This window comes from Schistocerca cancellata, chromosome 3 (genome assembly GCF_023864275.1).
Source record: "Schistocerca cancellata isolate TAMUIC-IGC-003103 chromosome 3, iqSchCanc2.1, whole genome shotgun sequence".
Lineage (NCBI taxonomy): Eukaryota > Metazoa > Arthropoda > Insecta > Orthoptera > Acrididae > Schistocerca > Schistocerca cancellata.
The window spans coordinates 805,478,279-805,734,240 of record NC_064628.1 but is presented as its reverse complement, the minus strand read 5'-3'; the positions used below and the strand labels follow the sequence as shown (position 1 = coordinate 805,734,240).

At 41.0% G+C, this 255,962-nt stretch overlaps 1 protein-coding gene across 2 annotated transcripts; it reads left to right on the top strand.

Moving 5' to 3' along the window:
• Window positions 1-14,628: 14,628 nt before the first annotated feature.
• LOC126175868 (TOM1-like protein 2) lies at window positions 14,629-137,498 on the top strand. 2 transcript variants are annotated; one of them, XM_049922884.1, is made up of 12 exons: window positions 14,635-15,190; window positions 43,467-43,636; window positions 43,958-44,048; window positions 47,361-47,551; window positions 57,474-57,749; window positions 75,759-75,883; window positions 80,665-80,843; window positions 80,948-81,101; window positions 83,986-84,070; window positions 114,989-115,039; window positions 132,715-132,928; window positions 136,575-137,498. In XM_049922884.1, the coding sequence occupies exons 1-11, from the start codon at window positions 15,139-15,141 to the stop codon at window positions 132,925-132,927; spliced, it is 1,587 nt and encodes a 528-aa protein (XP_049778841.1). In that variant the 5' UTR covers window positions 14,635-15,138; the 3' UTR covers window position 132,928; window positions 136,575-137,498. The 2 variants fall into 2 exon arrangements, with proteins under 2 accessions (XP_049778842.1, XP_049778841.1); XM_049922885.1 differs by lacking the exon at window positions 114,989-115,039 and having other exon boundaries at window positions 14,629-15,190.
• The last annotated feature ends 118,464 nt before the right edge of the window (window positions 137,499-255,962 follow it).

Here is a 255,962-nt window from a genome sequence, read left to right as displayed (position 1 = left end):
GGGTGAAAAGGAATGTTGGGATTGTTATGTTTCCTCCCTGGAGACGTATATCTCTTCATTGCAGGTTTGGTCCAGACTCCGCAGCCTTCTGGGCTGCCAGCAGCAGTCAACTGTCCAGGGTCTGAACCTCCAAGGTGCTCTTTGCACTGATCCATTGGTCCTCACAGAACACCTCGCAACACACTTTCCGACGGCTTCATCATCCTCTTTCTGCCCTGCTGCCTTTCCCCGGCAGAAACGCAGAGTTGAACAGACCCCCTCTGTTTCATCCCACACCACGTTGAGCCCTATAATGCACCCTTCACTGAATGGGAATTGGTGCAGGCTCTTAGCTCTTCATGAGAGACAACCCTAGGATTGGATTCCATCCACAACCAGATGATCCAACACTTGGACATTCCCCACAGGCAACAGCTCCTCAGGGTCGTCAACCACATTTGGCTCATGGGAGCTTTTCTGTCACAATGGCGAGACAGTGTAGTTATCCCCATCCTTGAGCCCGAGAAAAACCCAACGTCTCTAGACAGCTACTGCCTAATTAGCCTGATGAATGTACTTTTGTAAACTGCTCGAAAGGGTGGTCAGCTTCAGACTATGTTGGGTACCTCGAATCTCGGGGCTTTTTGTTCCCGTATCGGCGTGGCTTCCGGGCAGTACGATCTCCAACTGACCATTTACTCCAATTAGAATCAGCCATCCGACAGGCTTTTAGTCACCGCTGGCATCTTGACCTACATAAGTCGTCTGACATGGCTTGACACCATCACATGTTAGTTACCCTCCATGACTGGGGCTTCTGTGGTTCCCTTCTGATTTTTACCCGTGAGTTTTTATCTCACCAGCTCTTCCGGGTTCGAGTTGGAACTTCACTCAGCACCCCTCGGATTCAGGAGAACGGTATCCCACAGGGTTCTGTGCTAAGTGTCACACTCTTCCTCATTGTCATCAATGGGCTTGTGACCTCTGTTGGGCCTCTGGTTACCACGGCGTTGTACATCGTCGATTTTTGCATCTGGTGCAGCTCCCACTCGGTAGCATCTGCTGAGCTTCAGCTCCAAGGCGCCATCCGATGGACCTCTGCATGGGCCACTGCCCATGGCTTCCAGTTTTCTCCCTCCGAGACACAGGTTATGCATTTTTGTTGCTGACCCACAGTACACCCCATTACAGAACTTCATTTAGGCAACCAGCTCCTCAACGTTTTAGCACAGTCCTGTTTCTTGGGCCTCATGTTTGATAACAAGCTGACATGGCTGCCCCACACTCGCCACGTAAAGACTACATGTATGCGGAAGCTTCACGTTCTCTGTCTCCTGGCACACACATCTTGGGGTGCAGGCTCTTTGACTCTGTCCATCATTGTGGTGCCTTTCACACTAGTCCTGTTGATAGTCTCCTCACAGAAGCGGGGATTCCCCCTCTACACATCCGACAGAGCCAACTCCCCTGCTTCTGATGCAATCACCATTTACCAATTCCCTGACCATCCTATGTACCATGTGTTCTTTGCCAACGAGGGATGTCTACCGCCTAACATCTGCCCACAGGTGGGATGAGTGCCAGTTGGCATGCATCTCACTTCCCTCTGTTGGAATCTCCATCACCACTCACTGGACTGCACCCCATGTCTTTCCTCCCATAACACCCCCCCCCCCCCCCTAGGGTGGTGCCTAGACCACAGATTAAGACCGATCTATTCCAGGGTCCTAAGGTCTCTGTCGCTCCTACGGTTTTCTGGTGTCTTGTGTGTGCCATCCTTGCAGAGTGCCACCATCTTTTAACTAATTGTTCTAAGACAATCGATAAGGTGGGATACACTTTCACATCTCCTACTAGCTTCGAACACCATTTATTGCCAGGATCATGTAGTGTGTTCACAGCAGAGACTCTAGCTGTTCACAGAGCACTCCTTTTTGTTTCTCAGGCTTCCCTCCACATTGTTTTAATTTGTTCAGACTTCATGAGCAGCCTGCATGCTAATGACTGATTCTACTCTCGTCACCCTTTGATCTCTGCTATCCATGACCTTCTCTCTGCCCTTGCCGGGTGCCACCTGTTCAGTCATCATTCTCTGGGTCCCAAGTTATGTGGGCATTCTAGGGAATGAACTGGCAGTGTGTTTGGTTAGAGGAGCAAATACTTACCCCCTTTTCCTTTCATGATTCCAGCTGCAGATATGCAGATCTATGTCTAATCTCTCTGTGCTCAAAAGTAGAATCCATCTGGAGCACTACTGCTCATAGTAATAAACTGCGCACAATCAAGGAGTCTACTGCAGTTGAGCGCTCTTCCTTCTGTTCCTCTCTGAATGAGTCCACTGTTTTATGCCGTTTACACTTTGGTCATACCCAGCTCACGCATTGTTTCCTCCTACGTAATGACACCCCCCCCCCCCCTCCTTCCTCCCAATGTGGTTGTGGAACCTGACTGGCAAGATGCCACATATTGGTGGAATGTCCCCTTCTTTTGGCCCTTCATGTTATGTATAGTCTTCCCAATTCATTAAATTTAATACTAGCAGATGACCCATGGATGGTTGAACTGGTCCTCAGTTTCCTCTGTGAAAGTGGTTTTTATTTCCAGATATAAAGTTTTGCTTTAGTCGTGGAGCAGGTTGGTTGTGGTTGGGACTTTTTTTACAGGCTTCTCGGTCTGTGACCCCTTGACCACCCCCATCCCCCCTTTTTTCAGTTTTTAGATTTGGTCTCACCTTTTATGTCTTTACTGTGTGTTTAATGTTCATTATTTTATAATTCGACTCCCCTGACAGGATCTGTCCACTTTTAGCTGACCATCTTTCTTCTGTTACTAACTTCGGAATAGCGGGACTGATGACCTCTCCCTCTCCGTTTGGTCCCATAACCCCTCTCAATTGATCAACCAACCAACCATTACAGAGCCTCCATCAGCTGGAACAGTCCCCTGCTGACATGCAGGATCCATGGAATCATGAGGTTCTCTCCCTCCCCATACACGTCCATGCGCTCGATAAAATTTGAAACGAGACTCGTCTGACCAAGCAACATGTTTCCAGTCATCAACAGTCCAATGTCAGTGTTGACAGGCCCAGGCAAGGCATGGAGCTTTGTGTCGTGCAGTTATCAAGGATACATTAGAGGGCCTTCAGCTCTGAAAGCCCATATTGATGATGTTTCGTTGAATGGTTCGCATGCTGACACTTGTTGATGGCCCAGCGTTGAAGTCTGTAGCAATTTGCAGAAGGGTTGCACTTCTGTCACCTCGAACAATTCTCTTCAGTCATTGGTCCTGTTGTTGCAGGATATTCTTCCGGCCACAGCAATGTCAGAGATTTGATATTTTACCAGATTCCTGATATTCATAGTACTCTCGTGAAATGGTTGCATGAGAAAATTCGCATTTCATCGCTACCTCAGAGATGCTGTGTCCTATAGCTCGTACACCTACTAAACACCACATTCAAACTCACTTATATCTTGATAACATGTCATTGTAGCAGCAGTAACCGATCTAACCAACTGCGCCAGACACTTGTCTTATATAGGCATTGCTGACCGCAGCACCATATTCTGCCTGTGTTAATATCTCTATATTTGAATACGCATGCCTATAGCAGTTTCTTTAGTGCTCCAATGTATATACAGTTCATATGACACTAAAATTGAATGTTAGAACTGAAAATCATGAGAAATTTAGTGTTCTGAATAGTATAAGTGCTGTTTCGAATTTTATTCCACATACAGAGAACAGTGTTTTTATATTTCTTTATTGGCATTTGGTGTACACGTCATGCAGTCACCGCCAAATTACATAAGTGGTATATCTGATAATTGAAACAGAGTTGTGTAAATACACACAGAACACATAGTTGCTTATAGCAGATCATGGTAATAAACATTTTATTAAATGTTTTTAGATCATTGAGGGGAAAAAAGGTAAAGAATAGTATGTATTTTTGGATTAAAGAAGACCACTGACAAAAAAGCAGAAGCATTGAGTTCTCAATAGGTGTGCATACACACACAAGAGAAAAGAAAACTTGCTAGCTTTCAGAGTTACCCTTTCTCAAAGAATAAATACAAAACCTAAAAAGTTTTCTTTCTTTTGTGCGTACCTATTGACTCCTGCTTTGTGGTGAGGGGTCTCCTTTAACACAAGAGTATTTACATCTTACAAGAATTTTCCTGTCACATTTAAAAAAAAAAAAAAAGTACAGATACACAATGTGGTGTAAAGTGATATTATGACATCGCGTAATTATACAGTAGCTCCATAGAGTTAAAAGTTAAGCTGAACGTTGATACTGCTCCATTGCCTGACAGACAGCTTAGCACAGAAGCTCTCCATGGATGAACCTTGTTGTCCCTCCAAACTGCAGAGATACTAAGAGCAGATAGAACACAAGTCAGATGTAGTCAAAATCTTGGCCAGTCACAATGATCTGATGAACTGAAAAGCTTGTATTATGGCCACTGACTTTCTGATCAACATTTCCATTTCTGAGTGAAGGCTTATGGCAATTTTGTTTTGAGATCAGAACAAAACAAGGCACTACACATTTATAGTTCATCAGTTATTTTTTACTACAAGGCACTACCCATATAAAGTTGATCAGTTATTTTTTCCTCATCAGTGAGTCCGTGTTTATATTCATATCTAGTCCTTGCATTTGCACAGTTGTTGTGAATATGTTGTTACTGTATGGTATTTCATAATTGGAGAACAGATGAATGTTACCAAAGCAAGGAAGTGAGAAAGGAATTTCAAAGTGCTGGTGAAACAAACAAGATGCTTTCATATTTGAAATGTTACAGGAGACAAGTTGTTGGGTTCACCAATATGACCAAGTGTGTAGGAGATTATCATGGGAACAAACATCCCATCAACTCTGGTGGAGGAAAAATTTGTCATAGGCATTCACAGGAAAAAAAAATCTTTTCGGTTACCAAGGGCCATAAGCCAGTGCACTTGCAGGTTGGGCAGAGTGAGTTGCAAAATGTGATTAGTGCTCACTGCAGCCACATGTTTGTGTGGCAGTTGAAGTTTGCCATACGATCAATATACCAGAGACTTCTCTCATAAGGAATATCATTGTTCCAAGACATGCAGGTTTCGTACAGCTGCAAACATTAAGGATACATAATGTATTCTGGCGATGGCATCTGCACACTTCATAACATGAGTAATATTTCCAAACATGATAAATGAGATGGAACAGACATGCTACTTATACAGTAATTTTTTAATGTGGTGTCTCATAATAAAAATAAGATAAAAACTCAACACTAAGCTCAAATACTTCATACTGAGTACTTGTAAATTAAATCAAATGATTCTCTGAATTCATTAAACAGTTTTGGAAAAAACCTGACTCATTTTAATTACCTTTGTCTTTTGTCAAATATGTTTATGCTGAGAGTTGTAAGATTGTTCATGTCAGCTTTTTTGTTATAAATGTTTTAATTTACAACAATATTCTAAAAATAGCTTTACGATGTACAACAGTTGCAATATTTTTATTTTACCATTTGTTACTTTCTTCCATCTGCATACTTGGGCGAAGCAGAAAAAGAAATGATTGTTTGCTTACATCTTCATGAACTTATTTTTGCAGTCCTTATGACAGCAATATGAATATTCTTGAATTTCACTATTAAAATCCAATCAAAAGTCCCACCATTGACATAATAGTATGTTCAGTGCCTATTAATAAATGCCATGGTATGTTTCATACAGTTTTCCCTTTTCAACAGAACATTGTTTGCATTTATCATAACTATCTATTGTTTTTGGGAGTTTGTTAGAGATCACAACCTCAAAGAAAGAAAAGTTTGATGCTTAAACTTCCAAGTATCTTCAGGGAATTAGTAAATTTTATCATAACATTTTTCACATTATTAAAAAAATTCAGTTGTCTGTTGACTGATATTTTTATTTTGCTTTACCAGTTTCAACTAATTAATTTGTCCTCTTGAAAAGCTTGTTATTGGTTTAGCAGATATCAATATCTTCTTCACTGAAGCATAATGCCACGATATGTACAAAAATGTACATATTGTATATGATTGTTGTAAACACAGGTTGACAGAATGGTAATTTACAGTAAATGAACCTCATCTTTGTTGGGTGTTAATTGCTTCAACTTTTAAAAGGAACTTATAATCCTTGTAGTATACCATATACAGAAATGAAGAGAGAATAAGTAAGCTTAAAGTTATTTGTTTACTGTTATGAAAACATTGCTCCTGCCACAATGCAATCTCACTGCATATGGTTTTTGGGCATGGGATGCATTAGTTGCTGCTCATAAGCATTTGGAAATCACCCTCATTGCTGCCAAGTGACTGGAAGCAGTGTGAGTGGGTATGTTGACCGAGCTATCGAGGGAAACGTACTACAGATATCAAAAGTAACATCCTCTCCCATAGATACTGCCTGTTCTACAGGAAGCAGATCTATTCTATCCATAGACATGACTTTGAGTGTTTGCTCGAGGGGCACTCTGCACAGAGGATGGATCTCAAGCTACTACACCTATCCGCTTACCAAGGTCCTGTCTCACACTGAAACTGGGACAGGAACAAAATTCATCTGTTGGAAGGAATGCTGTGTCCTGTGACAGAAGCAGTGCACACAAAAAAGTTGGCAGTCTGTCAATTGTCAGCAATTTGAATGTACAGCCCTTAAGGAAATGGTAGCAAAGGGTAAGGAGAACCACCTTGGACACTCAATGTATACCAGGATGCCTCATTCAGCATTGTGAAGAGACTGTTCTGGAATCCATTCTGGGGTCAGCTTGCTGACAACTCCAAACTGATCCCACACTGGAATGAACAGTGGCTGTCACCTGGGCTTTGAGGTTGAGATCATTCTAGTTACTAGCGAAGAAATTTGAGAAGGCTAGTCTTGCTCACAATGAAGCTCACAGCCTGCAGCATTGTCTGCAGAACTGATTGTCGCCCCTTGGTTCTGAGTTGAGCTATGCTGTGACTTAGGATTTGTCTCATAGAGCTGAGAATTGTAGGGTCCCCCTAAATTGGTAAGGGGCGGCACTAAGGAGATCCTGAAGTATTAGTGGAAGATTCAAACAAATCCCCCTTACAGATGAGATTATCAAAATCCTTGTGATCAACTGCCGAAGCAGTAGCAACATACAGCCAAAGCTTAAAGCATTCTTAAAAAGCAGTGGAGCTAGCGTAATGCTATTTAGAGGTACAGGAAGTTGGCTAAAATTTGAAATTGCCAGCAGTGAGATTTTTATGGGCAATCTAAATGTTATGTATAGAAAGAATGAGTAATAGAGGGGATGTATTTTTTGCGGTTAAGAATAAAATTCAAGTCCACCGACATTGAAAATTAATCTGTTTTAGAGTTTATTTGGGCAAGACTCAGTATCAAAGGTGGGCATAAACTTTTAATTGGGTCTTTCTGTCTACCACAGGACACACCCCACATGTAATGGCCATCGTTGGTCGAGACTAATCATCTGACAATAGACTGGAATAATTACACTTTTGTAAGTGGTGGCCATGACAAGACAACCTCTAAATGAATACTAAATGCCTCCTCTGAAGTATACAGGATAAGTCATCTGATTTGTTTTAAGAATAACACATTTGTCGTAGACAAGATTTGTAATTTATTGATGTAGAAGTAAAGAGTGCACCTTGGAAATACAGCCTAATGAATCAAGTCCAATATGATACTGTTTCGGTTTACAACTTCAAGTCACACATGTGCATTTGTGATGACTCTCAGACACAAATCTTCTGGAATGGTGCGACAATACTCCACAATGATGATGATGTTGGGTTTGTGGGGCGCTCAACTGCGTGGTTATCAGCGCCCGTACAATTACCCAATCTTTGCTCAGTCCAAGTTCGCCACTTTCCTGGATGATGATGAAATGATGAGGACAACACAAACACCCAGTCATCTCGAGGCAGGTGAAAATCCCTGACCCCGCCGGGAATCGAACCTGGGACCCCGTGCTCGGGAAGCGAGAACGCTACCGCGAGACACGAGCGGCGGACAATACTCCACAATGATGGTCCTAAGTTGCAATGCATTTTCAGGTTTTCTGTGGTACACCTTCTCTTTAAGGAACCTCCAAAGGAAGAGGTCACATGGGTTAATGTCTGGGCCATGGGGCGGCCACATTCCTCCTCCTGCATAACATTGTGGAAATATGTTTGACAATACCCTAAGGCCATGTCTTTCATGTAGGAAATCATGCACAACGTTGGCAGTATGGGGGCATTTTCCATCCTGCGTGAACCGTTGTGTCTGCAATGGAAGAAATGAGGCCGTGAGTTGAGGAAAGAACTGGTTTCACAGGATGTGTAAATAGCGTTCACCGGTTACTGTAGCATCAAAGAAGAACAGACCGATGATTCCATGGCTTGACATCATAACCCACACGCACGCTTTCTCCCCGTAGGTGTCTGTCGTGTGGATTATTCATGAAGGGTCAAGTGCCCACAATCAAACATTCTGTTTGTTCACAACACCGTTCACATAAATATAAGCTCCGTGAGAAAACTAGGTGTTTCGTAGCACTGCCTCTTGGTCTTGCTCGATTGCCCACCTTGCAAACTGCAGTCTCCGCTCCTCATCTCTCCCAGTAAGCTTATGTGCCACAGTCATCTTGTACGAATACAAGCAAGGGTCGGATTGAATATATATACATATACAGAGGCAAAGAAACCTCTACAGATGGGCCTGCTCCACATAAACAGTTCTTATGGTCCTTAAGAGTTTCTTTGCCTCTGTATATGTCTGCTTGTGTCTGTGTATGTGCGGATGGATATGTGTGTGTGCGCGCGCGTGCGCGAGTGTATACCTGTCCTTTTTTCCCCCTAAGGTAAGTCTTTCCGCTCCCGGGATTGGAATGACTCCTTACCCTCTCCCTTAAAACCCATATCCTTTAGTCTTTCCCTCTCCTTCCCTCTTTCCTGATGAAGCAACTGTTTGTTGCGAAAGCTTGAATTTTGTGTGTATGTTTGTGTGTTTATCGACCTGCCAGCGCTTTCATCTCTCTCTGTGTGTGTGTGTGTGTGTGTGTGTGTGTGTGTGTGTGTGTGTATATGGTTATAATAGGAGGAAACATTCCATGAAGGAAAAATATACCTAAAAACAAGGATGATGTGACTTACCAAATGAAAGTGCTGGCAGGTCGACAGACACACAAACGAACACAAACATACACACAAAATTCTAGCTTTCGCAACCAACGGTTGCCTCGTCAGGAAAGAGGGAAGGAGAGGGAAAGACAAAAGGATTTGGGTTTTAAGGGAGAGGGTAAGGAGTCATACCAATCCCGGGAGCGGAAAGACTTACCTTAGGGGGAAAAAAGGACAGGTATACACTCGCGCACACACACACACACACATATCCATCCGCATATACACAGACACAAGCAGACATTTGTAAAGGCAAAGAGTTTGGGCAGAGATGTCAGTCGGGACGGAAGTACAAAGGCAAAGATGATGTTGAAAGACAGGTGAGGTATGAGCGGCGGCAAATTGAAAATGGAAATTAGCGGAGATTGAGGCCTGGCGGATAGCGAGAAGAGAGGATACGCTGAAGGGCAAGTTCCCATCTCTGGAGTTCTGACAGGTTGGTGTTAGTGGGAAGTATCCAGATCATTCGGACGGTGTAACACTGTGCCAAGATGTGCTGGCCGTGCACCAAGGCAAAAAAAAAAGTCTGAATTGAAGTTTTGGGAAGTATTTGTCATCTCAAGTTACTGCTGTGAAGTTCCAATATGGCAATGAATAAAAACATACCTCCAACATTAATTTTGTCTTCCTGCAGTGTTGTGTTAACTAGGGTGGCTCCTATATTTCTCATGATCTCCCATATAACAGCAATTTTTTTTTAATCCTCCCACCTCCCTTATTGACCATCTGCTTCTCTCGTATCAGATCACTGTTATAAATATTAATCCCATAAAGTACTACTGGTAGTTCAAATTCCCTGACCAACATATCTCCAAAAGTTTTTGTATAATAATAAATACTATTGTGAATGTACAGTCTGTTTTCTGTTGATGGTTCTACAGAAAGATGGTTTGCCTGAAGGGAATGTGAAGAGCAGAGCGAGCGAGCCTAGTGAGGTAATGTTTACTTCTTTCTAAGTCCTAGTTGGCAACATACAGATGTGGATGCCTCATACCGATCAGCAGCTATGGCATAAATAAGAAAGCTTCTGGAAAGAAGTGCTTGTAGGGTACACATATACGTGCAAATTTCTTAAGTTTTATTTTAATTATATTTGTGCATTACAAATTGTGAAAAAAATAGTTTTGTTTAGATTAGATTCATTTTTCATTCCGTACACCCAAACTGAGGGGATCCTCATAGGCGTGGAACATATCCAAAAACATAGGCCTATAACAAACACATTTAGGACACTTGAATGTAATACTCACTCCACTGACCTATAGTGTAGTGTGTCCATTTCATTTTCATTAAAAAAGGGGACATTTTTAAAAAAATAGAGAAAAAACTGGGGCAAATAAGGAAAAAATGACAATTGTATTACCAAAATTTAATGGGCTTATTTTACCTTTACATCATGCACTCAGATCCAAATAGCTTTTTACAGTTATTCTGCCACACTGTTACTGTACTTGTCGCTTATGTATTTTATCAAGAAGTGCATTTTATTTTGATACTGTGTCATAAGTATCGGCAAATGATACACCATTAAAGTGTGTTTTGATGATGAGCAAAGCCTTCACTGTTTCAACTCTCAAACTGTTTATTTATTTAAACCTGATCACAAAGAGTTCATTAAGGAAAACATATTCCACTGCAGCATTTGACCCACGAATGCACTAACATTGCCATTGTCTCATCTTTTACTTTTTACTGAATTCTGTACAGGTAAAAATTCCTCAAGAGTTAGTCTTTGCCAACAGAAAAATTTGGTACGATACTTCTAACAAAGGCACAACAGTCCTGAACATCTTGCACTGTAACTATTCCTATGTAAGAAATCTTTCAGACTTGCTACATTTTAAGTTGCCTGATAATTTGTTTATTTCTTGATACACATCCACTTCTTTTTCTCAGCAATCTGAGCATTTATATTTCTTCAAAGAGCGTTGATTAGATATGATAACACATCACATATTTCATTCATGCTTCATCATACAGCTTGAACAGCCATAATACTGATCTTTTGATTCTGCCAAATGGATGGTCCATGCTCAGTTGCTTCAGAGAATTCATTTGACAGAGCTTTGTTTCAGTCTTAATCCACATTGTGCATGCATTCCAACTCTAATACACTACAGTGGATAGTGGAAGTACAAGTATTGCCTCTTATAAAATTGTATTAAAAATTTCTTCACATTTGTGGGTCTTGTTTTAAGTTTTTGTGGTCTCATTTCTAAACTAAGTTACATCTTAAGTATTGTGTCAATCAATGATGATTTAGAAAACTGAATTCACATATTTTTTGTCTATTAGGAACTAAAAGAATAAGTATGGCAGCAAAAACACAATGACAACCTCGTGAACTGTCTTCTTTTCAAAACCTCCTGCCCCCCTTTTTGTTTTACATCTCCATCGAGAAGTGAAAATGCACCCGAGACTGACATAACTCTCAAGTTAAGAACAAGTGATGTAGAGCGACTATGGCCAAAATTTAGTTGCATCAGCACTGAATAGATAGGTATCAAACAGAGCAGTTCATGGTAGACGGGAGCCTCCATGGTATACAGTCTCTGTAAAAAGCTTCTACACCAATTACTGCACAACAGTAATTCATAGCACTATAGAGAAATGCTAAATGAAATGTGTTTGGAACACTGTTGTTGAGCCATGTTCTCCACACCTCTACAGATGGGCCTGCTCCACATCAACAGTTCTTATGGTCCTTAAGGAACAATATCAAGATCTCTTAGAAGATCAAAGCTGGTCACTTAAAAATAAACAACTTATTTGTGATCAAAACTGGGTGTATTGAAATAAGTTATGAAATGTCTTTGGCTGTTAGAGGGGCAATACTTAAAGTTTCTAACAAATACCTAAACAATTTTATCGAAAATCTCTCATAAACCATAACAAATTTTGGTCATGTGTAAAATCTGTCAATGGCACAATAGTACCCAAACACTTGTGGATGACACAAGATATGAAATATAGGCTAACAAAGAAAAATCGGAAATATTACACTCCATTTTCTAAAATGTACGTTTGCAAAGAAAGATACTGAGGTGTGGAGCCATGAATTAAAAATAAATAAAAATAATAATTAAAAAACCCTATGATGTAGATTTTAATGTCAGTGGTGTTGAGAAACAGCTGAAATCACTACAATTGAATGAAAAGCTTGATGAAATCCCTATCCAAATCTAAACAGAATTTGCAGTTATCAACCACAGGTACCTGAAACAAAAAATTGCATTCCATAATGCAAAGAAAGCACATCACAGAAGTCTATAAAAAGGGTAGCAGACATGATCCATGAAACTAATATCTAGTGTACTGACATCCATCTGTTGTAGTATATCAGAACACATTTTGGACTGATGTCCTTGCCCATGTCGACCAGCAAGGAGCCAAAACCATCAATCATGCAAAACCGAACATGTTCTTTTCTCACGACATCCTGAAAGATACGGATCAAGGTAATCAGGTGGACACAGTATTTCCTGAGTTCCTAAAACCATTTGACTTACGTCAGTAAAGCTCATAAATGAGAGTATGATCATATGAGGTGTCAAACAATTTGTGGCTGTAGTGAGGATTTCTTGGCAGGGAGAATGCAAAGTTACCTTTGACAGGAGGTCACTCATAAATATAAAAGTAACTTCACCCATGCTCCAAGTAGCAGTAGGCTAATTTTAGGATTTTTACAAACAATGCAGTTATCTACAGTATAACAAAGTACCACCTGAAAAAAGCTGCAAAGATATTCAGCCATATCTTAATAAAGATTTCAAAGTGGTGCAAAGATTACCGGCTTACTTTCACAGTTTAGAAATGTAATACTGGACTTCACCAAATGCATAAACTTGGTATCCTATGATTATGATATCACTATCGATTAGCCACAATGAAGTCAGTTAACTCAAATACTTGGATATAACAGATTCTGAGGATACAAAATGAAATCATCACATAGGCTTAGGCTACAGTAATAACAGATTCTGAGGATACAAAATGAAATCATCACATAGGCTTAGGCAACAGTAAAGGAGGTGGCAAGCTTCAGTTCATTGGTAGGATAGCCTTCTGAGATTTAGTCAGTCTAGATAAGGAATTGCTTACAAAACACTTGTGTGACCAATTGCAGGGTGTTACTCAAGTGTGTGCATCCTCTAACAAATAGAGCAAGATAAGATATGGAACATATACAAAGAAGGGCAGCATGAATGATTACAGCTTTGTTTGACTTGTGGAAAAGCCTCACAGAGATAATGAAACACTTAAAATGGCAGATGCTTTGAAATAAGATGCAATCTATCCTAAGAAAGCATACTTACAATGTTTCCATAACAAGATTTAAGTGACGAATATACTGCAACACTAAATATAATTTCTGTAGGAACTGCAAAGACAAGATTAGATTAATATAAATGCATGCAGAATGTTTAAGCTGCCATTCTTCCCATGCTCCATGTGATAGTGGAATAGGAAGAAAACCTAATAAGTGGTATGAAGAGAACACACTTCATTGTGTGTTTGCAGAGCATAAATGGGGGTGTAGATATTCAGTTGTTCATCCAATTCTCAAAATTGCTGACTCATCCTTTTACCACTCCTGCTCCAAATACATAGTCATGTGGGTACTTCCACTGACTTCATTCTCCCACATGGGTTATATATTTCAACAACAGTCTTAATTTTTTTTTTAATGGAATTTATACATGGTTTGTTGACATTCTGTTGTCAGAGAAGGTAGAACAGTGTCATCCACAAACCAAAAGATGTTCACAGAAGATCCTTTTGTATATATATTCTTTAATTATGGCACCTCTAGCAGCAGAAAATATGTTTAGTAAAACAGTGTAACACTGCCTAATTACATGTTGAAATATGATTTTTTTGATCTCTAATGTAATTGTAACATTGCTGTAGATGTTCCTTCATAGTAATAAACTGACATTAAATTCATTGTCCTCAACTGCTAGTAGTACAGATGTTATTAAAACAGAAGGGATAAAGGGCCCCTACTTTTTAAAGTACTCACATTTGCTGACAACAAGTCGTTGGAAATGGAGCACTTTCTCAGATGAAAATGAGAAAGAAAATTAACCAATGCTTTGTTGGCGGAATCGTACTGAAATTCAGCTGCAGTGATTCCGCAAAACTGTTGATAATTTCATGAAGAGCAATGAACAAATATTTGTCGTTCCTTTGTGATGTTCAACATATCTGGTATCTGAAATTCAATCATTCTCTCATTTATTTATATATATTTATATATTAACGACTTAGCTAATTTAGGTGAAATATTATCCAAATGATTTCATAGTACCAACAAACGTCACGAAAATAAATATAACGCGCAAGTATTGAACATACGGTAAACTAGTCACATCCTCGTGCACCCAGCTTGCTCTATGCGCACATCAAAAGGGATATTTCACGTGCATCATTAGCGAGTATTCCAATAGAAATTTTTTTCTCTAATAGAAGACCACAGTTTTAATAAATATAAAATTTTCTTCATATTTATGACTTTCAAACTAAACAAACATTTACGTTGTTTACCGAGAACTATCATGATCACGTTGCTCTGTCTCTCATTCCTTTCTCCTTCCCAGCTTAACCAAATTACTCTGCACTCAAAAATATGGAACTTCATTACATTCTAGCAACTTGAGAAGTGTTTATTGTCCTCAAGAATTTTATTTGGTTGGTGAACAGTGTGCACTGCATGACGAAAATATAAAAATTTTCGGCACATAAACCATGGTGTGTAGTCGAAACAACATAGAACAGTTGTTCTGCACCGCTTCTTTATGAAATCACACATAGTACGAAAATAGGGATGTTACCATACACAAACACTATTTCATAGTCTCATCGCAACACACTCCATTTTGAGGTTACTTCAACGTACACACAGTGACGTTTCTCTCCCATTGACTTTTGCTGTGAGGGCGTGAGCTACGTCACATGATTCATTTGTCAGTGAAACATGTCGTTCTTCGGAGGTAATCCGTTTGCTACGCCTGTGGGGCAGAGAATAGGTAATTTCACTTGTACTCTACATTTAATAATGTCGTGTTTTTATGTAAGAAGTGTACAATCGTCACCGTCAAAGAACAGAGATAAGGTGACACATTTGCGCAGAATTCATAAGCAATATTCAGCTCGCTTAGAATGACAAATGACAATCGATCTGCTTGCTTTAGCTTTATGTTCTGTAGATATTTAAGTTTATTTCCTGTGACACGGACGCAGCTATAGAATTACATTATTTGCAAGCTTGTATCTTGAGCTTCTAGATAGATTTTTCGGCGTCGTACTCCAGTGAAGTATTCACACTACTTATGGTTTGACAACTGACATTACGACGTCATTCATAGCAAAATAACTGCGATGAAATTAATAAAATATAAGGAAATAGGTTTTCCACATTGTTAACTTGTTGTCATCTCTCCCCGAAGGTTAAAATAAAGTATCTATAGTATCTATCATCCCAGATTTCAGCATTGGAGCCCATTTTTTTTCAAAAGTATGTTATGTAATTAGAAGTTAACCGGTTCGCAGTGTCATTAGCACCTCTTTTTAAGCACTAGACTGTTCGTTCAACTGTCCCTTGTTTACATTAGTTTTGCATCTTGACTCTAGCAGCACTGCGCATCCCTAGGTTTAGAGAGAGACATGTCACATTGTGGCATTTTAGCGCCATTATTTACGTGTTACGAAACGCATTGCAATAGTCACGTTAACTGTAGACTCATGCCCGCACCATTAAGTTTAGTTTATTATCGTCCATTTGGATCTATCAGCCGTGTGGTATAGGAATCGCCAGAATACCATACTGCATACGCACAACACAGTTCTACAAATTAATATAATAAATGTAAATTAACATTTTACAGTGAACTAATGCGTTGGCTTTATGCATGCTCTGTGAACAAGTAAATAATAATTTGCATACATGCAGTACACTTTGGGGAACACATTTATCACATCATTTACATGTAATAGAGTATACAAACTATAAATACTGCCATGCTTTATCCAGCAGCCTCAATCAGTGTTCTATTGATAATCATTTATATAGGAAGTAGAATATCATGCTCAGTACGAAAATACATTTACATTTTCGGATTATTGCATCAGTTATTTGTCCATTTTCCAAAATCTTTGAAAAGGTGGTGTGTTCTAGAATAGTATCTCCTCAGCATACCACAGTTTGGGTTTCAGAAGAGTTGCTCTACTGAGAATCCCATTTACATGTTCACTCATCAAATTTTACTAGCATTAAATAATAAAATAGTGGTTGTTGGTATTATCTGTGACCCATCCAAGGCATTTTGACTGTTTGACTCACAGTATTCTCCTAGATAAATTGAGGTTCACTTGTAAGTAAGTTCCCCAGTCATACTGTAATCATCAGTGGTGACTTTTGTTTTGTTAGTGGTAGGTGTTATAATACATCATGTGAAACATTACTAAATCCGTCACTGAAAACTACCTAGAACATATAATTAGGAACCCCATTCACGACGAGAATATATTTGATCTTATGGCAACAAATACACCTGATCTCTTTGAGTATGTCCACATCAAAACTGTGATCAGTTACCATGACATAGTTGTGGTAGCAATGATTACCAAAGCACAAAGCACAACTAAAACAAGCACAAAGATATATGTTCAGTAAGCTAGGTAAAAAAAATCAGTAGTGTCATTTCTCGAAGATTTCAGTACAGACAGGAGCATGTAAAGGAACTGTGGCTCACATTTAAAAGAATAGTTGACCGTGCACTGGATAGATATGTACCCAGTAGAACAGTCCGTAATGGGAGGGATCCTCGCTTACAGTCACTGTAAAGAAACTTCTAAAGAAACAGAGATTGCTGCATAATAGGTGGAAAGAACAGCATAGAGAGATGCTGAATGAAATGCATTTTTCTGTTAAGAGAGCGATGTGTGATGCATTCAGTGACTACTGTAGCAGAATATTGCCAAGTGATATTTTACAAAACCCAAAGAAATTCTGTCATATGTAAAGGCTTTGTGGCACCAAAGGTAGTGTTCAGTCCCTAGTGAATGAGACAGAAACTGAAATTGAGGGTAGTGAGGCAAAAGCTGAAATTCTTAACTCCATTTTCAGATGCTCCTTTACAAAGAAAAACCCAGGATAAATGCCCCAATTTAATCCTTGTACCATTGAAAAGAGGAATGAAATATGTATTAATGTCATTAGTATGGCGAAACAGCTGTGATCATTAAAACTGAACAAAGATTCCGGACCTATGGAATCTCTGTCAGACTATATTAAATTTGCAACCGAGCTAGTGCCTGTTCTAACTATAATCTAGATACATCCCTTGAACAAAAAATGGTGCTCAATTACTGGAAAAAAGCATAGGTCACCCAGTCTACAAGAAGGGTAGTCAAAGTGATCCACAAAACTAACATCCAATATCCTTGATATTGATCTGTTTTAGAATCTTAGAACATATTTTGAGTTCAAATATAATGAAGTATCTTGAAGAGAATGACCTCCTCAATGGCAGTTAGCATGGATTCACAAAACATTGATCAAGTGAAACACGTTGTTGTTGTGGTCTTCAGTCTAGAGACTGGTTTGATGCAGCTCTCCATGCTACTCTATCCTGTGCAAGGTTCTTCATCTCCCAGTACCTACCGTAACCTACATCCTTCTGAATCTGTTTAGTGTATTCATCTCTTGGTCTCCCTCTGCGATTTTTACCCTCCACGCTGCCCTCCAATACTAAATTGGTGATCCCTTGATGCCTCAGAACATATCCTACCAACCGATCCCTTCTTCTAGTCAACTTGTGCCACAAATTTCTCTTCTATCCAATTTTATTCAATACCTCCTCTTTAGTTATGTGATCTACCCATCTAATCTTCAGCATTCTTCTGTAGCACCACATTTCGAAAGCTTCTATTCTCTTCTTCTCTAAACTATTTATTGTCCATGCTTCACTTCCATACATGGCTACACTCCATGCAAATACTTTCAGAAACAACTTCCTGACACTTAAATCTATACTCAATGTTAACAAATTTCTCAACTTGCATTTTTCTCACATGACATAGTGAAAGCTTTGGTTAAGGTAGTCAGGTATGTGGAGTATTTCTTGATTTCCAAATGCATTTGACTCAGTGCCACACCTAAGTTTATTGTCAAAAGTATGATCATATGGGGAACCAAGTGACATTTGTGTCTGGATTGAGGACTTTTTGGTAGGGGAAAAACAGCATGTTATCATGGATGGAGAGGCACTGTCTGATGTAGAAGTAAATTTGGTTGTGACCCAGCGATGTATGTTGGGATCCTTGCTGTTCATGTTGTATATTGATGACCTCGCAGACAATATTAACAGTAACCTCACACTTTTTGCAGATGATGTTGTTGTCTATGATGAAGTACAGTCTGAAAGAAGTTGCATGAATATTGAACAGTCGGATCTTGATAAGATTTCAAAGTGGTGCAAAGATTGGCAACTTGCTTTAAATGTTTAAAAATATAAAATTTTGCACTTTACTAAACGGAAAAATGTATTATTGTATGACTATAATATCAGTGAGTCATTGTTGGAATTGGCCAACTCATACAAATACCTGGATGTAACCATTTTTAGGGATATGAAATGGAATGATCTCATTTGCTCAACTGTGGGTAAACTAGGTGTAAACTTTGGTTTATTGGTAGTATACTGGGGAACTGCAATCTGTCTACAAAGGAGATTGCTTACAGATAACTTGGACAACTAGTTGTAAACTATTGCTCAAGTGTGTGGGACGTGTACCACAGGGGATATTGAACATATACAGAGAAGGGCAGCACGAATGGCCACAGGTTTATTTGATCCATGGGAGAATGACAGAGATACTGAACTAAAGTTGCAAACTCTTGAAAATAAGACATAAACTATACTGAGAAAGTCTTTTAACAAAGTTTCGGGAACCGGGTTTAAATGATGACTCTCAGCATATAGTACAACCCCATAAGAGCGACTCACAATGGGATCATGAGGATGAGATTAGAATAATTACTGTATGAACAGAAATAGGAATAAATTGTGGCTTCAGGGATGCAATTAGCTTCTGTCCACTTTCCATAACAGTAGGCCTGGCAAAATTACCACCTCTGTGTAAGCAGTTCAACTTCTTTGGTCCTTTTCTTTATACTGTCATAACACAAACTTTTTCATCACGATTGGTTCCTATCTTCTATAAATTAATGTCAACAGCAGCATCTTTCCTCGTGCTTACTTTGTTGGCTGCAGTAACTGATAATATATGATGCCTATCTGCGAGGTAAGATTAATACCTGTGGTCAAAGTGCAATAATAGTGTTGACAACTAATTTTATGAGTGTTGCCAAGTAAGATTTTTGCAATTTAGATCAACAGTGAACCTCATTCTGTTGATCCATGTTTACTATTACACAACAGAATGGATTTCTGGACCGAGTTCACTTACTGGACGAAGGCCAAAACTTATCTCCAGTCTGCGACATTTATAAAGGCGATTCTTTTTGTTTTCACACACTATGAGTGTTATAATGTCAAGTTGAACAAATATATTTCAAGGAAGACACAATACATGAAAGTCACCGATCAAGTAAAAAGAGTAAGACGTGTGTACACTTTAATAACAGTCAAATCATAACTGAGTCCAAGTCTAGTGGCTGCTGGCTGGCTGGCCGCTTAGGTGGCGCTGCTGCTGCATGGCTGGCAGACAGCGCAGCATGTAGAGGACGCGCGTAACTGCACGGCGGCACTTTGAAAGATCGGCCAGTCACAACACTTTTCCCCCCTTTGAAATTTTGCACAGGTCTTGATGGAGGTGGCCCATAGATTGCTAACATCCATAGATGTTGTTTGACTGGCCGTAAAGTCTCGAGGAGGAGCCTTCCCATACGGATGGAAGTGTCCCCGATGATAACGGGTCAAGATGACTGGAGACGTGGGGGTCGAATCTGCTGGGGCCCCGTGCACCAATCTTCCCGTTGTGGCAAGTCCGGTTGTTATAACAGGAGACATGGGCGATGTGTCCGCATCCGTAGGAGAAGGAAGCGAGTAGAGTTGCTCCGACAGATGATGGTCGTCTGGTTCCTGCATGGGCACGTCTCATGGTGGCATCAGTTCTTGTGCTGGCACCGATATGATGGTGAGAGGACTGCGTTGTGAGTAATGAGAGATTCCAGTATCCCGAGCATCAGGTAGAGCCGAAGGTGGTGTAGCGGCATCCGAAACAGGCGTTGCCGACACGTGAGACCAAAGCTGGTCCGAATGACGCACTGAAACACCCTTGTCCGTCTGGATCAGACCAGAAACTGCCGGGAAGCAGCTCGAGAGGAAGTTGATGATAAGCTTCTGACAGGTCAAGTTTAGAAAAATGCTGGCCTCCAGCAAGTTTAGTGAACAATTCTCCAGGTCGAGGCATAGGGTAAGTGTCGATAAGGCAATGAGCATTTACAGTGGCTTTGAAATCGCCACAGAGACGAATATCACCATTTGGCTTAGCAACAACAAGAGAGGACCACTCACTGGAAGTGACAGGAAGCAAGACCCTTGAAGCAGTGAGCCGATCCAGCTCCCATTTGACCTGATCACGAAGGGCCACAGGAATGGGCCGAGCCCGAAAAAACTTAGGCCGAGCAGTGGGTTTTAGCATGATATGAGCTTCAAAGTTGTTTGCACGGCCTAACCCAGGAGAAGAAAGGGACGAAAATGTCGTCGACAAGGAATCCAGTTGAGCATAAGGAATAGCATCAGAGACGATATTGACAGATCATACAATGTAAGCTTTCACGGCCGGTATTGTCTTCACTTAAAACTTCCGGGCTGATAGGCCGTGGTCGAAGTATAAAACACTCTCCTGACGTTTCGTCTCCGACTGCGGGAGCTTTACCTCCGAGGATGTCTCCCGCAGTCAGAGACGAAACGTCAGGAGAGTGTTTTATACTTCGACCACGGCCTATCAGCCCAGAAGTTTTAAGTGAAGATATTGACAGAGTCATCTATGGAGAACCCAAAAACATGAAAGGCATCGAAACCAAAAAGATTCTCCGCGTTACTATGGTCGACTACAAATATGGGAACAGTGCGAACGACAGATTTGTAAGATACCTCAGCATCAAATTGTCCCAAGAGAGAAATCTTCTGTTTATTGTAAGTCCGTAACTGCCTAGTGACAGGTGACAGGATTGGAGAACCCAACTGAAGATACGTCTGAGAATTGATGATAGTGACAGCAGAACCAATATCCACCTGCATGCGAACATCTTGAGCAAGTATTTGGACAGTGAGGAATAACTTCCTGAAAGGGAAGAAGTACAATTGACAGACAAAACAGAATCAGCGTCATGTTCATGAACATCATGTATGCGGTCGGATCTGCAAACGGGTGACATATGATCCTGTTTTTTTTTTTTTGCATTTCTGACACACAGCTCAACGTTGTGGACAATCCTTTCTTGAATGTTTCGTAAAACACGCGGACATGAAGGAAGTTGCCGTGGGTTTTGCTGCAATTTCTTAGAGGTTTGTTTACAGTTAGGCCGCGGCTGCGCTTGGGAGCATACTGCAGCCACGTCGGCCGGCAGAGACACCCCACGCGCTCCGTCAACATCGCACAGAGGTTGTATTTCCCCGACGTCGCCCCATGCCTTTATTTGCGCTCCAGCAGCACGAGTAATTTCAAAAGACTGAGTGATGGATAGGACTTCATCTAGAGTTAGGTTTGCCAACTGAAGGGCACGTTGCCCAACTTCTTTGTCGGGTGCCGATCGGGTAATAGCATCCCGTGCCATGGAATCGGCATAGGATTCTTTGTGAACTTCAGTAACAAATTGACACTTTCTACTGAGGCCGTGAATTTCAGCAGCCCAAGTGCGATAGGATTGATTCGGTTGTTTTTGACAACAATAAAAGGCAACACGAGAGGCTACCACATGCATTTGCTTTTGAAAATAGATGGACAGAAGTGAGCACATTTCAGCAAAGGACAAAGATGCAGGATCTTTCAAAGGAGCCAATTGCAACAACAACCGATACATTTGAGGTGAAATCCATGAAAGGAACAGAGACTTACGTGTTTGTTTGTCCGCAACATGAAATGCCAAGAAGTGCTGTCGAAGACGTTTTTCGTAATCAGACCAGTCTTCTGCCGTCTCGTTGTAAGGAGGAAAAGTAGGTAGAGAGAATGATGAGAGACGCCCTGCATTTGATGCTACGACGAAATCACAAATCGCATTTGTGAGAAGCGTTTGCTGTTCTATGAGACCTTGCAATAGTTGCTCTAAAGTAGCAATGGAAGCATGTGGGTCAACGATGGAAAAGAAAAATCCCATCCTCGTCGCCAATTGTTATAATGTCAAGTTGAGCAAATATATTTCAAGGAAGACGCAATACATGAAAGTCACCGATCAAGTAAACAGAGTAAGACGTGTGTACACGTTAACAGTCAAATCATAACTGAGTCCAAGTCTAGCGGCCGCTTTCTGGCTGGCCGCTTAGGTGCTGCTGCTGCTGCTGCTGCTGCTGCATGGCTGGCAGACAGCGCCACATGTAGAGGACACATGTAACTGTCCGGCAGCACTTTGAAAGATCGGTGAGTCACAACAATGAGATTCATGGCAGTGAGTTAATCATTCAGCCAATGTAAGCAGGCAAGATTCATCTGACTGGGGAGATTACGAGGTTCAACAAGACTCAACATTAGGCCCACTATTGTTCCTCTTATATGTAAATGATCTTCCATCTAATACACAACAAGCAGAATTGATTCCTTGTGCAGATGATGTTAGTATTGTAATAAGTCCAAGCAGACATACAGAAACAGAAGAAATGGTAAAAAGGCACAGCATATTCAGTTCTGCACACCTAGGGATACTACACCAATAATATGTGTAACAAGTGGTGGGGAAGTACTGTAGTAAATAGAGTGGAAACTTCAAAATTCTTAGGTGTCCATATAGATGAGAATTAAAACTGGAAAAAGCATATTTTGAAACTCCTAAAACAACTTAGTTCAGTCACATTGCTCAACAACAGGTTGTAAGAGTAATATGTGATGTCACCCACAATCATCTTGTAGACATTTGTTTAAGGAGTTGGGCATTCTGACTATTGCTTCACAATATATTTATTCCCTCATGAAATTTGCTCTAAATAATCCACTACATTTCAGCAGGAACAGTGATGTGGATAATTACAGTACCAGAAGCGAAAAGAATTTTTGTGATCACTTACCCAGTGACACAAAATGTCTGTCAGATAGCAAAGTAAAATTTGAAAACAAACTGAAAATTTTTCTCCTTGACAACTCTTCTTCCTCTTCCTTTTTATAGCAAAATATGTTACCATATCCATGAAGCAAATCATAATTGAAGCTTCATGATTGCATACAGAAATAGACTATTCCCATTTTTGCCAATTGAGCTGGGCTCTGTCTTCAAATTGTATCGGAGGAAGATGTTATAAACCATGCAAACAACTAAATAATAATTTCAACGTAGTTGATGGTTACGGGTTAGCAACAGTGTAACTGTAGGCTATAAGGAAAATCAGAGTGAGGCCATAACTTGTTTCATTTATTTATTTGTATATTTATTCATCCTTTGACAATTTGACTCAACAAAATAGGATATGTCAGATACAGTACAGAAGTAATCTTCACATATATAAAACAGGATGATATTAGGTGAGGATAAGGCACAAGTTAATGGCAATATGCGGTACACATGTGTTCAGCGATGTGCCACAATGTGTTAAATATCTTTTGGGTGATGTAATGTGGTTTAAGATTGAATTAAATCAGGGCTTCACAACATACGTGCTCGCGGAGCAAGCTGTGAGCAGCAAGGCGCGAGCACGGAGCAGCGCGAGCACGCTACCCCCACTACCGGACCAGAGCGGAGTGTGGGGAGAGTCACGAGGGGCACACAAAAGCTGCCGCCAGTCAATGTAAATCCGCGGCCACCTGCAGGGATATCACTCACGAATTATTACTGCGACAAATGAAACAAATAAAGGAGAATGTACACGTGCCTCATAATTTTATTAGCTTAGTGTATGCCTCTACATTCGTATTATTTTGTGAACTGTTACACAATAAAAGGTGTCACTGAAGTGTGGGACTCTCGGTTATCTTGTACTTTTTGCCCGTTACAATTCCGTCTATGTTCGGAGTAATTGTTCTTGTGCATTGTGCAGTTTAAATTTCGATCAGACACTGCGTTTCTCAGGTGCGTCTTGTTACATTTCATTGCAGAGAACACACACATACGTGGAACCGAACATTGATATTATTGTAGCCGCCAGTTTGTGCAAACGAGGAAATCTATCCTGAGGGAAGTGTCTGTAGAATCCAAAATGTTTTTCTTGTTCTGAAATTTGTCTCTGTATTCTCTGTCACACTGCAGGTCAATAATTTCTAGTTGCAGCTCAGGACGAATCTCTTCAATATTAGCTGAATATGGAGAGGAGAACAGATCAAAATCACTGTCTAAGTGTCTAGTGCTGTCAGATCTTGAAAGCGTTGATCAAATTCTTCCTTAAGGGCAACTAAACTATGTGAATAACGTTCACAGTCTTTGTGAACATCATGATAATTTAGGAAAATGAGCTAGATATCCTGTTTCCAGCTGACTCACCCAAAGTGTCAATTTCATTTTAAAAGCTCGTATTCGATCTATGAAATGAGTAATTAGCAGATCATTACCTTGTAGTGAAATGTTCAAAGCATTCAGATGGCTAGTTAAATCTGCTAAGAACGCGAGATCACATTTCCATGAAGGCTCTTTCAATTCAGGAACACACATGTTATTTATTTCCAACGTATTTATTTCCAACGTATTTATCTTATCTAATAGGCAAAAAAATCGATTTACTAATTCGCCACGACTAAGCCAGCAGACCTCGCTGTAATAAGGCAGGCTACCATACTGGCTTTCTACATCCTCAAGAAAGCTTTTAAATTGCCTGTGTTGTAGCTCGTGCTTCCTTATATAATTGGTTGTACAAACAACAACAGTCATCACATTTTTTAGAGTGATACTCTTTGCCCATAAGTTTTCCTGGTGGATCACACAGTGAACGCCCCTTATTTCATTCGGCACGGTCAGTTTTTGCATTTTCTCCTTCAACAGCGCAACTAAACCTGATTTTTTTCCCTGTCATCGCTAGTGCACCGTCTGTAGACACTGAAACTAAAGAATTCCACCACAATCCTATATTTTCATCACTTTCTTCAACACTACTTAAAATATCACCTCCGGTTGTAGTGTTCTTCATGGCTACTACACCGAGGAGCTCCTCCCTCACCTGAAGATCTCTATTAACACCTCTAATAAATATGGCAAGCTGCGCTGTTCCAGTGATATCAACACTTTCGTCCAGAACTAGAGAATATGCCATAAAATCTTTACAGATATTTGCAAGCTGGCTCTGGAAGTCGTCTGCCATGTCCTGTATGCGACGCATAATGGTCATGTTAGATAATGGCACAATCCGAAACTGTTCAATTTGAGATGGACGCAAATGTTCCTCTGCAACTACCAAACATTCTTTTATTAAATCGCCATCAGCGAAGGGCCGCAGGGATTTTGCTAAAAGGAAAGCAATTTTGTAACTCACTCTGAGAGCTGCCTCAATTGATTTTTCTTCGTCGTCCAGATCTTCTTCGAATAGCTTCCTTTTAAGTTTAATAACTTCCTGTGCACGATCTGGTCCATCACATTTTCCACTTCCGTAGTCTTTCGCGTGGTACGACGTATAATGTCGCTGCAAATTAAATTTCCTAAAAGAATTCAGCATTTAGTGACATACTAAACATTTTGCAACACCAACTTTTTCTGTAAACAGATACAATTCCTCCCAATGGGGGTTGAACTGCGAAAGCATGGTTGAGGTTACACAACAGCAACTTGACATGATTCTTAACCAGCGAAGTGACTGTTAGAGCTGATCGTAGTATTTTAAACGTTACACAGTCGGCGCGAATTCAATAGGCACGTTGCGGCCCTATTCAAACGTGCGCGCGCATTTCCCCTCCCTCCCCTCTCTCCCTACTTCGGGACCTTGCACCTGCTCACGAGCACGTACCTGAGCAGACGCGAGTACTCGCGCTCAAAACCTACTAGTTGTTAAGCCCTGAATTAGATAATTGTATATTGAATAACTCTTATTACACCATTGTAGATTATCTTCGAGGCTTCTAAATGTTGTAGGTTATTTTATAACCAAAATTAGCTGCAATAATCATTTTTCATTGTATTGCACTTGAATAAAATATATGTATTTCACTTCTTTCCACATACTAGGGACCCCTCTCATCAGAATCCTTGGAATACAAGTAACAAATGCAATAACAAAAAGAATCTGTTTTAGAAAATATAATCCTGCATGAAGCTGCTGGTCTCTAATCGGGTGAAAGAGGCAAACTTATTTTATAACTGTAGCGAAAGGAACCCTGAGTTTGGGACAGGATTTGTGGTGCATCACCAACTAAAGCACTTTGTAATAGGATTCAATGCAGTAAACCCAAGTCTATCAATTTTTAGGATAAAACGGAAATACTTCAATTACTCCATAATTAATGTTCATGCACCAACTGAAGAATCAAGAGTATGAGGTGAAAGGAGCTTTCTGCGAATCTCTGGAAAGAGCATATGATGAATGCCTGGTGTATGATACAAGACCTAAATGCCCAGGTGGGAAGAGAACACATCTATATACTTGCATGCCACAAGTAATGACAATGGAACTATTTTAATACCATTTGCAACATCTAGCAACATGATGGTAGGCTCCATATTGTTCCCACACAAGGAAATTCGTAAGGGGACATGGACAGCACCAGATAGATATGCAACAAAATGGATCAATCATGTATTAATTGATGCAATGCACAAGTCAGTCTCATTGGATTAAAGGAGTTTAAGAGGTCCAAATATAGATACGTATCACTTCCTAGTTTGGGCATGGGTGAGGGCAAAAATATCTAACACAGTGAAAGAAACCCAGCTCAAGACACAGAAATATAACATCACAGCTTTAGAATCAGAGGAAGCAAGGAAAAAATACCAGGAGAGAATAATTCAGGCATTTGAAAATGCTGGAGAATGTAACAACATTGAAGATCAATGGGAAAAGATAAAAAAGACTGCAGATAACAGCAAGCAAGATAATTGGGAACAGCATAAGGCAAACAAGAATCTCATGGCTCAATACCGAATGTGAAACGGTAACAGATGAAAAGAAATGAAGCATACAGAAGGATTTACAACTACATCGCCGGCCGGAGTGGCCGAGGGGTTCTAGGCACTACAGTCTGGAACCGCACGACCACTACGGTCGCAGGTTCGAATCCTGCCTCGGGCATGGATGTGTGTGATGTCCTTAGGTTAGTTAGGTTTAAGTAGTTCTAAGTTCTAGGTGACTTATGACCTCAGCAGTTGAGTCCCATAGTGCTCAGAGCCATTTGAACCATTTGAACAACTACATTGTAGCAGGAGGGTAATGGAAGAATATAAAGAAAAAAGGAGAATTGAAAAAAAAGGACCCATTAAAGGAAAAAGAGCAAGTGGATTAAGGTAAATATTGAAGAAATGGAGCTTCTGAGAAGTTCAAACAAGGCAAGGAAATGTTATAGAGAGATGATTAAGGAACGGAAACCTTTCGAGGGCAGGACAAGTTTGATAAAAGATTAGAAGGGCAAAATTATAAGCGAAGAGAAGGAGATATGTGAGAAGTGGTGTTGCCACTTTGATATACTCCTTAATACAAGACAAGTTGTACTGAGCAACCCATCAGAAATACTGGAGGAAGAGGATCCAGACAACAGTGTGGATGCACCTACCTTAGGAGAGGTGTGAACTGCAATGAGGAAATTAAAGAACAACAAGGTTACAGTAACAGATGGCATTCCAGCAGAACTTTTCAAGCACGGAGGCTCAGAATTAGAAAGAAACACCCAGAAACTGGTGAATCTAGTATGGGAAAAAGAAGAAATTCCTCAAATATAGAAAGATGCAATTATATGCCCTATGTATAAGAATGGAGGCCCGATGGAATGCGGTAACTATAGAGGAATCACACTGCTTAATCTGGGATACAAATCCTCTCTAACATACTGTACAACAGACTCCTTCCAATAATACAGAGGGAAACAGGGCGGCACCAACATGGAGTTATGTGCAGCAAGTCAACAGTTAACCAGATATTTACCGTAAGACAAATTCTGGAAGAAACAAAGGAATATGATGTTTTAACTTGTCATCTTTTTATTGATTTTGAAGCAGCCTACAATAGTATAGACGGAGAGCAACTATATCGAGCTCTAGGTGAATTGGGTATTTAAAAAAAATTGATAAGCATAGTAAGAATGACAATGAGAGAAACACAAGGTAACATAAAAACCGGAGGAATCTGGTCCAATACTTTGGGAAGTAAAAATGGAATATGGCAAGGTAATGCACTGGCATGTCTCCTATTCAATGCAGCCTCGGAGTAGGTGATGAGAGAAGGAAATACCTTGAATAGGGGAACGATTTTCCATAACATCTTCAACTTTTGTAGTCCTGTCTTCCTCAGTTGCTTGTAATATTATGGTATATTGATAATATTTGCTTTTGGACTGTCTAACTACAACTGAGTGAAACACAATTTTCATGCTAAACACGTTTTGCCTTTATTTTCTGCAAGGCATCTTCAGTGGCCTGGAATATGTATATATTTTTACTATTTAGATTACATTTTGGGGAAATGTGCCAATAGGTTATAAACAGTTCTGGTGGTGGGTTTTTGCTGTGACATAATAATATTTTAAATCCTACTTACAGGATGCGTGAACGGTTTTCTACATCTTATGTTTCTGTTCCATTTTTGGTGCTGTTTCTCTTCTTATAATTACCACTTGGGGTTTTTGTGTTCCACATTTCACAGCACTAGGAACTTTAATCAAAACAAGTGTTCAGTTCCTAGTGCTGTGAAATGTGGAAAACAAAAAGCCCAAGTGACAGTTATAAGAAGAGAAACAAAACCAAAAATGAAACAGGAACATAATATATAGAAAATCACCCATGCAGCCTATAAGTAGAATTTAAAATATTACTACATCATAGCAAAAACCAACCACCAGAACTGTTTATAGCCTATAGGTACATTGCCTCAAAATGTAAACTGAATAGTAAAATTATGTACATATTCCAGGCCACCAAAGATGCCTTGCAGATAATAAAGGCGAAATGTGTATGGCACGAAAATTGTATTTCATTCCATTGTAGTTAGATGGTCCTAAAGTAAAAATTATCAATATACCGTAATTTTTCATAAATCTGTGCAGATATTGGCCTATGTCGACAACATCGACGTAGTAGCAGGAATTCTAACAACAATGGAAGAGTCCTTCAACACACTTAAACAGGATGGCAGGCATATAGGACTAAATATCAATGAGCAGAAAACAAAATACCTAGCTGCTGATCATCTCTAATGACCTCGCTGTCGACGGGACGTTAAACACTAACCACCACCACCACCACCACCACCACCTAGCTGCTGGGAAAGCACACAGGGAGAACATGCCAACTGAAATAACAATGGGTAGTTACACCATTGAAAGAGTCAATCATTTCAAGTACCTGGATTTGATTGCAACCACTCTTCATGATACCTACTATGAAATAAAGCAGAGACTAATTGCAGCCAATAAAGTGTATTTCACCTTAATAAAGCATCTATCTACAACGCTCCTGACTAGAACCACAAAACTAATCATCTATAAAACACTGTCAGATCAGTGCTTATACATGCTTCTGAAACCTGGGCTCTGACAGCAAAAGATGCTTTCGAGAGAAGGATACTCAGGGGAATTGTTGGCCCAATTTGCGAAAGAGAAAGATGGAAGAAGAGAGAAAGCCATGAGTTGTATGTGCTCTAGAAAGATCGGCCTGTTAGAAGAATTGTGAAGTCATCTAGGCTGAGGTGGGCTGGACATGTGGCACGGAAGAATGATAAGGATTTTACAAGGAAAGCCAGGTGGACAGAGAGGAGGTGGTTGATCAAAAACTAGATGGGAGGATGGAGTCATAGAAGACCTTTAGAAGATGGGCTAGAGGAACTGGAAAATGCTAGTAAGGGATGGAGATAAATGGAAGGAGATAGTTGAAGAGGCTGAGACTCATCGTGAGTTGCAGAGCCGCAGAAGAAGAAGAAAATATAATATAATTGGACGGATAAAATACCTACTCACCAAGCAGCGCCAGGAGAAACATATATAAAAGTTAAAGAAATGTGCAAGCTTTGGGAGCCAGTGCCACCTCCTTCTGGCCGAAGGGTTTCAGGGGAAGGAAAATGGTTGAAAGAAAAGGACTGGCAAGATTTAGGAAATGAGGAGAGTTATGGAAAAGTTGCTGAGAACCAGGAGCAGAAGAGACTTACCAGATGGAGTGAAAAGGGAAGTATCAATTTATTTTAGACTTTTTGAACATTTTATGTGCTTATACAGTATTACTTTTTTGGAGAACACAAATCTCCTGTGTAATTCAACATGAAGTCTGCAAACGGAGATCTTGCAAAAATCAGCTCGCTGTTGAGATCTGAGTGCCAAGATGATGATGATCAGGTTGATGCCATGTTCTTTGACTTCAAGATGGCATTTGGTATGGTTTCGCATCATTGTTCAGTGAATAGAACATGAACTCAGCAAGTCTTGGGCGAGATTTGTGCTTAGGCTTAGACTTCCATGCAGGTAGAATTCGACACCACCCAAAGTACAAGATTGCCAGATGTGAAGGTGACTTCCTAAAATTCACAAACCCAATCATCCCAGCCGCCCCATTGTAGCTGGTTACCGAGCCCCCACAGAACGTATCTCTGCCTACGTACATCAACACCTTCAACCCATTACATGCAGTCTCCCATCCTTCATCAAAGATACCAACCACTGTCTCGAACGCCTGGAATCCTTACCCAATCTGTTACCCCAGAAACCATCCTTGTAACCATTGATGCCACTTCCTTGTACACAAATATCCCGCACGTCCAGGGCCTCGCTGCGATGGAGCACTTCCTTTCATGCCGATCACCTGCTGCCCTACCTAAAACCTCTTTCCTCATCCTAACCCACAACTTCTTCGCTTTTGAAAGCCAGACATACCAACAATTAAAGGGAACAGCCATGGGTACCAGGATGGCCCCCTCGTACGTCAACCTATTTATGGGTCACTTAGAGGAAGCTTTCTTGGTTACCCAAGCCTACCAACCCAAAGTTTGGTACAGATTTATTGATGACATCTTCATGATCTGGACTCACAGTGAAGAAGAACTCCAGAATTTCCTCTCCAACCTCAACTCCTTTGGTTCCATCAGATTCACCTGGTCCTACTCTAAATCCCTTTCCACTTTCCTCAACGTTGACCTCCATCTGTCCAATGGCCAGCTACACACACGTGTCCACATCAAACCCACCAACAAGCAACAGTACCTCCATTTTGACAGCTGCCAACCATTCCATATCAAACGGTCACTTCCCTACAGCTTAGGTCTTCATGGAAAACGAATCTGCTCGTTCTGAATCCCTGAACCATTACACCAATAACCTGAAAACAGCTTTCGCATCCCGCAACTACCCTCCCGACCTGGTGCAGAAGCAAATAGCTAGAGCCACTTCCTCATCCGCTCAAACCCAGAACCTCCCACAGAAGAACCCCAGAAGTGCCCCACTTGTGACAGGATACTTTCCGTGACTGGATCAGACTCTGAATGTGGCTCTCCATCAGGGATACGACTTCCTCAAATCCTGCCCTGAAATGAGACCCATCCTTCATGAAATCCTCCCCACACCACCAAGAGTGTCTTTCCACCATCCACCTAACCTTCGTAACCTCTTGGTTCATCCCTATGAAATCCCCAAACCACCTCCCCTACCCTCTGGCTCCTACCCTTGTAACCGCCCCCAATGTAAGACCTGTCCCATGCACCCTCCCACCACCACCTACTCCAGTCCTGTAACCCGGAAGGTGTACACAATCAAAGGCAGAGCAACATGTGAAAGCACCCATGTGATTTACCAACTGACATGTCTACACTGTGAAGCCTTCTATGTGGGAATGACCAGCAACAAACTGTCCATTTGAATGAACGGACACAGGCAGACAGTGTTTGTTGGTAATGAGGATCACCCTGTGGCTAAATATGCCTTGGTGCACGCCAGCACATCTTGGCACAGTGTTATATCGTCCGGGTTATCTGGATACTTCCCACTGACATCAACCTGTCAGAACTCCGGAGATGGGAACTTGCCCTTCAATATATTCTCTCTTCCCGTTACCCACCAGGCCTCAGCCTCCGCTAATTTCAAGTTGCCACTGCTCATACCTCACCTGTCATTCAACAACATCTTTGCCTCTGTACTTCCGCCTCGACTGATATCTGTGCCTAACCTCTTTGCATTTACATATGTCTGCCTGTGTGTGTATATGTTCGGATGGATATGTGTGTGTGTGCGCGAGTGTATACGTGTCCTTTTTTCCCCCTACAGTAAGTCTTTCCACTCCCGGGGTTGGAATGACTCCTTACCCTCTCCCTTAAAACCCACATCCTTTCGTCTTTCCCTCTCCTTCCCTCTTTTCTGAGGAAGCAACCTTGGGTTGCGAAAGCTTGAAATTTGTGTGTGTGTTTTTTATTGTCTCTATCAACATACCAAAGTTTTATTGACACAGATATACGCAATAAGCTTGTGTCCTGAGACAACTGTATCACATGCAACTCCAGGAAACAAGCAGAAATGAAATACTGTAAAATCAGATATGAAATCGCTAGAGTGTAGAGACTTCCATTGGTATGATGAAATATAAAGCAGAATTTTGAAGATCCGTACAGTCACCTGTGCAATCTATCTTTCAGGTGTGATCAGTTTCCTGAGAGATTGAAGTACTCATTAGTGAAACTACTTCACAAAAAAGGGGAAAGTGATTATGTAGATAATTACCAGTTTGTTTATGACCAGTGTTTTTTTAAAGGTTTTGGGGAATCCACATGTAAGCACATCTCAATGCATTTATATGCTCTCAGGCTCAAAGTTTGGCTTCAGAAATGGAGTACTTACAGAAAATACAATTTATTGTTTTAGGTGTTAGTAACAAGCAGTGCTAAGTGATAGGTTGCGGGCAGTAGGTATTTTCTTTTATTTAACAAAAGTATTTGATTGTGCAAAACTTGGAACTTTATAGGATTAGGGAAACAGCTCAACCATGGTTCACATCATATCTGGAAAGTAGGGAGCAGGAGATTGTCCTCCAGTGTCAACAAACAGGGAAGAGATTTGAAACTGACTGGGGTCACATACAGTAAGAGGTGTTGTAGGGTTCTGTTCTGGGTCCATTTCTGTTGTTGATATAAACCTGTATCAGTGATCTGCCACCAGACATGACAGATGACTAAAAGTTTTTATCTTTGGAGATGACACAGGTGTTACTGTGAAAGGACATTGAATGTAATGTACATGGCATAGCTAATAGGGTGATTGGTAACATCAGCAAGTGGCTTTCAGAGACCGATTAACGATTAACCACAATAAAATCCAATATATACAGTTTGTGACACATAAGTCTCGTAAAAGTAAAATTTTATTATTCCAAGTTGATCGGTCAGTGAAGTCAACTGTTTTAAATTCGTAGGACTGAGGATAGGTGCAAAGCTTGGATGGGGAAATCACATTTAATTACTTGTGTAAAAACTGAATGCTGCTGGCTCCATTATAAGAATAACCTCCACTGCCTGTAATGCAGAAAAGTGAAGGCTTGATTACCTATATTACTTTCATTATTTTCTAGTTTTTTGTACTATTTTTGAGCAACTCTGTGCACTCATCAAGAATTTTACTAGCCAAGAAAAGGGTGGTTGGACTAATTTGTGATTCAGTTCACAAACTATATGTAGAGTGTTGTTCAGGTGTCTCGGAATTCAACTCTGCCATCCTTGTACATATATTTTGTCATTGCATATGTTGTTGAAAATATTGGCTCATTAAAAAGAAACCCCAACATTATTCAGTGAACAGTAAACAGAAAAACAATATTCACTTCAGTAACACTTCCTTAAGCATTGTACAGAAATATGTTCACTGTTTAGAAGATTTCATTTTCAGTAGACTTTCAGCAGAACTGGAAAAGTTGCATGATAAGTGCCTAGTATTCAAACCTAATTGATAGCTTCTCTTGTGGCACACTCCTGTCTGTGTAGGAGTTACTTGCAGTTGTTGAGAAGTTTGGTCTGTCTGGAGGAATGAGTGGACCCAGGGCCAAGATACCCTATCCCATTTCCCCACAGCCATTCACTTCATCTGCACCTACTCAGCACAACATGCTAGTTTCCTGGACATTGACATCAACCTCTCTGATGGCTCCATCCACACTTCTGTCCATATCAAGCACACTAACCACCAAATTACCTGCATTTTAAGAGATGTCATCCCTTACACACTTAATAACTGCCCCTATGTAGCCTGGCTACCTGTGGACGACATATCTGCATAGATGAGAATTCACTTGCCCAGTATGCTGGAGGTCTCACAAAGGCCTTCATAGACAAGCACTATCCCCAAAACCTAATCCTCATACAGATCTCCCACACATAATCCTCATGCATCCATGAATCTCTCAGCACCCTCACAAAGCAGTTGCAGGGGAGCAACCCCTCCTCCCCCTTTTCGTCCAGCATTATTACATACTAGAGCAATTGAACCATGTCTTTTCCACAGCTTTGACCATCTATCAGCATACCTGGAAATGAGGAGCATCTACCCATAATCCTTCCCACCTCTCCTAAATTGGTATTCTGCCATTTACCCAACCTGTACAACATCCTGTCCATCCCTATGCCACTCCGTCTCCCACTCCCGTGGAAAACCCAGGTGCAAGATATGCCAGGTTCACCCACCCACCCACAGGCTTGTCCTGGCCTATAAGAGATAGGGCCACCACTAAGAGCAGCCATTTCATATATTATCTCTGCTGCAGTTTCTGCACAGCATTTTATGAGAGCATGACCACCAACTAACTGTCCACCTCAATGAGTGGCCACCACTAAACTGTGACAAAGAGCAGAGCTGATCACTCAGTTGCAGAACTTGCTGCTACACACAACATGCTTAATTTCAGTAGTTGCTTCACAACTCATGTATCTGGAAACTGCCAGCGATAGCTTTTCTGAATTACATAGATGGGAGCTATCCTCGCTACACATCTTTCAATCCCTTAATCCTCCTGACCTCAATCTCAACTAACTCGCTGCACCCACACACTATCACACTATCCTCACCTCCTCTCAATCCACACCTCCACGATGTCACTGTCACCGTGTGTCACACGAACTATGAGGGTAAGTCAATTATTATCCACAAAGTAGTTATAAAATTTTATTGTAATCAAATAGGAAACTTACAAGAACATAATTTTTCGACATAGTCTCCTTGCGTTTAACGTGCTTGGTCCATCGTTGTACCAGCTTCCTGATGCCCTCAAAAAACAAGGTTCTCAGTTGAGCTGTGAGCCAGGAATGCACCACTTCTTTCACTGCTTTGATGGCCCCTTAATGTCTGCTTGAGTGGACCAAACAAGTGATAGTCAGAAGGGGCAAGATCGGGACTATAAGGAGGATGATCCAGTACTTCAAATTTGAGTTTCTGGAGCATTTAAGCAGTGTGGGCAGCAGTATGTAGACGGGCATTGTCGTGCAACAATGCAACACCTTTTGACAGCAATCCTCGGTGTTTGTTCTTTATGCAACTGTGAGAGTTGTTTTGGGACCCATGTTCCACAAACTTTATGCAACCGAAGTCTGTTGTGGATGATTTCATAGGAAGAACCGTGATTAATTTGCAGACAATCTGCCACTTCATCAATAGTTATTTGTCTTACTAAGAGAATCATTTCACGTGAATGCTTAATGGTTTCTTCATTTGTGGCAGTAAACGGTCGTCCGGCTCCTTCATCAGGTGTAACACTTTTGCGACCATTTCGGAATTTTTCAATCCATTCGTAGACACTCCATTGTGGCAAAACTCTGTCCCTGTACTGTACCGAAAGTCTTCGGTGAATTTCAGCCCCTGGTACGCCTTTCGACCACAAAAAGCCAATCACTGAACGTTGCTCTTCTTTGGTGCAAATAGACAGTAGAGCAGCCGTGATTAACAACAGGGCAGCAGTAACGAAACTAACCTAGCGGCTTGAAAATTGCAAAGATATAACAACAAATAAACAAAGAACGTGTCATCAATGTAAAATGACAGTACTACCAAAATAAGCAAAAATATAACTAAATTGTGAATAATAATTGACTTACCCTCGAATCAGCTCTGGCACCTGTGTATCTCATCCATACACCTGCTGCCTCCTTTTCCTTCATTTTTATCCCTTGCACCACAATTTATTTCACATGCTTGTATTCACAAACTCATCTGTCATTACAGTAATAAACAGGATGTTACAAAAAGGTACAGCCAAACTTTCAGGAAACATTCCTCACACACAAATAAAGAGAAGATGTTATGTGGACATGTGTCCGGAAACACTTAATTTCCATGTTAGAGCTCATTTTAGTTTTGTCAGTATGTACTGTACTTCCTCGATTCACCACCAGTTGGCCCAATTGAAGGAAGGTAATGCTGACTTCGGTGCTTGTGTTGACATGCAACTCATTGCTCTACAGTACTAGCATCAAGCACATCAGTACATAGCATCAACAGGTTAGTGTTCATCACGAACGTGGTTTTGCAGTCAGTGCAATGTTTACAAATGCGGAGTTGGCAGATGCCCATTTGATGTATGTATTAGCATGGGGCAATAGCCGTGGCACGGTACGTTTGTATCAAGACAGATTTCCAGAACGAAGGTGTCCCAACAGGAAGACGTTCGAAGCAATTGATCTGCGTCTTAGGGAGCACGGAACATTCCAGCCTATGATTCGTGACTGGGGAAGACCTAGAACGACGAGGACACCTGCAATGGACGAGGCAATTGTTCGTGCAGTTGACGATAACCCTAACGTCAGCGTCAGAGAAGTTGCTGCTGTACAAGGTAACGTTGACCATGTCACTGTATGGAGAGGGCTACGGGAGAACAAGTTATTTCCGTACCATGTACAGTGTGTGCAGGCACTATCAGCAGCTGATTGGTCTCCACGGGTTCGTCCAACAATGTGTCAATCCTCACTTCGGTGCAAATGTTCTCTTTATGGATGAGGCTTCATTCCAACGTGATCAAATTGTAAATTTTCACAGTCAACATGTGTGGGTTGACGAGAATCCACAAGCAATTGTGCAATCACGTCATCAACACAGATTTTCTGTGAACGTTTGGGCAGGCATTGTTGGTGATGTCTTGATTGGGCCCCATGTTCTTCCACCTACGCTCAATGGAGCATGTTATCATGATTTCATACGGGATACTGTACCTGTGCTGCTAGAACATGTGCCTTCACAAGTACGACACAACATGTGGTTCATGCACGATGGAGCTCCTGCACATTTCAGTCGAAGTATTCGTACGCTTCTCAACAACAGATTCGGTGACCGATGGATTGGTAGAGGCGGACCAATTCCATGGCCTCCATGCTCTCCTGACCTCAACCCTCTTGACTTTCATTTATGGTGGCATTTGAAAGCTCTTGTCTACACAACCCCGGTACCAAATGTAGAGACTCTTCGTGCTCGTATTGTTGACGGCTGTGATACAATACGCCATTCTCCAGGTGAACGTTTGGGCAGGCATTGTTGGTGATGTCTTGATTGGGCCCCATGTTCTTCCACCTACGCTCAATGGAGCATGTTATCATGATTTCATACGGGATACTGTACCTGTGCTGCTAGAACATGTGCCTTTACAAGTACGACACAACATGTGGTTCATGCACGATGGAGCTCCTGCACATTTCAGTCGAAGTATTCGTACGCTTCTCAACAACAGATTCGGTGACCGATGGATTGGTAGAGGCGGACCAATTCCATGGCCTCCATGCTCTCCTGACCTCAACCCTCTTGACTTTCATTTATGGTGGCATTTGAAAGCTCTTGTCTACACAACCCCGGTACCAAATGTAGAGACTCTTCGTGCTCGTATTGTTGACGGCTGTGATACAATACGCCATTCTCCAGGGCTGCATCAGCGCATCAGGGATTCCATGCGACGGAGGGTGGATGCATGTATACTTGCTAACGGAGGACATTTTGAACATTTCCTGTAACAAAGTGTTTGAAGTCACGCTGGTATGTTCTGTTGCTGTGTGTTTCCATTCCATGACTAATGTGATTTGAAGAGAAGTAATAAAATGAGCTCTAACATGGCAAGTAAGCATTTCCGGACACATGTCCACATAACATATTTTCTTTCTTTGTGTGTGAGGAATGTTTCCTGAAAGTTTGGCCGTACGTTTTTGTAACACCCTGTATACACTAACTAAACAACAGGTATATGAGAACATCATCTTATATGAAATACAAGGTACACTGCAAAACATGAAATTGTTTACGATACTCATGTATTCTGGTAATCTCACATTCAAAAACTCATCAGTAAAATAGAAACTGGCTTATTTAGTTTAGAAATTGGGTTCCCAGGTTCTTAATTGTTTTAACTCAGTGGGAAGCACACTTAACATACATTTGCGCCCATCACAGATTTTTTTTTAAATGCATGATGGATGTCATTCTTAAATCTGACATGCGTGTAGATTTTTGCATTGCTTGCATAGTAATTAGGGATGTTTGGAAAAATGTTCAAGAGAGATAAATATGTTTTCATCTACATGTACATCTACATGGATACTCTGCAAATCACATTTAAGTGCCTGGCAGTGGGTTCATCAAACTACCTTCACAATTCTCTATTATTCCAATCTCGTATAGTGCGCGGAAAGAATGAACACCTATATCTTTCCATACGAGCTTTGATTTCCCTTATTTTATTGTGGTAATCAATCCGCCTTATGTAGGTCGGTGTCAACAAAATATTTTCGCATTCAGAGGAGAAAGTTGGTGATTGGAACTTCGTGAGAAGATTCTGTTGGAATGAAAAACGCCTTTCTTTTAATGATTTCCAGCCAAAACCCTGTATCATTTCTGTGACACTCTCTCCTGTATTTCGCAATAATACAAAAGTGCTGCCTGGTAAGGATGCCACACCACGCAGCAGTATTCTAAAAGAGGACGGACAAGCGTGGTGTAGGCAGTCTCCTTAGTAGGTCTGTTACATTTTCTAAGTGTCCTGCCAATAAAACGCAGCCTGTGGTTAGCCTTCCCCACAACATTTTCTGTGTGTTCTTTCCAATTTAAGTTGTTCATAATTGTAATACCTAGGTATTTAGTTGAATTTACGGCTTTAGATTAGACTGATTTATCATGTAACCAAAGTTTAATGAGTTCCTTTTAGCACTCATGTGGATGACCTCACACTTTTCGTTATTTAGGGTCAACTGCTACTTTTCGCACCATTCAGATATTTTTTCTAAATTGTTCTGCAGTTTGTTTTGATCTTCTGATGACTTTATTAGTCAATAAACGACAGCGTCATCTGCAAACAACCGAAGACTGCTGCTCAGATTGTCTCCTAAATCGTTTATATAGATAAGGAACAGCAAAGGGCCTATAACACTACCGGGGAATGCCTGCAATCACTTCTGTTTTACTTGATGACTTTCCATCATTTACTACGAACTGTGACCTCTCTGACAGGAAATCACAAATCCAGTCACATAACTGAGACGTTATTTGAGAAGCAATGGTGTGGGGAAAAAGAACTGTGGCAAGAGGTCCTTGGACTCGCTATACAGATGATTCCAATCATTCTGCTGTGGGTAGTGAAAATGTTTTCAGAAAGAGATGAGTTGCCCCAGAAAATAATTCCTTAAAAGATAATGTAGTGGACTTAAGCATAATGAGTTGCTCATCAGTGCTATAAAATATTCTTAAGGCACAAATGGGTGAGTTCAGTCTCTTCAGTGTCTGAAGTATATGATTTTTCCAGTTTAGTCTCCAGACTGACTGAAGAACTTAGCACTATTTATTCTCTGTAACTGCTGTTTATTGTTCATCACTGTAAATTCCTCTGGATCTCTATCACTACAGCGAAACTGAATGAAGTTGATCTTCCTTTCATTGGGTGAATGTTACTTGACAGCAAACCAGTTGAGGACCTTGAAGATTATTGCATTTGTTTCTGTTGACAACAAATTTTGAGGCACGGTGCTGGAGCCAGTTGAGGAATTATATCACTATTCAGGCTGTGAGCAGGTGTCAGCATAAATCAGAAACATGGGGCGGGGGGGGGGGGGGGGGTGTAGAACCCTGAGGAATCCCATATAATGATTAACTTCCCAGCGAAATACAACAGATACTCTATGGTCCTTCTTCCTGTTAGTTACATAGGATTTCAAAGGTTACCTGATGAGTCCCGGATTCCATACAAGATGATTATTGACCCCCTACTCTGACACCTCCCTGTTCATCTTTGTTTCCCCAGTCTTCACAACAATTGGGTTTGTCTCGTCCTTGGGTCCGAGTGGCCTGCCCTTCAATTTTAACCTTTCCAAACTTATTCCTGTCTCCTCTCTGAAGAAGGAACTAGTAATTCTGAAAACTAGGATAGTGTGGGTACTTTAATATGTGCCTATCAGCAGTCATAAATGTTTCATCTCGTGAAGGTATCTACTGACTAGCAATTCTGTCAAAAAGCAAATAATCTCTAGTGAATTTTCATTTTTATGGTTACTGATTAAAATTTTGTTTTCAGCCTGTGATTGAGCCTAGAATTTTTTCTGACCCTACATATATCCTTCACTGGTGACAGTGCTTTTTGTTAGTCAAGAATGTCAAGTGCACCTTGGTTTGCATTTTGTGTTTAATTGTCTACCATAAAATTGCATGAGCTGGTTCACAGTCACGTGACATACGAGTCCTGTATCCTATTAGGTTAACTGTAAATGAATGTTGTGTTCACATTAATGTTCAGATTGATAATTGCTTTACTTAGTAAATACCTAACTCTTATTACAAAGCCATTTGAAGTTCCTAGTTGGCTCCAGTTGCTATACCTATTCTTCATTTCAATTTTACCCAGTTATTACAATAACTTTCATTTTCTATTCCTACTGTTTATGCTTGCCGCTGACACTTTCAACAAGTGCAATTTGGCTAAGCTCATAGTGGAGTGCCTGCATTGTGTTGCTTAGCTTCACCTGTAAGAAAAAGATTGACATGTGGCATTGTTATAACACTACAAAAATAATAATAGAAAATCCTCGATATGGAATAAAAGGAAAGACAAAGATGGACTACTATGTGCAATGGTGGAGAAGTAGTGAGTAAAAGATAACAATTTAGTAATGACTGCTGCTCAGTGACATAAAATAATCATTTTTTGAAAATATAATGTAATTGGATAGATAAAAAATCTGCTCTCCAAGTGGTGGCAGGAGAATACACATACAAAGGTATTAAAGTTTGCAAGCTTTTGGAGCCGGTGGCTACTCCTCCTGGCAAAAGGGTTTAGTGGGAGGAAGAAGGGTGAAAGGCAAAGGACTGGTGAGGTTTAGGAAAAGTGGTACAGTTCAGAAAAATCACTGAGAACCCTGGGTCAGGGGAGACTTACCAGATGGCATGAGAAGGAAAGACTTATTGTTGGGAACTGCACTGAATGAGATTTGGAAAGCTGAGAACTTAAAGGTGGAAGATAGGGCAATATGCAAGACAGAGATTACTGCCAAAACAAAAACATTGTGCAAAAGTTAATGAGAGTGAAACACTAGCTAACTGCATTTTATGTAATGGGGGGGGGGGGGGGGGCAGCAAAAAATAAATAGGTCAGAAAATGGAAGATATAGAAAACTAAAAGGGAATAAAGAAAGGAATGGTTACTGAGAAGAAATATTGAATCTTAAGAAATTAATGTAAATTAAGGCCAGATGGGTGGCGAGAACCAAGGACATGTTATAGCAGCAGTTCGCACCATGTGTGGTGAAACAGGCACCACGATCATGACTGTCATGTTATAGAGCATGCTCTGCAGCAGCATATTGAATGTTGACAGTAAACGCTCTCTCCCTATGCCCATTCATCCTAAATGATAGCTTGGTGGTAGTCATGATGAAGTAAAAGGTGAATGGTGTTTATGTAACAGTTGGTATACTGCATGTGTTGTTTCACAGGTGTTTCTACCTTTGATAGTATATGTTTCATCAGTTACAGGGCTGGTAGAAGTGGTGCTAGGAGGATTCATAAGGCATTACTGTGGGAATGGTCACAGTGGTAGGAGCTGTAGGGTTGGGAGATAAGTGCAGAACAACCATAGGGTCTGATAGGATATTTATCGAGATTGGGAAGGCAACAAAAAGCTATTTTGGGTGTGATGGGCAAAATGTCTGACAGAATGGACTCATTTCACAGCATGATTTTAGGAAAGTCAAAGTAGCTGATTAATACATTCAAGACCAGGGTAATACTGAGTGAAAAGCGCTGAACTCCTAAGTTGCTTTTTGGAGGGATCAGCAGTATCAGGATTTGTGTGTGTGTGTGTGTGTGTGTGTGTGTGTGTGTGTGTGTGTGTGTGTGTGTGTGTGTAATGCTATGATGAGGAATGAACTTGAGTTCTTATTTTTAATCTTTCTTGTTTTTGGGTAGGGGAGGGGGTGGTTCCACATATCACAGTACAGTGTTTTTAGTTCAAAAAGTACCAAAAATTAATATTCAACTAAAACAGTCACACGTTATGTACAGTTTTATTCACTATAACCAGTTTCACTTGTCAGGTGCAAGCATCATCAGATATTCTTTGCATTGGTGGCAAGTCATAAATGAGTTAAAAGCACCCACTCAGAACCACAGTCAAACACGAGGTGACTTAGCATGTGCAACTGTGGCTGCTTTTTGTGAATATTAATTACAATAATGGCTGTGTCCCTAGCAGGCTATATCTGTTTTTGCAAGTACCAAGCAACTTGTAGGAGGGATAATGAGATTGACATATCAGGTCATGTGGCATGAAGTTATTCATCAGCATTCAATTTCAAAATCTCTTCAAATTTCCCTGTTTCCAGGTACTGGACTACTGAGTAATTGAAATCTAAATCATTGACTAGAAGATTCTTTTATTAAAAAAAAAAAAAAAAGAAAAAAAACTGGAACAGTACTTGTATTCAAATTACAAGCACAAAATTATTTGTGATTTTCTTGCATTTGAATTACATAATGAATTATTGTATCACACCATTCATTAGAAAATGTCCTCCTAATTTTTATTTTATATTTCAACAGAGCAGGCAACAGATGCATCATTGGCTTCAGAGAATTGGGCACTTAACATGGAAATATGTGACATAATAAATGACACAGAAGATGGACCAAAAGATGCTATTAAAGCTATTCGTAAACGTCTGCAACAAAATGCAGGGAAGAATTACACTGTTGTGATGTATACTCTGACGGTGAGTCTGAAGAGATATTTCAATTTTATTTACAGATTTTGATTACAGTACGTGAAGCATTTTTTATACACATTCATGAATGTGTAGTCCTTCTTTCAGAAGTGTGATTGTACAATGTTGTTCTGTTATTTATGCGTGCTTGTCCCCCTACCCCTCCCACTTTCTCCTCCACCAAAACCCTCCACCCCTCACCTCCCAACCATATGTCTAATTTCAGAAGTTTATTCAAACTCTCTTCTCACATAGGCTGTGTGACATAGTTAATTATTATTATTGAGTTATTCATCAATTTTACCATACTCTCTGTACTGCGTGTTTCAGGTATTAGAGACCTGTGTCAAAAATTGTGGCAAAAGGTTCCACATTCTAGCATGCAACAAGGAGTTTGTCCAGGAACTGGTAAAATTGATTGGTAAGTAACATATACTCATCTCAAACAATAGAAACTCCAGGTAGGAATATCAATAAAATAGGAAAAGACAGATTGCTCCTTACTGTAAAGAAGACAAATTAAGTTGCAGACCAACACAATTAAAAGACACTTACGAGGTGCATTCAAGTTCTAAGGCCTCCAATTTTTTTTCTCCGGACTGGAAAAAGATAGAAACATGCACATTGTTTTAAAATGAGGCCGCGTTCATTGTCAATACGTCCCAGAGATGGCAGCACCGTATGGCAGATGGAATTTTACCGCCAGCAGCGAGAATGAGAACTATTTTAAATACTTAAAATGGCGATGTTTTCCTTACTTGAACAGCGTGCAATCATTCGTTTTCTGAATTTGCGTGGTGTGAAACCAATTGAAATTCATCAACAGTTGAAGGAGACATGTGATGATGGAGTTATGGGTGTGTCGAAAGTGCGTTCGTGGATGCGACAGTTTAATGAAGGCAGAACATCGTGTGACAACAAACCGAAACAACCTCGGGCTCGCACAAGCCGGTCTGACGACATGATCGAGAAAGTGGAGAGAATTGTTTTGGGGGATCGCCGAATGACCGTTGAACAGATCGCCTCCAGAGTTGGCATTTCTGTGGGTTCTGTGCACACAATCCTGCATGACGACCTGAAAATGCGAGAAGTGTCATCCAGGTGGGTGCCACGAATGCTGACGGACGACCAAATGGCTGCCCATGTGGCATGTTGCCAAGCAATGTTGACGCGCAACGACAGCATGAATGGGACTTTCTTTTCGTCAGTTGTGACAATGGATGAGACATGGAAGCACACAGATTCACCGCCACCAAAAAAATTTCGGGTAACCGCCAGTGCTGAAAAAATGATGGTGTCCATGTTCTGGGGCAGAGAGGGCGTAATCCTTACCCATTGCGTTCCAAAGGGCACTACAGTAACAGGTGCATCCTACGAAAATGTTTGGAAGAACAAATTCCTTCCTGCACTGCAACAAAAACGTCCAGGAAGGGCTGCGTGTGTGCTGTATTACCAAGACAACGCACCCGCACATCGAGCTAATGTTACGCAACAGTTTCTTTGTGATAACTTTGAAGTGATTCCTCATGCTTGCTACTCACCTGACCTGGCTCCTAGTGACTTTTTGGCTTTTTCCAACAATGAAAGACACTCTCCGTGGCCGCACATTCACCAGCCGTGCTGCTATTGCCTCAGCAATTTTCCAGTGGTCAAAACAGACTCCTAAAGAAGCCTTCGCCGCTGCCATGGAATCATGGCGTCAGCATTGTGAAAAATGTGTACGTCTGCAGGGCGATTACGTCGAGAAGTAACGCCAGTTTCATCGATTTCGGGTGAGTAGTTAATTAGAAAAAAAATCGGAGGCCTTAGAACTTGAATGCACCTCGTACTTAAATTTTCGGCCACAGCCTTCATCAGTAAAATGCGCGCGCACGCACACACACACACACACACACACACACACACACACACACACACACACACACACACACCATTCATATACACATGCAGGCACACATCATGCACACGTGACCACCAACTCCAGCATCTTGGGCTGGAATGCAGCTATCACATGGGACACAAGTAGCAGTATGGAGGGGGTGGAGAAGGGGAAGGGATAGTAGTGTACGGCAAAGGGGGGGGGGAGAGAGAGAGAGAGAGAGAGAGAGAGAGAGAGAGAGAGAGAGAAACACTGTCTGGTAGAGTCTGCAGGGACTAGAATGCCAACAGGCACAGCATCAGTAAGTTGTGGGACAGGGAGATGGAAAAAAAAGTAGCAAAAGAGGAGCAGAGAAAGACGAGTGGAAGCATTGGCAGAACTGGGCAGCAAATAAACAGGATGTGACATGAGAATGGGGAGGAGATGATGGGATAGAGGGGTGGAAACTGTTGGGTGGAGGGTGTGGGGACAGTATGTTACCTTAGGTTTAGGCCAGGATGGTTACAAAAGTGGAGAATGTATTGTAAGGATAACGCCCACTTGTGCAGTTCAGAAAAACTGGTGGTGGAGAGAGGATCCATATGGCTTGGGTAGTGAAGCAGCCATTGAAGCAAAGTGTGTTATGTCAGCTGCAGACACGTTGTGCTTTGGTTACCTCTCAAAGTGCCCTGCAATGAGGGACATCCTATTCAACATGCTTCCTACCCCTCTTAAAGTGGTGTTCCATCACCTACCCAACCTCCACAACATCCTAGTCCATCCCTATGCCATTCCCACTTCCAATCTCAACCCCTTGTCACAAGGATCATATCCCTGTGGAAGACCCAGGTGCAATACCTGCCCATTCCACTCACCCAGCACTTCTTGTTCCAAACCAATCACAGGTTTATCATATTCCATCAGGGCTGGGCCACCTTTGAAAGCAGCCATGTCATTTACCAGCTCTGCTGCAGTGATTGCACAGCTTTTTATATTGGTATGACTACCAACCAGCTGTCCACCAGGATGAACAACCACCACCAAACTGTGGCCAAGAGCAAAGTAGATCACCTTGAGCACAACATATAGCTGAACATAATACGCTTCATTTCAATGGCTGCTTCACTACCTGAGCCATCTGGATCCTTCCCTCCACCACCAGCTTTTCTGAACTGCACAGATGGGACTCATCCTTACAATAATACATTCTCCATACCTGGCCTCAACCTAATGTAACATACTGTCCCAACACCCTCCACCCAACAGTTTCCTCCCCCTCCGCCCTGTCATCTCCTCTCCATTCTCATGTCCCACCCTGTTTATTTGCTGCCCTCAGCCAATGCATCTGCTGTCTTTTCCCACTCCCCTCCATTTTTGCTCCTTTTTTTCCCCACGTTCCTACCCCACAACATCCTGACGCTGCACATGTTGACATTCTAGTCACTGCACACTCCACCAGCCAGTGCTCATCTCTCTCCCCACCCGTACACTACTATCCCTTCCCCCTCCCCCTCCCCCTCCCGCTCCAGATTGGTGCTTGCATCCCTTATGATACTTGCATTGCAGCCCAAGATGCTGGAGTTGGTGGTCATGTGTGCATGAGGTTTGTTTGCTTGTGTATATGAATGGTGTGTATCTCTCTTTTACTGATGAAGGCTGTGGCCGAAAGCTTTGTGTAAGTGCCTTCTAATTGTGCCTGTCTGCAACTTAATGTGTCTTTTTTATGGTGAATAGCAATCTGTCTTTTCCTGCAGTGTAGATATACTCATCTCAGTTCCTTAAGAAATGCTTTTAGCAGATACAACGTAGAATTTATTATTTTTAGTAGCAAAGTTGTAAGTTGTGTGTATAGATTTGTAATATGGATGCTTACAGGTCCCAAGAATGATCCACCTACGGCAATACAGGAGAAGGTCCTAAGTCTAATACAGAGTTGGGCAGATGCTTTCCGGCACCAGACGGAACTTTCTGGAGTAGTACAAGTCTATCATGATCTGAAGCAGAAAGGAATAGAGTTTCCAATGACAGACTTGGACACAATGGCCCCCATTCATACTCCTCAAAGGGTAAATATTTGTTTTTTAATTTACTGCTTCACTTGAATATGAAACACAATTTTATTTTTGTTTCCATAACACTCAGTGACTCTCATGTTGAAAGAATCATTTAGATAACATTAACCCTAATACCACACATAACTAATGGCAATATAAGTTAATAATTATTATTTTGGGTCAGTGTCATTGATTCACTTTCATAACATCAGTACTATGCAAATTTGCCGTGAGCTAAAATTACAACTTGATGTGTGACGGAGGCATTGCTCATGCCAAGGTACTATAGAAGGGAGAAAATTAAGTTAGAAGTTAATTTATTTACTTAGAGGTTCTTAGAGATGATTTAATACCTCATCTAAAGCAGTATAGTGGCATATTTAGGAAACATATGACATTTGAATTGACTCACAATGGGAGATTCGAGACGACTGACTTTTTGGAAATACCTACACTACGTGATCTAAAGTATCCGGACACCTGGCTGGAAATGACTTGCAAGTTCGTGGCACCCTCCATCGGTCATTCTGGAATTCAATATGGTGTTGGCCTACCCTTAGCCTTGACGACGGCTTCCATTCTCGCAGGCCTACATTCAGTCAGGTTCTGGAAGGTTTCCTGGGGAATGGCACCCCATTCTTCATGGACTGCTGCACTGAGGAGAGGCATTGATGTTTGTCAGTGAGGCCTGACACGAAGTCGGAATTCCTGTGTGATGGTCTGGAAAGATGTCTGCCTATTACTGATTACGATCCTCTTCAACTGTCGGCACTTACTGTCAATCAACAGACGAGGTCGGCCTGTACGGTTTTGTGCTGTACGTGTCCCTTCACGTTTCCCCTTCACTATCACATTGGAAACAGTGAACCTAGGGATGTTTAGGAGTGTGGAAATCTCGTATACAGACGTATGATACAAGTGACAGCCAATCACCTGACCATGTCCGTGAGTTCTGCGGAGCACCCCATTCTGCTATCCCTGAATATGTAAGTTAATAGGAATATAAAAAAAGGGAGGAAGGTTTATCTGTTTAGCAAGAGTAATAGAAGGCAGATTTCAGACTACCTAACAGATCAAAACGAAAATTTCTGTTCCGACACTGACAATGTTGAGTGTTTATGGAAAAAGTTCAAGGCAATCGTAAAATGCGCTTTTAGACAGGTATGTGCCGAGTAAAACTGTGAGGGACGGGAAAAACCCACCGTGGTTCAACAACAAAGTTAGGAAACTCCTGCGAAAGCAAAGAGAGCTTCACTCCAAGTGTAAACGCAGCCAAAATCTCTCAGATAAACAGAAGCTAAACGATGTCAAAGTTAGCGTAAGGAGGGCTATGCGTGAAGCGTTCAGTGAATTCGAAAGTAAAATTCTATGTTCCAACTTGACAGAAAATCCTAGGAGGTTCTGGTCTTAAGTTAAATCAGTAAGTGGCTTGAAACAGCATATCCGGACACTCCGGAATGATGATGGCATTGAAACAGAGGATGACACACGTAAAGCTGAAATACTAAACACCTTTTTCCAAAGCTGTTTCACAGAGGAAGAACGCACTGCAGTTCCTTCTCTAAATCCTCGCACAAACGAAAAAATGGCTGACATCGAAATAAGTGTCCAAGGAATAGAAAAGCAACTGGAATAACTCAACAGAGGAAAGTCCACTGGACCTGACGGGATACCAATTCAATTCTACACAGAGTACGCGAAAGAACTTGTACCCCTTCTAACAGCCGTCTACCGCAAGTCTCTAGAGGAACGGAAGGTTCCAAATGATTGGAAAAGAGCACAGCTAGTCCCAGTCTTCAAGAAGGGTCATCGAGCAGATGCGCAAAACTATAGACCTATATCTCTGACATCGATCTGTTGTAGAATTTTAGAACATGTTTATTGCTCGCATATCATGTCGTTTTTGGAAACCCAGAATCTACTCTGTAGGAATCAACATGGATTCTGGAAACAGTGATCGTGTGAGACCCAACTTGCTTTATTTGTTCATGAGACCCAGAAAATATTAGATACAGGATCCCAGGTAGATGCTATTTTCCTTGACCTCCGGAAGGCGTTCGATACAGTTCCGCACTGTCGCCTGATAAACAAAGTAAGAGCCTGCGGTATATCAGACCAGCTGTGTGGCTGGATTGAAGAGTTTTTAGCAAACAGAACACAGCATGTTGTTATCAATGGAGAGACATCTACAGACGTTAAAGTAACCTCTGGCATGCCACAGGGGAGTGTTTTGGGACCATTGCTTTTCACAATATATATAAATGACCTAGTAGATAGTGTCGGAAGTTCCATGCAGCTTTTCGCAGATGATGCTGTAGTATACAGAGAAGTTGCAGCATTAGAAAATTGTAGCGAAATGCAGGAAGATCTGCAGCGGATAGGCACTTGGTGTGGCAACTGACCCTTAACATAGACAAATGTAATGTATTGCGAATACATAGAAAGAAGGATCCTTTATTGTATGATTATATGATAGCGGAACAAACACTGGTAGCAGTTACTTCTGTAAAATATCTGGGAGTATGCGTGCGGAACGATTTGAAGTGGAATGATCATATAAAATTAATTGTTGGTAAGGGGGGTACCAGGTTGAGATTCATTGGGAGAGTCCTTAGAAAAAGTAGTCCATCAACAAAGGAGGTGGCTTACAAAACACTCGTTCGACCTATACTTGATTATTGCTCATCAGTGTGGGATCCGTACCAGATCGGGTTGATGGAGGAGATAGAGAAGATGCAAAGAAGAGCGGCGCATTTCGTCACAGGGTTATTTGGTAACCGTGATAGCGTTATGGAGATGTTTAGCAAACTCAAGTGGCAGACTCTGCAAGAGAGGTGCTCTGCATCGCGGTGTAGCTTGCTCGCCAGGTTTTGAGAGGGTGCGTTTCTGGATGAGGTATCGAATATATTGCTTCCCCCTACTTATACCTCCCGAGGAGATCACGAATGTAAAATTAGAGGGATTCGAGTGCGCACGGAGGCTTTCAGACAGTCGTTCTTCCCGCGAAGCATACGCGACTGGAATAGAAAAGGGAGGTAATGACAGTGGCACGTAAAGTGCCCTCCGCTACACACCGTTGGGTGACTTGCGGAGTATAAATGTAGATGTAGATGTCTAATGACTACTGAGGTTGCTGATATGGAGTACATGGCAGTAGGTGGCAGCACAATTCACCTAATAAGAAAAATGTATGTTTTTGGGGGTGTCTGGATACTTTCGATCACATAGTGTATTTGGTAGTGTAAGTTTGGGTCGCAGGTATCGCACCTTGCAGGCGTTCACCCTGTTAGGCCGTCATTTGTGAGTAGTTGATGAAACCAAAATTCACATGGAAAAAAAAGTTGATCATTGAATCAGCACTGTAGCCTAATGGTTAAGCTATTTTTAGTTGGTATTTTGAAGGTTGTGAGTCCATCTTTTTTTTTTTTTTTTTTAATATTGAAATGACATTATTATTTTTATTTAATTACGTCATTTTATTGTCATATTAAATTTTTTATTTGCTCTCATATTTTCCTTCTTTTATTCTCCTTTTTTACATTTGGAATCTTGGCCCACATCATTTTAATTATTTTTGTATGTCTGTTGTAATACTTGAAGGTTTAGAATTTCCAATATGTTGATAGAAAAAAAATATTTTTCATTATGAGGTGTAAATATTTTTGGATGTTAATCATCATACAAACATCTAAAACATTAATTCTTCTCCTACCATGGACCAAATATAAATGATGCCTTACTGCAGTCACATTTTTCTTTAACAAATTCATATTGAAGCACACTTCATTAACACTGTGAAATATTATGTTTTCAGTAAATGACTTTGATCCATACCATGTTACTGGATGCCAGGGCATACAGAATTCAATTAACAGTTGAATGGATTTTGACCACTACTTCACATTTAACACTTTCACATTTATTTTGAAGTAATTCAGGCATGCTCTTAAGGTATTTTTTTTTTTCTGATGATAAAAATATTTGTCATATGGCTGATAATAAAGTGCATTTCAGTGGAATAATTTTCATAGTGTACATAGTTTATCCAGCACTTTCCACAAATACTTTGTCGTGTAGTGGATTGTCAGTCTGACTGCTCCATGGTTCTGCAAGTAACAAAAAAAAATCTTTTTCTTTTGTATATGGTTTCATTATGGATTCAAAATATTATATGTAGAATTCTTTTGGTAATTTTTCTGAATTCAATTTTCTATACCATACCTCCAAGCTTTCAGTTTCTTTGGCAGTCCTCAGCCCAAATTTATCCTCAGCTTCCTGTATGCATAGGAAGCTGTGTGACAGAAATTCTTCAGGGAACATTAAAGGTTATTGTGCAGTAAAAGAATGTGTTGTTTTCGCTAAATTTCTCTTTTGAGCAATGTCTGTTTTCAATCACAAGAAGTCCCATGAGTGTATGATGATTTGTAATTGCATCCTATTTAATCAGCATTAATAACTTTAGACTTTAATTAATTATTTGTGTCCAGAATTGTTCTAGTACTTCAACAGATTCTTTAAATGTAATTATGTTTGTACTGTTGAATTTGGTCACTTTTATTTCTCTACAAGTACATCTACATGGGGTGGGTAAAAAGTAGTTAGCAGAAGGCCAGCTGAAGGCATGCAATGAGTGGCAATAGCTGTGTTTGAGCCAGTTTCTGTATGTACTGCCTGAAAGTGAGGCCAGTTCAAGTGCCCTAACAGAATGTTTAGGAAACACAAATGTCAAATGGAGGTCAAGATGGAAGTGGTGCAAGGTCGGAGCTCCCAATAGTGTTTTCTTCTGGTACTGCATCCCGTCATTCTTCTTGACAGTGTACGGTGCCACAAGGCGAACACTGTGCAGGAGCTCCTGTGTATGCGGGAATGAGAAATGCTGGAACGTCCATCATATTCACCCAATCTGAGTCCATGCAGTTACGATCTGTTTGCCAAAATGAAGGAACCTGTTCATGGGATGCACTACAACACAAGAGAAGGCATCATCTGTGCTATAGGGTGGTGCTTCCAAGACATCGAAATAGGTGGACTCCCTGATGTACGATGCCTTTTACCCCTGTGGGGTAGGTGATTGAGGTGTGAGGCGGTTATATTGAAAGCGTATAATGTGTTGAACGTGTGTAAATGAAGTCTGTTATGAATTACAGTTGTTATCCAACTCATGTATATTCTGCATACCACTGTGAAGTGTATGACAGAGAGGCACCCCATAGGCCCAGTTATTAGAGTTTCTTTCCATTTCATTCCCATATTGAGTGTGGTAAGAATGATTGGTTAAATACCTCTGTGTGTGCTGTAATTAATCCAATCTTGTCCCCATGATATCTATGTGAGCCATAAATAGGGGTTGTAATACATTTGTAGAATCATCATTTAAAGCTGATTCTTGAAGTTTTGTTAGTAGGCTGTATCGGGATAGTTTACCTCTGTCTTTCAAGAATCTGCCAATCCAATTTCTTCAGCATCTCTATGATACTCTTACATGGGTCAAACAAACCACTGACCATTTATGCTATCCTTCTCTATACATGTTCAATATCCCTGAATTGGTACAGGTTGCACGTACATGAGCAACGTCCCAGAATGGGTCACACAAATGATTTGTAAGTAATATTCTTTGTGGACTGATTGCAGTTTTCCAGTATTCTATCAATAAACTGAAGTCTGTCACCTTCTGTACCCACGGCTGAGCCTATTTGATCATTACATTTCATATCCCTAGAAAGTGTTACACACCTGTACGCATAGAATATCTTTTTTCCCCATATTGAAAGCAAGTCACTAATCTTTGCACAACTTTGAAATCTTGTCAAAATATGACTGAATATTTATGCAGTTTCTTTCAGGCAGACCTTCGATGTCGATAACTGTAGCTGCAAAAAATCTGAGGTTACTATTAATATTGTCCACAATGTCATTAATATACAAATTGAACAGCAAGCGTTCCAACACACTTCCCTGGGGCACCCACAAAGTTACTGACAATGACTGTCCACCCCAAGATAACATACTGCTATCTCCCCAACAAAAAAATCCTCAGTACAGTTGCAAATTTTGCTTGATACCCCATATGATCATTCTTTTGACAATATGCATAGATTTGGTACTGAGTCAAATGCTTTTTGGAAATCAGGAAATACTGGATCTGTCCGATTGTCTTGATCCGAAGGTTTAGTGTGTGATGTGAGAAAAGTGCAAGTTGCATTTAGCATGATCGATGTTTTTGGAATCTATGCTTGTTGGCATGGAGGAGGTCATTCTGTTCGAGATACTTCATTATGTTTGAGCTCAGAATATAGTTAAAAGAGGTGCTGACTCAATTTAATAAATTCAGTATAGAATCTGATAGCCATCCCATCAGACTCTGGAGCTTTGTTCAGTTTAACAATATCAGCTGTTTCTCAACACCATTTACACTAACACTTATTTCACTCTACTTTTCAGTCATTCAAGGATTAAATTGGGGCAGTTCTGTGTTTTCCTTTGTAAAGGAACATTTGAAAATGGAGTTAAGCTTTTCAGCTTTAGCTTTGCTACTCTGTATTTCAGTTCCTATCTTATTCACAAGTGACGGGACACAAACTTTGGAGCCACTAACAGCCTTTACATGTGTTGTTTCTGTGGATCTTGTGAAAGATCATTATTTGACAATATTCTGCTACGGTACCCATTGAAGGCTTCACGCATTTCTCTCTTGACAGTCAAACACATTTCACTCAGCATCTCTCTATCTATAGCCCTATTCCTTGTTTTACATCTATTATGCGGCAGTCTCTGTTTATTTAGAAGTTTCTTTACAGAGACTATATACACAGAGGGTACCTCCTGTTATGAACTGTTCTACTGGGTACATACCTATACAGTGCATGTTCAACTATTCTTTTAAACTTGAGTCATAGGTTGCCACAACCACATCATGGTCACTGGTCCACCACTAACAAAATTGTAATTTTCCCAGTTGATTGCTGGATGAGTAAAGTCTCCACAAATGATTACAGTGGTGATTAGAGAACATAAGTACAAGCGAACTGAGGTTTCTTCTAAAGTTTTCAGTTACATCAGGAGGTGAGACAGATGGCTGATAGAAAGATTCAATTACAATTTTATGCCCACCCCATATACTGAGTCTTGCCCAAATAATCCCACATGCAGCTTCAAGTTCTATCTCGGTGGATCTGAATTATTATCTACTGTGACAAATACACCAGCTCCATTTCCCTTTAGCCTATCCTTTCGATAAAATCTTAAATCTTCCCAAAAAATCTCACTGCCGTAAATTTTGTTATGCAGATTCTGTATTTTATTTTAACATTCTTCATCCACTGCCCACTTGCAAAACAAGAAAAGTTTTGTGATACGTACAGTAAAGTGATAGTCATTGTCCATTGTTGGTGCACATGCATTGTCACTTGTTCATGGCATATCTACACTTTCTTCAGTTTTTCAAGCATTTCAGAGTCCGTCAGGCATAAGTTATTGATTTTTATTCTCACTTGCTTGAGGTCTCCTGTCATTTTAGTCAAATATTCTTTTCTTCATAAACAGGAGAAACTACTTTCTTCAAGACTTTTGAAGAGTAATTGAGATAAACTTCGATGAAAGCAAGTGCTTTTGATCTTTTAGTTAAGGAATGTAATTCAATGGGGTTAAAATATTCATAGTAGAGTTTACACTGCAGTGAAGATAAACATCATAATGTTGGAAGAAAAGATTGGAAAATTTAAAGATAGCAATATGGAAATGCAAACTCATACATTCCCTCTTCATCGGTCTCACTGTGTAAGGGTACAAAATCTCCTGTACATATGTTGATTTTATATCCACATTTTGTAGCTTCAAATAAATGAACAAGCAGAATGAGTTGAGGATTAAAGTGTTTTTTGTTAAGGAGATAATCATCTTTATTTCATTTTTAGAATTGTTTCATTTTTGTGGTCTGTGGTTGTTGTATTCTTGCCTGAGGTATTGGTTTTGAGCTATGAGCATCGCCAAGTGCATTCCAGCTGCCTGTGATGTCATCGCAAGTACCAGCAAAGAGACCCCAGGCCTTGCACAGCACCCAAGAAGTACCAAAGACCAGAACGTAGAGATGACAAGAATGTCAGTGGGAAACACTACTGGTTGCAAAAATGTTATGAAAAGGAAAGTTGCTACTTACCATATAGCGGATATGCTGAGTTACAGATAGGCACAACAAAAAGACTGTCACAAACAAGCTTTCGAAAAACAAGGCCTTTGTCAAAAATAGATCACACACACACACACACACACACACACACACACACACACACACACACACACTCACTCTGCAGTCTCTGGCAACTGAAGCCACACTCACACACACTTTCCATTGTTTGATTTAAATTTAATTGTTTGTTGTTTGAGAATGAGATTGGTCAGTCCTGCTTGTCTGTATTTATGAAGGAATAAGAAATTGTTATTCTGTATTTGAGGAATGGTGCTGCTCCTTTAGTAGAGTAGTGTGATATTAAACAAAAACGAAAAAGATTTTGTCGAGAGTTAGTTGACGTTTGTTCCACTGAAGACACAATATTGTCGAAAACCCTCACAACCATTTAAAGTGAGGTTTTCATTGTGAACAATAACACTCTCCTTCAAGAACAGAATTATTTCCTCTGCAATTGATTTGCACTTCACTATGGCATCTGCATTTATCAAATCAGGAGGATTTTCGTATGTGATAGATCTCACCTTGTAAATAAATAATGGATAGTGTAAGACAATCACTGAAATTCACCTTTTTTTATTTTGTATTCACTCATTCCTTCATTGTGATTTTCACAAGTTGATGGATTCCTGTTGTTAAATTTTAAATGCCGCTCTCACAAGAATAAACAAGAGGAAAATTGCAGAGAAACTTGAACAAAATACAAAAATGAATTGATTCATGACAGGAATTGATTCATGACAGGTAACGGGAGATAAACCAATGGATTTCATCTCACTGGAGTAGTGAAACATTGACTCAAATTCCGCTTACCTGCTTTGACAAAAATATTGTATGCTAATGATAATTTTAAAATATTTATTATGGTTATAAAATGCTGATGAATCCAGAATGTATTATCATCCAGAGGCGGAGTGTGTGATGATATGAAACTTCCTGCCAGATCAAAACTGTGTCTGTACCGGGACTTGCCTTTTATGTATTAGGAAGTTTCAGTACAGTTGAGGATTTAAATGTAAGAAGGAATTATAAATAGAACAACATCCAAGCAAAATGAGTGAGTGAAATAATGATTGCAATAATGTGGACAAAAATGTAAAATGATAAAAAGTAAGTAATTAAATTGAAGCAAGTATATGAAGAAAGAATAAAAGGATGAAAAACTGAGATCAAATAATAAGGAAAATGCAGTGGTGAAAATGGCATGGCATAGGATTAGAAATGAAAAAAAAATTTAAACCACTTAACTGAATAGACATAATGATACTGCGATGTTGAGAAAGGTTTAAAAAAATAGGTAGCACCCAACAAGATTTGTACTTACAGCCTTCAGCATACCAGCCAAATAACTTAACTGCTAGGCTGTGGTGTCAATTCAAAGACCAGTGTTATTTTCACACCTCTAGTGGATCATGAGAAATTCATTTTCGTTGATTACTCACAAACAGTGGTCAACAAAGGTGAATGGCTGTAGGATGTGATACCTGGGATCCTAACCTACACCACCATATAGGTGGTTTACAAAAGTTAATTGTATCTGTGGGGTCCTCCCCTTGTTAGAGAAAACCTAAATCTGAAATATTAGACAGGGATGTAAAACCTGCTGCTCTATTGTCCCATCGTCCTCAGTTTCAGCTAGTTTAACCCAAGTTTGTGTCTGATATCTACACATACTGTGTGCATGTAGTTTTTTGTTTCCGCGTGTGTTGTTGTCCGCAACTTCACATATCATTTGTTATTTAATAGAGTATCCCAGATGCTGAGATTGCTGTGGGTGTGCCTGCACGTACTACTTCTGTATCACCTGGGCCGCCATCACCTAACAGCGCCCCCCTGCCAGCACCCAGCACGGTTGTTGGCCCTGCAGGTGACCAGCAGCAGGTGACTGTGCTTACATCTGATCAACTGGGAAAACTGCAGAGTGAGCTGGATGTTGTACAGGGCAACATGGCTGTCCTTAATGAGATGCTTTCTGAGTTAACACCTGGCAAAGAACATCCAAGTGATCTGGAGCTATTACAGGTAAGTTTTCTTTTATTAAAGACTGAGTCATCAGAACATGCATCCTTTTTTTGACACAAAGCTTCATTCTGCCTATAGCTTTCCATTAGGTTCTACACTCCACAGAGGTTTTCTTGCATGTGTTGTTGGACTACCCCACCTAGGAGAAAGTAAATGAAACTTCGCTAGCTTTCAGATGAACCACACATGTGCGCGTGCACACACACACACACACACACACACACACACACACACACACACAGAGCACAGAGAAAATCTATACAGCTATGTTGACCTGACACTGCAGTTTGAATGGGTTGAGAGGTTGTATCTGATGGAATGGTGGTGGGGAAAGAGGCGCTGGGGAGCAGGAGAGCTCAGCTGGAGTGAAGCATTGTGTCTGGTTGGGTTGGTATGGTGGAAGAGGAAGCGGTGGGCATGAGGGAAGGTTGAGGAAGAGTGGCTGACATCTTGAATCGAGAGGTGGCAAGTGCACATGATAGAAATGTGGAACTGTTGAGCTCACTGTGGCTGCAGGCAGAGATAGTTACACAAAGCAAACAATGTCATTGTTGAGTGGATTGGAGGGGGAGACAGAACAAAGGAAGAGGAGGATTGTGGGGAAGTTGGTGTGACTGTGGCGGGATGAGTGATGTTAGGGTCATGGGGTGCAGGTGGAGGCGAGTGTGGAGCAGGGCCTACCAGAGGTTGAGGCTACTAGGAGGATCATGGATTTGGAAGATGTGTTGCAAGGACAATAACTGAAATGCATGTTGTGCTTAACAGCATGTTCTGCCACTGGTTGATCGAATCTGCTCTTGGCCACAGTTTAGCAGAGGTCATTTAATCAAATGGGCACCTGGTTGATGGTCATGCCATCATGTGCTGAATGGGTGTATCTGACAGGTCTCGCACTTAGATCTTGCATACAGGTATCACCCATGTGCCAAAGAATTGGGAGCGTGTGTGTCACAAGGATGGACTATGATATTACATAAGACTGTGTGGCCAGTGGAATACCACTTTGGGAGCAGTGGGAGGGATTGTGGGTAGGATGTTCCATATTTATGGGCACAATGATAAGTAATCGATCCCCAGTAGTTGACATGGTTTAATTTATCCATTCCAGGATTATATTGGATGCTGGGGGAGGAGTGACAGATGGGGGTGCTCCTGTCTAGCAGCTTTATGGGATGGTCAGATGATTAGGGAAATAGACAGATTTCTGTATGCAAGATGCATATTGATTGACTACTATCTCGATAATTGTGTTTTAACTATACCATGTGACATACCATACTGTATGGTTAAAAAATTCTCTATACTATCAGATTCATCAGCGACAAAGTTAATAGTTTTCAGTAAAAACAGTCAGCCACACAATACACTACAATTTTGTCCTAAATAATTTAGACAAGCAGTTTAACAATTCACAGTGTCTTACATTTGTCACATCTTAGACTCAAATGAAGCATAAGTTAGCCTAAATTAGCCTTTTCTCTCATGTTTGAATACAAAATACAACTACATAAAATGTGACCTACTGAAATCAGTACACCACAAACACTGCATATTGGTAGTTTCTCTTGGCAGTAAAGGAATTTATTTGTCAAATGGCATTACCCTATTTGCGACATGTTAAAAGCATATAATCTCTCCAGATAGGTAATTGGAGATATAACAAAGCCAAATTTCTTGTTTGGTTCACAGATCCCAACTTGTCCCATTCTTCCACCCACTCTTCCTCGTATATGTGTGCCTGTCCCTCAGCAGCAGGCTGAATATACGAAAGTAAGGCACAATATACCGTTTTATTTCTCACACAGATTTCCTAGGCCACCAAATTTGTTTCCTTGAATTCATGCTTCCTAACAGAATGACACCACTATTCCCAGAATTTGGAGGTTATGAAGAGAACTCCTAACCAAATTCATTAACAGATAGTATCCTTTGTCATCCATGTTCTAACTAGGAACACAAGGAAACACACAGTCATAAAAGAGATATAATTTATTGCATCAGAGAATGACATCAGCAAAAATACAATGAAAGTAGTTTATGCGCCTCAAACATGTTAAACAACTGAGATCCTGGAGGCCTGTGCCTGCCTGTATAAAGATACTTTCCATGTCAACAATCACTGGTGTAGCACTGTGATGGTGCTTGGTGACCAGGCTGCTCTCATGGCCACTTTGGGTAGTTGCAGGTGCACCGTTGGAATTTCAATGCACACTAGACTTGCCATAGTGACCTGACTTATGTCTAATGTGGGCAGAAGGTGTAGTAACTGGTGGGTTATTCCACTCCTCCTCCTTTGCAGGGGGGAAAGACAAGGCAGTGTGACTGAAGAGAAATCTGTTGTGATGCAGGGCAGCCAGTGGACCAGAGCTGCTGTGGGGCAGAAGCCATCCAGACATCAGAGTCCATGACAAGGGGCACAGGCACAGGCAGTGACAAAGGCAGAGACTCTGGCAACAGAAGACCCAGTTTCTGTCCTCTCTGATGGTGCTGCTTGCTCAGTGCAGTGGCGAGTACTGGCACTGGCCACAGGAATCAAACCTACTGTTGGTGGTGATGAAGCCCTGGCTGCCGAGGTAGGTGGGTGTGACCAGACCTGTTCGTAACCTGGAGTGGCCAGGGCTGACAACAAGGTTTTGAGCCCATAGCCTTGGGAGAAGCCCTGCGCCCATCTTGGAATGCAAATGGTTTCGGTGGCATGCCATGAGACTATCTCCGGTGTTAACCGTGGAAACATGGTGACTGCACTGGCTGTGAACAGTGGCTGGAATCCAGTGAGGGCACCAGCCAAATGCCCTGGCCCAGACCGGTGTGGTGGGGATGAATGTCAACAAAACTGATGCCACTGGGGTATGCCTGCATGGCAGCAAGAGGTTGAGCAGCATACATGGGTAATGGCAATGCAAGAGCTTGGTGGTACTCTTGGCCCCAATTGGCTTCATTCTGTAAGAGCGTTAAAAGGGGGCGGGGGAGGGGGGGGGGGGAGAGAGGGGGGGGAGAAATCTGTGTACTTATGCATCTGCATCTTAATCATGCAAACAAGACAGTCCACCTGGTCATTTGTCTGCAGATGGAAGGGAGCCGCTGTGATGTACAAATCTCATTGTGGGTAAAAAAGTCCTTGAAAGATTGCACCATGAACTGAGGACCATTGACCAAAACCAGGGTCTAAGGCAAGCCTTATGTAGAGAACATATTTTGATAGAGCCCTGACAGTCACATCTGCTCTTGCAGACAGACGAGTGATATAAGGAAAATGAGAACAAGCATCAGTTGCCATTAACCAGAAAGTATGTAAAAAAGGACTAATGAGATCAATGTGTACTCTTTCCCAAGATTGTGTGGGGACTGCCCATTGTGAAAAAACAGTGAAAGGTGCTGCCTGCTGACCTGAACACCGGCAGCAGGCCATGACAAGGTGTTTCACCTCCTGGTCAATTTCCGGTCAAAACATATGGCAGCATGCCAGTCGTTTTGTGTGAGAGATCTCCCTGGGACTTTGATGTAATACACAAAGGACCTCCCACTGCAGATTATGTGGAACCATGATGTGGGGTGTAAACCCTTCCATCTGTAGGAGAACAGTGCCATTCAAAATGGAGAGGCAGTGGTGCAATGCATAAAAACTCAGAAGACGGTCTGATGCCAGGCTCATTGGCTCCTTGGATGGTCATGTTGTGTTGTTCACAATCTGCTGGAGCAGCAGACTTGCTGCCACAGAAGAGGTAATATGAGAACTTATGATGGGGAAGCCATCCACCATGTGCCTCGCATCCATATTCAGTTGAAACCATAGCAGTTATTCCTGCTCAAGCGAGGGGTCAGGACCCATGGGGAGCTGGGACAGAGCATCAGTATTCACATGTTGCAACATGGGAGAAAAATGGATCTTGTAATCATACTAGGACAAGGACAGAGCCCAACACTGAAGACAATGAGCAGCTTTGTCTGGTAAGGACGCCAACAGGCTGAATAGGTAAATCAAGGGCCCATGGTCAGTAAATAAATATAAGAGAGCACAAAGAATTTTTTAAGGCATAGACAATAGCAAGAGCTTGTTTTTCCACATGAGAATAATGTTACCGATCACAGTTGAGTGTTTTCGATGCAAATGCAACAGGTTGTTTGGAGCCAACTGAATGACAGTGGGCCAGGAGCAGTCCCACCCCGTACTAGACCACTTCCTGAGGCCAGCACCAGATGCTTGGCGGGTTCAAATGTTGCAAGAGACACCATGGAGCAAAGACTATCCTTAAGCTGCATAAATGCTGCCCACAGGCTGCAGACCAAATATAAGGAACGCTTTTCAAAGCAACATATGCAAGTAGTAGCTGCTTTGGGAATAAACAGATGATAGTACATCACTTTTCCAAGGAATGCTTGAAGTTCTCATAGATTAGACAGACAGGGCAAAGCTGTAATGGTGATGACATGTTGCTCCATGGGGCACATGCTCTGGGGAAATTTTATGACCCAAATAAACAATGGAAGGCTGGAAAAAGTAAGACTTTGTGAGATTACATTTGAGCCCTGTGGTCTGTAGAACAGTAAACAAAGATCAGAGGCAATGTAGGCTATCTTCTGTGGTAGTACCTGTCATGATGATATCATCAATATAGTTAATTCAATGAGGGACACCCGTTGTAATTATTTTAAAAAATGTTGGAAGATGACTGGCACATTTGTGATTTCAAATATTAGCCATTGGTACTAATAGAGGCCAAAAGACAAATTAACCACAACTGTTTTGATGCCTTGTCCAACAGAGTCTGAAGGTAGGCTGTCGCCAGGTTAAGTTTTGAAAAGAATTGACATAAAGTGAACTTTGTTAGCATCTCCTGCGGGTGAGACAGCTGTAAGAGTCTACGAATACTTGTGCATTAATTGTGACCTTCAAGTTGCCACAGAGCTGAAGCTGTCTGAGTGGCTTCTTTAGGATACTTGAGGAAATCGGTCTAATCATTCCCAGTGTCATTAAGCGGATCAAGCTCCTTCTTCATCTGGTCACGTAAAGCAACTGGTACTAGTCGCACCCAAAAAACCAAGGGCAGGCGAAGGATTTGAGGGTGATATGTGCTGTGAAATTATTTGCACAACCTAATGCTGTGGCAAAAAGATCTAAAAACTAAGAACACAAGAAATCTAATTTGTGATAAGGCACTTGATCTGACACTAGATGCACTGCATCTGAAATTGAAAAAGCAAAGAGTAGCAAAGGCATCTAACCCAAGCATATTTTCAGTTCTCACATCATTAAGCACCAAGTACATAAGAGAATAGACAACTGATTTGTAAACCTCGTTGGCAGCAAACTGGCCAAAAACAAGAATCTGCTGTTTGTTGAAGCTTACCAATCATTGCTCAACACACACCTGTGGCAGGGACTGTAGCCTGGCATATGTCTGTGAGTTGACTTGTATGGTTAATGGCTTGTGACCTGCAGACAGAGGCAAACACAACGATGAAACTGTATAAATGTCGACGCCCATAGTCCTGCAGTGTCATAATGAGGTGGGAGGTTACAGATTAACTTACTGCTGCTATGTGACTTTTCTTTTTTACAGTTATGGCAAGAGTCCTACTGCTTGGGGCAGACCACCTGCTCACCTGCTCCTTCTGTAGGAGACAAGAGGGGCATGAAGGAAGTGCCATTTGCTGTTCCTGGTGCCAACGATGTACTTGCCCACATTGGCCTAGTGGCTTTGTTTGTACTGCAGCGATATCCTCTTTCCCCCAGCTTGCTAGGCTCCACACATTGGGGCTGCATGCTGTCAACAATGGCAACATCACTCCAAGCCTCTTAATTGGTGGCCCGCAGTGCTAGAGACCTTGAATGACTGTGCAATATTCAGAACATCTTCTAATGTAGGGCCCTCAAACTGAAGGTCATTTTGATGTCCTTATCTGGGGCCAAATAAATGATCTTATGTCCAACATTGGTATCTGCATGAGACTTAGCCATGACAGATCAGTTCTTATGACTGAGGCCTTGAAGCTCAGCCGCCCAAGCTTGAGACGACTGTTGCAGCTGTTTGCCTCGTTGGTAGAATTCAATACATCCAGCAACCACATGCATACCCTTGTGGTGATAGCACAGCAAACTGTACACATTGTCAAAAGAAAGCAATGCTGGTGCTTGAAGAGGAGCTAACTGGCACAGTAAGTAATACTTACGAGGGGGTATCCACGATAAGAAAAGAGCCTTAGGGACCTTTGTGTTAAACCACCTGGAATTCCACAAAATGTTGGCAAAGCCACTTCTCATAAGTTTCCTGTCCTTCTGTGGATTTATGATATGGGGGAGAAGGGGTGAATGTGGGCATGGGGTGTGGGAGACAGCAGCAGGTGAACAACCTGTGGCTGAGCTCAGATCAACATAGCCAACATGGCCATATACCACTGCTGTTGTTGCAAAAATGACCCGAGTAAAGCGTTCATGGAAGAGTCAGACGGCACAAAAACAAAAGAATTCAAAGCATGAGAAAATTCAACCCTCAATGTCACCATTTGTATTCTTAGTAGGAACAAAAGGAAGCATACAGTTGTAGAAGAGAAGCTATTCATTGGGTCATAAAATGACACCAACAAGAATGCAATGCAAGCCGTTTACATGTCTCTTAAGACATTTAACAATTGAGGGTGTAACCTCCCCCTTACTAATCAGCCTATCATGCTTGTGATATAAAATATGACCGTGGATCGCATGTATGTCTAATGGATTATTACTAATTGGATAAGGCTATCTTTCCTGAAGAAATAATACTGTTAAGTAGGAGGAGAGTGTACAACAGACACTTCTGATGGAAAAGTCTACTAAAAATAAAAAGTAATTAAACCGAACAGGGTTATAATTTGGAAAAGTGAAAGCTATTTTGTGCACTCACGAACAACATTGGACAGAAAAGGGGTACCACTGATCATGAATTCAAAAGTTACACTAATGAACAAAAAGGAAATAATTAACGGTCACCAGCCCACAGGGTAATTTACATCCAAAATCCTGTACAAGATGATGGGAAAGAAAAACATGTATTGTTAAACACTGACATGGCAACTGAAAGTTGTCATTTTTTTTTTACACTAATTTTAAGTGAGTATGTAATGATAAAGAAAACTGAGAAGTCACTCTTACATTATGTTTGTCATTAAATTTTGAAAGAAAAAAAAGACAATCGAGTAATGATTTGAAAGTATGCAATTAAACTGTATGTTAGTATTGAACTTTGTTACGTGAACAGTGACTTTCAGTGACCTCAACGTAACATTGTTACGTGAACAGTGACTTTCAGTGACCTCAACGTAACATCGTCAAAGAAATTTAGAAAAAAAAGCAAGCACTTTTACTTAGCAGTTACTTATTTTGCAAATTGAATTTGAAATTATTGCCTGAACAACTGAGCCTTTTTTTACTGACTTGAACAGAAATAAATAATAGAATATGTACCAAACCAAACAGCCATGTGCTCCAAGCTATATGTAAAATAAATAAAACTTCTGCACTCTTAATTTGTGCATTTCTTTAGATTTGGATTTTTTCCTGTGATTGATTCTCAAACTTGAAAAATGAAATTCCTTTACTTTACTCATATACTGAAGCATCTGTTGTACAACAGCTAATTGAAAGTAGACGGAGGCTAAAATTCTTAAACGTGAAATTATTCATTAATAAACTGGCTGTAACTATTCAGTTTGTTTCTTATGACACTCGGTTACCATATAAGGAAAAAAAAGGCACAAGGAACTGCTTGGTAACAATATCTGAGGACAATGAGGACACAATCGCCCTGAGTTTAACTTATTATAATTTAAATAAATTTTATCAATCAAATCACATTCAGTTGTGCTGCTGGGTTAGCCGTTAATACTTTCTATCAATGAACAGTCATACTTCAGTGCTGTGCATACGACTAATCTGTGTTGCTGGAACTGCTGCTGTTGCTGAAGACGGTAGCATCTTGTGGAGCACGGCTAATTACAGGAATGGGCAATCATAACTAATACAGCCTCTTCCGCCCATCCACTGTCCTTACTTCTGCTGCTAGACATCTGGCCGGCGTGCGTACATGATGCCGCCGAAATGGTACTCTCTACTGTGAGAGCATTAACACCACACTTCTGCACACTACAAGTGCTAGAACCCGTCTCCCTCTCTCCACGTAACAACTCCCTACCCAAAAATTTTACAATGCACGAGCACTGCTATTATTGTTGCTAGTCGGTGCCAGTAACAGTTCTTTTGGCTTTTCCCCAGAGCTTATAAGTTTCACAGTAAGACACAGATAAATACAATGAAATGTCAACAGACTTCTACCTAAATTTACACATACAGTGAAGCAATGTCCTTACTTATTAAAAGAAAGCATTTAAACTACAAATATTTACATACGATTCAGCAAAAAAATTTTATACATCGATAGCAGGTGCCAAACTTCCTGCATTTTCAGTGTTACAAGGGCTCAGAGGCTTCTACTTTCCTCTATAAATTCAATATTCTACATCTACATCTACATTTATACTCCGCAAGCCACCCAACGGTGTGTCGCGGAGGGCACTTTACGTGCCACTGTCATTACCTCCCTTTCCTGTTCCAGTCGCGTATGGTTCGCGGGAAGAACGACTGTCCGAGAGCCTCCGTGCGCGCTCTAATCTCTCTAATTTTACATTCGTGATCTCATCGGGAGGTATAAGTAGGGGGAGCAATATATTCGATACCTCATCCAGAAATGCACCCTCTCGAAACCTGGCGAGCAAGCTACACCGCGATGCAGAGCGCCTCTCTTGCAGAGTCTGCCACTTGAGTTTGTTAAACATCTCCGTAATGCTATCACGGTTACCAAATAACCCTGTGATGAAACACGCCGCTCTTCTTTGGATCTTCTCTATCTCCTCTGTCAACCCGATCTGGTACGGATCCCACACTGATGAGCAATACTCAAGTATAGGTCGAACGAGTGTTTTGTAAGCCACCTCCTTTGTTGATGGACTACATTTTCTAAGGACTCTCCCAATGAATCTCAACCTGGTACCCGCCTTACCAACAATTAATTTTATATGATCATTCCACTTCAAATCGTTCCGCATGCATACTCCCAGATATTTTACAGAAGTAACTGCTACCAGTGTTTGTTCCGCTATCATATAATCATGCAATAAAGGATCCTTCTTTCTATGTATTCGCAATACATTACATTTGTCTATGTTAAGGGTCAGTTGCCACTCCCTGCACCAAGTGCCTATCCGCTGCAGATCTTCCTGCATTTCGCTACACACATTCACGTCACATGTTGCTGGTGATGGCAGCTGGTGATTGGGCTGCCCCTAGTGGCCACCTCAGATAGTTGCAAGTCGCCATTTAAATGTCAGCGTGCACCACGCTTGTCGCAGTTGCCCAACTTACATCCGCTGCATGCAGTAAGTGTAGAACTGTCAGGTTACTACAGTCTGCTACTACAAACTTTGAGCATGCAACCACCTTAAACATAAAGGTGAAATATTGTGTATCACTGGGGACGTGGACCTTGGCTTACAACACAAAATCTACAACCTCAAGATGTGATGCATGCAGGTGGAAAGTTTTGGCTCATCTCAGTTATTCTACGTGTTTCTGAATAATATATTATTGAGCAAGGTGGCACATTGGTTAGCACACTGGACTCGCATTCAGGAGGATGACACTTCAGACCTGCATCTGGGCATCCTGATTTAGGTTTCCTGTGATCTCTGTACATCTCTTCATGATCCCCTCTTCCCAAATCAACCAACCAAATAATATAGCACATTGTCTAGTGGACATTTATTTTCCTAGCTGCTTGTAAGAACTAAATGAACCATTATTTTTGTGTTATGGTAAACACAGTTCTAAATTTTCTGAATTTGAGAATGTTTTGGACCTCATGCTTGGATGTTGTTTTCACATCTAATGAATCTAAAGGAAAAGTCCTTGAAGGCAATGGATGTTTTAAAATGCTTCAAATATAGGCTTCTTAGAGACCAGTGTGCATCTGCTCCAGATCTATATAGCTTTTGTATGATCCCAGCTAAAATAGTGGATACATTTTATGTAGATTAGCAATACCTTTGTGCCAGAAGACCATTGAAACTTCCACCAAGAGTGGTTTATGTTGGCCACAAGTGCCAGCAAGACCAATCCAATAGCGAGCCTCTTCTCAGAATGATTGTAGATTTACTGACGTTGTTAATGGATATAAGACCAAGATTGTCATGAAATGGTTTGTGTAAACATTATCTTTCAGAAGTTTCCATGATGACAAAACTAAATCAAAGCAATATACAGTTTTCGTACAGCATTACATGGCACCATGAGGGGAGTGAGGCATCTGAGATGTATTTTTGTTGGATGCTCTGACATCCTGAGTGCTTTTGAAGCTATATGGCATATGTTCCCAGCAGATAAACACACCCAGAAAATTCACAACACCCTTTCCTGCCCACTAAGGCTGACAATTAAAGTAACAGGCTGCTGGGTAACACACCACAAAGGAATCCAAAGAAATGAAACAGCAGATTTATCAGCTAAGAAGGCATGCACTGAAAATCATACAGTTCAATTTGCTGCTCCCTTTCTTGCAATCTCCTCTCTGTTGAGGGACGTGTTTTCATTATGTTAGCGGAATGAGTGGTTCAAGAAGTTTTTTTTTGTAAACCATATATCAGTAACACATTTCTGAATATTGTTCTTAATTTGTGAACACATCCATATTTTAAGATGATTTTAGAGCACTGACCCCTTTTTTCACTTTGTTTATTGTGTGTGCTTGTGGATGTAGTTGAGTGAAAAATGGGGAAGAGTGGTGAAATGGTTAGTATGATTAGCTCTCTGGACTTGCCATTGAGGAGGAACAGAGTTCAAATCCATGTCCTGTCCCCCAGATTAAAGTTTTTTGTGGTTTCCCTAAATGAGTTAAACTGAATACGTTTGTTCCTTTAACCTCACCATCGATCTGACATTAAACTCTGTAATTGGATAGATAAAAAATCTACTCACCAAGCAGCAGCAGAACACACACATAAAAGAAAGTTATAATTAGACAAGCTTTCGGAGCCTGTGGCTCCTTCGTCAGGCAGAGGGGTTTAAGGGGAAGGAAGAGGGGTGAAGAAAAAGTACTGTAGAGGTCTAGGAAAAGGGGTAGATTTTGGGAAAGTCACTCGAACCACGGGTCAGGGGAGAATGACCAGATGGTTTGACAAGGAAAGAGTGATTGTTGGGGACTGCATCAGATGGGATTTTAAACCTGAGAGCTTAAAGGTGGAAGACAGGGTACTATTCAAGACAGAGTTAACTGCTGAAACATCATGCATGAGTTAATAAGAGTGAAAAGCTAAGTGCATTGTATGTAACAGAGGTGAAAAATAGACAGGTAAGACTATGAAAGACGTAGAAAACTAAAACGGAGTGAAGAAAAGAGTAGTTACTGTGAAGAAATTAACATAAATTAAGGCCAGGTGGGTGGTAAGAACCAAGGTCATATTGTAGGGCCAGGTCCCACCTTTGGAGTTCCGAGAAACTGGTGACTGGGGCAAGAATCCAGATGGCATGTGTGGTGAAACAGGTACCAAGATCATGATTGTAGTGTTGTAGAGCAGGCTCTGCAACAAGATATTGTGTGTTGCCAGTATATGCCCTCTGTCTATGCCCATACATCCTAATTGATAATTTGGTGGTAGCTATGGCTATGTAAAAGGCCGAACAGTATTTACGTAACAGCTGGTGTATGACTTGTCTTTCACAGGTGGCTCTCCTTTGATAGCTTATGTTTTGCCTGTTACAGAGCTGGTATAGATGGTGGTAGGAGGGTGCATAGGGCAAATCTTGCAGCGGGGATGGTCACAGGATCACATGGGTAGGAGCCGCAGGGTAGGGGGATGGGTGCAGCAGGAGCATAGGGTCTGACAAGAATATTGCAGAGATTGGGAGGGTGATGAAAAGCTATTCTAGGTGTGGTGGCTTAAGTCTCAGACAGAATGGATCTCATTTCAGAACATGCCTTTAGGAAGTCATGGCCTTGTCAAAGTAGCTGATTAATACATTCAACACCAGGATAATACTGAGTGACCATTGGTGTGCCCCAAAGCCTTTTTTTTTTGAGGGATCAGCATTACCAGGATTGGATGTGATGGCTCAGAAAATCTGCTTTTGAACTAGGCTGGCTCGTGGAGTGATTACGTCCAGTGAAGGCTGAGGTGTGGATGGTGATATATTGCTGTAAATAGTGTGCTTCTGAACAAATACATTTGCCTCAAATGCCAAGGTTGTACGGGAGGGAATGTTCGACATGGAAAGGATGGCAACTGTCAAAATGTAAGTACTGTTGTTTGTTAGTAGGTTTAATGTAGACAGAAGTGTGTAGCTCTCCTTCAGTGAGGATGAGATCAACATCAAGGAAAGTGTAACACGATTCGGAATAGGACCAAGTGAAATTTAATTGGGGGAAGGTAGTCAGAGATTCCAGGAATTTTAACAGATCAGCCTCACCAAGAGTCCATATGATAAAGGTATTATCAGTGTATCTAAACCTTACCAGGGGCTGAAGCCTTGTGGATCCTAGGAAAGCCCCCCCCCCCCCCCCCCAAGCAACTCATGAAAAGGTTGGCATAGGAGTGAGCCATCCTGGTTCCCATGGCCATATTCCTGATGTGTTTGTATGTCTGCTCAAAGGTGAAGTAGTTGTTGGTAAGTATAAAGTTGGTTGAGGTGAATCGGAAGGATGTCATAGGTTTGGAATCAGGTGGACACTGAGGAAATGTTCAGCAGCAGACAGACCATGTAAGTGGGGGATGTTGGTATAGAGGGAGGCGGCATCAATGGTGACAAGCAAGGTGTGTAGTGGTAGTGGGACAAGCATGGATTTCAGATGATCTAGGAAATGTTTGATATCTTTGATATTAGAGGGAAGTCTTTGTACTATGGGTTGCAGGTGCTGATCAGCTAAGGCAGATATACATTTGGTAGGTGCTTTGAAGCCAGCAACTATAGGACAGCCAAGATGATTGGGTCTGTCGATCTGAAAAAGCAGGTAAAAGTTGGATGTGCGTGGTTTGGGCGGGGCAAGAAGTTCTGTGGATTGAGGTGCGAGTCCGTGCGAGGGGCCTGAGGTTTTCAACCATGACTGCAGGTCAGTTTGAATCACAGGGATGGTATCTTGATGGCAGATGCTGTATGTAGGGATGTCAGACAGTTGGCGTAGACCTTCACTAACATACTCCCTCTGTTCAAGTACCACAGTGGTAGATCCTTTATCTGCTGGGAGGATAATGATAGAGTCATCAACTTTCAGGGAACGTAGAGCCAAGAGTTCTGCAGAGGACAGGGTAGGGTCATGTAGGGACCTGAGGGAGGGCTGTGAAGCAATGCTGGATGTGAGGAATTCTTGGAAGACTTGTGAGGGATGTTTTTGAGGTAGTGGTGGTGGATCACGGTGGGATCATGGTTGGAACTGTTCAAGGCAGGGTACAGTGTGCTGTTGGAAAGGTTTTGGGATTTGGTTGCAAAGTGATATTTCCAGTTGACAATACGTGTGAACGAACGTAGGTCCTTTACCAAAGCAGCATTATCAAATGCAGGTATAGGGCTGAAACTGGGACCATTAGATAATACATATAATTCAGGAGGGGAAAGTGCCTTAGTTGAGAGATTGAGGACACTGTACCGTTGTGGCTAGTTCTTTTGATTGTGGGTTATTCTTGGTCTGGGAGGCAGTGGTGAAGGCAGTGGGATGTTAAGGAGGTTGGCCAAGCTCAGTTTGTAGGAGAGGATTGGTGTTGGTGTGGCTGTTTAGGTAGATGCAGAGGGACAGGAAGGGAAACACCACTGTTCAGGTTGTTTAGGAGAAGGTGCGATAATTTTTTAAAGTGAAGTCTGGCATGTTGTTGCGATTTGAAATTGGCATGGCAGATAGGAAACATGAGGGGCAGATAGCTGCAGGATTTTGTGGAGGGAGAGAAGTCTGGTGGAGTGGAAATTGGCTTATGAGGCATTAAGGTCACAGATTAGCCAGGTAAGAGCTATAGATTGCTGTATTTGAAACTGTACTAAGTGGGCATTGTTATACTCTGATAGCCACTTTCCACATGTAATGCATGCCTGACTTATTAAGGGGTAATGGGCAGGGGTGTATCCTATAATTCTCCACCTGACAGTGGAGGTTGGAAAATCCACTTCCAAGATTGTCCTAGAATCATCTGAGCCTCTGGTTTAAGCCTCCCATTTGGCTCTGACCCAGAGGACTGTGTTTGTTACTGGGAATAATGACACATAGGACTGTGATTGTTACTGGGAATGATGCTGCAAAATGCTATCTCTGCTTCCACCCTGCAAGCTTGAAAGCTCCCAAGATCCATGTCCCTACACAACAGAACAGTCAAACGTTGTGAGCACTATCTCTGAAGAAGAGTTTATAACTGCAATAAATGACATCTTATCAAGGAAAGTGTCCGGACCTGTTGGAATACTACTGGAGTTTCTAAAGAACATAGGTCCAAGAGCATTTTCTCCGCTATACTTGAGATTGGAAACATCCCAAACAAATGGAAGGAGTCGAAGATAATAGCTATCTTGAAGCCTGGAAAAGATGAGAGAGATTCCAAGAGCTACAGACCTATCTCTCTGCTGTGTTTAATGTACAAACTTCTCGAGAAAATTCTCCTAAAGAGAGTGACCCACCTAATAGATGCAGCAATACCCGTGGAGTAAGGTGGTTTCAGGTCGAAGAGGAGCTCTGCCATCAAGTCCTGGCACTAACCACACATATTGAACGTGGTTTTCAGAACAAGGAAAAGATCGGTGTAGTATTTACAGATCTCTCAGCTGCTTACGACACAGTATGGCTTAAAGGATTACTGTATAAGCGTGCTACAGTAGTCAAATTAGGAAGTCATTAAAGCTCTTGTATAATATGCTATCCACAAGTAAGTACAGAGTACATCTTCATGGAAAAAACAAGCAAATCCCAAATCCTCAGTAATGGACTGCCACAAGACTCTGTCCTTGCTTCTTTACTGTTTAATTTCTACATCTCTGATATGCCGGAACTCAAATCACGGAAGTTTGCATTGCTTTGCATAGCGAGTCATTCAAACAATTGGAATCAGGCCTAAATTCTGACTTGGTGCAGCTTTATAACTACTACATCACCTGGCATCTGAACTTTTATGCATCAAAAATAGTAAGCACAGTGATGCACTTGAGTAACAAACAACCAGACAGGAAGCTGTGCTTGAATATAGTAGGTCAGAATATAAGACATGAAAGAGCACCAAAATACCTGGGTCTTAAACTGGACCACAACCTAACATTCAAAGAACACCTGCAGGATGTCAGCCAAAAACTCAGAGGCAGAGTCAGTATCATCCAGAAACTCGCAGGCTCTACCTGGGGAAGTAATACTATGACTCTTCGTATTTCCTCCTTGGCTCTAGTCTACAGCGTTGCAGAATACTGTGAACCTGCATGGGCCAACAGTTCGCACATCAATAAAGTAGATGTTCGCCTAAATGTCACCTTGCAAACAATAACTGGGACAGTGAGACCAACCCCAATACCATGGCTCTCTATGCTGGCAAAGACTGAACCTCCCTCTCTCTGCAGACAACATGCAATCAGAAGAGAAATGCAAAAAATTACTGCTGACACCACACTCCCAATACATGCTGATGCGCATGGCCCGACACGATTAAAGTCAAGAAATCCCTTCTGAAACCACTCCGTGAACAACCAGGACACCATAGAAGAATGGAAACACCTATGGTAACAAGCAAGTATTAAAAATGGACGCCTCATTAAGAACAGGGCTGATCATGTTCCTGGCCTCAACATCCCTCAAAGAAACTGGGTGGCACTAAACAGAATGAGAACTGGTGTTGGACGGTGCGACAAGCTGATGGCCAAGTAGGGCTACAAGGACGATCACTCATTGTGACTGCGGCAAAATACAGTCAATCCAGCACATAATCAAGTGTGAAATTCGTGTTTTTTGGGATGGTTCACTAGAGGATCTGCATAGACTCACAGACTGTACCATAACTTGGCTTTGTAATTTAAGTGTTTCTGTTTAATTGTTAATTTTTTTTTACAGATTACAACATGTATGACATTGATTTATAAGTACTGTAATATGTATAACTAAATTTATAATGAATAATGTTTTGCTACATTTGCATGTTGATTAAGTTTCCCATGCTGAATATGTATAGTACTATAAGGCATCCAGCATATCAAACACAAAATAAATAAATAACCCTGCAAGCGAGGCTAGTTGTCTTCATCAAAGAAGCCAGCTGGCTGTAGGAACCAAGGGTGGCTTCTGTACCAGGCAACAGATGTTATTCGTGCCAAGATGAACCACATTTTGCAGGCAGGGTGCACCCATTGTGCTCACTGTTGGCAGAGCTGCCTCCACATCGTGGATATGACCCTCCAGCAAGCAAACAGAATGGACACTGCCCTTCCTTCCTGAGATGTCTGCTGTTTTTCTAAGGGTCTCCACCGCCTGCATAATGTTGGAGCTCATAGTTACAAACAGTCCCACCCTCTGTGCGTGTTCAGATCTTTCACGAAGGTCAGCCCCAGTCTCAACAGACACGGCAGCTCTTGCTGTCTCAGATGTATTGTTGGCAGTGGACTACACCTCAAACCCTTTTTTGTGCCATAAGGGAATAGCCATGCACCCAGTACCCATTTTCCCCTTTTGCGCACATTTTTGTGATCCCGCCACTGTTAATTATTTAGCATTAGGATAGTGTTGACAGCCAGGATAAGCCAATCAGAAATTGCTGCAAAATCAGGGACCCCATGCAATGCTATAGTCTTTAGAATTGTCAAAGCATTCATCAGAAGTGCCCCAATACCAGTGCAGCGGCCTGAAGTTTGTCAACTGTGGTCAACACAGCTTCCATCTGTTTATGGCCTACGTAGCTTCCAGCAGTTTACACACCGTGGCCAGTTCTATCCATACACAACAGGTGCAGTCCCTGTCCATCTGTAATAAACGTTTGTTTACATCCCAAAGAATATGCGGAGTTGCCGAGCGGTTCTAGGCGCTTCAGTCTGGAGTCGCGCGACCGCTATGGTCGCAGGTTCGAATCCTGCCTCGGGCATGGATGTGTGTGATGTCCTTAGGTTAGTTAGGTTTAAGTAGTTCTAAGTTCTAGGGGACTGATGACCTCAGCTGTTAAATCCCATAGTGCTCAGAGCCATTTGAACCAAAGAATATGATATCAACCTAAGTAGACGCTGGACACAATTTACAGTCTGCTGCTGCTATGCCACTTCTGGTTTGTACTTCACTCCAAAAGCAGCTCACACAATGCGAATGCTGTAAAATTTATGCAGTAACTTATTCTAAGTTAGTATACACTAGTCAACACAGTTAAATACACAATTCACATCTTCGAAAAAGCACATAAGAACAAAAACTGTATTAAATCATCGGTGTAAACAGAAACTGCTACTGCTGTCACATTCTCTGGCCACCTCTGCTATGGCTACATGGATTACTGTATTCAAAAGTTGCTCAAACGATGCCTGTTTTCAAACATGTTTTAAATGTTTGAATTAAGATGGGTTTCAAGGTGCATGTGTTAGCTTAAGTGTTAAAGATGAAGATGCATCAATTAGTGACTGTGGTTAGAGACTTTAAATTTTCATTGCAGTGCATAATATGACATTTCTTTCTGTAATGACATTGTCGTCAACAGGATGTAGGCATTTCTCCATAATACTGTCATAATATAGCTTAAAAGCAGGTGCTCATAATTCACCTCAGAGTTAACTTCATTTTATAAATTAATAAAATGTGTCACAGTACTGCAGCTGTTGTCATGTAGATATTTGCTTTTAGTATCAATGGAGAATATGTGAGAATTATTTACAATTTTTGACAAAAGTAGTAGATTTCTTTACCAGATAATAGTTGGAAATATTGAATCTTTTTTTACTTCCCTCATTTGTGCTTTTACAGACACTATCATATCTCATTTGATATTTCTTTTGTTCAGGAATTGCATGCTACCTGTCAGGCTATGCAGCAGAGGCTTGTAGAACTGGTTGGAAAATTAGCCAATGATGAAATCACTGCAGAATTATTGCGTGTCAATGATGAATTGAATAATCTGTTTTTGCGGTAAGTGACATTTGCATTGTTGACTATTGATGAATTTTAGAACATTTTTGGTAAGCGTCAGTGAATGTGGCATTATAAATACCTGATTTTTTTCTGTCAGTGTTCATAAAATGCAACTGATTCATGTGTCATGTGCTTTGACTCTCTTAATAAATTTGGTGTTTAAATAATAGTTCCAAATAGTGAAGAGGAAATAGAGATATTGTATTCACATAACAGGGAACTCGCTGTCCAATGAAATCAGTGGAAAAAACCTTGCAAGGGGCTAAAATGAATGAAAGTTGACATCTACGGGTAATTTTGAGCGAGGAAAATAAAAATTACACAATCAAGGCTCAGCTAAAACTTGAGTCAGTTCTTCTATTTCTCATCAGACTCAGCAGTCAGGACTGGATAAATACTTCACAAAGAATTTGAGAATATTGGATACAAATTCCTAGATCAGACCAAGGAAGTATTTGGCAGTTTTAACCAGCCAGCCATAGTGATTTCTCAGGTTTTCTCGGCCTGATTTATTTATGATGTGGCATTGGTTTGTTCTTAATATTTTCTGTCAAACAGGACATAACTTGATGTCAAAATTTGTGTAAAAGATTATGTGAAACAATTGTCAAACTTTTCTGCTATTAACTCCAAGGAATCAGAAAGTGGAAGTCTTGTAAAGAGGGAGAGAACATTGAAACTGAGCATAAAATCTGCATCCTGAAGCCACAGTTGACTGAGACTGTATATAAAGTCATCAGAGTTCCCGACATATTCACTGAGAATGCGTTTCAGATATTTTGGCAGTATGTAGATTTTCCAATATTACTAACTATGGGTCTTAGAGGAATTTCCTTGTTTACCGTTGGAAGGCCATATAATTGTGACATGGCAAGCCTGTCTCATAGAGAAGAGTCGTCATCTTCCTCACGACTTTATTTGTAGAATCAACATCTATCTGTCTGTATGCAACATTGTTCAAAACATAAAAAATTTTCTTGTTGTAGTCCACATGTGATGTGAGGACCATGGTGCTGCACTTGTCAGGTGGCAGAACTACAGTTTCCTTGTCCTCGTGCAGATTTCTCAAAGCTTCTCATTCTCTCTTGCGATGTTGGATCTTACAAGGAGTGGGATTGACTTTCTGAAACAACCTGTATAGTGATGTAGGTTAATATCCCCAGTATCACACCCTATAGCCATCCATGCTGGTGGACCCTCGTTTGCTAGTAATTGACAGAAAAAAATTCAGAATTTTGTGTGATGCTTAATAGCTTTAAAAGAGGAGATTAATGTAGAGTGGTTGTGTGATGCAATGTCTACTGTGAAGCCTCCATGTGCTGAAGATCGTGGGTTCGAATAGCATAAAGTGCCTTAAAATAAATCTTTACCAAAATTACTTTGATCATTATTTTTATTCAATTAATTGGTTTAAATGTAATTTTTTATTTCTTTTCCTTTGTCAAATTTTAAACATTGTATGAATTATTTCATTTGTTCTCATTTTCAGCTTGGAATTTTTGTGAATATGAATTTCATTATATTTATCTATTACAATATTTAAATATTTGAAAATGTTGCTCCATCAGTTAATAAACAAAAGATAAAATAATCTATTTATATTGACTGCGCAATAGTGTCAAAAATGCTTTTTTCATTACAAGATGTATATTTTTATTTTTTATTTTTTGGAATGGTAATCATTGTACAGACATTTAAAACATAACCCAAATTCCTTAATGCGCTATGGACATTAAACAGGAAGTGAAGAGTTAAGCACAAGAAGGGATTATAAGTAAAATAAAATTCAAGAAAAATGAGGAACAGAAATAATGACTGCAGTAACATGAACAAAAAACAGCGCACGGGAAAAACGAACACCTAAACCTTTCTGTTCGAGCTCTGATTTCTCTTATTTTATTTTGATGATCATTCCTACCTGTGTGGGTTGGGCTCAACAAAATATTTTCGCATTCGGAAAAAAAAGTTGGTGACTGAAATTTCGTAAATAGATCTCGCCGTTACGAAAAACATATTTGCTTTAATGACTTCCATCCCAACTCGCATATCATATCTGCCACACTCTCTCCCCTATTATGTAATAATACAAAACGAGCTGCCCTTTTTTGCACACTTGTGGGACTAGCACTCCTGAAAGGAAGGATTTTGTGGAGAATGGCCTAAGACTTTCTTTCACAAGTGCTAGTTTCACAAGGTGTGCAGGAGAACTTCTGTGAAGTTCGGAAGTTAGCAGATAGGTACTGGTGAAAGTAAAGCTGTAAGAGTAGGTTGTGAGTCATGCTTGGGCAGCTCAGTCAGTAGAGCAATTGCCCTCAAAGACAAGGGCTCCAGGTTCGAGTCCCGATCAGGCACATAGTTTTCATAGGCCAAGAAGTTTCAGGTGTGTTCTGTGCAGCATAAAACAGTATGAAGTGAAAACTGAAAGAGGTGGGATATAGTTGTGTAAGCTAACAGCAAAGGAAAGAAAAGAACAGGAAGATACATGGTTGTGAAGATATAACGAAGAGCCGGGTAGAGAAGTATTTAAGAAATAAAATAAAAGAACAGCTACATTTATGAACAGGAAGGACAACAGGAAACATAATTATATAAATGTAAAGTTTATTAATTATATAAATGTAAAGTTTATTAATGAATGCTGATAAATGTTCAGCTTGCTAAGAGGGAGTTGGCGCGGAGTGGAAATTCATCCTGGGAAATAGTCCCCTCTCTTGGCAAGAACAATTTGAACTGCTCATTGAGGGCTTAGGGATTAATTTTGTAAGTTGTAGATGATACAGTTTTGAGGAAGCTAGGAGGAGAGGAGAAAATTTAAACACAATGAATTTAAAAGAAGAAACAATACATTACTTATGTTTTCCCTTAGGTCTCTGATACTAAAGTTAAGTCGGAGTGTGGCTTGGGGTTCCTATCATATTTCCCCTCAGCAAATGTAGTGGGAATGAAAACTGTTAAATTACAAGGAGACAGAATGGCCAACAATTATTTAGCTTCAGGACACGAAATTCTTAACACTGCCTGCAGGAAAACTTCAAAGTAAAAAGCATTATTGTTAGCTTTCATGACTTGTATGTCCCTTTCACAGACAGAAGGGGGAGAAAACTAGAAAGATCACTCAGGCCCTAGACTGTTTTCCCTAGTCAGAAAAATAAATTCAGTAAAATGAATTATTCACTGGCATCAGATTGTGTCTGGAATAAGTTTGATAGTTTAATTTATCCTTCATGTAAACAATATCAGGTACAGAACATATTAGACACACACGAATATTAGACATGTACATACAAGTATACAACATCCAGTAAAGATATCTGAATTTCAGATGCCCCTGTAAAAGAAGATAGGTATGTGAAATAGTAAGAATGTGAGAAAAAGGAAAAAAAAAAATATTACTATCGTGAGCTGATACATTTTTGATTCAGTATGAAATTTTTTAGCCGTAAGTGATTCCATGAATTCTATTTCCATGACCAAGCGAGGTGGTCAGCATACTGGACCCGCATTCAGGAGGATGACTTTTCAAATACACGTCCAGCCATCTTGGTTTAGGTTTTCTGTGATTTCCCTAACTTGCTGCAGGCAGATGCAGGGATGATTCCTTTGAAAGTGCACGGCCGACTTCCTTCCCCATCCTTCCCTATTCCAATGGGACCAGTGATCTCATTGTTTGGTTCCCTCCCACAAATCAACCAACCAACCAACCAACCAACCATCTATTTCCATGGTAAGAGACATTTAGTATAAATATGATAAAGCAGACTCAGCTACTGTTATATGTGAAGAAAGAACTTTCTTCAGGTTCTTACTGATATATTTGCGTCACGTAACATGGACTGTTACTGGATAAAAAAGTGAATTGTTGAAGAGTAAAATAAAGATTGACACTACAGATGATGATGCAGTGTTTCTGTTTTATAAACAAATATTGTATCATTGTGGAGTGCTCCATCATTTTTACAAGCCACTCTATCTACTGTACTGAAATAATTTCATTTACTTAAGACAAGCACAGGAGACCTTTAACTGAGTATAATTATTCATTGAAACATTCAGAGTGTTAGCTGAATTCTAAGATCTTAAAAAAAATGTCAGAACAGTGTTTTCCTCATTTAAGGTAGAGGTACGTAGATGTAGGTAATTTCTTTGGGGCGAAGGACGAACGATGAATTAGCTATTGCAACCATGTGTATTGTATACTTTGCACTTGTACATTCAGTGCTCATCCGTTGCATTCCATTTTGGGGTATCTCATACAGAGAGCAAATTATTATACGGAAGATAATGAGACAAGTGCCTCTTTCCTTTGCCACTAAACACCTATTTCTGGAGTTCAGTATGCTGCCATTGCGTTGTATTTATGTTGACCAAACAGTATCATTTATTCATGAAAATTTGCCAATGTTTGAAAAAATAGAGAGAACCGTCATCGTCAGGCCCCTCATTCCATTGATATATTTTTAATTAGTAAGGGGTATCTAAATGTCACAGCAGTGTAAGGCAACATTTGCATTCTATACAACAAGCTGCCTGACAGCTTAAAGTCATACATAGAAGAATTAGAGCAAAAACAAAAATAAGTAATTATCTTAAGTAATAGAGTTCATTTAGCAGTAACTGTTCACCTAGTGTTAGACAATAAATCTCGTGTAGTCAGATACTTTTAGGGCACCAACACATCTCTTTTTTACCTTCTTTCGAAGAAAAAATCCATCTAAAATTGAAATCACGCACGTCTCATTTTTTATTTATTTATTTATTTATTTTATTTTTTTGTCCAGATACAAAAGATTTGAAAATAACCGTGAGGCCAGCAATCCAGCAGCGGCTGCAGCTGCAGCTGCTGCTGCCGCCACTGCCACTGCAGCAGCTGCAAAGGCTTCTGAGGCAGGAGACTCGCTGATAGACCTGAGCGAAGATGCAGCACCAACAAGCCTCAACACGAAACTTGCTGGTTTGAGTAAGTACCAGATGTTCTGAATTTTAGATCTGAAAAAGTGCACATTAATTATATTATTGTTGCAAACATTTTGCCATCATACTAAACTGTATTAACAATTGCAGGTTTGGGCAGTGGAAATGCTACTTCTCAGTTGAGTATGATCAATACTGTGCCAGCTCAGTCAGGAACACAGAAAGATATGAAAGAAAAGGAGGACAAGGACTTTGATATGTTTGCCCAATCAAGAAATGTTACTTATGAATCGTCAAAAAAAGGGCAAGTTCTCCTTCAATACCGCAGTACCTTTTGCTGTCAAGATGGTCTATTTCAGAAGTGGAATTGAATTTACAGCTGCCGTTACATAGTTTTCACATCAACATATAACCTCTTTTCAGGGGTTATATGTTTTTACATAAAAATCATTTCAGAATTGTATTTTTTTTCGTAGCTTTTCTTTAGTTTCATGAAAAATCTATGAAATTTGATAGCTCTAACAGCCAATAAGAGTGTTAATCATCACCACCGAGACTTTACGTGGTTTTACCTACCATATTCATGCCAATGTTCTAGTAAGTAATTATTGTAATTATATAATGACACAATTAGTAGAAAGGGCTGGAAAGAAATTATTAAAATAAGGAAGGTAACCTTTATTTGTATTTCACATACCATTTTACAGTACTGTATTTGAGAAAAATAAGGAACAGGTATCATCTCATCAACAGGATACAGGGCTCTTTCTCAGTTGTCTGATTTTGTGTCGGTTCCCTCTCATTAACTGTGGCCTAGTTAAGTGGTACATTCTTTCACATAAATTGGTGAAACATTTATATAGTGGCTTGGTAAGCATTTGCTGCTCCAGAAGTTCTAGATTTGACACTTCTGTCACAATCGTGATCAATCTTAACTGTTCCATCTAACCACAAAGACTGCAACTCGCTGTCTTTCTGACAGATCAACGTTGAAACTTCATAATCTCTTAAATAAACATATGAAGGGCTTGCTTGGGTTCAGTTAAGTGCCATACTGTCTTGGTGGACATTGCAATTCATTATTCTACTGACCACTACATTAAATTATTTCCTTTCTTGAGTTTGTACAACACTGACCACTCACAGAAAAGTAAATTGGATAAATGGTCTGCCTTACATAGAATTAATTTCTAACATTTCAGATATGGCAAAGACTGGACACACTCTGTTACTTTCATTCCACGAGATAAAATGGGAGGAAACCAAATAACATGTGCCTTTACTAGTGTTTATACAGTTGTTATTTTATACACCCTTCTAAGTATCGGATACTTTTTTCATTTTGACAGTAAGTGCTTTCACATTTATGGTACATCATTTATTTAAATTGTGTGGCATACCTTCACATGTATACTGTCAGTCAAGTCTCTTTGCTTGCAGTGCTAGTGGCCTGTGTTGGTCAGATTCTCAATTCACATTCACTTAGTGCATATTATTACTACAGTATAACACTCTTACAGTACAGAATTTTCACAGCCATTTTTCCACTGCAGTCATTTTTTTATGATTAAGACAGAACAAGTAGGTATTAGAACATGTTTGTAGATATGCGTATTACATCTAAATTCAACTGAAAACTCGTTACAAATCTGTATTGCCTTTATGATAATATTTGAGACTTTTGTAAGCAGCAAACACAGTCAAAAAGCAAGAAGCAAAACTCAGATGGAAACAGATTTATTTTTATACGCTATCAAGTCAGCTCAAAGTAAACCTTTCCACCAGCCTCTTCCCATTGCTATTTTTTCCCCTCTCTTCTTTCAATTTATTTTTGTGCTCAACCTTGCCACTATTAGGCCAACTGCTTTCCATATCTTATTTTTATCCACTTCCTTCCTTCCTTTTCTTCTTCTTCTTCTTCTTCTTCTTCTTCTTCATCTCCTCCAAGTCGAAGTCATTGACTACCACTCACGTATCTCCAAATCCAGATTTTGGAATAACTTTTTCTTCCTGACAGCACATATGCATATATCTGTTATATCTGTGTCTGTCCTCCTTTGTCTCTATCCTGTTGAAAGAATTGTAGAAAATTCCAAAAGTGTCAGATTTAGCTATGTTTTCAGATTTGTGTGCCTACCCAATAAGTTCCAGTTGTTCCTATTTTGTTATTCAGTAGTAAGAACTGTTCTTCTGTCATAAATATAAAACTTCAGATTATTTTCTCACATTCACAGGAAAGTGGAAAATGGGCTCTCTTTGCAGCTTTTAAATGCTACTACTAGGGTATTAGTTACTCACTTTGTTAATGTTGGAGCATTAATTTTGTTTTGTGTCCATAGATCTATGATAATAAATGCTTCTAAGTACCCTCAGCAACAGTAATGACTGCTTACACATTAAATGCCCTATTTGATTATTGGGTGCATTCCTTATTGAAAGTGGATCAATAAGTAAGGCCCTGTTTATTTTTCTCCAAAATCATTTCATTTACAAACACACAAGAAAATTGCTTTTATATGTAATCATCTGCCATGTTGAAATGTTATTTAATTGATTTTAAAGCTTTTCTATTTAGCTATAGAAAAATGTTTTTAATTGTATTTCAAACTGAGTTTTCCCCATATTTTCAGTCTTCAAAATGTTTGTGATATCCACTCATTATATCCTGACATTTGACTGATAACTGCGTTTCATGCTGAACATAACAGATGATGGCTATTTCGGTCAGATAATTGATTATTCCTCCTATTATTAACTCTGTCTCTGACAAACACTCTGTTGATGAGGCAATAAATGTGAACATTTATTCTGTGCAAAATAAAGAAATTTTGTAGAGTATTGTGGGTCATTCTGCACAACATCCAGTTGTGTAGAGATATGTGCAACAAAGTAATGTTTTGATGTACAACTGCCAAATTTATAGAACATACAAAAGCCATAACTGAGCTATTATTGAGTAAAGCTCACTGCACTCTATTTTCTTATATCTGTAAGAAATTTTAAAGGTTGGTTATATTGTAGCGTCAGTAAGTTAGTAAGAATTCTTCAGAAGAAAAAGCATTCTTCAGAAGGTAATAGTGTTATTGCTATCCGCAAAATTATTAATGCACATACTGTAAGTTTTCAGTTTGCCCTAATATTCTGCAAGTGATATAAAATTTGATTAGTGTATGATTTTTTGGTTTCAGAAGCAGTAGCTATCAGGATAATCTGGAGCCTGACCAGTTAAATGGAGCCCTTGGAGCAGTAGCACAGACTCGCTCTCAGCCAGTCGTGAGTATTTCATGAGATTTGAGCAGTCTTGATTTCTGTTTATTTTTATTTTTTCTCCTTTTCAAAGACTTTAGAATGAAACTTAAGCATGGGTTGTTTGATTAATCACACAGAAACCACAAGCTGAGTTAATAAAAAAGACAAATAATCAGCATAAATTAATGGGCAAGGAAATTTTGAAATTATTGTTACATTCAGTTTCTGTAAGACTTGACTGTTGATAATGTACTAAAATTTAACACCTGAACATATTCCTCACATAAAATTTTCCGAAATATTCATTGGCCAAAGTATCTTGGATTGCTAACCAGCAAGGGTGTTATTTATAACTTTAAAGAAGTTCCAGCCAGAAGCTTAGTTCATCATCTAAGTATCAAAATAATTCCTCGAATACTCTGTAGTCTCTTCTTTCAGATAAGACACTTAATGTGCACTTCATTGAAGCCAGAGGTAGGAAGATATTATTTTTGCCTTCAAAATATAATACTTTGAAAATTGAGAACTGACAAGTGCTGATGGATGTCATGTGAAGATATTAGCAAAAAACTATTAAAATGTGGTGATTTGCAATGTACTTAGAGAACCAATCAGTATAGATAATTTAAAGTGAGGGTAAAAAGACCTATCACTCAACCTGAACTCAGAATTCTGGATTGTGTAAAAGTTAATCTCGGATTATTTCAATACAAATTACAGTCAGTTTCAACTAGCAAAATTTTGCAAATCAAGTCTGTTTCCATTGCTGTCGGCAGTTTACATCCTAGTGATACTAGACAAGAAATTGTTTATGATGAATGTAAATGAGTTCCCATAACACATGTACCTGCTTAGGTGTATTCACTTAAGCAGTGAGGAAAACAAAATTGTAAATGAACTTCCTGAAAGCATGTCACCAAACATTCAGTTTTGATTCCTAAAATAATTGTTCAAATTAGCATCATCTGTAATTTCTTAGCGGTAGCCTACCTCTTGGTAGAATTATGATAACTATACACTGATCACTGTGCATTGATGGATTTTTTAAACTTAGTCTGTCGTTCTAAAACCTAACATTTTATAAAACATCAAAAATTGAAATGACGGACAGGCACAAGGATCAAAATGGTAATGGATAACAATTAAATTGGTAATTATATGCACAAACTTTTGGAATCAATAGTTCATTTTTCAGGTTCAATACAGCAAAACAGGTAAGTAGAATGCACAGGTAATTAGCAAAAGGAAAGCTGAATTGCTGAAAACTCAGGAGGAGACAAGAAACATTTCATGCAGGAGAGAGAAATTGTGAAGTGCTGGCAAATAGATTTATTGTGCCACTAGAATAGAATGAGCTTCAGTGAGTACGTCTGTTAGAGAAGATTCATTGATGGTGATGAGAAGCATACCACAGCAGAAAAAGAAATAGACTTAAGTGAATTGCAAAATTTTCCTGGCATTTTGTATGTTCAGCCAAATTTCAGGCTTGTGGATGGTCATCAGTGTTCATTGGCTCCCCTGAAGATTATTGGCAGGTGCCCAGTTGAAATATCATAGGATGAATTAAATGGCAAGCCAGCTGCAAGCCTGAAATTTGTTTGAACAAGACATAGACTGTTGCAGAAAATCAAATACAGGAAAAAGTCTACCTTTGGGAAACAGAATTAAAAGATAAAGGAAGAAAGGACAAAACAAAAATATAACTGGAAAGGAAGAGCTAAACAATATCAATGGAGAAGGGAGCAGATAAATGTTCTCTTATTTAAAATACCAGGACACAATTTCTCCAGAGAGCATAGACTGAAGAGATGATATAGTTCATGTTTGTTTACAATTGTAGTCATGACCATGCTTTTCCAGGTGACACAGATAATGTTTATTGCCAGTGTTGTATTTTTGTCTGTTTCCAATATTTCTTCATTTTTCATAAAGGATGTAGAGATGAGCATGTTGTAAAATGAGAATTTGAAAGTCAACAGAAACTTATAAAAGGTAGAGTGAGCAAGTGAACTCATTGAAACTACAGATGGCGATACAACCAACAGCAACAAAATAATTATCATGACAATAATTTTAAAAAACGGGCACTGAATCCTTGCAGTTTCAGAGTCAAAAAATCTTCCTTGAGATTTAAAAGGACAGTTGACCAACAGAAGAATAACAATGAAGGCTGTGGTATGGTGCAAACATAATTTATCAGGTGGAAGAATTGTTGGAGAGTAACTTCAAGTATGTACACTTCCACAATTATTTATTCAAACTTCATCACCAGTATGGACAACATTTAACAGAGATCTTTAAGATCATTTATGATAAGTACCAACTTACATGTAACCTCTATAAGCAGTATTATGAGTAGAGAAAGTATGAAAAATGCGGTGACCCTAGTGGGCAATGTACACTTGAGATACACACTGGTCACACCTAGAACATGGTCTGCAGCTTCGTAGAGAAATGTGATTGTCTTTCTGGGAGTGAATACTCTCTTGCAATACCAACATTTCAGAGCTTTGCAGATGACAGATTGCTCTCTACCACATCCTGTGCACCAATATTCCAGATAAGCTTGGTTGTCTTATTTGCCTCTATTTTTATGAGCTTCAAACCATTGTGAGGTGTAAAGTAAAGGATACTTTTTATTCTACCAGATATTAAATTTATATCTGTTGTCTTGATGGGTGGAGTATAGGAAGCACGATTGCTTGTATGCATCTGTGTGAGCCATTATTAGTCTGTCATTTTTATGTTCCCTATAGAAGCAGGTGTTTCTTACCTCTTTCAATTTGTTTCTGCTACTGCTTAATGCAATTAGCTCTCATTAGAGCAATTAGCTCTCCTGAATTTTTGTTGCTTTTTGTTCTTCGCTCACTTTTCCTTCCACTTTTTCCACACCACTCTTTTTTTCAGCTTTTTCCCAACATGTACTCTTTTTTTATATTTTGTTTATACTGCTATCTATTTTGGTTGCTTGTTTTGATTGTTTGCCTTTTGCCTGTTTTCCATTGTCAGCTACCTATCTTTTTAATTTCTGCTCAAACCATTATTGCTTACCCATAATATTCTACTTGTTGATTGAAATTTCTGTAATAACCTTATACTATCTTCTTAACACTTCTGAGATGGTATCTCTGACTCGGGCATTGACTATAGCTAGTGCCTGCACGAGACTGGGGTTGCGTCTCAAAAGTGTTAATGTTTTGGTAGGTGGAATTTGTCTTATCTTTAGTAGAGAGCCAGTTATATTTCGGACCAGATCTCATGTGACGTATTCACCAAAATTATTTTCATTTTAAGTAAATGCAAATGCCCAGTATTTATTATTCTTTTTTCCATCTTACATATTGCAGTTGCTGACATAGTAATCAAGAGAAAAACTTTATATTTTTACATTGTTGATACTAGGCATATTCAACATAACAGGTTGCAAAATCTGGACAGCGTTAGCGGTATTCACATAAAAGTTACTATATCTTTTATTAACATATTTAGATAAATGAGCCGCCATACATATACTGCTACCTTAAACTTCTGCATTCGGTTGAATTAGTGATACTTCAATAAATTGGTTCTAATGACAACAGCAAAGCCTACAATGTTGTTTCCGAGGAAGGTGCATATTTTGGAAAAAAATCAGTACATATCATTTTAAATACTAGCATGTTACGTATACACACTAAGGATGTGCTGTGTAATGATTCTGTGTGAAACTACAGTGTTTCTTTCCATTCTTGATCCTTCAATAAGGTGTTATTGACAAAGCAAGACTAAACTGCTACCACTGGCACTGTAACTCTTTGCAAAATGTTCTTCCCTTTTCCCCTCTCCCATATGGAGGTTTATATAAGACATGTGGGCTGTATGTACTGTGTAAAATACCTCTGTTTCACGTACTTTTGAGTTTCATGCTGTACAGCTGTATTGGTAATTTGTCGCACAAAAACTTAGTGAGTTTAGCTACAAGTGTGGTAACTAAATCAGTGGTTGCTATTCTCCTCTTGTGAACTGTTGTGAGGGTACTAGTGTAGACAATATGAGATGCAGAAATTTTCCATAACCAGTTTTCAGTTGTTGTGTCAGTAGCCAGTCATTAATCTCCTAAGGCTCTGAGATTGACCTTGCATGTTTACTTTTTAATTGCAACCTTCCAAGTCACTATTTCAAATTTTTGCATGGTTTCTTCCCATACCTCCAGCCCTCTTGACCCATAGCAGTCTGTATTCAGTTGGTCATGATTTGAATGTCAGGTAGAGAGAGATGCACTATGCTTAGGTCATCTTTCTAGGTCCCTCTTGACATCTGGAAAAGCAGAGTATTCCTAAATAAGACATTTATGATGTCATATGCACTACCCAAAAACCACCATCTGCCATGATTGATTTCTGGAGAACCACTTCCATCCAACTCCGTATGTATAAAGGGTGTGAAGGTGCAGTGCGCATTAAACTCATCAGGATATCATCACTCCAAGAATATATTTCAGTGGATAAGCATTCGTTCAGTTGCGAGTGCAGTCTGTTTTCCCATACACCAGTGGGCAGTGGAACCAAGATGAAATGATTGGCGAGAGATAAGGGATGCATCAACAGACAGCAGTGTGCTACAGAGATTCCCATCCATGCACTGAAGACACATCACACAGACCCGTTGCATCACCACAACAGAAAAATATTTCATCAGTAGTGTCTGGCTCCAGTACTGATGCAGACTCCTGCACAGCATGGAGAATCTCCCCTAGTGCTACACTCACCAAAGAGTACAGGGTCTTCTTCACCAGGTTTCTGGGACGTTGCCCCTGTGACTCAAGAATTACTGGTAGTCACTGGTCTAGAGATTTGGGAGTGCTTGTGGATCAAGCAACAAGTACGACTTACCCTTCAGGTGTAAGTAGATCAGTAGTTCTGTTAAAAATGCTGCTGTTTTAAGCATGCATTACCCATTTTACTAACATATATGCCAGTTTTTTGAACCTACTACATCTGCATATCTAATCCACAACTCAATGTACATTGTGTGGCAAATGATTCATTGTCCTGTTCCATTTACATTTGGAGTGAAGGGAATATGAAATTTGAAATTACCTGGTTTTAGTCTTGTTATTTTCATGATTATTTCATACATTTTGGTACTTTTGTACAGCGATTATCTAGTGTTTAAATGTTTCTCACTATTGTTTCTCTGTATTTTATTTCAATAGTCATTTCACAATTTTTCCTTCCAGTTTTTATTCTTCTTTTTCATACTTCATAGTTTTTATACTATTTTATTTCCCACTTACTCTCTGAATACATTCCATGGGGTACTGCTGTACATGCCATTGCACTATCTTTGTTAATTTTTAACTCTTCTGGTTCAATCTACTCTTCTGCCTAATTTTTCACACTCTCAGGGGCACCTATTTCCATTGTACACATGACTTCAGCTTAATGTATTGTGCTTCAACATTGTGTGTTTGCAGTACCTTCCTGCACCCACTTTGTGTTGCCATAGGACCATTATATTGGCTTCTGTTCTCAGTTATTTCCTGACATTATTTTCTTCTGTACTTGAGGCATTGCTACAGTAATAACTTTTTTAGTTCCTGCAGCCCTACAATATTTCATGAGCTCATTTCTTACATATTTCTGTTAACTTGGCATCTGAAAATGTAAATTGTAAACAATAGCAATTATGTCTGCTGTTTTACAGTGCTCATCTCGGAGAAGCTCTCAAATTTTCTTGTGTGTCCCACTCATTTCTATCTACACAAATAAAACAGTTGTTTGCGTCAGTTACTCATTTATTTTGTCACTACGTGTTTTCGATGGTTCACACCATCATCTGCAGGTGGAGAAGAGGTTATTTACATAGCTCGTTGGTGAAGAGTAGAGACATCTTTTCACAGCAAGAAACCAAGAGCAGTGTAGGTTATGTTGCTCCGTTTGGGGGGGGGGGGGGGGGGGGCAGTAGAGTCGTAAAAGATCTGTGTACTGATACCTGATGTATGTCATCTTCACGTTACATTATGTTTACACTGTACTGCTTTTGCAAAGGTAGCTGCTCATCAATACCAGCTATTTAATTAAACAATTCTCCAACTGTAGATGATGGTGTGAACCAGCGTTATGTGCAATGGCAAAATAAATAAGTAAGTAATGCAGAAAACTGTTTTATTTGTATTTATCAATACTTGAAGCTCTCATAATGTCTTCTTTCATGGATGAAATACTCATTCTTATTTGTGCTACCATAAATTATTCTGCATTTGCCTCCATCCCATTTACACAACTACATTGACTAACTCTTTTTGTGAATGCATGTCCCACATCTATGCACACAGTTTTTAGTCTTACCACACAAGAGACTATACACCTGGTTCATTGTAAAGTTCTCAAAGGTGCCACGCCTAAAATTGTTATATTGTCTCTTCCAAAGTTTCACATCCTTTACTTTAAATGTCAATTGAAAATATAATTTTATCTCTAAAACATTGCCTGCTCATGATACATCTGCTTCACATACCCATAAATGTGAATGAGGAAAATGCTTCTGCACAGCATGTTACATAGTGAGAGTTGTTGCTCTGGGCGTACATTCGGGATGACAGTGGTTCAAATCCCCAGTGCACTGAATAGATTTAAATTTCCTGTGATACCTGAAGACAAATGCCGGGATGATTTTTTTTTAGAAGAACACAGCTAATTTCATTTTCTATCTTTTGTCAGTTTGGGCATTTGTTGGAGTTGTGACATAAACTCACGCAGGAAGAATGTGGCCATATTGCAGATCAATAGGAGTAATGCACAATTGCTGCATTGGTCACAAAATAAGAAGCCACCAGCTGATAAACCATTGATTTTATCAGATGCATTTAGGATAGAATCCATCCTCAGATTATTCACAAACAGGAAATATATAGCAAGTAACACAAAATGTAACTATACAAAGAATATATAAGAGTATGAAACTACAAGTATCATCAAAATTAAACAGCTAAAAACACACACTATGGACATCTTGGTGATCAGATATATAAGGGCAGTATGTGAGAAACAAAGCTGTCATGGCAGATTAACTGACCTAGCTACAATGCGATAACCAGGAAGGCTTCTTTTTTTGTGCCCAATACAGCAATTGTGCAGTACTCCTATTGATTTGAGATTTTGCTTGACCTATAGCAATCTCATTGTTAATCATATGTTAAACTCTAATATTTCTTTTGATCATTTTTCACAGCATGTTATTAAATTCTTTGTTATTGAATGTTAGTAGTTATGGAGCACGGTTTGAGTTTGGTTTGATCTTGTTTTTGGGTGGTGTTGTTGTTGTTGGCTTAGGTTTTTTGAGGAGTGTGTATTACTTACTGCTACATCTGCCAGCTCTATATATTTGCTTTTCCTCTTTCCTACTTATTTAGCATTGTTTCTGGTGTCAGTTTCTTTGACTTGAAATGTTCAGCACGCCCTTAAGACTGAAAATCAAAATAACTCATGTTTCTTATCCTTTTTTTCTGTTATCCCTTTACTTTTATGATTTTGAAAAACCTAAAATCCAGTCACTATCTTTTTATTCTGTCACCTCTGCCACAGTTTCTACTTTGGTAAATATGGCTTTCTTATTTATGCTAATACTACTCATAGTTACCAAACATGGGGAACTAAATGGGTACTATTGATGGTGATCAACATTTATAGTAGATTTGTCTGTAAAGATTTTGGCTACTTCCATTTGAGTAGAAATTGTTAAAGTACTGTGGTAAATAATTGTGTGTGTATTTAACTATTGTAACATACCTAAAAACAAAGATGATGTGACTTACCAAATGAAAGTGCTGGCAGGTCGACAGACACATAAACGAACACAAACATACACACAAAATTCAAGCTTTCGCAACAAACTGTTGCCTCATCGGGAAAGAGGGAAAGACGAAAGGATGTGGGTTTTAAGGGAGAGGGTAAGGAGTCATTCCAGTCCCGGGAGCGATGGATATGTGTGTGTGTGTGCGCGAGTGTATACCCGTCCTTTTTTCCCCGTAAGGTAAGTCTTTCCGCTCCGCGGACTGGAATGACTCCTTACCCTCTCCCTTAAAACCCACATCCTTTAGTCTTTCCCTCTTTCCTGATGAGGCAACAGTTTGTTGCGAAAGCTTGAATTTTGTGTGTATGTTTGTGTTCGTTTGTGTGTCTGTCGACCTGCCAGCACTGTCATTTGGTAAGTCACATCATCTTTGTTTTTAGGTATATTTTTCCTTCGTGGAATGTTTCCTTCTATTATAACTATTGTAACAGTTTCATGGTGCACTTGTAACTTTTTTGGCTTTTATATTTGTGCCTTCAGAGTCGGGTTGATTGTTGTTGCTTGAAAATTCTTTTTCTGTGCAAGGTATATTTGAAAATATCTATCTAGAAGTGTTATAATTTTGTGTTTTTAATTGTCATTCTGTAAGGAATAGTTTTGTATTAAATAGGAAACAGATGCTTGATGTTTTGCAAAGATTTTATAGAACATAAGGAATGTGTTTTACACTTATGATGTTCTGTCAAGTACTGACGAAAAATTCAGGTAATGTTATAAAGCATGAAAGGTTTTGTTTCTACAAAAACCTTCCTGAGTCTTATTTGCAAATGATATTTGGCCTTATTTTTCTGATGAGCTTTCATGATCTATCGTTTTATCTTTCAGTTCATTTTCTATGGGTTTTATTGGTGACTACCACTGTTATTACCAAGAAAATTTTATTTATTAAAATAATATGTATCCACTGCCAACTTAAATGCAAGTGCTTCATTGGTTCCAAGGATGTATGTTATGATTTAAGTTTTTGAAAAGCCATTGTATTCCATATTATTAGAATTTCATGAACTTTTGGATTTGGGAAATAGTACCAAGGTGAATATCACAAAGACATAAGAATACTTTAATTTGAAATCAGCTATCAAAGATTGAAGATGTGTGATTGAATTACATAAAGATATTGTGTAACAAACTCTCTTTTTACATCCAGGAGAAAAATTAAGGAAATGCTGAGATTTGTACAATGTCTTGGCACTTGTCTTGCAAGGATTCAGATTCCCATTGCAAACTGTGTATTAAGATCATTGTAATCTATGAAAATACATTCATTGTAAGCATAACTGAGTTTGATTTCAAACATGTACCTGACTCATACGACAATAGTTGGTGGTGACTTTAATTTGCCCTCGATATGTTGGTGAAAATACATGTTTAATTCCACAGGTACGCATAAAATATCATCCGAAATTGTGCTAAACGCATTCTCTGAATATTATTTCGAGCAGTTAGTTCATGAGCCCATGCGAATAGTAAACAGTTGTGAAAACACACTTGATCTCTTAGCAACAAATAGTCTTGAGTAAATAAGGAGCATCAAACCTGATACAGGGATTAGTGAACACAGGGCTGTCATAGCAAGATTGAATATTGTAATCCCCAAATCCTCGAAAAATAAGTGAAAAATATACCTATTCAAAAAAGCAGATAAAAATTCATTTGACGCCTTTGTGAGAGAGAATCTCCATTCATTCCAAATTAATAATATATGTGTAGACCAGATGTGGCTTAAATTCAAAGAAATAGTATTGGCAGTCTGTCAGCTTGCTGGCTCTGCATTTGATTCTTGCTGCTGCCGCTTTTTTAAATTCTTCACAATGTTAAACTATTAATTATAACATTTAAATATATTTAAACACTGTGTCTATGGGTACTGTAGCAATAGATGTGGGTCAAGCAATTGCAGAACAGGTTATTGAAAATATGAATGATAATTTCATAGTGAATGATGATGGTTTGATATTGTACACCAAACCTGATTAACAAACTAACAATCTTTATGAAGAGTTATGTGGATTTGCTCTCTCTCTCTCTCTCTCTCTCTCTCTCTCTCTCTCTCTGCTCACACATGCTTTCATGTATGGAGTCCTATTTTATTTGTAACAGGTTCCTTCTTCAGGTGCTGACGACAATGATTACAATCCTTAAGAATAATCCTTAGCGACTTCCTCTGATATTTTGGTTCTGTTGGCTGGAAGTTCTCATCATTAAAATCAAGATTTCCAATCTTGGGGAAAAATAATTATCTTCATATTTGGAGGAAAAAAATTTGAACAAGTTGGTACTATAAAAGACAAAATTGCATTCATGAACTCTGAAATGGGGCAAAGATTTCAAGATGCACGAGGCTGTTATGAACAAGTGACCTCAAGAACATTACAGCAATGGGCAGTGCCAGTAGCATTCCCATATTTCTCAGAAAAAAATTAATTTACTGCTTGTGATATCTGGGTAAAAAGCTTCAAAAATAAACATTCAATGAGACAGTGAAAATCACCAAATTCTTCAGCAAAAATGATGTTGCAACTTTGGAAGAAACAGTGTAAGCTGCAGAGAAGTTCTGTATACGGAAAAGACATATAATGCGTAGCTTCATCCTCGTTTACATATTTTAAGAATAGGAATAGTGAGTCGTCAGCTGCACAAATTTTTATTGTTAATAATAATTTAATAAAAATTCGTGCAGCTGATGACTGATTATTTGTATTCTTAAAACATGCTTCACAGCTGCTGATTGACAGCCATGAATAAAGTTTTTTTACATGATTTCATAATTAACACTGACCAGATGGGTGGATACGTCGCTTGGGGTCTGCAAATAAACAGGGCAGGATATGAGAATGGATAGGAGACAGTAGGACGGAGGGGGTAGTAACTATTGAATGGAGGGTGTGGGGACAGTATGTTACTGTAGATTGAGGCCAGGATAATTACTTAAGCAGAGAATGTGTTGTAAGGGTAACTCCCATCTGCACAGGTCAGAAAAGCTGGTGGTGGAGGGAAGGATCCAGATAGCAGCCATTGAAATGTGTTATGTTCAGCTGCATGTTGTGCCACAGGGTGATCTACTTTGCTCTTGGACACAGTTTGGTGGTGGCCATTCATCCTGGCGGACAGCTGGTTGGTAGTCATGCCAGTATAAAAAGCTGTGCAATCATTGCAGCAGAGCTGGTACATGACATGGCTGCTATCACAGGTGGCCTGGCTCGTGGTGGGATAGGAGTGGAATATGAAGTGCTGGGTGGTTGGAATGGACATGTTTTACAACTGGGTCTTCCACAGGGATACAATCCTTGTAGCAAGGGATTGGAATTGGGAGTGGCACTTTGGCAGCTGTCATCCCTTTCATGCCGAAAAATCCCTCCCATACAGCCTGGCCACCTGGGGCGGCATATCTGCTGTGACAAAAACTCCCTTGCTCAGTATACTGAGGATCTCACCAAGGCCTTCACAGACAGGCACTATCCCCCAGACCTAGTCTGCAAACAGGTCACCCGTGCCATTTCCCCTCACACCCCCGAATCCTCCCACCATGTGCAAGAACCAGCCACAAGTGAGTGTCCCCTTCATCACCTAGTATGACCCCAGCCTGGACTAATTGAACCACATTCTTTGCCAGGGCTTTGATTACCTATCATCATGGCCTTAAATGAGAGTCATCCTACCTGATATACTTCCCACCCGTCCTAAAGTGATGTTCCATCTCCCATCCAACCTGCACAACATCCTAGTCCATCCCTATGCCACTCCCAATTCCAATCCCTTGCTACAAGGATTGTATCCCTGTGGAAGACCCAGTTGTAAAACATGTCCATTCCAACCACCCAGCACTTCATATTCCACTCCTATCCCACCACGAGCCAGGCCACCTGTGATAGCAACCATGTCATGTACCAACTCTGCTGCAATGATTGCACAGCTTTTTATATTGGTATCGTTACCAACCAGCTGTCCCCTGGAATGAATGGCCACTGCCAGACTGTGTTCAAGAGCGAAGTAGAACACTCTGTGGCACAACATGCAGCTGAATGTAACACACTTGATTTCGATGGCTGCTTCACTACACAAGCAATCAGCTTTTTTGAACCGTGCAGATGGGAGTTATCCTTATAACACATTCTCCGCTCAAGTAATTATCCCAGCCACAACCTACACCCAACAGTTTCCACCCCCTCTGCCCTATCATCTCGTCCCCATTCTCATCTCCTACCCTGTTTATTTGTGGCCCTGTACCAATACATCTGCCTGCCTTTCCCTACTCCTTTTTTGCTCTATTTTTCCTCACCTCCCTGCCCCGCAACCACCTGTTGGCAGCCTAGTCCTTGCACACACCACCAGACGGTGTTTGTGTCTCTGCCTACCCATATACTACTGTCCCTTCCACTTTTCCACCCTTTCCAGATTGCTCTGGCATACCATGTGATAGCTGCATCCTGGCCTGAGATGCTGGAGTTGGCGGTTTGAGTGCGTGAGGTGTGCCTGCTTGTGTGTATGAGTGGTGTGTGCATCTCTCGTTACTGATGAAGGCTGTTACTAAAAGATTTATGTAAGCATCTTTTAATTATGCCTGTCTGCAACTTCACATGTCTTCTTTACAGTATGTAGCAATCTGTTTTTTCTTACATTGTTGTTACCATCAAATACAAATTATCAAAAAAGTTTATTACCATAGTATGAAAACTGCTGAGAGAGATAACTGTTTGTAATTACATATTGAGACATTATAAGAAAAGGTGGAGGTAGTAGGTGAGTTGATACCATCTCTATGGAACAAGATATTGATAAATGAAAGAATATTTTGTAGATAGAGGAAAACATGCTCCAGAAAGGGTAAGATAATGCAAAGTAGACAAGGTATTAAAAAAGTGAGTGATATAAAATGGAGCAAAGATGTATACAAAATTTAAAAAGACAGGAGAATAGAACAATTCTGGAACTAGCAAAAAAAAGAAAAGAAAGTTCATCAGATATCAGTATTTTTGTATTCATCATCTCTTTGCAGTTTTTACATCTTCCATCACAACTGTCCTTTTGTAGTTAACATCACGTTTATATAACCACTACACTCAGCCCTTCTCTCAAGCTCCAACTCCCTGTTGATTTCTATCCAAGGAAGATACATACTTACTTTTCTCCTTCAGTCAATTCTCAGCCAGTTTGAAGGAAAGTTAACAACATTGTTTCCATTAAAGTCGTTACCTTGTCTACAAAATTGTGTTTATGGTATCAGCATGATTGGCCAGTTTTAGCCCAGTATCAAGTGCTAAGAATTATGAACGTCAAAATAATTTCAAACATCAGTTGTTTGAAGCCAACACAGTGAAAGGGTGCTGTCATGCATCCTAACACAGTAATTATCACCACCTGATTAGATGTTATTGAGCACACTATGTGCACATTTTCAAGTAAGTGTATTAACCTTAAGTGAATTATGTGTGTGATAGCCTATATGAAAAAGATTTGATTGAAGAAAGCAAAAAAAAACACCATAGGACTTTATTTTATATTAGTACTTGGTAATTATTTGCTTTGAGCCTATGTATTAAAAAAAGGCTAGTATTCGTTTACAATTTACCCACCACATAAATTCTGTATTTATTAATATATTCCTGTTGAATAAATTAATAAGTGGCAGTTTGAAATCAAACTTAAAGTTACCATGGCTTGGTATCAACATTTATTGCAGCCTTGTTTTGGGGAGAAGGCTGTGTATATGCGTCATAGTGTGATAATTTTCTTGGAAATTTCAAAACATTAAGTGAGGACTAAAGCTATTCCTTACAGAATGCAAGTATGTAATGTACTGCCTGCTTTTTACTGTGATATTTGTATCCCCTTCTTGGTGTGCTGTTGGTGGTTGTGTTCCCTTTCTGCTCCCATACTTTGTGTTCTGGAACACCGCTGTTGGACTGGGGCTTTCCTCCTTTCTCCTGCAGGAAGACTTGATTGCGGTAAGCTAGCTTTGTGTTCCTCGATTTCTACTGTTCATTGCATCTACACACATGAGGTAGTTGTAGTTATACAAATGGTACTTCTCACTTAATTTAGCAGAAGAATTATTGTTGACTTTGCTTAAGCTTTCTGTTTACTGCTTGCATTATGAAATCTTAGAAGTGACATTTCTCCAGCTCACTGTTCATAATAGTTATCACACCAACTTTAAAATTCCTGAGAATGAAAAAATGTATAATATGTTGTAAGTGTTCTTATGAAATTGTTGTAAGTGTTCTTATGAATGATTTCAAAAAGTGAAACAAAGCAATCTAGTTTATGTATATAACATACAACATGCATGCTAGAAAGAATTGTTGTGAGAATGAATAATAACATTGTGTGTTTTCCATGCAACCTACCCATCCCCACATCTCTCTCCTCCCCCCCCCCCCCCCCTGCCCGCCCCCCAATCTCCCCTTCTCTTGTCTTATAATTTCCAAAATATTTGAAACCCTTATCTACAATCAACTAAGTGATTATTTTGAAGAAAATAACATCCTATCAAGGAATAAATTTTTAAATACTTTTGGATTAAAAGAGACCACTCACTAAAAAGCAGAACCTTCAAGCTGTTGACAGGCACACACAAAAGAAAGAAAACTTTACCTTTTGAAGTTACCTTTTGACTAGCCAGAGTAAAACACACACACACACACTCTCGCACCCTCACTCACTCCTATATGCTACATGATGCTGACTGGACTAACAGTGCTAGTGTTATTTTTCAGCAGGCGGACTGATTGTGGTGGAGATAGTGTTAGGTGTAGTGGGCAGAGGGAGAAGGAGGCAGGGAGAGGGACTGGGAATGGGTGGCTAGCAGCTCAGAGGGAGGCGACAGTTTGCCGACTAGGAATGCAGGAGAGAGGGGTGGCAGGTATATGAACTGGCACGATTGTAGCTATCGGTGGGAAACAGCACTCACTGAAGGAACATGAATAATGAGGTGGTGACATGACTAAAGAAGGGGAACTTCAGGGCTTAGGATGAGGGGATAGTGGCTTACCTGAGATTGAGGCCAGGACAATTATGGGAGTGGAGGATATGTTACAAGGATAACTCCAAAAAAAAAATGGTTCAAATGGCTCTGAGCACTAACGGACTCAACATCTTAGGTCATAAGTCCCCTAGAACTTAGAACTACTTAAACCTAACTAACCTAAGGACATCACATACACCCATGCCCGAGGCAGGATTCGAACCTGCGACCGTAGCAGTCCCGCGGTTAAAGATAACTCCCATCTGGGTAGTTCAGAGAAGCTGGTGGTTGAGTGAAGTATCTAGATGGCTTGGTTTGTGAAGCAGCTATTGAAACTGAGCTTGTTGTGCCATTTAGTGGTTAGTTTGTTCTTGACAACATTTTGGCAGTGGCCATTCATCATGGTGGACAGTTTGTTTGCATTCATGCCAGTATAAAAAGCTGTAAAACATTTTCAGCAGAGTTGGTACATGATATGGCTGCTTTAACAGGCGGCCGGTCTTCTGATCAGGCAGGGTAAATCTGTGACAGGACTGGAGTAGGAGGTGCTGGGTGGATCAGTTATGCAGGTCTTATACCATGGTGCACCACGGGGATATGGTCCCTGTGGCAAGGTTTTAGGAATGGGTGTGGCAGTGGGAGTGGGAGTGGCACAGGGATGGACTAGAATTTTGTGTAGATTGGGTTGGTGATGGAAAATCACTTCAGGAGAGGTGAGAAGGATCTAGGGTAGGATTTCCCTCATTTCGGGTAGGATGAGAGATAATCAAAGCCCTGGCGAAGGTTATGGTTATTCCAGTCCAGGGTGATATTGGGTGACAAAGGGGCCGCTCCTTTGTAGCTGATTCTCTGAGATGATGGGAGGATTGGGGGGGGGGGGGGGGGGGGGGGGGATACGGCACGAAAATCTGTTTTTGTCTATGTTTGGGGGGTATTGTCAGACTGTGAAGGCCTTTGTGAGGCCTTCAGCATAGTGGGCAAGGAGTTCTCATCACTGCAGACTTGCTGTTCATGGGTGGCTAAGCTTTTTGGGAGGGATTTTTAGTAAGTTTGGTTACTGATAAAGAGAAAATACCACTACAGTAGTTCTGGACATTTTAAACCAGATAATTACAGATTTTGAAAACTAAGAGTAAGGTTTCAGTTGCTTTATATGGCCTAAGTAAACCATAAAACATTAAAAATATTGCTTTAGAAGTTTGAGTTTGAGTAAACAGTATGTCTCAGTGAGAAAACTATTGAAAGAGGTGTTTTGCAGGGATCAGTTCTTGGATGTTCTTTTTTATAATGACAATCAATGACTTGCCACATCATTTGCTCCAAACTGTGATCTGTTATGCAGATAACACAGCTTTGATTACTGTCCAACAAGACAAAATAATATTAAAACAAATGTTACTGGAAGCACTAGGTGCTGCAGTGAAATGGTTCTCATTTGGTTAACTTGTGTTTAAACCAGGTAAGATTCACCCTCTTTTGTTAGGACTATCAAACAATACAGAAAGTAAGTTAGTAAGCTTCATATTGCCTCCAGGTTGGCTTGAGAAGAACATGTCTGTCGTATTTGCAAAAGAATGTCAAAGGTAACATAACTAATGTGGAAACTGAGAGATGTAGTTATTTCTGAATATCTAAGATTACATATTTTGGACTTGACTCTCACATTTTATATGAGCTGCTGTTATGGAGACACACTTCTCATATAAGTGATGTATTGAAAATACAAAAAGAAAAAAATCTTACAAATGGATATGTGTAGAGCTAGTCCAAGAGATCACTTAAGATGCAATTGTCAGTCTGTATGTATGTCACCTTTCTACGTGTTAAACTAAATATTATAGAATTTTCTGTAAGAGGAGATATTCATCACACAACACTAGTGAAAAAATTAAACTTGGTTTTCCAAGGTACAGACTCATAAAAGCAGGCCACTCATCCAGAATCAGCTTCCTATAACTCTTAAATAAATTAGCACCTTCAGGTTGGTCCATGTCTTGGAATTTCTTTCAAAGTAAAGTATATAGCTGGATGGCTGAAAACCCATTTTGTAGTATAGGAGAACTTTTTGATGTACATAGTGTTAAAATGATATGTTAAAATAAAAAATGCTTGACTATGTGGCTGTAATTATGTATGTTTGTAATTAAAGAGAGTCTAAAATTATATACAGGGTATGCCAAACCTTTTGGGTCAAACTGAAACAAGTGATTGTGGCTCCACAGCTGATTATATTGAGATAGGGAACCAGTGGTCAGAAATGTGTATTTATTGTGTTATGTATATATACAGTGTGCACCACATAACAACAACATAGCTCATAGTAAATTGTTCAAAGGGATGAGTGCCAGTCTCAATGCATGTATTGCAACAGTGCATACAGTTCTTGAAGACTGTACCTCTTGTTGTCCATGAAAGGATGTGGTTTCAGCACGACTGTGCACCAGCGCATTTTACTGTTACTGTCCGTGAGCATCTGAACAACACATACCCTCTTCATTAGATTGAAAAGGGAGGTCCTGTCCCGTGGCCAGCACGATCCCGAGATCTCGCACCTCTGGAGTTTTTCCTCTGGGGTTACGTCTAGAAACAGATGAAGACCTGCTGGCTAGGGTCCAAGCTGCCTGTCTGCTGGTACAACAGACACCAAGGATCTTTGAGAGACAATGGCAGAACTTAATGCACCATTGCCGTGCATGCATTGAGACTTGCAGTCATCACGTTGAACAATTACTATAAGCTAGATTGTTATTATGTGGTGTACGCTGTGTATATCTGTAACAAAATAAATATGCATTTCTGACCATTGGCTCCCTATTTCAGTATACCCACTATCACCTGTTTCAGTTTGACCCAAAAGATTTGAATCAGCTTGTACATTTGCAATTATGTATAAGAAGGAGGTACCAGAGGCACCACAACTGTAAGATTTCTGTACAAGACATATGACAATTAGTAGCGGCCACTTGGGCCACTGAGCTGAGAGGAGCACCAGTGGAACCCAAGAGCAAGACTTGTATAAGTGTGTATCACAATTAGTAATGAAAACTGAAACATGTGAAAGTGTATGAGGGGTAAAGGGTCAGGGCTTGGCACCAAATAAAAAGTCACTTGTGTGGAAAAATTTTCTTGAACTAGTCTTATCCAAGTTGTTATTGTAGTACCGGTATCTGAAGAGTAAACAAAATTTTAATATTTGTAGGCTATGTGAAAAAAAATTTCATATAACTCTACAAACTGACAACAGATTAAATTCATTTGTAAAAAAATGGTGGGGTTGGCTGTTCAGTGAGTGAGGAAAACAGTTCACTGTGTATAGAAGGTGCTGAGCAGTGGACAGCCATACAACAAAAAGTTGAACATTGCCTCTGCTTAGCACTTCATCTATTCAGTTGGCAGTTGACTTTACTCATTCCACTGTCTGTTATTGACAGGAGACATTTGACTTGCCTTTTTTACCCACCAGTAAAAACATTAAAGCTCAGGACATTCTGTTATGTTTCAATACTTTCTTTGGCCATCTCAACAATGCAGCCGTGTTGTACCACTATCTTAAACTGTGTATGCTCTCAAGGGCATAACTACCAAATGTTTCCTAGAGAACCTTAGATATCTGCCAACACCTCATATCCAAATCTACAGACCTCATTAATCCATGTAAACAACAGCTGCCCATTATATTGCCGACTGCTGCCCTTGTTGCCTTTAAGGTAATCATTGAATGGTTTAATTCTATCCCACATCTTGCTGCTTACTGTTTACTATAATTCTCCGTACTCCACTGTTCATGTTTCAGCCTTGATCACTCCTGAACATTCATTGAGCATCAGTTACTCTCCATTGCTTCAGCATTTCCACCAATGCTGGATTGGACTACAGAATTTCTTGACTGTCTGAATTTATTTTTGCAGATAAGATTCAACTGCTCTCTCTCTCTCTCTCTCTCTCTCTCTCTCTCTCTCTCTCTCTCTCTCTCCCCTCTCTCTCTCTCTCCCCTCCCTCTCTCTCCCTCCCCCCTCCCTCTACCCCTCCCCCTCCCTCTACCGCTCCCCCTCCCTCTACCGCTCCCCCTCCCTCTACCGCTCCCCCTCCCTCTACCCCTCCCCCTCTCTCTCCCCTTCCCCCTCTCTCTCCCCTTCCCCCTCTCTCTCCCGTTCCCCACTACTTTGATGTGATCTCCATTATACGGAAGCTAACAACAAAGTTTACCATATACCAACCCTAAACAAACAAGTCTTGAATCTTGATAGACACTATTGCTTTCAGCTGAAATATTTCCTGAAAACTTTGCAAGTGCAAACAATAACTCAAGTTGTGTTAACTGCATTCAACTAGACTCGGTTACAATAATATCTCGTGTAGATATCTTCCCCCCCCCCCCCCCCCCAATCTCCCCCAGCCCACCCCACTTCTCCCTACCCCTCTTCGGCCATTTATACAATCTCTTTCCCACCCTCATCATATATTTTCACTGCTCTTATGTGGTGTGGCTTTAAATATCTTTATTTTTCTTAATTCTTTCTTCCTTGCCACCACACATTACCCATATTTGCTTCTATCTAACTTTTGAACTAGTCTCTTTGTCACTTCAAATTCCTCATATTTTGTATCCCTCATTTTACATGAGCATTGAATCAATGAACGTCTGCCTTGATTTCTCTCTTTTGGCATACAATGCATAAGGTCATGGGTACTTAATGCCCAAATGGTCCCTTGTTGTGTCTCATGCCAGATAAAGAAAATGTTGTTTCTGGAAATCAATATTTTTTGTCATATTTCTGTCCTCCACTTTTTTCACTTTTTATTCATATGCTTAGCCTGGTAAGTAAAAGTTTCCCTATCTTTTTTTGGTTGTATAGAGTAGGCAAAATAAAAATAGCCCAGAAAATATTTGTAAGGCTGATGCAGAATGACCCTTGTTAATGAACTAACCCATAACAAAAAATGCTAGAAACTGAGATTTCAGTGCACCTATTGGTTGTTGTCAAATGCCTGCACTTCAGCGTCTGTCATATGCCCTGTTCCGAGTGTGTGTCTATATCATTTTTCACATCTTCAGATGAGGTATGATTCAGTCTGTCAAGATGGGTGGACTCAGAGCATGCACTATTATGCAACAGAAAGACCTCATAAGTACTTTTAAGAGCCATTGCTTAATCTCAAGACTTGTATTTGAGGTACAGTGTGGGGGGGGTCTGCATTGTAACACCCAACCAAAAATATGTCCAGAAACTGCTTAATCCATATGTGGATTGACTCATAGAAGATGAATGACAGTATGGATATTTTCAGAAAACAGTGAAACAGCACTTAACTCTTAATAATGTTCTCATGAATGCATGAGGCATTGAGTGAGGAGAGGACAGTCAGCAGAGGTAGTGTAACGCTCACTGTGATTTTTACCTGTGGGACAAATTGAAGTGTGAAGAGCTAAAATAGAACATTGAAAATGCTATTGCTGCTATCCTGACACAGTCCCTTTCACTGTTCAGAGATGTCACTACCCCCCCCCCCCCCCCCCCAAAAACGTAAACAAAAATGCATGAGCAGCACCTATTGGGCGGAGTGGGTCCAACAGCCGATCAGTTCCAGTGATTCCACCAGGAAGGAGATACAAGGCTCATGTTGTCTGTAATTCAACCATCCCTAGACGGTCACTACCACAGTTCAATCACATCCGCATTGTTACTTAGTGCCTGGAAGGGCTCTCAACAAGGGAAGTGTCCAGGCATCTCGGAGTGAACCTAGGCGATGTTAAGTTCGAGTCTTGGTCCGGCACACAGTTTTAATCTGCCAGGAAGTTTCATATCAGCGCACACTGCGCTGCAGAGTGAAAATCTCATTCTGGAAGGCGATGTTGTTCGGACATTGAGGAGATACAGAGAGACAGGAACTGTCGATGACATGCCTCCTTCAGGCCGCCCAAGGGCTACTACTGCAGTGGATGGCTGCTAACTATTGATTATGGCTCAGAGGAACCCTGACAGCAGCGCCACCATGTTGAATAATGCTTTTCGTGCAGCCACAGGACATCATGTTATGACGCAAACTGTGCGCAATAGGCTGCATGATGCGCAACTTCACTCATGACGTCCATGGCGAAGTCCATCTTTGCAACCACGACACCATGCAGCACAGTACAGATGGGCCCAACAACATGTCAAATGGACCGCTTAGGATTGGCATCACATTCTCTTTACCAATGAGTGTTGCATATGCTTTCAACCAGACAATTGTCGGAGATGTGTTTGGAGGCAACCCGGTCAGCCTGAATGCCTTAGATACACTGTCCAGCGAGTGCAGCAAGGTGGAGGTTCCCTACTGTTTTGGGGTGGCATTATGTGGTGCCAACATCTGCCACTGGTGGTGATGGAAGGCGCTGTAACAGCTGTACGATATGTGAATGCCATCTTCCAACCGATAGTGCAACCATATTGGCGAGGCATTCGTCTTCATGGATGACAATTTGCACCCCCATCAAGCACATCTTGTGACTTCATTCAGGATAATGACATCATTCAACTAGAGTGCCCAGCATGTTCTCCAGACATGAACCCTATCGAACATGCCCTGGATAGATTGAAAACTGCTGTTTATGAACAACGTGACCCACCAACCACTCTGAGGGATCTACACTGAATTGCAATTGAGGAGTGGGACAATCTGGACCAACAGTGCCTTGATGAACTTGTGGATAGTATGCCACGACAAATACAGGCGTGCATCAATGCAAGAGGACGTGCTACTGGGTATTAGAGGTACCGTTGTGTACAGAAATCTGGATCACCACCTCTGAAGGTCTCACTGTATGGTGGTACAATATGCAATGTGTGATTTTCATGAGCAATAAAAATGGCGGAAATGATGTTTGTGTTGATCTCTATTCCAGTTTTCTGTACAGGTTCCGGAACTCTCAGAATTGAGATGATGCAAAACTTTTTTTGTTGTGTACTTTCAAAGAGGCATTTGTAATTGAGTTTCATCTATTTTGTGAAATATTGTTTGAAATCAGTGTATCAGTGAAACATACAGAACAGTACTAATACAAAAACTCTTGCTTCTAAAGGCAAATATTCCATGTTCATGAGACTAAAGTAACAGAGTTTGCTTTAGAGATAACCTAAAGAATAATTTAGTAAACAATAGTGAATTCTGAAGCAAATTTTCAGCTACTCTCATTCTCAAAGGTAAGCTATTTGTGTAAATAAATTGCAACCTAATAATATCAGATAAATTTTTCAATCATGGTGGCTTGTTGTAACTTAATGCAGTTTTATGTCACTGCATATTATAAAGTTCCCTACCACTTTTTCCGTCCATAAGCAAAGCCTTATCCCAGTAATTGCTATAGGGATTTTGATATAGTTTTCACTAATAGACAGATAGAGTCACTTGGAATGTTTGTTTATATAATTTGTTACTACTACATCAGACAAGTCATTGATCCATAGATACTTTGTCCTACTCATGTTAAGCCTAGTAGTACATAATTATAAATTTTTAGTGAACATCAGAATGGTACACAAAAGTATTAAGTGCTGATTATGGCATGGTTGTGGAGGTGGAATTAAGGCACCTCGTATATGAGTCTAGTCTCTTCTCAATGTGAATAAGATATAACACACACTTGCAGTAACTGTAACAGTGCCAGGAGTGCAATTGCTGTGAGACGTATGCAACCTCTTTCCAAAGCTGGGCTCCTTTGTAAATGTGTAACTGGTTGTTCTGGTTTCTTATGCTGGCATCACCTTGCATGAACAAAATATTGTAATTTTCCTTACACTGTCAAAATTATCAATCTGGATCACCACCCTGAAGGTCTTGCTGTGTGGTGGTACAACATACAATGTGTGATTTTCATAAGCAATAAAAAGGGTGGAAATGATGTTTATGTTGATTTCTATTCCAATTTTCTGTACAGGTTCCAGAACTCTCAGAATTGAGATGATGCAAAACTGTTACTGTCAGAACTGTAACTACCGAGTTTCAGGAATTGTTGAGCTAATAACATGCCTGAATTGATCAGTTCCTATCAAATGAATTTTGGCAGCATCTTTTACAACTGGGACCCAGGATATGTGGAAGAATCTTTATTGTAAACCATATATCACATTCTATGCAGACACAGTGCTCTAATGTAGCAGATTTATCAGGTTATCATCATAGGTATGTGTGATGAGGATGTTCACCATGACCACTTAGATAGCTAGTGAGTTACAGGTACAAACCTGAAAAATTAAAATTGCCATTGTTTGCACAATTTTTCTGCTCTTATATAAATATCTGGATCAAGATAACATATAAGTTGGTGTAGTAAATGAGCTTAAGATGACTCATTAAAGTGACTTGCTCTTCTCCTCTTCTGTAAATTGATTGGCTCCTTTGTTAAACAATGTCTGGATGTAGCTACATTGTCAGACTAATCAGACTTCTGATACAAGCCCCAGTCAAGCCACTAGGGCAGAGTGACACTAGTGTGATCCCCCTTAAAACTCTGTACTGGTTTTTGTGTGAACCTCAAACCTTTGCCTTTTGCTGGCAGTTGCCTTGTCAATTGAGCTATCCAAGCACAACAAACAACCCATCCTCACAGCTTTACTTTCACCATTACCTCTCTCTGTCTCCGAGACTTCACTGAAGTTCTCCTGCAAACCATGGGGCACTAGCACTGCTGGAAGAAAGGATTCTGCAGAGAAATGGTTCAACCACAGGTAGGGAATGGTTCCAGGATGGAGGTGATACTCCTGTATTTATGTTTTGTTGTGTCCTGTCTGCTCGTCGAATATGGCGTGCCTAGGAAACCTGCTTTCTCGGATCACTAGACTACAATTCAAGCAATTTGTATTAATGAACTTTTATTACAGTGAGATAAATGACAATATTTAACTTTGAGAGTTTACATTGTTGTGTCGCAAACAATGTGCGACAGACAAAATAAGAAATCTCATCAGTGTAGACAATGCCTAATACAAGTGAAATTATACAGTCTCTAAATTGCTGCTATAGAACCCGTAGAACAGCTAGTCTTCCATTGGGCTGTGGTGTGGTGCTTATGTCCTCTTTGTGTAGATCAGGGCCGGCCAAACGCTGCACAGTGTGCAGACAGGCGAAAGTGCTGCACATGTGCGCACGTGTGCGACAGCCAGCAGCAGCTACATCTGTTATAAGACATGTGTCCTAAATGAACGGCGGCGGCTCCACTTCCCTGTTTATGTGGTACAAACAAGAGCACAATGATCTACAGATGGAACTGATCGACCTCCAGTGCAATACAAGACTGAAGGACAAGTCTTTGCAGTGCGAAGTACAAAAGAATTCTACGAAAATTTTTCACAACAAAAATTTCCACGCCTGCACCGAGAAGCCACGAGAGTTATGTCCATGTTCAAGTCGACATACTTTTGTGACAGATTTTTCTCGGTGATGAAAATGAATAAAGCAAGGTTTCGATCAAGCATAAGTGATGAAAAATCTTCTAAACTGCTTGCGTTTGTCAATGAGCCGTGCTTTTGTGCCCGATGTTAACTATATCGTTTCTCATTACCAGTGATAAACTTGTTTGGATTTATTCCTTTCATAATTAAAAATTATTATTTACTAACTGTGCATTATTGCCTCATTTTGCTCCATGTTATATTATTATCAGGAAAATTGGTCATTAAACTGATTGTTCCAATGTATACTTACATTTAGGGTTTTTTTTAATGTGTGAAGGGCTACGCTCAGCTGAAGTCGATAAAACATATAACGTTCATCTAATTGCCGGTTATCATGCAGATTTCAGACGGAACTGATGAAAGATATAGCAATAATGGTATTGAAATAACAAGTGATCATCAAGAGGTCTGCGGTTATCATTCTGTTCACAGGTCAGTGAGACAGAACTTATGTGGGTGTAACTGGGGGCACCGAGAATTAGTTATAGGAAACCTTGCATTAGTTTAATATTATTTGAAATCATGAATAAGGTCGTTGGAAGTCACTAAGTGCTCTCTTTCTTAAATACTAGATCAAAAACATTACGCGTATTTACGTGCCATCCGTCAAGCTGCCTTAATAAAATCCCATGGTTGTTAACTGTATTACTTGTCTTACTGGGTTAAACTGTTAACATAAAAGTAGATGTCTCAATGAGTAGACTGTGACAGTATTTTAAATGTTTAATATGCCAAATATCTTCCCATGGTTGGCTTGCAAGTTGTGGAAAGAGCACTAGAATGCACCAGTACAGAGTATCCCAGCAAGTGGATAAAACGACATCTGTGTGTAGAAACATGCACTACATGAACGCTGACAGCTGTGGCGTGCACGCTGTGACCCGGAAGTTGCACATGTGCAGGAGCACCGCACGCATGCAGAATTTCTGGCCGGCCCTGGTGTAGATGCTGCCGCTGCCTCGTTTTTGCCCTAGAGAAGGGTCAGTCAGCGACCTATTAGCTGACGTCTTCTTCACACCCTTTCTGCTGTAACATTCATGACCGGCATGCTGGTGCCTGATGTTACACTGGAACATGTTCCTCCTTGGAAAGGGAGCTGTGTGTGCTTCGCCTCTACCACCCTGTTAGTCTGCCTCTGTACCAGCCAATGTATCCATATTCCATACCACATATAGGACAGTAGGTTGTCCCAATGAGTTTACTAGGATTATTCATCTTTCCATCTGAAGATAGCATCCAACTGTCTCTTGTAATGATGTCATAATATTTTCCAGCACAAAATTCATGTAAATCAGGCCACCAAGAAGCAGAAGTATTTTATGGCAAATGTGACATGGGAGGAATAGTGTGCAGAGATCATGATGCCAGAAAGTAAATGTAGGAACCAAGAGTCTGGAGAGGTGGGGGTGGAAGTGGGGGTGGGGAGTTATGGAGATTTCACGAGGACTGTTAGAACCTTAGTATAAACTGAGGTGTGTTGTATGATGTGATATGTAAAGAACAGAATTTCTCTGTTGACCATTACAGTGGCTTATATAGGCTACCTCCATGATCTAGTGGTTAGCATTGTTAGCTACTGAAGCAGAGGTCCCAGGCTCAATATCTGGTGACCATTTCAGATTTTTCTGCAGTGAGGTGGTCTGGAATGTGAGCTACTGTACTTCTTGAGATCAAGTGAGTAGCTACTTAATAAATTGAGTAGTGAAATTGTCACTCTAGCTGCCAAAAAGGTATCAAATCAAAATTCTGTTGGCAGGCTGAGAGCCACATGACATTTTGATCATATGTAGAAGATGCAGTGGAAGTTAATATGATAAACCTTATCTATGCTTGAGAAAAGACATCATTCCACTGGGCTGTTTTTTAAAATCATACTTTATTCAGCACTATTACTTTCCTTGACCTGTCAAGCACATCTCTGACAGATATGGATACACTGTCCTTGTCTCATAATAGTTGTAGAGAACAGACAGCAGTCATTTATTTGTTCCATCATTTGGAAACTAAAACAAAGAATAATAAAGAAAAACACAAATTCAACATATCTTTTCCCATATACTCTACATTACTGAAAATCTTTAGAAATGCAGTTTAGAAGTTACTTGACAGTATTATGAAAAGGATAGATTGCTACTCACCATATAATGCGGAGACATTGAGTCAGACAGGCACAACAAAAAGGCTAAAAGGCTGCTAAACTAGTAAGCTTTTGTTCAAAAGGCTGCCTTTTGAATCAGACAAAATCACGATGGTTGCAGAACTTCCAACAGTGCTACAGAGCTGGGAGATGAACATAGCGAAATTTCAAACAAAGCCTCAACTTGACGATGCACGTCAAACTGCGATCGGCCCAAAAATTTGTAAATGAGATGAACAAACTCGACTCTGACTGATCGGGATTTGAAGAGGAAATGCATATGAAAGGAACCCTGAAAATCACTGGTACGTAGAGAGTTGTATCAAAGTCAGCTAACAGCAACTCACTCACACATGTGGCCAAAAGCTTACTTGTTCGGCAGTCTTTTTGTTATCCCTGTCTAAGACTCATCACCTCCACTTTATGTGAGTAGTAGTCTGCACTTTTCATAATACTGTCATTATTCCATTCTGAATTTTCAATATTCAGAAGTTACTTCTTAGTACAGCAGTCTTGTGAAGTTCACTGTGTGACAGCAAGACTGATATACGGAAAATAATTACGTTTTCCTGTGTGTGTGTGTGTGTGTGTGTGTGTGTGTGTGTGTGTGTGTGTGTGTGTGTTTCTCAGAAGTTTGTGGAGAGCAGTAGCTCTGCAGCATTTCACACACCCGCCATTCAAGTACCATAAAATCTTAGCACTTTTTAGTAAAATCATACACCAGAACAGAGATTTTGAAGCAAAAATAGCTGTTGATTATGAAGTGTAATGACAACATGAATCAGGCAGTTAGGAATTTCTCTTAAAGTAACTGATGTTAAATACTTTAACCGTATGTAAAATTGGAATCAAAAATTGGTTGTTTTCATTGCTTTTGTTTTTTATGTTAAATACTGATTGTTGTAGGAAGAAAATACAAGCTCAGTCATGATGTTTCTATCATGACAGAGATACCCACCCAGAGAATGGAGCAGCTAGAATGCTCACCCCCTCCTCCCACCAACCCCATACCCTTCTCTCCTACACATTTGTACAATCATGAGATATTTAGGAGAAGTTAATTTTACATTAAACAGCATGAATAATTATACTGAGTGATAAAGTGACTTCAGTGCTGATTGTAAGGCAAGTTACATACAAATAATCAACACGGTTCTGTGTAGTGTTATGAGTAAAATCATATTTCATTAGATTGATAAAAACAAAAGACTCATTAAATGCTCAAGTACCTGAAAATTATGTTACTGTACTGGAGGACACTACTTGTGCCATTGTAGGTTATAAAATTCAACACTGGAGTGTATTTTCAAATGACCTTGGCATTACTTACACCAAAACAACAAGGGAATTTTATAGCTTGCTAATGGAAGTGCATTTTCAAAAGGAAGGACTATGTTTTCAATTTAAAAAAAAGTTGATCTTGCTGTATAGGTGTCCTATGCTACAAAATTTTAATAATTTTCCACAAATGAATAATACCATTTACTGAAATATTCTTTTTTATACCTGTGAAGGTAAATGTATTTACAGATTTAGATTCTTGTAAAAATGAACTACAACCAAAGCATCCAGAGTTGTGTTTTTTTAACCATTTAACAAAGTCACTGCTCTAGCTAGTTAATGAACATCATTCCTTCCTGAAGTATGTGAACTATTTTCCCAGTAAGAATTAATGCAAAGTTTTATTAATCCTTTCCTGGATGCGTATGCTTCACTATTTAACTTCATTTCTTAATTCTGCCACATGGACCTACTTGACCGTGCTTTGGAAAACACTGAAGCTCTTAAAAAATTATCTTTTGCAGTCTCCATATGAGGAATCTTCTTTTCTTAGATATCTTAAACCACCACATTCTGGCTTGAGAAACATCATTTTCACCACTTTTAGCACGGTATTTCTTTACGACTTTATCATAAACTGCCGGGTATTTTCACGAACTGTGACACCAGTAACACTGTTGCCAGGTTACATATTTCATTCAAAGTAGCAACACTTTCATTACATATTTTGTTGCCTGTGCTTGGTTATAATTATCACTCATATTATCTATTTTTATGAGGTGCAAAAGTAGTTGACTTTTCCCATTTTAAACTCATTTGCAGGTTCAGATTGAAAACAAATAAATAAAAGAAATAATTGACATTAGTTTGTAGTTCCTTTCTCAACAAATGTTATGGAATTTGTATTTTTACTCTTAGCTTTGCTACTGTCAGTTTATTTATTTTACTGTGTGGTGTCCTACAGATTAATGAACTTGAAAACCCTGAAAAAAGCTACACAACAATGTAATTTAAGAGAAGGCACAGTGAATTGAAGTGAACCAAAACAACGTAGCAGCTGATGCTACAGCCAGTCAGTAATACGCATTATGAATATTTTTACACTGAATCGTTTTTCTACAAGTATTACAATGTCATTTATTGTTGATGGGCTACTTATTTCTAACTGTAGACACAATTCTCTTTTGTATGTTTCATATTTTGGAATTTGTTCATAAACTAAACTGTTCCTGATCCAAAACATTTACGAATCAAGATTGGACTCTAATGGTGCAATTATGATTAAAGCATAATGTATTTTTCGCACTCAAAGATGATTTTATGGAATTCATAAAGGTCATGTTTGTTGTCACTTTGATTACATAAGCATTTGATTAAAAATGCAATCAGTTTACACTTTTGTGATACACTTAATTTTGTTTGCACTTGTCTGCTTCTACCTGTACAGTCTTATATAAACTTGCAAAACCTAATCTATTATTGCATATTGAATTGTAGAAAAGGGATCTGGCGTGTATGTTTGGGAACACATTTCTTGAGCTTCTATTATGATTTGTATCTGTTTAGTAGAAGGGTACTGTTTTTGTCTTATTTGCTTATGTGGAAAAATGTTTTTGTACTGTCTGTCTTTCAAAATTTCAGTTTGAATTATGTTTCTGTGGAAGATATAATGCAGTAGTGAACAAATTAATCTGAAGAGAGAAAAAAATAAGCATTTCCTTGGGTTGTTTCTTTTTTCCTTTATCATAGTATTTCCATTACAGTTGTATGTTAACATAGTTTCACTTATTAAGATAATAATGCCCGTATATTATTTTGAAAAGAAAGCTAACTTAAACCAGAAATGAACAGCAGCAAAATGCTAAATTTAGATTGACATAGTGTATCAAATAGATGGAGGAGAGGCCAGATTGGAAGTTGGATTGTGTTTCTCTCCTATATTAGTTCAATAAATCCATTGTGCCACCATGGTGTGTGATTTTATGCTTTGATTTTTTGTGAATTATTTCCCTTGCATACCATGCATCAGTGATGTTAAAGCAAATTTTGGATCAGTATGGTGCAAGTTTAGCGGGTTTCAGTTAAATTTTGATTGGCTACCAGGAAGCAGCTTCATATTTTAAAATTGGAATATTAAATGTGCAGAAGGCAATAAAACCTGCTGAATGGAGCTCGCAAGATTGTCCACTGTGGACTGCAGCACAGGCAATAGCATCTAATGGGATCAGCATTTCTCTACTGACAATTTGCTGAAGATTCTTGTGACTGGGGAGAGAGAGAGAGAGAGAGAGAGAGAGAGAGAGAGAGAGAGAGAGAGAGTAGTTGTTGTTGCACACCGAACAAAAAAAAGTCCTTTCAAAGTACAACTCTCCACTTTTCTTCTGCATGTGGGAGTTTTCTACAAGACTAGAGAGTACACTTTGTTTAGAAGTTAAAAATAAAAAAATCTGAGAGTGAACAAAACAAGAATTTGGCTACAAGAAACTGCTAAAAAAATCCTGACATTGCAGCACCCATGAAAACCCAATAGGAACCACACTTCTTAAAGGAATAACAAAAAGTGATCAGTACATTAAAATGTTCAGAATAAAATATCATGACACGTTAAGTAGATCAGTAAACTCTTCCTCCAGCAAGGTAACATGCTGCACAATGCACCAAAGGGAACAACTACTAATTCAAATGCTGCATTGACTATTATGTTCACTTTGTATAAATCTCTTTGAAATAGTAATGGGTTGTACTGAATAACAGACTTGCTCATGAAAATGTGAAACAAGGGTCAATATATTTAGAGTACATAATAAATGTTTGGTTACACTCTGGCTGTGGGAGAGTTGATTTGCAAAGAAGATAAGTTTCTGAATGTTTCATACATTTTACAGTGTAAAATGAAGGTTTCTAAAGAAAACTGTATGTGCTCAGATTAATTTGTTCACTGTTGTATTATATCTAATGACAGAAATTTGAGATTTTTTTTTATAAACGCATGATACCTTGAGTTTGTGTACAAGCTGCATACTTCCTATTCTCTATTCTTTGAACAAATTTGTGATTTACATTACTGTAAACGAATACCTCCCAAGACTTTTATGATTTATTAGATATGCGCAGAATCTCGATTATGACATTGTCTGGATTCTGTGTGCCATCTTTTTTGCTTGTAGAGAAAAGTAGTTATACAGTTAAATTGATTTGGTTTTTGTTCATTGTAATAATTTGTTGTCCTTTGTTTATGCTGTTGCAAGTTTGTGCTTTGTTGCTGCATTGTGTGGTGATGTTTCTGTTTCAAGATGCATAACGAGAGTGACTTTGATGAAATGGCTGCATGGCTAGATGAAAGGGTAAGTGAAACGTGGGTATGCGATTGTTATACAATAGACCTACCGTTTCAGTTGTTAAATCATAAAGCTTTTTTTGCTTTTTGCTCTTTTGTTTTGGTTTGGATAACCTTGTTGTTTTTAATCATTCGTGCAGTATTTTTTTATCAGCTTCTGTTTTATGTTGTTAACTATGTATTTGGATTTCTTCATATTACCAGGCTGTGTGATTGAAATTATTTACGATGTAGACTAAATCTGTAGACAGATTTTGGTAATATCAGTATAATGTAAAATGAAATAGCTGTAAGATGCCAATGACTGTTCAATTCTTAAATTTGGTGGTGACTCTGATGGTTAGGAATAAGCATAGCACGATAAATCCCACTGATCCTCATTATCTTTTCTTTACTGACTGCTGAGAAAACATGAGTAATAAGCAACTAATTTGTACTGGTAAAGTGATTTTTACACCACATCTGTACTGTTAATGTGTATTATAATTACACATTAGGCAAGGTTGTTCCTGAAGCTTAAGACAGGCACACTTTTTTTCTCAGTACAGCATGCACTCATTACCTCACTTAAAATAAAATGAATCTATAGAGTTATACAAAAACAGAGTGGTGTGCATACATTAAGTTTCACTAAATTCCCAGTTTAATTGGGTGAGATTTGGAGTCATGGTTCATTTACACATTGGTATAAAATAATAACAAACATGTTTTTCTTTTCAGTTAAGGATCAGTACTCATTCTTGTGTTCTCTTTCAATAAATTTTACTTATAATCTGAACATATTTGACATGGGTAATGCTTTGCCCATCTACAGTGCAAGCATTAAGGTGATAAGAAGCATTTGCAGAGCTGAAGTCCCTTTCCAGGAGGAAGAAAGAGCAACTGCCTTCCCGCTCCTTAGCTTCGCGGTGTATGTAGATAATCTGTGTTGCACAGAAAACTAGCCCTTCAATTTTTTACTGACATATTTTTACAGAGGAAGCTGTTTCAATAGATATTAAATAAAATTTGAAATTCCCCAAAATGTGCTATCAACAAGTCAGTTACCACCTGTTGAACTCCAAGATTTTTCAGTGAGTGATATGTCAGATGAGTGCATTGGGCATGAAAGAAGCAGGGTCTGTCTTTCAAAGAACTTTTGGATGATTGATGTCCAATTTGCATATTGCATCAGAAATCCCTTTAAGGAAAGGTACCACATCAGGGACTATAGTTTTGAAACCTGTTTAGAGCACTGATGTTTCAGAATACTTCTGTTGACTTATATGCCCCAGACCATAACTCCAGTCTTTCGTCTGATATATGCTTGATGAGATGAATGTGGTTACAGTATATAAAATTCAGATATGCCAATCTTTCTCACATTAGCACACAAAGCTCTCATGAATACAAAATCAGAAACTGTTAACAAAGTTATCCTCCTGAAATTGTGGAAAAATACAGCACTGTACCATTTTGAATTAGGAATTTTTTCTTTCAGACAATAAAGGACCATAAGCAGTCATTTCAGACATGAAACCCACACAGAATGCTAATAACAGCTGTCTTTTTAAACTGAAGTTTTTGGATGTTTAAGCAGTAAAAATCATCTTTGGTGACAAATGGGGTTACATTAATATTAGGCTATAAAAGATAGGCTCTTTTCTTTAAGGTAGTGGTTATTTAGAACTGCTGTTAACGCACTGCAAAATAATGGGGTTCCATTGGTATTAGGCTATAAAAGATAGGCTCTTTTTTTAAGGTAGTGGTTATTTAGAACTGCTGTTTATGCACTGCAAAATGCTGCAAAGTCTGAAGAAATGTGTCCACCAAGATGAAAGCTTCTGCATAATCTTTCATTGATTGTGTCAATACCTGTTTACATTGTAATACGTTGTGAAATTTTGAACATTCATGGGTACTGCGATACATTTGTACTGTTTTCAATTACAGGTTTAAACTGAATTGTGATCTTTTAAAATTTTTGAGAACAGTAGGCATATTCTCATTCAGGACAATCATTCTCTAATTTCATTGTACAGTCACGTGAGAAATAGGTTATTTTTTTTAGAATTTTCGGATGCTTACAAAATTATAATTTTGTAAATTACTGCCACAAATGTTTTGGATACATAACTTATTTCATAGCAAATCTGTGTTTGTGGTTCTCAGTTCTGCCAAAGAATACATCATGCCTGAATTTCATTGTATATCAACTCAAATAAATGTGTGTTTTTTATAATTTTCAGATGCGACCATTCTCCTTTGCATAACTTACAAGCAATTTGTAGTACATCAGCATTTGTGATTTAGTTACTGTAGCAGATACTACAACTGACATATTGTGTGACATCTAGTTTTCCCTTAAAGTGGAGTGGCCCTATATATTATTAGCATTTACAATAAATTATCTCTATTTTTGAGTTTGCTAACAACTGTAATTAACCTCAAAATGATTTAGGAGACTAGTAATTTTTACCACAGGTTCTTGATTTGCCTTAATAGAAATCTCATTTTGTGTATTTTCTTCAATTCTTATAGGAAATTAGCACCTTTTAGCTCAACCGATTAAAAGATAATCAGCTAGCTTAATTTAAAGTTAAATGTTCACTGCCTTGTAATGCACTGCACCAGCCAAAATGCAGCCCTGCTGTGAGTACTGTTCTCAAACACAGGATGAATTGATTGACATTCATAAGGAGCTGGAAGTTGCCGTGACCACTGTCAAATGATTGGTAGCTGCTGCCAATTGGTGTGTTGGAAGAGCTCCCGAGAATCATGTACCTGTGATACCAGTATCAGAGATACCTCAAGTACTATCCTTTCCTGTAGATCCTGCCTCCTCAGCAGTGAGTACAGGATCTGTCATTACTCCCCCACTTGACTGCGAGTGGCTTATCATTGGTAGATCTAGGCATCCTGTACACAGTGCATGGGGACCAGGGAGGACTCAGGGTGTTATACCAATTCCCCTAACCAACAGGTTTGAGGTGCTGTCCTCTGAAACTGAAACTGAGCCAATGGAACTCATTTCACATGTTTTGGGGAAACCTGTTTTGTTCGATGTCAGGAGGAGGTAGGCACAAAAGGGTAGGGTTCTATTAATCATTGGCAGTTCAAACATGTGGTGAATGATGGTACCCATTAGGGAAATGGCAGCAAGAGACAAGAAAGGAGACTAGGTGCACTCAGTGTATATGCTTGGGGGCCTCATTCAACAATGTTGAATAGACTATTCCAGCAGCTATTGAGGGAACAGGGTGCAACCAACTGCAGGTTGTGACACATGTTAGAACAAATTATGCCTATCATCAGGGCTCTGAAGTCATCCGTGGGTCATCCCAGTGACTGGCAGAAAAGTTTGATAAGACAAGCGTTGCACATGGAGTTTCACCAAAGCTTTCACCAAAGTCCCCAGAACTGATCGTGGCCTATGCTTCTGAGTCAAGTGGAAGGACTGAACCGGAGACTATGAAAGTTCTGTGATGAGCTAGGCTATGTCTTCCTGAACTTGTGCCATAGTATTTAGAACTTTAGGGTCCCCATAAGTGGGTCAGGTGTGCACTACACATCAGAGGCTGCTACTCAGGTAGCTGACTGTGTGGGATGCAGACAAGTGTTTATCAGAATGAAATTCTCACTCTACAGCAGAGTGTGCACTGATATGAAACTTCCTGGCGGAGTAAAACTGTGTGCCAGACCGAGACTCAAACTCGGGACCTTTGCCTTTCGCGGGCATGTGCTCAACCAACTGAGCTACCCAAGTGCTTGAGTAGCTCAGTTGGTTGAGCACTTGCCCACGAAAGGCAAAGGTCCCGAGTTCGAGTCTCGGTCCGGCACACAGTTTTAATCTGACAGGAAGTTTCAAGTGTTTATTAGATTAGGCAACACTCTATCCAATTTAGATAATGATAGCTGCAGGAAACACAGAAGTATCAGTGTAATATTGAAAGAAATTCCTCCCACAGATGAGAGTATTAAAATCGTAGTGGTAAACTGCCGAAGCATTCGCAGAGTTTGAAGCATTCATGAAAAGTAGTGGATCGCCCATAATGCTAGGTAAAGAAAGCCGATTGAAACCTGAAATTGATAGCAGTGATATTTTGGGGGAAAATTTAACTGTATATCAAAAGGATAGATAAATGTGAAATGAAGATCAGGGTATTCATTGCAGTAGACAAGGAACTCAAATCCATCTAGATAGAAATTGAACCTGGACTTATCTGGGCAACACTTAATACCAAGGGTGAGTATAAAATGATAATTGGATCATTCTATCACCAATAAGACTCATCTCCTGATGTAACTGAAAACTTTAGAGAAAACTTCAGTTCACTTGTACTTAAGTTCCTCAGCTATACTGTAATCATCAGTGGAGACTTTAATCATCTAACAATTAATTGGGAAAATTACGATTTTCTTAGTGATGGGCATGATAAGATATCCTGTGAGACATTACTAAGGACTTTCTCTGAAAACTACCAACAACAGATGGCTAGAAACAACACTCTTCATGGAAATGTATTGGATCTGATAGCAACAACTAGACCTGACCTCTTTGAGGAGATCCACATGGAAACTGGTACCAGGGACCATGATCCGGATGAGGCAGCAATGATTACCAAAGCACAAAGGTCATCTAAAACAAGCAGAAAGATATGTATGTTCAATAAACTAGATAAAAAATCAGTAGTGTCATATCTCAATGAGGAACTTAGAACTTTCAGCACAGGGCAGGAGCATGTAGAGGAAACTAAGGCTCAATTTTAAAAGAATAGTTGACCGAGCACTGGATGCTCCATTTTCAAATGTTCCTTCACAAAGGAAAGCCTGGGATAATTAGTTTAATCCATGTACCACTGAAAAGATGAGTGAAATTAGTATCAGTGCCAATGGTGTTGAGAAACATCTGAAATAGTTAAAATTGAACAAAGGTCCAGGACTATAGATTCCCTACCAAATTCTGTATTGAATTTGTGTTTGAGTTAGCCCCTCTTCTACTTATAAACTGTCACAGACCCCGGGAACAAAAAACCGAAGCTCAGTTCTTGGAAAAAAGCATACATCACACCTCTCTACAAGAAGGATAGTAGAAGTAATCCACAAAACTACTGTCCAGTGTCCTTGACACTGATTTGTTGTAACATCTTAGAACATATTCCAAGCTCAAACATAATGAGATATCTTGAACTGGATGGCCTGTCTCAATGCCAGCCAGCATGGATTCCGAAAACATTGATCATGTGAAACCTAACTTGCACTTTTCTCACATTAGATACTGAAAACTTTGGATCAAGGCAGTAAGGTAGACGCAGTATTTCTTGATTTCTGAAAAGCATTTGACTCAGTATCACACCTGTGCTTACTGTCAAAAATACGATCATTTGGGATATCAAGTGAAATTTGTGACTGGTTTTGAGGACTTTTGGTAGGGAGGATGCAGCATGTTATCTTCGATGGAGAGTCATTGTCAAATGTAGAGGTAACTTCAGGTGTGCCCGAGGGAAATGTGTTAGAACCCTTGCTGTTCATGTTCTATATTAATGACATTGCAGACAATGTTAATAGTAACCTCAGACTTTTTGTAGGTGTTGCAGTTACCCATAATGAAGCACTATCTGAAGTAAGCTGCATAAATATTTAGTCAGGTCTTGATAAGATTTCAAAGTGAAGTAGAGATTGGCAACTTCCTCTAAATATTCATAGATGTAAAACAGCCCACTTAACAAAACAAAAAAAATGTAGTATCCTATGACTATTGTATTGTATTGTGTTAAACCCCGGGACCTAGAAACGACTGAGAGGCATCATCCTGCGGTAGCCCTCAGTGGTTCACAACCCCACAACAGGCCACAGCAATCCACCCGCCCCACCGCTGCCCCACACCGAACCCAGGGTTATTATGCACTTCGGCCGCCAGTGGACGCCTCCGGGAGCGTCTCATACCAGACGAGTGTAACCCCAAATGTTTCTCATGGTAGAATAAGTATGGTGTACATGTACATGCAACAGAGGATCAAGTAGGTAAAAAGACGAGGGCTAATAGAAATCCTTGGGTAACAGAAGAGATACTGAATTTAATTGGTGAAAGGAGAAAATACAAAAATGCAGTAAACGAAGCATGCAAAAAGGAATACAAACGTCTCAAAAATGAGATCAACAGGAAGTGCAAAATAGCTAAGCAGGGATGGCTAGAGGACAAATGTAAGGCGTATATCTCTAGGGGTAAGATAGATACTGCCTACAGGAAAATTAAAGAGACCTTTGGAGAAAAGAGAACCAGTTACATGAATATCAAGAGCTCAGATGGAAACCCAGTTCTAAGCAAAGAAGGGAAAGCAGAAAGGTGGAAGGAGTATATAGAGGGTCTATACAAGGGCAATGTTCTTGAGGACAATATTATAGAAATGGAAGAGGATGTAGATGAAGATGAAATGGGAGATATGATACTGCGTGAAGAGTTTGAAAGAGCACTGGAAGATCTAAGTTGAAACAAGGCCCCGGGAATAGACAACATTCCATTAGAACTACTGATAGCCTTGCGAGAGCCATCCCTGACAAAACTCTACCATCTGGTGAGCAAGAGACAGGCGAAATACCCTCAGACTTCAAGAAGAATGTAATAATTCCAATCCCAAAGAAAGCAGGTGTTGACAGATGTGAAAATTACCAAACTATCAGTTTAATAAGCCACGGCTGCAAAATACTAACACGAATTCTTTACGGACAAATGGAAAAACTGGTAGAAGCCGACCTCGGGGAAGATCAGTTTGGATTGCGTAGAAATGTTGAAACACGTGAGGCAATACTGACCCTACAACTTATCTTAAAAAATAGATTAAGGTAAGGCAAATCTACATCTCCAGCATTTGCAGACTTAGAGAAAGTTTTTGACAATGTTGACTGGAATACTCTCTTTCAAATTCTAAATTTGGCAGGGGTAAAATACAGGGAGTGAAATGTTATTTACAATTTGTACAGAAACCAGAGGCAGTTATAAGAGTTGAGGGGCATGAAAGGGAAGCAGTAGTTGGGAAGGGAGTGAGACAGGGTTGTAGCCTATCCCTGATGTTATTCAATCTGTATATTGAGCAAGCAGTAAAGGAAACAAAAGAAAAATTCGGAGTAGGAATTAAAATCCATGGAGAAGAAATTAAAACTTCGAGGTTTGCCGATGACATTGTAATTCTGTCAGAGACAGCAAAGGACCTGGAAGAGCAGCTGAACGGAAGGGACAGTGTCTTGAAAGGAGGATTTAAGATGAACATCAACAAAAGCAAAACGAGGATAATGGAATGTAGTCAAATTAAATCAGATGATGCTGAGGGAATTGGATGAGGAAATCAGACACTTAAACCAGTAGATGAGTTTTGCTATTTGAGGAGCAAAATAACTGATGATGGTCGACGTAGAGGGGATATAAAATGTAGACTGGCAATGGCAAGGAAAGCGTTTCTGAAGAAGAGAAATTTGTTAACATCGAGTATAGATTTAAGTGTCAGGAAGTCATTTCTGAAAGTATTTGTGTGGAGTGTAGCCATATATGGAAGTGAAACGTGGACGATAAATAGTTTGGACAAAAAGAGAATAGAAGCTTTCGAAATGTGGTGCTACAGAAGGATTCTGGAGATCAGGTGGGTAGATCACATAACTAATGAGGAGGTATTGAATAGAATTGGGGAGAAGAGAAATTTGTGGCACAACTTGACTAGAAGAAGGGATTGGTTGGTAGGACATATTCTGAGGCATCAAGGGATCACCAATTTAGTATTGGAGGGCAGCACAGGGGGTAAAAATCGAAGAGGGAGACCAAGAGATAAATATACTAAACAGATTCAGAAGGATGTAGGTTGCATTAGGTACTGGGAGATGAAAAAGCTTGCACAGGATAGAGTAGCATTGAGAGCTGCATCAAACCAGTCTCTGGACTGAAGACCACAACAACATGTACGTGGAAACGGTGTTTGTGCAGCAATCGCCCACACAGTGTAACTGAGGCAGATTAATTGTAACCAGCCCACATTCGCCAAGGGAGATGGAAAACTGCCTTAAAAACTATACACAGGCTGGCTGGCACACCGGACCTCAATAGTAATCTGCCAGTCACCGTCCCGCTCGGGAAGTAGCGCGTTAGACTGTGCGGCTAGCCAGGCGGACTTCCTGTGAGTATAATATCAGTAAGTCACTGATGAAATCAGTCAACTCATACAAATACCTCAGTGTAACACTTTCTAGGGATATGAAATGGAATGATCATATAGGCTCAGCCGTGGATAGAGCAGGTGTTAGACTTAAGTTTATTGGTAGAATACTACGGAAGTGCAATCAGTCTACAAAGGAGATTGCTTACAAATCATTTTTGTGACTAGTTCTAGAATATTGCTCAAGTGTGTGGAACCTGTACCAGATACGACTAACAGGGGATATTGAATGTTTACAGAGAAGGGCAGCACAAATAGTTACAGATTCGTTTGATCCATGGGAGAGTGCCATAAAAATACTGAAGAAAGTGAACTGACAGTCTCTTGAAGATAGATGTAAACCATCCCGAGAAAGTCTATTAACAAAGTTTCAAGAACCTGCTTTAAATGATGATTCTAGAAATATACTACAATCCCCTACGTATTGCTAACATAGGATTTGTGAGGATAATATTAGAATAATTGCTGAATGCCTGGAAGCATTCACACAGTCCATACGTGAATGAAATGGTGCAGTGGGACATACCGCTGCCATGCACGTCACGTGGTTTGTAAAGTATAGATTGAAAGTGGAGTTCAATAAATAAATCATTATTGCACGTTTGTTGTAAAAGCTGATTTTTAATGAGGCGGAAACAATATTTTATGCACTCTTTCACTTATAACAGGCTTCTCACAAGGATCTTTGTCTGATCTCAAGAGTAGTGGAATCCATTCCACCAAACCCTCCCCCCTCCCACTCTCCACTCTCACAAAATTAAAACAAGTGCCACAATTGCTTTTCCAAACATGGAGGCTCTAAATACGAGGACCGCCTTTTATGTTTTTAAAAGTAACCATAGAACAAACATTTATTGTACAGATTTGTTTCTCAAAATAGTCAACACTAAAATTTATACAGATTTGATGCGTTTAACCAGTTCTGGGTAATTTTTTTCTATTCCAATTTTAGTACCTCAAAAACATGACTTTAGAGGAATTCAATAGCTTCTTGATTAGGTAAAAATTGCTGTCCACACAGTTTTTGTTTAATGTAAGGGAACAAAAATGAGTTTATAGGTAGTAAATTAGGTGAATAATGACAATGAGAGATTAATTTGATATTTGTTTCTGTCAAATAATCAATTGCTTTGTGATAGTGCACACTGTCATGATGAAAATTCATGCAACATTTGTCATTGTATTTGCTGATTTGATCGATAGCTTGTGGGAAAGAAATTATTGATATCCACGCATCTCTGATCTTCAAAAACAGTGTTCATAACATGGGCAGTACAGCCAGAGAAACGAGCAATAATTTTCTTGGAAGTGCTGTGTGAACAAACCATTTTTGTTGCTTTTAGTTCATTTTGTAACACCTGCTTAGTTTCTTGTGTGTAGGAATACATCCAAGTTTTGTCTCCTGTTATGGTTCCTTATATGGATTTTGCATTCCCTCGGTCTAATTGTTTGCACGTTTTCTCGCACCAGTTGACACAAGCCTGTTTTTGAGCTGTGATCACATTGTGTGTCCATTGGTAACAGATCTTTTCACAGATAAGTCTTCATGCAAATTCAAATGTACTACAGTCTTCAGTATTCTTAATGGTGCCTCTGTCTCATGGTAAGTCAGTATCCAGTCCTCTTTGGTCATGTTCGCACAACATTTGTGCTTTTTTGGAACAACAACCAGTTTTTATTGATATTCACAAAAATCATCACTGATGCGCATGACCTTCACAAATTTCTGGAAATCTGTTGTAAGCAGTCTTTCATGAAGATCACTTGTTACTAAAAGTTGGACAAAGTGATTTGAGTCATTGTTGTTGAGCTAGGCCTTTGTGAAAATAATAAAAATCATGCAACAAAAACCTTCCCATGAGATTACCATTTTTTTTTCACAACTCTGTTTCTTCCAACATACACTGTAAATAAACTTCTCATCAAATTTCTGAACTGTTATTGTTTTAACAATACTTGCCACAAGTAACGAATGATAATCTTGAACAAAACAATAATCTTGAAAATAATAATCATGCCTCATCTCAGTGGTGCCATCTTAATGTGGTTGTTTGTAAGAAGCTAAAAGGTGATCCTCATACAGTAAAAAATTTTATTGATGATTTCATGACATCACATTTTTTCCGATCCTCTCACTCCCTTCATCACATACACATCCCAGCCCCAAATTAAGGGAAAGTCCCATTACAGTTCATATTAATTTTAAATTTTCAGTATTTATTTGAAGTGAAATGAACTGTATGGTTTTATCTTGCTGAACAAGTCAGAGAATTCTTTTCCAACTTCAATATTTTCATCAGAACTTGTTTTCAAATTAATTTATATTCTTATGAGGTCATAATCATTTTTAAAATGTTAATGGAACCATTCTTAGTGCAATTCTATGGGGCTGTGTTCAGACAGATATAAAATATGCAGGATTTAATATTACACACCAAGCATCATGGTACAGTTTTGGACTTGCAGTCAGGAGGAGTGGATCTCAAACCCCTATCTGGCTCTCCTAGTTTAGGCTTTCTTAATTGATTAAAACAATGACAGGATGGTTCCTTAAAGTTGACCTCAAACCCCTATCTGGCTATCCTGATTTAGGCATTCTTAACTGATTAAAACAATGATAGGATAGTTCCTCAAAAAGTGACATGTCCAACTACCTCGTCCTGTCTGAGCTTAACTCTGTGTCACTTGATTTTTGTCAGTGTCCTTCCAGTAGTATTTTATTTTTCATTAATTTATTTTCATAACCTACCTACCAATACATTGTTCTGTTTTATGTATTGAGTAAAAGCTATCACCCAAATTCTTATTGTAAGGACAACCATTGATCAACCAGAAGCGAATACACGTCAGAGAATCAAGAACTTCCATGAATACACCCAACAGAATATATCATTCTGGTTGTGAGTGCTGCCAACTTGAGATAAACTACCACAGAAAATGGAAGGTCTTATTCTCAATTGTATTCAAATACTCGTCATCAGATCTTAAGAAGAGTTCAGGATCAAGAACTTCTTGATTTGTGTTTATAGGTTCTTGGATTGCTTACCTCAAGGTTGGCTTTTACAGATGATAATACATTAGTGAAGGCTGACTGTTAACAGGCACTCAAACTATTTAAGAAGAGCATTTGCTAATGACGAATCTTAGTGTTCTCTAACACAATTGTTACTTGTGGCAAGTAATTCAATGATATATTCATTAATTTTCTGTAGTGCTTTATTGTGCATATACGACTATTTAGAGTGTGTTGCAGTACTCAAAATGCACTACCACTTAGTAATTTTACCAAATAAATTGGAATTCCACAATGGCGGAAATAATTAGGCAGAAGGTATTGATATTGTTGAATATTAGTAAATGAAAGGGGTTCAGTGGCAGACAAACACAATGAAAAGACTGGTATATATTGTTTTGCTGTCAGGTTAAGTCCTGCATCAGAACCGGAGGCAACAGTGGTCGCATGTGTGTTTGTGTGTGTGTGTGTGTGTGTGTGTGTGTGTGTGTGTGTGTGTGAGAGAGAGAGAGAGAGAGAGAGAGAGAGAGAGACACATCTACATGGCTACTCTGAAAATCACACTTAAGTCCGTGGCAGAGGGTTCATCAAACCACCTTCACAAAATTCTCTATTATTCCACTCTTGAACAGTGCATGAAAAAAAAACACCTATATCTTTCTGTGTGAGCTCTGATTTTTCCTTATTTTATTATTTAAATATTTTTAATATTTTCACATTCGGAGGAGAAAGTTGGCGATTGACATTTTGTGAGATGATCCCACCGCAACAAGAAACGCCTTTGTTTGAATGATGTCCGTCCCAAATCCTGTATCACACCCATGGAACTCTCTTCCCTGTTTTTCTATAGTACAAAATGTGCTGCCCTTCTTTGAATTTTCTCGGTGTACTCCATTAATTCTGTGTGGTAAGGAATCCACACTGCACAGCAGTACTCCAAAAGAGGACAGACAAGCATAGTGTTGGCAGCCTCTTTAGTAGGTCTGTCACATCTTCAGAGTGTTCTACCAATAAAATGCACTCTTTGGTTAGCCTTTCCTACAAATTTTCTGTGTTTTCTTTCCAATTTAAGTTGTTCATTAATTTTAATTCCTGGGTATTTAGTTGAACTTACAGCTTTTTGATTTGATTGATGTATTGTGTAACTGTAGTCTAATCGATTCATTTTAGCACTCATGTAGATGATCTCACACTTCTCATTATTTAGAGTCAGTTGCTGGTTTTTGCACCATACAGATATCTTATATCTTATTAAAATCTCTTTTGATCTTCTGTTCACTTTTTTTTTCAATCAGTCTACTGACGGGTTTGATGCGGCCCGCCATGAATTCCTTTCCTGTGCTACCCTCTTCATCTCAGAGTAGCACTTGCAACCTACGTCCTCAATTATTTGCTTGACATATTCCAATCTCTGTCTTCCTCTACAGTTTTTGCCCTCTACAGCTCCCTCTAGTACCATGGAAGTCATTCCCTCATGTCTTAGCAGATGTCCTATCATCCTGTCCCTTCTCCTTATCAGTGTTTTCCACTTTTTCCTTTCCTCTCCTATTCTGCGTAGAACCTCCTCATTCCTTACGTTTTCAGTCCACCTAATTTTCAACATTCGTCTATAGCACCACATCTCAAATGCTTCAATTCTCTTCTGTTCCGGTTTTCCCACAGTCCATGTTTCACTACCATACAATGCTGTACTCCAGACGTACATTCTCAGAAATTTCTTCCTCAAATTAAGGCCAGTATTTAATATTAGTAGACTTCTCTTGGCCAGAAATGCCTTTTTTGCCATAGCGAGTCTGCGTTTGATGTCCTCCTTGCTCCGTCCGTCATTGGTTATTTTACTGCCTAGGTAGCAGAATTCCTTAACTTCATTGACTTCGTGACCATCAATCCTGATGTTAAGTTTCTCGCTGTTCTCATTTCTACTACTTCTCATTACCTTCGTCTTTCTCCGATTTACTCTCAGACCATACTGTGTACTCATTAGACTGTTCATTCCGTTCAGCAGATCATTTAATTCTTCTTCACTTTCACTCAGGATAGCAATGTCATCAGTGAATCGTATCATTGATATCCTTTCACCTTGTATTTTAATTCCACTCCTGAACCTTTCTTTTATTTCCATCATTGCTTCCTCGATGTACAGATTGAAGAGTAGGGGCAAAAGGCTACAGCCTTGTCTTACACCCTTCTTAATACGAGCACTTCGTTCTTGATCGTCCACTCTTATTATTCCCTCTTGGTTGTTGTACATATTGTATATGACCCGTCTCTCCCTATAGCTTATCCCTACTTTTTTCAGAATCTCGAACAGCTTGCACCATTTTATATTGTCGAACGCCTTTTCCAGGTCGACAAATCCTATGAAAGTGTCTTGATTTTTCTTTAGACTTGCTTCCATTATTAGCCGTAACGTCAGAATTGCCTCTCTCGTCCCTTTACTTTTCCTAAAGCCAAACTGATCGTCACCTAGCGCATTCTCAATTTTCTTTTCCATTCTTTTGTATATTATCCTTGTAAGCAGCTTCGATGCATGAGCTGTTAAGCTGATTGTGCGATAATTCTCGCACTTGTCAGCTCTTGCCGTCTTCGGAATTGTGTGGATGATGCTTTTCCGAAAGTCAGATGATATATCGCCAGACTCATATTCTACACACCAACGTGAATAGTCGTTTTGTTGCCACTTCCCCCAATGATTTTAGAAATTCTGATGGAATGTTATCTATCACTTCTGCCTTATTTGACCGTAAGTCCTCCAAAGCTCTTTTAAATTCCGATTCTAATACTGGATCCCCTATCTCTTCTAAATCGACTCCTGTTTTTTCTTCTATCACATCAGACAAATTTTCACCTTCATAGAGGCTTTCAATGTATTCTTTCCACCTATCTGCTCTCTCCTCTGCATTTAACAGTGGAATTCCCATTGCACTCTTAATGTTACCACCGTTGCTTTTAATGTCACCAAAGGTTGTTTTGACTTTCCTGTATGCTGAGTCTGTCCTTCCGACAATCATATCTTTTTCGATGTCTTCACATTTTTCCTGCAGCCATTTCGTCTTAGCTTCCCTGCACTTCCTATTTATTTCATTCCTCAGCGACTTGTATTTCTGTATTCCTGATTTTCCCGGAACATGTTTGTACTTCCTCCTTTCATCAATCAACTGAAGTATTTCTTCTGTTACCCATGGTTTCTTCGCAGCTACTTTCTTTGTACCTATGTTTTCCTTCCCAACTTCTGTGATGGCCCTTTTTAGAAATGTCCATTCCTCTTCAACTGTACAGCCTACTGCGCTATTCCTTGTTGCTGTATCTATAGCGTTAGAGAACTTCAAACGTATCTCGTCATTCCTTAGTACTTCCGTAACCCACTTCTTTGCATATTGATTCTTCCTGACTAATGTCTTGAACTTCAGCCTACTCTTCATCACTACTATATTGTGATCTGAGTCTATATCTGCTCCTGGGTACGCCTTACAATCCAGTATCTGATTTCGGAATCTCTGTCTGACCATGATGTAATCTAATTGAAATCTTCCCGTATCTCCTGGCCTTTTCCAAGTATACCTCCTCCTCTTGTGATTCTTGAACAGGGTATTCGCTATTACTAGCTGAAACTTGTTACAGAACTAAATTAGTCTTTCTCCTCTTTCATTCCTTGTCCCAAGCCCATGTTCTCCTGTAACCTTTTCTTCTACTCCTTCCCCTACAACTGCATTCCAGTCGCCCATGACTATTAGATTTTTGTCCCCCTTTACATACTGCATTACCCTTTCAATATCCTCATACACTTTCTCTATCTGTTCATCTTCAGCTTGCGATGTCGGCATGTATACCTGAACTATCGTTGTCGTTGTTGGTCTGCTGTCGATTCTGATTAGAACAACCCGGTCACTGAACTGTTCACAGTAACACACTCTCTGCCCTTCCTTCTCATTCATAATGAATCCTACACCTGTTATACCATTTTCTGCTGCTGTTGATATTACCCGATACTCATCTGACCAGAAATCCTTGTCTTCCTTCCACTTCACTTCACTGACCCCTACTATATCTAGATTGAGCCTTTGCATTTCCCTTTTCAGATTTTCTACTTTCCCTACCACGTTCAAGCTTCTGACATTCCACGCCCCGACTCGTAGAACGTTATCCTTTCGTTGATTATTCAATCTTTTTCTCATGGTAACCTCCCCCTTGGCAGTCCCCTCTTGGAGATCCGAATGGGGGACTATTCCGGAATCTTTTGCCAATGGAGAGATCATCATGACACTTTACTAGATGACAAAAGACAGCACCATCTGCTTACCACCTAAGACAGGTGCTCAGAATGTCTGCTAAATTTTTTTCGTAGATAAGGAACAGCACGCAGTCTACAGCATGACATTGGGGAATGCCAGAAATCACTCCTGTTTTACTTGATGACTTTCTGTCAGTTACTACAAACTGTGACCTCTCTGACAAAACCAGAAATCCAGTTACATAACTGAGACAATATTCCATAAGCACGCAATTTGATTACAAGCCACTTGTAAGGTATGGTGTCAAAAGCCTTCTGGAAATCTAGAAATAAGGAATCAATTTGAAATCCCTTGTCAATAGCACGCAACACTTAGTGTGAGTAAAGATCTAGTTGTGTTTCACAAGATGTCTTCTAAATCGTTGTTGACTGTGTGTCAGTAGATCATTCTCTTTGAGGTAATTCATAATGTTTGAACACAATATATGTTCCAAAATCCTGCTGCATATCAACTTCAATTATATGGGCCTGTAATTTAGTGGATTACTCCTATTGCCTTTCTTGGATACTGTTGTGACCTTTCCAGTCTTTTGGTATGGGCCTTTCATTGAGTGAGCAGTTGTATATTATAGTTAAGTGTGGAGTAATTGCATCAGCATACTCTGAAAGGAACCTAACCTAATTGTTATACAGTCTGGACTGGAAATTTTGGTTTTATTAAGTGATTTAATTTGCTCCACTATTCGAAGGATATCTACGTCTAAGTTACTCAAGTAGGCAGCTGTTGTTGATTCATATTTTGGAATATTTACTTCATCATCTTTGGTGAAGGAATTTTGGAAGGTTGTGTTTAGTAATTCTGCTTTAGCAGCACTGTCATCAATAGTATTTCCATTGCTATCCTAAAGAGAAGGCACTGATTGTGTCTTGCCACCAGCATACTTTACACACAACCAAAACCTCTTTGGATTTTCTGCCAGTTCTCAAGACAAAGTTTCATTGTGAAAACTATTATGAGCATCTCACATTGAAGTCTACACTAAATTTTAGACTTCTGTAAAAGATCACCAACCTTGGGGATTTTGCATTTGTTTAAATTTGGCATATAGATGACTCAGTTCAATAGCTGAATAATATCTAGCAGCCCTTTTTGATTGTGCCTGTCTGCCACTCAGTTCCTCCTCTATTTGATGAGTAGCAATCTATCCTTTTAATATTATCGTCATTCCACCCCAGGCTTTCCATTGTTTGAAAGAAGTGTGCAGTATTTCAAACTCGATATATTATGTATCGTATCTAGTGTTGCAAGCTGCAGTCATAGTCCACTACAGTCTTGAGACCTTAATTACAGCACACTTTACCATTCCTTATTGATTCTTTATACTTTTTTTTTCTTTCTGTGCATTTTCATACATGTTACTAGTTTTTTTTTTCCAAGTCAGAAATGTGATGAGGCATTCATAACTTACACCCCAAATCTGACAGATTTTTGTGAAGTGGTTTACTGTGAAGAATGCTTGCTATAGATAGGGCACACATCCCAGAAATATCTGACACATATAAGTTAACTTATGACACACATGAATATGATGGAATATGAACTCAATATTTAATTTGGGGCATCTATGAAAAGAAAACTTTCACTGTCATAGTAACATTAACTCAGTAGCTGTGTCAACAGTTATGGGATGGAAAAATAATATAGCATTGATTTATGTTAAGGATACAGTATGTTTATGAATTAGATAAAAAAATTATACTTTAATGGGAAATCATTACTGTACTATAACCTATGATCTTAATAGATAACAACTCACACTGTCCACAAACAGTGAAAGCCAATAATTGGAGTTTAACTGGTAGCAGTGTTGCTGACCTCTGGAGTTCACGTTTATCTTCAAGTGCATTTCCAGCCACCATTCCATTCATTCTACTGTCTCGTACTTCATAAAAGCTTCTTTGGAGAAAAAAAATATAAAAAGCAGGTGGTGATCAAAGCTATGCCCTCATTTTTGAGGCATTCGATGATAGTTCAGTGGATATGGTTCTCTATTTTAAAGCTGTGGTTCCAATTTATTTCACATCTGCTGCACACCTTAAATATTACAAAAAGATAAACATTGTCTCATAAGTAAAATTTCACTGCTTCGATAAACTTTCATGCTTTGCCTTATAATTAGCATTTTCTGTGGCCATAAGTTTGTCCTAGTTGGCTTTGTAGTGCACAGAGAATACAAAATAATTTCCATTATTTTTAGCCTGCACGATCTAGTGGCAGTGGAGCAGCTCCCGAGGAGTCACTGACTAGCAGTGAATTTGAGCGATTCCTGGCAGAGAGGGCAGCAGCTGCAGAGGCTCTTCCCACTGTTACCAACAGCACAACCAGCACAACCTCTACACTACAGGGGCGTTCACATCACCGGCAGCTTAATAAGGAAGCTGACTCTGACAGCTCACTGTTTGCCTTGTGAGGTCAGTTTCTTATCCATCGTTTACTTATGTTATTTAGACAATACAGAACTACTTTTAATTGAACATTTAGCATTGTGTTACTAACTCACAGTTATATATTGAGGTGACGAGCTTTATGGGTCCTTGAACATGGTATATACAGAGGAAATTTTGAACAGAATGCAGATATTAAGTAGTAAGTTGTTTCTTATATACAGTCATTGGCAGTAGAGTTAGCTGTGAAGCAAATCATGAAATGCTAGTTCTACACATTACCTGTCACAGGAATTGACGAGGATACTACACTAGTATCTACTTACGAATAGAGGGGCCTGTTGAGAGGACAGTGATATGCAAGACATGAGTAGAACAGGAGGAAAAGAAATAGAAATCTGTGAACTCTAAAAAGAAAAATTGTATCATAAGCAATGAGACAAGTGAACAGACTTTTGTTTATTATGTCAGAAGAAATCTAGGAAAATAAAATTAGCTCATCTTTAAACAATTTTTTTCCTTCAACCAAACATTGGCCTCTTCAGGTGTCTTTGATGTTAGTGTTGGCAGGTCCTCCACATTGCATTTGGCACAGCACAAACAACATTGCAGTAATTGGACTGCAATACACTGTTCTTTGCACTTACACATTATAGATACCACACTTCAGGCCCAGTTCTTAAGATGACTCTCCATTTGTACCAAATGAATTGGCTTAGTACAAAGGCACTGGAATCTTACTCAGGAAGACAGCAGTTCAAATCCTCATACAGCCATCTAGGTTTAGATTTCTGCAGTTTCCACAAATAACATAAGGTAAATGACAGGATGATGCCTTTGAAAGGGCATGAACAGTTTCCTTTCCAAATCTGAGCTTGTGCTCCAACCCTAATGACCTGTTCATTGATGGGATGTTAAATCCTAATCCTCTTTCCTTTCTTTACACTTTGTACTCAGAAGCACAGGTATTCTAAGAGTTTGTAACGAGGCTTCTCATCTGAGCCAACCTCTAATTAAAATTCTGCACTGCAGCTTGTCACTTTTAATTCTAGCTTGCTATGATGTTTTTGCAAATGACTGTGGCTGTGTTAGCAGACCGTTCTTTGATCTGAAAGAATGATGTGTGGTTTATAAGGATGGGTCAGAGATGTTAGTGCCTAAATCCTTTTTCTACTGGTCGCTATTTTCAATTAATTTTGGATGGTATATTGCCCATTATGCTGTGCTGTTCTTCCACTAGTATATGTTATTGAGAGTGGCATACATTGCAACAGATGATGACAGTAAAAAAATTGGTCAGGTGCAACAAGGACTGACGCACTGAGGGTTCTGTACAAACTTAATTATTTATACAGACAGTTCATCCATTCTGGGAACTGAGAATCTTGACAGTTTTTGTCTGTTAGCAACATTGAAACCTGAAAGATATTAGTCCCAGGAATTCCAAGACTTTCAAGAATGCTTTGAATTAAAGTTTGATATCAGAAAACAGATGATAAATGAAATATTTTTTTTCATGTAGTATAATTACATATTAACAATTTTCAGGTTTTTTTTCCTTTACTTGTACTGTGAAACCGTTCTTATTGCCAAATGGGGAGGCACCCTACAGGTTCTGATGGGTGGGTTTGCGAGTATCAAAATATGTGACCTAGATGGCCACATCTTTTGGTTGCATTGATTTAGAAGCTTACATTTATTACATGCCAAGTGACAATAGATGTTACTACATGACATTAATTTCAACATGATATGTCTACCTGTTCCTGATGGAAGTGGGGCTTAACAGATAGATGGGCAGACAGACACTGAGATAATGAATGACAATTTTTTTTTTCGTGTGATGTAATTATTTCTCTTTATTTGTTCAATGAAACTTGTTCCTTGCCAAATTTCGTGAGTCTAGACAAACGGGAAGTACCCTATGGGTGATGTAAATGGCTGTATCTTTTGATTGCCTTGACTTATAAGCTTAAGTTTTTGCTCTGCCAAAGGATCATAGGCCATAGTATGTGATATCAATTTCAACTGGATATGTGTACCCGTTCCCGGGGTCTTAACAGCCAGCCAGCCAATCAGACAGACACCAAAGTGATCCTGGGAGGGTTTTGTTTTTACCCATTGAGGCACAGAACCCTAAAAGGAAGTAAGATAGCTGAACTGTAAGAGAGAACTACTGGATCAAAATACTCAGGATACTGAGCTAAAAAAGAAGTGTTTCAGGAAAAGGGAGAACAAGAGTGCGACGGACAATATAAGGGTATGCAGCTAAGGGACGAAATCCAAAATTACCAGTGGGCAGTCTGTTACTGTCTTTGTGTCAAGCCAAATAAAGTGACACTGTGGTTAAATTTGGGAGGACAGTGGTTCAAATCTACATCTGGCCATCCTGATTTAGGTTTTCCATGATATCCCTAAATCGCTTCAGGCAAATGCCAGGATGGTTCCTTTGAAATGGCACGACCAACTTCCTTCCTTAATCCGATGGGGCCGGTGACTTCATTGTTTGGTCCCCTCCTCCAAATCAACCAACAACAACCAATGCAATGGTTAGATAGTGGGATTCATATTTACATCTCCATATTTGCAGTCCATATTTAAAATTTCCTATGGTCCCCATAAATTGCTCAACACAATGCAGGGATGTTTCGTTTGACAGTACTCCAAATTCCTCTTGATACTTGTCCATCTGAGTTGTTGCTCTCTCTCTCTAATGATATGTAGTCACTTAAAACATTGCATGGTGACTTTCAAATGGTTCTGGACTTGGCGCAATTGTGCTTCTGTATTGAATATCACTTTTTGTGGAAGAACCAATATATTACATTTTGGACTTATAAATCCAAATTTAGACTTTTCATTTCAGATCATTGGCTAATTTTCGCATATTTTCACTCTCTGTTGTCTGATGGGATAAAATTCTGGACCAGTTCATTTAATGTAAATAAAGTGTTTATTCAATGGAAGCAAACAGTAAAAATATTGTGTAAAATAATAACCGTATCCTTGCAGAAGCCTTTCTCAGGCTCTTGGGAGTTCTTACAGTCATTTTCCAGTATGTTTACTCCTTAACATTTTTCTTGCTGATGACAAAAAATCAGTTTCATCTGAACTGTGATTTACAAAGTCACAACAAAGGACATAAAAGTAATTTTTTTGTAAACATTTCATCCTTTTCCGGGGTTCAGAAAAGAGTTATGTATTCTTTTAAGAAGATTAAAAGAAGCTCCTGTCATAAAAGCAAGAAATTGGGAATGAGTATCAATTCAAAGGAAAATTGAAAATGTACATAAACTATAAATTATCTGAATATTTGGATTCAAAGATTGAAAAGTTTTGTTAGAGATATGCCAAGTAACATTATTTGTTATAAAGCTATGGGAGTAGTAGTATTGTACTATAAATAAGACTCAGTATTGACAGATGTAAGAAAATATTTTCTTTGAAAATACAATTTTAATCTAGTAAATACTTAACTATTAGCAGCAGATTAACAGCTGCTGTATAGCTACTGAGAAGGCAGCAGCTGTTTTTCAAAGTCAAAGTTTTTATTCTAATTTACTCGATCAAAGTTAGATAGCATATACATGAATAGCACTAAGCAGTATAGTGATAGTTTATTCTTAACACAGTATGAGTGCCCACCTGTTTCTAAATTGTTGTCTTTTTACAGGTTATTTGGTTATACAGCTTCACTGTTTCTTTGCAGTCCATCATATTCTTGCAGTATATGTACTTACGTGCTTCATTCAGACATGACACTAAGTACATGCAGAATGGGGAAACTATTAAAGGAGAGAGTATACATATTGGATATAAAGAGTAGCTTTTAATTATTCATTTGAGACTGTATCTATGTTAAAACTGGGAAAATGTTGTTAGCTCATGATGCACCCATCTTGCAGTTTAATACCCCTGACCCTCAAATTATACAGGTAACATATGTTACTTTTTGTTGTTCATCTTTTTTGTTTGAATGAATGAAGAATATGAAGCAACTGCTTGATGTACCTGTAATGTAAACATATTTTGATGTTGTTACTACATTGTTTTCTCCATTGATTGTGACCAGCATGTATTTGGTCAGGTAATGGATAACTGACTGCAACTCAAATAAGTTTTGCAAAATAAATAGTATTTGCCTTGCTGCATATCCACAGTGCTTTCAGAGACTTATCATATGTTCAACTACTATTGATGCTTTTAAAATATGACAGATGTATTCAGTGCTTTGGCCTAATCATCAATGATAGCCTCAATCTTTAACATTCAATATTATCCAGTCTTCATGCAGGGCTTCATAATTGTAATTTCTTGTTCATTTTGTCATATCATATACAGGATCCCAATTGTAACTGTTGCTTCAGATTAAATTATTCATTTATGATGTGAAATGGTGAATAATTGTTCCACAAATAATATATATTTCCATGTTATGTAATGAATACATTGATACATTGTGATGTTTATTATTATGCAAAATGAACTATTTCTTTAAAAAGTCTTGTTCAGAGTTTTGATTTATTGTGATGCTTGGGCTAATTTTAAATAAATTGTTATCCAGTGCAGACTGCCTTTCTTATAAAAACAAATTCAGTTAATTTGATTATCATTGTAAATGAACTTATTTATTTCTAACTTGTTAATAAATACAGCAATTAGTAGTAAAGATACACCTGTCTTGAAATTTGGAAAATACAGCTCCCTTTACTTCCCCCTTAAACATGTGAAAAATACAGCATTCACTTATATGTATAAGCAAAAATAGATTAGGAGACCAGTGGTGCTACACATAATTTTGTGGAGTAATATTAATTGTCATCATGATGGAATGCCAGACAATAACTTGACAAATTATTTTTTGTAGACTGTAGGAGAGAAATAGATTACATGTTCTAGCAAATAAGTGAAATTAGTCTCTCATATAGCAAATTTACCCTATCCTCATATTGTGAAAGAACTTAATAAAAACTTTAATCAGTACCCTGTGGCAGCTACTGCCAAACTACTACTGCTGCTTGCAACAGTTTAAGCTTACTTGTCAAGTCTTACAAACATGGGCTGCACTATAATTTGAAATTTACAAGATTATGAAGAATGTAGGAAATTATAGGTTGCTACTTACTGTAAAGAAGAGACATTAAGCTGCAGACAGGCTCAATTAAGACTCTTACTCAAAGCTTTCGGCCATGACCTCCATTAGCAAAAGAGACACACACGCCATTCACGCACACAAGCAAGCACATCTCACACTCACATGACCGCCAACCCTGGCAGCTCTTCCGTTTCCCATTTGCACTCTTCATTGGGCTCTCTATCCCATTTTGACATAAATGTGTCTGTCACTAACTCTCAGCAAACTGAGCAGTAGGCCACTTATCTTGACACTGTTGGTGTGTAACCGCTATCTTAACTGTTAAGCATTATTGCATAACTGTAACCAAACTATACAATTATTGGCATGCAGAATAAATACAGAGGTCTTTTGGAGTAACAGATATGATTTGCTGTGTCTCAAACAAGTGTATACGCTTTGCATCTCCTTGAGGTGTTCTCATATTATTTGGGTAAAGTGATATCTCATTATTTCCATTTTGTGTAAATGTGTTACAAACAACTTCTCATTAAAATTATAACTTTGATTTATCAATTATGCAATGATGTGGGAAAGGCAATGACTAAGAATGCAATGTTTCTTCTTATTATGAAGAAACAGCTCTATTCCAGTAATATTGTAAATAATTTATTTTACAAAGCACAACTTGTTTCCAAGAACTGTTTTGACATTCACATTTTTAAATCAAATTATTCTACATTTGATAGTGAGCTGTTCCTTTATTTGTACATGCTTATGTAGTTTACTATTTGTCATAATTTCACTGCAAATCAATACACTAACTTAAGTACAATTGGTAATAATAATAATAATGTAAAATTGCACTTACATATGGAATATTAGACTTCTGTCACTGCAGGAACTCTCTCTCTCTCTCTCTCTCTCTCTCTGTCTCTCTCTCTCTCTCTCTCTCTCTCTCTCTCTCTCTCTCTCTCTCTCTCTCATCCACATGATCACTATAGAAACATGTAAAACAGCAAATACAAATGAATTTACATACATAATACTATACTTTATACAGTAAAACTTGCTCAAAATGGAATCACGTGAGGCTAAAATAATTTTCCAAATTCAACAAGTCTCTGGATTACACAAAACTCACTGGGCTACGTAAAATTTGTCAGGTATCATGCACAAAAGTACAGTAAAATTTTTTAATTATGCCCATACTTCATTTACGTACCTTTGCTTCAGTGCAGTAGTTGTTCATTTACTGTGTATTGGACAACAGAACAGTGCGCAGTTACACTAATTGATAAATAACACGACATTTCTATATTTTTACTCGAACTTTAAATTCATTTATTATTGTATGTACATACGTATTATTCCCATGTTTATTTGCTTTACATTTCACTTTTTTGCCACATATCAAGGAAGGAAACTTCTTGTAATTTCCTGTTCAAAATTGCTTTTTTTTTTTTTTTTTTAGGTAATTTTTTCCACCATACAATAGTTCCAACAAGCTGGAAGAATTTGTGTGTGCTGAGAATTGCATAACGTTGTTTATGCATGCAATGGCTTTTTCAGTCATATTAATTTCTCTAGGGACATCATTTTGCTCCTCTTCTTCTTCCTTTGTTTCTTCTTCATCATCATAATCATCCTCTGTTTTGGGGATTTCTATTAAATCTGTTGCTGAAGTGAAAGTGGAGGGAGTTGACAGAAAGTCATCACTTTGAATGTAATCACCTGCACTACATGAAATGTTTCGCATTTTCATTAATTCAGCAATTTCTGCTGCATTTTCTTGAACTTCAGTGGCCACAGAAGCATCTTGTTCTTGTCCCAAAAACCCCACTTTGTTGAAACACATTGTGACAGTTTCGAGTTTTATTTTCTTTACTGCCAATCCAATCCAATTTACTGCATCCAGGACAGAAACTGACCGTGCAAGAGCAAACGCACTTTCGGCTTCTTCAACACTAAGAATGAGAGATTGCATTAGTAATCGCCTATAATGACACTTGAATGTGTAAATAACCCCATGCTCCAGAGGATGTGTGAGGCTGGTTGAACCTGGAGGGAGCCATGCTAATTTAACGTCTTATAACATTACTTTCAGGTGGCAGGTTGCACTGTCTAGGAAAAGGATAACTTGGCTATTTCCGTTTTTTCATTTTGGCATTGAAAGAGCCCAGCTATTCTTCCATAAGACCACTCACCATCCACGCCTTTTATTGCTTCGCCACATGCCTGGAAGCTTACTGACATCTATGTTTTTGAAACAACACGGTTTTGCCGCCTTTCCAGAGGCTTCTCCATTTCACCTAACATGTTTCCACACAGCAGTACAGTGAGTCTTTCCTTGGACATTTTTCTGCTGGTGCACTTTTCACCTCAAACTACTAGCGATTTTGAAGGCAACATGCGATAAAACAGTCCTGTTTCATCAGTACTGAACACGTCTTTCGGGTCATAATTCACAATTAAGCTGGGCAGTATTATCTTCCATTCTGTTGCTACACTTTCCTGCACATCCTTAGCTTCCCACACACTTTATTCCACACGATGATGTGCCTAGCTTTGAAACTGTCGAGCCATACTGAGGATTCTTTAAACTCCATAATTCCAAGCTCTTTAGCAGCTTTCAGAGCCTCACTCTGCAACATGGGTCCAGATAAAGGTAAGTTTCTTGCACACACACTTACGAACCATTCCTGCACTATTTCGTTAATTTCTTCATTTCTAGTCCTTTTCACCTTTCTTTTCATTTGCGCATTCCCTTTCATCCATTTGTCTCTAATCTTATCCTTGTTTCTTAAAGTCTCATAAATTTGTGGTTTACCGCATTTGAAATGCAACATAATTTTGCGCACCAAGAGGTTATCTTTCTCACTCACTTCAATTACATTAATCTTTTCGTTAAGTGTTAACGACACGTACTGTTTGTTCGGCATCATGTTAGCGTATCTCTTAAAATGCTACTAGTCAACTGAAACTCGCGGAAAGTAATGCCCTTGTTGGGTGAAACGACTGTTTAATGGAACAATACCCACCTCTTTCACTGCGCACATTGCAGCAGAATGTTGCTAGATGTGCAACAATGTTCCTGTGTGCACCAGCTTGCATCAGTAATGAGAAAAATGAGAAAGTGGACAAACAGAGTGCTGACAAATGAACCATTTCTTGTTCTTGATTGCTGTTATTGTAATACAACATTTAAATGTAGCTCAACTATTGCATGAGGATCCAGAAACTAGTCCGTTGGCAGACTCAAACAAAGGTTGAACATTTTAGTCATAACACAGTGTGGGAAACACTGGTAACTACATAACACATGTAATTGTAAAAACTGTTCTTTCAATAAAAAAAATCTTTGAACTGAATACTTTAAATGTTCTCTTAATAATTGTACTTTGATGAAAACTATTTGGAGCATCCCATGTAGGCTTTCACGGCCGGCATCTTCATCAGTAAACACTTCCGGGCTAAGTGGCCGTGGTCGATCTGTAGAACTTCTTCTCCCTGATGTTTAGTTCTCAACTACGGAGAACATCTTCCGAGGTGAGTCTACGACTGGCTGCTAGGAGCTGGAGCCGCCGCTTATATGGAGATCGTAGAGGGCGCCACCGCACGTCACATGGCGTCGATGTATAGCTATCTCTGGCTGTCGTCTGTTCTCTCGATTGCAGGCAATCGATTGTCACGTGATTGATGCAACATCGACCGCCATATCTTGTCCAATTTTAATCCTCCTTCTTTATGATTAAAATTGTATTGATGTTTGTGGATTTCAATTACCTCTCTATACATACGTGTATAATAATGCGACATCCTCGCTAGCACGTTTGGCTCACCAAATTTTATTTCGTGATCTCCATCCTTAAAAACATCTTCCGCTACTGCCGATTTGTCGATATGTCCCAAGCGACAGTTTCTTTTGTGCTCCGTCAACCGTGTATTGATGCTTCTTTTTGTAGTTCCTATGTAAACCCTGCCACACCTACACGGAATTTTATATACCCCTGGGGTGGCTAGGGGGTGACGAGCATCTTTTGTTGATCTTAGGCATTCACTAATTTTCTTAGTAGGTCTGAAAATAGTCTCCACCTGAAACTTGGCTAGTACTTTCCCAATGCGATCCGTGATGTTATGGATGAACGGAATAAATACTTTTCCAGCTGATGGTTGTTGCTGTCTCCTATTTTTAGGCATTTTTCTACTTGGGTGAAGTGCTCAGTCAATCTCGTTTTTCGTATAACCATTTTTTGCAAAAGCCATTCGTAAATGATTTAGTTCTTCTTGTAAGTAGCCTGGTTCACAAATATTATTGACCCTATCCACTAGTGTTTTTATGACCCCCCCCCCCCCCCCTCTTTTACCTAGGGTGGTGGTTTGAGTTCTTATGGAGGTAGCGATCAGTATGTGTACCTTTCCTGTAGACCTTATGGCCTAAGGTCCCATCCGCCCATTTGATAACTTAACTTTTTGGATGTATCAGTTATCAAACGGGCGGATGGGTCCTTAGGCTATAAGGTCTACAGGAAAGGTACATATACTGATCGCTATCTCCATAAGAACTCAAACCACCACCCTAGGCAAAAGAGGGGCATCATAAAAACACTAGTGGATAGGGCCAATAATATTTGTGAACCAGGCTACTTACAAGAAGAACTAAATCATTTACGAATGGCTTTTGCGAGAAATGGTTATACGAAAAACGAGATTAACCGAGCACTTCACCCAAGTAGAAAAATGCCTAAAAATAGGAGACAGCAACAACCATCAGCTGGAAAAGTATTTATTCCGTTCATCCATAACATCACGGATCGCATTGGGAAAGTACTAGCCATGTTTCAGGTGGAGACTATTTTCAGACCTACTAAGAAAATTAGTGAATGCCTAAGATCAACAAAAGATGCTCGTCACCCCCTAGCCACCCCAGGGGTATATAAAATTCCGTGTAGGTGTGGCAGGGTTTACATAGGAACTACAAAAAGAAGCATCAATACACGGTTGACGGAGCACAAAAGAAACTGTCGCTTGGGACATATCGACAAATCGGCAGTAGCGGAACATGTTTTTAAGGATGGAGATCACGAAATAAAATTTGGTGAGACAAGCGTGCTAGCGAGGACGTCGCATTATTATACACGTATGTATAGAGAGGCAATTGAAATCCACAAACATCAATTCAATTTTAATTGGAAAGAAGAAGGATTAAAATTGGACAAGATATGGCGGTCGACATTGCATCAATCACGTGACAATCGATTGCCTGCAATCGAGAGAACAGACGATAGCCAGAGATAGCTATACATCGACGCCATGTGACGTGCGGTGGCGCCCTCTACGATCTCCATATAAGCGGCGGCCCCAGCTCCTAGCAGCCAGTTGTAGACTCACCTCGGAAGATGTTCTCCGTAGTTGAGAACGAAACGTCAGGGAGAAGAAGTTCTACAGATCGACCACGGCAACTTAGCCCGGAAGTGTTTACTGATGACTATTTGGAGCATTTCAAAACTTGTGCTCACAAAATAATTATGAACTTCACAACTCCACAAAGTTTATTAACTGTTGTAATGGAAGGTAATTGCTTTTCATTTCAGTAAAATAGAGTACTTGGATTTGTTGTAGCACTTGGAATAGGACCCTGTCTAAATAAATGATTAAGGATAAAATACAGTGACACAGCAATAATTTACAGAACACAAACTTATTATTGAAAATGAAAGCATGTAAATGGTACATGCAGTTAAATTGTACACAACTGAAAATTTGAAATGAATGTGGTGGCAGTGTCAATTTACTATGCTACTCAAAAAAGACAGTAAAAGTGTCCATGGCTCTTCCTGTGTAACAAACTCTAAAAATTCTCTTCATGGTGTTGGATTTTCATAGTAAAGGGTTAACCAAAATATGCCATGAATAATAAGCCGAATGAATTCCACATCTGAGGCTATCTTATATTATGTTGCAGTTCTTTGCATCTCTTTCAGTCCACAAGATGTTCACCTTTTGTCAGCTGTCCACTGACTGACTCATGCCACAAAGGAGCTTTGCAGTTCGACCACCAGATCCACCTTTTCTATTCCTGCCTAGCTAGTTCCATTGCAAAGGGACTGCCCTCCAAGTTTTACATGATTACAGACCTACTTTCCGTACGCATGAACCAGTATTACAATTGAAGTTTTAACTTTTACATTCTTTCACCGCACATTACTTTCGAAATTACGTCCATATATTAATTACAATTACATAAATTATCATAAATAATGAATAAAACATTTACATGGATGTTATGTCAAAAAGCATGGTTATAAAGAAGTCGCATTCAGCAAAACCAGACAAATAAATTAGGTAAGACCATTATAGATGATACTGATAACAGTGTTACATGTTCTGCATGTTTCAGTGATGTTTCCTGTTAGGGATACATCAGGGAAATATCTGTAACAGCTCAGAGAGTGTTATGCGAAGAATAAAAATTTACAAACACATCACTGCAGCATTCACTTTACATAGATAACAACACAAAGACAAAGAATATTATATCACCTTATTCACAAAGGAAACATTAGTTACATTTTACATAACATTTCATCATGAAGAAGAAATTCTGTGTACATAGAGCACTAGATAACAATGGGTACACCCATATGATAATGACACATACATGAGAGAACATGTAATACATAAATAGAAAGCAGAATATATGATACAAGCTTTTACACAAACATGATTTAAAATTTGTTCAGAATTTACAGTTGTTTACTAGAAACTTTAAACTGCCCATTCATTTAGCTTTCAAGCCAATATGGGTAGCTACTTCTCAAATTTTTATCATTTTCAAAATATTACCAAAGAATTTATTTTCAGTACATAAACAGGAAAAATAATTACAGATAATTATTACTTTCACCAGGTACGTGCTTTCCGCTCTGTTAATCTTTTTACACAGTTCAACAGAATAATACGGCACTATTTACAATAAGCATAAATTTTCTCACTGCCTCTTCATTCTTTCAGGTAGCCCACTCCATCATCTTTATCTACAAACCTTCTTTACTACTTCACTGTATACCGATAGTATGCATTAGTGTGAGGAGTTCCTTGCACTACAAATGGGGCATTGTAAATAAATTTGGAAATAAACATGTCCTACACCCTCTAATTATGGTGGCAGTGTATGCTAATGTATACAGTATAATTTCATTTTCTGTATCTTTCTCAACCACGAAAGCCAAAATTTTAAATTTAATCAAACAATGGAAAATCAGGATGGTATGTAACGATATTGTGAAAAGGAAAGTTGCTACTCGCTGTATAGCGGAGATGCTGAGTCGCAGATAGGCACAACAAAAAGACTCACAATTAAAGCTTTTGGCCACTAAGGTCTTCATCAGCAATAGCCGACACACACACACACACATACACACACGCACGCACTCTCACACAAACAAAACTCAACACATGACTGTAGTCTCAGGCAACTGAAACCACATTGTGACCAGTGAATGATAGGAGTGGCAACTGGGTGGGGGTAAGGAGGAGGCTGGTGCGAGGAGGAGGAGGAGGGATAGTATGGTGGGGATGGCAGACAATGAAGTGCTGCAGATTAGACAGAGGCTGGGAGGGGGGGGGGGGAGCAGAAAAGAAGAGAAATAAAAAGACTATATGTGATGGTGGAGTGACAGCTGTGTAGTGCTGGAATGGGAACAGGGAAAGGGCTGGATGGCTGGGGACAGGATATCATGTTTGGCAGTGCGTTCAGCAACAGGGTGGTCCACTTGTTTCGTAGTCACAGTATGTCGGTGACCATTCATGTGGACAGACAACTTGTTGTTTATCATGCGTACATAGAATACAGCACAGTGGTTGCAGTTTAGCTTGTAGACTACAAGACTGGTTTCACAGGTAGTCCTGCCTTTGATGGGACAGGTGATTTAGTGACCAGACTGAAGTAGGTGGTGATGGGAGGATGTATGGGACAGGTCTTGCATCTAGGTCTGTTACAGGGGTATGAGCCATGAGGTTACGAGGGGAATGCTCCCCTGTGGCCGGATGGTGGGACTTAGGGAGGTGGTGGGAGACAAGGCACGGGGGATTTGTTTTTATACAAGGTTCAGTGAGACCCTTGATATATTTCGAGAGGGATGGATCATCATTGCAGATGCGACTACAATGGGTGGCTAGGCTGTACGGAAGGGACTTCATGGTATAGAACGGGTGGCAGCTGTCGAAGTGGAGGTATTGCTGGTGGTTAGTAGGTTTGATATGGATGGAGATACTGATGTAGCCATCTTTGAGCTGGAGGTCAACATCGGGGAAGGTGGCTTGTTGGGTTGAGTAGAATTAGGTGAATCAAATGGGGGAGAAGTTGTTGAGATTCTGGAGGAATGTGGATAGTGTGTCCTCACCCTCGATCCATATAGCAAAGATTTCATCATCGAATCTGAACCAGATGAGGGGTTTAGGATTCTGGGCTTTTAGGAAGTATTTTACTAGATGACCTATTAATAGGTTGGCATAGGATGGTGTATGCGGGTGCCCATAGCCATACCCTGGATTTGTTTGTAGGTAATGCCTTCAAAGGAGAAGTAATTGTAGGTGAGGATATAGTTGGTCATGGCGACGAGGAAGGAAGTTGCTGGTTTGGAATCCATCGGGCATTGGGAACAAGTGTTCAATAGCAGTAAGTCCATGGGCATTAAAAATATTAGTGTAAATGTGGCATTAATAGTGATGGGCAGGACACTGTATAGTAAGGAGACAGGAATGGTTGAGAAGCGGTGGAGGAAATGGTTGGTATCTTTTATATAGGAGGATGGGTTCTGGGTAATAGGTTGAAGGTGTTGGTCTATGAGAGCAGAGATTCTCTCAGTGGGGACACAGTAACCGGCCACAATGGGCTGTCCTGGGTGGTTAGGTTTATGGACTTTAGGAAGCATTTAGAAGGTAGGAGTGTGGAGAGTGGTGGGGATGAGTAGAGAGAGATGGACTCCGATGAGAGGTTATTGGATGGGCCTAAGGATTTGAGTAGTGACTGGAGATCCTGCTGGATTTCTGGAATAGGGTCACTGGCACAGTTTGTAGGTGGATGTATCTGACAGCTGGTGGAGTTCTTCCACCAGGTAATCCTTGCAGTTCAAAACAACAGTGATGCAGCCTTTGTCTGTAGGTAGGATTATAAGGTCGGGGTCAGTCTTTAGATGGTGGACTGCAGTTCTTTCTGTGGATGTAAGGTTAGTTTGCATGTTGAGGGACTTGGGGAATGATGGTGAGGCAAGGTTCAAGGTTAAGAAATTTTGGAAAGTTAACGAGGTGATTTGGGAGCAGCAGGGGTGTATCATGGTTGGATGGAGGAGTGATCTGAGTTGGGCAAGGTTCAATATTGGTCTTTGGTTGGTGGTGAAAAAGTGTTTCCACTGTAGGGACCAGGAGGAGGAGAGAAGGTCGTTTTAATGTGTGTTATGGGTTCCAGGAATTTGGGATTGCATAGCAGGAGAATTTTGTGCATGAGGAGAAGGTACTGCAAAGAGGTTTGGGCTTGGTTAATATGTTTTTGCAGGACTATGGTGGTGAGTCCTAACGATTGGCGGAATCTTGGTAGGTGGAGGTCATTGTGGAAGGAGGGGTGGCAGCCAGAGATGGGTAATTTGATGGTAAGGGATGCTATGAGCCAAGCAACAATGCAGGAACAGTATGTGGAACTAGGATCTGGCTAGGGGTAAGGAAACTTTTCTGTATTGATGCAGATGGAAGGAGCAAGGATCCATGGAGGTGGAAAAACATGAAAAATTACATAAATAATGTAGAATTATGTCCAAAAGATTACGCAAAAATAAACCCAAATACTTGTGAAAATTCACAAAAAGAATGAAATGGCTGAAAAGGGGGGAAACAAGTTGAAATCTGAGGGAGTCAATGATAGCGAAAGGTGAAAACTCTCTACAATTGGCGAGAAGTCAGAAGGATCAAAGTAAAGAATAAATAATAAAAAATTATATATTACTGTGGGTAGCTGGTCTGAAGGTGGATAAATGTGAAGAAGGGGGATGGCAGATGTGATTGGATGAGGTGGAATTAGTGGGTGTGAACTGGGGTAGAATGGAGAAAGAGTCGGGGGTGGGTTCGTAGGATACAAAATCATGTGGATCCAGAAAGGTACGAGAGTTAAAACACAAAAATACGGGTAATTACACATGGAGAGTGATCAATTGGAAAGTATAGGATTAATTATATCAGTGGGAGTAATGTGGGACATAAGATGTTGCACCAACAATCACTGTGGTCTTGTAGCCATTTGTTGTGTGCGGCTGAGACGGTTGATACAGTGTGGCTCGTAAGAAGAGCGTGCAGTGCAGTTTGTAAGGCGGCAAGAGAAACACAGGAAAGAAGTGAAAGAAGTATGGACATTGAGTATAGTTATGCAAAAGAAAACAGTAACAGAGGAAAAGACCGTCAAGGGGCAGTGCAGGGTGATACAGCAGTATTCGGTAGCGTTTCTTTACTCACCTAAGAAAAGCCGTCAAGCAAAAATCAAACAATGAAAAATCCAGAATGGAATGTAGCAATATTGTGAAAAGGAAAGTTGCTATTCCCCATATAGTGTAGATGCTGAGTCGCAGATAGGCACAACAAAAAGACTGTCACAATTAAAGCTTTCGGCTATTAAGGCCTTCGTCAAGTTTTAAATTTAATGTTCAAGAAATTGTTCTCACAGGAGAATTGTACAAATACACCATCATTTGACTGTCAGAAAGACTTCTGATAGATGATATAATAATAAGCATCCCTGGCATAGAGAAACAACTGAAAGAGTTGAAAACAAATAAATCACCAGGTCCAGATGGAATTTTAGTTCGATTTTACAAAGAGTATTCTACAGCATTGGCCCCTTGCTTTTATCGTGAATCTCTCACCCAGTACAAAGTCCTAAGCGACGAAAAAAGTGAGGGGATTCCAATATATAAGAAGGGTAAAAGAACTGTTGCGGGGTTGGGGGATGAACCCGGGACTCTAGATGGCCAAGCTGAAGCCAGGACCCACCCCACCCTATTTCATCAGGAGGCCGAGCAAGTTCAAGAGCATTGAGGGGCAGTGCAGAGTGATACAGCAGTATTCGGTAGCATTTCTTTATTCAGCTAAATTACAGTATTCGATGGGTGCAGTGTAGTGTCGGCGTGCTGCACGCAGCGCTGTCCCGTAAGTCCAGCTGGTTCAGCAACTCCCGGTACGCCGATGCTGCTGCAGCTATCAACAAGGCCGCTCAGCTGGTAGTCGGCCACACTCTCCCCGGTTGCCGCCCACTGATGCGTTGTGTCTTGCACCGCGTAGCTGCCCGCAATTCCAGAGACTGCTACAGTCCCTGGTCCTCGCAGCCCTCCACCCCGTTTGGCCTGCTCTGTCGGACCACGGGACGAAGGTGGATGTGCTGATCACCCGTGGCCCTTGGGCCGCCGCTGCCCCCAGGACAGGTCCGGACTCAAACCCGCGCTCTCCTGGATGCTGTGCCGCAACTTGCCACTAGTGGTGCTTGCCGGATGGCAACACCTGCCACCGTCCCTGGTGCTGCTGCGCCTCCTGCAGTGTATACCTTGCCCGGACCCTGGTACGCCAGGTGGGAAGCGAACGTGGCCCGTAGACTGGAGTGGAACCGAGCCCCTCCTGGACCCACTGCAGACCACTGTCACTGCACTCTTTCAGGCAGACCATGTGATCTCCAAGTTCCAGGCTGCTGTTCCGGTGTTGTGTCCCCGGGGGTGGAATATAGCCAGAACAAGTACGTAGAAACAAAGTGCAAGTTTATGTTGTTGTTGTTGTGGTCTTCAGTCCTGAGACTGGTTTGATGCAGCTCTCCATGCTACTCTATCCTGTGCAAGCTTCTTCATCTCCCAGTACCTACTGCAACCTACATCCTTCTGAATCTGCTTAGTGTATTCATCTCTTGGTCTCTTATGCCAAACACTTAACATTGCTGCCAGACTGGCCCCTATAAGCGTAGACCAGCACAGGTCTGTCCTGATGCTTGACTGACATGGCACACTCTGTCCCAAGCTAAAATTGCCTGTCTATTTATACTACTGGTTATTCCCTCGCTTCTGATGTAGTGTCAGTGAGAGACAGAAACTATGGCAGGGATAAATTCCCACATGTTATCCACTTACAAATCGCCCTCCTGGCTCTGGCCTAGTGCCCCGCCTCACACATCACAATAACTCCAAGCAATGCTGCAGTTTCCTGCCCCGTTGTTGCTGCACTCAAAACAAATTGTACATGCAATACCGCCGTCGCAGCTCCTCACCTGCGAGTGCCATGTTTAGCTTGCCTGGCCTGCTGGTTGTCGTCTGTTACCACAATCTGCCAGTGGCCCCTGATTTCATCGCCCAACCATGCCTTCATTGAATTTTGATTAAATTTCCCATTTCCTCAACTAGGACTGACACTAGTGTAGCAGAACAGACCCACAAAATTCTGTTTACTGAAGAATCCTTGAACATACTCACAGTTCGAATATAATAAACTTTCTTGATACTGAGAAGCTTATGTCCATGAATCAGCATGGTTTTAGAAAGCATCACTCATGCTTGCCCTTTTCTCACATAATATCCTGCGAACAATGGATGAAGGGCAACAGGCAGATTCCATATTCTAGATTTCCGGCAAGCTTTTGGCACGGTGCCCCATTGCAGTCTGGTAATGAATAAGTTCACAGCTATGTGAGTGGCTTGAAAACTTCTTAAATAATTGAACCCAGTATGTTGTCCTCAATGCCAAGTGTTCATCAGAGATAAGGGTATAGTCAGGAGTCCCCCAGGGAAATGAGAAACGACCACTGTTGTTCTGTATACACATAAATGATTTGGCAGACAGGGTGGGCAGCAATCTGGGTTTGTTTGCTGATAATGCCATGGTGTACGGTAAAGTGTCAAAGTTGAGTGACTGTAGGAAGATACAAGATGACTTGGGCAAAATTTCCAGTTGGTGTGATGAATGGCAGTTAGCTCCAAATGTGGGAAAAAAAGTAAGTTGATGTGGATGAACAGGAAGATCAAAGCTGTAATGTTCAGATACAGTATTACTAGTGTCCTGCTTGACATAGTCACATCATTTGAATATCTGGGTGTAACATTGCAAAGCAATATGAGATGGAACTAGCATGTGAGAACTATGATAGGGAACGGGAATGGATGACTTCGGTTTATTGGGAGAATTTTATGAAAGAGTGGTTCACATGCAAATTAGACTGCATTAGGGTGCTGGTGTGACTTGTTCTTGAGCACTGCTCAAGTGTTTGGGATTCGTACCAGGTTGGATTGAAGGAAGACATTGAATCAATACAGAGGCGGGCTGCTAGTTTCGAACAACGTGTAAGTGTTACAGAGATGCTTCAGGAGCACAAATGAGAGCTCTAGAGGAAAGGCGACATACTTTTTGAGGAACACTATTAAGAAAATTTCGAGAACCAGCATTTGAAGCCGATTGCCGAACGATTTTACTGCCGCCAATGCGTAGAGACCACAAAGATAAGATACGAGAAATTAGGGCTCATACAGAGGCGTTAAGACAGCTGATTTTCCCTGCTCTATTTGTGAGTGGAACAGGAAAGGAAATGACAAGTAATGTTACAGGGTACCCTCTGCCATGTAATGTCCAGTGGCTTGTGAAGTATCTATGCAGATGTAGATGGAGATGAACCACTGTGTAGTGATACATTGGTGTGTCACAAGATTTTTAATGTCTTCTAATCTCCTACAGATAAGATAGCTAGTTTGCAAGAAATCACCAATCATTATTCATGATTATATTAATTAAACATGTATTGCATCATAATAATTATATATTTTTTGCATTCAACTCTAAAAAGAATGATTCCTCATTCCAAGAATTATCTACACAAAAAAGTCCCATTTTTGTGGTGAGTGGGATCCTTTTTTATACTAGTTTCAGTAGTTTTGTGCATTTGCTAGTTGCCAGTGTGCTCTTTTCAACATGGAGAGACTAGTAGAGAAAGCCAGGGATTTTGACAGCTCTTCTACATCTGAGGTTAGTGGAGATAAATATACTAATATTCGAAAGAGAACAAAAATTGTGCCGTCATCATAATCATCTACTAACCAGAACAACATATATAACCAGGATCAAGCAAGGTGCAACATAACTGCCACTATAAAGAAGAATATATAAATTTTGGATTTACATGGATGGGAGGTCAAGCTTGCACCAAAATGTGCATTTGCTAGTTACCAGTGCGCTCTTTTCAACATGGAGAGACTAGTAGAGAAAGCCAGGGATTTTGACAGCTCTTCTACATCTGAGGTTAGTGGAGATAAATATACTAATATTCGAAAGAAAACAAAAATTGTGCCGTCGTCATCATCATCTACTAACCAGAACAACATATATAAGCAGGATAGAGCAAGACGCAACATAACTGCCACTATAAAGAAGAATATATAAATTTTGGATTTACATGGATGGGAGGACAAGCTTGCACCAAAATGTTTGGTGTGCATCACAGTGTTGTCAAATGCAGTAGCAATATGGAGACCATTCAAATAGCCAAGACACTGAGTATTATAATTAATATTTGAGTATTCATTATATTATTATAGTTATAATATTAATTAATCAGTAATTTTAAATAAACAATAGTAAACCAATGAACAGGTTCATCTCAGTTAAAAGAATTAATGAGGCACTGAGAACCTTAAGGGCCTAAAGTATACTGTCATCGATTTTCAGAGTGTAGTATGTATGCATTCTCTTGACATATGTTTATCTTATAGTGAACTAGCTTTATCTGTATCTGAGTCCCCACCCGTATATATGAACATTCACGAAAAGCTGTCTCACTGATTTCTTGGTTATTTATTTCCATAAGGGCCCAAACCACAAAGCATAATTTTGTTGCTCTTCGCTGCTCAATTGCTGTCTAAGGTTGACAGCATAATTTAGTGTCTCCATCATGTACATAGTAGAAATACTCCATAGTCAGAGCTATATTGACTTAATGATGCTTAATGAAAATGATGATAATTTGGACCATGAAGTGCTGGAATATGTCATAGCCGTATGCGTTGTACAGTTTGTATCTGTTCTTTATTAGTTATTTCTGAAACATTTCTCATGGAGTACAGTCAAAAGCCAGTACTGTCACTAGCCTATGTGTGGAAATTTTGTGAATTGACATTAATAATAAATATAGTCTTAAATATTAATTGATACTTCATAACAAAGTGGGTGCACAATTTTTTTCATAGGAAGTATAGGATGTTGAGAATTGGTTAAAAATAACAGTTTAGGCCAATGAGACTGATGGTTTGTCTATAAATGTGATTTTCACAAACATCTATTTTTTTTTTTTTCAAAACTTTGTTTCTGGGCTTAGGGCTCTAATGGTTCTCAGTGCCTCAAATATGAAAGAGTGAAATTGTGGTGTGACATATCAATACAAACCCACCAGAGTATCACAATTGGCAATGGAATTGCAAGATTCCGTCTGATGCCAATAGTGGTCGCATGGAATCTGGTGGACTCAATGGTGCACATCTGCTGATCCACATCTCCAGCAGCTGTGTACTACGAGCACCTTCTGCCGCTGCAATATAGGATAGTTGACAGCAGCTGCTCAGCCTGCTTGTGCTTGGAGCCGCTACGCTATGGCACCCTCATCCTTGCTGACACTGTGGTAGCTGGACTCTGTTCATTCTGTATTATTTGTAATGAGCCTTTGTATGTTTGGAGAAATACAAGTTAAGTTAATCTTCTGTTTATTGTGTTAACTTGTTCGCTTATCATTTCTGCTCCTGTCTAGCTTCCCTACAGTGACAGTTGCCATGCCAGTCTGTAATCCACTTCTCCTTACTATTGTGTACAAAGTCATATACAACAGAAATCACAGATGTTAATAGTTTAAACTGAATGAAAGATACTGAAATAATTATACCTAATGTCAAATTATTGTAAACGAACTGTAACAAACTGTCAGAGACAGCAAAGGACTTCAAAATTGCAGCTGAACGGAATGAACAATGTCTTGAAAGGACGATATAAGAGAAACATCAACAAAAGCAAGACAAGAATAATGGAATGTAGTGTAATTAAATCAGGTGATGTGGAGCGAATTAGCTTAGAAAATGAGACATTTAAAGTAGTAGATGAGTTTTGCTATTTGGGAAGCAAAATAACTGATGACATTCGAAGCAGGGAGATAATAAATGCAGACTCGCAATGGCAAGAAAAGGGTTCCTGAAGAAGAGAAATTTGTTAACACCAAGTATAGATTTAAGTATGAGGAAGTCCTCTCTGAAATTATTTGTATGGAATGTAGCCATTTATGGAAGTGAAACATGGACAATAAACAGTCTAGACAAGAAGAGAATAGAAGCATTTGAAATGTGGTGCTACAGAAGAATGCTGAAGATTAGATGGATAGATCATGTAACTAATGAGTTACTGAATAGAATTTGGGAGAAGGCAAGTTTGTGGTACAACCTTGCTAGAAGAAGGGATTGGTTGGTAGGACACATTCTGAGGCAACAAGGGATCACCAATTTATTACTACAGGGACACATGGGGGGTAAAAATCATAGAGGGAGATCAAAAGTTGAATACAGTCAGCAGATTCAGAAGGATGTAGGTTGCAGTAGTTACTTGGAGATGAAGAGGCTTGCACAGGATAGAGTAAACTTGAGAGCTGCAACAAACTAGTCTTTGGACTGAAGACCACAACAACAACAACAAAGCAAACTTTTGTAGAAAATAACTAGTTTCTGTCTTTAAATTCACCCTTGTCACATAAATAGATCACCTCTGCAAGATCAACAGAATTGAAGTTCCATTATTTTCTCCTGCGATCAAATTTGGTAACCAAAGAAACATTCTTTCTTTCAGAGTTTTCCTTGTAGGTAATCTTCAATTGAAATAATTCCTAGATGAGAGTCGCTCTCCTCCAGTAGAGTTTTGAGGGTAGCTTGTGATTCTCTTCAGTGCTGAAGACAACCTTTCTACTTAAAGCATATTCACAGGAACTGTATACAGTAATGACACTAACATATTAAGCTGCTGAAGACTTTTGTTTAGCATCAGATTTGTACACAGTAGTTTTGCAAGTTCATTCATGGTTGTATTTCTAAACTCTTCAGTACTGTATACTACAATCAGCTCATTTTTTAATGGAATGGCATCAAAGAACTTTCCATATGCTTATGGGAGACTTTGGAAGCTTTTGCTTTTGGGGAAATAGAATATTGTCTGCCATTCTCATGTGACAATAAATTTAAAATTTTCAATTTAGAATAATCGTAAATCCAAGCTGCTGTAAATGTCATGAGACACATTGCAATATATGGCATTTATAGTTGATATATTTTTACTTCTAAGGCTCTCCAACTTGAGACACGGTTTCTTGGAAAACTTGTTCAGTTGCCATGTAATGCAGCTATGAAGCTACGAGTTTCTTGGATTTTCAGTTGGCTTACAAAATATCACTTGCTTTATTCTGCTAAAAATAGCCTTCTGGGAAAAATAGCATATGCAATGACAATATAAATGCTGACTTGGTTTGTGCTTTCATGTGGCATGGTCAGCCCCAATTGAAGAGCTCTGTCAGAAGGTTCAGTATGGAGTTAGATCAGCTGCTTTGGGCGGCTAATTTGTCAGACATAGGTTTGGTTCCTGTTAATGCTATTGTTAGGTGGGACTTTACAAGACATGGGCTACATCTCAATAGAAAAGGGAAGGGTAAATTGGCTGAGGTGATAGCAAAATCTTTATGGCGGGGCATTGAAACTATTGGGAGTGCCTCTTTTTTTTAGGCTAAGATCACTGTCCAGTGATTCAACATTGAATGAAATTAAGCTTAATGAGAAGCTCAACTGGCAGTTACTAGAGATATGAAAATATCAAAAGATTCTCATTAAAGTAGAAAGTACAGTGAAAATAATGTTAGTATATTGCATCGGAATATCAAGAGGTTAAACAAAAAATCAGTAGTTGAGCTTCTTGTTTGTTTAGAAGATTTAGAAACTGAAGGTGGAATAAATGTACTACTCCTGTCTGAACATCATATACTCATAGGTATGGAAAAGATAAATTTAGGTGGTTACAAGCTTTCAGCGCATGTAAATAGAGACACTATGGAGAGATGAGTACTTGCTATATATGTTAACATTTATCAGAGTGTGAAAAATTTAGAAACTAAAAAAATTTGTGTAGAGCAACACACAGAAGAATGTGTTTGTAAGCTTAAACTAAATAATGGTACTTTTATAATTGGAGCTGTGTATAGGCCCCCCTTGAGAAACTTTTAGCTATTCTTTGTCAAGCTATCTGTCAGACAGTGGGAAGCAAATTATTGTTTGTGCAGGCTTCAATGTAGATTTTCTGATAGAAAGCATGACTTGAAGTATTACTTAGTTCTTTCAATTTGACATCAGTTATTGATTTTCCTACTCAGGCAGTACAGGAAAGCAACATGCTGACACACAGTGTTTTTATAGCCCAAGATAAGTTTAATCACATAAAAACTTTTCCTGTTAAGAATGATCTTTCTGATCATGATGCAAGGCTAGTTACAGCATATGACATAGCTCCATACAGTAATGCAAAACAATCCTCCAAAACACTGCATTCAATTAGTGATTTAACAACAGAAAATTTTAGTGAAAGCTTGCAACAGTTTGACTGGGATGAGATGTGCAGGGAACCTGATGCTACTTTAAAATTTAACCTATTTCATTATACCTTAGTATGTATGTTTGAAAGCAGTTTCCCTAAGAAAACAGTGAAACATAACTGTAAGAAACCATATAAAAAGTCACAGCCACAGGGATAAAAATATCTTGTAAACAGAAGAGGGAAATATAACTTACAGCTAGGAGGAGTAATGATCCAGAAACACTTTAACATTTTAAAAACTACTGCACTGTATTAAGAAACATGAATAAAAAGTCCAGAAGTATGTACACCATGTCTGGGATAAGCACCTCTGATAGTAAAATTAAAACAGTTTAGAAAATTGTTAAAAGGTAAACCAGGCAACCAAGAGCACAGAAAGACTGTATTTCTGCCAAACTCAATGAAAAGTTTGTTAACAAAAAGTCAGAACTGGAAAATATTTTTAATAATCATTTTTAAGTATTGTAGAGAAAACAGGATTCATTAGAAAACGCAAGGGTGTATATGGAAGAGACAATATCTTATGCACTTTGATAAAACTGAAATTCAACTTACCACTCCTACTGAAATTAGGTAAATAATAAATTCACTCAGAAGTAAAAGCTCACATGTAATTGATGGCATTTCCAACAGAGTACTAAAAGCCTGTTCCCAACAGATAAGTAGGCTTATAAGCCATATATATAGTAGCTCACAAACAGGGCATTTTTCTGGATAGATTGAAATATAATATAGTTAAACAATTGCATAAAAAGGGTATAGGTTTGATGCCAACAATTACTACCCAGTCTCACTTCTGACAGCTTTATCCCAATTTCTTGAAAAAGTAATGTATTCAAGAGTAGCTTCACATAGTTGAAAAAACTAAGTACTAGCAAAATGTCAATTTGGATTTCAGAAAGGCTTTTCAACAGAAAATGCTAATATGCATTCACTGATCAAATATTAAATGTTCTGAATAACCGAATATCACCCATTGGGATATTTTGTGACCCCTCAAAGCCTTTTGACTGTGTGACTCATGAAATTCTTATAGGTAAACTTGAGTATTATTGTATGAGTGGGACAGTGCACAAATTGTTTAATTCATATTTAACTGGAAGAATGCAGACGGTTGAAATTAACGGTACAGATAGTCTGTAAAAATCAGCAGAGTTCTCTAAATGGGGAGATATCAAGAATGATGTCCCACAGTTCTCAGTCTAGGGTTCTTTATTGAACTTAATATATATAATGACTTGCCGCTCTATAAACATGAAGATCCAATGCTAGTTCTTTTTGCTGATGATACAAGTATAGTAATCACACCCAACAAACAAGAATTAGCTGAAGGAATTGTAAATAATGTCTTTCAGAAAATTATTAAGTGGTTCTCTGCAAATGGATTCTCACTAAATTGTAAGAAAATGCAGTATGTACAGTTGTGTACAGTAAATGGTATAACACTATTGATAAATATAGACTTTAAACAGAAGTCTGTTGCTATGGCAGAGTATTCAAAATTTCTGCATCTGTGCACTGATGGGAAATTGAACTGAAAGAATGAACTGATGATCTGCTGAAATATTTAGGTTCACTACTTACACTATTAGGGGTGTTGCAAATTTTGGTGACAAACATATCAGTCAATTAGCTTACTATGCCTATTTTCATTCACTGCTTTCATATGGCATCATATTTTGGAGTAATTCATCATTAAGAGAAAAAGTATTCATTGCACAGCAAAAGTGTGTAATCAGAATACTAGCTGGAGTCCACCCAAGTTTGCTTCGCAGGCATTTATTTAAGGAACTCTAGATATTCACAGCACCTTTGCAATACAGATATTCATGTATGAAATTTGTTATTGATAACCCATCCCAATTCAAAAGTAATAACAAAGTGATGCACCACGAAGGATTTATCAGAATGGGATGAAACAAAATGATTACAATTTCAGAAAAATTGGATGATTTATTAAAGAGAAAAAACTTCACAAATTGGGCAAGTCAATAACGTAATACTCCACATCTGGCCATTATGTAAGCAGTTATTCAGTTTGGCATTGATTGATAGGGTTGCTGAATGTCCTCCTGAGAGATATTGCGCCAAATTCTGTCCAACTGGCGTGTATTAGATCATCAAAATCCCGAGCTGATTCAAGGGTCCTGCCCATAATCCTCCAAACATTATCAGTTGGCGAGAGATGCAGCGATCTTGCTGGTCCTGGTAGGGTTTGGTAAACACGAATACAAGCAGTAGAAACTCTCGCTTCGTCCAGGGGGGCATTACCTTGCTGAAATGTAAGCTCAGGATGGCTTTCCATGAAGGGCAACAAAATGGGGCGTCGACCTACCGCTTTGACACAGATGACAACCACTGCTATGAAATGAAGTGGCACTCCAGACCATCACTCCTGGTTGCCAGGCCGTATGGTGAGCGACAGCCAGGTTGGCATCCCACCACTGTCTGGGGCATCTCCAGACGTGTCTTCATTGATCACCAGGGCTCAATTCAAGCGGAACTCATCTCTATAGACAATTACACTTCAGTCAATGGGATTACAGGCAGAATGTGCCTGAACAAATGCAGACGGGTTTGTTGGTGCAAGGAGCGATGTGAGCTCAGCCCCCTTTCTATGAGCCGTCTATTACCTATCCTTGTGATCACTGAAGCACCAGTTGCATGTCAGATCGATGATAATGATGAATCCGGGCCTCTGAGTGCCTCTCTGAAGATTCCTCAGTCCTCACATTCTGTCACCTCTGTAGATCGACCACTTTCTTCTTGACGTTGTGTTTGGTCATGGTTCATCCATTCCTGTCAACATCATCGAATATTGGCATCGCTCCTATTCAAATGTTGATTCGACAATTACTCCAACTGGCTTCTTTGAGCCCAACTACAAGGCTTTTCTCAAATGCTAACATTCGTGTATATTGTTTACATGCCTGTCTGCGAGTTATAGTTACTGTAGCCCGCCCGCTTAGCAGTGCGGTCTAACGCACTGCTTTCTGAGAGGGAAGGCATGCTGGTCCCTGGCGCAAATCTGCCCAGTGGATTAGTGTCAAGGCGCAGTGTGCCGGCCAGCCTGTGGATGGTTTTTAAGGCAGTTTTCCATCTGCCTCAGCGAATGGGGCCGGCTCCCCTTATTCTACCTCAGTTACACTATGTTGGTGATTGCTGCGCAAACACTGTCTCCACATACGCGTACACCATTATTACTCTACCACACAAACATTGGAGTTACACTCATCTGGTGTGAGACGTTCCCAGAGGAGGGGGGGGAGGTGGTTCCACTGGGGGCCAAACCGCACAATAGCCCTGGGTTCAGTGAGGGGTGGCGGTGGGGTGATCAGGCTGCTGTAGACTGTTGTGGGGTTGTGAACCACTGACGGCTAGGACAGGGACGAAGCCTCTCCGTCGTTTCTAGGTCTCCAGTGCTTTACAATACAATAGTTACTGTTGAACTGAGTACATGGAATGAAATTCACAAAGACGTTTCGCTCTGGTAATGACATCTCCCCTGTTTACTATCCATGTGAGCTGTGCAGTGAAAGTCACACATTCACCCTTCGGCCGCCAGAGTTTACAGTTTTACAATTTCCGTCGATCCCTGTTTGAATATCAGTTTGTGAGGAATTTGCATAACTCATTCGTGGTGAGTCTTTTTTTGTCGTAGAATGTATAAAAAAGCACTACAAATCTTCAGAAACCATTCTGTTCACATTACCGTGCAAAGGGTGTCAATAGTTTAATCTAAGCTGAAAATGATTAAATCAGATATACAGCGACTGACTCCTATAGTCAAGATGATCATACTATGTGGTCGAGAAAATATACCGTTAAGAGGCTGCCGAGATGATGGTACATTAAGTGATAGAGTCGGCCAAGGAAAATTTCGAGCAATTTGTAAATTTTCGCATTGTCTCAGATGACCCGTCTCTCCAAAAACATTTAGAGACAGTGTCGAAAAATGCTACATATCTAATCAAAACAACTCCGAATTATGTAATTGATTGATGCCATTCTGTCATAATGAGAAAGGTACTAAATAAAGTCAAAGAAGCAAACTATTATGCTGTCCTTGTCGAAGAACCAACGATGCTAGTGGTACAGAACAATTCAATGTGTGTATCAGGTATTTGGATATACAAAATAGCACAATACATGAAAAGTTCATATACTTTTTGTCTGCAACTGACTTGACTGGTGCTACATTAAGCGATAGAAGCATTCAAGACGAATCAATTTGGCCAACAACTTGAGAATTTGAGATGTCAAAGATATTGACAGAGGTGCCCACATATCTTGCAAATTTAGTGCACACAATCCTGAATACAGCAACTCCAACCGCTAGCTCCTTATATGCATTGTGCAACACATAAACCAAAACTACAGGGGATAGATAAAGTAATTTGAACACCTGTACTTATTTGGGAATGGTTTATTAATAAGGTGTTTAACCCCCCCCCCCTTTCCTGTAATACAGCTGGTGGAATACTGGGATTTAATGGTCTCCAGTGGATTGTTATGCCACTCTTCGATCAGAACCTTTTCTAACTCGCATAGTCTGCTCTGGAGTCTGCTCTCCAATGCCGCCCACAAAGGGTTCGATAATCTTCAAGTCCAGGGACTGTGCTGGCCAGGGAAGACGCTGCACTTCAGTTGTATGCTCCTCACATGATTATACTGTCCTGGCTGTGTGAATGGGTGCGTTATCGTCCTGAAATATGGCATCATTGTTGGGGAACAACATTTGAATCATGAGGTACACCTGATCACCTAAATTATTCACATAATTGTTGGCTGTAACACGGCCTTTGAGAGAAATGATGGAACTAGCAGGATACCATGATATGGCTACCCACACCATCACACTTCCACTTCCATAATTAAACGTTGGAATCAAGCACTCAGGATTATAGGTTTCTTTTGGCATATTCCAGATGTAAACCCGGCCCAATGTTGGAAATAACGAACACGTTGACTCGTTGGACCATACGACGTGTTTCCACTCTTCAGCCGCTCAGGATTTATGCTCCTGACACCATGTTTTAGGCTTCTTTGCCGTCACTAATGGTTTTGGTATAGCAGTTCATCCATGAATATTCGCTTTATGGGGTTCTCGGCGGACAGTGTCGATAGATACAGGGTCTCCAAGATGGCTATAGAGCTCTGCAATCACTTCAGCCGCCGTAGTTTTGTGTTGTTTTGACACAATTGGTGTTAGTGTACGACGAAGTGTGTCATTTAGTTTTAATTTACGCCCTCTAGTACGTTTACACGATGACGTCTTTCCATGTTTTGTGTAGGCTGTTATGACTGTTGAAACACTTGCTCTTGAAACATCCAGTAAGTTGGCCGTCTCGGTTACTGATGCTGTAGCAAATCGGGCCCTCGCAACCTGCTCTCTTTGGAACTGTTAGGTCTTCCATTGCACGTCGACCTCGGCCTCTGAATGCAAATACGAAGTGTGCACTATTCGTAAACAACCTGCCCAGCGCGACACGGACCTTACCTGCGTTGTTGACCGTCAAACACAACCATCTCATTCATTACTGCCACTGTTCACATTATTTTGCCTATCCTGTGTATAAAGTCGTAGTGATACAAGCTGGCGTGAAAAGCCCGCTGCACTCCTTCATTTCAAATTCCCTTGAAGAAATGGACAGAGCTTCTCCGTCCACGAGAAGTGCAGATCTTTTGGCTTTTATTCAATGAGCCGGCCGTAGTGGCCGAGCGGTTCTAGTCGCTTCAGTCTGGAACCGCGCGACCGCTACGATCGCTGGTTCGAATACTGCCTCGGGCATGGATGTGTGTGATGTCCTTAGGTTAGTTAGGTTTAAGTAGTTCTAAGTTCTAGGGGACTGATGACCTCAGATTTTAAGTCCCATAGTGCTCAGAGCCATTTTTTTTATTTATTTATTTTTTTTTTAATTCAATGATTCGACTTCGCTTTCATGGCAACTTCTGGCGGCTGCATTAGATCTTAACCTTTGCTATGAGATAGTAGGCAGTGTAATAAGAACTGTGGAAAGCTGTAGAGAAATGAAACGTCAAGAAATTTCCCATGAAGCATATCGTATTATAGAACCCTTGGACATTCCAGTGTACGCTCCCAGAATCGCCAAACCTTCAGTTCATCTAATATAGAAGAACCAGATGCTAAGGAATACTACTGGTAAAATAAAGCTTCAACACACACACACACACACACACACACAAGCGCGCGCGCGCTCTTTTTCCTTGATGCAGCTCGATGTTATGTCGTGTTTTGGTGCAGATTGAATATATTCCTTCCTTTCATTGATTTTGTATTGAGACAGTTGAGGAGTCGCTTCTCAACCTGCTCGCTCTCATATCAAGCGTCGTCGTAAAAACAGAAAATCTGAACTCATTAGTGGCAAATGCACGTGCTTGCAGCAGTGACTAGCCTCATCCTATCTCATTATCGAGAGAAATAACTGTTTGGAGGGAACTTTGAAGAGACTGGGAACATCTCACCTAAACAGCAGTAGGTGCGCGTCAAGAGACATACGAGTTTTTTCCAAATATAAAAGTTCTTTTACAATTTCTCGCTATATTACCCGTATCCTCTTGCTGTGTCGAGCACAGCTTCTCTTCGCTTAAACTACCTGTGTACGACAGCGGCTGATGACAGGTTGAATGATACATTGGTGTCTATCACTGGGATATGTCTGGAAATCTACAATGCGTCGAAGTCATCGAAGAAATTGCAAAATTTATCTAAGGGTACATGTTACATGTTAAATGATCAAGCTCCTTCCAAACCAAACTCGTAGATCCACCACTATATTTACACGGACATTGCTTCGGCTTTACTCTATCAATAATGCAGTGTAACAAACGTATTAGGTCTAAGTGTTTCGAAGAAATGTAACGGTTTTATCTACATATTGTTGAATAACCGTGTGGCTGTAATTACTTAATATATTGTTACAGTTATTGTTACCGAAGCAGTGCTTCAGTTGTTTTTCCTAAAAGTACGCCAATGGTCAAATGAGTCTGTGGGACCTAATAATCTGCAAAGTCACTCGGAACGAAACCACAACGACGGCTCTCAAACCCCCCCGAGAGTATTTGCAATATCTCTCAGATATGGTCTCTTTGGCATCATTCAAAATTTCTGAAATGATTGCCAGAAACAGAAGAAGGGCTTTTTCTACCGGCACGTAGAGAAATAATGCGACTATTTTGCGACCCTAAGCAGTTGAACAGATTTCAAAAGTACCTCTGTCAAATGGTAAGTTCATCGGTGCTTGTGGACATGTTAGTTGACACTAAAAGTAGTGTTACTGAAAACTTACCAAACACGCAGTTTGCTCCACAGTTAGATGAAAGCATTGACATTTCTGGAAAAGCGCAAATACTGTCTTTCGTGAGATCTGTTTGCGGATCAGAAATTATTCAGAAATATCTGTTTTGCCGAGAACTGAAAGCAACAAGCACCGGATCTGATATATTTGCTGCTGTTGAGAGTTTGTTTCAATATTAACATACTGAAGTGGACGGATTGCACTGATAGCGCTGCTGTAGTGGTAGCAAATATGAAGGGGTCTCAAAATTTGTGCGAAATAAAAATCCACCAGTAATAACTACTCATTGCTTTTCACATAGAGAGGCTTCAATAAGCGTAGACTACGGACGGAAACCGTTTGGATGAAGCAATTCAAAAGGTTGTTTCAATGATCAATTATGTAAAAACACGTCCTGCAAAATTGCGAGTGTTTGAGAAACTCTGTAAATAATTGGGTGCAGATCCTAAAGTGTTGATGTTCCACAGCAAAATCCTTTGGCTTTCCATAGGGAAAGTACTTATCAGACTCAGGGTTGCATGACTTTTCTGACAAACTTGGGAATTTCTCGTAAACGGACTAAAAAGAACGTAATTTGGGAAGCAGAAACAGGGACACTTGTCTTAAGCTTAAAACAATTGAAAGATGCAAGCAATTTCCCATTTTAGTCGCGAAATTGCGAACTGCTGCAGCGAGCTGCTCACAGTGGGAGAGGACTCGCGAAAACAGGTCCTCCATCCAGCACCTCAAATAACAGCTACCCATCAGTCAGTGAGTCAGGGGGAAGAAGTACTATTACTAAGTCAACATCGTTCACCAGCCATGGCTGGACAGATTGCATTACATCTTAGCGATTATATGTTAAAACCACTATTAAACTTAAGATAACAGACAAGAAGCATTACACAACACTGACGTTATAAACAACTTTTTGGCTCTTAAATGTTTCCAGTTTATGACTTCTCATGTGACTGTAGCATGTTGGCCAGTCTACAATTCCACTTGTAGAGACAAATTCGTTTATAGGATATAGTGGCTGTCGCTAGAGACACGCATCAGTTTAGCTCAGAACATCCTCAGTGGCAATGTTCGAACATCTGTTGGTAGGTGGGTGAACACCTTGAGGGCTGTTATGGGATCAGTGTCTTACTTAGGCGAAACTTGCAATATCAATGTCAGTCTTATTTCATGTGTCGTAGTTGTGAATCTCTTGTCTCTTGCTGAAGGAGTCTTGATTTTCTTTTTATATAGGCAAGAGAGTTGAATCATAGTGCTTAAATCTTGTCATTACTCCCAGCTTCTTGAAAGTGGGTCTCTAGTGGTCTAATTTCTTGCTGGAAGACACTACTCTTAGAGCCTTCTTTTGTAGGAGCAACATGCTTTTACTTCTAGTAAAGTGTGCCCACAGCACCAATTCAAATGTGTGGCTATGGAACAGTGCTTAATACAGGGTTATTAAGTACTAATCTGTTATCAACTATTTGAGCATCCTGACAAGATAAATTACTCTTAAGAGCTTTGGACCACGTCAGCTTATTGTCAGTTGTGATTCCCAGGAGTTTGACACTATCAATATTTGCTGTGAGTCGACAATCACAAAGGCTTCGTAATATTTTCTGGGTTTTACCTTCATTTAATTTCATTTTGTTTGCCTTGAACCACTTTTTGGCTACTTAAAACAAAATCTCAGCCTCCTTTAGTGCCTTAGCTGAATTTATACCCTTATTCATTAAATTTGCATCATCTGTAAAGAGCAGGGTATGACCATCACAAATTTTAAATCAGTGACAAATACTAAAAACAACAGAGAACGATTCATTTATTTATTTTTATCCATCTTTCAGCAGTAAGATGCAATTGATGTCGTCAGAAGAATTACAGCTGTTTGTACATTATGTTTTACATAACAAAATATTACATGGTAAAAATATAGCAGTGTTTTACCCTATTAGCTTATAACTGCCTCTACACTCATATCTATACATAACAGTAAGCCTTAATTTATCAGCATTAACATGCAATCGATGTTATCAGAAAAATTATAGCTATTTGTACATTATGTTTCATATAACAAAATATTACATGGTAAAAAATATAGCAGTGTTGTACCCTATTAGCTTATAGATGCCTCTACACCCATATCTATACATGACAGTAAGCCTTAATTTATCAATAAATTAGGTCATCTTTACAAATATTCTGAAATTCTTTTATACTATAAAGGGTATTTTCCTTCATCCACACTTTGGTTTTATTTTTGAAAATATCCAGTGAAACCAGTTGAGCCTGTATGGGTAAAGTGTTGAATAATTTTGTGCCTATGTATTCATAGCCAGATTGGGTTTTCTTAAGTCTGGTTGTGGGTATATCAATCACATTTGCTTGTCGAGCATTGTGTTGATGAACAGATTTCCTTATATTGTAGTGGTTTAAGTTTTCTTTTATGTTTAATAGGTAACAATATATGTAAAGAGATGGGACTGTGAGAATTTTTAAATCTTTAAGAAAAGGTCTACATGAGGTCTTGTTTTAGTAATTCCGTAAAGATGTCTAATTGCTTTTTTCTGGCAAGAGAAAATTTTTTTGGCTCCTGGGGAGTTACTCCATAAAAGAACGCCATATTGAAGATGGCAGTGAAAGAATGCATAGTATGAATGAAGTAATAAATCTTGTGTGACACGTGTGTAGTTGGGCTAGTAGGTAGATAACTCGTGATAACTTACGACATTCATAATCTGTATATGTGTCCCACATTAATTTTTAGTCCATGTGTATTCCTAGTAGTTTAACAGATGATAACTCAGTGTTACTTTTTGATAGACTCAAGATTATCTTGACAGTCTTTTCATGATTCATACTTAACTCATTAGCTTTAAACCAGATATTAGATATTTTGTGACATTCTTCACTTTCCTTCTTCAATTTGTTTATATCCTTTCTGGAATTAGCTAATGTTGTATCATCATCATAGAGGGTAGATTCACAGGGTAAGTTACTCGGAAAGTCATTCACAAATAATATAAATAGTAAAGGGCCAAGCACTGAGCCCTGAGGAACACCTCATTTTATACTTAGAATCTGTGAGTTTTGGCCATTATGCTTTACAATTTGTTTTCTATTGCTGAGGTATGATTCAATTATTGAGAGTTCCAAGTGTTTGATTCCATAGCAACACAGTTTATCTAATAATAATTTGTGGTTAATGGAGACAAAACCCTTACTCAAGTCAATTAAAATGGCTTCAGTAGATAATTCTGACTTGAATGAGCTTAATACAAAAGAGATAAGGTTTTCAACTGCTTTGACTGTTGATAAGTTTGACCTAAATCCATATTGAGAATCATGTAATATATTATTGTCTGATAGGTGAATGCATATTTGCTGCAGTATGCAATATTCTATCATTTTTGAGAGAATAGGCATAAGTGAAATTGATCTATAGTTATTGATACAGGACTTGTCACCCTTTTTGTAAAACAGAATGACAACTGTCTTTTTGAGACATTCTGGAAAGTGTCCACTAGTGAGCATCCAGTTTATCAGTATGCAATGAGGATATGATATGAGATCTACAATTTTTTTAAATTACAAGGTTTGACAGGCCATAAACATCTTCAGATCTGGAATATCCTAATTTAGAGGTTGCTTTAATTATATCAATTACTTGTACTTCTCTCCATTTACAAACTGACACTATGTTTGTAATGCTTTGTTGAAAATTTCTGCCAGATGCGGGGTATGAAATAGGTGTATGTATAGAATTGGAATTCTGGTTGCCCTGAGTTGAGAGGCTAAGTTTGGCAGAGTTTACAAGAAAGTGATTGAAATCATCAGCAGTGATGTTAGCAGCATTTGTGTTGTCTTTATAGTTTATATCTATACCTAGCTCTGCTTTTATTACTTTCCATGCAGCCTTACATTTATTGTGTGATTTTTTAATGAAATCGCCATTTGTCGTACACTTGGCTATTTTAATTTCAGATCTGTATTTTCTTTTCAGGTTTTTGTAAGTTTCTTTATCTACTGCCCCATTTTTGACCTTATCGTGATAAGTAATTACCAATAGTCTCAGTTTTTGTAATTGAGGTTAAAACCACTTCTGTAAAGTTGAGTGGCTAGGTTTCCTGACTTTTTTTGTTTTTTTTTTTTTTTTTGTTTTTTTAATCAGTGGACAGCATGTATGGAAGAATTCAGAAATTATTTTGAAGTATGTGCTGAGAGCTTAATCAACATTTCTGGAGGAATGTATAACAGTATTCCAATCTGTAGACTTAAGTTCTTCTCTATACTTGCTAATATTTCTATATGTAAATAGTCTCACACACTGAGTTTGTTCCTGGCCTTCTTTTGGTTTTTCAGTAATTAGTTTCACCCATACACCTCTATGGTCCGACAGGTAATCGACATTAAATAAGCCTAGCTCAAAATCACATTTGTATACATTTGTTATTAGATTGTCAAGACAGGAGAAATGCCGTGTAGGACTTTCATTAGCACAAAACAGATTATAGGATCTTAAGATATTTACTGAATTAACATTTCTGGCTGTCATTTTCCTAATGTCTATGTTTAGATCCCAAAAAATTAATATTTTGTATTTACTATACTTTTGTATACTGATTGCAAGTTTTTCTAAACATTCTATAAATTGTTCTACATTGCTTTCAGGAGTGTGGTATAAAGATACAGTTATGAGCTGTATACTAGGTATAATCAAAGCAGCTGCTTCAAAAACACCTTTAATACATAAGTCACTAACTTCAAGAACAGAAAACTTTTAGTCTAAATCATTGCTAACATACATGGATGAACCTCCATAAGATTCACTGGGTCTGCAGTAGTATGTAGCTAATTTGAAACCTGATGGTACATGCAGTTTTATATCTTATTCCTTTAATGAATGTTCATTTATACATAAAACTTTTTAATAGTATACCAAGCTCATCAGCTTTATTTTTCAGAGACCTAACATTTAAGTGCAGAAGTAAGATAGAGTTTTTGTCACAGGAGGGGAGGAGTACAGTTTTATGTGGTAACGGAGAACATTTAATTGTTTTTACAGCCCTGGAATCTATCTTAGGTGGCGGTTGGACTTCCTTGGAATAGTCCATAAAAAATCTTCATTTCTCTTTGGTAATTTTTTGGGTCTGCTTGAAACACTGTTGGAAGTTTGTTTCACTTCACTGTCAACAAGTTTTATTAGAACATGTTTTCCCAAATCATTTGGTACCATTTCATCATGAGAGAAAGATGATACTTTACTTACTGTGACTGATCTATTCTTTTCTTCTACCCCTGAAGATGATGGAGAAGGAGCTGGTTCTGTTTCTGCTGGTGAAGAAGTTGGCTTAGTTGCTGCTGATGGAGAAGAGTTTCTACTGTTACTGGTAAAGGAGTTGATTCTGCTACTGCTGGTGTGGGAGATGGTACTGCTGCTGTAGGAACTGGTTCTACTGCTGGAGGATCTGCTTCTGCTGTTGCTGGTGAAGGAATTGGTTCTGCTATTGCTGGTGAAGGAGATGGTGTTGCTGCTTAGGAGCTGATTCTAATGCTGGAGGAGTTACTTCTGCTGTTACTGATGGTGGTTCTTCTGATGCTGCTGTTGATTCTACTGTTGTTAGTATTGCTGCTTTAGGTCCTTCTGCTGCATTTTCTGTTACTATATCTGATTCTGCATTATTCATTCCTGGAAATACTTTCTGTGGTGATGATACAGGTACCTCTGATGATGTTGTTGGTAAGTGTTGCAGTCTCTTAATAATTTCCATTATCTTTAATGTAACAAGTTGCTTTCGAAGGCCATTTCAGTGCAGTCCATTAGTAGTGTGGAATCTGCATCCAATGGTATTAATATTAACAATAAAAACATTTCTATATTGCCTGCATATACTGGAAAAAAAGTTCATTGGCAGCACTAATTTCCTTGTTTACACAAGACAAGGGCAACAAGTCATACCTTTGTAATATATTTACAAGGATAACATTTGTGTGACTTAGTTCAGATAAACACTTCTTTAATTCGCAGCAGTCTTTAGATGTATCATTTTGGTAAATGTCATTAGACCCACCAAAGCGGACTACAAAATCTTTCGAAGACAGATTTTTTATTTCTTCAGAAAAAACTAGTTTTCTTATTTCTGAGAGGGGTGCCCCAGGCTTTACAAAGTTCATCGATTTCACATCTAAAAGTTTTGTTTATACGTGAGACAATACTGCGGCTGTAGCTATCACCTAAAATGTAAAGTTTTGGAACATGGACGGGAGTTTTAGACCGATATGCGAAGCCCTGCGGTACACCGTGTTCAAGTGCTATTTCATGAGACATCGCTCCATGGATCCGAACGCTCCACCACCTCTCTCTTAGGTAAGACATCAGAGTCTCAAAAATGGTACACTTTCTGCCATAAGATTTTAATTTTTCCAACAGTATCTTATGATATGAATGTGTGGTGTCTGTTCTCTTGGACATGTCCACAAGAACAGAGGCCATGCAGAATCTGCAGCTGTGATACGTTATATGCAAATTGAAGGTGGAGGTTGGGAGAAAGGAAAGGAAAGGCAATGGATTACTTATGTCAGCTACACTGGAGTTATTACAAGGAATCAGCAAGGACGAGTGAAAACGTGTACCAGACCAGGATTTGAACCCAGGATCTCCTGCTTATTAGTAAATAGGAGTGTGGAAAAGGGTTAATAATTGCTTGAATATTTGGAAGAATTGATTGGAAAGAATAGATGAGAAAATTTTGAAGGTAATTTATGAATCTGTGTACAATCTTGGGTGAAATTTAACTGATACCAATATCAACCTACCTTGAATATCATTACATTCAAGGTCAATACACATAATTTGTATTATGTGCTGCTGCTTCCAGTAGCGTGCAGTACCAAATAATCACTGCAACCATTGAAATTGTCGATCTGTCATGTGGAAGGATGGATAGGGTTGTATGGACGTACAACGGCTAGGTCTGCAGTGCCCACTCAGTAAAAGATTGAGACGGGTGTCAAGAAAAGACTCAGAACAGCAAGATAAAACAGAGCGTAAAACACAGATAACAAGCTTGGAAAAATATGGGCCTACCCACACTGAAGTGTGCGACGAAGCATGCCGCCAGCAGTAAAACATGGACAACACTGGAAGAAAGTGGTAGAGGGGGCTAAAACAATATAGCAGATGGAAGTGGCTGGCTGACCGCAAGGAAAAAGGGAGGAGCCAGCCACTGTGCAATACACTAAAACCTCCAGCCTAAAATCTTACGCCAGAGTTCAGACACATCACAAAACTTTAAAACCCCAAGACACACAAGTCTCATCATTAGCTAAAACACAGGGCAGATCCCCATCAACTTGTGCTTCTGCCCTTGCATCATGGTATAAAATGCAGTCTGTTAAAATGTGGCAGACAGAGATGTGCACACCACAAGCATCACAAAACGGGGGATCCTCCTGGCATAATACATAGAAAGCTATGTGTGAGGGGACAGTGCCCAATCCAAAGACGTGTGAGGGTCACTTCTTCCCACCTGAGCAACTGGCAGGAGGAACGCCATGGCCGAGTTGTTGACTTCACCAACCACAGTTTATTGGCTGTCACTGCCAGCCATTCCTCCTCCCACAACTCCATGCACTTCTTGTGGAGTGCAGAAATGACAGACTGCAAAGGAATAGGACACTGGACCACATCCTTCTCGCTGCAGGCTTTCTTGGCAGCCTGATCAGCCTGTTCATTGCCCCATATTCCTACATGACCAGGCACCCAGCAGAAGGAAATCTCCTTACCCTACCGTTGGATCAAGTACAGTTGGTCATATATCAGCTGGACCATCTCCTCAGTTGGGTACAGATTCTAAAATGATTGTAAGGCACTCAGAGAATCGGAGCAGAGGAGAAATCGATTGCCCCGAACACGATTCACCCGCTCCAGTGCCTTCAGGATCGCGTGGAGCTCTGCTGCGAAAACGGTATACTCATCAGGGAGGCGAATTCGGGTAACATGATCAAATGGTTCAAATGGCTCTGAGCATTATGAGACTTAACTGCTGAGGTCATCAGTCCCCTAGAACTTAGAACTACTTAAACCTAACTAACCTAAGGACATCACACACATCCATGCCCGAGGCAGGATTCGAAACTACGACCATAGCAGCCGCGCGATTCCAGACTTTAATTCCTAGAGTCGCTCGGCCACTGCGGCCGGCGGTAACATTATCAGGGAACACTACAGAACAGCCAAGGAAATTCTCCTGTTTGGAGCCATCAGTGTAAACGACGGTAAAACCGCGATGCGCATCTAAAATGTTAAAAAACTGAGATTGGAATGTAAAATCGGGTGTATTGTCTTTCTTAAAATTAGTCAAATCTAAAATAAGCCTGGGTCTCTGGAGGAGCCAAGGTGGAAATCTGCTCCAACCACTACGGAAAACATGAAGACCAACCATATCCATCGCAGAGAGGCAATCCTGTGCGCCGAATCCCTTAGGGCCGTATCACTCATTGCCAGTTAGGAAATAGCCATGCCAGAGGAAGCTGAGCAACGCTATGGTATTCAGGTATGTATGATGTGGACAAAGTTTTATATGCCTGGCACACAGTAAGTAGCCGCCGCCGCATATGAAGTGGCGGTTCACCGGCCTCTGCACAGAGGCTTGGTATGGGTCTAGTTCTGAATGCCCCAGTGGCCAACTGAAGCCCTTCGTGGTGCACAACGTCCAACATCTTTAAGTAAGAAGGCCTCACAGACCCATACATCGTGCACCCATAATCGAGCCGAGATCGCACAAACGCCCTGTAAAACTGGAGCAGACAAGTCCTGTTGGCTCCCCATGTACTGTGGCTAAGACAGGTCTTTAAGCTGAGGTAACCACGTAAGCTTCAGGTCAAAAATGAGCCCCAGAAATCTCACCGTGTCTTTAAAAGTAAGGACAGTGTCCCTCATCCTCAACTCAGGAAAGGTTAAAATCGAACGAGAATGGTGAAAAAGAAGACATACGGACTTCTCAGTGGAAAACTTAAAACCACTCTTCTGCATCCAATCATCCAACTGTTTAAGGGTAAGTTGCAACTGACGCGTGCCTGGTACGGGCTTGGCAACCCCGGGGTTCCGGAGCTGGGGACTGGTAAGTGCTGCCAGTCCCCTGTCACCTTAAGCTCTGGGCATACTTCAGCGACCACTGTGCGGCACGGTGGTGGAACATTGTTTGTCTCAGGGAATGGGGATCTTGGCTTGACCGCCCAGATCATGAGGATGGAATAAACCTCTATAAACAACCCTTCAATCTCAAGGTGTGCTGCGCTCTGATGAGATGCATGGCTGTTGAGGTGGAACAGTCGTTAGCGGGCAACCTCTGGGGTACCTGCCCCACCTCAGTTGTATAAGGTTTACCTAGGCATGTAGGGCTCTGTCTAGGTGGACTTCTAGTTCCCTAGCTGCTCGTGGGACCGAGATGGATCCTTCGAAATCGTCTTTTCCTCCTCCCAGCGGAAAGGGTGGGCCGCTGGAAGGTTCTAACACACAGCCTCTCAAGAGGGCTCGTGCACTCCGTCCCACTGACATCGGCACTTCTTTGACTGTTAAAGTCTTTGGTAACAGAATGCATTCTGGTAATCAGAACGTGTTTCTCATTGTGAAATGGGAGGAGGGTAGTTTCGCAAAGGTTTCGCCCTTCTATATACAAAAGGGTTTGGAGGGAATCTGTGGCTCCTTAAAATCAGTGAAAATCAGTGAAGCACTTGCGTAATGGGACCTTGCTAGTGGAAACTTCCACTTCCCAGCAAGCAACTAACCTCCACTCTGCTAAATGCCTTGGGGAATATGCCATTGACACTGAACTGCACAGCACCTTGAGTTATAGCAAAGTTGTTGTGACATGCCGGGATCTAGTCGACATTCCCAGGGAAGAACTACATGAGTGGGCTCCAGAAGGTATCGTTGAGGTACATCATATCATGAAGAGTGTTGATGGCAATCTTGTCAAATCCGACTCCTTTATTCTGACCTTCAGTAGCACGAAACTTCCTGAACATGTTAAAGCTGGCTTCCTTCACCTTAGTGTGAGGCCTTACTTCCCGCCCCCAATGCGCTGTTTTAAATGCCAGCGTTTTGGGCATACCACCTTAGGGTGTAAAGGTGAAGCGACTTGTGGCAACTGCGGTAAGGCTGATCATGAAGGAGTTGGTTGCTCGTCTCCAGCCAAATGTATCAATTGCTCTGGGAACCACCCTGTATGGAGTAGGGAGTGCTGAATATTTTTAGAGGAACGCAAAGGGCAGGAAATAAAAACAACCAAGTGTATCCCATATGGTGAGGCCAAAAAGATCTATAAGTCGATGCAACCTTCCACATTTGCTGCGTCTTTTGCATCCGTGGTTCAGAAGCCTACTCCAAAAGCCAACGCCTCTACGCAGACAGAGGTGGTGAGTGTTGGCACTAACACCTGCAGATGTCAGTGCACTTGCAACGCAGCCATGTTTCATAGCCTGTAGCCCCTACTCGAATGGCAGACAAAGGTACAGTGGCGAACGTGGGCCAGCCCCTGGCGCCTCCAACAGCTGAGGCTGTTCCGAAGCCCAGTACAGCCATTATGACTCCCACGTCAGCTCCCCCAAAGCCCACCAAACCGCAGAAAGCTTCTATACAGCAGCAACAGCGGGTAAAATCACGTGGTAAACCGTCTGACCATGCAGATGTCGTTTTACATGATGCTTCATCTGATTCTTCCCCAGAGTTGATGGAGTACGACGTATGTGTGGGGCAATCATCTCGCCCCACGCCTGCCCCTCCACCTGCCGCAGTCTCCCCACTCCGTCGGAGAGACAGGATGAAGGTGCTACCCCGGTCATAGATGGCTCCCATACTTCAGTGGAACTTGCATGGGTTCAGGACGCATGTGGAGGAACTTCATCTACTCTCTGAGGGTAGACTACTGTGTCTATGTCTCCAGGAGACTTATTTCCATACATCATACTCCCCTGAGCTACGAGGCTATACACTCCACAAAAAGGACGACCTGCATGGAGAGAGAGCTAGAGGAGGCGCAGGTATTTTCGTCATGACGGACTACCACTCCTCGCCTCTCTCGTTTACGACAACTTACAGGCCGTCGCCGTGTCCGTGCACGTGCTTCATCCACTGACTGTGTGTTCACTTTACTTGCCCTTAAAGCAGCCCTCACTGACCTTCTTACACAGCACCGACCTTCTTATACAGCTCCCCCAGCCGTTCATTATATGTGGTGATTTTAATGCCCAGAATGTGCTTTGGGGCTCTGCAGTTACCTGTCCCAGGGGTAGAGCAATTGGGAGCTTCTCCTGTACCTACCTGCTCAATGGAGGACAGAGCCCTCACTTCTGCACAGCGACTGGGTCGTTCTCTGCCACCGATCTCCCGCTTTGCTCTCCAGCTTTTGCCGCCAGTGCTCAATGGGAAGTGGTCGCTGACTTGCATGGCAGTGATGTCTTCCTAATCTGGATTCACCTGCCAGAAGGCGTAGGCCCCGAAAGGAGACCACCAAGATGGGTGCTCAGTGGGGCCGACTGGACACTTTATAGCCAGTTGGCCCAGTTCGAACACTGTGCGAATGTTCAGTAATGGGTATATCATATTACGAAAACAGTCCACCACGCCGCTGCAACATCAATTCCACAGTCCACAGGCCACCAGAAGAGGCAACCTGTCCGTTGGTGGAGTGCCGAATGCCACTCTGCAATCAGGGCCAGGCGTGCGGCTCTGTGTCAGTTCCAGTGTCGGCCGACTGCTGAGAATCTTGCAGCCTTTTAGGGTGGCGAGGGCAAAATGTCGCCGCATTATTCAAGAGTGCAAGAACAGGTCGTGGCAACAGTTCCTGAACACTTTTAATCGTTCCACCAAAAGTTCCATTGGGTGGGATACCATCAGGAGAATTTCTGGGAGAGGAGGGAAGTGCCCCATGGCTTCTGTAATGAATAACGGCACTCTCCACATGGACCTGTGAGACATTGCCCAGACTATGGCAGCGTATTTAGCCATGGTTACAGCAACAACCAGTCAAGATCCGGGTTTCCAGCGCCATAGAGCGGTTGCTGAGAGGTGTAGTCTGGACTTGCAGGCTACCTCTCATGAAGTTTACAACGACCCATTTTCTAAGTGGGAGCTGGATTCTGCATTGTCTGCAGCTCATGACACATCCCCTGGTCACGACAGGATCCATTACAGCATGCTACGACACCTCACAAGGCGCAACAAAGAAAGCCTCCTCGCACTTTTTAATGCCATTTGGGCATCAGGTCACTTTCCTGACTCGTGACGTGAGGCAGTTTTAATTCTTTTTTTAAAACCTGGGAAAGACTGCACGAGCCTGAGTAGCTACCGTAGTGTTGCCCTCACTAGTTGCATGGGAAAGACCTTGGAGCGCATGGTCAACCGCCACCTTGTCTGGATGTTAGAATCCCGTCAACTCCTTAGTCGCTTTCAGTGTGGGTTCAGGAGGATTCGTTCCACCTTCAATAACCTTGCCCTCCTGGAGGCGGCTGTACAACAAGCTTTCCTATTCCGTCATCACCTTCTAGGTGTATTTTTTGACATCGAGAAGGCCTACGATACCACTTGGAGGCGTCTCATCCTGGAGCAGCTTCACAGATGGGGTTTTCGTGGTTGTCTTCCTCTTTTTATTCAGTCTTCCCTCTCGCCACGATATTTTAGATACCGAATTGGTGACGTCCTGTCTGATCATTTTGAGCAGGAGAACGGTTGCCCTCAGGGTAGCGTTTTAAGTGTGACTGTGTTGACTTCACTATTAATAGCATTACCTCCATAGTGAAGAGTTATGCCCAGTGTTCCTTGTTTGTGGATGATTTCTCTTTGTTTGGCTCTTCTTCAAACCTTGCAACGACAATATTTTTAGTATAAGTAAACCAAATTCAATAGGTGCCTATCAAGTCACATTAATTCCATTGCGTTTAGTCTTGAGTGTGACAATGTCAATGCATGAACGCTCCTCCAGATAAGGCAGTTATTATTCTTGTCTGCACTGAACCTCCCTTGATGCATGACCTCAACGGCGAGTGAAATGATGAACAGATAGCTGAACTTATAACTGCACGAATAAATACTTCTTTTCTAATAACTTCTTTATAATACTTTTAATGAATGGTTAAAATACACATTTTTAACAATGCTGGTATGATGGATCCAAGCATATGTCCATAAGCTACCACTTCCCGAGACAAAAGGATGAAGATGCGTGATATAATAAATTGAAGTGCGTATTTCTTACTTTGTTTCATACAGATATTTAACGTTGTATCAAAACATTATCGTTGCCACAAAACAACTCGTTAATTTACTTTGTCCATGTTTTTGGTTTATAGCTCCTTCAGTTTAGATACAGCTTATATATAAGAAAAGAAAAGAAAGAAAAATAATATGGTTCGATACACTAGGCAGGTGCGTTAATCACTGTGCCATCTGGGGCACAGTATTATCACAACTGTGTGGATTATCTTGGAACACCTCACATCCAAGCCTGATTCCCACCGAGTCTCTGTTCATGTACTCCATGCTCGCTATTCTGTGATTCCCGCAGGAGGTTGGACGTACTTGTGCATCCACACTGAAGAAGGTGGGTCCATTGCCGTTCTAGGCGAGTTAATTATATGAATGCATGGTGTCCGTTCTGTCAGAAGTGCAATCATGTCTGTTGACTCTGAAACTATGTCTTTAATTACTTTTTTAAATTAAACAATGACCTACAAAATTTTCCCTGACAAAGACAACTCAAACTTAACTTATTTATTTATTGCCCACAATATACAAGTCCAATGCAATCTCACTGCTATACTTTGACAGCAAGACTTCCAATAATTAACACAAAAGAATGGCCCTGAATTGCAAGAAATCCTAACAATAATACAAATCCAAAAAAAAAAATTTAAGAAATATGAAACTACCTCCAACTCTGTTAATTGCCTAAACTCAATCCCAACAATGTAAACCCCTTTCTTTATCATAAGTCACTTACCTCACAGAAAATCTTCATAACACGAACTACAGTAATTACAGCAAGTAGCAACAATGGCCAGCTAAATAAAAAGATTCTAACTACTATAGGCTCTAACTACTATCAGGCACATGGTTAGCAAAAAGAAAGATTTGGTTGAAGAGCAGACAATGTATTTGGAAAATTTTACCTTATTCATGTTACATCCAGTTCCAAAAGTTATATGGTTGTCAATAATTTCACTGCTCAAACATTATCAACCGTACATCTATCCTCATTACATTTCCTTGCGTATTTTCTTATTAACACATCATTTCATCTCACTTTACAATGCATGTCCTACCAACACAGAGCCTCCACTAAGAATATCATGTCCATACACTTCCCTATCCACTCGCTAACTCCTAGTCCGTCCAACCACACAATCTCCTGCGGAGGGCGCAGAGCACTGTCAGCGATATTAACACAGTATATAGCGCTGCCAACATACAAACAGGCTGCTTACAACTCCAAAAAAAGCACGCATATGTTCATAAATGATTACGAAGAAAAAAGTCGTATGGAATACTGCTTCTGAAGATTATCTGAATAAAAGTTCCAGGTATGTTACACCGAGTGTTACATATTATATAAAAATTCTTCAATCATATTTCTATAAAGAATAAGATATCATAAGTTCCGAAGTACAAAACCGGAGAAAATAAGCCAAAAATTTATGAAAAGTGTATACGAAAACTGTGAATGAATATTCGTGGCGACTTAAAAGCACAGCAACTGAAGAGCCTGAAATCCGAATGAAGGGTATGATGGGGTATGTGTAGCTCCTCAACTAACTACAAATGGAAATTAAGCACACTGGTGATGCAAAAAATACGAAACCGAAAAACACTGCTTTTGTTCTAGTGGATTCTGGTGTCCACGAAATTCTCAAATTTGTAGAGTCTGGGGATATTAATCTACATATTATATTTCATAATTAAATACAAATGACACATTGAAGCTTAATTAACTTTCACATAACGACTAAGGAGCTCCCTTAAGAAATTCGTAGTTTCAGAAATAATCACTTTTTTTTATTTATTCATTCACATTCAATTCGTCCTGTATACAAAAGAATTGCATGGTTATGGGACATGTCTTAATTATACATGAGAACAGTACATATAGATGCTAATAGATAAAAATTGTAATATGTATGTAGAAACAAACTATGCCAATAATTACAAGCTTCGGCATTTCCAACAGTGAACAGACGTATAAAACAATCAAATAATAAATTACAATTATTCCACATTACAAGTTACAAATTTGATACAAGTGAAATGCTTCATTTTGAAATAAGAACTAAATAATTCAAATGGGTATATGAGTCGCCAGTTACTAGCTAACAAAATTTTATTGCCAGCCTTAACACTACAGCTACCCACGCAGAAAATCTAAAATCTCGTTGTGATCTCCTCCTGAAATTTGCAGACAAAACGTTGTCATCACTTTGTATTTCTTCTATCTCTGTTGTTTATACGCTTCTTTACATACAGTCGGTTTTGCATTTTCTTTCATCACAATAAAAGCAACACAAGCTCCCAGGCAAAGAAGGGGGGATTCACAGCAGATTGCTTGCATAATGAGGCAATGTGTTGACACGAGAACACCCACTCGTTCATGCGTTCTTTCCACAAATTTTTGTGCATGCCCTTTTATTCCTACGCGTCTGCGATTGCACACGACAAAAGAGGCATCGTGTGCACATACCTATAGCGTTCGCAGAACACTCGTTTGGTTTATGGCTCTTGTGCTTTCAACATATCTCTAAGCGTTTGACTTTAGAGTAACGTAGAAAAATGACCTCAGATCAGACTTAACTCGGAAATCTGCCTAGTATAAACGTCTATCATAGATTGTATCGCCACGAATAGGACTGGCGAAAATTCGGTTACGACAACTGCATGCATGTTGATGAATGAACAATAAAGAAGTATAAATGAGTTTTTAGTAATGTGTTCCATCTATTAATTGTATTATTGTTTCGATAGCTTAAAGGTTGCATTTAAACATACCATGCAGAGGGGCCCATGTTCGAACTCATGTCATTTATTGGAATTTTTTCCATTTGATACAATTTTCTCCGTTTTATTGATAATAACGATAATTATAAGAACACTATGCTTTGAAATCGTACTATACTTTCCGTTTTCCGAATGGTCTAGGACACTGTGGAGGATAGTATTCTGTGTGCTTATGCCATATGAATTATATTGTTTCCTTTCGTTTACTTGGCAGATATCTGAGTATTCAAGGTCTACCTATGATGACAAAGGACGAGCGCATTTTTGGAGTTAAATGAGAAACATTTAAGCTGAGGTTATACTGTTCGGCAGTTAGTAGTAAGGTTTGGGGGGGAGGAGGGGGAAGGCTGGGGCATTTTCCAGAGGGGGAGGGGTAAATTAATATATCGATTTAATTAGTGAATCAAATTGATACCAAAAGTGTGCTTGTACCAGCAAGTGGAGTCTGTAGAGGGAAGGGGGGAGGAGAAGGAGTGACATGGAAAGCCACTTAACCAAAGCATAGAATGTCAAGAGGGTATCTGCTGAAACCAAGCAAAAGAAACTAGCCACTGACTCCAATGTGCCTGCTACTTTAACATTACAATTTTATGCAACATGAAGCTTTCAGATGGTAGTTGCCAATTTGATTAAAATGGATACAGCAACAGCTTGCAGAGCTGTGCACACAGTATCAGCCTGCATTGCCTCACTGTAAAAAAGATTCATTGAAATACCTGCACAAAAAAGACATGAGAAAACCCATGTAGTGGAAAAAAGACAGCATCAGCACACATTGCAGGTTGCCTACATTGGGGGCAAGTATACATTCAGCAGCAAATCTATTGTTCTCTTTTGATTGACAGGTCCTTAATCTATTGTTCTACTAAGAGGATTATGACCCTTGGGGATAATCTGTCCTTTGACTGATGGGTCCTTAATCTATTGTTCAGTTAAGTGGTTTTCCATGTCACCCCTGCTCCTTCTGCCTGCCCTCTAGGAACTCCTCTTGCTGATACATGCAGATCTTTTATATCAATTTGTTGACTAATTACATCGATACATTAATTAACCCCTCCCCCTCTGGGAAGAGCTTCCAGCCCTCCCCCTCCCCCCACCTGGAAACTGGAGGGAAAAAGACGTATTTGATCGGCCATTTGGTGGGAAATCGATTGCACTGTATGAAATATTGTTTAAACAATTTGTACAGTGGGAGACGAGGTACTGGCAGAAGTAAAGCTGTGAGTACCGGGCGTGAGTCGTGCTTCGGTAGCTCAGTTGGTAGAGCACTTGCCCGCGAAAGGCAAAGGTCCCGAGTTCGAGTCTCGGTCGGGCACACAGTTTTAATCTGCCAGGAAGTTTCATATCAGCGCACACTCCGCTGCAGAGTGAAAATCTCATTCTGGAAACATCCCCCAGGCTGTGGCTAAGCCATGTCTCCGCAATATCCTTTCTTTCAGGAGTGCTAGTTCTGCAAGGTTCGCAGGAGAGCTTCTGTAAAGTTTGGAAGGTAGGAGACGAGGTACTGGCAGAAGTAAAGCTGTGAGTACCGGGCGTGAGTCGTGCTTCGGTAGCTCAGTTGGTAGAGCACTTGCCCGCGAAAGGCAAAGGTCCCGAGTTCGAGTCTCGGTCGGGCACACAGTTTTAATCTGCCAGGAAGTTTAATAATGTTCATGTTTAGGGAGTCTGGTGGCCAGCGCAAGTGTTTAAGTACAGAAGAGTCACTCTGTAGCAATTCTGGGAGTGTGAGGTGTCGCACTGTCCTGCTGGAATTGCCCAAGTCCGTCGGAATGCACAATGGGCATGAATGGATGCAGGTGATCAGACAGGATGCTTACGTACGTGTCACCTGTCAGAGCTGTATCTAGACGTATCATGGGTCTCATATCACTCCAACTGCACACGCCCCACACCATTACAGAACTTCTACCAGCTTGAACAGTCCCCTGCTGACATGCAGGGTCCATGGATTCATGTATTTGTCTCCATACCCACACACGTTCATCCGCTCGATACAATCTTAAATGAGACTCGTCCGACCAGGCAACATGTTTCCAGTCTTCAACAGTCCGATGTCAGTGCTGATGGGCCCAGGGGAGGTTTCGTGAAGTTATCAAGGGTACATGAGTGGGCCTTCAGCTCCGAAAGCCCATATCGATGATGTTTCGTTGAATGGTTCGCACACTGACATTTGCTGCTGGCCCAGAATGGAAATCTGCAGCATTTGCGGAAGGGTTGTACTTCTGCTACGTTGAACGATTCTCTTCAGTCGTCATTGGTCTCGTTCTTGCAGGAACTTTTTCCGGCCACAGCGATATCGGACATTTGATGTTTTACCGGAATCCCGATATTCATGGTACACTCGTGAAACGATCGTACGGGAAAATCCCCACATCATCGCTACCTCGGAGATCATTGGCGCTTCAGTGTCTAAATGAACTAAAAGATATGTGGCCTGAACTGAAAATGGAACACAGAAAACCTAGACTTAGCCGCAGCCAAGATTTCATCGAATGCGCCAACCAGGATTTTCCGAATATGATAATGACATGGATGCAAATGAAGGAGTCAACACATTACGCTACGTGCCATCGATTTATGCAATTCATGTTAAACTTCTCTTTTCATCAAGGCATCATTTAGCGGTCACCATATGGGGCCATGTTTGGCTGCAAAGCAAAAGTGCGTCGGAGTACCTCAGATCTGTCCATAGAGGTCATGGGTAACATAGTGACAAATGAAGACCTTGAGAAAACTGAACAAGAGCTGGAGGATGTTGTAAAGAGGATGCTATAAATCCAGGAACTCGTCTTCCCTCCCTCCCCCAATCCCTTCCCGATAATGAAGTTGCCATCGTAGGGGTGGAACCACCGGAATGTACAGACCATTTGTCTGGCAATGACAATGCGAAAATATTGTGTGTGGTGTGTCAAACAGAGTGTAGTGCAGCCCACTGTCGTGGGTCCTGCGCCAGAAACATCCATGCAGTTTGTGAAATAAGTAACGAAGTGTATGGAGAGAATAAAACTTGCAGACTATGTCAAACTTGGATAGAGGTAAGGAGCTCGTGTCAGTTTGCGAACACAAGGTGCGAAAATGCTTAGAATTTCAGATGCAAAATTGCAAAGCAAAAGTTGCGGGTCAGTGTTCGCGCCCGTATACCAGATATCGACAGAGGCCGCGGTTATCCCAGAAGAGTTTTTGCAGTTGTCACGAACGTCCAGGGTGCCTTCTATAAGCTAGAACGGTGAATGGTGTTCTAAAGCAGCTGTATTCCAGGAGTGAATTTTCCGTTCTGCACGAGAAATTGCTCACGCTGGAATCCGTGGTTACAGAAGAAAAGTCCTTACGAAACATCTCTTCTTCACAATCGCCGACCCAACAACATCATTTAGCGGCTGTGGGGCACAACATGAAGGGGGGGGGGGGGGGAGCTTCAATGGAGACTTTGCGTACATTGGCTCTTGCACTGTATTTTCGGCCGCTGAGTATTTTCCCTCAGTGAGGTATAATAGTTGTCACACCAGCCTCATCGATGCGCATGATTACTAGTACAGTCAGACCAAATCCTATCTACTGGATTCCCCTCTTAAGCAATATCTACCCACCACAGATCTGCAGAACTGAGGCCTTGCTTAGAGATAGCCACAAGATACAAGGGAATACGAAACTACCCATTCATTGCGACATAGTGTCTTACGAAGAAATAGGCTTCATTCGAGACACCCGACACTACTCTACGCTAAGCAGCTAGCTACAAGTAACATCAAAGTAAGAGGAACAAGAACTGTCAACACATCGGTAATTACCAACAACGAGGTGGTTCGAGAAAATATTTAACTGCGATGCTATGGGTGTCGAACTCGACAGGAAACTGTGGGTCAAATTAAATAGAATCCGCATTGGATATGGTCCGTGCTCTCACTCGCTCTATGAACGGGGTACTGTGGAGTCTCCGAGTTGGGAGTGTGGTGCACTGAAACATCTGTCAGACATGTAACCCAGCTAGCACTCAAGCTTATTTCAAGGTGGATATTGAGTTTACGTTCAGTTGAAAATTCAAGATTGAAAAATCAACCTGTTACACAGCTTGTTTCAAGGTGGGTATTGAGTTTAGGTTCAGTTGAAAATTCAAGATTGAAAAATCAACCTGTTACACAGTTTACATCAAGCTGTAAAAATCTAGCTTGAATTAAAATAATTTTCCCAAGCTTGAAATAAACTGTAATTTCCCTGGAAGGTTGTACAGCAGATGCGCGCGCAGCATAGCTTCCATAGACGTCCACGGGAAGCGCCACAAGCGTTTATAAGCCGTGACGTAAGGGTGCTGTATGTGACGTCATGACGGCGCGGAGTTTGGTTTGAGTGTGGCTGTCTCCAGTTCTGTTTTATCTTATTTCATTTACTTTTCTGAGCTTTGCTATGTTTACGGCCATTTTACCTTTGTGACGCGCGTTAATGGTTGTGGTTTGTTGACAAGTTTGTTTTATACTAGAAAACAGTTCGGTGCGTTAATGTTACAAATGTTAAATATTACGTAACGTAAAGTTACGTTTACGGCCATTTTACCTTTGTGACGCGCGTTAATGGTTGTGGTTCGTTGACAAGTTTGTTTTATACTAGAAAACAGTTCGGTACGTTAATGTTACAAATGTTAAATATTACGTAACGTAATTAATTAGGTTCAATAAATTCAGATTAATATTTATATAGCTTAAAACAAGCTGTAAATACCAAGCTGTATTCCACGTGTGTAGATACAGCGGGAGCCAAGCTTGATAAGTCAAGCTTGAAATATAGCTTGAACTCTGCCAACTTTGATGTTTATTTCAAGCTAGAATCCAGCTAACAGGCTTGAATATTCCAGCTTTGATCAAGCTTATATACTTGAACTTTACAGCTGGAAACAAGTTTGAAACCGGCTTACTGTGCTATCTGGGAAGAGAGGGGTGCGTCCTAAGATGCAATAAAGGCACTTGGAATGGTTCTATGAATGCCAATGTCACAGCGGCGTGAGAGATTAGAAATCTAGACACTAATATTTAGTCGCTTGAGTTTTGTTTTGTGCCATAAGATTCATTAAATATTATAAATGTACTGCATGTGTGTGCCACACGAATGATGATGACCCACCGGTGGCCAAGGGTACACTCGATGCAGTTGCGTTACTAAATGAGCAACAAATCGCTGCAAATGTAGAAATAAGAAACTGTTGTTGAATTCTAAGTATCATAAAAGTTCATCTTGTTGTAATAAGTGAGGACTAATTGCAATGAATGAGACTGATAAACTGAATGGACTGTATAAAGTTTGAAATCTCATACACTCATTATCGAAACAGTTGTGCAGTTCCAAATCTCCTAAAAGTTCATGTTTAAGTGATGACAGATGGTATTCTGTGAAATTGATGAAATGAGTAGCTTGTATAGAGCTTGAAATTACACAAACTCTTCAAACCGGCTCAGTCTTTACTTCCGACTTTGGCTGATGGTTCCACGTCATTTTGCGAATTGCCCGGGCAAATCCCGAAATCAATAAAAGATCCGACAATGGCCGGTCAATTTACAGCAACAGTGGCCATTTCCTGACTCAGCCGGACACTTCCTGCTTTGACCGATTCCACACTTTGGCCGTGACATATACACAAATAAACTGTTCAGTCACGTACACGCCAAAGGCAATTTTCGATATTTTTGAAATTGCTATTGGTTTTCTAAGTTTCTAAATGTTTCTAAATATATCTGCAGATTTTAAGCACTATTGTTTTATGTTTTGATGTGCAGTATGATGTTTTTCTGTGTTTACACGCGATAATTGTAAGTTTTGATCGTTTTTGTCACTGATCACGCGAAGAATGGCGGGAGAACTTAAGGCTCTTAGCCTTTGCTAAGGTAGCAGTATATGACAACCACCAACAGGTACTACACAGCAGCTTCGTTGACAGCCCCTCACATTCATTTTATTTTATATGGTAATTATGTTGCTTCTATGTTAGCTTTTAGGCGGATAAGTTTTGTCGTAAATGACCTGTTATAAATGTTATACACTTTGGTCTGAAGACGGTCGTAGATCAAACCCTGGAATTAAAAATAAATAATTTTTTCGATCTGGACTACTTTTAATTATTAAATTGTGGTATTAATTTACATAGGGATTAACTGTGATGCAGTGTAGTTCTCTCTAGGCGTCTCTTATGGTAACCATTTTGAATAGTCAAAAAACTTTACCGGAAAGAGAGTAGATGATTCAAATGGCTCTGAGCACTATGCAACTTAACTTCTGAGGTCATCAGTCGCCTAGACTTAAAACTACTTAAACCTAACTAACCTAAGGACATCACACACATCCATGCCCGAGGCAGGATTCGAACCTGCGACCGTAGCGGTCGCTCGGCTCCGGACTGTAGAGCCTAGAACCGCACGGCCACTCCGGCCTGCGGAAAGAGAGTAGAGGGCCTGCAAGAAAAGTTCCGTTGTGTAGACTGCAATCAAAACATGTGGAACGCAATTCAGGTCGTTTGGTTGTTTCTGAGCACGGCAGTACATTAGGAAAAATCTGTATGCCGGAAACAGCTTTCTACATGAGCACGGAACCAGTTCACGTCACTATTTACATCCAGAGAGGAAAAATAAGTTCAAATGGTTCAAATGGCTCTGAGCACTATGGGACTCAACTTCTGAGGTCATTAGTCCCCTAGAACTTAGAACTAGTTAAACCTAACTAACCTAAGGACATCACACACATCCATGCCCGAGGCAGGATTCGAACCTGCGACCGTAGTGGTCTCGCGGTTCCAGACTGCAGCGCCTAGAACCGCACGGCCACTTCGGCCGGCGGAAAAATAAGTCTATCACTGACTAAAACTGTGAAACCGCCAATTACTCAAAAGCTTGACAAACATTTATTACGAGGGGCTTTAAATAAGTAATGAAACACTTTTTTTTCTTAACCAATTGCGGTTGAAAAAATGCGGAATTTATTGTGGGACATCGTGGAATATTCCTGCTTCAGCCCCCGTAGTTGCATGAAGTTCCGTTAGGTGGCGAAGCTATACGTTGCCTTCATAATGGCGTCTGTAACGGAAGTGCATTCCAACCAGGGAGCTGTTATAGAGTTTCTTTTGGCGGACAACCAGAGCATCGCAGATATTCACAGGCGCTTACAGAATATCTGCGGAGACCTGGCAGTGAACAAAAGCACGGAGAGTCGCTGGGCGAGGCGTCTATCATCGTCGCAATAAGGTCGCGCAAACGTGTCCGATCTCCCGCGTGCGGGTCGGCCGCACACAGCTGTGACTCCTGCAGTGTTGGAACGTGTGGACATTCTGATTCGATGTGATCAACGGATCGCAATAAAACGCCTCGCTGTTCCACTGGACGTCTGTATTGGTAGTGTTGGCACACTTGTCCACTAGTTTTGGTACTCAAAGGTATGTGCTTGCTGGGTTCCTCGCCACCTAACTGAAGAACATAAAGAGCAGCACCTTTTTTTCTCGACCAATTTCGGTTGAAAAAATGCGGAATTTATTGTGGAACATCGTGGAATATTCCTGCTTCAGCTCCTATAGTTTCATGAAGTTCCGATAGGTGGCGATGCTATACATAGCAGATGCTATACATAGCAGAATTGCTTGTACGTTACGAGGCTAATCGTGACAGTTGTTTGTCGAACAGCATCACAGGCGATGAAACACCCATGGAGTGGCGCCGTACCACCTCTCCTCTGAAGAAAAACTTCAAATTCGCACCCTCAACCGGTGAAGTCGCGCCGACGGTCTTCTGGGACTCTGAAGGGGTATTCTGTGCTGGATGTCCTCCCTCACGCTGAAACGATCAACTCTGAAGTGTATTATGCTACCCTCAGAAAACCGAAGAAACTACCTCAGCGTATTCGTCGCCGCAAAAATACAAATGAATTTCTCCTTCTGCATGACAACGCCAGGCTTCACACAAGACTTCGCACCGAACAGGAACTCACAAAACTTCATTGGACCGTTCTTACATATCCACCCTACAGCCCAGATCTCTCACCTTACAGCTTCCACCTGTGTGGCCCATTGAAGGATGTACTCCACGAAAAAGCAGTACAAGGATGATGGGGGGTTATTGAAGCAACAAGACATTGGCTCCGACGTCGACTGGTTGAGTGGTACCATACAGACCCTCCCAGTAAGGTGGTGCGGGCCGTCGCATTGAACTGAGATTATGTTGAAAAATAGGATTTTTTAACCATTAGAGTGGGGAATAATACGATGTATTGGAATCCTGCATAAAAACAACCCTCTTTCAGAAAAAAATGTCTCGCACTACTTATTGAACGCCCCTCATAAATAACAACTAGTTCACTGTAAATGCATATTGAAAATGTCCCTAGAAGGTCAATTAATATCCTTGAGCATGTGATGTTCATCAATGTAGAACATACCTAGAAATGCCATAGGACCAATTATAATAACTATACAAACGACACACATAAAAAAAGGTTTTGCATCACCTCGGATCCAAGAGTTCCGGAAACTGTAGAGAAAAATTAGAGTAGAGATCAACATAAACATCATTTCCGCCCTTTTTATTGCTCATGAAAACTACTTACTGCATTTTGTACCACCATACAGTGAGACTTTCTGAGGTGGTGGTACAGATTGTTGTACACACTGGTGCCTCTAATACCCAGTAGCACGTCTTCTTTCACTGATGCATGCCTGTAAACGTCGTGGCATACTATCCACAAGTTCACCAATTCATTGTTGGTCCAGATTGTCCCACTCCTCAACGTCGATTCCGCGTAGATCCCTCAGAGTGGTTGGTGGGTCACGTCGTCCATAAACAGCTCTATTCAATCTATCCCAGGCATGTTCGCTAGGCTTCATGTCTGGAAAACATGCTGGCCACTCTAGTTGAGCAATATCGTTATCCTGAAGGAAGTCATTCACAAGATGTGCACGATGGGGGCGCGAATTGTCGTCCATTAAGACGAATGCCTCGCCAATATGCTGCCTATATGGTTGCACTATCGGTGGGAGGATGGCATTCACGTGTCGTACAGCCGTTATGGCGCCTTCCATAACTACTAGCGGAGTATGTCGGCCCCAGATAACGCCACCCCAAAACAGCAGGGAACCTCCACCTTGTTGCACTCGCTGGGCAGTGTGTCTAAGGCGTTCAGCCTGACGACATTGCCTCGAAACACGTCTCCGACGATTGTCTGGTTGAAGGCATACGCGACACTCGTCGGTGAAGAAAGCATGATGCCAGTCCTGAGCGGTCCATTCGGCATGTTGCTAGGGCCCATCTGTACATCGCTGCATGGTGTCGTAATTGCAAAGATGGACCTCGGCATGGACGTCGGGAGTGAAGTTGCGCATCATGCAGCCTATTGCGCAAAGTTCCATTCGCAACACCACGTCCTGCGGCTGTATGAAAAGCATTATCAACATGGTGGCGTTGCTGTCAGAGTTCCTCCGAGCTACAGTCCGTAGGTAGCGGTCATCCACTGCAGTAGTAGCCCTTGGGCGACCTGGCAGGGCATGTCTCTGTGTCTCTGTATCTCCTCCATGTCGTTTGGTTCACTCCGAGACGCCTGGCCACTTCCCTTGTTGAGAGCCCTTCCTGGCACAAAGTAACAATGCGGACGCGATCGAAACGCGGTACTGACCGTCTAGGCATGGTTAACTACAGACAACACGAGTCGTGTACCTCCTTACTGGTGGAATGACTGGATCTGATCGGCTGTCGGACCCCCTCCATCTAATAGGCGCTGCTCATGCATGGTTGTTTACATCTTTGGGTGGGTTTAGTGACATCTTTGAGCGGTCAAAGTGACTGTGTCTGTGATACATTATCCTCAGTCAACGTCTATCTTCAGGAGTTCTGGGAACTGGGCTGATGCAAAACTTTTTTGATGTATGTATAAGGAAGCACCATTGTATCAATAACCGGTGACAAGCATGGAAAGTACATTGTACAGCTGATAAATAAATCAGTATAAAACAGTAAGACAAAAATTAACAGATCAGGACCAAATTATTCTTCTGCTGCACTAAAATCTTCTCATTAGCGACACATATTAAAGTTTTCAATAGGATTTAGACCATACCACGTCATAGAGTTCACGTATTCAATGAATCTGAAAGTACAAAATTGCTCATTCTGAACTGACTGGGGCAACAGTGGGTGAAATTCCTTTATTAGAAGAAACAGGTGACTTGAAATGCTTTTGTACAAATACGTTGTCTCCTGTATTATACATGGTCTGTTTAACAACCTAGTCGTGTGCACTCTTCATTTGTGCAGCTTCCTTATTCATCATTTTTAAGGCCATACGACGTTGTTCTTCAGGCAAAATAATTTATCCTGGAAGAAACTCAGCAAGGTCTTCGAAAATTCTTTCCGAACTCTTTCCTTGAGGAACAATGATCGGTAGAATACCATTTTTGTCAAGGCTCATATGTACAGAATCCGGATTTCAAAGGAACTGTAACGATTCTTCTCTGTTCTATATGGAATACCTGCAATCCGGGAGTAGTGGTGATGATGATTCCGAGGTGTTTGATTAATTCTGTGATTTGCAAGTTACATTAATTGAGGTAGGTGTAATCGGCTACGGCCGCAGGTTCGAATCCTGCCTCGGTCATGGACGTGTGTGATGTCATTAGGTTAGTTAGGTTTAAGTAGTTCTAAGTTCTTGGGGACTGATGACCTCAGATGTTAAGTCCCATAGTGCTTAGAGCCATTTGAACAACGTTATGCCTGACGTTTTGTGTTAAACTTGGGGAATCCGCGAGTGTGACCTTTGGAAAGTTGATACAGGCCAATTGGGAACAATCCCTATCCAGAACACGCGTTTTTCGCTGTCGCAAATCATTTTTGAAGGCTGAAAACATGCTGAAGTTGAACCTCTCTTACGAAGAACCTCAATTTAAAAAACGGACGAAAACGTCGGTCGTGTGCGTACTCTTGTGAGATCAGACCGACGTTCCTCAATACAGATGATTGGTGGCCTGTTAAACACTTTCACCGTACATCAAATTTTGACCGAAATTTTGCACATGCAATAGGTTTGTGCCGCAATGGTACCGAAAAATCTCACAGTTGAGCAAAAGGACAATCGGAGAAACGTGTGCATTTGTCTTCTTGAGAGGGGTGCCAATGACCATATATCATATGATCACAGATAATGAATTCTGGATCTTTTGAATATGATCCTGAGATAAAGTGGCACCTTGAGGAGTGGCACACTGAGACATCTTCTCTGTGGAAAGCCGGCCGGTGTGGCCGTGCGGTTAAAGGCGCTTCAGTCTGGAACCGCGTGACCGCTACGGTCGCAGGTTCGAATCCTGCCTCGGGCATGGATGTGTGTGATGTCCTTAGGTTAGTTAGGTTTAAGTAGTTCTAAGTTCTAGGGGACTTATGACCACAGATGTTGAGTCCCATAGTGCTCAGAGCCATTTGAACCATTTTTCTCTGTGGAAAAAAGCTCGAATGAGCAAATCAAAGACCAAAACATTTCTCGATTGCTTTTTTGACAGGAGGGGCATCGTAATTTGTTTCTCACAGCACAGACTGTCAACCAAATGTTGTACGAGGAGGTCGTTGCAAGGCTCAGCGAAAGGGTGAATCAAGTGAGACTGGATGTTACAGACGAGTGGACGCTGCATCATGACAACGCCCCATCTCACACGACCACTTCCATCACGGAATTTTTGACCTCAAATGACATTCCTTTTGATCCACAGCTCCTCTGTTCGCCTGATCTGTCTCCTTGTGACTTTTTTTCTTTCCCAGAATTGAAAAATGTCTTAAAAGGACACCATTTTGGGACTCTGGAGAACATTTAAATAACACACATGTTACAGGCCCTACCAGTTGGAGACTTTCAGTGCTGCTACCAAGAATGGGAACAACGTTTCCGCCGGTGTATAGCTGCCAAAATGAACTACTTTGAAGGGGACAAATTCGTAGTTTGAAAAAAAAGAACTTTGATAGACAATAATATCAGTCTCTTGACTTTTTTCACACGCCTTGTATTCTGCCCTCAATGGCCTGCATCCGTCGTGCAGTACATGTGTTAAGCAGCTGTCAACCTGGATGAAGGCGTATTCAGAAACGGCCAACGATCTGGTGATTCAAACGTAGGACAAGTCGGTTGCCACATCGGTTTTGTAGTGGCTTCGCCCCGTTTCAAACGGTGCTTTCGTGTAGGAAATGTCGTTATAGGCAACTGGTGCGTACCCCACAACTATTGCAAGTGTCGCTTATCCAAGAGTGCGTCCTCTGGAAGAGACGTTAAGTGTAAATAAGGCAGGACGACTGTTAAGAATTTTAAAGCGCTACGTTCGTGGAAAACACACACTATTTAAAAGATGCTCCAAATCCACAATGTACCATGCTTTACATGAAATTGACATGTTTACTGTTAAGCTCCTTGGATTATATACACTGAAGAGCCAAAGAAAGTGGTACACCTACTTAATATCGTGTAGGACCCCAGCAAGCACGCAGAAGTGCCGCAATACGACGTGGCATGGACTCGACTAGTGTCTGAAGTAGTGCTGGAGGGAACTGACACCATGAATCCTGCAAGGCTGTACATAAATCCGTAATAGTACGAGGTGGTTGAGATTTCTTTTGAACAATGCATTGCAAGGCAGCCCAGATACGATCAATAATGGCCGGCCTCGGTGGTCGTGCGGTTCTAGGCGCTCCAGTCCGGAGCCGCGCTGTTGCTACGGTCACAGGTTCGAATCCTGCCTCGGGCATAGGTGTATGTGATGTCCTTAGGTTAGTTAGGTTTAAGTAGTTCTAAGTTCTAGGGGACTGATGACCACAGCAGTTGAGTCCCATAGTGCTCAGAGCCATTTTTGATCAATAATGTTCATGTCTGTGGAGTTTGGTGGCTAGCGGAAGTGTTTAAACTCATAAGAGTATTCCTAGAGCCACTCTGTAGTCATTGTGGACGCGTGGTGTGTCGCATTGTCCTGCTGGAATTGTCCAAGTCCGTCGGAATGCACAATGGACATGAATGGATGCAGGTCATCAGATAGGATGCTTACGTGCGTCTCATCTGTCAACTGGACTCGCATTCGGGAGGACGACGGTTCAGTCCCGCGTCCGGCCATCCTGATTTAGGTTTTCCGTGATTTCCCTAGATCACTTCAGGCAAATGCCGGGATGGTTCCTTCGAAAGGGCACGGCCGATTTCCTTCCGCATCCATCCCTCATCCGAGCTTGTGCTCCGTCTCTAATGACCTCGTTGTCGACGGGACGTTAAACACTAATCTCCTCCTATCCTCTCATCTGTCAGAGTCGTATATAGACATATGAGGAGTCCAATATAATACCAGCTGCACATGACCGACACCATTACAGAGCCTCCACCAGCTTGAAAAGTCCCCTGCTGATTAGGGGGTCCATAGATTCATGAGATGGTCTCCATAACCGTACACGTCCATCCGCTCAATACAATTTGAAACGAGACTCGTCCGACCAGGCAATATGTTTCCAGTCATCAACAGTCCAATGTCGGTGTAAAGCTTTGTGTCGTGCAGTCATCAAGAGTACACAAGTGGGCCTTCGGCTCCGAAAGCGCATACCGATGGTGTTTCGTTGAATGGTTCGCGCGCTGACACTTCTTGATCGCCAAGCATTGAAATCTGCAGCAGTTTGCGGAAGGGTTGCACTTCCGTCACGTTGAACGATTCTCTTCAATCGCTGTTGGTCCCGTTCTTGCGGGATCTTTTTCGGTACGCAGCGATCTCGGAGATATGGTGTTTTATCGGATTTCTGATATTGACGGTCACTCGTGAAGTGGTCGTACGGGAAAATCCCCACTTCATCTCTACCTCGGTGATGCTGTGTCCCATCGCTCGTGCGCGGACTATAACACTACGTTCAATCTCACTTAAATTTTGATAACCTACCATTGTAGCAACAGTAACTGATGTAACAACTGCGCCAGACACCTGTTGTCTTATATAGGCTTTGCCGACCGCAGCCCCGCATTCTGCCTGTTTACATATCTTTGTATTTGAATGCGCATGCCTATACCAGTTTCTCTGGCGCTTCAGTATATATTTACTTTTTTTAATGGAACGTAAAAATTTCATTTTCAAAAAATAATATATGTACCTTTTTTAAGAAACTATTTAAGAGATCTGTATAAATTTTCTCTGTTTAATTTCTTTGCATAAAGTAAGCTTCTCTCATGAGGTTTTTCGAATATATCGAGAAGGAGAATTTTAATCATTTTTAACTATGTTTTCTAAGTATAATATAAAAATCATGCAAAATTCCAAACATTTTGCTCCATATCTCAGCCTACACTCAGAAATTCAAAATTTGGTCTTGAGACAACATTTATTGTGTTTATCGAAATAAGTGTACAAAATTTTGTAATTCTAGCCTTCATAGATTCTGAAAAAAGGTGCATGGACTTAAAAAATCATCATTTTCAAGAAATGCACTTTAAAGTTAAAGCTAAGATCTTTTTTTTATGTCACCCTTCATAAGCCCCCAGATTTTGACTCAGTGTCCTCTTTCCCTTCAAGGCACCTCTTCTAGTTTCTTGTTTTCTGCCTTCTTTCATTTACCAGGTCCTGAACTGATTTTTCAGCTGCAGAGAGACGTTGTAAATCTACTTTTCTCAAGATGTCGTGAGTGAAATTTCGTATCTTAAAGTCTGTTCTCTTCAGTACCATTATTCTCCCTAAGTTCCCATCATTAAGTACAAAAAATTCATCATGAGTTGCGGTTCTGACAACTGTAGCAGATGAAAATGCTGTTTTAGTGCGCGATTCCCATAGGAGTGAATTTAGAGACTCATTTGGATTCTGGGTTTTGCCTTGAACACACTTTTTTTTAGAAGTTCAGGATGGGCCAGAAACCTGTAAGTGTACTTGACAACATCCAGGATACAATTTCGAAGCCTCTCCTTGTGAGTGTAGGAGCTGTTAACCCTCTGAGCTTGTAGATATTTACACCAACTAATGGGGCACAGGCGATGAATGAGATGTTCATCTGTTGACACCATATGGAAAATATGCAGCCCATACTGCACTTTTATGTCACTTACACTGTATAGGTTCTGACTGATAGCCTTACCATAATACACTTCAAAAGCGTCTATCATCTTCTTTGTGAGTTCATTGCTTCTTCATAAGCAACGCAGTTGGTTAGTTACTGCATCTGAGATACAGAACAAAGTCGTAGGTGATTTATAAAACCAAAGATGTATATCACAGCCTTCCAGATGCATTGTAGAATGAAGGCTTTCACGACCGGGTGACGTGGCTGTTGATATACTTTCCGGGATGTGAGGTCGTGGTCCAAGAACTTTTCTGCTCCTTACGTTTCGTCCAGGACTGCGCTGAACTTCCTAAGAGGCGCTGCTCCGCTGAGTCTTGCCGACTGACTGGTCGGGTGTCTGAGAGAGACTTATATATTGTGAGAAAGGGGGGCGTGGTTCAGGTGACACGTGATGAGCAGTGATAATCCATAGCAAAGATAAGGTTGACTATCGATTACCACCTTGTCAAAGATAAAAATTGTTAGCAATTTTGTAGAGCCACTGTCCATATATCGCTAAGTTTCATAGCCTCCTCTTTCCTATTAAAATTATCGTGATGTTTATAAATTTTGATAGCTTCTCTATATAGCCGTGGATAGTAATTTAACGTTGTAGATAAAACTTCGGTATCCGAAAACTTCACTTGGTGATTGCCTGGTTGAAGAGCATGTTCCGCTACAGCTGACTTTTCTATTTTTCCAAGTCGACAAAGACTTTTATGCTCTTTCAGTCGCGTGTTTACGCTTCTTTTGGTAGTACCAATGTAAACTTTACCACAGGTACATGGAATTTTATACACACCACATGTCGACAGGGGAGGGCGTTTATCCTTCACAGATCGTAGTACTTGACTTATTTTCTTTGTTGGTTTAAAGATCGGTTTTATGTCATGTTTTTGTAAAATCTTAGCGATCCGATCTGTTACTTTTTTAATAAAAGGGAGAACTACTGTATGTTTCTGTCGTGGTTCATTCTTATCTTTTGGGTTTCTGTTCCTTGGACGCAAAATTCTATTTATCTCTTTTCTTGAGTATCCGTTTTTTTTTTTCAAAATCCAGATGCATCCTGCGCAAGTTTGCTTGAAAGTAATCCACGGAATCGTTCTTCACCAAGTTGGTACTGAAGTGTTGCTTCAAAAAAGTGTGCATGGCAGGATGGTCACGTCACATATTTAATTATTTTTCGCGCACTTCGGATGTGATTTCATCTGTGAAACTTTGGGAACTTATTATTCGTTGCGGACGTCGCAAGACATCCTGTTCAAGATCGGTGGTTGATCCTTGCACTCAGTTTTTTATTACAGAGGCCAACCGGCTTTCTGGCCGAACACGCTGAGCTACCATGCCGGCCCCGTTGGAGCAGTGTGCAAGTCGGTGTTCGTGCTACGTCACCTGAGAAGAAGCATGCAGACGCCGGCGCTACGTCGGTTTCCTGTTGCCTACACTTCCGACTCAGCGGAACGCAAGGGAAGTCAGAGGGACAGCGTAACGTGGAGATGCCGTGCACTGCAGTGTGTTTGACATCAAACAGGCAAACAGATTACTAATGATGGCAAACCGCAGATAAACTACAGCAACTGACCTGGCTAATTCAAATGAAAATGCCGAAGGAAAATCTGCAACAATTACAGAAGCGGCGAATGAGCAGTACCAGTACGAACACATGATGGTATTTATTGAAAATGAATTTGTGGGCAAAAAATGGCACAGGTAAGAGCTAGCGAATTAAAAATGAAATTAAAAGAGAAAGTATCACAATGGGCGATAGAACAGGCGTTATTACGAGGAGCGTTCAATAAATAATGAAACACATATTTTTTTCGCGGCCAAACTCGGCTGAATAAATGCGGAATTTGTTGTGGGACATCGTGGAATATTTCCGCTTAAGCCTCTGTAGTTTCATGAAGTTCCGATAGGCGGTGGCGCTATACGTACCTTTCAAAATGGCGTCTGTAACGGAGATGCGTTTCAAGCAAAGAGTTTCTTTTGGCGGAAAACCCATGGAGGTAAGAATAAGGGGAGATGGCGCTACGTATCCCAGCCGTACTACGTTTTGAAGCCATGGGGTCGTGGCTCGCTGCCATGACACTCTGACCAAAACATTGCCAGTGTGCTATAGTGCTGCGTGTATTACAGTCGCTAATTGCACCATATACGCATGTAACGTCATCAGATTGGTTGTTTCAAAGTTTTTGTTTAAAATAAAATCTCGTAAAGGCGAAATTCCGCGTTTCTTCTGATTAAAAATAGTTTTTAATGTAATATTACGAATAGCTAGTCTTCAATGTAAACGATACAATTTTGTTAATTCAGTAATAAACGTGTATCACAAACTAAATAATAGAAACTGAAAACTAAGTTAGCTATACCCTCCCTCCAAAGCCCCATAAATACATCTTGTTTGTAATACGTACTGGGACATTTCAGTTACGTTACACTACTGGGAAACACTGTTCATTACCACCAATATTTACTGAAATACGGTACATAGAATGGCAAATCTACACAGTGTCCTGTTTAGGCCTATACTTTACGCCAGTTACTGTAGTGTTAGCTTTTAATTTGGTACATGATGAAGACAAAGTGAGTTACTCAACACTTCGATTATCGACGATACGTACGTATTATACTGAAACGTGAACTTGAAAACTAAGAATTTAATTCTTTGAATTAACATACCTTTTGCAAATGTTTTGGGTGTGTAGGGAAAACTGATGGTACAGCATTTTCTCGGAGCCTTACTGTTGAAAGGGAAGTTCGGTCTATGTCCTCTTCTCGGAAATGCTGAGAACATATAGTGCTCCATTTAGAAGCACGCCAATTCTTCCTCCTCACGGCATTCTCCCACAGAGCTTTCCGACTTTCATTTTTAGGAAATCTAAAATCATACAGGAGAAAAACACGCTATAGTACAAGTACCGATGTAGCACACGTTCATTCACAATGATGTTGTAAAATCACACTTAACGAGACAACATACACATGAAATGTTATTCCCTTCGATTTCGTATTACAATCAGAACGATTCGTACATCCGAACACCACACAAGTCACCATAATAGCGCAAAATCCTTCCAAAAGCGAACGACAAGCCTATGCACACAAGCTTACAGCAGCAATGTTTTGGTCGGATTGAGATGGCTACCCTCGGCTTCACATAGCTTCGCAGCTGTGACGTCACGGCGTCTCCCTCTATTCTTACCTCCATGGGAAAACCAGAGCATCGCAGATGAGACGCTTGTAGTATATCTACGGAGACCTGGCAGTGAACTAAAGCGCAACGAGCCACTGGGCTAGGCATCTGTCGTCGTCGCAACAAGATCGCATAAACCTGTCCGATCTGCAGCGTGCGGGCCGGCCGCACCCGACTGTGAATCCTGCAATGTTTGCGTCGCATCACAAAAATGTGAACGAACTTCTTCTCCATGACAAGCCTCATGCAAGTCTGCGCACCCGAGAGGAGCTCACAAAGCTTCATTGGACTTCCTTAGCCACCCTACTGCCTGGATCTCGCACATTCAGACTTCCATCCGTCCGGCCCAATGAAGGACGCGCTCTGTGGGAAGCGGTATGTGGGTGATGGGGAGATCATAGCTGCAGCAAGACGTTGGCTTTGACGTCGACCGGTAGAGTGGTATCATGCGGTCACACAGGCGTTCCAGTAAGCCCGTCGCTTTAAACGGTGATTTTGTAGCCAAAAAAAAAAAAAAAAGAAAGGGAATAAGACGGTGTACTGGCCTTCTGAATAAAACCAACCTATTCTTCGGGACCCGCAGTGCAAAATATGCATTTTAATGACAAAATTATTACGAATAATATTATTCATAAAAAACCAACCTGCTTTTAGAGAAAAAGGTGCTGCGTTTGTTACTAAACGCCCCTCGTAATTGGCAGGTTGGAACAACTACAAAAAGAAAGTGACAGTTGTAGAGAAAAATCAAAAACCAGAGAAAACACGTAAGTGCTGCTCTCATCATGCCACCTAGTAGCGATGCCCCCAAAACAGCTCCTGCTGCTTAAGTCGCAGCAGCACAAACTACTCGACAAAGTATTTAGTTCATAAAGTTGAGACCAAAGGAGGAGGCAAAGATACTCCAGCAATAACTAATGACCTGAAAAAGCCCCAGCAGAGAGACTATTTGTATAGAGAAGTTCAAGCGAAGTAGTAATATAGTTCAAATGGTTCAAATGGCTCTGAGCACTATCGGACTTAACGTCTGAGGCCATCAGTCCCCTAGAACTCAGAAATACTTAAACCTAATTAACCTAAGCACATCACAAACGTCCATGCCCGAGGCAGGATTCGAACCTGCGACCGTAGCAGTCGCGCGGTTCCGGCCTGAGGCGCCTAGAACCGCTCGGCCACTACGGCCGGCGTAATATAGTTATCCTGGAAACTGCTACACCAAGTAACATGGAAAATACGCTACTGGCCATTAAAATTGCTACACCACAAAGATGACGTGCTACAGACGCGAAATTTAACCGACAGGAAGAAGATGTTGTGATATGCAAATGATTAGCTTTTCAGAGCATTCACACAAGGTTGGCGCCGGTGGCGACACCTACAACTTGCTGACATGAGGAAAGTTTCCAACCGATTTCTCATAAACAAACAGCAGCTGACCTGCGTTGCCTGGTGAAACGTCGTTCTGATGCCTCGTGTAAGGAGGAGAAATGCGTACCATCACGTTTCCGACTTTGATAAAGGTCGGATTGTAGCCTATCGCGATTGCGGTTTATCGTATCGCGACATTGCTGCTCGCGTTGGTCGAGATCCAATGACTGTTAACCGAATATGGAATCGGTGGGTTCAGGAGGGTAATACGGAACGCCGTGCTGGATCCCAACGGCCTCGTATCACTAGCAGTCGAGATGACAGGCATCTTATCCGCAAGGCTCTAACGGATCGTGCAACCACGTCTCGATCCCTGAGTCAACAGATGGGGACGTTTGCAAGACAGCAACCATGTGCACGAACAGCTCGACGACGTTTGCAGCAGCATGGACTATCAGCTCAGAGACCATGCCTGTTAGCAGCATCGCTTGGCGCTGCATCACAGGCGGGAGCGTCTGTGATGGTGTACTCAACAACGAACCTGGGTGCACGAATGGCAAAACGTCATTTTTTAGGAAGAATCCAGGTTCTGTCTACAGCATCATGATGGTCGCATCCGTGATTGGTGACATCGCGGGGAACGCACATTGGAAGCGTGTATTCGTCATCGCCATACTGGCGTATCACCCGGCGTGACGGTATGGGATGCCATTGGTTACACGTTTCAATCACCTCTTGTTCGCATTGACGGCACTTTGAACAGTGGACGCTACATTTCAGATGTGTTACGACCCGTGGCTCTACCCTTCATACGATCACTGCGAAATCCTACATTTCAGCAGGATAATGCACGACCACATGTTGCAGGTCCTGTACGGGCCTTTCTGGATACAGAAAATGTTCGACTGCTGCCCTGGCCAGCAGATTCTCCAGATCTCTCTTCAATTGAAAACTTCTGGTCAATGGTGGCCGAGCAACTGGTTTGTCATAATACGCCAGTCACTACTCTCGATGAACTGTGGTATCGTGTTAAAGATGCATGGGCAGCTGTACCTACACGCCATCCAAGCTCTGTTTGACTCAATGCCCAAGCGTATCAAGTCCGTTATTACGGCCAGAGGTGGTTGTTCTGGGTACTGATTTCTTAGGATCTATGCACCCAAATTGCATGAAAATGTAATCACATGTCAGTTCTAGTATAATATATTTGTCCAATGAATAACCGTTTACCATCTGCATTTCTTCTTGTTGTAGCAATTTTAATGGCCAGTAGTGTATATTGAACAACAAAAAAGTCCAAGAGACACTGATATGTGAACAGCCTAAGAAAAAGAGACCTTTGATGATACTGTTCGACACCTCAGACGACAAAGATACAATATATGAGGGCGTGCTGAAAAGTAATGCCTCAAAATTTTTTATGCGAAAACTTTTAAAGCTTTTTAAAGAAAACTAAAGTTTTTAACATTCTACATCTTTAATGTAGAATGTTCCCCCCATGAACCATGGACCTTGCCGTTGGTGGGGAGGCTTGCGTGCCTCAGCGATACAGATAGCCGTACCGTAGGTACAACCACAACGGAGGGGTATCTGTTGAGAGGCCAGACAAACGTGTGGTTCCTGAAGAGGGGCAGCAGCCTTTTCAGTAGTTGCAAAGGCAACAGTCTGGATGATTGACTGATCTGGCCTTGTAACAATAACCAAATCGGCCTTGCTGTGCTGGTACTGCGAACGGCTGAATGCAAGGGGTAACTACGGCCGTAATTTTTCCCGAGGGCATGCAGCTTTACTGTATGATTAAATGATGATGGCGTCCTCTTGGGTAAAATATCCGGAGGTAAAATAGTCCCCCATTCGGATCTCCGGGCGGGGACTACTCAAGAGGATGTCGTTATCAGGAGAAAGAAAACTGGCGTTCTACGGATCGGAGCGTGGAATGTCAGATCCCTTAATCGGGCAGGTAGGTTAGAAAATTTAAAAAGGGAAATGGATAGGTTAAAGTTAGATATAGTGGGAATTAGTGAAGTTCGGTGGCAGGAGGAACAAGACTTCTGGTCAGGTGACTACAGGGTTATAAACACAAAGTCAAATAGGGGTAATGCAGGAGTAGGTTTAATAATGAATAGGAAAATAGGAGTGCTGGTAAGCTACTACAAACAGCATAGTGAACGCATTATTGTGGCCAAGATAGATACGAAGCCCACACCTACTACAGTAGTACAAGTTTATATGCCAACTAGCTCTGCAGATGACGAAGAAATTGAAGAAACGTATGATGAAATAAAAGAAATTATTCAGATAGTGAAGGGAGACGAAAATTTAATAGTCATGGGTGACTGGAATTCGAGTGTAGGAAAAGGGAGAGAAGGAAACGTAGTAGGTGAATATGGATTGGGGCTAAGAAATGAAAGAGGGAGCCGCCTGGTAGAATTTTGCACAGAGCACAACTTAATCATAGCTAACACTTGGTTTAAGAATCATGATAGAAGGTTGTATACATGGAAGAACCCTGGAGATACTAAAAGGTATCAGATAGATTATATAATGGTAAGACAGAGATTTAGGAACCAGGTTTTAAATTGTAAGACATTTCCAGGGGCAGATGTGGACTCTGACCACAATCTATTGGTTATGACCTGTAGATTAAAACTGAAGAAACTGCAAAAAGGTGGGAATTTAAGGAGATGGGACCTGGATAAACTGAAAGAACCAGAGGTTGTACAGAGTTTCAGGGAGAGCATAAGCGAGCAATTGGCAGGAATGGGGGAAAGAAATACAGTAGAAGAAGAATGGGTAGCTTTGAGGGATGAAGTAGTGAAGGCAGCAGAGGATCAAGTAGGTAAAAAGACGAGGGCTAGTAGAAATCCTTGGGTAACAGAAGAAATATTGAATTTAATTGATAAAAGGAGAAAATATAAAAATGCAGTAAGTGAAGCAGGCAAAAAGGAATACAAACGTCTCAAAAATGAGATCGACAGGAAGTGTAAAATGGCTAAGCAGGGATGGCTAGAGGACAAATGTAAGGATGTAGAGGCTTATCTCACTAGGGGTAAGATAGATACTGCCTACAGGAAAATTAAAGAGACCTTTGGAGATAAGAGAACCACTTGTATGAACATCAAGAGCTCAGATGGAAACCCAGTTCTAAGCAAAGAAGGGAAAGCAGAAAGGTGGAAGGAGTATATAGAGGGTCTATACAAGGGCGATGAACTTGAGGACAATATTATGGAAATGGAAGAGGATGTAGATGAAGACGAAATGGGAGATACGATACTGCGTGAAGAGTTTGACAGAGCACTGAAAGACCTGAGTCGAAACAAGGCCCCCGGAGTAGACAACATTCCATTGGAACTACTGACGGCCTTGGGAGAGCCAGTCCTGACAAAACTCTACCATCTGGTGAGCAAGATGTATGAGACAGGCGAAATACCCTCAGACTTCAAGAAGAATATAATAATTCCAATCCCAAAGAAAGCAGGTGTTGACAGATGTGAAAATTACCGAACAATCAGTTTAATAAGCCACAGCTGCAAAATACTAACACGAATTCTTTACAGACGAATGGAAAAACTGGTAGAAGCCGACCTCGGCGAAGATCAGTTTGGATTCCGTAGAAATGTTGGAACACGTGAGGCAATACTGACCTTACGACTTATCTTAGAAGAAAGATTAAGGAAAGGCAAACCTACTTTTCTAGCATTTGTAGACTTAGAGAAAGCTTATGACAATGTTGACTGGAATACTCTCTTTCAAATTCTAAAGGTGGCAGGGGTAAAATACATGGAGCGAAAGGCTATTTACAATTTGTACAGAAACCAGATGGCAGTTATAAGAGTCGAGGGACATGAAAGGGAAGCAGTGGTTAAGAAGGGAGTAAGACAGGGTTGTAGCCTCTCCCCGATGTTATTCAATCTGTATATTGAGCAAGCAGTAAAGGAAACAAAAGAAAAATTCGGAGTAGGTATTAAAATCCATGGAGAAGAAATAAAAACGTTGAGGTTCGCCGATGACATTGTAATTCTGTCAGAGACAGCAAAGGACTTGGAAGAGCAGTTGAATGGAATGGATGGTGTCTTGAAGGGAGGATATACGATGAACATCAACAAAAGCAAAACGAGGATAATGGAATGTAGTCGAATTAAGTCGGGTGATGTTGAGGGTATTAGATTAGGAAATGAGACACTTAAAGTAGTAAAGGAGTTTTGCTATTTGGGGGGCAAAATAACTGATGATGGTCGAAGTAGAGAGGATATAAAATGTAGACTGGCAATGGCAAGGAAAGCGTTTCTCAAGAAGAGAAATTTGTTAACATCGAGTATAGATTTAAGTGTCAGGAAGTCATTTCTGAAAGTATTTGTATGGAGTGTAGCCATGTATGGAAGTGAAACATGGACGGTAAATAGTTTGGACAAGAAGAGAATAGAAGCTTTCGAAATGTGGTGCTACAGAAGAATGCTGAAGATTAGATGGGTAGATCACATAACTAATGAGGAAGTATTGAATAGGATTGGGGAGAAGAGAAGTTTGTGGCACAACTTGACCAGAAGAAGGGATCGGTTGGTAGGACATGTTCTGAGGCATCAAGGGATCACCAATTTAGTATTGGAGGGCAGCGTGGAGGGTAAAAATCGTAGGGGGAGACCAAGAGATGAATACACTAAGCAGATTCAGAAGGATGTAGGTTGCAGTAGGTACTGGGAGATGAAGAAGCTTGCACAGGATAGAGTAGCATGGAGAGCTGCATCAAACCAGTCTCTGGACTGAAGACCATAACAACAACAACACATCTTTAATCTTCATGTCTACATACAAACATCAAAAAAAGTTTTATATCACCATGGTTCCCAGAACTCCTGAAGATAGACGTTGACTGTGGATATTGTATTACAGACACAGTCCGTTTGACCGTTCAGAGATGTTACTCAGCCCGCCCAAAGATAGAAATAACCATGCGTGAGCTGCGCCTATTAGACAGAGGGGGGTCCAACATTCGATCAGTTTCAGTCATTCCACCAGGAAGGAGGTACATGGCTCACATTGTCTGTAGTTCAACCGTGCCTAGACAGTCAATACCGCGGTTCGATCGCGTCCGCATTGTTACTTTGTGCCAGGAAGGGCTCTCAACAAGGGAAGTGGCCAGGCGTCTCGGAGTGAACAAAAGCGATGTCGTTCGGACATGGACGAGATACAGAGAGACAGGAACTGTAGACGACATGCCTCGTTCAGACCGCCCAAGGGCTATTACTGCAGTGGATGACCGCTACCTACGGATTATGACTCGGAAGAACCCTGACAGCAACGCCACCATTTTGAATAATGCTTTTCGTGCAGCCACAGGACGTCGTGTTACGACTCAAACAGTGCGCAGTAGGGTGCATGATGCGCAACTCCACTCCCGAGGCCGGCCGCGGTGGTCTAGCGGTTCTGGCGCTGCAGTCCGGAACCGCGGGACTGCTACGGTCGCAGGTTCGAATCCTGCCTTGGCCATGGATGTGTGTGATGTCCTTAGGTTAGTTAGGTTTAAGTAGTTCTAAGTTCTAGGGGACTTATGACCTATGATGTTGAGTCCCATAGTGCTCAGAGCCATTTGAACCATTTGAACCATCCACTCCCGACGTCCATGTCGAGGTCCATCTTTGCAAACACGACACCATGCAGCGCAGTACAGATGGGCCCAACAACATGCCGAATGGACTGCTCGGGACTGGCATCACGTTCTCTTCATCGATGAGTGTCGCATATGGCTTCAACCAGACAATCGTCTGACACGTGTTTGGAGGCAATCCGGTCAGGCTGAACACCTTAGGCACACCGTCCAGCGAGTGCAGCAAGGTGGAGATTCCCTGCTGTATTGATGTGGCATTATGGTGCCGAAGTACGCCGCTGGTGGTCATGAAGGGGCCGTAACGGCTGTACCATAGGTGAATGCCATCCTCTGACCGATAGTGAAACCATATCGGCAGCATATTGGCGAGGCATTTGTCTTCATGGACGACAATTCGCGCCCCCATCGTACACATCTTGTGAATGACTTCCTTCGGGATAACGACATCGCTCGACTAGAGTGGCCAGCATGTTCTCCCGACATGAACCCTATCAAACATACCTCGAATAGACTGAAAAGGGCTGTTTATAGACGACGTGACCCACCAACCACTCTGAGGGATCTACACCGAATCGCCATTGAGGAGTGGGACATCAGGACCAACATTGGCTTAATGAACTTGTGGACAGTATGTCACGACGAATACAGGCATGCATCAATGCAAGAGGTGTAAGTAGGCTGTTTAGGTTTTTATATTGGTAACGCCACGTAGAGCTCTGTATGAAAATCACTGGATGTGCTGTGTGCAGTCTGTGGCTGATTGGCATTGTTGTAATATTCGCTATTGTAGCGTTGGGCAGTTGGCTGTTAACAGCGCGTAGCGTTGCGCAGTTGGAGGTGAGCCGCCAGCAGTGGCGGATGTGGTGAGAGAGATGGCGGAGTTTTGAGAGCGGATGATCTGGACGTGTGTCCATCAGAGACAGTAAATTTGTAAGACTGGATGTCATAAACTGATATATATATCATGACTTTTGAACACTATTAAGGTAAATACATTGTTTGTTCTCTATCAAAATCTTTCATTTGCTAACTATGCCTATCAGTATTTAGTGCCTTCAGTAGTTTGAATCTTTTATTCAGCTGGCAGTATTGGCGCACGCTGTATTGCAGTAGTTTGAGTAACGAAGATTTTTGCGAGGTAAGTGATTCATGAAAGCTATGTTATTGTTAGTCAGGGCCATTCTTTTGTAGGGATTTTTGAAAGTCAGATTGCGTTGCGCTAAAAATATTGTGTGTCAGTTTAAGCACAGTCATTTATAATTTTTCTGAGGGGATGTTTCAGAGGACGTGCTACTGGGTGTGTACAGCAATCTGGACTACCACCTCCGAAGGTCTCGCTGCATGGTGGTACAACATGCAATGTGTGGTTTTCATGAGTAATAAAAGGGGCGGAAATGGTGTTTTTGTTGATCTCTACTCCAATTTTCTGTACAGGTTCCACAATTCTAGGAACCGAGGTGATACAAAACTTTTTTTGATATGTGTATTTTTTTCTCAACAAAGCCACACATTTCTCCCAATGAGGGACCAGTTTGTTGAGAGACCAGTTTCTTGATACCATCACTGTAGATTGTTTGACTCTGCAAATGGAGCCACAATCTCACCTCTGCTTACACCGCTTCATCACTATCAAAGTGAAATCCTCTAAGGTGTTCTTGAGTTTCGGAAAGAAATGAAAATCGGATGGGGTCAAGTCGGGACTGTATGAGGGATGATAGATGACTGTGAACACAAGGCGTTGGATTTGTTGCAGATGTCGCACAGCACTCGTGTGTGGTCTTGCACTGTTATGCTGCTGGAGTGGATGCTCCACGTGTGGACGAGCTGTTCGAATTCGAAACTCGATCACAGCATTCAGCCTCTCACGTTCCGATATAATTACGTTTCACACCGCCATGTTAACGCTACAATTTGTATTCCTGTGCAGCATTGTTACAACTTGTGTCAACGAAGAGGCAAAGTCGACCGAGTAATATGCGTGACATGTAATACCTCAACCGATACTGAGAACGGAATAAAGAATTTGGTGGCATTTCTTTCCAGTGCGCTGTCGTACATGCAGAACCTCGAAGATGAAATGGCCAAGGAAATTTTGGAAAGCGGGTTTATAGTACGATTCAGGCCAGGATCAATGGGGAGAGAAGTGGTCCATCAAGTTATCGAAATGAGCACTGAGATTAGAACAGCTCTCATGAAGCGACAAAAAGAATATCTTGGATTTCGTTCAGTCACAGTGAAAGACTACCTTGTTGTAAGGCGGTGAGCGGAATTCCAAGACCTTGGTCATCTGGCAAAACATTCTGATAAACAAGAAGTAATTTGTGAACACTGCGAGGAAAAAAGAAATATCAGAAATCTAACAATATCCATTATAAAAATGGGTTATGGGTAGGCACAAGGACGTACCCAGGATCTGGACGGGGGGGGGGGGGGGGCAGGTCATACTAGTCTCAGAAACAAGGACTCGAGACAACATACAGCACTTCTTATTAAGTAAAACAGTAAACTAGTGAAAAACTGCTTTTAATAAACTTTTAAATACAAGAATGCACTTGAACAATCCGAGAAAAGATGCAGCATTTCTTATTAAACAAAACAGTAAACTAGTGAAAAACTGCGAACATCTTCTAGGGGGAGGGGGGGGGGGGGCACTCAACTGCTGCTTGCCAGCAACTGACGTTATCAACAGGCGCGAAAAAATTAACGCATGCTCACGAACGTTCAAGGTCGGCTCATGCAAACGCTCTCGACTCAAATCCATCACGGATTTGTTCGCAAAAAAAAACATTAAAAAAATAAAAAAAGTATATCGGAAACTGTTCTAAACAGACGTCGCAGTTCTGAATTTTCTCCAAAACATTCTCTCTTACTTTTTTGTAGGTGTGCGTGATGCTCTAGCATAACAAAAGAAAGCAATGAGAACTCTAATGCCGGTTGGTGTGGCCGAGCGGTTCTAGGCGCTACAGTCTGGAACCGCGCCACCGCTACGGTCGCAGGTTCGATCCTGCTTCGGGCATGGATGTGTTAGTTAGGTTTAAGTAGTTCTAAGTTCTAGGGGACTAATGACATCGGAAGTTAAGTCCCATAGTGCTCAGAGCCATTTGAACCATTTGAACTCTAATGATATCGAAGAGGAGGAAGAGGGGTGCCAAAACAGGGAGGAATTTCTGGCAAAAAGTGGGCAGTAAGTACCACAGAAAGAGCGTGCGACACAGACCGAAGTAGAGCATCACGCACACCTACAAAAAAGTAAGAGAGAATTTTTTAGAGAAAATTCAGAACTACGAGGTCTGTTTAGAAAAGTTTCCGACATATTTTTTTTATTTTTTTAATGTTTTTTTGCGAACAAATCCGCTTGCATGAGCCGACCTTGAACGTTCGTGAGCATGCGTGAATTTTTTCGCGCCTGTTGATAACGTCAGTTGCTGGCAACCATCAGTTGAGTGAGGTAGTGTGTAGTGCTCGCGTCGGCTTTTCATTGCAAGGGAAATGACGGAACGACTAGAGCAGCGCTACTGCATCAAATTTTGCCAGAAACTGGTGACAACCAGGTGGAAACCATTCGGAAGATTCAGACGGCTTTCAATGACGATGCTATGGGCAACACATAGGTTAAAGACCGGTACAGCTGGTTTAAAGATGGCTGCACTTCGGCGCAGAGCGAACCACGCTCCAGTCGGCCATCAACATGCCGAAATGACCAGGTGATTGCCAAAGTGAAAGCTGTGGTGATCCGGGGCCGCCGTGTGACTATCAGATAAACTGAGGAAGAGATGGGCATCGGCAAAGTTTGTAGTCAGCAGCGTAAACATGGGACGCAATTAACAAATGTTACCCTCTCATGTGGAAATTAAAACGTGTGTCTTTGAATGATTTATTCGTTATTCCCATTGTGACCAAAGATTTGACCGTGAAAAGTGTGTCGACGAAATTCGTGCCGAAGCTGCTGACGGCAGAGCAAAAGCAACTTCGGTTGAAGTCTCACAGGACATGCTTGAGTACACAAACAGTGACCCCTACTTCGTGAATACCATAATCACTAGCGCCAAGTGCTGGGTGTACCGATACGATCTGGAATCCAAATCCCAGTCGTCACAGTGGAAGCATTTCTCATTACCAAGACCAAAGAACGCCAACCAAGTGCGCAGCAACGTTAAAGTGATGCTGTCTGCTTTCTTTGACTCCCACGGTCTGGTACACCACGAGTACGCATCACAGGGTCAAACATTTATCAAAGAGTACTACATGCTGTGTCGTCCGAACAAGACACAGCCAGAGGAAAACCACCACAGGTGTAAAGATGCGAGCGTGTGCCAGTGTCATAGAGACTCACCACTTGTTCGAGTTCCACGAACACCACGGGAGGCGCTGAGGAAGAAGATATCGACTTCGCCCCGGCCAGTTGCCGGCCGAGTACAATCCGCCAATGACCTGACGACAACGGACAGAAGCCTACTCGGAAGATAGAAGAGCAGCTCTCGCCCACTCGGTGATCATCGTCCAGGGCTGAGTTAGACAGGTAACGTCGTTTATAATAGTGAACTCTTAGAAGTGAACAAACAGTTGTTGTAGATTGCATTTTCCATATACTGTGAAGTTTACCTACGATTATTTGCACTTAGCCATTGAGGGTGTACTGTTTCTCCTGGGCGGACTTGGGTTTAAAAAAATGTAAACTAAATATTACGATAAATTTTATAAATAATTGACAAGTACGCCAAAGAAGAAGAGATAGAACTACAATGGACATGTTATTCCATGGACTCTTGCGCTTCTATGCATGAACTATCTTTCCTTTGTCTTTCACTTACCTTATCTGCTGCCGGCCGTGGTGACGGTGCAGTTCTAGGCGCTGCAGTCTGGAACCGAGCGACTGCTACGGTCGCAGGTTCGAATCCTGGCTCGGGCATGGATGTGTGTGATGTCCTTAGGTTAGTTAGGTTTAAGTAGTTCTAAGTTCTAGGGGACTGATGACCTCAGATGTTAAGTCCCATAGTGCTCAGAGCCATTTGAACCTTATCTGCTTGGATTCGGACCTAAAAGGACGTTCTTGTGTAAAGCTCATCTTGCTGTACCAGCTGATAATGTAAGTTGTACTTAAAACCCGAAAAATATAATGGCTATTTTGTCAAAAGAATTTGTGTATGTGGTCCATCTATTGTTAGTCTGATACCTGTATTGTCTTAAGTAGATATGGGCCTTAACAAAGAATTTTCATTGTTAGGTGCCATCTTAGAAAAATCTTTAACATTTTTTCTTTTAGCTCATCTACGAGACGTGTCGTCGGTTAGGTCAATTAACTTTATTTAAGATCCCACGAGACTATAGGCAGCTACTAATAATTTAACAATATTATTTACAGATTTTCTTTATATAACGAAATAACATCCCAGGCAGAAAAGGTCTGGTCACATGATTCCAGTTCCATTATAGGATTTCATTTGTAGATGTTACTCTTGTTAGCTTATATTGGGGAATCGAGACGAAACCACGATAAGTTACGTATTACAGTAGTGTTCATCGAACATACTTGGCAAATATTCTCTGGTGCAATAAGCACACGACTTCTCACGAACCTGGAAAAATATCCGTAGTGTTGGGAAATAAGAAAAGAACAGTTAATTATCGACGATTACGTAACTACCCTGAGAACTGAGCCAGTTACTGAGTGCTTATACACGTCGGGCTAAATTAAACAACATATTACACTGTTAATAATATTCCTACATTGGTTATTTCTCTTTTATGCTGAGCCATTGCATTAATGTGTGTTGCTTTTTTATATAAGTCACGGCTCATATTTTATTTTATTAGATTACACTAATAGTCACAAAATAATAATAAAAAAATTTCATTACATTACAAGAGCTTTTTTGTGTTATATTACAAGCAGTGTTGCAGACTTCATATTTCAACTAGTCACAAAGCTAAGTAAACCTTTTAATTCGTTTGTGTGACTTTCGTTACTAATTTGTTGGAGTGTTGTACAACCTTCGTTCTCATATACAGTTACCTGACCCTGGGGCATAGCTGTGTATTAGTGGCAGGGAGAAATTGTCTTGGTGATGTACCGCACAAAAGCTACTTCACAATCTCACAAACTCGGCCTCCATAGCAGTAGCGACGAGGCCTTTACAAAACTGACAACGAGGGTTTACAAAACTACAGCCCCCTGCGGCTTCTGGCTGTTCCCCAAACTCAAGAGGTCATTGAAACGAACGCGATTTCAGACAGGAGAGAACATAACGGCTGCAATGACAGCCGAGCTAACCTGGATTCCGAGAGATGCTTTATCGGCATGGTTTCAAGAATGGCGGCGCTGCTGGGAGAAGTGTGGAGAGTCTCAAGGGGATACTTTGAGGACGATTAGGTGCCCAACGCTCCAGGTAAGCCAGTTTTTTCCAGCCGAAGGTCGGATACTTTTCTAACAAACCTCGTATGTAGTATAACAGAGAAGCAAGATCACCGGCGGAGGCAGGAGCGACATATGATACAGGCGAGCAGGATTTGTTGACAGAAACTGGGCACTTGCATGTAGAATGTGACAACACATAACCTGAAGTAAATACTAGGCTGCCTACAGATGTAAAAGAAGATTTACCAGTGCAGGATATGAATCTGCAACGAAAACACAGTACGAGACTCAGAACCAGTTCGTACAGCACACAAAGATCCACTACACAGAAACAGGCAACAGACACAGACCGGAACAGATCCGCGACCGATTTATGAAAGCATAGAGAACGTAATTCTTCTCACTAGGCTAGAAGAGCCGATGACGCTTGGTACAGCGATAAGACATCTGATAAGGAATTAGCACCCAAAAGGAGAGTACATTACTTTTCCTACTCGTGATTTCGTTAACAATCCACCACAGAAGCGGACAAACAGGAGAAGTAACTGAAACAGGTGTGTGCCAGAAAAAATGAATTGTTTTCCTTAGGTATGTTGCACAAACACTTTGTAACGATGCATGGTCATCTAGCATGGGACTACAGACGAGAACTGTCAGGTTACCTAATATACACCCACCATCACTAATAGAGATAAAAATACTACATCTTAATACCATGAGAAGTGCCAGCATATTGCAGGGCCTAGAAAAGTAGCGGAAAAGTTGTAGTTAGATGTATTGTGTCTCCAAAACCCATTTACTAGGGCAGGAAAGGATCCTAGTACGGCAGTAACTGCCAAATGTCCTACGACAGCAATAACAGTATTTAACAAGGCCATTACAGTGACAAAAATATCACAGTATTTTTCAGAAGATGTGTTCAGTGCGAAAATGTTAGGCAAACAGGAGAGTTACATACAGTGTGTAAAGTTTTAGATGGCAGACCTCTCCCTAGTCCTGAATCGGTAGAAGTCGGTAAACGTCGGAAGGCTTCGGTAGGCACGCAGTTTCGACTGCCATTACAGGCCATTACAGTGACAAAAATATCACAGTATTTTTCAGAAGATGTGTTCAGTGCGGAAATGTTAGGCAAACAGGAGAGTTACATACAGTGTGTAAACTTTTAGATGGCAGACCTCTCCCTAGTCCTGAATCGGTAGAAGTCGGTAAACGTCGGAAGGCTTCGGTAGGCACGCAGTTTCGACTGCTGCCAACATTACGTAGCTGACTGTGTTGTACAAGGTAGCCATTGTCGTCTGCTTCGTTATTGTTTTGCGCTGTACTGTTCTGCGTGTTTTTATTGTGCAGTTGTGCTAAACATTATCAAAATGAGTGAAGAGGCAGTTGCTGGTCCATCTCGGGAGTCGCGAACAACCCCTCCCGGTAGGCCTACGGTTAGAAGGAAACCAATATTACGTAGCGATGCTCGCAAAATTATATTGCGTGTGACAATGCTGCGCGCCACTTTTCACGCATCTCGATGTTTACCACGTCATATCTCCTGAATTATATGTCGTAAAGAGACATAAATTTGCTGGCGCATTTACTGATATATGTGGATACTGTATGCGAAATATGTTGCGATTAGAGTTAATAGTAACGAAATAATACATTAAAACGTCATGCCTACTGCGGCAGATTTACGGTATGTACTGAGAAAATGTAGTAAGCGATAACCATTTTTCCTTTCATTATTTTGTGGGGGGTGTCAGCGAGAAAAATATTCATAAAGGTTTGAAATTGTATGTAACGTTTGTTGCTAGTCGCTAAGTGCTCTCATTCTTAAATAGTGGATGCATAAATCTGGGTATTTTCACGCGGTGGCATCTCATTGTTTATGACGTCATATTTTCTCAAGAATGTGTCTTATTTCTTTTTTTTTCGTCTAGGAACCTTCTTGGGCGTACGGAGAACAACTCACCAAAGTTTCATTGCAATCGGATGAATGGTTTGTGAGTGCATATATATATATATATTTTAATGCACATGATTATTTCAGTTTCGTTTACGAACAACATTTAAAGCGAGTTTTACTTCCAAGCCTTTCGTCTGCTTTCGTGTAAGCATGACGCGCAATTTGTAGTGCCAGCACTGCAACTGGTAGGCGTGCCTTGTCCCCCCCCCTCCCCAAGGCTCCTCTCCCATCGTTAGCCAATGCTTGCTTCCTCCTCTCCCCGCACTCCCCTCACATCTCGGCCATCTTACAGTTAACACACTGTACCGACTTCCACGTATTTTCAATGTAGTGGTGAGATCGACGAGTATCTGCTACGGTTAAAGGATATTAGTCACCTAGGGCAAATTAAGACTTTGTGTGCGCTATTGATGTAAGTGCGAAATCAGTATTGTGGTACAGCAACCTGACTGATGATCGGGGAAGGCACTAGAAGAAGCCATTACAGAACTCACCTCGCAGGTATTGGATACAACTCGCGATCCGCCAGTCTACGAAGGAAAGGTCGGAGCAACGCCAAATAATACGAGACTCTGGCAAACACGGCAGCGGCGCGCCGTGTGATGGACTGGAAGTTTGAGGGCAAAATTGAAAATTTGTGGTAAGTCCTATGGGACCAAACTGCAGATGTCATCGGTACCTAAGCTTACACACTACTTACAGTAACTTACGTTAAAGACAACACACACACCCATGCCCGAGGGAGGACTCGGGAACTCCGACAGGGGCAGCCACGCGAACCGTGACAAGGCGCCTCAGACTGTACCCTGCGCGGCATTTGAGAGCAGAATGACATCGAGCGGTCGTAGTATCACACTCTATACCATTACTGCAAGGGCAACCCAAGGCAGAAAACGCACGCTTAAGGTCCAAATACAAGGGAGGATGGAGAAGGATGTTCCAGGAAGTTCATCGCTGGATGATAATGTTGTTGTTGTTGTGGTCTTCAGTCCTGAGACTGGTTTGATGCAGCTCTCCATGCTACTCTATCCTGTGCAAGCTTCTTCATCTCCCAGTACCTACTGCAACCTACATCCTTCTGAATCTGCTTAGTGTATTCATCTCTTGGTCTCCCCCTATGATTTTTACCCTCCACGCTGCCCTCCAATACTAAATTGGTGATCCCTTGATGCCTCAGAACATGTCCTACCAACCGATCCCTTCTTCTGGTCAAGTTGTGCCACAAACTTCTCTTCTCCCCAATCCTATTCAATACTTCCTCATTAGTTATGTGATCTACCCATCTAATCTTCAGCATTCTTCTGTAGCACCACATTTCAAAAGCTTCTATTCTCTTCTTGTCCAAACTATTTACCGTCCATGTTTCACTTCCATACATGGCTACACTCCATACAAATACTTTCAGAAATGACTTCCTGACACTTAAATCTATACTCGATGTTAACAAATTTCTCTTCTTCAGAAACGCTTTCCTTGCCATTGCCAGTCTACATTTTATATCTTCTCTACTTCGTCCATCATCAGTTATTTTGCTCCCCAAATAGCAAAACTCCTTTACTACTTTAAGTGTCTCATTTCCTAATCTAATACCCTCAGCATCACCCGACTTAATTACAGATATTAAAGGGAAAGAACTGAGTGCGGCTGTACATAGAGCAACGCAGGCGGCGATAGTAGTGGGACAAGGCTCGTTTGTGCGGAAGGCCTACATCAGAGGCAGTTATGCATTCAGGGCCAAACCTATTGTTCTCATTTGATTGACAGGTACTTATCTACTGTTCTCCTTTGATTGGCAGATACTTAACCTATTGTTCTGTAAAAGGATCCTTTCTTTTGATTGACAGGTTCTTGACCTATTGTTTTCCCCAACCCCCTTCCCCCCCTAATCCCTGAGGAAACCTCTAACTCATCCCCTCCTCCTCACTGCTACAGTTACACTTTCAGATCTGAGTTATTGGAATAGCCCCTCTCACTCTTATCAATTTAATTGACTACTTAATTAAATTGATCAATTAATTAACCTTTCCCCTCTGGTAATCACCCACCCCAGAAATTGATGGCAGAAAGACTCAGTTGATCGGCCATTTGGAAGGAATTCGATTGCAGTTTATGGAATATTGTTTAAACAATTTACAAAAAAATGGTTCAAATGGCTCTGAGCACTATGGGACTCAACTGCTGTGATCATCAGTCCCCTAGAACTTAGAACTACTTAAACCTAACTAACCTAAGGACGTCACACACACCCATGCCCGAGGCAGGATTCGAACCTGTGACCGTAGCAGCAGCGCGGCTCCGGACTGGAGCGCCTAGAACCGCACAACCACCGCGGCCGACAAAACAATTTACACAATGTGTACAATATTGCTTAATTATTTATAGCAGTGTATGGAACATAGTTTATTTATTTAGTTAAAGAATTTATCAGGAAATCGATTGCAGTGTATGGAATATTGTTTAAACAATTCAGACAATGTGTGGAATATTGTCTATTTAAACAAATTATGGGATTCAAGGCAGTGTATCGAATATAGTTTATTTATTTATTTATTTGAAGAGTTTTTCAGGAAATCGATCACCACCCTCGCCACCCCATCCCTCCCTTCCGCTCCCCCCTCCCCTCCTCTGCTGAAATTGGCGGCTCTGCGGCGGAGAGGAAGGATCTCATGAAGGGAAATTCAGGGATATATTGTTTATTTATAAAAAAAATCAGTTGCGGTGGTTGGGTTTCTCTTGCTCATCATTCTATACTGTTTGGAAAGGTGCAGGTCTTGTATTATATCGATTGCCTTCCTTTTCTATTCCAATCGCGCAAGGAACACCGTAATGAAACAGACATCACATGTAATTACACAGTTAAATATCTTTCGATCGCGAAGCACGCGCCGCCTGCCGTCCCCTGTCCATTGGGCCGCAGAAGCCACCGCACATGCTCCCAGGAGTCGGGATGCACCGGCGACCCCCGTAAAGTGATGACGCGGCCGTCAGCTGCCGAACCACGCGCAGGTGTCATTTCTGGTCTCACGAGGATGAGGCGGCGGCATCTCTTTCATACATGGCACCTGAGACATACCTATCGAAATACATGTTCACCTAGGCACTGTTGCTGGCGCGATGACTCACAGCTGCAGGTCCAGTGCTGAGACCTCGCAGGTGTAGCTAAAAGGTCGACAGTGTTATACTGATGTCACATGACTATGTAAATAAGAGCCGAGTCTACCTCTCGGAAATATTAAAGGGTCGCAGGAATAGTTAACGGTCGCTTTTGTACGAGCTTTCGTGATGTCTCAGCTTGTCTGTACAGAAATTCTTGTCCTAACAGGACCTGTTTACGAAAATAGCCCAGAATAACACCGATTGCATTCTTCCTGATGGTCCTAACGAGACATCATGTGTTCCCTTCCTGGAAATCATAACATCCTGCTGTCAACATATGACTCAGAAACGTTAAACGTTCTCACTGCTAAAAGCCTTCATCATGTCTGTGCACACTCGCGAAAACACCATTAATCATAAAAGCATTCTTGTTCTTTGGAAAGAGAGCACTGTCTAGGCGCAGATGGGGGTGGGGAATCAGAACAATTACACAAACAGAAGTCTATACACTGTCCTACACAAGAGAAAAAGGCAGGAATTTTCAGTATCCTACAGCTATTGATCTGGAGATGTCCTAATGCCACAGTGACGGATGAGTAACAGCATCCCTGCCAGAGATGGATGGTCTGCCTCAACTTATATTTGAACACTTACTTTCTCAGAACTTTCTGTAGATTCCTTGCCTCAATCTTGTTCAAACCAGTTTTTAGAGGCTTGTATGTCCCAGCGCAAAGGATGTCTTGCGGATGAATGGAGCATTCTCATTGGCTCTTACTGAATTTACCCGACAAATTACTTATGCTGCCGGTGTGGAAGAACTGTCCGCCTTTTTCTTTCAGCAGACGAGACTTTCAGATGCAAAATTATTTTGTACAGATCGCCATATTGCACTGACAGCTATACCCTGTAAGAGTGGCCTACAGATTGTCAAATACGGAAAGACTATTGCTCAATTACACTGCTATGCCACAGAGTATGGATCTGCCTCTGAACATTGGGCTGGATATATAGTGTGCGGCAGATCCACAATTGAATGCTAATTCGGATGTGGTATATTGTGGATCTGCATCCCAAGATCCCTCCATACATTGTGCGGAGTGGATCCACCTTCAAACCCTATCCCAGACATGGGATATTGTGGATCTGCATACCAAAATCGTGGCTGATCCACCATACGCTACATCTGGGATAGGGCTCGCATATGGACCAACCGCACGTTACGTCCGAAGACGTGTTCTATGTTCGAAGGTGGGTCCACCAGCGGGTCGACCGGGTCCTGCGAGCCATCTGCTACACAAGCACATACACATACATGCAGAATACAGAGCAAACACACTGCAACTGTGGGATATGTGGGTGGAGCTGACTGTATGCAATCGAGTACAGTGCTACACTAAGTCTCCCAATCAGAAAAGTTGTGCATTTGCGCTAGGTGTTGGCAGGTGTACTACATTTACAAGCAATTTTAGAACACGGAACGAGAGGATATGTCATGATCGCATGGGTATAAGTGACATAAAAAAATCGATAGAACTGTGAAAAATGACGGAAAATACGTATAAATCGAGGGGAAATACACTGAAACCCAGGGAAATTGAGGAAGTACTTGCGTGTCTTTTAGTTGGCGCAGAACAATTCTTGTTCATGGGGACAAGTATGCAACAGAAAGAGGAATCCGAGAAAACGTCGACATGGAAGCGAAGGAAACCAGGGAAACAGCCACTTTTTCTTCCGTCGAGGCAGCATTCTATTGTACGTCTATTGAGGTGACAGTGATACACGCCAGTTGACTACTGTATTTGATGCTTTTCAGGAAAACAGAGAACCATCTGCCTCTAAACTTACATGCATCTGCGTTAAAGGATAACAGAGAGTGGATGGGATGATCGATTGAGATGGAGCTGTAACGAGGTACAATTTAATGGCGGACTTATGATGCATTCTAGGAAGGGAGATGTTGCTGCAGGTCATTTGGCCATTTTTTCCGCTGTTCTCTCGGGATGCATCAGTCGTGTAACATAGCCTGCATTCGACTTGTATACAACCACGTGTTCTGTATGTGACTTAGAGTAGTGTCTACTTGTGATCGATAACAGCAAACCTCTCGGTCATCAGAGGACTTTCACCTAATGTGCGATGAAACGTGGCCATCCTGTTTCGACAGTTCCTCTAAACGAACGAAGATTTATGTGATGTACTCCATCCCATTGTCGCATCTTGGGAATAAAATTGAGACTTCAGTTTCATAACTAAGATGATTCTAAGTTAGCGATAGGTGTTTGTGGGACATTGCAATCCCCATGTATACATCTGCTTGGTAGAAGCCCTGTTTACAGAGTTAGTGGGGACATGATGTATAATTCCACATGTCAGACGCCGCTGCTGTGCGTTTATCTGTTTCCTTGTAAGATGTATTCCCCATTACTTCGATCATTTTATATAGGACTGATGCGAGCATAGTATAACTTCTGAACCATGATGGGATGTGAATAATGGATGCAATACATCTCTGGAAAGCTTCATTGTGCGCGTATCACACAGAATCGATATTTTAAGGATGTAGTTTTTTCATTTTACAGTTAGTTACCTTAGTTTATCGTAGAGAAACCTGCAGGAAGGATGTATATCATGCGATGGAAATATATTTCTTACATTGGAATGTTAATAGCGCTGCATTCCACATGACATAGGTTGGAAACTGAAGCGAACTAACATTGTAGCCTGTTTTAAGTGCAGAACCGTGCAGCCTTATGAGTGTGTGTGTTTATATTCTTTCTCACTAATACCCTCCTGGTACTGATCCCTAGACACTGGAACAATACTTTAGAGTTGATAGCGTAGTTGATTTGCGTAATATGCTTCGAACTCCATCTGTCTGGAGCTCCATCATGCATAAAAATCACCCGTGTCTTGTTCTTCTTAACCGTCTGCTATTACATCACAACACTTTCTAATCTGTTACTATACACCGATAAGGAGTGCTAACCACGTAGACATGGGCGCCTCTGGAGAAATCTTGTGCACTTCGATGGGCGACGACTTGGCAAGCTCCATTCATACACAAGACGCGGAATGTAGCAGTCTACTTCTGGTCAGCTGCAGATTAAATCAGTAACAGTGCCGCAGAGCGAGTTGGTCAAAGACAGTGTGAGGGGGTCTTTCAGTATCTAATTTTGTGCTAAGACGGCGAGAATGCTCTGTGACACCCATCCGCACAGAGATAGATCGTAAATTAAACGCTATGCTCGAGGTGCTAGAAATATGTAGAGCGCTGTCTGGTATACTCTGATGATGTATATGTTCGAGAACTAACAATGGATGGATGTACTGCACAGTCATCTATCTACATTCGCAATGATACTCGCAAAGTGGAGAAGGGGCGGCTTAGCGATGATGAAATTGGGAAACATCATTGGTCGGTGTTGAAATTACTGTAAAATTGCTAAAATTGTTCGCATTATCAACTGTGATGATTATTATTACAGTACATTGACGGTGTCTTTTCCATCCCATCCGTCCACTGGTACTCTGTTGGTTACCACATAATGACTGACTGACATCTCTTGTTTGAGATGGAGAAAGAGTTTTGGTGGAGGGGCAACGCCTTCTGGGGATTGCTAGCACCGAAACAGTGATTGCATACATGAAGTCAATATGAGGAATCAATCGAAACGGAACTGCCATAAGATATTTCGTCGCTGTGACAGATGAGTTTCAATGTAGAGGTCGTCAATTACCTTCAGACAACAGTTTGGAAACGCTCCACATTGCCACGAAACTTTTACAGTTTCCTTATGTTGTAACTGTCTTTTATTTAAAATCATCCAGTGTGTATTGTATGTTACGATAGCAGCAGTAACAAGATGATTTAGACCATGCGACGTCTAGTTTTCTGTGAGAAGCAATGGCTCAGAACGTGTTAATGTCAGTTTAGAACCTATCACAGATCTTGAAGTCGTGGAGGAAAAAACCAAAATGTATGGTAGTACAAAAAGCGTGTTACACCAGAAAAAAACAATGTTTCAAACGACATCGCGCCACAGAGAGAGCGTCTCTTGCGACTTATAGTATAGTTTGTAGGATACGGTCATCCTTCTACAGTACAGGTGATGCAACTTTACACTGGTCTGTGCATTGAATCAATTCCTGTATGTTTAATACGATTGTCACATGTGCTCAGTGCCAGCATGCAGACGATGTTTGTTTTCGATATATGGGAGGAGGGAGATGCAGTAAAAATCTTATGGAGTTCTCTATCAGATGATGTTAGTGGAGCTTTTATAGTTCGTAACTTTTCTCTGTTGGATGGTTCAGAATAATGATGATAGCATGTTGGGGTGATAGATGTGAATGGGCCCTGAGGGATGCGGATCTGCTTTGGACTGCAGTACCTGTATGTAGTTTTTGGGCGCATCACAATGCAGTAGCTAAATCCTCGTCCTTCTTCCAGTTCCCATACTGTCTTTTATACTATCTCGTGTTTGAGGAGCAGGCTTTGTTTGGTACTGACCTTACACATCGTACACTGTTGGTGGAGCTATAACAACTTGTTCCCATTTCCACCGAATGGTCAAAACACAGTCCTGTCTCACTAGCTCAGGTTACTCTGTTTCTACACAGGTTTCAGAAGGAGGTGGACATAGAGCCCTCTCCAGCTTCTGCTCAATTCCGACTTAAACTGGAATTACGACATGTGCCTTGCTGCAGAATTGGCAGCAGTTGCAAGAGGCATAGGGACTATTTAAAATTTTACTTCAGCAGATAGGTTCAGAAAAGGTGACCCATTCCGTGATATGAGAGTGCCAGAAATATGATTCACTAGAAGCTGTAATCATTAAAGGACTTCTCCATCGGACACAACACAGGTATGTGGTTGAATTGAAAGACTTGATTCCAAATCATAGAAAGCATAGCACTAGAGATATGGAAAGCTAGTGTACATTTCTTACGATCTCAATCAGCACACCATTACTGTTTGTGATCCTTCTCAGTCAACTATCACATATAACCCAGTCGATATATCACGGAACCTCTCACGTGGCATTGAGACAGAATTCGTTACAAATACTGGAGAAATATCTAGCGGAGGTATGAGGGAGTTGCAAATACCAGTTTCATACCACGCTCCTTAGGCGAACCACTTCCTAAATTCGGTAATTTTATTACGAAGGTGTACCGTTGGTTACGTGTAACTGTACTGTTCGTCTGATAATATACACTCCAGCGATCACCCTCTATATTCAGTGTCACGGTACTTGTCTGTAAAAAACACTTCATTCGGATGTAATGCCATAACTCGATTTATAAAACTGGTATAGCTTTTAATATGGATTCTTGTGTGCACCTGTAGAACCATGACCGCTTGTGATAGTAATATGGTCGTGTTTTTTAACATCTGGCAATTTGTAAGACGATTACGTCTCTCTTTCTAAGACACAGTGGTACCACTCACAAGAAAAACTTATGAAACATGTCCACCCACTGCTGATTTTCGGTCAGTATTATTTCGTATCGTCACAATCAGTTATTGGCAGAGTATTATACTTAGTAGTAGGGGATGTGTGATAGGTTCGCCTTGAGCATCATGCTTTTAATGTATGTGTGTGTGTGTGTGTGTTCCGACATGTGCAAAGGGAATGACTATGTCCTGTCATAAGGAAGGTATGGATTTGACGCGGAATACCGTGATAGCAAAGGGGAAAGTATATCAACGTCATAAGAATGGTACAGTTATTTCAATTTCCCGAGTCACAGCTGTCAGCAGGGTGTATTTCCGAAACTTCGTTTATTGTCGATTGTCGTCCAATTAAGTACAGTGATAAAATATATATGTGGCCGGTTTCATAGGATGATTCTGTCTGCGCCGGAGGTCTGTGGCGGGTATGATTCACGTTTCCAGCTAACGGTAGGAACTGTCCGAAAGGAGAGGCTGTTGGGATGTAGGAATGTAGCTGACTTAACCGGCCGTCCTCTAGACGGAGGAATAGCGAACTAATACTTAGTATGTGTTGGATAGCTTTCGTGATCGCGTGGAAATTTGAGAAGATTCAATATGGACGTGTGTTTGCGCTGGACCATTATTGCCTCCCATGTAAATTATCCAGTTGATTGCTTCTACACATTTCGCGCCTTTATTTAGTTGAGGGCACATCGATTGTGGTGTTTGCATCTAGCACGTGACAGATGGGTAGAAAACACGTTTGCTGGTTCTCTAGACATGAGGAACACCTTAGTTGACTTTGTAAATTACAAGAATGATTTGGAATCTATTACATCACCGACATCAGTATTTGTGAGTGGAAATATGAGTTTCCTCTATTTTTTCGAGTTTTGACGTAAAGGTCTCCGCAGACGGGATAATTTTCTAGTTAGTCAGTGGTTTACAGCACGCTTCACTTCGCTAAAGTTTCGAGTTTCTAGAGAAAGACTTTCGAGTCTGTATCTTTGGATTTATACTGTGCGAGTGATACTGCTATGCAGGCGATATCGCTGTGTACTTGATAACGAGAAGCATCGCGTAAATGGTATAATATTCTGGCAAACCGTGTGAAAATAGTATTCTTGTAATCCCAGTCCGGAGATGGGTGTAGAAAGCAAGCATGCAAGCAGATCGGGGCCTGAAATAGTAACGCCATTGTGCCGAGGGGAAACGACCCCGACTTTGTACAACAATTCAGAGAGTGACTTCGGTCCACTGAGGGCGCTCTGGTCAAGCGTCGGGGGCAGATGACTTGTGACCGTCGGCTGGGGTGGATAACCGCCAGACCTCGCTGGAAATAGCTAGTGCTGCGAGGAGTATAACTACAGTGCATGTGCTTATGCTGTCTGTCTTCGCGGTACACATACGTGTGTCCGGCGGTCGACAGCTATATGCATGATCCAAAGGGGCGATTTTGTATGGCGTTTGTGTGTTTACTACCTTGATATGGTACGTTGAGATCGGTTTCACGCTGAAATATTCAAGCTTCCGTACTCCGTGGCAGAGCAGTGTAACTGAGCAAGAGTCTTTCCATATTTGACAGTCTTTAGGCCACTCTTGCAGGGTTTAGCTGTCAGTACAATATGGCGATCCGTAAAAAATAGTTTTGCAGCTGAAAGTCTTGTCTGCAGAAAGAAAAAGGCGGTCAGTCTTCCACACCAGCAGCATCAGTAATTTGGTGGGTAAATTCAGTAAGAGCTACAGAGTGCTCCATTCATTCGCAAGACATCCTTTGTACTGGGACATAGGAGCCTCTACAAACTGGTTCGAACAAGATCAAGGCAAGGTATCTATGGAAAGTTCTGACAAAGAAGCGTTCAAATACAAGTTGAAGCAGACCATTCATCTCTAGCGGCGATGCTGTCACTCATGGCATTAGAACATCTCCAGACCAGCAGCAAAAAGAATGCTTTTATGATTAATGGTGTTTTCGCGAGTGTGCACAGACATGATGAAGACTTTTAGCAGTGAGAACGTTTAACGTTTCTGGGAGGTATGTTGACAGCAGAATGTTACGATTTTCAGGAAGGAAACACATGATGTCTCGTTAGGACCATAAGGAAGAATGCAATCGGTGTTATTCTGGGCTATTTACGTAAACAGGTCCTGTTACGACAAGAATTTCTGTGCAGACAAGCTGAGACATCACGAAAGCTCCTATAAAAGCGACTGTTAACTATTTCTGTGACACTTTAAGATTTCCGAGAGGTAGACTTGGCTCTTATTTACATTGAGATGTGACATCAGTATAACACTGACAACCTTTTAGCTACACCTGCGAGGTTGAGCCACAATGCAAACATCTCGCTGAGGGTGATACACTATGCAAACATCTCTTTCAGTGCTGGACTCGCAGCTCTGCGTCATTGTGCTACCAATAGTGTCTAGGTGAACACGTATTTCGACAGGTATTTCTCAGGTGTGATGTATGAAAGAGATGCCGCCGCCACATCCTTGCGAGTCCCGAACTGCCCTGCGTGTGGTTGGCCAGCTGACAGCCGTGTCGCCACTTCGTGGGGGCATTTCGTGCATCAGGACTCATGGGAGCGTGTGCAGTGGCTTCTTGTGTGGCGCAGTGGAAAGCGATGGCAAGCGGTGCGTACTTCGCTATCGAAATATTTTTAACTGTGTAATTACGTGTGATGCGTGTTTCATGACGGTATTCCTTGCGTGATTGGAATAAAAAGAAAGGCAATCGATATAATTACTTTTTAGAAGACCTACATCTTTCCAAACAGCATAGAATGATGAACAAGAGAAATCCAACCACCGCAAATGATTTTTTTTATAAATAAACAATATACCCCTGAATTTCCCTTCATGAGATCCTTCCTCTCCACCGCAGAGCTGCCAATTTTTGCAGACGAGGGGAGTGGGATAGGGCCGGCGGAGACGGGGGGGGGGGGGGGGGGATGGGGTGGTGAGGGTGGTGATCGATTTTCTGTAAAATTCTTTATATAAATAAGTAAACTATATTCCATACACTGCCTTGAATCCTGTACATTGTTTAAATAAACAATATTCCAGACATTGTCTAAATTGTTTAAACAATATTCCATACACTGCAATTGATTTCCTGACAATATATTCCATTCACTGCCATAAATAATTAAGCAATATTCGACACATTGACTAAATTGTTTAAACAATATTCTATGTACTGCAATCGAATTCCCTCCAAATGACCAATCAACTGAGTCTTCCTCCTGTCAGTTTCTGAGGGTGGGGGGGAGGCTTACCAGAGGAGGATCACTTAATTAATTCATCAATTTAATTAAGTAGTCAATCTAATTTATTAGATTGAGAGAGGCTATTCCAATAACTAAAAACCTGAAAGTGTACCTGTAGCAGCTAGGAGGAGGGGAAGAGTTGGACGTTTCCTGAGGATTGGGGGGGGGGGGGGAGGGGAGTGAGGCGAGGGGGTTCGGGGGAACGAAAGGTAAGGACCTGTCAAGTAAAAGGAAGGATCCTTTTAGCAGAATAATAGGTTAAGTACCTGTCAATCAAAGGAGAACAATACATTTGCCCCTGAGTGCATACCTGCCCCTGATGCAGGCATCCTGCACTAATAAAACACCACTGCTGGCTTCTTCTAGAGAAGTATCTTGCACCTGGTCCGAGGTGCTGCAGAAATTAAGATGTGTAACAAGAGGACCCAGGAAGCTACACTAGTGCACCACAACACAAGAAGAAAGAATCCTAAGGCTGCATAGGCACAGGTATGTTAAACAACGTTTTAATGAAGAGTATTGGAAAACACAAATGGAACAATGGAAACTTAACACAGGGACTAACTTGGAAATTAATCCCTTGGGAGTACCATATAAAACAGTCTGCGAGGAAATGCGATCACCAGGTACTCTTATCCCCTTTCAAACAATAAAAAATAAAAACAAAAAATACATTGGGAAGGTACTAGAATGTTGGGAACAGTAAGCTTCCCTGCTAATGGATACCCTGCTTCCTCATGATGAAGAAGCGATCACCAGGTACTCTTATCCCCTTTCAAACAATAAAAAATAAAAACAAAAAATACATTGGGAAGGTACTAGAATGTTGGGAACAGTAAGCTTCCCTGCTAATGGATACCCTGCTTCCTCATGATGAAGAAGAAGACGAGACAGAAGATCACCGTAGGTTACGAAAAATGTTAGGGGAAGCCTATTGAAACAACAAACTTGTGTACACCTTCACACAAGAAGAAATTAGGCATATAATTTTAAGACTGCAAAAAAGAAAAATCTCCAAGATTGGATGTGATCCCTGCAGAAGTACAAGGGATACAAGCCTTATGTGGCCAATGAGATATTTCCTTGCAAGAACTGTACAACGAGTGCCTCTTGCAAGGAAGGGTCCCTGTACTGTGGAAGAGTACTGATGTGGTGGTTATTAGTACAGACCAAGACAAGGATTCAATGATACCCAAATTACACAGACCAACAACGTATTTGAAGAACTGTTATGAAAGAGATTAGAATATCATAGACTGCTACACAGGATGAATCCTCGTCAATAAGGCTTTAGAAGTGGCAAGTCATCTAAAGATGCAGTTAATAAGATGATATCACTAGCGACAGACACTCATTCTACGAATGCACTATTGATGATTGTAACCTCCCCAAACGAAATAATTTTTTTTTTTAATTATGAATTTGGCCAGCTATGGACCGCATACAACTTAAGACTTCTGGTGTTTCTTTTTCTTCCGTTCTTCCCAGTACTTCTTCATTTTCTCGCCAACTGCTCGTCTCTGCTCATCTGTCCACACTCTCTTGGGTCGAGGTTTTGGCGCATCTTCTTCATAGTTTGCGTTTTCTATAAGTAGCCTAAAGTTATTCCTGTCACGTATTATTTCTTCTGTAACACCTATTTTGTTGGCGTCTTTCTTTACTGCTTCTATCCATCCTACGGTGTTTTTCAGCTTACTAACGTAATTAAAAATTTTCTTTGTAATTCGTGTTTCTTCCATTCTTTTTAAATGTCCATAAAATTTTAGCCGTCTCTTCCTCATTGTATCTACGATCTTTTCTGTATTTTTGTATAGGTCTTCATTTCTCCTTTTAATCCACCTGTTTTCCTTGTTTTTCTCAGGACCTAGAATTTTTCTTAATATTTTTCTCTCTCTTTTTTCTAGTTCTCTTAATTCGCCTTTCTTATTCAATGTTAGGCACTCTGATCCATATGTTGCTTGTGTCCTAATAACTGAATTATAATGTTTAATCTTTGCTTGTATGGATATTGATTTCTTGTTGTAGTAGTTTTGTGTTAATTTATATGCAAATTCCAACTTTTTTATTCTTTCTTTATTTGTTGTGTTATCCAGTCCATTGGCTTGGATCCACTCCCCCAGGTATTTGAATCTATCAACTCTTTTAATTTTTCCATACTTTGTTTTCATAAACTTTTCTGTATTATGTTTGTGTTCTATATACTCGGTTTTTTCGTAGGATATTTTTAGCCCAGTCTTTTCAGCAATCTCGTGTAACATATCAAGCATAACTGTTGCGTCTGTTCGGTTTTCAGTTATCAATGCCATATCATCCGCAAAGGCTAAACATTTTACTTCAAATTTGTTCTTTCCTTGGCCCATGCTTATACCCTTTGTGCCTCTGTTTTTTAATGCGTTTTCCCATGTTTTTACTACTTTATCTAAAACCAAGTTAAAGAGAATTGGGTACAGTCCGTCACCTTGTCGAACTCCTGTTTTGATTTTGAATGGTTCAGAAATTTCGCCTTGAAACTTAATTCTTGATGTTGTATCTGTGAGCGTTTGTTCAACAAGTCTTCTGGTGTTTTCATCTATCCCTGATTCATAAAGTATCTGGAATAGTGTTTGTCTGTCAACTGAGTCGTAGGCCTTCTTGAAGTCTACGAAAGTAACTACTGTATTTTTATTTTGTATAGCTCTCACTCTCAAAATTGTTTTTAAATTAAGAATCTGTTCTGCACATGATCTACCTTTTCTAAATCCTGCTTGATAATCTCCTATATTAGGTCCTGCTTGTTCCTCTATTCTATTTAAAAGTGCTTTAGAAAGTATTTTGTATGTCACTGGTAACAAGGATATGCCCCTGTAGTTGTTGGTGTCTGTTTTATCTCCTTTTTTATGGAGAGGACGGATCAATGCTTGTTTCCAGTCACTGGGTATGATTCCTTTTGTCCAAATGTCTTTAATTACTTTGTGAATTTTCTAACATGCGGATAAGCCCCCTAGTTTCCACATTTCTGCCACTATCCCATCCTCACCTGGTGCTTTGTTATTCTTCAATACTTTGATAATCTTTTCTATTTCTTCTACTGCAGGTGGTTCAGACGGTGGATTTTCATGTTGTGGTTTTTGAAATTGTAACCTGTCATTAGGCTCCTCACAATTTAATAGATTTTCAAAGTATTCAGCTAAGATTTGGCAGTTCTCTTTATTGCTTAAAACCATTTTTCCATTTTTATCTTTAAAATGTAAACTTGGTGACTGGAATCCTGTTAAAACTTCTCTGAAAGTCTTATAGAAGTCTCTAGTGTTGTTCCTTTTGAAATCAGAATCCATTTCTTCTAATCTGTCTTCGTCATATTTTCTTTTCACTGATCTGATGATATTTGCTGTCTTTTTCCTTTCTTCTTTAAACTCTTCCCAGTATTCGTGTTTCTTATTGCTGTTCCATTTTTTCCATGCCTTTAGTCGATTGTCAATTGCTTCATCACACAGCTCATTCCACCATCTGTGTTTTGGTATTCTTCGTGGCTGTCCCATTTCTTTAATTGACTCTATCATTGTTTCTTTAATTTCTTCCCAATTATCCATTTTTCTTGTGTTTAGTATATGACAGAATTTGTCCTGCTTTTGCAGGAGAAATTTAGTGTTTACTCTTGGAAATCTTCTTGGTTTTGGTTTAGGTTTGTTTGGTTGGAACATGGTCTTTATTTCTGTCAGATAATGATCTGAGTCTATGTTTAGGCCCTTCCTCACTCTGACATCCAAGATTTCCTTGCAGTTGCGAGTCGTTATTGCCACATGGTCCAACTGATATTCACCTTGATTTGGATTCGGTGATACCCACGTTTTTTTCTTTCTTGCAAGTTTCCTGAAACATGTCGACATTAATTTTAGATTAAACTGTCTACAAAAATCTATGAGTCTTTCCCCATTTCTGTTGGTTCTTGGATGTGCTGGATAATCTCCAACTACTGATTTAAATTTTATTTCTTTGCCAACTTGTGCATTAAAGTCTCCCACTAAGATTTTTATATGTTCTTTTGGTAATATGGATGTTTCGTGTTCAAGCATTTCCCAGAAATCTTCCACTTTGTCAACATTTGTTCTGTTATGTTGGTTAATAGGTGCATGTGCATTTATAATAGTGTAGCGTTTATTGCCTGACTTGAACGTCAGAAATGAAATTCGTTCTGATGGGGAGCTAAAATTAGTTATTGATTCCGTAAGTTGCTGTTTGACCATAAATGCGGTCCCTAATATAGTCGTATTATTGGAATTTTTAATGGCTGGTTTTCCTTTGTAGATCCTGTATCCACCTGATTCAAATGCATTTTCATCCAGATACCTTGTTTCTTGAAGAGCTAATATAAGTATGTTGCGTTGATTGAGAGCGTCCGTTAGGTGTTTTAGTTTTCCAACTTTCATAAGTGTGTTGATATTCAGAGTCCCCAGTAGATGTTTTTTCTTGGGTCTTATCTTTGAAGAAGTACTCAGAAGCTCCGACTCTTCCTTACATGATGTTCTAGGCTCTCCAGAATCCAAAGGCCTAGTTGCACCGCCATGAATAGCGATGGAAGATTGGTTACTTCCTGGAGTAGTTTCCATTTTGAAATTTACCATCATGTCTTAGGTTAAAGTTTGGTTTGGGGAAAGGTAGTTGAACCTTTCGATGATAAAAATTCAAGCATTTAGCTTAGAATTATAAGTGAGGCCGCCACTAACATGTGGGACAGACGCCTTTTGCAGCCGCCCACTGTGGGAACAGACGCTACAGTCTGGTGCTTTTATATAAAAGCCTGCCTCTTCCGCCAGTTCCGCCGTTCTGATGATCTTCATCGCCGCCTTCACTGCCGTTGAGGTCTTCACCGTTTCCCTGGCTAGGGACCCTCACGAGGTACTATCACCCGGGCCAGGTGAACCAAGGTTTTTTAACGAGGTGTTACTCCTCCCCCTCCTCCTTTTTCAACCGGGCTTGGGACCGGCTTTGGCGGAGTTTTTTTTATAATTTTTGATATATTATCTTGTTAATGATTCTAATTTTTGTATAACCTCAGAACAAAACTGGTTCCCATTTAATGTACCCACAAAATTCTTTTCTCATTTAATGTAAGCTCGAAACAGAAAAATTCCTAAACCTCGAAATAAAAAAAAATAAATTCAGTAACCTGGTAAATTTTGGACGATAGCAGTGCTGCGTCATGGCCCTGTAAGATCATTCTGAATAAAAAAGCAAAATTTCTTACCTCAATACAAACGGCGAATATATCTGCTCTTACCTAAAAAAATTTCGGCACAGCTCTGTGCGATGCTTGCCTACACATTTGTTATTTATGAAAGGAAGTAAATGATTTTTCTTTTGCAACAATCGGAATGATCATGCATTAAAAAAAATATTAAATTCTTTAAATTGAAATGAATGCTTGTTAGAAATTAGACAAAGATTATTATTAGGACATTTTTAAAAGATTTGCATGTGAGTTTACATAATATTACTAGATATGCGCGAGGCTGCTTTCCTTTTTACCTTATACAATAATACTCAGGCTCCGGCATCGCTGTACCGCGACCGGCCCAGCCAACATGATACACCAGACAGGACTGACAAGCGCAGACAGGCGACTGCTCGCTAGCAACAACTTAACTGCTACTGCTACACAGTTCGTACTGCAGTCAACACTGCTCTTTGGTCTCAGATTCTCTTATAGCTTACATATCGCAGGTAGCGCATACCTCTTACATGATGATCGATATTGCTAGCGGTTTCGATAACCTATGGTGGCCGCCTCTCTTTGGTCGCCTTGGATTGTCTGGAGGTGGTGTACAACTGCCTGAGAGATTATTGCCTCGCGAGACATGCATCTTTAATGTGCCCGGGAATGTAAATAATGAAGACAATATGAAAGGTCGTCCACAGAGATCAGTGTGTAGCACAAAGTTATGGGATGTACAAGGTCCGGCAGAAAAACCTCCCCTTTAAGGAAAGCTAATAAAAACAAAACCAAATAAGGTAGAACAATTTTATTTATACTAAATAAAAGTACATATTATGCCATTTTAGAAAATACTCTTATGGTCTTACTTTTTAAATAAAACATCCCTTAAATGGCTTCCTGCACTGTCGACACACTGATTGAGTCTTTCCCTGAAGTTATTCATTACTCTTTGAGTCATTTCAGGTGGAATAGCTTCAACCTCTTGTGTAATTGCTTCTTTCAGGGCTCGTAAAGATTGTGGACGTTGTTCATAAACTTTTGCTTTTAAATAGCCCCAAAGAAAGAAATCACAGGGCGTTAAGTCCGGCGATCGTGGGGGCCAGCCAATGTCTCCACGCAACGAGATCACATGTCCAGGAAACATTGCCTTCACCAATGCCAGTGACTGCCGCACTGTGTGGGCTGTAGCACCATCTTGCTGGAACCACACGTTCTCTATTTCACCAAAAAGCTCCCTTAGTTGCGGTTGGAGAAAGTCGCGGAGCATGGCACAATAGCGTTCACTGTTGACGGTTAAATTCCTGTCATTTTCTTCGAAAAAGTAAGGACCGATCACTCCGGAATTGTAAACAGCACACCATACTGTTACTTTAGGGCTATGAAGTGGTCGTTGATGAAGTTCTTGGGGATTGTGTTCACACCAGTACCTGCAATTTTGGCTGTTCACTGTTCCGGCAAGGTGAAAGTGTGCTTCATCAGAAAAAATCACAATATCGTTGGGACGAATGTTCCGAAGAAGGTCTTGGCACAAACTTACACGGACACCACAGTCTCGTTCACTCAGTTCCTGCGTAGTTACAAGTTTGTAAGGATGCATTTTAAGATCTCGATGCAAGATTCTTCTCACACTTCGATCAGATATCCGTAATGCTGCCGCATGCTTTTTAGCGGATCGTCGAGGAGATTGTTGAACTGAAGCTCTAACTGCATCAACATTTCCGGGGCCTGTTGCAGTCCGTGGTCGTCCAGGTGGTTTCCTTTTTAATGCGGAACCTGTCTCACGAAAGTTAGCAACCCAAGAATAAATTGTTTTCTTATCGGGAACAGGGTCCCGTCGTCCGAGCGCAAAGCGAACGCGAAAAGCACGTTGAGTATTAATAGGCGATTCGCCATTTTGAATAAAATCTTCCACTACGAAGGCACGATGTTCACCAGACCACGCCATGGCGTACACTGAAAACGGCACGTAGGCAGCTACTTAACGACGCGCCCCCCACCACTCTGCTCCTTCTACTGTCCGCTGCACGTTACTTTGTAATCGGGGAGTTTTTTATGCCGGACCCTGTAGTACTGGAGCCCATATTACGGAAGTAATTTAACGATCGAAAGCAGTGGCGTTTGCTTAGAGTTGTCATTGCTAACAGACAAGCAACATTATGTGAAATAACAGCAGAAATCAATATGGGACATATGACGAAAGTATCCGTTACGAAAGTGCTGTGAAATTTGAGGTTAATGAGCCATGTGAGCAGACGACCGATGCGAGTGTCTTTGCTGTCACCACGACATCGCCTGCAGCGCCTCTCCTGGGCTCGTGACCATATCGATTAGACCCGAGACTACTAGAAAACCGTGGTCTGGTCAGATGTGTCCAGATTTCAGCTGGTAAGAACGTTGGTAGGATTCGTGGGTGACACAGACCCAACAAAGCCATAGACCCAAATTGTCAACAAAGCACTGTGCAAGCTGATAGTGGCTCCATAATGGTGTGGGCTGTGTTTACATGGAATGGACTGTGTCTTCTGGTCCAACTGAATCGATCATTGACTGAAAATGGATGTGTTTGGCTACTTGGAGACCATTTCCAGCCATTCATGGACTTCATGTTACCAAACAACGATGCAATTCTTTCAGCGACTTGTTGAATCCATGCCAAGTCGAGTTGCCGCACTACACCGGGTAAAAGGAGGTCCAACATGATATTAGGAGGTATTCCATAACTTCTGTCACTTCAGTGTATGCATATACAATATCACAAAAATGTGAACTGTATGGCCTAACTTAGCTTCTCAATTAACATGCTGAAACTGCGATGAATAAATAAACAGAAATAAATGAGTGAGAAAAGTGATTCATTCGACCTGTGACCAGTTCAGTCGTGATTGACGATGTTGTTGGGTCAACATGGGGTCAAATGGCTCTAAGCGCTAAGGGACTTAGCATCTGAGGTCATCAGTCCCCTAGAATTAGAACTACTTAAACCTAACTAACCTAAGAACATTACACACATTCATGCCCGAGGCAGGATTCGAACCTGCGACAGTAGTAGCAGTGCGGTGACGGACTGAAGTGCCAAGAACCGCTCGACCACAGCGGCCGGCCAACATGGGAGCAAATAGGAGAGTCTTCAGCGAAGGTCCACTTTCATCAGTGTGGGCTGAATGCTGCGTTCCGAAACTCCTGTACCTGCACCAACATTGTACTCTCTCGTCAGATCTGTCATAAACAGCTGTCAGTCCCACTTTACAGAGCAAGGTCCGCCTGTTTAGGTGGGTGGCAACTTGCTCGCTTCCCAAGCAAGCTGGCCCGGGTTCGATTCCCGACCAGGTTGGAGATTTTCTACGCTCGAGGACTGCGTGTTGTGTTGTCCTCCTCATCATTTCATCCTAATCACCGGCGCGCAAGTTGCCCAATGTGGCGTCGAATGAAATACGACTCGCACTTGGCGGCCGAACTTCCCCGAATAGGGGCCTCCCAGCTAACGATGCCATATGCTCATTTCCATTTTTTACAGAGCGAGCAACCTTCCGACCTCAACCTTCTGTGATGAGGCGTGGACGTCCAACACTTTGCGCTCGTTCCTGGTTTCACCGTCCTTCAACTACTTTCCTTAGGTGCTCGCAACAGTAGCAGGTGAGCAGACGACCAGCTTCTTCGTTTCCGAGATCCTCGTACCCAGTGCTGGGCCATAACAACATGCCCTTTGTCATAGTCACTTATGAGAGTGCATTTCCCCATTTGCGATTGCCGTTGGAATGAATCCCCATTCGTCTCTGCGCCAACTGTATACCATCGTTATCGCGTTACGTGGCTGCAATGCCACGAAGCAGCATTCAGTCCCGTTGGGCAGTAGTCACAATGTTTTACCTCATCGATGTATATTACGTGGAATACAGAATCGAATACTATAGGGCGTCCCACAAAGAACGCAACTTTTAATTTAATAATGTAACACATAGTTTATTTGAAAATTACTAGGATTATTATGGCAATACGAAGCACAAAGACTGCAATTGAACACGAAACAAAATATCAGGCAAATTCCTCCACGGCTTTGTCTGCACATATTCACCCTGTGGATGAAATATTCAAAGTCACCCTTGAATTTTACCAACGACACGCCTAATTTCTGCCAGGAGTTCAGGGGATGATTCATGGAGTGTTCACATAAACATAAGGAGTCACACGGTGTCAAATCACACGATCTCGATGGCCAGTTCTGATCGCAATTGCGAGAGATGATACGAGCAAGGGATCTTTCTCTCGACAACCTTGTTGTTTCAACGGCAGTGTGGCAAGTTGTCCCATCCTGTTGGAACCACAAATGCTCCACATTCAATTCTTGCAATTGCGGCCTTAAAAACTGCGTTATCATGTGGCGATAATGGTCATCAGTCACTGTACCTGCTTTTCCAGTCTCGTCCTCAAAAAAGGTATGACCCAATTAGTTCGCCAGTCCATAACCCGCACCAAACAGTAACACGTTCTGGATAAAGACGCTTCTCACGGGCCATGTGAGGATTCTCTGTGTCCCAAACCTGGCAATTTTGTTTATTCACGTAACCATTAAGCTGGAAGTGTGCCCCATCATTTAAGATTATTCTCTTATGACAATCACTGTCGAATTCTTATTTTGTGAATACCCGATCGGTAAATGTTAGACGCTTCGGATAGTCCATTGGCTTCAGCTCTTGCGTTAGTTGGATCGTAAAAAGATACAAACGCAGATCTTCTGCTAAAATTCGATGCAGACTGCTTCTTGGAATAGCTAACTGTTGGGAACGGCGGCGAATCGGTTTCATTCGACTCGTGACGACGCTTTCACTCACGAGAGCAACATTCTGTATCGAAACTTCCTGACAGATTAAAACTGTGTGCCGGACCGAGACTAGAACTCAGGATCTTTGCCTTTCGCGGGCAAGTGCTCTACCAACTGAGCTACCCAAGCACGACACACGACCCGTCCTCACAGCTTCAATTCTGCCAGTACCTTGTCTCCTACCTCCCACAGAAGCTCTTCTGCGAACCTTGCAGAACTAGCACTCCTGGAAGAAAGGATATTGCGAAGACATGGCTTAGCCACAGCCATTCTGGAAACATTCTGTATCGATCGACGAGAACGAGGATCTCCAGGAGATTTGATGATCCTGTATCTTCAGATTTCCTTACCAGTCTCTGCATTGTTGACACATTAGGCGCATTACCAGAAATTACACGAAGTCTTCGAACGGTCTGTGCATAGCATTCGCCGTGCTTGAAATGCACTTTCAAAATGTGCATGCGCTGATCCATCGTGCATCGCTCTATTTTAGTTGATAACAATAAACACAAATGCCATTTGACAATGACAGTCGGGATTCGCGATATGAAAAGATGACAGTCACTTAAATTTCAGGTCTGGCAACCAAACTGAAAGAGGCGCTCAATTTAAAAATTGCGTTCTTTATGTAACACCCTTTAGTTATGACACGACGCCCGCGTGAGGCAGTGGCGCTTACGTCGCAGCACGTGACACTGACACTGGCAGTTAACGAGTGACAGAAGTTTTCTCCAGCAAGGAGCGAGTAACTATTTCAGCAGAATTTAAGAATTCTCGAGTGAGCGTATAAGTGCACGCAAGCTCTCAATAGCACACGACAAAGTTAAGACCTTTAGTGGGTACCTTATCAAATACATATTGATTTCCCAAGGACCCTCCACAGGGCCGAGCATTCACGAAGTGTGGCTGACAAATCGTCTAGTGTGACATCACAAGTTCACTAGAGATTTCCAGAAATTTCAAATCTTAAACACTTGTATGAAATGGGAACTGAACTGGCCCACCACACTGAGCTACTATAAACGATGCACCACAGTGAACAACATACAACATGCCATAGTATTATCCTTCATCAAGATCATCTGTATAGGCCGGTACAGGACATATACAGGGTGTCTCAAAGCTTTCGGGTCAATTCGAAACTAATTATATTGAGGTAGGCAACTAATGGGTGAAATTCATATTTTACGTGTTATGGACGTACACAGCATACAACGCATAACAGCAACATAACTCATATTGTTCACATATGAAGTCCGTTCTGCAATATGTTGTTTTCAACAGCCGCAGCAGTCATGTCGGGTTTCGCCACCCACATCGGTGGCCACCAGCAACGATTCTCTGTCAACGTATTAGCGGGCATTGTCCAAGATCACCTAAAACAACCTCTTTTGATGCCTCTCCGTTTCACTGGTCCTCGCCGGCCGGAGTGGCCGTGCGGTTCTGGGCGCTACAGTCCGGAGCCGAGCGACCGCTACAGTCGCAGGTTCGAATCCTGCCTTGAGCATGGATGTGTGTGATGTCCTTAGGTTAGTTAGGTTAAAGTAGTTCTAAGTTCAAGGGGACTGATGACCTCAGAAGTTGAGTCCCATAGTGCTCAGAGCCATTTGAACTACACTCCTGGAAATTGAAATAAGAACACCGTGAATTCATTGTCCCAGGAAGCGGAAACTTTACTGACACATTCCTGGGGTCAGATACATCACATGATCACACTGACAGAACCACAGGCACATAGACACAGGCAACAGAGCATGCACAATGTCGGCACTAGTACAGTGTATATCCACCTTTCGCAGCAATGCAGGCTGCTATTCTCCCATGGAGACGATCGTAGAGATGCTGGATGTAGTCCTGTGGAACGGCTAGCCATGCCATTTCCACCTGGCGCCTCAGTTGGACCAGCGTTCGTGCTGGACGTGCAGACCGCGTGAGACGACGCTTCATCCAGTCCCAAACATGCTAAATGGGGGACAGATCCGGAGATCTTGCTGGCCAGGGTAGTTGACTTACACCTTCTAGAGCACGTTGGGTGGCACGGGATACATGCGGACGTGCATTGTCCTGTTGGAACAGCAAGTTCCCTTGCCGGTCTAGGAATGGTAGAACGATGGGTTCGATGACGGTTTGGATGTACCGTGCACTATTCAGTGTCCCCTCGACGATCACCAGTGGTGTACGGCCAGTGTAGGAGATCGCTCCCCACACCATGATGCCGGGTGTTGGCCCTGTGTGCCTCGGTCGTATGCAGTCCTGATTGTGGCGCTCACCTGCATGGCGCCAAACACGCATACGACCATCATTGGCACCAAGGCAGAAGCGACTCTCATCGCTGAAGACGACACGTCTCCATTCGTCCCTCCATTCACGCCTGTCGCGACACCACTGGAGGCGGGCTGCACGATGTTGGGGCGTGAGCGGAAGACGGCCTAACGGTGTGCGGGACCGTAGCCCAGCTTCATGGAGACAGTTGCGAATGGTCCTCGCCGATACCCCAGGAGCAACAGTCCCTAATTTGCTGGGAAGTAGCGGTGCGGTCCCCTACGGCACTGCGTAGGATCCTACGGTCTTGGCGTGCATCCGTGCGTCGCTGCGGTCCGGTCCCAGGTCGACGGGCACGTGCACCTTCCGCCGACCACTGGCGACAACATCGATGTACTGTGGAGACCTCACGCCCCACGTGTTGAGCAATTCGGCGGTACGTCCACCCGGCCTGCCGCATGCCCACTATACGCCCTCGCTCAACGTCCGTCAACTGCACATACGGTTCACGTCCACGCTGTCGCGGCATGCTACCAGTGTTAAAGACTGCGATGGAGCTCCGTATGCCACGGCAAACTGGCTGACACTGACGGCGGCGGTGCACAAATGCTGCGCAGCTAGCGCCATTCGACGGCCAACACCGCGGTTCCTGGTGTGTCCGCTGTGCCGTGCGTGTGATCATTGCTTGTACAGCCCTCTCGCAGTGTCCGGAGCAAGTATGGTGGGTCTGACACACCGGTGTCAATGTGTTCTTTTTTCCATTTCCAGGAGTGTATTTGAACCACTGGTCCTCGTTACCAGACGTTCCTGAGGAGATGTGCTGCCACAGTTCTTGAAGATTGTACCCCTTGCTGTCGGCGAAAAGATGTGGTTTCAACACAACTGTGCACTGGCCCACATCGATGTTAATGACCGCGAGCAGCAGAAGAACAGGTGCGCTCATTTTTGTATTGTAAGGAGAGGTCCCGTCCCCCATGGCCAGTGTGGTAGCTGGGTTTCGCACCTCTAGACTTTTTCCTGTAGTGCAACGTCAAGGCGTTGGTGTATGAAACCCCTGTACAAACGGATAAAGACTTGCTAGCCTGTCGTCTCCTACAACAGACACCAAGGATCTTTGAGAGAGTGCGACACAACTCCATGCATCGTTACTATGCATTTATCGAGACTGGCGGTCGTCAGTTTGAGCTGTAAGCTATGTTGTTGTTATGTGGTGTACGCTGTGTAGGTCTATAAAACACTAAATATGAATGTCCGACCATTCCTTTCCTGTCGTAATATAATCGGTTGTGGACCCACTATCACCTGTTTCAGTTTTACCCCAAAAAGGTTTGAGACATCCTGTAGTCGTTCTAAGAATTTTTGTAATACGGGTGGCACAACTAAGACTCCAAATAGGACGCACTGTTATCCTTGTAATACAAATGGATTGTGCTGAAACGTAATCGTTGAGAATAACACTCGCCTTAGACTAGTTGTACTGTTCACCCTCTTTCACTTTCAAAAATTCACTTCCAGCCAAAAATTTAAAGTATCCAGTAGATATCGTCGGAAATCAATGTGATATTATAAACATACACACAATGATTATAGTTGCAGTCCTCTAGGACAAGTAGAATGCCTACTAGGTGCACTAGTGCTGTTCGCGTGTAGTGTTATTACCAGGCTTGGTAGGGTATGTAGGGGGGATGAACAGCGTGAGACGTTCAATATTCGCTGTGAAGGACACGAAGATGGCGCGTACTCGTGTGAGACAGCGTTATCAGCATTTGACAGCGTCTGAAACGGACTTCTTCGTGGGCCGCCATTTGACTGGCTGGTGGAATCGTGCAATATCTAGATTTATGAAGCATTTGTATGTGACAGTGGCCTGGATTGCATAGTAATGTGAGGAATATTCGTCAAGGCTACAGTCGACCACGACATAAGGCCACAAGGAAGAATCGCCGTATTGTGCGCCAAGCACATCGTGACACGTTGACGTCTGTGCCTCCCGTATGAGAACAAGTAATGGACGGCTTGCAGCATCCTGTGTCGTCCCACACTGTTGGTCGGAGGCTAGCAGCAGCCGGACTAGTGAATTACCGTCCCATTTGTACGCTCTATTAACACCAAGGTCCGCAGCTCGTAGTTTTGCGGTAGCGTCCTCGCTTCCCGCGCACGGGGTCCCGGGTTCGATTTCCAGCGGGTTCAGGGACTTTTCCTGCCTCAATATGACTGGGTGTTTTTGTGTCGTCTTCATCATCATTATTCATCCCCATTACGGTCGGAGGAAGGCAATGGCAAACCAACTCCACTAGGACCCTGTCTAATACAGCAGTGTAGGTCTCCCGCATCGTCCCCTATGCTCATCGGAGTAATGAACCTCATCATCATTAACATCAAACACAGACGGCTGCATTTGGAGTGGTTCCGTGACCGGAAAGTATGGACTGCCGATGAATGGCGTCGATTTGAGTTCTTTGGTGAAGCGCAGTTCTGCACTACCCCGGATGACCATTGTTGGCGAATAAGGCAGCTACCTGAGGAGAGGTCCCCTCCTTCTGCTCTTGGAGATGCACAGCTGTGTGACCCCTGGCGTCATAGATTGGGGAGCCATCGGGTATGATTTCTGGTCAGGCTGATAGTGATTGAGGGAACTCTCCTCAGGAGAGGATACAACAGCTTTATGACACTCTTTCCAACGAAATCAGCGCGCGCATCAATGCCAGAGGGATGCGGCGGTGGTAGGCGCTGGGGGAAGTGGGGGGGGGGGGGGTGCAGAGTCACACTGTTACGCGGGATCATACTGCCAAGTTCTTTGTAACTTTGACTCTATTCTGTAATTTAATTTCGTTTTCTCTTCCTCTTTTAGGTATTTCACCTTTTTTCTCAAGCAGCTTAGATCATGTGGTCTATGAATAGGATAAACATCCACATTGTTTTATGAACTGACGGTCATAAAATGTACGCACCAGTGTAGTGCTCCACTATGTTTCTTGAGTATCACCACTGGTGATACTCCTACCTGGAAGAACTGGGTAATCACTGTTTGCTCTTCCAGTAGTCAAGTATCAGTTTCATAGGGTCTTCGGAACCATGTAGCGTGGAGCGGACATGGGCGAACCTGGGAGTAGCCAATATTTTCTATTTGTTGTACGCTTTTGCATCGGTAACAGTCCCAAGGCCACGCAAAAACAAAAAACCTCAGTTGGATGATTTAGGTATTCTATGCATTTTAATGAAACATCTACAGGGTGTTCCGAAACTATTCGTTCAACTTAATACAGGGGTTAGGGAACATCAAAACAAAGATATTTCGGCAAGGAACACATGGTCTCTGAAGTCAACTTGTAATATTAGGTAACATTTTGTTTGTGGTGCTGACATAAGCTGTTGTGCAGTGTTGCTGACCGGGAATGTTCAATATCCACAATTCGCACGTCTGGGCAAATGTGAATCCCCGTGGTGCTCTGTCTCGCGCTTATCAATAGCGGCTCGATGTTAATGTGAGGCCCAGCATTCTCTGTGATTGGACAATATATCCTTCCATTCCACCACAACAGACGGACATATCGCATCTTCGTGCAACATGCTTTCCTAGAACTGCTGGAGGATGTACCTCTGAAGTTCAGACAAAGGATGAACTTCCAGCACGATGGGACGTCAGCCCATTTCAGCGCTGCTGTGAGGTACCATTCTGTGTTGTAGGGTTGATCTGCTATTCTGTTATTCGGCGCAACGGATTAACCTGAGATGTACCCTCTACCCTGTGGCTCCTTCAAGATGCAATTTCCACCCCCACACTACTACAGAAGTCAACCAGACGCTCCAAACGTTCTAAATAGAAATGCTTGAAAAACTTTCAGCAATAAATGTCCTCTGGAGTCGTCCACTGTAAGGATATGACACAAAAATTCACAAAATTTCTTACGTAACTAGTGGGATACTTGGGTACTGGAGTAGTGCTAGTTAGTGTAAGAAAAACATGTAACTAATGAAAATTACTATTTATTTTGCAAAAATTCTGAGATATCACAATGGCACTTTTAGTTATGAATTGAACAAGTTATATCCTGGTTCTTTTCGGAATGTGAAGCTACCTCTCAAGGATAGGATTCGCTAATGAAATTTCTATACAAAGTGTAAGATTGTTATTGGCTTGGCAGAATGGCTGAGAGGCGCGCCTACTCAACTTGAATAATTATCCTTTACAATGTTGCTAGGTACGGTCGAGGCTGTCGCGTGTGAAATGCAGTGAAGTGTACTGTTGTGGAGGAAATATGGGGCTCGCAATAGCTGTAGCGCACAATACCGTAAGCTGCGATGACTGCTGTCTGCGCCGCTCGCTGCTGACAAATAAGATAATTCTCGTTCTATCTGGATTGACCATCGCCAATCAAACTCTCCCTACGCCTTGATGAAGACAAGGATTCCTATTCGCCCCTAGTCTGACTATTGGCGTGGTACACAGGTCAGATAACCAGTCCACCGCGATGCCACTCAAAAATTCGCTCGCAGGCGTTTAACTATAACTCTTTCCATTCACACCGCACAATAAGTGTATCGGCCAACACAGTGAAACACGCTTAATCGCAAGGACTCAATACAGAGTCGCACTTCGATTCGCTCTCGACAGAGGTTCTCTCCCAGTGAAGTACTGACAAGGGAACATCCCCATCGCACCCCCCCCCCCCCCCCCTCAGATTTAGTTATAAGTTGTCACAGTGGATAGGCCCTGAAAAACTGAACAAAGATCAATTGAGAAAACAGGAAGAAGTTGTGTGGAACTATGAAAAAAATAAGCAAAATAGACAAACTGAGTAGTCCATGCGCATGATATTCAACATCAAGGACATGCTAAGCTCAGGAGCGCCGTGGTCCAGTGGTTAACACGAGCACGTGCGGAACGAGCGGTCCTTGGTTCAAGTCTTCCCTCGAGCGAAAATTTTAATTTTTTTTATTTTCAGGCAATTATCAAAGTTCTGGCAATCACACATAATCAACTTCGCTCTCCAAAATTCCAGGACATGTTCAGATTTGCTTGGACATATGCAGTATTTGACGGTCCACACACGGAAAAATTTGAAAACGTTAAAAACATATGTTTTGACAGAGCACAGGGAAAACTGTTCGGCTGTGAAACTGTTGCATTCATTTGTTGCAGTTTATGTGACAAACTCTTCTGTTTTCATCACTTTTTGGGAGTGATTATCACATCCACAAGAAAACCTAAATCAGACAAGGTAGAAGAATCTTTTTACCCATTCGCCAAGTGTACAAGATAGGTGGGTCGACAACATATTCCTGTCATGTGACGCACATGCCGTCACCAGTGTCGTATAGAATATATCAGACGTGTTTTCCTGTGGAGGAATCGGTTGACCTATGACCCTGTGATCAAATGTTTTCGTTTCCTATTGGAGAGGCACGTCCTTTCGTCTACTAACCGCACGGTTTTGCGGTGCGGTCGCAAAACACAGACACTAAACTTATTACAGTGAACAGAGACATCAATGAACGAATGGACAGTTCATAACTTTGCCAAAATAAAGAAGGTAAACTTTTCACTCGAGGGAAGACTTGAACTAAGGACCTCTCGTTCTCTAGCTGCTCACAATAACCACAGGACCACGGCGCTCCTGAGCTTATCCTGTCTTGATGTTGCCTATCATGCGCATGGACTACTCACTTTGTATATTTTGCTTATTTTTTTCATAGTTCCACACAACTTCTTCCTGTTTACTCGATTGATCTGTGTTCAGTTTTTCAAGGCCTATCCACTGTGCCAACTTATAACTAAATCTGAGGGGGTGCGATGGGGAGGTTCCCTTGTGAGGAGAGACTTGTTCCTCGCTCCAAGAGCGACAACGCCAGACGTGAAGGGGTATATCTTTCGGTCTCTTCCATTACTCCTTCAGCTCAAGGCGTCAGAAATATCGTCTGCCAATCAGCATTGCACCTTTAAAACGGGAGAATGACGTTTCGTTTAAGGCGACCAATCCGAAAATCTGTAGTATCGGCGTTTGGCGTTCGCTGTCTCCCTGTGAAAATCTCTGAAACTGCGTGCTATGTGTAAAGAATGCATAGGTTGGACGCTCCCACACAATGTAGCGGAATTTGCTTTTAAGCCGAACACGGGGTCGTTCCCCCTTTCACTCGGGCACATGCTGTCTGCTCCACGGGCGGCCGAGGTTGACTCGTCCTCTGAAGCGACTGGCCTCCCGGTGTGTGGTCTGCCTCTCTCGAACTAAAAGCGCCTGTGACCGTCGTGTCTGGAATGTATGTGTGCACACCTGCCTCGAGTATTTCAACCCCAGTGCGCACTTGTTATTTGCATATCGTTTCCATGAATTCATGCAAAATTGAATTTATCTTATCAAGTTCGGGTTCGAATGAAGTGTCTTGATGTGCGGAATATGATTGTGAGGGCGGAATATGTAAGCAATGAAGGTCAGGAGACCATGACGTCTTACATACCTCCCTCTGCCTGACAAAATTTTTGTCTAGGGTTTGTCAATGCCAAGGAAAACATTGACAAAGTCAGGCAAAAATTATTCTTTTAGATTTTTCAATAAACTTTTCTCAGCCATTCTTTGTCGCTGCCAGTAGTGTCTCTGTTTTTCCTTTTCATTTCCAAAAATTGTTTTTACAATATTAATTTTTCTAAACTCGTTAGTGTACAGTATATCATGTTTTAGTGTGGTTATATCTTTTCTTTAGTTAAGCTTGCGTAAATGTTCGCAAAAGCTCTGTTGTGTTACTTTGTTTTATTTCTTTAAGCATTCTTTACACATAGCACACAGTTTCATAGATTTTCACAGGGAGACAGCAAACGCCAAACGCCGATACTACAGATTTTCGGATTGGTCGCCTTAAACGAAACGTCATTCTCCCATTTTAAAAGAGCAATGCTGATTGGCATTATCTTTTTCTTTATGTGTCACAGTTTTTTTTTTGTAAGAAAGAAAGGGTGTCTCCTCTTAATTCTATCCTCGGTATTAATATTATTACACCAAAAAGGTGTATTTGAATGTTACTTAAAGAAGAAAATTCCTGCATAAATCCTTTTCTAATTTTACATATAAAAGAAATAAATAGACTTTCCATGAGTTTGTGAGATTATATAACTATACTAACTAAGTTTCTTTACAAAAGGATAAGGTATCTATAAATTGTGGACTTTACATACATAATAAAAATAATTACTTTTACAAGAAAGGAAAAAATGGTTCAAATGGCTCTGAGCACTATGCGACTCAACTTCTGAGGTCATCAGTCGCCTAGAACTTAGAACTAATTAAACCTAACTAACCTAAGGACATCACACACATCCATGCCCGAGGCAGGATTGGTTGGGGTTGGTTGGGTTTGAGGAAGGAGACCAGACAGCGAGGTCATCGGTCTCATCGGATTAGGGAAGGACGGGGAAGGAAGTCCTCCGTGCCCATTTAAAGGAACCATCCCGGCATTTGCCTGGAGTGATTTAGGGAAATCACGGAAAACCTAAATCAGGATGGCCGGACGCGGGATTGAACCGTCGTCCTCCCGAATGCGAGTCCAGTGTCTAACCACTGCGCCACCTCGCTCGGTACAGGATTCGAACCTGCGACCGTAGCGGTCACGCGGTTCCAGACTGAAGCGCCTTTAACCGCACGGCCACACCGGCCGGCAAGAAAGGAAAAAGGTACTTTTACAAATATATCATTTTCTTGACTCTACATTTGTGTTTTATAAGTTTTTTCCTTTTTTGCTGCATCAGTTTCTGTGCTTGATGATCCCCACTGAAATACTGGAGGGCGTCGACTCATTTGTATGGGTGTCACAAATCATGAGAGAAGCACTCTAGCATGCGATGCCGGGTCTTACTTGTTGACATTGTCATCATGGAGTGTACTTTTAACCTATGATGATGCCTGTGGTTTACTGGATAAACAGTGATGTCTTGGTACTTATTTGCTGTCACACCTGGGACGGCATGGCAGTTCGATGATTGTAGTTGACTACCGACGATCGTCACCCAATATTGTGCTGTGACGTCTTGGTACTTCACACCTGGTTCGGTATGGTAATTTGATGATGTGGTAGGGAGAATACTGTTCATTTTGCTGAATCTATTTCTATATAATGTTGGCTGGTACTACTTAATATTCCGTTTGCAGTTCGCTTGTATTTGTTTGACGATTCAAGGTTTATTTTTGGCGAGGAGGTTGTCGTAGTTGCTTTGCCTCAAAGTTCATGGAAAGACGTTTGTAGAAATTTGTTTTATAGGATAGGAAAGAAAGGTATCTTGCTGTCTTCTGCCCTTCTTCATCTTGCATCTTCTGTTCTTCTCTTCTTTCTTGCATTCTTCTGTTCTTCTTGGGCTAGGAATATGTGAATTTTAGTGTAGGAGTGATATAGGATTTGTAGGATCTGACTGCCTTTCCAACTGTTACTTGATGAGTTTGTAGATCTTTGTAATTTTTTTGTACCTTCATTGTCGTCTCGTCGTATTATGATTCTCCCCATGCTCTTCTGTTGTGTAGCAGTGTCGTGACATATGAAATGTCCGTGCTGCGCGTTGTCCTCCTGAAGTCCACCCTGGTTACAACCTGCATTTCCAGTGTGGCGTTGGTCTTCATGTTGTTGTTATTGCCCTAAGTGCTTTCTCAACATGTCTGTACCCTCTCCGTCACTATCTCGAAGTATCTGGTGTTAAGGGAGCTGGTGATTGGTGTTGGTGGCGATGTCCCTCTGACGCGTAGAAACATTTACAATTTTTTGTTTTACATATATTTGTTATTTACAAAAAACTCTGATTTTATATAATGCGAAAATTTTCTGATAGTGGCAAAAATTATTGTATATATATGATTTCTTTTCTTTATTCTAATTATGTCCTACCACTTCGTCATTCTTTTAATTGTTGTGTACCATTTATTGTTTGTCTGCATGTTGTAGTGTACTTGATACTAAAAGAAATTATTAGTGTGTACTGTGTCTCTTTTTCTTTTAATTAATGTGTTATTTTGTTGATTCTTAATTTATTTTTTGATTTAGTGGTTAGTATAAGATAGGGCGGACGTTAGTTTGCCTAACCTCTTCCGGATTTTTCACGTCAATCTTTACGTTTTGCAGTATTTGGTGGCCTAATTTCTACATCTGGTTTCTCTTTGCTGTGTTGTTCTTGCCTCTGTGGACCATAATTTCCTCGGTAATTATTCGAGCCCTGGTCTCGCCAGTTGCTGTTTCTAACATCGTGACCTCTTTCAAAGTACCCTTGACCGTTGGCATTATGATTCCTAAACCCATATCCGCCACTGTATGAGTGTCCATTACCGTTCCTATTTCGGTACCAATTATTCTGGTTATCGTTTCTAAGCCAATTGTCTCCACTGTGCCACTGTCCTTGTCTGTTAAATTGCCTGAAATTATTGGTGTTAGGATTACGATTATTATTGTTATTGGAATGTTCGTTCCTAGTCCTCTCCTTTTGTTGTTCCCTTTCCTTTCTTTTTTCTTTCACCTCGTCTTCTTTAAACATAAATTCAAGTTCCCTTAAAACCTCTTTGAATTCTTCGGTATTTTCATTTTTTCCTACTGTCGCCTATTGATACTTTACCGGTAATTTCATTCTACACAGACGTATCAGCTCTCCGTTACTCTATGGTTTGTCTAGGCATTGATCCTTTTTGTCCATTGTATCAAAGAATTTTACCACGCTTTTCTCTCCTGGGTTTTCATATGGTGTCATCTGAAGTAACTCATATTTAATTTTGTTTTGCGCCTCCTTGGACCAATATCTTTCGAGAAATGCTGTTCTGAACTGTAGGTAAGACGTACAGGTAGCCGCGATCTTTCGCATCACCTCTGCTACTGTCCCTGACAGGTGTGCACAAATGAAGTCAAGTTTGTGAGCTACGCTCCAGTGGTTTGGTAAGCCTACTTGAAACTGGTCGATGAATGTGCGTGCATGCAAGCTACCGCCTTCTTCCTTGAAATGTTGAAATTTTCTAACTGTAAGGAAGTGGTCTGTATCATATCTACTCATAAATTCGGTTTGTGGCTGATTCATGGACTCAAATAATCTGCCACTGCTTGTGTCGTCGTCTTTATTCTCTGGTAATCTACTGCCTGTCTGCCTATTCTCAATTTCCTGACTCATATCCGCGTCAAATCGTATTATTGGTGAACAAAAGTGTTGTTCGTGTGTTTCTACTCTCGTTGTTCGTGGTATAGCACATGTGCTGCTATTACTTTGTGTCGTTGGATTTACTGGTTCAGTTGCCTGTCTTTCGATTGGTATCGGCTGATTGTATGTCTTCCATTTTTCTAGGTACCGTGCCTGGTCCTGTGGCATGTTATGTATTACTTTAATCGGGGTTTTCTGTTTCGATTTCTGCGCGAGTGTTACGTCTAGCCTTGGTTCTACTTGAACTTTCTTAGACGGCGCGTGTTCGTGTACAGAACAATGCTTGACGCGTCAGTTGTTTCGCTACAGGTGTAATCGGTCCCGATCTTTTCTTCGATAGTTTGTATCAACTCTGTTCGAAGCTTTTCAAACTGATCTTTGTTTTTAAGCTCTATTTTATTGATCCGCTGATCATATTTTGTCAGTGCAACCTTTGCGACCTTGCTTTGAATTGCTTGTTCTTCCGAAATTTGTATTGCTGTTCGAGTGGCTGTTTCCGTAAAACGTTCCACCTTTTTGTCAACGTTTACGATCACCAATTGGACCTTGTCCACGTCAGTGCGTAATTGCTGCTGACCTTGTGTTAGTACCTGAATTCTTTCTCTAGATTCTCTCGCGTCTTTGTTTATCTGAATGATCTGATTATCAATTCTAGCGATCCCTTCTTCCATCTGAATTTTGACCTGTTGAATCTGTGTCTTTATCTCTTGTCTCAAGTTCTGATTATCCTGTTTCAATTCCTGATACTGTTTTGTTATCTGTGTATTAATATCCTGATTCTGTTTCGTCATACTAGCGTTCATTTTTTGTAACATCTCCACGATCGCGTCCTGTCTTGTAACACTACCTTCTGCTGAACTATGTATTCTCGATCTATTGTTTTCCACTCGGCCAGTTCCGTCGTTTGCTGGGCTATGCTGTGGCGTTTCTAAATTTGATAACTGCAATAACCCGTGCTGTCTGTGTTGAGGACTAGTTGCGTTTATCATTGGACCATTACGTGGCGCAAACAACTCCGCATTCTGCCCTCTCTGTTGTGTATGTCTTGTGTTTGCAGGTACAGTCGCGTCTGTTACGGAACCTTTTCGTGGCGCTCGTAACTCCGCAAAATTCTGTGTCTGCTGTTGGGGCATATTTAGAATGTGTACGATAGGTTCGACGTATTCTAAATGTTCCCCCTCTTCCTCACTGTCTACTTCTCTTTGAACGTTAGCTAACTGCCGGTTCATTGACTCTATTGACGCGTATTCTGTCCCCGAATATGCGGCAAACAAACGCGTTTCCTGTGCTCGTTTCGTTTCTAATCTTTCCCATTACCTACATGGACTGTCTATTTCTGGCTCAGAATGTGCCCTACCTGGTATTTCATATTCTGGAAATTCGATGTTTTCGTCCCCTCGATTCCCATCTGTCTGATCTGTCTCAATCTTATCCCAGTCTAACTGAGCCTGCTGATTCTGCAGCTCCCGAACTGTCGTATTCTCTGATTCAACGTCTGTCCTAATTTCAGGTTCACCTTCTGTCCTATTCTCAATAAGCTCGTTTACTTGCTGACTATCTGGTTGATTCTCCCCCATCTTGTCTACTTGCTGTCTCTCACGTAACCTTTTGACTTGTGCTCTCGTTAACATGGAAATTCTTTCAACACACCACAACCCTATCTGCAAAACTGTACGACCACTTACCAGTAGGATGAACCAATAACAACAACAACAACAACGCCGTGACTTCTGGGCAAATGTTCTGTCTGCTCTGCTGCAGTCTCCAATCTCCACCTGTGCGCTTGCAAAGGGAGAAGAAATAACATTTCTTAATTCTAACTTGTATGACGATGCATCACACTGCATCTGCACCTGAAAGTCCTATGCCCTAACAGCTACACAAAAATCGTAATAGAATGCAAAATTTTCCAACACAATAACACACGCCCTTTTCCCTACAATTCTGCTTTCTTCACTACCTGTATCTATTCTGATCCCAATCTTCGAAAATAGCTATTTAATACATGAAAGAAAGTTCTTCAAAGTGCTACTGCTGCGACCTGCCATACCTAACTATCCTGACACTTTCCTATCCTGGTAGCTTACCTATTTTACCTATCCTGGCATGTTAGCTATTTTACCTATCCTGGCAGGTTACCTATTTTACCTATCCTGGCAGGGTCGCCATTTTCTGTGGTGCGGGGTTGATCTCCTATTCTGTTATTCTGCGCAACGGATTAATCTGAGATGTACCCTCTACACTGTGGCTCCTGCAAGATGCAATTTCCACCCCCACACTACTACAGAAGTCAGACAGACTCTCCAAACGTTCTAAAGAGAAATTCCTGAAAAACTTTCAGCAATAAATGTCCTCTGGAGTCTTCCACTGTAAGGATGTGACACAAAAATTCACAAAATTTCTTACGTAACTAGTGGGATACTTGGGTACTGGAGTAGTGCTACGTAGTGTAAGAAAAACATGTAACTAACGAAAATTATTATTTATTTTGCAAAAAATGGCACTTTTAGTTATGAATTGAACAAGTTATATCCTGGTTCTTTTCGGAATGTGAAGCTACCTCTCAAGGATAGGATTCGCTAATGAAATTTCTATACAAAGTTTAAGATTGTTATTGGCTTGGCAGAATGGCTGAGAGACGCGCCTACTCAACTTGAATAATTATCCTTTACAATGTTGCTAGGTACGGTCGAGGCTGTCGCGTGTGAAATGCAGTGAAGTGTACTGTCTTGGAGGAAATGTGGGGCTCGCAATAGCTGTAGCGCACAATACCGTAAGCTGCGATGACTGCTGTCTGCGCCGCTCGCTGCTGACAAATAAGATAATTCTCGTTCTATCTGGATTGACCATCGCCAATCAAACTCTCCCTACGCCTTGATGAAGTCAAGGATTCCTATTCGCCCCTAGTCTGACTATTGGCGTGGTACACCAGTCAGATAACCAGTCCACCGCGATGCCACTCAAAAATTCGCTCGCAGGCGTTTAACTATAACTCTTTCCATTCACACCGCACAATAAGTGTGTCGGCCAACACAGTGAACAACGCTTAATCACAAGGACTCAATATAGAGTCGTACTTCGATTCACTCTCGACAGAGGTCCTCTCCGAGTGAAGTACTGAGGAGAGACTTGTTCCTCGCTCCAAGAGTGACAACGGAATGGCGCCTCTCCATGCCAGACGTGAAGGGGTATATCTTTCGGTCTCCTCCATTACTCCTTCAGCTCAAGGCGTCAGAAATATCGTCTGCCAATCAGCATTGCTCTTCTAAAATGGGAGAAAGACGTTTCGTTTAAGGCGACCAATCTGGAAATCTGTCGTATCGGCGTTTGGCGTTTGCTGTCTCCATGTGAAAATCTCTGAAACTGCGTGCTATGTGTAAAGAATGCGTAGGTTGGACGCTCCTACACAATTTAGCGGAATTTGCTTTTAAGCCGAACACGGGGTCATTCCACCTTTCACTCGGGCACATGCTGTCTGCTCCATGGGCGGCCAAGGTTGACTCGTCCTCTGAAGGGACTGGCCTCCTGGTGTGTGGTCTGCCTCTCTCGAACTAAAAGCTCCTGTGACCGTCGTGTCTGGAATGTATGTGTGTACGCCAGTCTCGAGTATTTCAACCCCAGTGCGCACTTGTTATTTGCATATCGTTTACATGAATTCATACAAAATGCTTTAAATGGCTCTGAGCACTATGGGACTTAACTTCTGAGGTCATCAGTCCCCTAGAACTTAGAACTACTTCAACCTAACTAACCTAAGGGCATCACACACAACCATGCCCAAGGCAGGATTCGAACCTGCGACCGTAGCATTCGCGTGGTTCCAGACTGTAGCGCCTAGAACCACTCAGCCACACCGGCCGGCTGAATTCATACAACATTGACTTTATCTTTTCGAGTTTGGGGTCGAATGAAGCGTCTTGATGTGTGGAATATGATTGTTAGGTCGGAATATGTAAGCAATGAATGTCAGGAGACCACGACGTCTTACACCATTGAGAGCCACTTTCGAGAATCGATTGATCGGCCTAAGTCACCCTAGTCTGGTTACCCTGGTCATCTAGCCTCATACGTCTGGATTTCTTCCTCTGCAGTCAAAGGAAGCAGCTGGTGTATGAAACCGTTGTGCAAAGGGAAGAAGACTTCTGCATTAGAATCTTCAAATGGATAGCACAATCAATAATCCGACGATGTACTGCTTGAATACAAGTCCATGGTCGCGCATTCTAGCAATTCGTGTGAATGCCACTGCTGTAATTAGCATGATAAACTACCTCCTGTATAAATCGTGTGTAGCATCAGAAATTGCCATCAGGGGCGATATATGCCATAACTAAAAAAATATCTGTTCTGATGTTGCCGACTCCCCCCCCCCCCCCCTCACAGTATTAATTTGAATGAATAGTTTCGGGACACCCTGTATAGATGCAAGAATGATTAATTCATCTACTGTAAACCCAAAAGACTAGAAGGCGTCAAGGATGAAGAATTCCTGTGTATTTATTTATTTTCTGAGCCAGTTCAAGTACGATTTTTTTTCAGAAAATTTGTAGCAGAGTGACATTCTGTAGTAGAACAGCAGGTGAGTGGAAGCGCTAGGTTTATTACGTGAGTTATAATATTTATTAGAAACAAAAGATATTTCCACAATAATTATCAGGCTCTATGTCCAATTAAAATACAATAAAATCGGGCGTGACGGACAATTTAAAAAATATTGAAAAGAACTACATACAAAATCATGCTTCACAAACAGTTGGTTCAGAAATTTCTTCAAATTAAAATGGACACACGTCAGCATGTTTTTAACCTTCAGCAACTGTATCTTGATAAGAAAACTGACTCCAAAAGCAGCTCGCAAGCAGCTACACTACTGTCCATAAAAATTGCTACACCAGAATATGACGTGCTACAGTCGCGAAATTTAAACGACTGGAAGAAGTGCTCTGATATGCAAATGATTAGCTTTTCAGATCATTCACAGAAGGTTGGCGCCGGTGGCAACACCTTAAACATGCTGACATGAGGATAGTTTCCAATCGATTTCTCATACAAAAACAGCAGTTGACCGGCGTTGCCTGGTGAAACGTTGTTGTGATCCCTCGTGTAAGGAGGAGAAATGCGTACCATCACGTTTCCGCACAAACAGCAGTTGACCGGCGTTGCCTGGTGAAACGTTGTTGTGATCCCTCGTGTAAGGAGGAGAAATGCGTACCATCACGTTTCCGACTTTGATGAAGGTCGGATTGTAGCCTATCTCGATTGCGGTTTATCGTATCGCGACATTGCTGCTCGCGTTGGTCGAGATCCAATGACTGTTAACCGAATATGGAATCGGTGGGTTCAGGAGGGTAATACGGAACGCCGTGCTGGATCCCAACGGCCTCGTATCACTAGCAGTCGAGATGACAGGCATCTTAACCGCATGGCTGTAACGGATCGTGCAGCCACGTCTCGATCCCTGAGTCAACAGATGGAGACGTTTGCAAGACAACAATCATCTGCACGAACAGTTCGACGACGTTTGCAGCTGCATGGACTATCAGCTCGGAGAGCATGGCTGCGCTTACCCTTGACGCTGCATCACAGACAGGAGCGCCTGCGATGGTGTACTCAATGACGACACTGGGTGCACGAGTGGCAAAACGTCATTTTTTCGGATGAATCCAGGTTCCGTTTACAGCATCATGATGGTCGCATCCGTGATTGGCGACATCGCGGTGAACGCACATTGAAAGCGTGTATTCGTCATCGCCATACTGCCGTATCACCCGGCGTGATGGTATGGGGTGCCATTGGTTACACGTCTCGGTCACCTCTTGCTCGCATTGACGGCACTTTGAACAGTGGACGTTACGTTTCAGATGTGTTACGACCCGTGGCTCTACCTTTTATTTGATCCCTGCAAAACCCTACATTTCAGCAGGATAATGCACGACCGCATGTTGCAGGTCCTGTACGGGCCTTTCTGGATACAGAAAATGTTCGACTGCTGCCCTGGCCAGCACATTCTCCAGATCTCTCTCCAACTGAAAACGTCTGGCCAATGGTGGGCGATCAACTGGCTCGTCACAATACGCCAGTCACTACTCTTGATGAACTGTGGTATCGTGTCGAAGCTCCATGGGCAGCTGTACCTGTACACGTCATCCAATCTCTGTTTGACTCAATGCCCAGGCGTGTCAAGGCCGTTATTACGGCCAGATATGGTTGTTCTGGGTACTGATTTCTTATGATCTATGCACCCAAACTGCGTGAAAATGTAATCACATGTCAGTTCTAGTATAATATATTTATCCAATGAATACCCGTTTATCATCTGCATTTCTTCTTAGTGTAGCGATTGTAATGGCCAGTAGTGTAGTAGCTGTTTCACAACTGCTGTTGATATATCTGTAGTGTCGGGGCCCCATCACAATCAGCAAAGTTCCAAATTGTTTGGCAGCAGGCAAAGTCGGTCCTCTCGTCCAGCTGCAGTTACGAGTCCGGCCGCGTGGTCGACGTCATATCGTCTTGTCCCGCCCCAAGGGACTCAACAGACGCGCTTCAGCCAAGCAGGAATAATCGCATCCTCTATATCGGTCAGCGGTGTCGGTCGACACAACCTCTGGAAAATCAGATGCCATGCAGGTACCAACGAAAGAGTGCTGTGTCTGTCACGGTACAAAACTGAGGCTTGAATGGGCTTGTTATTAAGTTTAAACAGATCTTCTGGTACGCAAGATTCATCCAGCAGACAGCACTGCAGCAGTTGACCCCGATCTTGCACTCGCCATACTCGCACAGAACATCTGCTTTACCTGGGAAGAGGATCCATTTTTGCATGTTGGTCCTGCAGCGTGAAATTCCTGCCATGCCACCTTCCTGTTCAAAGTTCGCCACGCAGAATTGGGCAGTTCATTTCCAGAGGCTGAGCCTTCTCGTTGAAGGACGTCCGGGTTCTCCAGTTCTGTCTTCCATTCTTTCACCCGGTTATTCTGATCAACACCCACGAGGACTTACGTTCTTTCTATGAAGCTTTTCCTGACTCCCAGGCGTCACATAGATGGTGAGCCTTGCATTGGGTGTCGAGAGTAAGTTTCCATCTTCGTCCTCTGTACCTCTAAGCAAACAATGAACAGGTAGAGTTTGTGCACTTGTGTTGGCTTCAGGCATCGTGTTACATTCTGCACTGACTCTTTCACTGCCATGTCCACCTTCCTCACGTGTGGAGATGCGCTCCACACAGGAGCGACATACTGGGCAGCAGACGTATAGCCCCATAAATGACGTCTGCAGTAGTCGTGGATCGACATCCCTTGCCCTGCTCGTCATTGGCCCGATAACGTCGTTCGTGGTACATCCCTTGTCTTTGGTGTTAGTGCAGTGCTGTTTGAATGTGAAGGAGCGATCCAGAGTCACGTCTAGTTATTTTGGCTATGAGCAGTACTGGGGTCCTTCACCTCGGCACATCACATTGAGTCCTCGCCAAGCTTCTCTGTTATTGAGGCGCCTTGCTGGGATTTAGCTGGAGGTTACTGTATTATTCGTAGAGATAAAAAATGGCTCTGAGCACTATGGGACTTAAGAGCTGTGGTCATCAGTCCCCTAGAACTTAGAACTACTGGAACCTAACTAACCTAAGGACATCACACACATCCATGCCTGAGGCAGGATTCGAACCTGCGACCATAGCAGTCGCGCGGTTCCGGACTGGGCACCTAGAACCGCTCGGCCACCGCGGCCGGCTCGTAGAGATACATACTGTTCAAAGTACAGGGTCGTTACCCGGTCGGGAAAAAATCACTACACCACAAAACAATTAAAGTAGAGTAAATAAATTTCGGGATTACATTTTTCTTGGTAACATATTTAATTGATTGATATTACAAGGTTAATGTAAGTGCGAGATAAGCCATTGAAAATGTGAACTATTGGCGCATTAATAACCGGTGTAACCGCTAGAATGTTAACTGCAAGCATGCAAAAGTACATGCATTGTGTTGTACAGGTGCCGGTTGTCAGTTTGTGGGATGGAGTTACGTGCCTATTGCACTTGGTCGGTCAGTACAGGGACAGTGAATGCTGTTTTTGGATGACGCAGGAGTTTCTGTCCAATGTGAGCTCGACTGGAGACATCTCGTGATCGAGCAGGCCAATGCAACATGTCGACACTCCGTATAGCGTGTCAGGTTACAACAGCGGTATGTGGGCGAGTGTTGTCCTGTAGGAAAACACCTCCAGCAATGCAGTTCATGA

Coding starts and splice junctions, on each gene's coding strand:
- LOC126175868 (XM_049922884.1), top strand. CDS start 15,139: ATGTCGTTCTTCGGAGGTAATCCGTTTGCTACGCCTGTGGGGCAGAGA. Junction 47,552..57,473: donor CCATTCATACTCCTCAAAGG/GTAAATATTTGT, acceptor GTTATTTAATAG/AGTATCCCAGATGCTGAGAT. Junction 81,102..83,985: donor TATGAATCGTCAAAAAAAGG/GCAAGTTCTCCT, acceptor TTTTGGTTTCAG/AAGCAGTAGCTATCAGGATA.